Source organism: Choloepus didactylus, chromosome 11, assembly GCF_015220235.1.
Source record: "Choloepus didactylus isolate mChoDid1 chromosome 11, mChoDid1.pri, whole genome shotgun sequence".
NCBI classification, from domain to species: Eukaryota; Metazoa; Chordata; class Mammalia; order Pilosa; family Megalonychidae; genus Choloepus; species Choloepus didactylus.
The window spans coordinates 55215187-55503544 of NC_051317.1; the positions used below are offsets into that span (position 1 = coordinate 55215187).

General features: G+C 34.9%; 1 pseudogene; it reads right to left on the reverse strand.

Annotated features, from left to right (window-relative positions):
* Window positions 1-59860: 59860 nt before the first annotated feature.
* On the reverse strand, window positions 59861-60661 carry LOC119506023 (annotated as a pseudogene).
* Window positions 60662-288358: the final 227697 nt, after the last annotated feature.

The window sequence follows — 288358 nt, forward strand, 5'->3', positions numbered from 1 at the left end:
AAATCACTCATCCATCCCAGAGATCAACCTTCCTTACTATCTTCCAGTGCTTTTCCTCCAACCCACTTCTATCCTTTAAAAACCTGCATGTCCTTTGTCCCAATGGAGTTGAATTCTACTCTCTCTTCCATACTAGGCCAGCCCCTGAATAAAGCTATCCTTAACTATTTAACATTGTTCTGTCTGTTTCAGGTTTTAGTTTGACACTGTCAAAGAAACACTGCAAAGGACAATGCTAAACAGAGAAGGATGACTTTATTTATAGCTACCATGTTAGGGGAGAGAGAGTCCAACTCAATTCCAAGGAAAGCAATATGCAGGTGGTTGAATTTTGTAGTAAGGGCAAGAACAGTGGGAGTTACCATTAGAACACTGGAGAAAGAAGGGAGCGGGACATTGGGAGTGAGGCTGATGACATGGAATAGCCAGTATCTGAGTGTTTTAGTTTCCTTCGGCTGCTCAAGCAAATACCATGCAACGAGCTGGCTTAACAATGGGAATTTAATAGCTCATGGTTTTGAGGCTGGGTAAATGTCCAAATCAAGGCACCATCAAATAGATGCTTTCTTTCTGAAGACTGGAATTCTGGGGCTGGCTGCCAGTGAGCCTTGGTCCTTGACTCCTCTGTCACATGGCAATTCACATGGTGGCCTCTCCTCGTCTCTCTCTTCTCCTCCGGGTTCTGTTGACCTTCACCTCTTGCTTTCTGGGGCTTTCTCTATCTTAGTTTCATTCTAGTTACAAAGGACTCCAGTAATTTGATTAAGTCCCATCCTGGTCTACACTTTAACTGAAGTAACCTTATCAAAAGGTCCCACTTGCAATGTATTCACACCCACAAGATTCGATTAAGAACATGTTTTTTCTAGGGTTCATAGAGTCCCAAACCACCACACTCAGTTTGTCTTTTTCCTTTTTCTTTTCTTTTCTTTTTTTTTTTTCCTTTTCTGCAGTCCAAGTTATTTTTCTCTGAAATCCATGGCTGAAAGATTAATTATATGATAGGGCAGATGAGGTGCAAGGATGGCAAGCTGGTCAAGACAAAAAAAAAAAAATCTTGGTCAACACCATGCCTTCTCTCAGAGTGTGTGGCATTTTGGTTTTGGCTTGAGGTAATCTCTTGAGTTCCTTGCCTTGTATTTCTTTCTCTCAGTCACCTGGCTTCTCCTTTTCGCTTCTCCTTTTCCTGCTCATTTGCCTGGGTCTCTATGTAGATTTCCTGTCTTTAAAAGGATGGCAATCAAATGGATTAAGGCCCACCCTGATTCAAGGTGGAATCATCGAAGTAGAATCTTTAAAGTTGCTATTCACAAATGATTCCACACCTTAACTAATAACATTTTCAAAGGTCCTATTTATAAATGGGTTTATACCCACAGGAAAGTAATTAAGACCTAAACATATCTTTATATGACCCATGATTCAATCTCCAACAGTGACTAAGGTTAAAAAAAAAAGTGAGGCATATAAAATTCCTCAGTGTTAGGGAGGAAGATTGCCATGTGTGACCTGAGAAATAATTGCAAGTTGAATATACATTCAGCATGACAATAATTTGGATGCTCATTGCAGTTTATTTTCTTGCTCAATTGCAAGCTGCCAACACAACCAATACACGATAACCAGGTCAAAAGCACACACCTTCAAAGGTGGATGATATCAGTCTCCAAAGTCCATTGGCCTGAAGGCTGACATTAGGCAGGTGCGTAATTTTAATGAAAAAATTCAGGAGCCAGTCTGATGTGGTGTCAGTGGAGGGTGGTTTGGATTCTGAAGCCCAAGGTGGTAGGCACTGGTCATGGTGTGACAGTGGGGGTAACAGCAGTCATTGCAGCACAGCAGAGTGAACAAAGTGACTCCTGCACTAGGCTTTTATGCCTCAGATGTTTCTATTTCTTCTAACTTATCCAGGAAGTGTCCCTCTCTGGTATCAAGCAAGTCTGTATCCTCACATGACTGTCCTGTGATTGCTTATTACACAAACATGTTTTTATCAACTTGGTTACATTCTAATACATTACAATATTTTTTTTTGATACAGATCATTAATATAATTTCAGTACACAAATAGATCTTGGTGCTAATAAAGATGTCTTGAAGTTTTTTTTTTTTTTTTCATAACTTGGATGGGGAAAGGATTTTAGCAACTGGCTTGTCTACTCTGGCAGCTTTTAGAGTGGAATTCTGATTAAAATAGCAGTTTCATTTCCTCAGGGGTTTAACTCTGGCTTATTTTTCTAAAATGTTCATCTTTATAGTGAAGGCCTAATTTATTATTGTCTCAATTGTTATTCTCTTTAGGAAGACATATTTTGTACTATCAAGAGCAAAAAATGCAGCAAGGAAAAGCCTTTCTCTATCCTCATCTTAGTGCTTAAAATTCATTAAAGTGCATACTTCATCTTTCTTCATTTTTCCGGTGAGCAATTCACAAACAGAATTTTGAGAAAGTCCCCATAAATTAAGGACATTTTATATCTTTCACTTTATATAATTCTCTTTTTTTTCCTTAGTAATTATATGTAGTCTTTTTCTTTTATTCTTACACATATCTTCTATGTTTATTCTTAAATAGTATTTTTGTTGTGTGTAATAAAAATTAGAATGAAAATACTATCTAAATAAATATTTTAAATGGATAGCATTAGCTGATAGGAAGTCTATTGGTTTTTTTAAAAAATATTTTCCAGTGACATTACTGCATCAATTAGTTTTCCTACATAAAAAATTATCCCCAAACTTAGTGGTTTACAACAGCAACACGTATCATTTCTCATGATGGATCTTGGGTGAGTCTTCTGGTATGAGCCAACTTCACTAACCTCCAGGGTCAGCTAATAGGTTGAATTTTTCTAGGATGACCTGATTTATATGTCTGGCTTGATATCAGTTGAGGCAACAAGGCTAAGTTGTTCATGTATCTCCCACTATCCAGCAAGCTAGCTGAAGAATAGCAAGAAAGCAACTCTAAAGTGCAAGTGCTTTTGAAGTCTCTGCTGAATCATGTTTGCTCCCGACACATTGGTAAATCTAGTCATCTCACCAAGTCTTGATCAAGTGGTGAGGAAATGGACCTCAGTGATTCATGGGAGGAGCTACAAGGCACATTGTAAAGGGCTTGCATACAGACCTGAGAAGAATTTACTGTCATCTTGCTATCTACCACAATTACAAACTTGTTTGCAATTTTAATAGGTTTGTAATAGATTTCAAAGATTTGGTGATAGATTATTCTGTATTTTTTCTTATGTAAATAATAGTGGCCTATATAACTAATAATGTTTATATATACTCATTCCAATGATACGATTTCATATTTATTTTCATTCTCTTAATGCATTTTTCTTAAGACTATGTTAATTAATAGTGATAGCAGAAAGTAATGGCACCATTAAAACTGTATAAATATATACTAAGGATATTTTCATTTCATGAGAATTGATCGATTTTTATTCGTATTTCCATTTATGACAAAGTGGAATTAGTGAGGAAAAGGAAATAAATTCCTACTAGTCAACAAAGAATTTCGTATGGAAAAAGTCAATTACTATATTTTTTCCTCTTATATTTTACTATTTTAGTTAAATGTTTCTTATTTTAGTAAATTGTTTATTACATGTTTGATTTTCCTTAGTTCTTGGTAAATTTGGTGTCACCATGAAAAGAAAAATGCATTGTTTAAATATAGAATAGCTTGATTTAATCACATTGGGAAATTCATAATCTATGGTTTACCAATTTAAAAGCTGGTACAATCATTGTCCTAACAATGAAAAACCGAAATAAAACACTGTTGATTTCCTTTCAAAACTGTATGTTCATGTCAAAATTTCTTTCTTCAGCTTAAGGAAGTTTCATCATAACAGTGTGCTGTTTTTCAGCACGATTTGTCTCATGAAAAATGCATAAGCTAATACATCATATGAAGGATTCCTTATAGCCATGAAATATCCTAATTTTAATAAATGGAAAGGGATGCCAGAATGAAAGATTAACAGTGAAATTGGTTGTTCAGTCCATCTTTCATTTCATTAAGGATGCTACTTTAATGAAAAAAATATAAATATACATTTCCACAAAATGCTGTTTTAGTTTGATATATTAGAAAGACATTTTTGAGTTAATATGTGAAGAAGTTGCTGAAATTGTTTCACCAGCTGAACAAGAAGTACAGTACAATAAATTCATATTTCTTGAATACCACTCATAATATCATGATTCACTGGCATGATTATACTGTACATGATTTAAGATTGAAGAATTCCAAATGCAGAAGTTGTGGGCACCTACAAGATTAGACCTCAACTAACCAGGGTCTACCACCAACCCCAATTCTGTTATGATAACAGGGGTCCTGGGCCAACGACCTATATAAGATCACAATAGCTTTGCCAGTCAGGATCTGGTTTACTTTACTTGAGATATAATTTCTAGAAGACTCTGTGGAGAAACCAAGTTACAAAAATTAATGGCTGAATTTGCAATATATAATCTCATTCAAAGGTTTTGATTGAATAAACTATGGCTGAATTATAATGGATATGCATAACAAGTATAAAGAAACAAGTTAGCTAACTTATTAAGAGTTAAATTTAGATGTATTATTTTCCACAAAGACTGATGTTTTGCCTATCTTTAATATTAAAGATATTACTATTATTGAAACTATTTTACATGTACCTCCTGTCTTTCTAGTGACATGCTAATAAATCCCATAAAGCAGTTATTGGTACTTGCTCCCCATAAAAGGAATGGATGTGGTTCATTACCCTGCAGAGTTCCTTTATAAACTCATGATACTTTACATGGTGGTAGTAACTCTTTGATGGGTATAACCATGATTACCAAGATTTATGGGTAATCTATACCAGTGTGGGATTTTGGGAATTATAACTCCTGCAGATATTATAGCTTCTATTTTTATTCTTACAAATCACACCTCTTTATTTATATAGTTAAACAGTCATTGCTAATCACACAATAATTTATTTAATGTGATTATAGTACTTTATGCCTTGGAAGTTACACATTTAATGGCAGTTAATTTCCACATATATAAAAATATATATAAAATATCATTATGTTTTTCTGTTGCTTGGTGGTTTGTACTATTAGGGTACACTGCATAAATATTAGAAATTTTAACTTTCTTCTAGAGTAATTTGTATGTGTTTTAAATTAGAAAACAAAACACAGTGATGCATGGTACATTCTGGTAAACATACATGTCTTGTTTTAGATGAATTTTAATGGCAGGTGTGACCAAACTGTTGACATTTCACCTCAAAATATTTTATTCCACTTACTTTTTGTAGACATATAATAGACACATTAAAAATATTAACAAACCGCTATTTTTAATTTTCAGCAAATGTTAAATCACTATTTTTGTACTTTGGGGAGTGCTCTTTCTGGAAAATGTAGTAAAAAATGGTTTCCATGGTTTTGTAATTGATCAAACGTTTAACTTTACCCAGCAATTCTGTGAGACATGGGTACTGTGTCCATGTGAAGCTGGAAAGCAGAGCTATACAATAGTTGGAATACATGGACATGTGGTTGTAAGGTAAGAAATTATATTTATTAGCTCTTACTTTTTATATTATCAGTTCTAAAATTTACAGTGTTCTAATTGATACTGATAAGTTATTATTAGTAAATGTGATTAATAACCTACAAAACAATCCGAATGTTTTCATGGAGAAGCCAAGTAAGTACACACAAAGTTCACATAATCATTCAGTGAAAAAAAAAAAAAGTAATTTTTTTAAGTACATTAAGCAATTAAGTACATTAATTACCTTTTATTCTTGGGGACATAGGGCATTTTTCAAGAACAATTTTACAAACAGGGATGAAATATTTTCTGTTTTCTAAGACTAAAGGGCATATTTATAATTTTAACATTTATAATTAGTGAGTAATTATATAATCATATGTATTTATGCATGTATGTCTGTGTTTCTGATGTTTTCATTCACTGAAATTCTTTAATTTTCTTTCCGTCAATAAAAATATTTTTGAACTTTTTGAAATTTCCTGAATTTCAGTTTGTTGTTTCATACTTGAAAGAAATATTTAGTTCCTAAATATTATTGTTCATAATTTCATCAGATATATTAAAGACTTTTGATTTAATCATATGAATCAATGAATATGGTGATTCATTCTTTTTTTTAGCTCATTTTTATCGCGATATATTCACATACCATGCAGTCATACAAAACAAAGAATACATTCAGTTGTTTACAGTACCATTATATAGTTTTGCATTCATCACCAAAATTAATTTTTGATGTTTTCATTACCTCACACACAAAAGTAATAAGAATAAAAATTAAAGTGAAAAAGAGCAATTAAAGTAAAAAAGAACACTGGGTGCCTTTTTTTTCTTTTTCTCTTCCCCCATTTTTCTACTCATCCATCCATAAACTAGACAAAATGGGGTGTGGTCCATATGGCTTTCCCAATCACATTTCACCCCTCATAAGCCACATTTTTATACAATCATCTTCAAGATTCATGGGTTCTGGGTTGTAGTTTTATAGTTCAGGTATTTACTGCTAGCTATTTCAATTCATTAGAACCTAAAAATGGTTGTCTATATTGTGCATAAGAGTGCCCACCAGAGTGACCTCTTGGCTCCTTTTGGAATCTCTCTGCCACTGAAGCTTATTTCATTATCTTTCACAATCCCCTTTTGGTCAAGAAGATGTTCTCCATCCCACAATGCCAGGTCTAGATTCTTCACCAGGAGTTGTATTCTGCATTGCCAGGGAGATTCACTCCCCTGGGTGTCAGATCCCATGTAGGGGTCAGGGCAGTGATTTCACCTGCCAAGTTGACTGGCTAAAGAGAGAGGGCCACATCTGAGCAACAAAGAGGCATTCAGGAGGAGACACTTAGGCACAATTATAGGGAGGCCTAGCCTCTACTTTGCAGCAACAGTCTTCCCAAAGGCAAGTCCTCTGGTAGAGGGCTCAGCCCATCAAGCCACCAGTCCCCTATGTCTGTGAGCACATCAGCAACCATCAAGATGGGGAAGCCCATCACACCTGCATTCTCCACCAGCTCCTCAAGGGGGCTCTGCATATTTTTTACACTTTTTTTAATTAACTTTTTTTTTTAAATCAACTATATCAAAAAAAAATTTAAAAAACATGCAATAAAAAAAACATTTCAAACAAACCATAAAAAGAGGGTAAGTAAAAGACAACTAACCTAAGATAACTACTTTACTTCCAACAAGTTCCTACTCTACCCCAAGAAAATAACCTAATATAGCAATACTTCTGTGAACCCATTAAAAATTAACAGATGATAGTCAGACCTGGGCATTTCCAGACTGTTAAATCTACCCACGATAGCTTATCTGCTCTTATTGGGTTATCATTCTCCCTTCCTTAATTGCTCTCTATCGCTAGTTCCCCTACATTCTACATTATAAACCATTCATTTTACATTTTTCACTGCTCACATTAGTGGTAGCATATAATATTTCTCTTTTTGTGCCTGGCTTATTTTGCTCAGCGTTATGTCTTCAAGGGTTATCCATGTTGTCATATGTTTCACAACATCATTCCTTCTTACAGCCGCGTAGTATTCCATCTTGTGTATATACCACATTTTATTTATCCACTCATCTGTTGAAGGATATTTGGGTGGTTTCCATCTCTTGGCAATTGTGAACAATGCTGCTATGAACATTGGCATGCAGATATCTGTTCGTGCCACTGACTTCAGATCTTCTGGGTATATACAGAGAAGTACAGTCACTGGATCAAAGGGTAACTCTATATCTAGTTTTCTAAGGAACTTCCAGACTGACTTCTGGAGTGGCTGAACCATTATACAGTCCCACCAACAATGAATGAGTTCCAACATCTCCACATCCTCTCCAGCATTTGTAGTTTTCTGTTTGTTTAATGGCAGCCATTATAATTGGTATGAGATGGTATCTCATTGTGGTCTTAATTTGCATCTCTCTAATAGCTAGTGAAGCTGAACAATTTTTCATTTGTGTCTTGGCCATTTGCATTTCCTCTTCAGAGACCTGTCTTTTCATATCTTTCGCCCATTTTGTAATTGGGCTGTCTGTACTATTGTCATTGAGTTGTAGGATTTCTTTATATATGCAAGATACCAGTCTTTTGTCAAATACATGGTTTCCAAAATTTTTTCCCATTGAGTTGGCTGCCTCTTCATCTTTTTCACAAGTTCGTTTTAGGTACAGAAACTTCTAAGCTTGAGGAGTTCCCATTTATCTATTTTTTCTTTTGTTGCTTGTGCTTTGGGTATAAAGTTTAGGAAGTGACTGCCTAATGCAAGGTCTTGAAGAAGTTTTCTTACATTATCTTCTAGGAGTTTTATGGTCCTGTCTTTTATATTGAGATCTTTGATCCATTTTGAGTTAATTTTTTGTGTAGGGTATGAGGTAGGGGTCCTCTTTCAATCTTTTGGATATGGATATCCAACTCTCCCAGCCCCATTTTTTGAAAAGTCTGTTATGTCCCAGTTCAGTGGCTTTGGGGACCTTATCAAAGATCAGTTGGCTGTAGATCTGGGGGTCTATCTCTGAATTCTCAGTTCGATTCCATTGATTGATATGTCTATCTTTGTGCCAGTACCACGCTGTTTTGACAACTGTGGCTTTATAATAAGCTTCAAAGTCAGAGAGTGTAAGCCTTCCCACTTTGTTTTTCTTTTTCAGAATGTTTTTAACAATTCAAGGCATCTTCCCTTTCCAAATAAATTTGATAACTAGCTTTTCCAAGTCTGCAAAGTAGGTTCTTGGAATTTTGATTGACATTGCATTGAATCTGTAGGTGAGTTTGGGTAAAATTGACATCTTAATGACATTTAGCCTTCCTATCCATGAACATGGAATATTTTTCCATTTTTAAGGTCCCCATCTATTTCTTTTAGCACAGTTATGTAGTTTTCTTTGTATCGGTCTTTTACGTCTTTGGTTAAGTTTATTCCTAGGTACTTGATTTTTTTTAGTTGCTACTGAAAATGGTATCTTTTTCTTGAGTGTCTCTTCAATTTTCTTCATTTCTAGCATATAGAAACATTACTGACTTATGTGCATTAATCTTGTATCCTGCTGCTTTGCTAAATTTGTCTATCAGCTCTAGTAGCTGTATCATCAATTTCTTATGGTTTTCCAGATATAAGGTCATATCATTTGGGTGACTTTTATTTGTCTTGCTGGATTGCCCTGATTAGCACTTCTAGCACAGTGTTGAATAATAGTGGTGACAGTGGGCATCCTTGCCTTATTCCTGGTCTTAGAGGGAAGGCTTTCAGTCTCTCACCATTGAGTACTAAGCTAGCCGTGAGTTTTTCATATATGATCTTTATCATATTAAGGAAGTTTCCTTCAATTCCTATCTTTTGAAGTGTTTTTATCAAAAAGAGATGTTGGATTTTGTCAAATGCTTTTTCAGCATATACTGAGATGATCATTTGATTTTTCTCTTTTGATTTGTAAATGTGTTGTAATACATTGATTGATTTTCTTATGTTGAACCATCCTTGTATGCCTGGAATGAACCCCACTTGGTAATGGTGTATGATTTTTTAATGTGTCTTTGGATTCAATTTGCAAATATTTTGTTGAGAATTTTTGCATCTATATTCATTAGGGAGATAGGCTTGCAGTTTTCCATTTTTTGTAGCATCTTTGCCTGGTTTTGGTATTAGATTGATATTAGCTTCATAAAATGAGTTAGGTAGTGTTCCATTTTCTTTGATGTTTTCAGAGTTTAAGATTTGTGTCAGTTCTTTTTGGAAAGTTTGGTAGAATTCCCCTGTGAAGCCATCTGGTCCTGGGCATTTATTTGTGGGAAGCTTTTTAATGACTGATTGGATTTCATTCCTTGTGACTGGTTGGTTGAGTCTTCTATTTCTTCTCTAGTCAGTCTAGGTTGTTCATATGTTTCCAGAAAATTGTCCATTTCCTCTATATTATCCAGTTTGTTGGTAAACAGTTGTTCATAGTACCCTTTTATAATTCTTTTAATTTCTTCGAGATCTGTGGTAATGTCACTTTTCTCATTCATTATTTTGTTTATATGAGTCTTCTCTCTTTTTGATTTTGGCAGTCTAGCTAGGGGCTTGTCAATCTTGTTGATCTTCTCAAAGAACCAAATTTTGGTGTTATTTATTCTATTTTTTTGTTGTTGTTCTCTATGTCATTTATTTCTGATTTAATCCTTGTTATTTCTTTTCTTCTACTTAGTTTAGGCTTGGTTTGCTGTTTATTTTCTAGCTTCTTCAGTTGATCCATTAGTTCTTTGATTTTAGCTGTTTCTTTCTTTTTAAAGTATGTGTTTAGTGCTATAAATTTCCCCCTCAGTACCACTTTTGCTGCATCCCATTGGTTTTGGTCTGTTGTGTTCTCATTTCCATTTGTCTGCATCTACTTAGCAATTTTTCTTGCTATTTCTTCTTTAACCCACTGACTTTTTAGGAGCATGTTGTTTAATCTCCAAGTATTTGTGAATTTTCTAAGTCTCTGATGGTTATTGACTCCTAATTGTATTCCATTGTGGTCAGAGAATTTACTTTGAAAAATTTCAATTTTTTAAAATTTATTGAGGCTTATTTTATGTCCCAGCATATGGTCTATTCTGGAGAAAGTTCCATGAGCAGTAGAGAAGAATGTGTATCCTGGTGATTTGGGATATAATGTTCTATATATGGCTGTTAAATCCAATTCATTTATCAGATTGTTTAGGTTTTCAGTTTCCTTATTGGTCTTCAGTCTGGTTGATCTACCTACAGGAAAGAGTGAAGTGTTGAAGTCTCCCACAATTATTGTGGAAACATCAATTGCTTCCTTTACTTTTGCCAGTGTTTGTCTCATGTATTTTGTGGCATCTTGATTTGGTGCATAAGCATTCATGATTCTTATTTCTTCTTGTTGAATTGCCCCTTTTATTAGTATGTAGTGGCCTTCTTCGTCTCTCATCACATCCTTGCATTTAAAGTCTGTTTTATCAAACATTAATATTGCTATTCCTGCTTTCTTTTGGCTGTAGCTTGCATGGAATATTTTTTTCCATCCTTTCACTTTCAATTTTTTTGTGTCCCTGTGTCTAAGGTGAGTCTCTTGTGTGCAACATATTGATTGTTCATTTTGTTTGATCCATTCAGCCAATCTGTATCTTTTGATTGGGGAGTTTAGTCCATTTACATTCAATGTTATTACTGTGAAGGCATTTCTTGAATCAGCTATCTTATCTTTTGGTTTATTCTTGTCAGATATATTTTTTCCCTCTCTTTCTTAATGTCCTTTAAAGTACCCATTTTGAGTCTCTTTAGTACTGAAATTTTCACCATATCTCTCTCTCCTTTCTTTGATTCTGTGTTGGTAGGTCTCCTTTAGTATTTCAGGTAGGACAGGTCTCTTGTTAGCAAATTCTCTCAGCATTTGTTTGTCTGTGAAAAATTTAAGCTCTCCCTTAAATGTGAAGGAGAGCTTTGCTGGATAAAGAATTCTTGGTTGGCAACTTTTCTCTCTCAGAATTTTAAATATGTCATGCCACTGCCTTCTCACCTCCATGTTCACTGCTGAGTAGTCACTACTTAGTCTTATGTTGTTTCCTTTGTATGTGATGAATTGCTTTTCTCTTTCTGTTTTCAGAACTTGCTCCTTCTCTTCCGTACTTGACACTGTGATCAGAATATGTCTCAGAGTGGGTTTATTTGGATTTATTCTATTTGGAGTTTGCTGGGCATTTATGATTTGTGTATTTATGGTGTTTAGAAGATTTGGGAAGTTTTCCCCAACAATTTCTTTGAATATTCTTCCTAGACCTTTTTCCTTCTCTTCCCCTTCTGGAACACCAATGATTCTTATATTTGGAAGTTTTATATTATCTATCATATCCCTGACATCTATTTTGATTTTTTCCCATTGTTTCTTTTGTTCTTACATTTTCTGTTCTGTCATCCTCTAGGTCACTGATTCACTGTTCAGCTTTCTCTAGTCTTGTACTATGAGTATCCAGAATCTTTTTAATTTGATCAACAGTTTCTTTTATTTCCATAAGATCTTCCATTTTTTAAATTTACTCTTGAAATTTCTTCTTTATGCTCTTCTGGGGTCTTCTTCATGTCCTTTATATCCTGTGCCATGCTCTTATTGTTTTTCTTTAGTTCTTTGATTAATTGCTCTAAGTACTGTGTCTCCTCTGATCTTTTGATTTGAGTGTTTGGGCTTGGGTTATCCATATCATGTTTTTTTTTTTCCTATGGTTTAAAATTTTCTGTTGTTTATAGTGTCTTGGCATTTGCTTAACTTGATAGGGTTCTTTTAGTATATGTAGACTGTTTCAAATCCTTATCTCTAATTTGTCAGATCTACATCTTCATGGAGTACACTTTCTCTAACTAACCAGCAGGTGGTGTCCATGAGCCACCTATTCCCTTCAAGCCAGTTCTCCCCCACTTTGTGGTGTGTGGGAGTGTGAGTCTTGTGGGGTCCATTTGGTGCACCAAGCTTGCATGTGTATTTGGTGTTGCCCACCCAACTTATGGGGCATGTTTCTGAGCAGTTAGGTAGGAGGGGCAGCTTTAATAATCAAATCTCCCTGGTGTTCCTGGAGATTTAAAGCTGTTGCAATAGTCTAATCCTTCAGTTCAGTCTCGCCACAGTTTGTCTCTGACACTGACCTACAAGTCCTTGGTATTGGCATATGGTCCCTGGGACTTATGAGTGGGTCCTTCTTCCAAGTTGTGCACTCCTGGGTCCTCTGCTGAGGAATGACTCTGCTACATCACAGGTGAGTGCCATCCCCCAAGGGAGGTTCTGGGTGCAGGGCTCTGTAGGGGTGTTTCCAGTGTGCTGAAAGGATGGCTGAATGGGGCATGTTAATTTACCCTTTTTCACATAGCTCCACTTTCCCAGCTCTGGGACACGTAGCTGAGGGTGCAGGAAAGGATATTGTCCACACCCAATATTGTGGTGTGTGCATGTGTTGTTGGAAACACTTTCCATCACACTGGGTTGCTTGGGGTAACTCTGGGCTGTGGCATTGGCACAAGGCAGGAGCATTCCCAGCCCACTGGGAAGATGGCTGTAAGGGGATGCCCCCTTCTCTTGGGAAATTGTGGTGTTTAGTGAATTTTCTCAGCCACTGGACTTATTGCTTTGTGTCTCAGAGCATGTCTGAGCCCAAATTGCAAGTCTTTGAGGCTTTCTGTAATGGGATTTTTAGAGTAATTGTTTTAGAAAAAGAGAAAAGGATTAAAAAAAAAAAAAAAACAAAACCTCCTTGCAGATCTAATGGAGTATTGAAATGCTGAGAGACAAGGAAATTGGGGCCCTTAAGGAACAATCAAGAAAGCAGAGAAACTGACTCTTCAGACAAGGAAACTCTGGTTTTGCATATGTGCCTGACTCTGTTTGAGCCCCACCCTTCTCCATTCTATGTTCACCAGAACTCCAAAAAGCCTCTGTTTTTATTTTTGTGTTTTTTTTCTTTTCTTTTCTTTTTTTTTTTTTTGCTGTTTTTACTAGTCCTGTCTCCTCTCCACCAGGCTGACTGCTCCAAGATTTTCCAGTGTCTGGTCTCAGTCTATCTGTGTTTGGAGTTTGGATCAGCAGCTTGAGTTTTCAATAACAGCCACAATTACAGTTCTCCCTCCTCGTTCCCAGCACTGATGGCCCCTCCTCCCATGGGACTGAGCATGACAGGGAGGGGCATGTGTCCCCTGGCCATGAGAACTTGGAGATTTTGCTGATCTCAGCTGTTCCATGTGTTCATGAGTATTGTATGAAGTATGCCCAAAGTCAAATTGCTCTCCGGTGTCAGGTCCATGCAGTTCCTGGCTTTCTACCTACTGCCCTGGAGGAGTAACTAAAACCTACACCTCACCACTCTGCCATCTTGCCCCACCCTCCAATTCATTCTTATTTTATCCTAAAAATTCTGTAATTTGGTTTTGATTTGAAATTACATGATCTCCAGTGAAAGACAGTTAACACAGGAAATAGAGTACAATTTTATCAAATACAAGTTCTAAGTTTTTATTCTCAGTGATATTTTTAATACACTCTAACCAAAAGTAGCAGCATATTTTATGAAAAAAATGAAAAATATGTAAAATAAAATGTACTCATAAGCCAAAGAACAGGATTTAGGGAATGAAGACCTCAATAGAATGAATAAGTACAATACTGCTTCCCAAAAACTTACCTAGAAAATTGCATGACATTTCTCTTGAAGAAAGAATGATCTGGAAACATGAAAGAAAAAATAAAATAATCAAAAAATGTTATTTATCACATCACTTCTCTAATATGAATTTCCTGAAATAAGATTAACAAAATCAAAAATAATTTGTCTTCAGGTCAAAAGTTGTAATGCAGAATTCATGAAAAAACAAAACAAAGCAAACTAAAAATAAAGAAAAGTATCCACATCTTAAAAATACATTCTGGCAAAACTAATGATATCCAAGAATGAAGTACAAAACAAACCATAGAAAAAAATAATGGGAATGTACAGTGGTACAGCCACAGTGGAAAGCAATATGGTACTTCCTCAGAAAGTTAAATATAGAATTATGACATTTCCATTCCCAGGAATTGAAAACAGAGTCTCAAAGGAAATGAAAACAGGGTCTCAGAAAAAGTGAAAACAGGGACCAGACAGATACCCCTATGTCTAAGTTCATAGCAGCATTATTAACAATAACCAGAATGTGGAAACAATCCAAGTGTCTATCAACAAATGAATGAATAAACAAAGCACAATATATACACAAAAATGGAGTACTATTTGGTTATAAGAAGGAATGAAGTTCTGAGACATGTTTCAACATTGGTGAACCTTGAAAACATTATGCTGAGTGGAATAAGCAAGGTGCATAAGGAAAAAGAAATATGGGATGTCTCTTATATGAGATATCTAAAAAGAGCAAATTTGCAGAGGAAGAAAGTAGATAAGTTATCAGAGATTGGCAGAGGGAGGACGAGTGAGTTTTTGCTTGGTGGGTATAGAGTGTTTGTAAATAAAAATTAATAAATCAAGGAAACAAGTAAATGAATAATAAACAAACACAAACAAATACATGTCCAAAAAAGAATAGTAATATGGGAGTAGTTATATTTCCCTATGGGCAAGATCTGGTAAATCAAAGATTAGAATGATTTCTATACCACCCACTCTAAAGCTTGAAGACTTTCTATTGCTCTGAGAATAAAATGCAAACCCATAATATCCTATGGAACCCTGTTCATTCTGTCCCAGTTTACTTTTCTCAATGTATCAAAGATTATTCACTTTTGCATACATTACTTTCTAGAAACACTGACTTCTGAGTCCACTAGTGATTTCAAGACTTAAAGCCATCAGTGCCATGTTCCATGGACTTAGAATGAGCTACTCATCACTCTACATGTGATTTCTGCCCTTTCATCATTCAAGGCTGACATTAAGTCCTGAATCAGCTCCATGTTCACCTGAGAAATCATTGTATCTCTGTTTCAGAACCTCCTTTGTTAACTTTACAAGGTGTTATTCAATATGCAATTAAAACTTGTTTTGTTGATTTTTTTTCTGTACTTTGAACTTGATTGCCTGTTTATTTTCTTGACCACTGAACACTAAACTCACTAAACTCCAACAAGCCAGGGACCTTATCTGGCTGGTTCACTAGGTCATACTTGTGCCTACAATAGTGTTTTAAACAGTGGAGGTTTTCAAGTAACCTGGAGAAGAGTGGAGATTGAGGAAATAATAACTGCCATCTAAATTAAAAAATAATAGCCCAGATTAAGAAACAGACAATGAAAATGGAAAGAAAAGAATGTAACCAAATATAATTTGGGGTAGAATCTTCAGATGTATTGTCATATTTACTAAATAAAATGAAATGGCTGCCTGCATTGGTGTTGTCAGGGGCAACCCCCTATTCCAAGAAGTGACAGGGACTTTCCAAAAGTTAAAAAAAAATTGGAGCTTTCCAAGAAAATGGATCATATCGTGCAAAAGTTGCAGTTTAAGAAACACTTAAAATAAGCTGCTTTGGGACCAATAGAAATAACCTCTCAAAAATAGACTAGTAGGCTGTAGTAACCAATCTATGATCATTCCCTGCTGTGTAATAAGAAACCTAAATATTAACCAATTATTGAAACTTCTCCAATGGAAATCCCTAAATTGCCTTTATAAACCAATGAAATTTACTAACCATTTGAGTCATGTCCAATGTAAGGGGGAGGGTAATGAGTTTATTTGCAGAGTTGGCTTAGAGAAAGAGGCCATATCTGAGTAATAAAAGAGATTCTCTGAGAGTGACTTTTAGACACAGCTTTCACATTGCAAAGATAAGTTTCATAACGGCAAGCCTCAAGATAAAGGTCTTGGCTTATTAAATTGGGAGTCCCTAATGCTTGAGGGAGTATCAGAAATACCTCAGGTGGGGAAGTTAATAGTTCTACATTTTCTCCCAGTCTCTCAAGGGGACTTTGTATATATTTTTTCTGCCCCAAATCTCTGGGATATATTGGGGTATTACCTTGAACTGTACAGAAGGCTTCATTCTCTATTCTAGGTCCCATGAATGGATTCCATCTCTTTTGCCCCTGTTTTAATTCAGTCCTTTGTCTTTTTGTTGTTGATTTGTACGATCACTTTATATATTTTGTATATGTGGTTATCTGATAGTGTCTTATCTGATATGTGGTTTCCAAATGTTGTCTCCCATTGCATAGGTTACATTTTTACTTTCCTGACAAAGATTTTGATGCACAAAAGTTTTCAATTTTGAGGAGATCCCATTTGTCCATTTCTTCTTTTTTTTTGACAGTGCAACAAAGTACTTTTACTCATAGAAATACTGAAAATACTGATGACAAATTTTGTCCCCAATTAAGCACATCATGGTAGGGATGAGAGAGATTGTAAATTAGTGCTTGTCTTGCTCTTAATTTTTGAAGTTATTTCAGATATTTCTTTAAAATGACCTTAGTTTTCCCTAAAATCATTCAAGATTGTCACCCTTCAGCAAGGGTAATAGATTTATTTCTCTTCAACATTGGGGGAAGAATTAATTTGTTGGACATAGCCTTGAGCAAAAGCAAGTGTTGTGTTGCCCTCATTCTTGGGCTATTTTCAGCATAATAATGGATGAGTAGGGTAAATATAATAAATAAATAAAATGCAGCCACACATACTACCCCCTGAATAAAGGCACTGTTTCTTCTTTAATTGCTTGTGCTTTGGTATACGGTCTAGGAAACCACCTCCTCTTCACAAGAGCTTTAAGAGAGTTCCCTTTATTTTCTTCCAATAGTTTTATGGTCTTAGCTGTAATGTTTAGGTCTTTGATCCATTTTGGGTTAATTTTTGGATAAGGTGTAAAATAGGGGTCCTCTTTCATTCTTTTATAAGTGAATATCCAGTTCTTGAGCACCACTTGTTGAAGAGGCTACTCTGTCCCAGTTGAGTTAATTTGGCTGCCTTATCAGAAATCATTTGAGCATAGATGAGAGGGCACACTTCTGAACACTCAGCTATGATTCCACTGGTCAGTACATCTATCTTTACACCAGTACCATGCTGTATTGACCACTGTAGCTTTGTAATATGCTTTAAAGACAGGTAGTGTGAGACCTACTTCATTTTTCTTTCTCAAGACATTTCTAGATATTTGGGGCACTCTGCCCTTTCAAATAAATTTCATTATTTTTTTTTCGATTTCTGCAAAGTAAATTGTTGGGATTTTAATTGGTATTGAATTGAATCTATAAATAAATTTGAGTTGAATTAACATCTAACTCTGTTTAGTCTTCCAATCAATGAACAAAGTATGTCCTTCCATTTATTTGGGTCTTTGTTGCTTTCTTTTAGCAATATTTTGTAGTTTTCTATCATAGATCTTTTATATCCTTGGTTAAATTTATTACTAAATATTTGATTATTTTGGTTTTTGTTGCAAATGGAATTTTTTTCTTGATTTCCTGTCAGATTTCTCCTTACTAGTTTATAGAAGCACTATTGATTTTTGCATGTTGATCTTGCATCCTGCTACTTTGCTGTACTCATTTAGCTTTAGTATTTTGCTGTAGACTTTTTGAGATTTTCTACATATAGGATCATGTCATCTGCAAAAACTGAAAATTTTACATCTTCCTCTCCAAATTTGGATTCCTTTTATATTTTATTCTTCCCTAATTGCTCTAGCCAGAACTTCCAAAAATCTTGAATAACAATGGTGACAGTGGGCATTCTTTTCTAGTTTCTGACCATAGAGGGATAGCTTTCAGTCTTTCTCCATTGAGTGTGATGTTAGCAGTGGGTTTTTCATATATTACTTATATCATGTTGAGGAAGTTTCTTATATTCCTATCCTTTGATGCATTTTCATCCAGAAAGTTTGCTAAATTTTGTCAAATGCCTTTCCTGCATCAATTGAGATTATCATGTAGTTTTTCCCCTTTGATTTATTGATGTGCTGTATTACATTAATTGATTTTCTTGTGTTGAACCAGCCTTGGATACCTGGAATAAAACCCACGTGATCATGGTGTATAGCTCTTCTAATGTGGTGCTGAATTTGCTTTTCAAGTATTTTGTTGAGGATTTTTGCATCTATATTCATTAAAGACATTGGTCTGTGATTTTCTTTTCTTGTAGTATCTTTGTCTGGCTTCAGTATTTGGGTAATTTTGGCTTCATAGAACAAAGTTAAGTAACATTTTCTCCTCTTCAATTTTTTTGAGGAGTTTGAGCAGGAGTTGTACTAATTCTTCCTTGAAAGCTTGGTTGAATTCACATGTGAAGCCATCTGGTCCTGGACTTTTCTTTTTTGGGAGGTTTTTGATGACTGATTCAATCTTTTTATTTGTGATCTGTTTGTTGAAGTCTTTTGTTTCTTCTTGAGTCAGTGTTTCTTGTTCATGCTCTTTTAGCAAGTTGTCCATTTCATCTATGTTGTCTAGTTTGTTAGCATATAGTTGCTTATAATATCCTCTCATTGTTTCCTTTATTTCTGCCAGTTGAGTAGTTATGTACCCCCTACAATTCTGATTTTATGTATTTCAATGCGCTCTCTTTTTTCCTTTGTCATTCCAGCTACAGGTCCATCGATTTTATTGATTTTCTCAAAGAACCAACTTCTGGTTTTGTTGATTTTTTTCTATTGTATTTGTGTTCTAATCTCATTTATTTCTGCTCTAATCTTTATTTTTTCCTTTCCTTTTGTTTGGTTTTGGGTTAATTTGCTGTTCTTTTTCTAGCTCCTCCAGGTGAGCCATTAATTCCTTGATTTTTGCCTTCTCTTCTTTTTTAATATAAGTATTTAGGGCAATAAATTTTCATCTTAGTACTGCCTTTGCTGCATTCCATAAGGTTTTATATGTTGTGTTCTCATTTTCATTTGCCTCAAGATATTTACTGATTTGTCTTGTAATTTCTTCCTTGACCCACTGGTTGTTTAAGAGTGTGTTGTTTACCCTCCATATATTTGTTAATTTTCCAGCCTTCCACCTGTTATTGATTTCCAGTTTCCTTCCATTATGATCCAATAAAACATTTTCTGTAATTTCAATCTTTTTAAATTTATTGAGATCTGCTTTGTGGCCCAATGTGTTGTCTATCTTGGAAAATTATTCAGAGCAATTGAGAAAAGTTTATATGCTGCTGTTGTGGGGTGCAACGTTCTGTAAATGTCTGTTAAGACTAGTTCATTTATCATATTCAAGATCTCTGTTTCCTTATTGATCCTCTGTCTAGATATTCTCTCCCTTGATGAGAGTGGTGTACTGTTATTGTAGAGCAATCTACTTCTCCCTTCAGTGTTGTCAGTGTTTGCCTCATGTATTTTTAGGCACTCTGGCTTGGTGCATAAATATTTATGATTGTTATCCCTTCTTGCTAAATTGTCCCTTTTATTAAGACATAGTTTCCTCCTTGCCTCTTTTAACTGGTTTACCTTTGAAGTCTACTTTGTCTGATATTAGTATAGCTACCCCCACTTTTTCTTGTTGTTTGCATAAAATATATTTTTCCAACCTTTCACTCTCAACCTATTTTTGTCCTTGGGTCTACAATGAGTGTCTTTAGAAAGCATATAAATGGATCTTGTTTTGTTATCCATTCTGCCAATTTATGTCTTCTGGTTGAAGAATTTAGTCCATTAATATTTAATATTATTACAAAGGCAGTGCTTTCTTCAACCATTTTATCTTTTGGGTTTTATATGTCATATCTTGTTTCCCTCTTTTGACTCTTTTAGTTAAACTTATTGATTATCTTCATTTCATATACCAGAAATGGGTTGTCTTTTTCACTGAGGATTTATTAAGTTACAAATTTAGAGTTCTAAGGCCATGAAAATGTTCAAATAAAGGTATCAAGAGGAAGATACCTTCTCTGAGGAAAGACTGTTGGTATCCAGGTTTCCTGCATCAGATGGGAAAACACATGGCTATGTCTGCTGCCCCTTTTCTCTTGGGTTCTGGTTTCAGTAGCTCTCTCCAAAATGTCTCTGGGCTTCTGTGGGTGTTTTTCTCTCTCTTGTCCTCATAAAGGACACTGGCACAGGGATTCAGAGCCACCCTGAATTTGCTGGGTCACATCTCAATTAGACCAAAAGGTACCATCCACAGTAGTTTTTCCCCCACAGGGATGGATTAAAAGAACATGGCCTTTTGTGAGACACATAACAGCTCCAAACTATCACACTGTCTCCTTTCTTTTGCTTTATGCATGCCACACTCCTTTTATTATCTCTTATAGAGCCAGTCTCTTGTTCACAAACTCTCTCACTATTTATCTATAAAAATTTTAAACTCTTCCTCATTTTTGAAGGGCAGTGTTGCATGACATAGAAATCTTTGTTGGCAGTTTTTCTCTTTCAGTGTCTTAAATATATCATACAACTCTCTTCTCACCTCCATGGTTTCTGCTGAGAAATCCAAACTTAGTCTTATCGACCTTCCTTTGCATGTGATGGATCGCTTTTCTCTTGCTGCTTTCAGAATTCTTTTTCTTTGACATTTGACAATCCAATTAGTAAGTGTCTTGGTGTAGATCTATTTGGATCTATTCTGTTTGTGGTACACTGTGCCTGTTGGACCTGCAATTTTATGTCTTTCATGAGAGTTGGGAAATTTTTACTGATTATTTCCTCCATTTTTCTTTCTGCCGCCTTTCCCTTTCCTTCTCCTTCTAGATGCCCATAACATGTATAGTCATGTGCTTCATATTCTCATTCAATTCCCTGAGGCCCTGCTTATAACTTTCCATTATTTTCCCTATCTGTTATTTTGTGTATACGATTTCATATATCCTGTCCTCTAGTTCACTAATCCTTTCTTCTGCCTCTTCAAATCTGCTGTTTTATGTCTCCATTGTTTTTCATCTCTTCTACTGTGACTTTCATTCCCATAAGTTCTGCCATTTATTTTTGCAAGTTTTTGAGTTTTTCTGTATGGTCATTGAGTGTCTTGTTTATATCCTTCACTCTTTTGTCATGTTTTCCTTCAACTGTTGAATTGATTTATAAGATTTGTCTGAACATTTTTAATTAGCTGTTTCAACTCCTGTATCTCCTTTGAAGTTTTAGTTTTTTTTCTTTTGACTGTGCAATCTCTTTTTGATACCTAGTATTACTCCTGATTTTTTGCTGTTGTCTAGGCATCTGATTTTCTTGATTAATTTATTTTGGAGGTCATTTTCTCTTTTGCCTGGGGTTTTCTTGTTGATTGGCTTTGTTCATTATCTCTTCCTTGACATTCAGTTCAGCTTATTATGGATCTCTGCCATAGCTTCTGTTTAACTGATAAGTATTTTTCAGCTCTTTCTTTTCTTGCCCTGCTTATATGGGAGACTTTGAGATTGCCCTTTTTTTGTGAGTGTGCCATTATTTCACTCCCAGGAGAAAGATCTCTCTTCCCTCTTCCTCCTCAGGGAATGTTAATCTGCCATTTGTTTTGTTTTGTTTTGCCAATATATGTTTTATCATTCTTTTGTTAGCTCTAGTAACTTTTACCTGAATGCATACCTATGGGAGGAGGGCCTCCCCAGATACAATCAACTTCGATCAGATTTTCCTAGACAGTGCAGGCCCAGGACTCAGAAAGAATGTGCATTCAGTATCACTATTCCCTGGGTATGAGACCCAGCAGGATGCCAGTTTTTCCTGTGGAGCCTCTTAAATTTGTGCTTTTTCCTTCCTGACCAGAAGGTGGTGCTTGTCAGACTGCTCCTCCCCACTGGCATAAAGTGTTATGGTGGCTTTGTCACCAGACCCTATCCCTGTCAGGAGAATGGTTGAGGCAGGGGCTGAGGCTGAAAGCAGGTTTAAGCTATTTCTCTTTTACAGCTCCTGTGATCTGAATTCTCTAAATGACAGTCACTGCACATGCTGGGCCTTGCCCCCACTATTTTGGGGGGAGAGAGGAACCCACTCTTCTGCTTCCTGTCCCTTGTAGGCTAGAAAAGTTACAAGTCTCTTAAGTATCCCCCCATTCCACCCTGCCAGGAATGTGTTTGAGACAGGCTGGGTTCCATTTTATATAGGTGGAAACTGTTCTGTGTTTGAGAGAGGGTGGTCTCCACTTTTGGCAGGTTGAAACTGCTGCTGATATCCCAGCCCTTCGGATCTTAATTCTATGAATGAGAGTCACAAAATTTACTGAGCCCTGCCCCTTCCTTTTCTTGGGAAAGATATACCCTTAAATGAATTATCTCCATGACCTGAAATTACCTTTCCTCTCAAGATTTCCTTAGGCCCATCCTTGCCTTGAGCAGAGCTGAAGACCGAGAATTCCTGCTGCTTTCTTTACTGGGCTGCTAATAAGTAAAAAAAAAAAAAAAAAAAAAAAAAAAAAAAAAAAAAAAAAAAAAATAAAAAAGGAGAAGAAAAGAGAAGAGAAGAAAAGAAAAAAAGAAAAGATCCTTTTCAGATCTGGTCCCCTGCCCTCCCCCCGGGTTCACCTACCAAGAGCCAGAGTTGGGACCCAACTCTATGTTCCCTTTTCTTGGGGCACAGCCCTTTTCCTATTTCTATCTCAGGAGGTATTTTATTATTTGGATATCTATATTAAAATTATCTTAAACCTGGGTATTTTTAAAACCTTTCTGAATTGCTTCAATATATTTTATGGAAGGAAAGCCACAGTTTCATCCATCACTAAGATCTATGAGCTTTCATTGCTCCCCAAATTAATGCAAAACTTTTGTTAGTGAGCAAAGCAGGAGGGATAAATAAAACACCCATGGAAATGCATAATTTGAAAATATTTCATTTATAAGTGAGGCAATATAATTTGATCTCTATTTTTTGTGAGAGCTCCATCTCTAAGAAGTTATGTACAGTAGGTAATTATGCTTAGTTTTGGAATTTTTTGCACTGGCAATCCAAGATGTAATATTTAGGCATTTTTTTTTAATTGCATTAAGTTAAACTTTACAAAAACTGGTTCATGTGTTTGCATGTAAACTTGAGAAATTATAGTAAGAAGGATCTAATTGATATAGTTTACAATAATCATTTCTCCACAATAAGCCTTTATTCTGACAAATAAATTTGTTACATTCAGGTAATAGACATCAGAAGAATTTTATGGTCATTTCAACTTGCATGTTCTTGATTTATTAAAGTCTTGCTCTTAGTATCTTGACAATATTGACATATAAAAAGTATTTCTGTCTCAATATAATATATAAGATAAAAGAGAATTTATCCTTGGGTTGCTTGTTTGGGAAAGGAAAAATGCTACATCAGTATAAAGGGTTTGATAAGTAACAAAATGTCCTATCACATCAAAAAGTTTGTTTTGTTTTGTGTGCTTTTTCTATGTTCCATAGCTGGTGACACTGTTGTAAAATTCTCTAAGATCTAAAAAAGGCCTTGAATTTCTTCTGTTTCAGTTGCAAGTCTATTAATAGGATGGATACAGAATTGTAATGCTTTGTTGCTTTCAGCTGATGGAGGGAAATACAAGGGCCTCTTACCTTGAAGTGGCATTGAAGTAAAATTACCTCAACCAGATATGCAGAACTGAAGTAAAGTAAAAAATAGGTTTTACCTTTCCCCTCAGGGTTTGAGGAAGATGCACATAACTATTTTTAACAATATGTCACCAATTAAAATTTTTGAAATAAGTTTAATTGCTTCAAATTTAAAAATGAAAAATGGTGTGACTGTCTATCTAGCATTTGTAATCAAGCAAGGATCACAGTTTATATATAATTGTGAGGTCATTACACTGTGGTCCAATCATGTTCAGTTGCACAATAAACAGTATTTCTATGAGTGCAAAGGCCTCATTTTCCATTAAAATATAATGGCATTCATAAAATAATCATTTAGATTGAAAATGTAGAGCAAAATTTTTGACTTTATACATAAAATTTTGTAAGCACCAATTCACATATTATGAAGTATTTTATATTAAAAAAATGATTTGGAAATACAGATACCAAAAGAATGTCTAATTTAAAAGTTTGTCTCCCAAAAGTTAGTTTTATATGTATCTGTGCATGAAAATGTAATGAATAAATGGAGAAAATTAATTTAATTCTCTGTACAGCAACTTCATGCATTTAATCATTTTAACATAATAATTATGGACATATTGGTGTCTTCTTATCTTAAAAAGTTTGACCAACATATATTAGGTCCAGAACAGAAGGCACTATATCCAAAATAAACTAAAAAATTTAAATTATGCATAAAGGAAATATGAAAATAGAATGGATCAGACTAAAACCATATAAAAAAAGGGAATGGTGATAAAATTTATTGTATTATTTCACCCACCATAGCAGGACAATGGTTAATTTTCAAAATAAAAATGTACACATATACACCCATGCGTACCAAATATACTCAATTCCGTTGACACAAGCTGAAAAGCCTATTAAAAAGTGACATAATTTCAATAATTCATTGGATGCCAAATAACTGCTTTTCTCAGGAAACCTAGCAATTGATAAACAAAGGGTTTCATTGTCACAAAGACTTACACCACTCATAAGCCTCATTGAAATCTGAATTTTACTAATGGTTAGTGTTTACTTTCCTACTGCTGAGCTTAAAGCAACTAAAAAATGCATTATGTTATAGTCTGAAAGTCAGAAGTCCTAAATGTGTTTTATGGGGCTAAAATCAACCTTATTGGCCAAGAGACATTCCTTCTGGATCCCCTAAGGGCGAATCTTTTCCTTGCTTTTACTACTTGATAGTGCCTGGTTGTATTCCTTGGGTTTTGGCTTCATCCCTCTAACTTATGCTTCCATCATTACCTATCCTTCTTCAGCTCTTACTCTTCTGCCTCCCTTTTATAAGGATATTTGTGATTACAAACACCCCAAATGGATAATCCAGAGTAATCTCTAATCTTAAAATTCTTAATTTAAGCACATCTACAAAGTCCCTTTTGCCATGCAGAGTAATATTTTCACAAGTTTCAGAGATTCAGGGGTGGAAATTTTTGAAGGACCATTATTCTTTCTACCACAATTAGAATACACTAAAGAGTGGAAAGTATAAAGAGAGAATGACAGCATCTGTCTCTGGAGACTCTTAAACTTCAGATAAAACTTTCTAAAAATCCCATTTACCAAACTGAGATGTATGACAAATGAGTCCTTGGAACATTACTTATTAGTCACCCTGTTTTAGATATGAATATATTACGTTAAAATATCCCTCCAAGTGGATGAATCTCACAAATTTTGGTCTGTATTTTTTTCATTAGTTTCCATTAAATTTTGACCCACTGGTGATTTGGAACTTACATTTTTCTGTTAATTTTCCTATTCATCTATCTTCTTTGTCATGGATTTGTCAGCAACTTGGTCATACTTCTAATTCTGTGAAAATGTGGTCAGTGGCCAAAAAATTTTGTAAAGAAGAACAAAATATTTACACTACCTGATTTCAGGTAGTATACTGCTACAGCAATTGGGACAGCATGGTTTTGGCATAAACATAGATATGAAAAATGGAACACAATTGAGAATCCAGCAATAGATTTCCATGATCAGTTACTTTTTGACAAAAGTGACAAGGCAATTCCATAGGAAAAGGATACTTCTTTTCACAAATGGATCTGAAATAACTCTTTAGCCATACTGAAAGTAATTAACACACACACCATACATACATATTAATTCACAATGGATCATACACTTAAATGTAAGAGCTAAATGCATAAAATGTATAGAATATATTTCTAGAAGAAATGTCTGGAATAAAACATGTTACTAGGGATCAGTGCTCTAAGAGTTTGGGAAGTGGGTCTTGCAGCTCTGAATCACTAACTGAATCACTAACATAAGCAGAATAGCCCTTTCTTGAAAATTACGTGAGCAGATAGGGTGGCACTTACCACATTAGTTCAGTGTCACTGAACTCAAGTAGCCTGAAGATGTATAGCTCATTCAGAGGTAGAGAATGATACAAGATACTTTGTAATATGTTAACTTAGTTTCTAACTATGGTACAGCATAAATCATTTTAAACTCAGACTCAGTTATGTCACAAGGATGTAATTTAGTACAATAAAATTGCAGCATTTTATGGCAATGATTTGTTTGAACTTGTGGACTGCCTTCAAGCTACAAAAGGGATAAAATTCATAATCTTATGGGATTCTTTGACCCAGAAGATCACTCACTCTATGCAGGTTGTTCAGGTTACCATTTTGGTTTTGCCCCAACGAAGAATGCAGATGGCATTAGGGAGATGTATACACTCACAACACCAATTATCCTTGAGCTCATGTTTCAAATTCCTATTTCTTCATAGTTTGGTAGAAAACCTCATAGAAATTACATCACTGAACTCAAAGTCATAATTCCTGGTGATCATTTTGGTCTGCCATATCTCTCTTGGGGAAAATGAGATGGTTCCTTTTCTCATAATTATAGACATGTTTTGTTTTGTTTTGTTTTTCTGACCTGGACTTAACTAAGCCAAGCATCTATATCTTCTTGATAATAAATGATTTATCATGTTTGTGACCTCTGAGAGGCTGCCAGGGACGCACTCTTTCATTTGAGCTCTGAATCATTTGATAGCTTGACCACAGGGTTAGAAATCAAAATATTACCTGTATCACTGAAAGAGTTCACTTGGAAAAAATACCTATAAATAGCATACTTCTTGCTTGCAGAACTAACATATTACCCTATTCCTGTCCTAGAAACTCTCTCCAACAACAGAAGAAATTGTGAGACAAGGCACTCTCACCCAATAGAGGCAGGATCTGCTCTAGCAAATTACCAACATATCAAGTTGAAGCATGTCTGTGGCCATCACTTCCAACAGATTTAGCCCAAAATGATGATAATCCGAATACGTTCATTTTTTTGTTTCAATAATCAGAGATCCCTCCCTTCCTTTAAAGCAGAATTACTGAACATGTAACAAATGGGAAAAAAATCAGTCCAATTAATCCTCATTGTGTAGTTGCTTCCATATATAAAGAAGTAGAAATTTGGGAAGAGGAAAATAGCCGTATGATAGATGGCAATAATAGCCCAATTCTTTACCCTTCCTTCTATTTACACCTTTGAAATGCATTTTTAGTGCTCTCTCACCCTGATTCTGAACTAAGCCTTGTGGCTTGCTTTCAAATAATGGGCTGTTGGCAACTATGACATACGCAAAGACCTTAAAAATTCTTGTGTGATTGGGTTTGCTCACTCTTGCTTCTGTTATCACAATAAGAAAAAATACCCACGCTAGTCCATTAACCCCTGAGCGGGATGAGAGACACCTAAAACAGAGACATGCCCAGATCATAAGTAAGCAATTCAAACCACAGATGCATGTATGCTTCCAGCCAAGCCCAGCAAAGCCATCCAAAAACAACTGAATCCAGCAGAGATATATGAGAAATAAATGTTTATTGTTATATGTCACCTAGTTTCAAGGTTATTTGAAGCACAGCCTTGTTGTGTCAACAAACAATGAATAAAAATGGCTTCTGCTCATCAATGACATTATTTTTGGCCCCAGGTCTCAATTGCTAACACCTGTTTTTCTTGTGATATTTCTTAGTTCAAATTCTCAAGAAAGGAAACTAGGGAAACAGATTATTTTGCACCACTTCAAATTATAAATTGCTTGCTAGTTTAACTGAGTGGCTACTCTTGTGACAGATACAATGTAAATCTCACCCAATTTGTGCCTACTGGGTTTTCTTCCCAGGCAGCTAGAACATCAGACAGAGTGTGGACATGTAAATTCAGAAACTTTTCTTTTAAGATATACAATTACAAAAATCAACAGAAAGTTACTAAGAATGCAGATCCAACTTAACCTCTTTATATCTAATCCAAATTAGTCCCTTCAGATCTCTGCATTTGCTGTGAAATTTCAGCTAAATCTCCTCCCCAGACTTCCCCTAGATGTATGTACCTACAAAATATATTATTGTACCCCTAATATTCATAAAGCTTTAAAATTATACCATTATAAGGAGAAGGTATTTCAATAACCAAGAAAATTAAAGGTGTTGCATGTTCAATTCCATTTTATGTACCCTGCTCCATTTTCCCAAATTCCAAATATTTTCTTTACTAACCAATTGCTGGTAACAATTCAATCATTATAGAATTTTATCTTCCAAATATATGCTTTTAAACAAATTTTCAATAACCTGTATACCTTTCCATCAGTTTATTAATATTCATTGTATTTCTTATAAATTATCTTGAAAGCTTTTTCTCTACTCTAAGAAATTGAATTTATGTTCAGTTCATTATTAGCCACTTAATATAAAACACTGTTAAAAGCATAATAAAATTAAAACTAAAATAAACAAACAAAAGTATGGTCAGAAGGGTTGGAGTCTCTTAACATAAACAGCTTTAGCCAGTCCTCTTTCTCAGAAGAAATGAGTGGGGGGGGGCATAGATATTTACCTTAGAAGAGATTGTAAGGGGATATGGTACACAAATAAGGTATCTAATAGCTCAAAAGAGAGAAAATTTTATAAAGCAATTGTATTTTGTTCCTTTTATCTATAGTTCCCATAAGAATATCAACTATATTAAAAAAAAAGGAAAAAATAAATAAAATGCAGTCTCATTTTATAATGTGAAATGACATCTATGTGATAATGAATTAAGATAAATAATTACCAATAAAGGAAAACTATTTCTTAAACTAAAATTTTCATTGCTACATCAAGACTATACTTGAGATATTTTCAACTAATTTATAATAAAAACTTGCTATTATTTTCCTATATTAACAATAAAATTATAATTTATTTTTAGCTTCTTTCAAAATTTAGTAGGCAAAGGTCTTCTCAACAATAAATGTGTACAAATAGTCACCTTCTAAAAACAGTTTAAAGGCCCTTTACATTTACAATTTTAAATGTAGATTTTATTCTCCTACAATTAGCAGACTGAGCAGTAATTTGTGCAAAACGACAGAAACATGTCATATAGAATAGAGGAAAAAATAGGCTTTTCAATGAATTGCTCTATATCTACCTCAAACCAGTAGTACTCAATGCAGAGAAAATAAAAATAAAATAAGAAAAAATAGGTGATGATCTTACCTTGTGAGGAGAAAGTGCTTAAACAGTATGTGTATTTTATTGTAGATTTTATAAAGGAATGCATTTTATAGCTCCTGGTATTATAAACTCCATACAAATCTCAAAATAGGAAAAATAGTTCAAATAAATTATGGATATTAGTTTGGTATCACTCCAAAAACTCTCTCAGATTAACAGAAATGTTAAATTTACATAATATAAAACAAATTTATTCATTTAATAAGAAATCAAATATGAAATAAAGCAGGAAAACCTACTCTCTTCATAAGTAATCAAATTAATGAAAATTTTAAAAATGGCTATGTTTATCTACCATGTTGATAAAGGCTGAAAGAATAGTAACCTACAGTGGTGAAGAGTCAGTAAACATTTTGCTATAGATTATCTAATCTATCAACCTCATTCTTTATAGATTCTACCTCTACATTCATGCTTAAACCTTCTTATGTAGAATCAAGATTGTACAATATGCTATTTTATTCTAGTAATTGCTTTTTAATATCTAAATTCTATCTCCTGTTTAATTTATTTCTCTTTACTGTGTTATTATTTTAAAATGTCTTTGGTCCGTTGATTTAGGCTAAATTTTTTGGTCCATATATTTTAAGTGATGCTATATTCTCAATAAATAGTTATGATTAATATATCCCCATTTATATATTTAGTCAATTTTAATATACCTATTTACCTTTTGTATATGATTGACTATATATCAATGCTGCTACTCCTTCATTCTTTTTTACCATTTTAATATATCTTTGTTTCTCTAATTATTTGTTATTTTCTGTCATAGATACATATGTTGCTTGAAAATAGCATAGTCAGGCTTTATTTTATATTTCAGTCTGAGAATATTTGTATTTGCATTTTCTTTGACCAATCAGGTATACTCAGTACAGTTGAAAATTTGGACTAACTCCTCTGTTATATCTCTAGTACCCTCTGTACTCTCCCCTGTGCAAGTTCATCCTACTCTTGACTCAACTGAAATTATTTACATGCAGTCCTATACATTTATCTCTTCTCAATATACTTCCCCCATACACTATCATAATCACTATCCTATTTTCAATTTGAACTAAATATGAATCATTCCCAAATTTAACCTACAACCAGCCTTTTCCCAGAAAACTGGGAACCTTCCTATGTGTCTCAGCTTCCTCAGCATGCATATTTAAGTCATGATTATGTCCTTACTACGTTAATTCATAAATATTTTACAAGCTTCTCTACATCTCCATCTCCACTGCTGTCTTGGCTGTTAAACATAATATCTTAAATGGAAGAATTTTCTTGCTCCACATTAACTCCATGTTCACACCTGTTTGCTATATGACAATGTCACAGTGATGTTTACAAAATTAATTTCTGTTCTAGGCACTTGCTCTATTTAAAATGCTTATAAATTGCTCCCCATTGCTTTCAGGATTCAGATAAAGATTCTTAACCTTTCCAGCCACAGGCTGCTCTCTACAGGTTTATTTCATACCACTCTCTACTTTCCTCACAGGCCAGTCACACAGACCTTTCTGTTTCTGGAATATCCTACTTCTCTCTCCTATGTGACATTGTTCACCTTCTTCCCACAATCTCTATCTGGGATAGGCTCAGAATTATCCAAGTCATGAATTTCTGATTCATTTGTTCTCAGGAGTTTAATTCTCAGCTTGTCCCTTTTCTCTCATATTTTACTATAATACAATTTCACCAAGTTCTCTGCCATTTTACAATGAGGATAGCCTCCAATAATACATTCATCATTTGCTTCTAACACCTCCTCTCAAGTACCTTTAACATCCGTGTATCTACAGACAATCTCTTTAAAGCAATCTAGACTTTTTCTATAAAGTGCCTCACAATTCTTCCATCCTCTACCCATTATCCGATTCAAAAGCTATTTCCACATTTGAAGTGTTTGTCATTGCAGCGTCCCACTTTCCAGTACAAAATCTATCTTATTTTCCCAGCTGCTAAAACAAATACCATACAATAAGTTGGTTTAAACAGTGGGAATATATTTTCTTATGATTTTGGAGGCTGAAAGTCTTGCTTCCTCCTTTGGTTGGCAGGCTGGCAACACTTGGGGTTACTCAACTTTCCCCCACATGGTGGTATCCTCTTCTTTCCCCACCCTGTTCCCTTGACTTCTGGCTTCCAGTTCCTCCCCATGGTCTTCTCTCTATATTTCTCTCTCTATATTTCTCTCATAAAATGATTAATATCCAACATCATTTCAGTGGAACCACACCTTAATTAACATCTTCAAGAGATCCTATTTGCAGTGGGCTCACACCCATAAGGAATTTGGATTAAGTACAAGAATCAGTCTAAATTTGGAGTATATATGTCAAGTCAGCACAACTTCTTTCTGATTTTTCAGACTAATCCTCACTTACTCGTTAGTGTCAGTATCTGATTTTCTGCCATCCATTACTAAGATAAGTTAGGGAAATCACAGACACCTCTTAAGCAACCATCATTAACCTTCACCTACCCCTACCACCTTCTCTGGGTAAGTGACTAGTGCATGCTAAGTGGCCATCCTCCAGTGTCTCCTTTACTCCTGGCCAGACCTTAAATCTGGAAACCAGGAACAAGTATCTGCCGATGCTTATAAGGACAGGAATTCTCAGGGCAGGGCCCCCTCCTCCAGGGGTGGATAAAAACCACAGTCAGTGTGGATTGATCCCTCTTCTTTAATGTGAAGAAGCTGTGTGCAGAGCTGCTATTAACAACCCCAACTCAGAGCAGTTTTTGGCCATCTCAGGAGAGCTGCCTAGCCATGATGGAACTTCTTCCCCTGCTTTTCATGCTGAGTAAGTGATGAGGAGATATTTTGCCTTTTCTGGACTCTTTATTTTGTGCAAAAAAGGGATCATTTTCTGAAAGTTTCTGTTGTGCCCTTAACCTTTGTTTCTACTTGCCATTGTAGCAGCTCCCTCCACACTTGGTACAGTAAATAGAGCTAGAACTACCATCACTGTTGACATCTGTGGTTATGATATCCATAGACTGGAACAATGGAGATTCTCCAATATTGCTTTGTTTGGTATTTATAAAGTAGATGAGTATTTATCCATATCTTTTCATGTTAAATTTATACAGCATTGTAGAATATATTATAAAAATAGGTGTCAACAAAACAATTAGACCAGGCAATTTAATTTTGTTTTATATTGGAGAGTGTGATCTGAAGATGGACCAAATCTATCATGGAGCAAAATTTATGGCAACAACAAAGATTTAAGGAGATCATGTTGAAATAGCAGGTTTTTCACAAAAAGGATAAGCATACAAGTACACATACAGAGCAGAGAGTAGATACAATAGTACAAGATTTTGCAGATAATAGTACCTGACAACAGCTCTCACTCTAATGGGTGCTACACTGTCAAATATAATTACTATTAATTGCTATAGGTAAACCCAAACCCACTCCCTAAACCCTTCCCTGAGTCTTCATCAGATGAATCAATGTAAGCAAAAGACACAGCACGATGTTGCAGGGTTGAATCACTGAACGCTGCTTACAAGATGCCTCCCTGATTGGATCTAGTCCAACTGTAGAAAATGTGTTCTGCTAGCCACATAAAGCCTGTCAGTCTTGGCCCTTTCAATTCTGTCCTTGCTGATCATGTTTAGACAGAATTGTTCCATTAAAGTGCCATTTCAAATGACAATTTCACATTATTTATGTAATCTTTGTAATTATTTTGTTTGGCAATATAATTTGCAACAGTGAATTCTAATCTTGCAATGCACCATATGAATCTATTCATGTATTTTAAGGCTTCTCAAAGTTTCTACTTTTGTTAATAGATGTGGATGACTTTCACAGGATATGAGGTTATTTTCCATCATAGGGGAAGTTTTGAGAAAAAATTCACTATAAAAATTAAAGATGGCAATATCATACTCCCAATATTTCATTTTTTATGGCATTACTGTTTGTGTTTTGGGCAGACTGAAAATCTATTTTTATTATGCTTTCTGAGATGGCACTTTGAATTTAAGCCCCATTTTCCATGGCTTATAGCTTTTCCACTGAATACCTTTGGGGCTAAACTTCATCATCCTGGTTCTTAACCTAGAATGAAATAATTCAGGAAGTTTGAAGGAAATGTATTTCATCATTTTTGACTTAAGTTACTATAGGGAAATTATTTTTGGTTGCCCAAAAATAATATACAGACAATTTTTATTCTTGAATAACATAAAGAATTATGATTTTAAGTACAAATATTTATCATGTAATTATGTTCTTTTACAACCACATATATGCTAACATATAAAAGAAGAAATTAAATATAATACATATTTTACTATATTCCTCAGTTCATGTAATACAGTTTTCTATGATCTGCCAAATACATCAGTAGTTCTGAACTGTGGGCTTTTATGGGAAGGATTGCTGTATTGAATCAAAATGAAAAATATTTTCAGGAAAACTAGCCACCTATTAAAGAGTCAGGATTTTAGTGGTTATTCAAATAAAGTCTCAGTGGTTTATGCAAGCTGTCAAAATCCTCCAGTCTCTCATTTCAGATATGTATATATAAGGCTATTTTATTTTTATATCTATTTATTAAATATCAAAATTTAAAAGCATAATAAAATGAATAATCACAAATAATGAAAACGTCTAAGACTCATGTAATGGCTCACTCAGATTAATAACTTTTAGCATTCTCAGAAGCAAAGTGGAATAGTTATACTTCCTCAAAACAGCCATTAATTTAGTAAAAACACCTACTTTACTGGGACTGTCTGATAATTATTAGATGTTTAGTATCCATCAATACTAAACATGATCCATTTCAGAAACAAGCAGAGAAATTTAGACAGAAAGGGTTCAACATAAATATACACATATGCACAATATGGCTAGACTGCTAGAGAACAAGAAATGGAACTCAAGCCAGTCAAACCCCAACCATCAAGGATCAGTAGAGCCACTTAAGAAGTCTATACTTGACTGAAGATGAATGGGTGAATCCAGCCAATACCAGAATAATTATCCAGTCAGCCCAGATTGTTCTTGTGAACAATAATAAATGCTTAGTGTTTTAATCTGTTAGTGTTTGGGATTGGATTGTTACAAGGTCATAATGACAGCAATAAATAATGTAGAAATGAGTACTTGTAAATGTAATGGTGCCAAAAAGAAAAATGAATTATGTGACATTAGCTTTGGGATTGCTTCTCCTCCAGAGATATAGAGAATTTTTTCTGTTTTCTTCCCCAGGAGTAATTAGTCTTTACCTGTGCTCTGATACTGACAGAGTACGCTGTTAACCTTCTAGTGGATGAAGTGTTTCATTTCACAAGGAAGAAAAGGAGGACAAATATGGGTGGTGTTTAATGCCTTCCTTGAAGAGGCTAATGTTCTCCAGTAAACCTGAACCAAAAAGAAGTTTTTCTGTTCACTACTCCTGGCTTGAGTCATTTTCATGAGCATCTAATGAGGAAAGGAAATGAAACTATGAGTAGGAACAATGTCTTTAGGGTTTTGGCTCCCAGGGATTCTATACTCTCATGTTAGCCCACACTTAGCCTTTAGTAATTTGTTAAAATGTAATTGGGCTGAATTTTTGTTACCAAGCATTAATGCATTGGTGATTGCAAGTGGTAAGCAAAAGATTGTGCCCCATTACTCGTCCTGACCACAGTTCTCATGAAATCAAGAAAATATATAACTGAGTAGATTATCTGGCTTAAGGTTTTCTTTTGTTTTAAGAGAGTGATATTCTTATTGGATTTCTACATCCTAAGCAGAAGCCTGTCAGATTGATTGTTTTTTAATGTTTTAATGTAAAATCTCCTCTGCATTCCTCTGATGAAGTCATTTTCTAGACTTGGATATTTGTTAATATATTACTTAGGATTTTTGCAGCTCTTCTTATGAGATTTATTAATCTGTAAAGTTCTATTCTTTTTTAAGAATTTTTTTTCTGTATTAGAGAAATTATGGGTTTAAAGAAAAAAAGTCATGCATAAAATACAGGATTTCTATACACCATCCAAATAACAACAACTTTAATTCATATGGAACATTTGTTACAATTAATATTAGCACATTTTTATAATTGTACTATTCGTTAAAGCCCATGATTTAATATAGGATTCATTGCTTGTATAGTGTAGTTCCATGGATTTCTAAAAATATTTAATTGTTGTCTTAAACACAATCTGACATTTTCCCTTTTAATCATATTCAGATATATATTTCAGTACTGTTAATTGTATTTACCATGTTTTGCTATCATAATGACAACCCATTAACAAAATATTTCCATCATTCCAAACAGAAACCCTGTACATATTAAGCCTCAACTTCCCATTACATACCCCCATCCCACCTGTTACCTATATTCTGGATTCTGATATATGAGTTTGTTTATTCTAATAGTTTCAAATTGGTAAGATCATACATTATTTGTCCTTTGTGACTAGCTTATTTTACTCAAAATGATGTCTTCAAGGCTCATCCATGTTGTTGCATGGATCAGGATTTCATTCCTTTTTATGGATGAATAATATCACATTGTATGTATATACCAAATTTATTTATCTGTTCATCAGTTGAGTGACATGTGAGTTGCTTCCATCTTTTGGCAATTGTGAATAATGCTGCTATGAACATTGGTGTGCAAAGATCTGTTTAATTCCCTACTTTCTATTCTTGTGGGCATATTTCTAGTAGTGGGATTGTGGGGTCATATAGTAATTCTATAATTAGCTTTCTGAAGAACTGTCAAATTGTCTTCCTCAGCAGTTGCACCATTTGACATTGGCACCAGCAATGAATGAGTGTTCCTATTTCTCTGCATCCTTTCCAACACTTGTTATTTTCTGTTTCTTTTTTTAAATGGCAACCATTCTAATGGGTTTGAAATTGCATTATATTATGGGTTTCATTTGCATTTTTGTGATGGCTGATGAGGTTGAGCCTCTTCTCATGGGCTTTCTGGCCATTTGAATGTCTTTTTTCATATTTCTGTTCAAGTCTTTTGCCCACTTTTTATTCAGTTTTATTGAGATATATTCATATACCATACAATCATCCAGTGTACAATCAACTGTTCACAGTACCATCAAATACTGTGCATTCATCACCACAGTTTTGAACATTTTCCTTACTCCAAAAACATAAATAAATAAAAATAAGAATAAAAATAGAAGTAAATAGAACACCCAAGGCATTCCATCCCCTATCCCACTCTATTTTTCATTTAGTTTTTGTCCCTATTTTTCTACTCATCTGTCCACTTTTGCCCATTTTTAAATTAGGTTGTTTGTCTTTTTGTTATTAAATTAAAGGATTTCTTTATATATTCTGAATATTAATCCTTTATCAGATATGTGTTTGCCAAATATTTGCTTCCATTGTGTAGGTTATTGTTTTACTTTCATGATAAAGTCATTTGAGGAAAAAAAAATTTTAAATTCTGATGTGTTCCAATTTATCTATTTTTTTTTTTTTTTTTTTTTTTTGTAGCTTGTCTATGGGTGTAAAGTTTAAGAAGCCATTGCCTAACACAAACAAGGTCCTGAAGTTCCCTATGTTTTCTTCTAGGAGTTTGATAGTTTTAGGTTTTAAGGTCTTTGATCAATTTTGAATTGATTTTTACATGGTATGAGGTAGGGGTCCTCCTTTTTTTTCAAATGGAGAGCCAGTTTTCTTAGCACCAATTGTTGAATAGACTATTCTTTCCCATTCAAGGGATCTTTGCCACCTTGTCAAAAATCAGTTGGCCATAAATGTGAGGGTTGATTTCTGAACTCTCAATTTGATTCCATTGGTCTTTATGTCTGTCTTTGTGCCAGTACGATGCTGTTTTGATTACTATTGCTTTGTAATAAGTTTTAATATCAGGAAGCGTGGGGCCTTCAACTTCATTCTTCTTTTTCAAGATAGCTTTAGCTATTTAGTTCCCTTTACATGTCTACATAAATTTGATGATTGGCTTTTCTGTTGCTGCAAAGAAGATTTTTGGAAGTTAGATTGGGATTGCCATTGAATCTATAAATTGCTTTGGATAATATTGACAACTTAATGATGTTTAGTCTTCTAATCCAAGAACATGTAATGTCTTACTTATTTAGGTCTTCTTTCAGCATTAAGTAGAATGCTAGTTGTGGGCTTTTCATATATGCCCTTTATCATGTAAAGGAAGTTTCCTTCTATACATAGTGTACTAAGTGTTTTTATCAAGAAATGGGGCTGTGTTTTGTAAAATGCCTTTTCTGAATCAATTGAGATGATCAGGGTTTTTTGTTTTTTGTTTTTTGTTTTTTTTCTATTTTTTCCCCTTCATTCTGTTCAAGTGGTGCATTGCATTATTTGATTTACTTATGTTAAACCAATCTTGCATACCAGAGACAAATCCCTCTTGATTATGATGTATAATTCTTTTAATATTCTGTTGGATGTGGTTTGCTAGTATTCTGTTGAGGATTTTTGCATCTGTATACATAAGAGATATTAGCATGTAGTTTTCTTTTCTTGTGTTATTTTCATCCAGATTTGGTTTGAGGGTGGTGCTGTCCCCCTAGAATGAGTTAAGGTGTGTTCACAAGCTCTTAAAATTTTTTTTTTTTTTGGATGATTTTGAGTAGATTTGGTAAGTCATCTTAGAATGTTTGGTCAAATTCCCCTGTGAAGCCATTTGGTCCTGGGCTTTTCTTTGTTGGGAGGTTTTGATTACTGATTCAATCTCTTTATTAATAATTGGCTTGTTGGGATCGTCTATTTCTTCTATTTGTATTTTTAAGAATTTTCCCATTTCATCTTGGGAAAAATTCATATTTGTGGATTTTCCATTTCCATTTCTCCCTCTGTTATTTATTTCTAGCTTCATTCTGCTGTGGTCAGAGAATATATATTGTATGATTTCAATATCTTTAAATTTATTGAGGCTTGTTCTGTGACTAAACACAAGGTTTATCCTGAAGAATGATTCATGTGCACTTGAGAAGAATGTGTATTTTGTTCTTTGTGTGTGATGTTCCATACATGTCAGTTAGGTCTAGTTGGTGGAGTGTATCATTCAAGTCCTGTACTTTCCTTGATCTCCTTGACCACTTTTAAGATCATTTTTATAAGGTTTTGTTCATTATGTCCACATTCTCATCTTTTCCATTGGTGTTTCCTATATTTTCACCTCTTCCTTTGGATGTGCCATCATTTCCTTTTTCTTTGTCTTGTTCTCTTTTGTTTTATTCTCTGAAATATCTGTTTCCTAGTTTCACAACAAGCCGGAGATGTGACAGAGATTTTCTTGAGCTTCAGCCCTCCTGTCAGGAAGATCTGCCCAAGATGAATGCAGTGTATTGCACTTTCCCTGTCATTCTGGGTCTCTGTCTTATCCCAGGCTTTTACTTGTTGGTTGTTTTGGAGTTTCCCTGTTTACAGGAGTTTGGTTGTCCCCTCTGTTTCCCAGGAGACAGGCCCTCCTCTTCCTTGTCTCATCTTTGAAGCTGGCAGGTCTTTTTCCCAGACAATCTGTCCCTATCTTTTTTTACACTTCTTTTGTTGTCTCACTGGTGCTTTTTTCCTGGAGGACAAATTCTGGGAGGAGGGCCACCCCAGTGAGGACTTCCTGAAGTTGGTCTTTCCTAGTTAAAACATGGCCAGGGACCCATGAAGGGACACAAACTGGCTCCAAAATGCCCTAGGAATGAATCAGGATGGGCCTCCCAAAACTTCTCTGAGAGCTTCCCAAAGCTGAGCTTTCCTGGCCTCCTTTCAGCTAACTGTCCCCCAAAGTCCTGAGGAAGTGCTGCATCTTGAAATCTCCCCTGTCTTTGCCCCTGTTCAGGGAGGGTTGAAATAGTGGATGTGCTGCTTTTGTCCAGGGTGGGTTGAAAAAATATCTGCCCTCAGTGGTGGGCCCCCAGTAAAATTATCTGTTGCTTTTTATTTCTTATTGTATTTCCCTATTTTTCCTCTGGGATGATTTTTTTCCCCTACCAAAAAAAAAAAAAAAAAAAAAAAAAAAAAAGATGTTTAACATTTCTTTGGTGCAGAGATTAACTACTCTTCATTTTTTATTTGTATGAATAGTTAACTTTTTCTTTTCTTTTTGAAGGATTTTCCTTTTGGTTGGGAATAGAATTTCTGGTTGTTATTATTTTAAACCCTTAAAAATGTCCCTCTCTTGTCTTCTGCCTTTTATCATTTCTATTTAGAAGTCAGTTGTCAGTATTACTATTGCTCTTTTGAAAATAATAAGATAATTTTTTTTTTATTCTGACTACATTTGCATGTTTCTGTCTGTTTTTAATTTTCAGTTATTCTTTTGTGATGTATCCAGGAGTGGTTTTCTATAAATTTATCTTGACTGTTCCATCCAGACCTTGAATTTGGGAATGTATTTCTTTTCACTATTGCCCATTTGAATATTTTTCCTGCCTCATTTTCTCACTCTTTTCAATCTTGAACTTGAATTACATGTATGTTCAATATTTTCCATGTGTCTTTCACTCATTCTGAATTTTTAATTCTTTTGATTTCTTTGCTTCAGTTTCAGTATTCTCTATTTTCCTGTCTTTGATTTCCTCAAACCTGTCTTTGTGTCTAATATATTTTTAAACCCATATATTAAAGATCTATATAAGCAATAAGGACCAAAATTCCAATGGGGAGAAATCTTGAAGATATGAGCTCTCAACAGAGAATTATGTTTTTAACCTAGTTGCAAATCTGATTCTCTGGTTAGCCACAGACTGAGGATTGCTGTTTAGTCCTGTTCCAAAGTTGTTACAGCAGAAGCAAAAAAAAAAAAAAAAGTATGAGACATCAATTTACCTTTCACTGAGACCAACTCATAGACTTGCAGAACATATTTCTTTTAACTCAACAGCTCTTTCTTTATTAGAAACAGCTTAATAATTTGTGGGAATAAATACTTACCCTACTTAATTTATGTTGGACTGTACTACATACTAAAATAAAATATACTCTACATTTAAAGTTATTAAAAAAACATGAATATAGTCTTTAAAATATTCTACAGCCCAAATTGCTTTGTCATGTTACCACAAATACTGAAAAATATTATAATCAAGAACTATAAAAACTTATACATGAAAATTTCAAGACTTTGGATAAATTAGCTATACCTAAATTATTGCAGAGTGTCAATATTTGAAAATAGTCCCTAAACTAAGATGTTTCATAGAAACAAGGGGCAGTGTGCTGTTTTGCCTTGAAACAAAAACATGAAAACATCTAGAATAATATTCTCTTACCTATAGTGTGTCTTCACAGACACAATCTATGTGGCATTAAAATTTGATGACATTCCACTGTATTGTTATAGATTTTGGACAAACAGTAAGCCTAAAATATGATCTAGTAAAATAATGTAGAATTGTAGCAAAATAGAAAATTCTACTGAAATGGAGAGATATATTATTCAATTATGTACATGTTGATATCCTTCATGGACACTAAAATGTATAAAACACAAGGTGAAAGGGCTAATCTCTCAGTATTTATCCAACATTGTCTAAAGAGATATGAATGCCAAAGTGTAAAGGGGCTGTTGAGATTATTCCTTAATGTCTACCATTCTGGCATGAAGGAACTTTTTGACAACTTCGTCAGAAAGCTATATTTTATTTAATCATTTACCTTCTCAGGTATCTTAAGCCTGAGGAAGAAATGCACTATATCAGAAGCACTTAGCCTTACTTAAAATAAGGATTCTTTTTTAATGTCAAAGTTTCTACCATATAGTCCCATGTGTATCCAATTATTGGAAAAGTTCATAATGACAAAATATGATTATGATTTTAGTACAACACTGAACAAAGTTAGTTTGTGTTTATATTATTATTTATAGCATTTTATATGGTTCAACATTCTCAATTGTTTACAAATAAGCATATATGAAATGTTAAAAACATTCAGTAAAAAGATATGGTTCAACATTCTCAATTGTTTACAAATAAGCATATATGAAACGTTAAAAACATTCAGTAAAAAGATATCAGTAAAAAGATATCTGTGTGTATTAATTCAGTAGATTAAGTGAACATTAAGGTGCACTAGATTTCTTATTGTTTAGATAATGCACTAAATCATAGAATTAGGCTTAGTTCCCTAAATTCCTAAATTATTTGTATAAAACGTAAGTGTGCATAACAAGAAAATACATAAAATACTTTAATTCTAAAAATAATATATTATTTTAAAAAGCAAAGACTTTTAAAATGATTATCGGAACATCAGGGGGAAAATTCATTTTCTAATTAGAGTTACAGGTAAAATATATGCATTTATTATAATATGTTACTTGGATTATAGTTAGGTCCATCTTTTGTAATTAGGCTGTAATGAATACATCATATATTTTTCAGCAGAATAAATATATCTGAACAATTATTTAACTTAGACAAAGGAGTGCTGTTAGAAGGATTTCTGTAAATATGAATATTCATGCAATAAATCTCGGTCATGTTTCCATCTTAGGACACAAGAAAAGAACTCATAAGGGAACTGCAACTATTGATAAACTTATTTATTCATGGAGAATGAAAACAGTGGCACAACTCCAACCATCTTTTTCCTTTTTGCTTCTTAATTTTTCTGTCCTCAATATATCCCAGTGGAGAAAACAAACAGGACTTTGTTGGAAGATCTAAAGTTAGGACAACAAACCTGCTTAAGACACAGATGTTGATTTGCTGAACTGGGTTCAATCCTGTTGTATCAGTTGCTAGCTATATCAGCACCATGAAGTCATTTAACGTCTCTAAAATTCAGTTTTCCCTTTTTATACAGTGAATTTAATAGTACAAGATGCCACACCCCCTCCAATTAAACTGCCTATGCAGTACTTTCAAACCACGGTAGGTACTTGATAAAGTTTGCTTCTTCTTTCTTAGAATTCCATTCCTGTTTTCACTTCTATAACAATACTTGCATGCAAATTTTGATTTAAAATTTATTTACAGATCAAACACTATATAAACATTTTAACACTTTCAACTTTCTATTCTTAATATTATTTCTACAAGTATAAAAATCTACATCTTTTCTCTCTCTAGAACAGTGCTCAAAATTATTAGTGTTCAGAAAATATTATTTAAATATTAATAACATTAAATTACTGTTCTCACACAGTCACACTCTAGGAAGACCTATAAGACAGGTAGCAAAGGTATTCTATTTTATTGTTCCCTAAAACTTTACTCTGATCAATTTTCCCTCATCTGTTTAGTTACAGCTCATTTTACTGTAAGATTTTATAATAATTAATCATCATATGCTTCTTGCATAGAAGATGAATGAATTAGTTGCAGCCTCTTTATTTTGCTTCCCAGTCAGCAATTTCAATGCCAAAGTAAATTAAAGTAAATTGTATTTTTTTCGTATTTTGAGGTAAAAATTGATGACAATCGCTGAAATTCTAGAACAGGCACATTGGAACAGTCAAATAAATTAACCTAAGACTAACTTCATTCATAATATAAAATTATTGATAAAAAATTACTGATAAACCAATAGTTTCAGTTTATCTATATTATTGGCACTTGGATTGTATACACCTGTGAAAAAATAAAGTTTCACTTTTTTTTGAATGACTTTTCTTACTCTGTTGAATAAATGAGCTTTTATTTTCCTTTTTAATAATACTTTCTTAAAGCCATGTTATCTATTCTTTGTGGATTCTTTGAATCACAACTTTCTTACAAACCCCACATAATAAATATTTACCAATGAATAAACAGATGAGTGAATGAATGATTTACTTTCTTTAACAATCTTTTGAATGGATGACTTGTTTTACCACTGGAAAATTCATTTTTTGCATTTTTTAAATCAAATGATGTACTGGAAGTTTTTAATATAAATTATAGAATGCATTATGGCCCCTTTAGGGAAATATCCTATGGCAAATGCACAATTTCTAATATGTTCATATCTCCAAGATATTGGAACTTAGGCATGCTTGTTTTAAAATTAATGATGACCAATTATTCTTTTGTGACCTTGATAATTTTAAAACAGACATTAACTTAGAATGTTTTAACATATCACTTGTTTTCAATAGTAGAATGTTTGGAATATTTGCATTTGATGATTACCATTTCTTTATTTAAAGTTTACCTTCTTTGAAGCAAGTAATATTAGTCATTTACTTTGGTGAGCCATTTTTGCTTTATGATTTTTAAGTTCTATGATACTTTCAGGATTATTTTTGTTGTTGTTGTTTTTGTTGTTGTTTCTTTTTTGCCCAGAAATAGTACTAGAAACACACAGATTATCTAGCAAAGGGTGCTTACTTACTACTTGATGAATTGTATTACAGACAGCATTTATTATCTATAATTCCTGTCTGTGCAGTGGTAAATATATCTCACAGTTGGATACACAAAATTAAATCATTTAATGGATTTGTAGTTCAGTTGATTGAGGTCCACAGGTCTCAGTGCACTTCTGGAAGCCATTTTATTTCTTCTGTAATTGTCAGTCACTGTCATTTCCACTTGGCTGCTGTTCTGTAACTAGTCAGAATATAGAAAGCTTAAAATGTTTTCAGGGCACTGATAAGATGCTGTTTATAGGCACCTTTACACACACATACACACACAAACACACACATGCATGAAAATAAACATAATAGGTGAAGTTTCTTTAGATTATTTGGAAAGTCACATTTTCCTTTCCTGATAAGATTAGGATGTATCTGTTTATACCAAGTATACAACACCATGTTGCTTTCTATGTAAGTGCACATAATAGAACATCCCAGATACAAAAAAAAAAAAAAAAAAAAGCATGAGAGACTAATTTTAATAATATCAGAATTTCAATGCAGAAATCAGAAGGTTACAACAGTGAAAGTAACTTTATTTCACTGACCATTTGCTACCTTTATATATTAAGTCATCTTAATGTAAGTATAGTCATTTTGAAAAAAAAAAACAAATTCACATCTTTCATTCTTTGAAAACACACCTGTATATTTTTTGACAGCCCACATCATCTCAGCAAAGAGATCAAATCTTGGGAAAGTAAGTTTGGTTCAAAATAATTTAGTGTTAATAGTTCAGTGCCATTAGGAGCTTGCCAGAATGCAAGAGTCTGCTCTTCATTTTTCAGTGCCAGCAGCTTTCTGATTCAAAAATCACAAACACAGCAATTTTTTTTTTTTTGCACTGACTCTGTGTGAGGGCATTAGCAAATCTCAAATAAATAGCACTCTATATTCTGTAGGAATTCTGAAAAGCAAGCTGAATTCCAGATGGAAAACTCAAAACTTGCCACTGAAATACTTTTAACACTGTGAACGTTAAGTAAGAAAACTTACTAAAGATCAATTTATTCTCAGTAGCATCTTCCACTGAAATGCCTTAGCTATTAATGAATGAAATAAGCAGATTTTCAATGTTATATTTCAAAGCTTCCTTTACATTCTGTGATAACATAAATACAAAATTAGAAGCACACCTTGTGGCAGTTAAGAATCAAATTTAAAAAAAAAGGCAGCAAATACTTCTCTGTTTTTATATTAGTAAATAATTTCTAGAACAAAAGATTTCCTAGTAGTAATGCATCATTCAAAGTATTACACAGAAATGATTAATGAGTGGAGATATGGAACACACATATGTTCATATTAAATAAAGACTAATAATAAAAAGATACTTTTGAGTGTTCACGAATTCATACCATAATTTGGCATGTGGGAAAGTGAGCAGGGAGCAAGAAAAGCTGTTGAGGCCCAACCCCCGGACAATTGCATACTTTGTGGAGTTATATACTCTGCCTCTATTGCCTTGCTATTTTGCTGATTAAATATGACCAATTCTTCTGTTGACTGTACCACATTAATCAAGCTTGTAATAAGTGGACTTCCTAAGAATGTATTCAATTAGAACAAATAGAATGGAAGGGTTTGAGAATCAGAGACAAGTAATACATGTTATTTGTTGAGAAAAGAAACAAAATAAGGGTTTGCAAGATATACATATACATATATATATAAAAGTAAGAAATCTGAGGGAATAAGTAATAAGTAATAAATAAAAGAAATAATGTAATAAGTAATATTTAAAATAAGTAATAAATATTAGTTATTTGTAAGTAATACTTTCTTGATAAGTAATATTAAGAAATTATCAACAATTAATTATTAATAAATTAATAACTCAATAATAATTAATAATCAATTATTTGTTATGAAGTAATAATAAGAAATAAGTGAGAAATAAAAGAAACAAAATAAATAAACAATAAGTAATAAATAACAGAAAAATGCCATATGGAATGGATTTCTAGGAAAAAAGTTGGGTGCTCTGGATATGCAAGATCAATATTATAGAGTGATTTGGTATCAGGGATAATGAAAGAAAGCAAAATTAGTGGTAGAAAACTGGCATAATGAGCACTGATATCAGGTAGCAATCATTCAGTTATAGGGTGAGGTTTAAAAGAAGGACTCTAGGTCATAGGAAAACAAAATTATATTCTTGCACAAGATCTAGCAAAGTGTCAAAGCAAAGATTTGAACTTAAAGGATTAGTTCACTAACCCAATTATGATAACTGGTATTAAAGTGAAAGTAGAATGAATTGTAGCACTCAGGTAGTGATTTAGTGCTATGCAAAATCCCTGTAAGAGAAGATCCCTGTAGGGGGGGATGAATAAATTTTTTGATGAAAAAAAAGTGACCAAAGACATAAATTTTATATATGTGAGAAAAGAGCCACTTAGGGTGCAACACAGTAGGTAGTTTTCTATCATCTATGTAAGCTAGGGTATGGGGAAAATAAATGAACTAAACTTAAGCTATCTTTGTCAGGGAACATGTGTTAGAGATCTTTGGGAGATTTGAAAAATATTTGAGCAAAAGTAAAATATAGCCTGAATGTATTAGATATGTACTACAATAAGCAATTAGGGTTATGATGTTCTCTAAATATGGAGTCTTTCACCCTTGAAGAGGGTAGTTAGGCCCTCAAAATTTCTTATGCTGCTTCTCTACAATTGTAATATTCTTATTTTCAATAGGACAATTTGAGTTTTAAGTGCTTATATTACATGTCAAGTCAAAACATTTTGACAGAATAATGTTGAGTGCATTTTCAAATAAATTTTAGTATCTTATTAAATGGAGAGTAATTTAAATTGATTGATGATTTTTCTTGGTCACAATAACCCTTTTGTTATTGATCTCAGAATGTTTTTTTAAATAACCTTTTTGCTGTTAAATTCTGTAAGTCAGGTTCCAGTTTGCCACTTGTATTTTTTTATTCCATTCAGTTTCTGCAATGCTCATGCTAAAGCCACTAAAATGATTCCTGTTCATCTTATTTTATCTTCAACTTTTAAAATTCCAATTAGCAGTGGGAGGAATGGCATTCTAATATTTAACAGTTCTAAAATGTTGCTATGTAAATGTTTACAGTTTACATTTGTTTCCCATGAAGATATTTATGTCAGAGCCATATTGAATAACAAGGTGATATTCTATATGTAATTCCCACTTAGAAATATTGAAAATTTGGTTTCAAATCAATAAGATAGAAAAGGTCAAAAGCCTAAATTGCTTCTGAGGGTCAAAAATATGTGTAAAAATCTAAGGAGAATGTAGAATGCATCATATAACAACAGAAATGTTTTGTAGAATATACAAATATGTATACATGCAGAAAAATGCTGTTTAGATAGTTGCTATGTCTGGTACTTCTAAAACATGCACACTTCCACTGATGAAATGATTACTTTCCTAGTTGACGTATTTATTCTGTTTAGTTGAAGTTTGTTTTTTTTTTTTTTATAATGAGATAGAGATAAAATTGAAAGGACAGTTTTCATTTTTTTCTTTTTAACTTCCTGCTGATGGAACTAGAAGAAATGTTTCAAACCATGTAACAGAATGTTACTGAACTGAAAATTGGTACTTGAAGAAAAACTGTGATTTGTTATAAATATATTTTTTACACAGGTTGCTAAAGCAAGTATGTATTTTTTCTTTCCAGTATTGTTTTTAGGATCTCAGCAGTATTGCTGGTAAGGACAAAAACAAAACAAAACAAAACAAACAAACAGAGACAAAATTAAAAACAAAGAAACTAGCTAACAAGTTTGCTCCAACGAGAATATTACACAGAAAAATGTTAGCCCACCAAACTATATAGAATTCAGATCTTCAACATAGGGATCCATAAAGCATAAACTGTATTATGCCAATTGAGTGAATATGTTTTAAAGTCTGTTTTTATATATGTGGAATGTAGTGATCAAACAACTTCTATAATAGGGACTATTTCTGTGGAAATAAGTTAGTATCATCTTTATTCGTAAGGCCTATATGTCAAAAGGCCTTGTTAAATTATTCAAAGACACAATCAGTACCAAAATATCAATGTATACTGGTAATGTTTTCAATTTTTATTTTCCTAATTTTTAACCAATTCTATACTTTTATTGATAAAAATTCAATGAGACCTTAAGACAAGAAAAGGTCATAAAACAGAATATATGCATTTTTTTTTCCATGATTATTCCACAGGAAAATAATCCAATACTCCAAGCAAGGTTAAGGGCAAAATAAATATAAAACTATATTTTATAGCATATTAGTAGCAGAATGGCAATTCATACCTACACAGATTTATATTTAAACCATTTTTTTACATCGCACAGATGTTAGTATAAGGAATTTGATGCAGCCTGCTTATTTAATCATTAATTATATATTCAGTGGTGGAAATCTGGGATAGTTAAATGTGTTAGTAAAGATTTGCAAGTGATGTTTTCACTTTATCTTGTTATTTAGCTGGAAAACCAAATAAATACATTCATTTCTTATGAGATTCTGTACACTCTATTTTCCATATATAGCAGTTAGTGTATCAACTATTTTCATATTAAAATTTCCCTTCCTTTTCTCATTCATATTCATGCTAAAGTCATGTTTTTCAAGATGCTAATTCTATATTTCTATGGCATGCAAAAGCAGAATTGTGAACTAGAATCAAGGAACAACTTAAACATTACATTTAGAGGAAAAAGTTACAAAGAATGGAGATTAACTATGGATAGAATAAAATGGAACCAATATACATAGCTTCTTTTCTGAGCATTAGAACATTTCAGAAAAATCTTCAGGCTTACTTCATTGTGACAGTTTTAGATATGTTTTCCTCATAAGAAACATTACAAAGAAAATGTATCAAATTACGTATTCATAAAATAGAAAATAAATTTGATTATTAAAATTGAAATGAATTATTCATTTTTTCTGTTAATGCAAATGATTTTTCAACTTATAAAATTGTTTCTGCATGTAGAGTTTCTTAAAAATATCTGTTCTGTGCTTGCTATCATAGAAGGAATATTCGGATCAGGATTTAGGAGATTTGAAATAGAGCTCTTATATTTCTATAACTAGTTGATTAATTTTGGTCATGTCAACTTTTCTTTCCCCAAACTTAGAAAACAGACAAGATGAGTTCTGTACTCCTTTTCAGTTCTGAGTCTGGGAGATATGTGGGAAAAACTCTATGTTTATTTTTGGGCATTTCCGACCATACATATTTTGATGCTACTTGACATCCAATTTTGACTCCATTTATAGTGAAATATCTTCCATTTATTTACTAATATATATTTATTGAGCTTTTGTAAGTGGCACACATAATATTTGATGCTCATCCATATCATTAAATAATAACTATAGCCTGATGATTCCTAAATTTATATAACAAGCATTTCTCTTTTGAACCCCAAACTCAAATATCTCCACTTGAGGAGACATTTTAAAATTAAGAGGGCTCAAATTGAACTTCTCATCTTTCCACCAAAATCTACATCATCTTGCAGTCATCCCACCTTTGGCAACATTATCCTCTCTGTTGCTCTGCTCAAAACTGGTGATTAATTCTCACTCTTGTTCTTCACAGACTCCATGTCAAATAGGTCAAGAAATACTATTGGGTCTACTTTCAAAATGCAACCATAAACACTAAGTTGAATGCATGTAAAGGCACTCAGAGATATTGAGAAAGAAGAAATCACAGGGGACAAACCAAGATTTAAAGCACAGTCTAAAAAATGTATCCCAAGGGGCAAAGGCATTCCTGGTGAAGGGTGTAGAAATGGGCAAAGGCAGAAACTGAGCATGAATGGTTTGACTACAGAGGGTGCCAACAAATTTGCTGAGGAGTAAAGATAGTGATAACTTATTAGACAGAAGGCAATCTAAATGTAACTTTTAGAAGCTTTAGACTTAATCCAAGAAAACCACCAAATTATGAATTTTATATATAGGTCATCAAGATTTTATTCACCTGTGTAGTCAATGTTCAGTCCATTAAAAAAAAATATGTAACCATAAACAACCACTTCATGAAAATTATTTGCTACCATCCAAGTCCATCCAGCATATCTCACCTTGAATTGCCATGATACCCTTATAACACACCTCATTACTTTACACCAACTTACTGGAACCTATTCTAAACACTGCAGACACAGGAGTCCTTTGAAAACCCAAATCATATCGTGTCTCACCTTTCTGTTCAAAACTGTGAAGTGACTTTCCATCCCACCCACGTTAAAAGAAAAAAGTATTTAAAGTGGCCTCCAAGGACCTATCATAATATTCTTTTTGTATCTTGTTTATGAAATCCTTTCTCAGTTCCTTATTCCTTTGATGTTTTTAATATACCTGGAGGATGTTTTTCTAAATTATGTGAAATACAGAACTGATTTTATTTTTCCTTACACATTTAGGTAATTTTCCCAACAGCATGTATTGAACACTCCATTTTTTCTTACTGAATAGAAAAGCTCTCTATGTATCAGTTTTCCATACATACTTGGGTATGTACTCTCTGTCCTATTCATCTCTTTGACTTTTCCTTTGTCATTATTAGAAGTTTAAAATATTTCAGCCATGAAATAGATAATATCTGTTAGGGAACACTATCCATCTTTGCTCAGCTTTCCCAGACTCATCTACATTACTTTCATATACATTAACATGCTTACTGATTCTCTCTGTTTGCAGTTGGAAATTCTGACTCCTCTAAGCCTAGAGACTCTAAATTTTGGATTTAGAGGAAGATCCCTGCCTGCATCATCATTCAGAAGGTTTACCTTTATGTAGGGTTCCCAGGGCCAAAGTGACACCTTGTAAAGAGGTCTGAGACAAATGTTGCCTGGATATTAATGGAATATACAGTGAGTTTAGAGATCCAATTGGTAACAATTTGAACACTTTCAGTATTATTTTCTTTTATTGAAGAACATAAGGGAAGTTCATCTATATTGGCATGTCCTTTTGGTATGCACTTTGGATATGATAGTTATGATACCACTATGAAAATGTCTGTAAAGATTTCTCTATTTCTCTATTTTCTAGAGCAGCATTTATTGTTTGGGATTATCTGTTCCTTGAAAGTTTGGTATATGTTAACTTCAAAAATGAATTTTCCTTTTACTTTTTTTCATAGGAGTTATTAACTTGGCATATGGTTTACAAAGGACCCAACCAAGAAATTGCCACCTAAGCTTAAATTCTAGGGATGGTTTCCCTTTTTTCTATACCTTCAACACTTTCATATAATATTAGAATTACTTCTTCCATGAGTATTTGATAAATATTTGTAAAATGATATTTCATCTATTCTTTAACTATTCTTAACAATTTACTCACATTTTTTATGTTAACGTTTAATGTGTTTATTATTTTGAAGAAAAACATTTTTAAATTGTTTTAATCTCTACTATAATATTGATGGATATAACTCTCATAAACAAAAGGCCTTGAGACCAAAAGTTTGAGAACTGCTGCTTTGGTTCACAGGCCTGGGCCACTTAGTTCTTTGTCACACAGAATGTGTATTCCACCTCAAATCTGATTCAACAGGCTATCTGTAAAAAGGCTTCTTAAACTTACAATTTTCAAGCAAGGGAATTTAATCTGACAGTGAAATACTGAAGTCCAAATGTTTTTAGTTAAAAGTCTAAGAAACAAAGCATGTTTTCCTTGGTGACATCAGAATGCAATAAATCATCCTTTAATGTGTACATAGGTTGACTCTGATGTGTGAAATGGAAACTATACATAACTTGACACAGTATTAAAAATAGTCATCAATTAGTAATATGACAGCATATACACTAGTGTCTAAGTGGTAGCAGATGAATGGCTAACAGCAAATGTAAGCTAAAAAGAAAGCCATAATTTTCAAAATAAAATAAAATAGAAATGTTTCTGGGGAAAAATATTTTTTTAAAATTATATTTTTAGAAAATATAGAAATGTGTATAGGCAGAATAATATTGAATTATTCCAAATGTATTAGAGTTCTCTAGAGAAAGGAAGCCAACAGGAGATAACTGTAAATATGAGACTTTGTAAAAGCATCTCACACAACTATGAAGATATATGTGTCCAAATTCCACAGGGCAGACCACAACTCTGATGAAGGTCTCTGATGAATTCCCCAGGAAAGGCTGGCTGGCTGAAGAAGAGAAATTCCATAGAGTAGGCTGTGAGCTGGCACTCCAGTGAGGGTCTTCAATAAATTCCCCAGGAGAGGCTAGATGGCTGGAGAAGAAGTGGAAGTTCTCTCTCTTTTCCATTAAAAGTCAACTGATTAGATTAAATCCAGCTGATTGAATTATCTCATTGTGGAAGGCAATCCTGTCATTGATGTATTAAGTCACAGATGTAATTAGTTGATCGATAAATGTCCTTGCAGTAATGATTAGGCCACTGCTTGCCTGACCAGGTAATTGGGCACCATCATCAGGCCAAGTTGACAGATGAACCTACCCATCACACTTAACTAGAAAATTTTATTCTTAAATGAAAATACATCTTAGAAACTGTTGCCAAATTTATATTGAGTATATCTTGAGTTTATGTTTGAGTACATACTGCAATCAGAGAATGAAGATTGAGAACACTATGAAGTTTAGGCATAGCTGGAGTGAAAAAAACAACATCTAGCCCTTTGATTGCTTCTCCTTAATGGAAGAATTGCATTGATACTTTTAACTTGAAATGTGTAACTTTTAAATTTACTGCCATCTTTTAAATCAGAAACAGCTAACATTTTAATAAATCATTGCTGTTTCGGAAAGTAATAAATATTGCCTTGAATGAGAATGATACTGTGAATGTGTTTCATAATGGATACCATATTAAGATTCTTAATGATATAGTTAATATACCTTATATTGATGAATTGTTTTTGAAGATAAATATATTTTTCTCTTTGAGGAGCCTTTTGGAAAAAGTACGTGGATAAAGTTTATAGTCATATTTTACTATGCTAATGTGTAATTACTTAAGAAATCTCATCAGGAGAGAGTTAAGTAGTACTTGAATCAAAGTCCAATTGTACTGGCTTGGATGTATTATGTCCCCTAAAATGCCATGTTCTTTGATGCAACCTTGTGGTAGCAGACATATTAGTGTTGGTTAGGTTGGAACCTAATGATTGAGTGTTTCCATGGAGATGTGACTCAATCAACTGTGGACAAGAACTTGATTGGATAATTTCCATAGAGGTTTTACCCTACCCATTCAGGGTGGATCTGAATTAAATCACTGGAGCCATAAAAAAAGCTCAGACAGAAGGAGCTCACTGCTTGCTACAACTTAGAGAGATATTTTGAAGACAGCTGTTGAGAGCTGCAGAGACGTTTTGGAAAACACAACCTAGGAACAAGCAGCAGCCTAGAGAGGAATGTGGTGGGAGAAAGCCATTTTGAAACCAGAACTTTGGAGCAGACGCCAGCCACATGCCTTGCCAGCTAACAGAGGTTTTCCGGACACCATTGGCCATCCTCCAGTGAAGGTACCCAATTGTTGCTGCCTTACCTTGGACACTTTATGGCCTTAAGACTATAACTGTGCAACCAAATAAACCCCCTTTATAAAAGCCAATCCATTTCTCGTATTTTGCGTTCCAGCAGTCTTATCAAACCAGAACACCAATGAATCTGACTTTTTATTTCCCCCATCTTGGTTTGTTTGACCATGTACAACCATCATTTCTCAGGAAGTTTCCTCTTACTCTATGAAAATTCAATGGTATGGGCTGAGACAGGGCAAGATGTTGGCATAGGGAAGTGTGGAATTTAGTTTATTCTCTAGACCAGCTAATGAACAGCCAGGAACAGCTAGTAAATAGAAACAACTATTTGGGGCATATCCATGAGCAGACACACATCATATACCAGTGTGGAATGGCTAAAAGGGCCAAGATCACAGCATAGAACTGTAAGTTAAGTCTCCTAAATGACAAGGCTAGTGCCCCTCCCTGACTGGCATGGCAGGCTGAGTTGGAACAGTTCTCAGTGGGAAAAGAAGCAGTCTGTACTAGAAGCAAGAGAAAGTAGCTCAACCAAGCTCCAATCATGGTTATAATTAACAAATTTGGACTACTGAATACAAGCTATGACAACAGATAAACCCAGAAAAAGCAGGAAAAGAAGCCTGAGGTCTCTCTAGGCAGAGAGGAGGCAGGACTGATGGAAAAATAAAATATAATAAAATAATAAAATAAAATAATAAAATAAATGAAATGAAATAAATTAAAATAAAATAACTAAAATAACCCAAGGCTTTTGTAGTTGGCTGAGCTCAGAATACAGGAAAAGGGTTGTGCCCTCAATAAAAGGGGTATTTAGAGCCAGGTAGAAACTCCAGCTTTTGAATAGCAAAAATGGGGGCTGGCAACTGGCTCTGAAGAAGGGGTTTCTTATTTTTCTCTATTTTTAAAAAACTATTCTAAGAGGCTCATTAGTGAAAGCCTCAGGTATTTTCAATTATAATCACTGACTCAGGCAAGGGTGGAGTTAAGATAGGTCTGAGAGACAAAGTAAGGAGTCAAGTGAAGTAGATAATTCCCTGAAGTGTGTATTTTCCCCAAGAAAATGGGGATGGGGGGGCAGGGCCCATGTCAATTGGTGGCCCTCCTTCAGAGAATTCCAATCCCAGGGGCTGGGGGACAAAGAACAGATACAGCTTTAGCTTGGTTTCTGACTCACCTTGGGTCTAAATCACACCCCTGGCAAGGACAAGGTCTGCTGTGAATTAAAGACACCACATCTCTTTACATTGTTAGGGAGCTTCAGACTGTCAAGAACCACTGCTGGGCAGGATAGTAAAAGAACAGTGCCTGCAAGCTTCACAGGAAATTCTGACAACCTGCTAGGTCTCATCCTCAGGGAAACTTGATATGGACTACACCCTCCACCTGAGGTCTAGGACTGTCAAGTCTGGGAATGTCTGTTTTGGGGTTGTGCTGGTTTGTAAACATTATGTCCCCCAGAATAAGCCATATTATTTAATGCAATCTTAGGTGCACAGATGTATTAGTGTTGATAAGGTTGTAATCCTTTGAGTGTTTCCATGGAGATGTGACTCAATTGGAACCTTTGGATAATTTCCATGGAGGTGTTACCCATTCATGGTGGGTCTTTATTAAATTACTGGAGCCCTATAAAAGAAGTTCACAGATAGAAGGAGCTCAGAGCAACTGAGAGTGACATTTCAGAGAGGAGCTGCAGCTGAGAGACATTTTGAAGACAGCCATTGAAGGTAGACTCTTGCTGACACTTTGCTCCAGAGAAGCTAAGAGAGGACAGAACACCCCAAGAGCAACATTTTGGAGAATGCCATTTTGAAATGCAATCTGGGAGCAAGCAGATGCTAACCACATGCCTTCTCACCTAACAGTGATTTTCTAGATGCATTGGCCAACCTTCAGCAAAGGTAGTCTATTTTTGATGCCTTACCTTGGAAACTTAATGGCCTTAAGACTGTAACTTTGTAACCAAATAAACACCCTTTATAAAATTCAATCCATTTCTGCTATTTTGTATTCTGGCAGCATTAGCAAACCAGAACAGCAGGGGTCAATCACATCTGGGTAGACCTTCCTTAAAAAATATTCCATATAGGCAGGGAAAGAACCAGAATAACAAGAGCCGAAAAATTCTGATCAGGTAAACAGAGGCTATACTGGATGCCTGAATTCAGTTGAACTGAACACCAAAGAACAGATATTGAACAAAATCAGCTAAGAAGAAAGCCCTAGGTAAAAGAGTGAAAAAGACCTCTAGAATAAACCAGATGCCTAGACACCAACAAAAAAATTACAAGTCACACTAGGAAAAATGAACATATGGCCCAGAAAAGGAGAAAACTAACTTCAAATGAGATAGGTGTGTTGAAATAAAAACAAGCATGCTAAACAATTAAAAAATCAAATCAACAAGTTGAGGGAAGACATAGCAAAAGTGATGAAGGATATAAAGTAGACATTGGGTGAACATGAAGAACTTGAAAATTTGAAAAACATTGGCAGAAATTATGAAATGAAAGGCACAGTAGAAGAGATGAAAAACACAATGGAGACTTACAATAGCAGATTTGAAGAGACAGAAGAAAGGACTAGTAAACTAGAGGACAGACCATCTAAAATCCTAGAGCAGGGAAAAGAATGGAAAAATATGAGCAGAGTCTCAGTATATTTGTGAAGTGCACAAATATACATGTCATGTGTGTCCCAGAAGGAGAAGAGAAGGGAAAAGGGGAAGAAAAAATAATGGAACAAATAATCATGGAAAATTTCCCATCTCTTATGAAAGATATAAAATTACCAATCCAAGCAGCACAGCATACCCCAAACAGAATAGATCCAAATAGACCTACTCGAAGAACTAATCTACTTAGTAATCAGATAGTCAGTGTCAAAGACAAATAGATAAGTCTGAATGTAGCAAGAAAAGAAGTGATCCATCATGTACACGGCAAGCTCAATAAGACTATATGTAGATTTCTCAGCAGAAACCATGGAGGCAAGATAGCAGTGGTATGATACATTTAAGATACTGACAGAGAAAAACTACCAACCAATAATTCTATATCCATCAAAACTTCCCTTCAAAAATGAAAGAGAGTTTAAAATATTTTCAGAAAAACAAACACTGCAAGAGTTTGTGAAAAAGAGATCTACTCTATAAGAAATACTAAAGGGATCACTACAGGCAGATTGGAAAAAAAAAAAAAAACTGATTTGGAGAAGAGTATAAAAACAAAATAAGGGTAAAAGGAGAGGGAGAAAAAAATAAAATAGGACATATAAAGTCCAAAAGATAAAATGGTAGATGTTAGCACAATATTGTAAGTACACAGAACAAAGCAGAGTGTAAATATGGTTGGAAGAAAAAGGCTAGGGGCATGTATGACACCAGAAGGAAAGATAGAAGATAAGGACTGGCACTGTAAAACTTAATGGATCCTAGAGTGGACAGTGACAGTGATTAAATGTATAAATATAAGAATGTTTTTACATGAAGGAGAACAAATGAATGTCAGCATTGCAAGGTGTTAAAAATGAAATGCTATATGAAAAATACAATCAATGCAAATTAGAATCTATAGTTAACAGTAATATTGTAATATACAATACATAACAATAAGAGTGGGATATAAGGGAGGGGTATGGGATTCTTGGTGTTATTTTTCTTGTTTCTCCTTTTAATTTTCTTATTTTTTTATTTTTTATTCATTTTTTTTTCTTACCTCTTCTTTGTGGGAGAAATGGAAATGTTCTTCCACAAAGAATATTTCCAAAAAATGGAAATGTTCCACAATGTGGTGGTGAATGCAAAACTATGTGATTATACCATGAACCATTGACTGTTTATTTAGGATGGATTGTGCGGTATGTGAATAAAACTGTTAAAAAAAAAAAACAGAAAGATACAAATGCTGGAGAAAATGTGTAGAGAATAATACACTTATTCACTATTGGTAGGGAAGTAGAATGGTGTATCTCATCTGGAGAGCAGTGTTATAGTTCCACAGGAGGCCAAGTACATAATTGCCATATGATCCTGCAAAACCCTGTTATTAGTTTATACTTGGAAGAACTGAAAACAGGACATGAATGGACATTTGCACACTGGTATTTATGGCAGCAGTATTCATGATTTGCAATGGATGGAGGTAGCCTGAGGGTACCTTGACTGATGAACAGAAGGGCAAACTGGTGTATGCATATGTGCTGGTTTGAATCTATTATGTTCCTCACAAAAGCCATGTTCTTTAAATGCAATCTTGAGGCAGCAGACTTATTAGTCTTTTGATTAGGATGGAACATTTGATTAAGTTGATTCTATGGAGATGTGACCCACCAAATTTGGGGTGAGATCTTTTTATTAGATATTTCTATGGAGGTATGACCCTACCCATTCAGCATGAGTCTTAATTGGATAAGTGGAGTTCTTTAAGAGCCAACACAGACCCAGATGCTTGGAGATGCTGGGAGATGCAGAGAGAAGAATGTTTAGAGATGCTAAACTAAGAGATGAAGCCCAGTGTTTGCCATGGAGAAGCTAAGAGGACTCCCAGATGCTCAAAGAGAAATGCCCCAGGAGAACCAAGCAGAGATCTGACCTAAGCTAAAAAGAGACAGCTCAGAGACATTTTGGAGAAAGCTATTTTGAGATGCAACCCAGGATCAAAGGACCAGCAGATGTTGGCCATGTGTCTTCCCAGCTGACAGAGGTGTTCTGGATGGAATTGGCCTTCCTTCAGTGAAGCTACACTCTTGTTGATGCCTTCATTTGGACTCTTTTATGGCCTTAGAACTTTGGTTATTTGTAACCTAATAAATCCCCTTTAGAAAAGTGAACCCATTTCTGGTATTTTGCATAACAGGAACAGCCTACAATGGAATATTGAGTGGCTGCAAGAAGGAATGAAGTTGTGAGGCATGCAACTAGATGAATCTAACTTGAAGACAGCATGTTGAGTGAAATAAGCCAGAAATGTAAATAGTAATATTATAGCACCTTGCTAATATGGACTAAATACAATGTGCAAACTCAGATAATTGAATTTGAGAGCATAGGTTATCAGGGGAAGGCTTATTGTAAAGGTTCCTAGATTGTAAGCTCTTAGAGCAGTCACATCTATTCCCACATTTTTATGGCTATTTCTAAACTCTGAGATGCTTTAATGTATATTCTTTGTGTATAACATGGTCATTCCTTAGAACTTCATTTATCTGTGTGACACCCAGGACTCAGAGCTACAGTTCAGCAGCCATGAAAGTCAGAATTACCCCATATAGCAACTGTTAGAAAACCTGAAAAAGACATAAGACTTCATTTAGAGATATGAATGAATCTGATCTTGTTCAGACTAATGCAAATCAGACTAAAGGGTAAAGGACAATATTGACAGTTTTAAAACTTCAACTTCTGTGTGAGACCAAAGGAAGAGATATTTATTTGTTGAAAAAAAATTTTATTTTCTGTAGCATACTATCTAATTTAACTTGTAGGGTCAGTTTATTTGAACACCATATTTACATGGAACCTTGAATACTGCATGAGATCTAGTTGGTTTGTACAGGTTAGTTTGATGCATCCCAGAGTAATTTGGGCAGAGAATGAAGAAAGCATTTCAGTCCCCTTGAAGCACTGGGGAAAAATGTGGAAATATTAAGCTTCCCCCCTGGAGAATTCATGATATACTCACAAAGCCCATATACTCACAAAGTCCTTGGTCTTTGGGGTTGTCTATAAACATATTACTGCAAAGATGCTAAGCCTACTTATAATTATGCCTCAGAGTCACCCAAGAGAATCTCTTGTTGCCCATATTTGGTCTCTCTCTCTCTAATCCAACTCTGTAGGTAAAATCACTGCCCTTCCCATGTGGGACATGACTCCCAATGTTGGAAGTCTCCCTGGAAACTTGGGACATGCCTACTGGGGATAAGCCTGGCCCTGGCATTGTGGGATTGAGAAAGCCTTCTTAGACCAAAATGGGGAAGAAAAATGAGACCAAATAAAGTTTCAGTGGCTGAGAGATTTCAAACAGAGTTGAGAGGACATTCTGGAGGTTATTCTTATGCATTATATTTATATCCCTTTGTAGCTTTTAGTCTATTGTGATAGCTAGAAGGAAATATCTGAAACTGTTGAACTGTGATCCAGTAGCCTTGATTCTTGGAGATGATTGTGTAACTATATAGCTCTTAAGGTGTGACTGCGTAGTTACAAAAACCTTGTGACTGAAATTATCTTTATAGAATGTATGGACAGAAGAGTAAGAAAACAGACAAAAATAAATAATAGGGAAGTATAAGTTGTATGGGTTATTTGGGGTGTTCTTTTTAATTTTTATTCTTATTTTTATTTTGGGGTGAATAAAGAAAATGTTCAAAAATTGATTTTTGTGATGAATGCACAACTATATTGTGAACCACTGATTGTACACTTTCAATGATTATCTGATATGTGAATATATCTCAGTAAAATTGCATTAAGAAATCAATACTATGAAAGTCCTCTAAAAGTTCAGCTGCTCTTTGGAGTCCCTGAATGATTACAGCATTTCATAAATCTGCTTCTTCCAGTGTGAGTATTTCATCTAGCAATTTGAGAAAAGGCAGAGCTGTGACAGTGAAAAGGGAGGACTTCTTTGAGATCCTTAGCATTTTTGATGAAGTCTTTGATGTGGCTTACCCTATGAGAAATATTAAATTTCTGGATGTCCTTTTCCCATTGGTTAACCAGATCTGTATATTAGTGATGGGTTCCAAGGTGTTTAGTGGGGCAGCAGACATATTATTTGATTCTCAACTTCAATACTCTGCTTTAGAAATAATTTTTGGTGTGGCACTTCCTAGTCTGGACCCTCTCCTGAGAAGTGTTGGAATAAGGCTTTGTTGACATACATACTTCATTTTTCTTATCTTCAACTTTAACATCCACTTCTTTATTAAAAAAAAAAAATCCCTGTAATTCTAAAGGTAATTCCCCCTTTTTGATGGAGTTCAGAAACTGTCACCTTGCACCGTCAGAATAACTTCTGAAATCATCAAATTGACTGTAAACCCATTTTTCCATAATGTTATACTATCTACTTGTTTTGTTTTTTCAGTGGGTGACAGGCAGTTGACGCCACCAAACTTTTGTGTTTCCTCAGTAAGTCTGCCAATAAAATATTAATAATTTTTTTGCTATTTGTCAGTAAGAAGTTGATTGTCAGATTCTGTTTCACAAATCCATTCTTCCTTTATACTTTCAAGACTGTCTACTTCTTTCATTCTTTTCTGCCTTACTACGGGCATGGCCACTGGAGGGGCCACACCACAGTGTCACCTCATGGCTTTATCCTGAATTCAGGGGCTGTGGGTGCCCCTGGTTCCATTTTGCTGGAACCCCTCATAACACACATTCATATTTGATGAGAAACTCCTCATGTTTTCAATTTTTCCTGAATTATTTTTGTATAGATATATAGGAATATATATCTAGGAATATAACTATTTTATTTCAATTTAATTGATCATAAAACTGTTCATAACTTTCTTGTATTATTTAAATCATTGAACCATCTGTATTTTTTTCCATTTTTAGCCTTAATATTCAATTTGTGAATTTATCAAACTTTTGATTTCTTTTATGTAACTCTTAGACCTTGCTTTATTCTCAATAGAATGTTCTCTCTATTACATCAATACACTTTTGGTAGATATTTTTTTATGTTCTTATTTCATAAGTTCATTTTCAAATTTAGCCACTTTCCCAATACACTCATAAAGGTTGAGCGTGTCCTTCAAAAACTTCTTTTATACTGCTCCATTATTTTAGCAGAGGGTGATGATTTTTTTTCCTAATTACACTTATGATTTCATTTTATCCATAGGTTACTAAGAAGTGTATCTTAGTTTTGATGATATGTTTTTTTTTAATTTGTAAATATGTCAGAGATACTTTCACAACTTGTCAGAACACAGTGTAATGTGGATACAGAACATGATATGAATGATAAGCTATTTGAAATTTTTGAGACTCACCTTGTAGCCTAATAGCAACTAGACATTTTAAAACTCCTTTAAGTATTTAAATAAAATATGGGTCTTCCTATTACTCTTTATGTTCTATATTGATTCATTTGATCTAGTGAGACAATACAGATATTTTGATTTACTATTTTTAACAATATATTTAAAGATGCTTTTCTGCACTATTTTTCTTTAAAATTTGAGTTTTAACAATATTTTTAAAGTTATTTGGTATAAAACAGGCATATATATTTAAAATTTAACATAAAGTGAGTTTTGACATATACAAACAGGTCAAAGCCATTACTAAATAAAAATAGCAAATGTATCTATCACCCAGCTTTCTCTCTATCACTCCTCATCCCTAGGAAACCACTGATTTGCCTTCAGTCTTTAAGATTAGTTTTCATCATCTAGGATCTCATACACATGGATCAGGATTGGCTTCATAGAATGGGCAACCTGTGCAGTCAAACAGGGACCCATGATTAGAATGACCCATGCTTGGTTTAATATTCTGCTTGCATCATCATGAAATTCTTAATAGTTTTTTAACATTGTGACTCATTCCATTGTGCTCTAGGCCATGCAAATGATGTCACTGATCTGTCATGGATTCATACAATTTGTGCACTATTTGTATGGGTTCCCTCACTCAGCATAATTTTTCAAAGATTGTTCCCTGCTGTTGTATACATTGGTTGTTCATTCTTTTTTATTTCTAAGAAGTATTACACTGTGTGGATAAAACACAATTTATTTATTAATTTACATGTTGATGAGTATTTGGGTTGTTTACTGTTTGGTGCTACTGCAAGGAAAGCTGCTATGAACATCAGTGTACAACTACATTATCTTATTTAATTTTTTATTAGAGAAGTAGTGGGTTTACAGCAGAATCATATGTGAAATACAGGGTTTCCATACCCCACCCCATCACCAACACCTTGCATTGGTTTGGAGCACTTGTTACCATTTTTTATAGCACTTTAAAATAATTGAACTACTTTTATAGCACTTTTAAATAATTGTACTATTTTTATAGCAATTTTAAATAATTGTACTATTTTTACATTTGTTACAATTTATGAACGTTTATTAAAATAGTATTATTAACCATTGTCTATAGTATACAATAGGTTAATTTTTCCCATATACCTCCCATTTATTAACACCTGTATTAATGTCATACATTTGTTATAATTCATGAAAGAACATTCTTATACTTGTACTATTAAATATAGTCCATCATCTACAAGAGGGTTGTTGCACAGTCCTGTGTTTTAGCCTTCAATTTTTATGTTAGTAAAATATACATCCTAATGTTTCTCCTTTTAACCACATTCACCTATACAGTTCAATGATGTTGATTATACTCACAGTAATGTGTTACGTTCACCATCATCCATTTCCAGACCTTTACCATTAGCCTATATAGAAAATCTGTACAAGTGAAACATTAACAGCCCATTCCCTAATGCTAATCTGTCTCCTGTTAACCTATATTGTAGACAGTAACTCCATGAGCTTGCCAATTATAATTACTTCATACCAGTAAAATCATACACTATTTGCCCTTTCATGTCTGGCTTAGTTCACTCAAAATAATGTCCTTAAGTTTCATCCATGTTGTTTCATGAAGTAGGATTTCATTCCTTTTTACATCTGAATAATGTTCCATTATATGTGTGTACCTTATTTGATTTATCCATTTATCAGTTGATGGACACTTGGATTGATTCTATCTTTGTCATCTGTGAATAATGTTACTATGGACATCAGTGTGCAAATATTTGTTCAAGTCCCTGCTTTCAATCTTCTGGGTATATACCTAGTAGAAGGATTGCTATACCCTATGGTGCTCCAATTTGCTAATGCTGCCTTGTGCAAAATACCATAAATGGATTGGCTTTTATAAAGGGTTTTTATTTGGTTACAACGTTACCATCTTAAGGCCATAAAGTGTCCAAGGTAAGGCATCAACAATAGGACACCTTCACTGAAGGATGGCCATTGGTGTCCAGAAAACCTCTGTTAGCTCAAAAGGCACATGGCTAGCATCCACTTGCTCCCAGGTTGCCTTTCAAAATGGCTTTCTCCAAAATGTTGCTCTTGGGACAGTGTGTCCTCTCTGAGCTGCAGCTCCTCTTCAAAATGTCACTCATAGTGGCTCTGAATTCTTTCTGTTTGTCAGCTTTTTTATATGGCTCCAGTGATTTATTTCAGACCCACCCTGAATGGATGGGGTATCACCTTCATGGAAATTTTTCAATCAAAGATCGTGCCCACAGTTGATTGAGTCACCTCTCCATGGAAACAGTCAATCAGAGGATTCCAACCTAATCAACACCAATACATATGCCCCAACAAGATTCCACCAAAAAACATGGTGTTTTGGGGTACACAATACATCCAAACTGGCACATATGGTAATTTTATACTCAGCTTTCTGAGGAAGTGCCAAAATGTCTTCCACAGCAGCTGCATCATTTTACATTCCCCCAAGCAGGGAATGAGAGTTCCTTTTTCTCCACATCCTCTCCAATACTTGTGGGTTTCTGTGTATTTTTTATTTTTTTTAATAATAGCCATTCTAGTGGGTATGAAATAGTATCTTATTGTAGTGTTGATTTCCATTTCCCTAGTAGCTAGTGATGTTGAGTGTCTTTTCTTATATATTTTAGCCATTTGTATTTCCTCTTGGGGAAATATGCATTCAAGTCTTTTCTCCGTTTTTTAATTGTTTTTTTTTTCCAGTTTTCCAAAGCTAACAAAAATGCAATATATCAGAAATGGATTGGTTTTAATATAAGGGATTTATTATTTCACAAATTTACAGTTTTAAGGCCATAAAAGTGTCCAAACTAAGACATCAACAAGAGGATACTTTCACTGAGGAAAGGCCAATGGAGTCCAGAACACCTCGGTTAGCTTGGCAGACACTGGCATCTGCTGGTCCTTTGCTCTCAGGTAGCATTGCTTTTGGTTTCTGATTCCAGTGGCTTTTTCTTTAAGCTTCTGTGGGTTCTCATTTTGCTTTTCCAGGGCAAACTCTGGGTTTCATCTCTTAGCTTAGCATCTCTAAACATCTTTATGTTTGCATCTCTAAGCCACTTTCTGTCTGCATCTCCAAGTGTCTGGATCTGCATTGGTTCTGAGCTCTCTTATGGACTCCAGTAAACTAACAAAGACCCAACTTGAATGGGTAGGGTCACATCTCCATGGAAACAACCTAATCAAAATATCCCACCCACAATAAGTCTGTACCCACAAGATTGGATTTAAAGAGCATGGCTTTTCTGGGGGACACAATAGATCCAAACCAGCACAGGTTATTTGTTTTTCTGTTGTTCAGTTGTAGGATTTCTTTACATATTCTGGATATTAAATCCTTATTGGATATGTAGTTTCCAAATATTTTCTCCCATTGAGTAGGTTTTCTTTTCACATTTTTGACAAAATTCTTTTATGTACAAAAGTTTTTAATTTTGAGGAAATCTCATTTATTCGTTTCTTATTTTTATGATTGTGCTTAAGGTATAAAGTTTAAGAAACCATTGCCTACCACAAGATTTGAAGATGCTTCCCTGTATTTTCATCCAGAAGTTTTTGGTCCTTGCTCCTATATTTAGTTCTTTGATTCATTTTGAATTCCCTTTCATTTTTTTGCATATGAATATCTAGTTCTCTCAGCACCATTTGTTTAAAAAAATATTCTCTCCCAGTTGAGTAGACTTGATAGCCTTGTCAAATATCAATTGGTCATTGATGTTAGGTTCTATTTCTGAACTCTTAATTCAATCCCATTGGTCACCATACCTATCCCTATGCAGTACCATGCTGTTTTGACCATTGCAGCTTTGTAATAGGCTTTAAAGTCATGAAATGTGAGTTTTCCAACTTCATTCTCCTTTTTCAAGAAATTTTTGGCTATCCAGGACCTCATATTCTTCCAAATAAATTTAATAATTGACTTTTCTATTTCTTTAAATTAGGCTATTGAAACTTTGATTGGGATTGTGTTGTATTTGTAAATCAGTCTGGGTAGAATTGACAATTTAATGATTTTAGTCTTTCTATCCATGAACTTGGAAAGTCCTTCCATTTATTGAGGTATCCATTGATGTCCTTTAACAATGTTTTGCAATTTTCTGTGTAGAAGTCCTTTGCATCCTTGGTTTAATTTACTCCTAGATATTTGATTTTGTTAGTTGCTATTGTAAATTGAATTTTTTTTCTTGATTTCCCCCTCAAATTGCTCATTACTTGTGAGTAGAAGCATCACTGATTATTGCATACTGTTTTTGTATCCAGTCACTATGCTGAGCTCATTTATTACCTCTGGAAGCTTTGTTGTAGATTTTTGGGGGCTTTCTATTAATAGGATCCTGTTATCTGCAAATAGTGAAAGTTTTTATTCTTCCTTTCCAATTTGGATGGCTTTAATTTCTTTTCCTTGCTTAATTGCTTTGCCTAGAACTTCTAGCACAATGTTGAATAACAGTGGTGACAGTGGGCATCCTTGCCTTGTTCCAGATCTTAGAGGGAAAGTTTTCAGTCTTTCACCACTGAGTACAGTGTTAGCTGTGGGTTTTTCATATATGTCCATTATCATATTGTGGAAATTTCCTTTGCATCCTATTTTTCAAATTTTTTTTCTGAAGAAAAGACACTGGATTTTGTCAAATGCCTTTTCTGCATCAATCAAGATTATCCTGTGTTTTTTCTCCTATTTGTTAATGTGGTGTATTTCATTAATTTATTTTCTTATGTTAAACAACCCTTGCATACCTGAAATAAAACCCACTTGATCATGGTTCATAATTCTTTTCACGTTCTGTCGGATTCTATTTGTAAGTATTTTGCTGAGAATTTTTGCATCTATATTCATTAGAGAAGTTGGTCTGCAATTTCCTTTTCTTGTAATATCTTTATCTGGCATTGGTATGAGGGTGATGATGGCCTCATAGAACACTACTTAGTGTTCGCTCTTCTCCAATGTTTGGAAGAGTGTGAGCAGAATTGTTATTAATTCTTCCTGAAATTATTGGTAGAATTCACCTGTGATGTCATCTTGTCCTGGGCTTTTTTTTTTTTGTCTTTTTGGTGGGGGGGGGGTGTTATTTGTGATTGGTCTGTTGAGGTCTTCTATTTCTTATACAGTTATTGTAGGTTGTTTGTGTGTTTCTAAGAATGAGTCTATTTTATATAAGTTGTATATTTTGTTGGCATGGTTCTTCAGAGTGTCCTCTTATGAACTTTTTTTTTTTCCTGTGGGTCAGTAATAATGTCAACCCCCTAATTTCTGATTTTACTTATTTCCATCTTCTCTCTTTTTTTCTATGTCAGTCTAGCTAAGGGTTTGTAAATTTTGTTGATCTTCTTAAAGAACCAACTTTTATTGTTTTGTTATTCTCTCCATTGTTTATTCTCAACTTCATGTATTGCTGCTCTAATGTTTTTTTTCTTTCTTTCCTTATGCTTGCTCTGGAATTAGTTTTCTGTTCTTTTGCTAGTTCCTCCAGATGTAGTTAGGTGTTTGATTTTAGCTTTTTATTCTTTTTTAATGTAGGCATTTAGGTCTGTAAACTACCCTCAGTACTCCCTTCACTGAATGTCATAAATTTTGATATGTTGTGTTCACATTATCATTTGTCTCAATATATTTATTAATTTCTGTTGTAAATTCTTCTTTGACCCACTGATTGTTTAGAGTGTGTTTTATTAACTCCCATACATTTGTGAATTTTTCAGATCTCTACCTGTTACTGATTTCCTATTCATTCCATTATGATCAGAAAAAGTGCTTTGTATAATTAAATCTTTGTAAATTTATTGAGAGTTGTTTTGTGTCCCAACATGAGGTCTGTCCTGGAGAATGATCCATATGCATTTGAGAAGAATGTATGTCCTGTTTTTCTTTTCTTTTCTTTTTTTTTTTTTTTTTAGCTTGATAGTACAATGTTTATTTGCATGTAAAGTGCCAGTTGTAAATACAAACTAATTAATAAACTTTAAAATCTGCTTTAAACTAATCAAGACCCACCCTGAATGGGTTGGCTCATACCTCCATGGACATAATTTAATCAAAGGTCTCACCCACAGTTGATTTGGTCACATCTCCATGGAAACATTCAATCAAATGTTTCCACCCCACAAGGTTGGATTAAAAGATCATGTCTCTTCTGGTGTCCACAGCAGCTTCAAACTAGCACACCAGGGAAGCCCTGAAACCCAGAGGTACCAGTCTCTCCAAGAATATCAAACAGTTTCATCCCTTTATCCCATAAGGTCAACACCCCCTTCCAGCACAAAGTTGTTAAAATGGTAATTTCACAGATATCTCTGAAGATTGAAAGAATGAATTAATGAGAGGGAGGAGGTATAACTGAAAAATTAGGATTTAACATTATCATGATTACTGACTCATTATATAGATATTATTAGTTTCTGTGGTATTAGAATAGCTAGAAGGAAATACCAGAAATTGTTGAGCTGTAATCCAGTAACACTAATTTGTCTGTAATCATTGTATAGCTACATAGGAAAAAAAGTCAGTTGCCTGTGTGTATATAGATCTACTTCTGGATGGTTTATTCTGTTCTACTGATCTATATATCTATCTGAAAATATTACACTGTCTTAGTTAACCTACCTTTATTGTAAGTCTTAAAATTAGGTGGAGTGCAATACTAGGGGTCAATAAGGGACGGTGGGGTGGATAAGAGGTATAGGATATTTAAGGTTTTCTTTTTTCTTTTAATTTCTTTTTCTGTAGTAATAAAAGTGTTCTAGAATTAATCATGGTGATGAATACATAACTAGTTGATGATACTGTGAAACATTAGCTGTGTACTTTGGATGGACTGTATGGTGTGTGAATATATCTGAACAAAATTACATCAAAGGAAAAGTCCTACCCATTTGATTTCTTTTCTTATGCCTTGTAATTTTCTTCATGAATCTACTTTAACTCCTAAAACTTGCAGTGCTTCAGTATAGTCTTACTGCAATCAAAATTCTGTTATAATTCAATAGAATGGCAAACATCCTCTTACCTTCCGTACCAATCTTACTTAATATTAAATTTATGGTACATTTAAAAAATGTTGTACATAAAGTAAAATGGCCAGCATGCTGAAGAAAAAATCCACAGAATTTACCTCCTCTCTTATGGTAACTGTGCAATATTGTTGTGGAAAGCCACACCCAGGGGCTCAGTAACTAGCTTTAGAACTTCAATCATAGATTATTTTCATGTTCTTATATGGATTTAATACACACACACATAAATAATATATACACTATGCATTAAATAACATATCAAATAATATATGTTGATTTGTAAATGTGTATAAATTAATAGTTAAAAATAAATTTATAAAATCATAAATAAATTTATAATTCATTCATTCGTAATTGTAGTGAGTATATACAATGTATGTATACATCGTGTGTGTGTGCCTATATGTGTATGTATATAGTTGCAATGTATCCAATAATTATGTTTCATTTCATCATAATGGACTAAAAACTGAGGTACTATATTTTAAGATCATGTCTATCTTCCCTATTTAAGGTATCCCCTTTTGTGACATCTTCATGCTCCTCAGATTTGCTTAATCAGTTTAATTAGGAAACCTTCTCCTTAGACTAACTGGTCCCTTTGTTTTCCATTGTTTTTGTTCCCATTGACACAGATAACCAAATTCTTCCAGAGCCGTGATTCTTTCATGGGAAGAAAAGTGACCTTTGTTGTCTGAGGCTGTCTGTGTAGTCACTAGCACAACAGGAAAGCCGACAGGCAGTGGTACAAAAGAAAGTTTTCACATTTGGGGTCCCACTCAGCTAGGGCATCTTGTCAGAGAAGGCCTGGGTTCTGAATATAATACACAATTTTTACACCTTTATGTTATTAAACATATAATAAACAGGAAAATTCTATAAAACACAGTCATAATGCCAAGGCAGATGTAAATTTCAAATTTAACAATTTTAGCCAGATATTACACTGGCAGTCCTGGCCAAAAGTGTAGAGGTGGTCCTATCTGTTTTGTTTCTCCACATCTTATCTGTTAAATGGAAATCTCATTTTATTATATGAGAAATGAAATGACAGTCAATTATAATGCCACCTGGATGGAAATTTTGTAAATCCTAGACTTGTGGGAAAGATGATCATGAATGAAACTATAAACAGTGACAACTGAACAAAGCATTAAATTATTAGTTCTGCCCATTTTTGATCAAAGTGTTTTGACATTCTAAAACCTTCACTATATTCTGCCATTTATTGTTTTGCACAGTAAACTGAAGCTGCTGAATTTTAGGTGTTTTGTGATAAGTTTATTCACATCTTTCTGTTCTAGATATTGTAGGATAGATATTCCTTAATAGTTGAGGAGTTTGGCTACTGGAATATTCATCATTTTTTCTTGTAACATGGCCAGCATTTTCTACTATCTCCAATACCAACATGTATCCTATAGGTACAAAATTCCATATACATTCATATATAGATTTGATCTTTATGATTTATACTGTGAATTTATCCATTTTCCTGTATTTGAAAGACTTCCTCAAGTATATGATTTCCTTCAACATTTCAGTTTTTAGCATTGATATGTCTGTTAGACTGCTTCAAATGTAAACTGATGTTGTTTACAGTTTTCTTATTCTATTATTCTGAGCAAATATTTATTATTTTAACTTATTTTCTAATCCTATCAAGTAATGTAACTGACAAATATTGAGAAATTTGAATCTTGAGGACTCTAAGTAGATAATTTATAATATGTTTGTGTCATTTTTAACTTAATGCCTTAGGTTTATTTTATGGAAGAGTATATCTGCTTAATACTGTGAAAGTGTTTCTCTTTCCACATTATGAACAACTATTTTAGAGTTTTAAGGTTAGTGGGAAGTAGGGGGTGTCAGGAGTTGGAAGTTGTGAAAATTTGTACATTCACATGAGACTGAGCAACTGCAGATTGCACTACTTCTCTGCCAATGGAGATTTCACTGCTATATAAAGAACCCAACTTAATTGTACTGCCATCTCTTGAAAATATGAACTTTCTTAGATACTTTAAGTTCAAATATGTTCACTTTGGATCATGCAATTCTGTCTTAGTTTGCTAATGCTGCAGAATGCAAAACACCAGAGATGGATAGGCTTTTATAAAATGGGGGTTTATTTCACTACACAGTTACAGTCTTAAGGCCACAAAGCATCCAAGGTAACACCTCAGCAATTGGGTACCTTCACTGGAGGATGGCCAATGGCATCCAGAAAACCTCTGTTAGCTGGGAAGGCAGCCAGCGTCTGCTCCAAAGCTCCGGCCTCAAAACGGCTTTCTCCCAGGATGCTCCCTAGCAAGCTTGCTCCTCTTCAAAACATCACTCCCAGCTGCACTCCCTTTCCTCTCCCTGAGTCAGCTCATTTATATGGCTCCACCGATCAAGGCCCACCCTGAATGGGCGGGGCCACGCTTCCATGGGAACATCTGATCAAAATCATCACCCGCAGCTGGGTGGGGCACATTCCAAGCAAATCTAACCAGCATGGAAACCTCTGCCCCACACAAGACCACAAAGATAATGGCATTTGGGGGACACAATACATTCAAACTGGCACAAATTCATAATGTTCCTCTGAGGTAATAACTTAGATGCAGGTTCATGCATTATATAATGTGCAGAAAAATATAAAAGCTTTGGTGGAGGAGGGTTTTCTACCCTATTCTAACCACAAACAATACGTTGTGCTCCTTATTCTGACAAGTTCACATTTGAGTTTATGTGTTGTGGATGGAAGGATTTGTCTATTTACATCTCACCACAGTATATTGATTCAGATTGTGAAACTCAGATCAGTTACTGACATCATTCCTTTATCTTATTCCTTCAGTGGCAGGATATGCAGAAACCCATACCTTGTTCAGCATTATTATTATTATTTTATATAAAATTGAATTTAATATTGAAGATCCTGACCATTTAGGTATTTTCATGAATACTTTAGAAAGAATTAGGGAAAGAAATTTTCCTGCACATTTATTCACACTACTGTCTTTCCAGAAGTTCTCTTAAATAGCCAAAAACCTGAAAATTACATAGATTTAACTACAAATGTTGATGAAATTTTTGTGTAGTATAGGACTTTTCTTTCTTTAATTTGAAGTATTTGGAAGCTCATAAATTATTTCTTTTACATTCAGCTTTCTTAAAATGGGATTCACACGTAATAAAAGTTCAAGCACTTATACAGATATTGACAGTGAAATGTTGGTGGTGTGAATCACAGGATGAGCTAGTAGTAACCATGTCAACATCTACTAAGTGTTTTTCTGTCTCCAATTAAGCCAAATAGTGCTCAGCACTGTTTATACACTAGAATCAGCTGGAAAATATTAAAACATACCAGTGTCAGGACACAATACAGATAGTTATATCAGGATTTCTAGGTGTGCTGGTTTGGATGTATTATGTCCCCCCAAATGCCTTTATCTTTGATGCAGTCTTGTGTGGGCAGGAAACATATTGGTGTTGATTGGATTGGGATTTTTGATTGGATGTTTCTGTGGAGATGTGATCACTCAACTGTGGGCGAGATCTTTCATTGAATGATTTCCATGGAGGTGTGGCCTCACCCATTCAGCATGGGCCTTGCTTAGTTTGCTGGAGCACTATAAAAGCTCAGACAGAAGGAGCAAGCTTGCTACAGCCAAGAGGGAAACTTTGAAGAATGCACGGAAGCTGAGATAGTAGTTGCACATGAGAGACAGCTTAAAGACAGCCGTTGAAAGGAGACTCTTGCTCCAGAGAAGCTAAGAGAGGACAAACACCCCAAGAGCAACTGAGACTGACATTTTGAAGAGCAGCTGCAGCCTAGAGAGGAACATCCTAGGAGAAAGCCATTTTGAAACCAGAACTTGGAGCAGATGCCAGCCATGTGCCTTCCCAGCTAACAGAGGTTTTCTGGATACCAATGGCCTTTCTCCAGTGAAGGTACCCTTTGTTTAGACACTTTATGGACTTGAGACTGTAACTGTGTAACCAAATAAACCCCCTTTATAAAAGCCAGTCCATTTCTGGTGTTTTGCATTCTGGCAGGATTAGCAAACTAGAACACTGGGCATATGATGGGATCATCTAAATTATTTAAAAGTTTTTCAGGAGTTTTAAGCATATCAATTTTTTAGAAGCACTGTCTGATGCATTGGTGAAAATTTTTTATTTTGATAAAAATTACAATAGAAAAAATGGGATGGCTTCAGGTTTCAGCCATGACACATGAACTAGTTTAGGACTAACATGCCAGCTGTAAACAATTATGTACCTAGAAAATATTGGTGGTAACTTTATTAGGTATTGGACAACAAAAAGTGCAGGAATCGGTGCCCTAAGGAAGGTGAAACCCATGTTCTCCCTAGGTTTCTGCATTAGGAAAATTTCCCAAAATATGATATGGTAATGGGAATGCAAACAAATAGCAACAGTTCTCTTCAGCTGAGGAGGCAAAGATAAGTGTTCAGAACTGGAAAAAGGATCTTCTTAGATGGGACATCTGAATTCTACACGAGAGCTATCCTTATGATTATTTATTGAGGATTGGGCTGTGTATGGTGCGTGGCTAGGGACAGAGTCTATAAAGCCCAGCATATATGAAATCTGAAGAGCTCCAGACCAAACAGAAATATGAGAATTTAAATAGTCATGAGAAATTTTGGAGTTCCAACCAAATTAGAGTAGAAAGAAGTTGCTCAGAACTGAAGGCATTCAGTTGAGACCCCAGAAAGGTAACATTTTAGGACTAAAGGCCATGGCCTAGCAGTAAAGGCAAAAGTGAGATAGGCCCACCATAATAAAATAAAACTAAACCTGACAGTATCAAAAAGATCTGCTGGTACAGTACCCAACATCTTTTAAAGGAAGCCAACATAATCGAGGCTCCTTTCTATATAACATCTACTACTTTAAAAGTAAAATGAAACATGACTAGACATTCAAAGAAACAGGAATATTAGACACATAATCAAGACAATATACAATTGTAGTCAATATAAACAGTCTACACAATGAACCAGAAGTTGGAATTAGCAGAAAAAGATTTTAAATCAGATACTATAAATAGGATATAAAGATTTTGTTTTAAAGATTGACATAATAGGCATACAAAGAGGAAATTGCAGCAGTGAAAATGGAACTATAAGAAAAAATCAAATGGGAATTCCAGAATTTAGAGGTATAATAACTTATATTTTAAAAATCAGAAAAAATAAGAGGATGGAATAAACAACATACTGAATTTTACAGAAGAGAGGACATGGAGACAGATCAATAGAACTTATCAAAATTAAGGACCAGAGAACAAAAAAAAAGTATGGAAAAAAATGAATAGCATTTAAGTTATTTTTATGAAATAGCCATCTATTTAACATATATTTGACTTCAGCTCAAGAAGAAAAACCTATTGCACTGAAAAATTCTCAAATTTGGTTAATCCAACATAACAAGTTGAACCAGAGAACTCGATGAAACTTGATGAGATAAATGCAAAGAAAACCACATATAGACACTTAACAGTGAAGCTGCTATTTTTACAATGATAAAGAGAAACATTTTTGCAGGCAAAATAAAAAGATTCATTATGCATTTGGGGAACAATTATAAGGATAATCACTGACTTCTTGTCAGAAATACTGGAAGACAAAAGAAAATGGAACAATAACTTTTTAAAACTAAACAATGACAACAAAAACACCTGTCAAGCCAGATTTCTACCTCCAGTAAAAATATATTTATATCCTTCAGAAATAAGTTTTAAATACTATTTTCACATAAACAAAAACTCAGACAATTTGTTTCCAGCAGGTATACATGAGAAGAAATTCAGAAAATAAGAGAACATTATTTTAAAACAATAGGCTTGTATATCTGACAATTTAGATTATATGGAAAATTTCCTTAAAAATTACACAATTTACTAAAAATGACACAAGAATAAATTAAAAATCCAAATAATTCATATGTATTGGAGAAATTGAAACAACTGACCTTAAAGAAAACAAAATAGATCCTATTTTGTTTTGGTTATTTAAATCTTACATAATACAATTCTTGTATAACATTATGCAAAATATTGATCATGGGGAACAGTTCCCAACTCAATTTTTGATGGCAGCACAATCCTTATGGCTGACAAGGACACTGTAAGAAAAAACACAGAGGAATATTCTTCATAAAAATAGGTCTCATAAAATTCACCAAAAATAATTTGGTATGGATCATACATTTAAACATACAAGAAAAATTATAAATTATCTAGAACAATACATAATGAATTTTTGTGACAATTTAGTAAGCAAAATATAGAGTGCATAAAAATTGCCGTTTCTAAGATGGAAAAAGAATAAATTGGATTTTTCCTTATTATAAATCTCTGCCTGTCCATATAAAGTATTAAGTAAATGAAAACTCAAGAGACATTGTAGAAGACAATATCTTCAATACATAAATCTGACAAAACCCAGAGTATATTAAAAAAAAATCATGCAACTCAATAATAAAATGTCAGAAGGAAAAAAAATAGCTATTCAAATGAGCAAATGACTTGAAAATACATGTATGTTCATAGACATAATTGAACGTAGGAATACATAAAAGGAAGACATAAATGGCTTATATGTACATCATTAGTCATCAAGAAAGTGAAAATTAAAATCCCAAAGGAATATCACTCATATCCAGTAAAATAGCTAACATTAAAAAGTTAGGAGGTGAAGTTATAAATTTAAATTAAACCTATTCCAATATTCAGCAAATCAGTTCTAGGTGTTTGTATCCAAGGGAAATGAAAACATATGTCCACAAAAAGACTTTTGCAGCCATGTTCTTAAGCAAATTATGTATAAGAGCCAATGACTGGAAACAGTTTAAAAATCCATTAATAAGAACACTGAGAAATAAATAAGTACTCATATAGCAAATACTACTCAATTTAAAAAAATAAATTGGTACATGTAATAGCATGGATAGATTTCAGAAACATCATGTTCAGCCCCCAAAGTCAGAAAACAAAACACTACCTTATGAATGACTCCATTTAAATGAAGTTCCTAAACAGAGGAAGCAATATATAGTGATAGAAATAAAAGCAATGGTTGCCTGTGAGTGGTGGGGATTGACTGGAAGGGCAAATGAAGGAACTTTCTTGGGTTAAGTAAATGTAATGAAAATTAATTATAGTATTAGCTACATGGATATGTATCTTCAAAATAATTGAATTGCATCTTTAAGCTCTTTTTGTTTCACTATAAGTAAATTCCACCCAGAACTATAAATATACAAAGGATAATTCTTAGTAATTAGACATTAGTTACTCATTGATTTTATTCATTGAACTTTCAAATCCTTTTGGCTTACCAATGTTCTAAACAAAGAATATATTTTGGGCTGTTTAATGTACTATTTTGCCTTCTTCCAAGTCTTCAGACTTTAGCTAGAATGATTTTTTTTTTTTAGTAATTTCAGTATCAAAAAACTACTACAATATTCAATAGTTTAAACCATGGAATATCTAAAGTCCTTAGAACATATTTTATAATCCTTTCTATTATTATCTTTAAAAATATGTAGATTACGGCATAAAATAAAGTTGAAAAAGTTTGAAGGCTGTATGTCTCTCTAGATGTCTTAACCACTTATCTGGGTATCCAAGCATACTTGTATTAGGAAACAAGCACAGAGTAGCATGCAAATATTTCACAATACATGTATTGTCAAAGATAGCATTAACTGACATGAACTTCTCCTGCACGTCTTAGCTGCTTAGTGGTAAATTTCTCTTCAGTCTAATATCTATAACACAACCAGTACATTCTTTGGCATAGCACAAAATCATAACTGGTTTATATCAAAGTCAATTTAAAATCAGCTGACTTTGCATTTCCTGGGCTGGCCTTGGATGTGATGTATGTAGAGGCAACCTTTAGGAAAAATAATTTTGACTGTAGTATATGGCTCTTAAATGAAAAGAAAAAAGTAATTGCCTTGTGACTCATAATACAATAAACAGTACATATATTTTGCAGCCTGAGCAGAAGTAACCCTCTAATAATTTTGTCATTCAGTATCTTTGTATATAATTATTCTCTTAACCCTCAACCTTACCTAAACACAGTAGTCTGGAAGGGTGTAATGGGACCAGGTTTGAGGAACATTCAGAATGTGATGTTCTCAGTGCCTCACAATTAACAATGATGACCTTTCTACTAGATTTAGATTTATTTGACATTTTTATGACAGACACTTAGTAATCTTTTCTAAATTTAACACCTTATTTTGACCTATATACATAAGATGCATTGTATGAAGGTAAAAAAGGAAAAGGAACTGTGCATATATATTGATGTAAGTATAAATATATGCAAATATATATACATAAATATGTGTGCATATTCTTTGATTATAGACACGGCCCTGCCAGCAGGCAAGTTGTAATGTAATAGAACGTCTTGCTCTATTTCTTGTTCTTTATGCCCTTGTTGGCCAAGCTACAGTAGGACACTCAAGTGCCTTTAATGGCTTTCATTACTCCCTCTTATTTTCTAGGTTAATGACATATTGAATGAGCTAATGGCATAAAATGTTCAAATAGCTCACACTCTGTTCATGAAAGAGGCAGTATATTTTACTATATATGCATATAATTTTTCCCCAGTGGATTGGCTACAACATTTCAATGCTTTGTAATTTCTCAATTTAATTGAGAAAGTAAAAATTGGGAAAATACAGCTTCCCAATGGGAGGTTGTGGTTATAAAAGAATTCTGTCACCACCCACCACCCTCCAGAATGACTGCAGGGTGTGCTGTACAAGCCAAGATAGGGAGTGGTGAAGAAGTTTTCATTTTAATGTTCTACCACTTTGCATTTATAAAATTTGTGATAAATATTCCAAGTTATAAGGGCCCACTAATTATAGTAAATGCAGGGCCATGAGTGCATAGTATTCAATTTTTAAGAGAAATCAAAATTTTCTACCCTGAGTTTCATGAGTCACCTCTCCAAGTACAAATTACAGAAGGAACATTCAACTAAATCGCCTTCTAAGAACTTCAAAACCCAGAAGTTTAACTTATTTAATTAAAGGGTACATACATGAAACAAGAAATGCTGCCATTTCTTAGTATGCCTTTTTTAATCATATATTCTGTTCATCAGGCTCTTTCATGGTGTGAGGGACAGTGATATATTCAGAATATTTTAAATAAAGAACATTTGTTAAAGTAAAATCAATAAATAAAGGAAGGGAGCAATATTACCCACGTAATCAAGTCTTAAGGAATAATAGTGATGATTTCTCAAATTGGCCCCCTGGGAATTAGAACATTACTTGTTAATTGGGATATAGTTCATGATTTAGCTCATCTTTTAGGACCCCATAAACTTGTTGTCCTCTTAGCATCAGTGGAGTGTTAACACTAGTGTACTAAATTGGTTTTGTTAGAGCAGAGCTTAAGCGGGTTATTTCTGTAAGAGTTTTATATTAAATAAACACTCTCAGAAGAAGGGGAAGGAGGGAGGCAGGACAGGGCAGGAAAGGACGCTGGCCAAGGGTGTTGTCTGTGTTAGAGAATAGCTTCGGCCTGGTGTCACAGGACACTGTGGAACATGATTTGAAACAAAGAGATAGTCCAAAATTAAAGCAAGGTGCTAGACTTTTGTACCCCAGCCCCTGTCAGTTACTGATCATTAACCTCTGCAGCATAGTATAATTCTTCCCTAAGAAGGGTCTTCATCAGCTGAAGGCAGTTGTCCAGAGAACCGGACAGGCATGAGAAACCCTGGCAACCAACATTCACAGCAAATAGCAGATGGGTGCATTGGCCTGGTAAAAGGGAGAATATGGTAAGATTAATGAAGGGGTGGGGTGGGGGTCTCCCAATGCTTTATAATCACTGGGAAAAGCCTTTGGTCATGGAAAATAATATATTCTGGGATATCTATAGTGAGAAAGCATAATAGATAAGTATTTACTTGATCTATTTTCTTTTCTTTTTTGCATTCAAAAACAAATAAAAATCAGACTATTGAATATGATATCTATAACATTGATGACAATGATAGATTAATTTCCTATAGCACTCAAATCCTGATGTAGTTCCTATAATCCCATTTGATTTTCACAACATACTTCATAGCATAAGAAATAAAATGAAGGATATGAGTACCTAGTAAGAGAAGACTCCAAAAGAATAAGGCCCAAGATTTCAAAATTCTTATTGGACATAGTTTACATACTATATTATAAGTACGAATCCTACAATATCTTCTTTATCCAAGTCAATGTCTTTCATTTTGTGGAGTGATATTGATTAAATAATAAGAAATATGTGTATTCAAAATAATACATTGATCAAAAATTAAGCCCAACATCATTTTTCTTTTATACCCAGCATTCCTCATTGAAATTGAATAGTTTGTTTTCCCCCACAGCATTTTTATCAACTCTTCATCTTTCCTGCAATAGACCCTTCAGTTTCTCATAAATAGCCCTACTTTTAATAGAGTTTAGTCTTCTATACAAACAAATGTGTATGAGGATCTATGCTGGATGCTAAGAATACAGTTGTAAGAGAGGTAAGAGATACTTGTAGCCATATACTTAAGAAAATAACAATTTGGCCAATAAGACTAACATTTAACAAATAATCACACAAATAGCAAATTGGGTACAGTTATAAAGATATTTTGAAGAAATAAAATTTCTAGGACAGCATAATTAATCATCTTGATTTAGGTTTAGGAAAGATATTCTGAGGAAGAGATTGGCAAGCAGAGTCCTGTAGGATGAGTAAGCATTTGTTGGGTGAAGTGAGAGAGAAAAAAATTCATTAGGAAGGAACAAACATGTCAGCCAACTCATCTCGAAGGAAACCTGTAATTAATTATGATGAAAGTAATGAGAAGACATAAAGAGAAGGGTAATTATTGGCTTTATGTTAGCAAACATAATATGAATGGCCATCTTTTCATGTCCAAAAGGTTTCCTCATTTTATTTGAACACTTTTAGCATCACCCACAATTTACTTCTCCTCCTTTTCAGTGTAACCTTTCTTGGTTTCTCTGACACTGCTTTCCTACTTCTTATGACCTTCACTTTAAACACTCTTCTTCATCTACACTTCTTCCATAGGTGTTGTCGTGTAGTCATATCAGCATCAATATTCTTCTTAAAATTAAACCCATCTCTTCAGCCACCGCAACTGGTCCCATCGCTGGTATCAGAGATCCAACCTGACATGTTGTCGTGTGTATCTAGTAGGCATGTGAAACTTACAGTGTCCCAAAGAGAATGTTGATTCTACCAACATTTGCAAATTTGATTTCCCCCATCAAATTTGATTTTTTCCTCATTTTCCCAATTTCAGTAAATTATATATGATTCTGGCAGATACACAGGACAAAAAAATTAAAGATGATCAAATTTTCCCCTTAAGCCCCTTATTCAATCTATCAGCTAAGCATTTTAGCTCTATATCTAAAATATATACTGAATCCATCCACTTACCTCTCTTTCCACTACTACCACTCTACGCTATGCTCCTGTCATTTCTTTCCTGTACTTCTGAGACTCCTAACAAATCTTACTGCTTCCACTGACAGATCTTACCTTTCCCCTAATTAAATTCTTCAATGACATCCCTATTATGGATTGAATTGTGTCCCCTGCAGAAATGTCCAAGTCCTGACCATGGTCCATGAATGTAACCCCATTTGGAAATAGGATCTTTGAACATATTATTAGTTAAGAGGAGGTCAAAATGGATCAGGATGGGTACTAAATACAATATGACTGATATCTTTATAAGCAGTGGAAACTTGGACGCGGTCAGTAGGATACAGAATTAGATGGTCATGTGATGGAGGCAGAGACTGATTTATGCCACAAGCTAAAGAACATCATGGATTGCTGGCCACTGGCAGAATCCTGCATACTTTAGTGGAAGCATGGTCCTGGGGAGAATTTGTTTTCAACTTTTAGCCTCTGGGACTGTGAAACAATAAATTTCTGTTATCTAAGTCGACTAAATATTCTCTAGCACTTTGCTATAGCCTGGCAAACAGACAATTTCATTACACTTCAAATAAAATCTAATGTTGCAAACATGAACCTCCATAATCTGCATAATTTTTCTAACCCCTTCATATACTGTGCTTTCCCAACCTCACTCCCCTCTAAACATAAAAGACTTACTGTCCTTTTTTGCCTTACCATAACACATCAAACCTTTGCATTTATAGGTGTGTTCTCCTCATTTTTTGGCTTCATTATATGATTTATCAACATCAGAAATCAGTTTGTTTACATTATTCTTTTTACTGTCCTATCACTCCTCTTCTCATAGTATAATTTCTTTGAAGGTTATAACTAAGAATGTCTTGTATATCTCAGCATAATCTGAGCTGAAGAAGTTTGGTACTCAATGACATTTGTTTAATTAGCAAGTACAATTTTCATTGCTTTTTATCATGACACTCAAAATCATCTACTTATATGAATAATCTTAGATGAATAATGACAGAGATTTAATGTTGCATTATATTTCCTTTGCTTTCTTTATACCAGGGTTTGTATCATCACACATACACACACACACACAAAATAGTGTAAATATTCCCTCAAGTGTTTAACTGTTAACCTGTGATCATTTAATTAGGTAGGTCTTGAAAGCATTTCTCAGTTCTTTACTCAGTCTCCTTCACTAATCAGGATGTAATTTTCAATTTAAGATATCCCACAGGATTGGGAAAGATAAGCAAAGAAGACTTCATTAGCAATCTTTACTATTATGCTATGAAGAAAAGAAAGCAGATTTTTATGTCTCTGTGGAAAGTACATTAACAGTACAATTTAATCTTTCCATTTGGTCTCTAAGCCAGAAATGTAATTCACACAGGGCTACTTTCTTTTAGAACACTTTCTAATCTTCATGCCAGGAAATCATCCTTCATTTTAATGTTGGCATGTTTGATGCATTAACACGCAAGACACAGAGCTTAGATTTCCTGTTCATCTCCTATTGTGTCACTTAGTTCTCTCAGGAGATACCTGTTTTGAAAATGTAGGCAAGAAAGACAAATGACAACTCCAAAGACAGCTGCATGTTTGTTGTGTTTTCAGTGAAAGACATATACTAGATATATTGACATTAAGCTCAGAACATAAAGCAAACTTCCTTTTAAAGAATAACAATACAAAATTAAGCAAGAAAAAAAATCTTTGAACATCCGTTATGTTAATTACGAACTTGCAAAGATAAAACCAGCTTTTGAAATACTTTCTGTAAAGTCCTAGTGTTTTTTCTTTTTTTTTATAAATAAGAAAATGAAATTAAGTTGCTTGAGCAGCAGAAAATTCAATTTGAGACAGAAACTGTCCTAATGATCTCATTCAACTTTTCAAAGAGGAAGTCAATCACTGTTTCTTTCCTGCCATCAGTACTGCTTCCCTTATTTCCAGCTGTTTGATATAGTTAGTTGACTTTCATTGCTTCTGACTTATTTGTGTTTAATTCTTTAATTTTTCAAAAGCTTCTATAAGGAATTGAAAAAAATATTGTATTGTCCATAACATTTTTGCAATAAACAATCAGGATACTTAGGAGAGCAAAGCTCACTCTTACTTAAATGGGAGATGCTTAAAAATAGGAATATTAAATTTATTATAAAACATATATATGTATATACCATATTTTTACACTTTTATTCTATTTTATACAAAGCAATTGTGCTTTCTTTCACAGATTCATTTTCTAAATATAGAAATTCTTGAAAAAGAAGGCTGAACCCTACAATTTGTTCTTTAATGTTGAAGTGTCTATGAAGTACTTTATATCTCAGTAGATTTCTATTAGTTACCATGCGTGCACGTCCAATAATCTGGACCTTTTGCCTAAAAGCAAGGTATTTCTTAATACTGAATTAATGAATATGATTTACCATGAATTTTTTCATTTCCTTGATATTGACAAGAAATATTTTAAATATTTTAAAAATCAATATAGCACTTAGATTTTATCATATGTATCAAAAATAATTTATATTCCCAAATTGCCAACATGATTATATAACTCTCTACACTTTCCAATGTGCTTATGCTTCTTTAAATGCAAATATTTCTTTACTTTTTAAAAATAATCCTTTTCAAAATCCTACTAACAAAACTGTTCCTTGTATAATTTTTAATTGAATTTTTCCTCTAGAGATTAAAATTTTTCTAAGTAAATGAAAATTTTAAAAACCTCTTTATTGAAGTAACATATTAACACATCTACAGCTCAAAATTCTCCATTTTAACCATGTGTGTGTGAAGTGGTATCTCATTTCTTTTTTTAATTAGAGAAGTTGTAGGTTTAAAGAAAAATCTTGCATAAAATGCAGGGTTCCCCTATACCACACTGTTATTAGCATCTTTTATTAGTGTGGTACATTTGTTACAAGTGATAAAAGCACACTTTTCAACTGTAGTGTTAACTAAAGTCTGTGGGTTAACTTAGGGTTCACTGTGTTGTACATTCAAATGGATTTTTTTTTTTAATTTTTATTCAAGTAACATATATACAATCAAAATTTCCTCTTTTAAACACATTCAAATATATAACTCAGTGTTAATTACATTCACAATGGTGTGCTATCATCACCACTACCATTATCAAAATATTCCATTATCCGAAGTAGAAATGGTATGCTATTTAAGCATTAATTCCCTATTCCCTACACCCAAACCACCCCCTGGTAACCTATCCCAGAATATTCTAGATTCTGTCTCTATGAATTTTTTTATTCTAATTATTTCTATCTCTATACACAAACACCATCTATTGGTGATGTACATTTCAAAATTTAATTTTGAATTATAACATAAATACTTTCAGCTAAGAATAAACTTGGTCACTGGCAATTGTAGTAATTGCTCCTCCAGTCATTTCTTTTTCAGTGTTTCCAATAAAAAATTATTTGTGTAATCCCATCTAGTAAAATGCCAAAGCATATTCTATTTGCATAGCATTTTAATTATGATGTATTTTGATATACTAAATCTATGAGAACTGTGATGACGACTTCAACTCCATGTTCTAGCCTAGATTGATTTCTGTATTTCCAAATTATTATGGTTGTAATTTTGGAATGGATTCACATGTTTAAATAAAACAATTTGGAATTTCAATATGCTAATATTCTGGAGAGATCTTTCATTATATAAGACTAGCTCATATCTTACCAAAAAAAATACTGAAATCAAAGAAATACAATGGAGATACAAATAGTTACATTTATTCATTAAGAATCCCTACTAGAGTATGAAAGATTTAAATATTGGGCCAAATAATGAAACTATAGACTATAGTGTTATTACATTTGTAACCAATAACATAAATTACATAACACTTACATTTATGTATTTCTGAGTACACAAATGGGAAAGAGGAGAAACGTCATTACATTGTGTTGCAAACGAATCAATAGGAAGAGAAACTTTCAAGAAGTAATGCTGAGATCAAAAGTTGTGACAATTCAACTAAGATATATTCATTATGCTGGTTTTCAATGTTTTCTCCTAGGCCCTTTTAATTCTCATTCTATATATTCACCTTATGATATCTCAATCACTCGTGTGGCTTCAGTTCCCAAGCACAGGACAAAAATTCTTTAATATTGATCTTCAGAACTATTCATTTTATTTACAGGGAATTGTATCAAATTAAGTCATCTTGAACATAATAATTTATATGTTTCCCCATTGTGTGTGCTTCCTTAAGAAAGCTTATATTTTGATTTTATTTTTGTTGTTAAAATACATAGCTTTTATGTTTCCACAATTGCTTTCTTTTACTATCATCCTTTACAATCTTCACAACCAATGTCAGTTCTCAGTGCCTGCAAATAAATACAATTGTTTGATTTAGTTTTTGCCTTCTTGTATTCAGTTGCATTTAACTCAACATGCACAAAACTGAATCCACAATCCTCTGTCTCACAAAATTGTTCTGTGAACTCTGTTGCTTATTGTCTATTCATTTATTTGCCTAAGCAAAGATATCCTTGATTGCTCCATTACCCTAAGTCCCTGCATATCAAATTAAGCCCTATTTCTAATAATTTTATCTCCAGATATGTTTCAAGCATGTTCACTTCATTCTATCCTCATTGCCACTGCCATACTTCACACCAATTTCTTTAAAATTTTATTTTCTTCTCTTCCTGTTCATCCATTCATTTTACACTGCAGGCTGACTGATCTTTCCAAATGCAGTTATGATTTCCTATTGCTCTTGATTTTAGTGCAAACTCTACGACAGAATTGTTAACGCCCTAGAGCGTTTCTCCTTTTACATGTAGAGATTTATGTCTAGCCACAACCTCACTCAAACCCCATGTTTCAGCTTTGAAGAACATCTTCCAGATCTTCAAATATAGTATATTTTTATGGTACCTTAATGTGTGCATGTATTCTTTTATTCACATAAGATGCTCTTTTATTTCCCTACCCTTGTTACAATGACTGCAACTGCCTTCTTGTCCTAGCCTCAGATTCATCTGGAAAGTCTGCTAAACCTGCTGTGTGTGTTTACATGTTTATTATCAGGGTTTTGTAGAGAAATGAGAATTTGATATACAAATATTAATAGATTTATTATAGGACTTGGCTCACATGGCAGAGAAGACTGGTAAGTCTGAATTCCATGTGCTGTAAGTTGGAAACCAATGAAGTTGAAGAGGAATTCCCCAGGAGAATCTGCCTGGCTTAAGTAGAGGCAGAAATTCTTCTCAGACTTCTGAAATCCTTCACTTTGGCTTTTAAGATGTCCAACAGATGAGATGAGACTCTCAACATTGTTGAGTGCAATTTTCTTTGTTGATTGTAGATGTAATCAAACTGATTATAGTATCAGATCCATCTATGAAATACCCTCATGGTAACAATCAAGCCAATGCTTGCTTTACCAAACAACTGGACACCATAACCTAGCCAAGTTCACACATGAACTTAGCCATCATAACATGAAATCTTGTATTTCCCACATGAAATATCTTACAGAATGTCCTGTAATTTTCTGGCTATATTTTATGTCTCACCATTGTCTTGAGTTTATCAGATGTCAGTGTTCCTGTAAATCTTGCTTAACTTTATTTCTGCAATACCTAGCCTAGTGGCTGGTGCACATTAGATACTTAAAATATATGTTTGTAAAAATAAATGTATAAAAAATAACACATATCATAATACATATCATATATATGTATGAGCTGTCTGACTGTAGTTGAAAATAAAGAAATTGTTTCCAACCTTCAAGTCAGTAAATAATAAAATAATCTCTTATTTTGTTTCAAACTTGCCAAAGTTAACCTTCATTTTATTCACTGAAAATACTGCACAGCAGCCTCTAATCAAGTACTACCAAAAAAAAAAAAAAGTCAAAGTAATCAGAAAACTGATTAAAAAATAGCACATATATAATTCAGCATTAGTAATTCTTAATCATCTTAGTAATGCTATTTTAAGGTCCTATTTCTTGTTTCTGTGTTTTGTTTTTTTTCTACATAACATATGTCATTCATATTTGGAAGAGAAGAGCTTTTATTTATCCATGAGAGTTAACTTTATTGCACTGATTGACTGCTTATATAGCTGTAAAAGTTGTTTCACTATTAATTTCCAGAAAGTATATGCTAAAACAATTTTCAAACAATGTCTACAAATATATTTCGATGGGATCACAAACTTATTTGTGTCTTTCTATAACTAAATAAATATTTGCAATGTAGCTACCTTAATAATAATAATAAATGTCTTCATATATTTGGTCAGGCATTTAATTGTACTCAAATGTTTTATGGCAAATATTTTGTTCTCGGAAACTTACTAAATACTAGGGTAGACTAAAATATATAAAACAGTATAAGTTTACTTTTATAATAGTGACATACAGCTGATATAAATCATAGTTTTTGAAATTAATAAAAGGCAGTATATAGAAATATAATATAGTCAGTAAATGAGAAAGAGCATTACATGTCATTACACCAACACTGGCAGTTTGTTCATTCAGAGAGGGCATAATTATGAAAATAGGAGTAAAACTGAAACTTTTAATTTGTTTCAAACAAGAAAATAAAAACTCAATTTCAGGTGGTAATGTTCTCATAGAATCTTGATCCCTCCTCCAGCTCCAGGGGTAAATAAAAGTTGGTATCCTTTTTTCTTTACCCAGCCAGTTACCCCTTTTAGGGTTAACATATGAACTTATACTAGCTACTGAAACTCAAGTGAGGTTTCCATGGAGTTCTAGAATTCTTTTCCTCTTAGATAAATAGATTATTTTGAAGTTCCCTGTCTCCAGAATATTGTTTAGGTAAGTAATAAATGGTCTTATTGTTTAAGCTGTTTTACAGATATCATTGCAATATACTTCATTTTACTACCATTGAAGTTTTTTAGTAGAAAATCATTTGAATATCAAATATTATATCCACCTGCTTTGAGGAAATTACTTTAAATTATAACGCATGCATATTATTGAAGGAAGTGATAGCTTTAATGTCTATAAATATTTAAATTTTTAGATATATATTATATATATTTCTCCTGAATATCTCTACTTAATAAATTTTTACAAGATCTCAGCACTTAAAATTATTTTTATTTTATACTTCTATTAGTCAGGGTTCTCTAGGGAAACAGAACCAACAGGAAATATCTATAAATATAAGATTTTCATAATTGTCTCATTTGCCTGTGGAGGTGGCAAGTCCAAATTTCATAAGGCAGGACACAAACTGGAAACAACTGTGAGGGTTTTCAATGAATTCCCTCAGTAGAACTGGTTATCTGAAGTAGAGATGGAAATTCTCTCTCCTGACTGCTGAAATCATCACTTCTCCTTTTAATACCTTCAGCTTATTGGATGAGACTTCTCTCATTGTTGAAGGCCATCTCCTCAGTTGATTTTGGTTATAATCATAGATACAACCAACTTACTGATGACTTAAGTCCATGAAATGTCCATATAATAACAAACAGGCAAGTGCTTGCTTGACCAAACAACTGGGTATCATAACCTGGCCAAACTGACACTGATCTTAGCCGTCACAATACTCATGAGTCCAGGACGGCTTTAGTTTGACTGATATTGGTTGGATTCAGCTGGGCTAGTTCTGTTCCACATTTTCATCAGGGTCCCAGGGTGAAGGAACAACATATCCATGGGGTATCTATTCCATTGGCAAGTTCAAGAAAGCCAACAAATGTTGCCATATATTTGAAACCTGGAACTGTACAGCCATACTCTAGTAGTCAATGAAAGTCACATGACCAGGTTCAAATTTTCCCTAGTGGAAGGCACTGCAAAGTCGCATGGGAAAGATAATGGGTGTCTAATTATAATATAGAGAGGAAGTAAAGTATTAGAGACCATAATCAATCTCCCACAGTTATTTTTCTGTCTTTGCTGCCAAGAGAAATAGAAACTAACCTACTAAAATATTCTTCTAGGTCTTGACTAACTTTGCTATTATTCCAGAATTGAAGTTCTCCTTTGACTTCAAAAAAACATACTTTAGTATTGTAAAATTTTTCCTCTTGTTGGAATACAGTTCAAAGCTTTGAATTTTATAGATGCAATATCATTATTATTTAGATGACCAAATCTGAAAAGCCAGTTATTTTCATCTTTTTAATAATGGCTTTGAAGATAATATTTCATAAGAATTTATCCAATCTGAACTAAGATTTTTGACATAATATCACAATTTTTAGATAAAAGGGTCTCTAACATATTGAGTCTTTCTCTTAAAGATAGTTATGAAAATTATTCTGAGTTATATAAATGCTTGCATGTTTTAGAACATCAAACAGTCTAAGTTCTACCTATTATCTTTAGATATAAATATATGTTTGTGAATTAATAAATAATACATGTTTTTAAAAGTAATAAAATTAATTTGCCACTTGTATGTAAATATATTGCTAAGTCTCTAAAAATTCAATTGTGTTAATTTATGCATAGTATAATCAGAACAAAGTGACATATAAATGTCAGTCCACCTAGGCAAGCAAGTGTGCATAACTGATTTGGAGATATTCTTGGTTTAAAAAAAAAAAAAAAAAAAAAGCCAGAGGGAGCAGCTAGAAGCTGCAAGTCAAGCAGACCCAAAAGAGAAGAGAAAAGACAAGGGATGCTGCCTTGTGCAGCAGGAAGAGTGCTGCCACCACAATGCTCAGGGAAGGTGACGTCTGTGTCCTAGCAATTACAAAGAGCCTGCAATCATCCCAATGTTCAAAGAGGGTAAAGCATGTACCCCAGCATTCCAAGAGAACAGGAATGCTGCACAAGTGCTTGGAAGGTGTGGGGCTGCTGCTCCATCAGGCTCAGAGTACAAAACATTTATCCATACATTACTCTCAGACCTTGAAATCTAATGGACTTTGCCCTGCTGGGTTTCAGAATTGTTTGTGACTACTGACCTCCGTTTTCCTTCCAATTTCTTCCTTCTGGACTGGCAATGTCTATCCTATGCCTATCCCACCAGTGTATATTAGAAGCAGATAACATGTCTTCTATGTTTCAGAGTTCTACAAACAGAGGATAATTGTGCCCCAGGGCAGACCACCCCCATAAATGATTTTGATGAAACTTTGAACTTAGTTTTGTTACTGAAATGACTTAAGGCTTTTGGGATATTGTGATGGAAGGAATATATTTTGCATGAGGGGAGAACATGTCTTTTTGAGGTCCAGATGGAAGACTGTGGTCTGTGGTGGCTTAGAGCTCCATACCCCAGAAAAACATGTCCTTAAACTTAATTCATTCCTGTGGGTGTGAACCCATTGCAATGATGATCTCTTCAATATGTTGCTTCAGTCAAAGTGTGGCCCAAATGAATCTCTTTGGGCTTTAAACTGGATTACTGGAGTCCTTTATAAACAGAGTGAAGGACAGAAAAAAAAAAAAAAAGGTAGAGAGAGCAACCAGAAGCTGAAAGTCAAGGGAACCCAGAAGAGAAGAGAGAAGTGAGGGAAGACTGCCATAAGCATTGCCATGTGACAGAGAAACCTAGGACCAAGGATTCACCAGCAGCCAGCCCCAGAAAGTCATAGTTTTCTGGGAGAAAGCATCACCTTGATGACACCTTGATTTTGGACTTCTGCTAGCCTCCAAACAGTACACCAATAAATGTTCATTGTTTAAAACACCCCCTTGCATGGTATTTGCTTTCAGCAATGAGTAAACTAAAATAATTTTGCAACATTTCCAAAAATGATATTATTCAACATATATCAGTTTGGGGTCAAAACTTTCCACATGTTTTGTTTCCTCTGGACATAAGGCCTTGCCTCAAAGAACCATCTCAGAATACATTCAAAACTATATGTATCTTGCATTTCTCAAAGAGGAAATAGAATTTCAAACTAACATGTATTTAGAAGATTTAGAGCTAAGGTATAATGCATCACTCTATATTACAGTCAAAGGACAAGTCTCTTAGAAATTCCTGCATGCTTTATTTTACTCAGTAAAAATTCTTTTATAAGTGTTCACAGGCAGTTAAGTTTGGAAGCAATTCCACATGGGGAAATATTAAATGGACATGTTTTTTTTTTTTTTTTAAAGTCTTTCCTATTGGAAATAATATATAGTGTTCTGGATTCCTTCTCTGTTTTGAAAATTTCCATCTTCTAAACCTTACATTAAAAAGTTATTTTTTTCAGCAACAGTTGGAGTGATCTAATGTAACTATGAGTATGATGTTATTGAAGAGGGAGAAAATTGGTCAAAAGCAAATATTGTATTAAGTGATGGCAACTGAAGGAAATATTTTTTAGAAAATCAAATTTGCAAAAAGATAAGCAAACTGAAGGATAGCAGAACAAAAGTCTGCAGAGTGAATTAAACTGACTATATGTTGGCAATACCTTATTTTTGGTAATAGGTTAGTTAAAATTTTCCATTTCAGGCTGATAAAGATAAAATAGAAATAGAGAGACATTTACTAACATAATAATTTGAGAATACATTTGCATTGCTTTGGATGTATTATGTCCTACAAAATGACATGTTTTTTAATGCAGTCTTGTGTTGCCAGACATATTAGTGTTGATTAGGTTGGAAACCTTTGATGAGTGTTTTCATGGAGATATGACTCAATCAACCATGAGTGAAACATTTGATTGGATTATTTCCATGGAGATGTGGATCCTGCCCATTTGGGGTGGGTCTTGATTTAATCACTGGAGTACTATAAAAGAGCTCTCAAACAGAAGGACCTCAGAGCAGCTGAGAGTGACATTTTAGACAGCAGCTCAGAGAGACATTTTGCAGACAGCCTCTGACAGCAGACTTTTGCTGACACTTTGGGGATGCTAGCCCAGTGTTTGCTCCAGAGAAGCTAACAGGACAAAATGCACCAAGAGCAACATTTGGAAGAAAGCACAAGAGCTGAGAGAGGAGCTGGAACACAACCCAGGATCAGCAGACTCCAGCCACATGCCTTCCCAGCTAACAGAGGTTTTCCAGATGCCATTGGCCTTCAGTGATGGTATACTTGTGTTGATGCCTTAATTTGGACATTTTTATGGCCTTCAGGCTGAAAATTTGTATCCAAATAGACCCCCTTTACAAAAGACAATCCATTTCTGGTATTTGGCATGATGGCAGCATTGGCAAACTGGAGCAACATTTTTCTCAGAAAACTATATAAAAAGTCTAGGAAAATCATTAAGAAATTAATTAAATAAGTAAATATAATATTAGTAAACATGAAATAAATACAAATATGTAATTGAACGCTAAAAGAAAATAATGTGATGTTTTTCCCTTTCACATTGTTAGAAATTTCCCAAAAGGATATATATAGCACCTGAATCCAACAAAGCTATACTTTAGTCTTCTTGTCAGTTACAACATATTGTTTCCCAACACTATCCAGTTCATGTCTCATCATAAATGAACATTAACAGATAACTGATACATTTATATTTCTAGTTCATATTTACTGCTCAGATCTATTTTTATATATCCAAGTTACTAGATATACCCACTTTAATATCTGAAAGGCAGATCAAAATCAATAGATTCAAATTGAAACTGGATCTCTTCTAGTGTTCCATGTCTTACTAAAAGTTACATAAACTGGAAATGTGTCATCTTTGACAGCTCTTTCCATTAAATCCCAATATTTATGTAATAACACATCAACTGTCCATCTATATTCAGATACAAAGCCATTCTTTCCACTTACATACTAAATCTCATTCTCTCTAGCCCTGGTGCGTGGCCATTGATCCAGTACTTGCCCTTTCTTTCTTCACTTTTCTCTGGATCATTATCATCAACATAACATCTTATTTCTCTATTTTAAAGCAAATGTTCATGTCATTTTCCATCTTAGGAACTGTTAATTACATGAATCCTTTCATAGTCCTTTTCCCTGAAAGATATGTCTCTTTGTGAAGAGCACTATTTATTTCCTCCCATTCTCTCTTGAACCAACTTTAATCAAACCTTGCCCTTCCACTTCCTTAAAACTGTTCCTATTAGAGGTCCTATGACCCTTCATATTGATAAATCTAGTGGCCATTTCCAAGACCTCATCTTACTCAGAATCAGTAGAATTTGAAAGAGATGATTACATCCTTGTTTGAAATATTCTACTTGTTTCAATATTCTCCTCACTGACAGATGCTTGCTTTGTTTTTCTCCCATCTCTCTGCCCACTTCTTTTAAGTGTCCTCTACTGGAATTTTCTTAAGGCATGCATATAAATGTTGCACTGCCTTGAACTCTTTTTTAATCTGTTTACTAATAAATAACATAGGTGCTTTAGCCCTGGCCCACGGATTTTAGTATCATCAATATGCTGAACACTTTGAAAGTTCTATCTCCAGACTCTCTCTTACCTCTGAGCTCCAGATTCATACAACCAATGGTCTTTCCAACATCTGAAGTGGGTAGTTAATCAACACTTCAAACCTGCTCAGGGAAGAACCCCTGAATACACTGAACATGATCAGTTTCCTTAATTATATGCTTCATACAACCATGTCCTTTATTCCATTATTTTTTCAAATTCTTCCCTACTGAAGTGTAATACTACATGGATCTTTCTGATACTATCTTACCATATATTCAAAGCAACTATAACATTTTCAGTCACCTAGTGTCTGCTAATTATTTTTAAAATGAATGAATTAACCAATTTACTGATCACTTTAAGAAAAATACATGGAATTCACTTTTCATTTTAGAATAAGGACATGGCAATCGAAATGAAATTTTAAGAAATTATTATCAGCTTTTTGTTTGGGATAAATCACAATTGATATAGCATCTAAAATTTGGTTTTCAATATTGCATTGATAGATTAGTCCATAATTAAGGTAATATATTTTCAAAAATGTTTATTAACATAGATATGTGCCCTAAGTAGAAAATTTATAAAAGACAATAATATTTATGTTGTGGTTAGGTAAAATTTAAAAATTTAGGTTAGATTAAATTTCAGCCAAATAATTGAAGTTCAGTACCTTAAAATGACCTTCCTTGATAATATAAATTGTTTATGAAAGGACAGAGACTAGAACTCATTTACTCCTAAATCCAAGTACCTATTGAAAGGTAAAGTCTAATGGCATTTAGAAATAATCCTATGGTAATATGTTGGTTGAGAAAATAAAAATCACAGATAATGGTAATTTTAGAAATAATTCAAAAATATAAATATGATGTATGTCCACTAAGACCTCTAGCAGAGATCTTTACTTGTTCACACAAATATCCCTTCATTCATTCTTTCTTAATAGTAATAACCCTATATTATATGATGTGGTCATGTTGTCAACTAATAGACTGTGCATCTTAGTCTCCCTTGCTGCTAGTTGTGACCTTGTGCCTGATTCTGACTGGTGAGACATAAGCAAACATTGTTTGATAGGACTCCTAGAAATAATCTCTAAGCAGATGCATCCCTTACTCTCTTTTCTCACCTTCCTTATAATGCTTCCTCAAAAACAGAGATAGTGATATGATTTCCATCAGTTATATAGGACCATGGAATGACTTTGAGATTAAAAGCCATTTGCTGTGGTAGGCAGAGCAGAAAGAAGAAAACAATATTCGGATTAATTTGAAGAGGAATCTTACCTGACCAGGACTGTCTAACTTGGAAATTACTTTGTGTAAGAAATAAAGTTTCATCTTATTTAAGCTATGACTGTTAAGAGTTTTCTCTTATATACCATATTAAATATATCATTTATATATATATGTACCATATTATATATCATATTTGATATAGAAAAATTTTGTAAATATTATATAAATGATTAAGTGGTGCAGATTTCCTATAAGGAAAAGTTTCTGCTCTGGGGGATTGACAAAATGATCATGGTGGGTGGGAGATTTAGTATATTTAACAATTTCAATTTTATTTCACATTTATTTTAGCCCATGTCAAGTAAGATAATGTTCCAGTTTGCTAAAGCTGCCTGAATGCAAAATACAAGAAATGGGTTGGCTTTTACAATGGGAGTTTATTGGTTCACAAGTTTACAGTTCTAAAGCCAGGAAAATATTCCAATTAAGGCATCAATAGGACAATATCTTTTCTGAAGAGAGGCTAATGGCATCTGGTGTTCCTCTGTCAATGGGAAGGAACATGGCCAGAGTCTGCTTGGCCTTTCCCAGGGTTAACTTTTGGTTTCTGTGACATTCTCCAAATATCTCTGAGCTTCTGTCTTAGCTTCTCTCTTTCAGCTCCTGTGTGTCATTGCTTGTTTCTCCCAGGGTGTTTTTCTCTAAGCATCTTGGTGGTGGTGGTGGGGGGGATCCTCTTTTAGCTTCTCCAGGGCAAACTCTGGATTTCATCCCTTAGCTTCTCTCCTGGCTCTGGTTTCAATAGCTGTCTTTAAAATGTTTCTGGACATTTTCTCTCTAAGCATCTCACCCTGTGTCAGCTCTCTTAAGGAATCCAGTAAGCTAATTAAGACCCACCTTGAATGGGTGGCATCTTATCACCATGGAAACAATTTAATCAAAAGATCCCACTCACAATAAGTCTGCCCCCACAAGATTGCTTTAAAAGAACAAGGCTTTACTGGGGTACATAATTGATTCACACCATTACTGATAACTTCCCATTTCTTTAGAAAAAACTAAGTATTGGGGATTGAATAATGTTCGTATAAAAGACACATTTAAATCCTAACCCCAGCCCTGTGGGTGTGGACCCATTTGTAAATAGGATCTTTGAAGATGTCCTTATTAGTTAAGGTGTGGACTTATTTGTGAATAGGATCTTTGAAGTTCCTAGTTAGATGAGGCCAAACTGAATCAGGGTAGGCAACTAATCCATATGGCTGAAGTCCTTATAAAGAGAAGAAATCTTGGCAGACATACAGACAAATGAGCAGAAGTAGAAGCCGGTCATCAGCAGAAGTCAGAGGAGTTGACACAAGTTGAAAGAGATGAGATAGCCACAAGTTCTGGTTTGCTAATGCTGCCTTTTTGCAAAATACCAGAAATGGATTGGCTTTTACAGAGGGGGTTTATATGATTATAAAGTTACAGTCTTAAGGCCATAAAGTGTCCAAGGTAAGACATCAAACATGGGGTACCTTCACTGGAGAAAGGCCATCAGCATCAAGAAAGCCTCTGTTAGCTGGGAAGGCACATGGCTGGCATCTGCTTGCCCCCGGGTTGTGTTTCAAAATGGCATTCTCCAAAATGTTGCTCTTGGGGCATTCTGTCCTCTCCTAGCTGTAGCTGCTCTTCAAAATGTCACTCTCAGTTGCTCTGCATCTCGGCCTGTGTGGCTCTTTTTAAAGTACTCCAGTGATCCAATAAAGACCCACCCTGAATGGGTCGGGCAACACCTCCATAGAAATAATCCAATGAAAGGTCTCTCCCACAGTTGATTGAGTCACATCTCCATAGAAACATGAGCCAATAAGTTCCAACCTAATCAACATTAATACATCTGCCCACACATGATTGTATCAAAGAACATGGAGTTTTGGGGGACATAATACATCCAAACTGGCACACAATGTGACAGAGTACTGCTAGAATGTCACAGAATCTGGGAGAAAGCAAGCCCTGCCAATACCTTAATATTAGCCTTCAGATCTCCAAAACTGTGAGACAATAAAATCCCTGTTGTTTAAGTCTACCCATTGTTTGGTATTTGTCATAGCAGTCCTGTCAAAGTAAGATATTTGGAAAAAGAGGTTATTCATAGTTCTGTGTGCCATAGACTATGGTCTTTATCTATTTATGTTGCAAGTATCTGATAAATCTTATGGTAGCACTTTATGATACAGATGGAGAAATTACAATAATGAAAGTAGACAAGCACATGCCTTAATGTTTCAAGCATTCACCCATCACACTTATATTCCATGCTTAACATATTTCCGATTTACTCATTCTCTCTTTATTCAAAAACACCTTTGTTTCCTCATTTTCATATTTTTTTCTGTTATTATTCAATGTGTAGTCTAGAAAGACAGCTTAATTTTCACCTGTGAACATTTACTTGTTCTATTTTAACATAACTCTACATGACCAGAAGAGAGTACTCCCTACTGTGTCTTTACATAAGCAATATAGATGATAGTGTGATTGACAACACAGTGTTCCAAAACACATGGAAAAAATAGAAAAAGAATTTCTATTTTATTACTTGAATAGAAATGAGAACATTGAATACGAATACACACAAAAAGTAGAAAAACTTTACTTTTCCTTCCATTAAGTATTTGGATAACAAAACTTACTTATTGATTATTGACTATATGACTTCTAGTAGGTCGTAAAAAGGACAATATGCTTAAGTATTTGTTGCTAATTGAAACTTAGTACCAGTCCCATTTCTCTTCTTAAAACAGATATAGTCAGTTCAGATAACCAAGAAAATAGTAACCATGTATATTTACATTAATTATATAAACATAAAATTTATTGTATTCTATATTCATACCAATTTATTAAACTTGTTCATTAATTTTCTTCTTATACTTTGGTGACTATCTTTAAGTTCATTCATGGAATAGAGTGTTACGGAGTTGAGGACAGGTATTATGTGTCACATATTTTTACATTTAAGTTAGAATTCAGGTTGACAAGAGTGTTGTGAGAAGATAAAAGGCTTCGATATGAAGTTAACAACTGTAGAAATTGAGGTCTTCCCTATTCACCTCTCATTCAATAAATATTCTTTGAATGCTAAAGTATACCAAATGTTTCAAGTACTAGGGATAAATCAGTGAACAAGAAACAATCTTGTTTTTAAACCACTTATAGAACAGTGAATGTCCATGTGAATCAGTGCTGAGACTGAACAAAGACCAGAGGAAGACAAACACTATGTATTATGTCTTGGAGGCTAATGGAGCAGAGAGCACAGTGCAGCCACAGCAGATGAGATGTGAGGGAGATCAAGGGCTCAGCGAAACACAAACTTAAAGGTCAAAGAAAATGTCAGGAGGTAGAGATAGGAATTAAGGTATTCTTAGAAGAACAGAGACCAAGGTGATTAGACTGAACTTATTAGAATTTCAAAGGTCAGGGTAACATCAGTTGATGTCTGTTTACAATTACATTATATTTTCCAAAGTATCTTTAAATGGAAGTATGTAATATTGAAATACTTGCATAAAGAACAATTAACTGATTTTTTTTTAATATTAGAAACAATTTCACATTCTCAGGAATTCCCTTCAATAGGCTCTAAATATTACATACTTACTGATTTTTTAAATTGATTTTATGTTGTTTCTCATGATTCTCTGTGACTTTAGGTACTTGCAGAGTTGTTTGGAAGGTTCCAGAAACTTGAGAATCAAATCAAGTAACACCAACTTTAAAAATACTACTACAAGCAACCAATATTAATTTAGTGGTTACAATATGTCAGGGTCTAAGTGGAGTACTTTCTAAATTTTTAGTTCATTCATTTCTCAACACAATCATAATTATCCTCCTTTACAGATAAAACAGGCTTAGAGGAATTATGTAATCTCTCCAAATTTATATGATTTGAGCATGGGAGACCTGTGAGCTAAGATACTATGCAGACAAAAAAATTGGTATCTCTATGATAGATTTTTATCAACACTCTAGGTGATTGAGGCAGATAGAAGGGGAAGAGATACTAGAGAAGCTTCATTCTGAGATATTGGAAAATCTGCATCGGTGCAGAAAAATTCATAATTTCATAAGGTTTATCTTATCAATGTAGATAAAACTCTCATTGCTGTCTGTTTCATATTTCTGTAGCTCAGATCAATCAACTTTTGCTAAAAATAGAAAGGAAGTTTGGGACTTCATTATGTATGTAAAATGGATTTTTTTAGGGCTGTGGAGAATACTTCAAAGAATTTGGATACTGTAGTGCCCTAAGCAAAAGAGACTGAGACATAACAATAAAGTATGGCAACTGGAAATGAAATTCCAGATAAGCTAAAATGTTGTTACAAAGAAAACACATGAAAAAGATGTTTTACATACCCAGTGCAAATTTAATTCCATAAAAGTAGATGCTCTGAATTCATGTATGGATTATAATTGACCTCCTTCTTGCATTATCAACTCTTGGTAACATGTCCCAAGAGGGAGTAGCAGTTGTTTCTCATATTTTAAATTTAATGTAAGTATTGTTGATTGATTTTCTCCTCAACTGGGTTTGTGAAAGTCGTGCCATTTTTTAAAAATAACATGTTATATTTAATTGATAAACATTGTTACCAAAAGTTGAAAATCTCTTAGGAAAATAGAGGTAGGCTTTCATATTTTATTTACAATACTTATTTTTACAGTTAAAAACAGCATAAAATTATAAGAAACATAGAAAAAAAGGCAATGAAAACTTAAATCAATGATAACACCACCATCCAAAGAAAATTCTAATTAGATTTTGATATATTTCTTCCCTTTTTCTTTCTTTACATATTTGTTTTTTTATATATATTCATGTTTCATTTTTAATTGTGTTTTATATTCACTGCAAGTTGTAGGCTAAAATGCTGAGGTATTCTTCAATGGTTAAAAAAAATAGGTTTAGTGGGAAAGAATAAGCTTGAGTTTCTTTAAAGAACCTTCATTATTTCTCAATATTTCTAAGTAGTTGCTTAAAAGTTATGTTACTAACAGATCAGTGAGTGCCACATTTATTGAATGTTTTTAAGGTTGTATTTAATATTTTCTTTCAATTTTCTTAGCCATATAAATTTGTTAAGTCTTTCTCAGTGAAAAAAACAAATGGGTGTGTATTTCCCATGACACTGTCAGTAATCATTTAACACCAATGCGTCTTAAGAAATTTGCAAAGTAACAAGTTCCCACAAGATATAAACTCTTGGATGAGTGTTAATTGCGCACCTTGCAATCATCCCCAAGCCATGACTCTTATGTCAGTACTTTAAAAGAGGACAAAAATGCTATGCAATACTAAGAACAACAAGCAATGGCTTATTTCTAAATTACAAATCTATTCATGAAATACTGGCTGAGAAATTGCAGACTGGGCTGAAAGGCAACAGAAGCATTTATTTGGTGTCTTAAAATTGCAACTCAAGGAACAACCCAAACTCCTTGAATTGTATCCTGTTTGGGGGATTTCAAGCAGGGGCTTTTAAAGAAAAAGAAGATTGCATAAATTGTTTGCAAAGGATTATTATTGGTGGATGTTTGGGGAGTCCAAGTACCCTTCAAGTTAGACAGTTTACTGATTTCTTTATCTTGTGATTGGTTCAGGGCATCAAGATGCCCTCAGAAACATTGTTGCTTTTGCTTTTGAATTCCTTGGCAATTTCCATATCTGGTTGACACATACATAAAAGAAACTTCATGGATGGTTGTTCTAGTTTGCTAATGCTGCCAGAATGCAAAACACCAGAAATGGATTGACTTTTATAAGGGGGTTTTTTTCATTACAGAGTTACAGTCTTAAGGCCATAAAGTGTCCAAGGTAAGGCATCAACAATCAGGTACCTCTACTGGAGGATGGCCAGTGGTGTCTGGAAAGCCTCTGTTAACTGGGAAGGCATGTGGCTGGTGTCTGCTCCAGAGTTTTGGTTGTAAAATGGCTTTCTCCCAGGATGTTCCTCTCTAAGCTGCAGTTTCTCAAAAATGTCACTCTTAGTTGCTTTTGGGGCATTTTTCCTCTCTTAGCTTCTCTGGAGCAGAGGTCTGCTTTCAACAGCCATCTTTAAACTGTCTCTTATCTGCAGCTCCTCTCTTCTCAGCTCCTGTGCATTCTTCAAAGTGTCCCTCTTGGTTGTAGCAAGCTTGCTCCTTCTGTCTGAGCTTATATAGTGCTCCACTAAACTAATCAAGTCCCATGCTGAATGGGCGGGGCCACCCATGGAAATTATCCAGAGTTATCACCTACAGTTGGGTGGGTCGCATCTCCATGGAAGCACTCAATCAAATAATTATAGTCTAATCAATACCAATACATCTGCCCACACAAGATTGCAAAAAAATCATGGCTTTTTCTGGGGGACATAACACACACAAACCAGTACAATGGTCTTCAGAAATGTCTTAGCCATAGTAACTGCATTTCATCTCTTTTCTCAGAGAAATATTATAAATATCTACATATATGTTTTTATCAAAATATTTTATATTAAACAGTTATACTAAAATATATTTCACATACTATACAATTCTTCCCTAAAGTGTAAAATTCAATGGTTTTTTGTATATTCACAGATACATGCAATCATTACCACAGTCAATATTAGATTACTGTCATCATTTCAAAAAGTAGCCCTATCCCTTCAGCTATTATCTTCCTATAACCCTATGCTCATCTTCTACCCAATCACAACCTTAAGGAACCATTAATCTACTTTCTGCCTCTATAGATTTCACTATTCTGAACTTTCAGGAAATATGTGCAACTGCCTTCTTTCAAATTAGCATGATGATTTCAAAGTTCATGCATGTTATAGCATGTATCAGTATTTCTTCTTTATGTCTGAGTAACATTCCATTGTGGGATATACCACATTTTATCTATTCATCTTTGATGGATATTTGGCTTGTTTCCACTCTTTGGCAATTATGAATAATGCTCTTATAGACATTTGTGTGCAAGTTTTGTGAGGGCATATGTTTTCATTTCCTTTTACTAAATACCAAGGCCTAGAATTGTTGGGTCACACAGTAACTTCATGTTTAACCATTTGAGGAATTAGGACTATTTTCCAAAGTGGCTGCCACTTTACATTACCATCAGCAGTGTTTGAGGGCTCTAATTTCTAAAATATTTCTTTAAATGTGATTTACACTCAACAAGTATTACTTTGGCTTGAAAGGAACTACCTTTTGAAGAATAAATATTTGGTACAATGGATTACAAAACTATTGGTTTGCATTAAATATATTTACATATATATTTATATATATATACATAAACACAGCTATATCACGTGTATTCAATTGTTAAACATCCCTTCAGAAGATTAATTTTCAGAATCTATATTTGTTTTTAGCCATGTGTTCATTTCTTCCCATGCTTTCACACATCTACATTTTCTAGTCTTGTGTCTTTCTCTCCAAGTAGATCTTGTAATAACTAACTGGTTAGAACAGAACTACATGAACAGAAGGAAAATTACCCCTAGATTTTTATTCCCTCAAACCATGCTTTGTTCAAGCTTTGTCTATGACATTTATTTACTGATCTTTTAAAATATCCTGCACTGGATTTGTCTCAATTTACACTGCAAACAATCCCCCATTTTTTCATTCACTTCATCAAGTTATGAAGCCATTAGTTTCATTTGTTTACAATAATTGCTTACAGTTACTAACATTTTTTTCTTTTTTTCTATTCGGCCAAATGCAATGTTTTCTGTTAAACATTCTTCAAATTTAAGAAATGGTGGAAGCATTCAGAAAAGAATTTATCCTATGCACGCTTTTCAATTTTTTGGATAGGTGCTGCCTTGACTGTTAGTGGCTGCCATCAATATCCTTTAAAGTTAAACAGCTTTTACTCTCTTTTGGTCCTTAGTCACATCTGAGTACCTAGAGAGGAAATACATGTTGCTCTTTGAAATGACTATGTCTTTAACTTGAAGAGCATACTTGCAACTTTTATTTATTCTCCATAGATATAAAAGAGTGTATTTATAAACTAACTACAGCTGGTATTTGATGAATATATAGGGTGTCAACATTTGTTTCCTAACAGTTATGACTTCCTAACAGTTACGACTTAGAGGGAAATATATGAGAAGATGTCATGAGACATAATAACATTTTGTCATTTTGTTATATTCATATTCATTTCTTAATTTTTGTAAATAAAGTAACTTTTGCCATTCTTTGAGACAAAAGCTGTAGCTTTGTTAGATTGCTATTCGATACTACTTCCACCTGAATGCCCCTGGCTTTACATTCCAAGGAGAATGAAGTTGGAACTTCAGTGGCCAGATTGGTGTTCTTCAGACTTTATGAAGACAAAACAAAAAACAAACAAAAAAAATCCCCCAATAATTAAAAAATATGCTACACTGACAAAAGTTATACCCACTGCAATGAAGCAGAAAAGAAGGAAATTCTACAGTGCTAGTAACTGAGAAAAAGGAATTTATTCTTGTGGGAGACATGTGGTTCTTTTCTGATCCTGAGATCCAGGGCCTGGAAATCTGAATCTAGTCCTGGGTCCTTCACTTACTAATGTCTTGATTATAACTTATTAAAACTCTTCCAGCCCTACTTCTCTCATCTGAGAAATAAAGAAAAACAGCCATATCCACCTAATAGTCTTCAAAAGGATGGAATTTGATTGCATATGTGAAGGTAGTATTATATAATGATATGTTCCACACAGATTCAGCCTATAATTATCAGAGATTTGTTGTACTATGACTATTTTATATTCCTACTATTCAGAGAAGACATCTATAAAACTACCTGCTACACGATACAACAGAAAAACATTAAGCACAACAGAGACATTAAAATTGATTAATTGGAAAGGCATTTAGTATGTAGTCACATTGATTTTTTAAGACTACTTGATTGATTCATATATGCCATTTACCAAGCTATTTAAAATAATGAAATTTTCTTCCCACTCTCCTGAGAATTCATTGAAAAAGAGATTATTTATCATTTGATTTTCCATCTTTAGTGATTATTAAATTTTCTGGCATGAATGGATTATGAAGGGCTTTTTAATATATGCATAAAACATGCAAACTTTCCTTTTAATAAGGGTAAGCAGATTTCTCAAGTGTCAAAACGGTGAAATGAATGAAACACTAGATGATATAAATCAAGTGATATATAAGATAAAATGTTTGGTAGTCAAATTTTTGCAAGTATGCTGAGCAACATGGGCACCTAAAAGGGTTTTACTATGACGCAAACACAACATTCCCCAATAAAAGGACAATTATCCAATAAAAAGTGTTAAAAAATCAATTTTCCAGTGTGCTAGTTTTAAGTAGTTATGTACCCCAGAAAATGTATCCCTGTGGGTGCAGACCTACTTTGGGTGGGACCTTTTGGTTAGGTTATTTCAATTGAGATATGACACAGCCCATTCAAGGTGGGTCTTAATCCTTTTACTAGATTCCTTTATGAGGGTTAAGGACAAAAAAAAAAAAAAAAAAAAAAAAAGCCCAGAGAGTTAGAAAGAAACACCCAGAGAAGTTTGGGGAGACAGAGAAAAAGCCCTGGAGGAGCTGGAGAGCCATTGAAACCAAAACCCAGGAGATGTTTCCATGTGCCTTCCCATGTGACAAAGGTGTCCTGGATGCCAGCAGCCTACCTTCAGAGTTCAGGTTTCATCCTGTTGATGACTTAATTGGGACATTTTCACGACCTTAGAACTGTAAATTGTAAGTTAATAAATTCCCATTGTAAAAGCCAACCATTCCTGGTATATTGCATTTCAGCAGCTTTAGCAAATAGAAACATCAGTAAGAATTTTGTATCTTTTCTACACATTTTCAATACGATAAAATTGAAAAGAAGTTTTGTGATCCACATAGCATGATTCACTTAAAATTGTTTTAGTAACTGAAAAATATCAGCATGCAAGACATAAAAATATAGTAAAACTTGTACTACTTTAAAATATAAAATGCATATTTGTGAATATGTGTGGTATAATTCATTACACGCAGAAATATTACATTTTATGCAAATAAGGTCCTTCACGTGTCATCTAGGTAACAGGAATTCAAATCTTAAGACACATTTAAATGATGGTGGACAATCCAGTTTTGGCAGTCAATAATAAAGTGTAGATGTAGAAGGTATAAATGGGTGTTGTTCTAGTTTGCTAATGATGCCGGAATGCAAAACACCAGAAATGGATTGGCTTTTATAAAAGGGGGTTTACTTGGTTACACAGTTATAGTCTTAAGGCCATAAAGTGTACAAGGTAACACATCAGCAATCGGGTACCTTCACTGGAGGATGGCCAATGGTGTCCGGGAAACCTGTTAGCTGGGAAGGCACGTGGCTGGTGTCTGCTCTGGAGTTCTGGTTTCAAAGTGGCTTTCTCCCAGGATATTATTCTCTAGGCTTCAGCTTCTCTCCAAAATGTCACTCTCAGTTACCCTTGGGGCATTTGTCTTGTCTTAGCTTCTCTGGAGCATACATCTGCTTTCGAAGGCTGTCACCAAAATGTCTCTGTAAACTGCAGCGTCTCTCTCAGCTCCTGTGCATTCTTCAAGGTGTCCCTCTTGGCTGTAGCAAGCTTGCTCCTTCTGTCTGAGCTTATATAGTGCTCCAGTAAACTAATCAAGGCCCAAACTGAATGTGCAGGGCCACACCTCCATGGAAATTATCCAGTGAAAGATTTCACCCACAGTTCAGTGATCACATCTCTACAGAAATATCCAAAAAGTCTCCAACCCAATCAACACCAATACATTTCTTGCCCACACAAGTGCATCAAAGGTAACGACGTTTTCGGGGACATAATGCATCCAAACCAGTACAGGTGTTTATTCATGACTGAAACTTAGAAGATAGAGAGTAGAGTCTTAAAAATGATTTAGAATATTAACCGGGTAACTAGGAGGTTATCTACGTTATTGCAAGAGGAACTAAGAGACAGGAAAGAAACAACACATTTAGAGAACACATACTGAAATATCAGTGCTAGCTTAGATCTTATTTTATTTAAATAACTGAAATGTGTTGGACATGGCAGTAAACATACTTCTGTAATGCAATAAAACAATTATAAATTTGGATCCGTTGTTCACAACTGTTATCAATGCTGGATTTTATAGTCATTGGCATGAAGGTGATAGTTTCTACCGCTTATAGACTAAGCAAGAGAATAGAATATAATTAGAGCAGAGTCTTGGAAATCACATACAAGAATGGGGCAGAAAAGTGCAAATAAAATACACCCAGAAAGAACAATCAAAATCAGAGAGTTTCTGTTTGAGGTGATGGAAAACTTTAAGTAACATATAGTGGTGATGGTAACACAACATTGTGAATATAATTAGCACCACTGAATGTGTTAAAGGGTAAATTTCAGGTGGTATACATATATATATATATATATATATATATATATATATATTGCTGGAATAAACATTTTTAAAAACAACTATAGGACTATACCACATAGTAAACACTAATATAAACTCTGGACTATAATTAGTAGTACGATTACAATAATATGCTTCCATAAATTTTAACAAAGTTACCACACTAATGCAAAATATTAAAAATGCGGATGGGTATATGGAAACTCTGAATTTTCTGCATGATCTTTCTGTAAACCTACAACTAATTAAAAAAAGAAAAATAATTTCATAAAAGTAGGAAAAAAAAAAAAAAGGGTACAGGCTTTGGGGCCAGGTCAGATTTTTAAAGCAGGCTTCTCTCATTTCTGATTTTGAGCAAGTTAGGTGCTATGTCTGCACCTTAGTTTCTCCAGCTATCGACAAATTCATTCACAATTGTAAAAACAAAGGAGATTAAATGCAACACATAATATCTCTTCCCTTTTCTTTCTAAACATTAGGGAGGTTTCTTAAGTCCTGGCCTTATACATAGTCTGTTTAATGTGTTGTATGAATTAGTAAATGAGTAAACAAAAGAATGGATAAATGAAGAATGAATGAACAATGAACCTATTACCAACTTCCTAAATTGAATGTATGGAATTCTGTTTTAATTAAATTGTAATTATCCATATTTTACTATTTGCTGATTATTATTCCTTTCTATTTACTCTGTTTATTCTTATTTTGTTTAAAATAAAATAAAATGACCTACTTCCAACACAAAAATCATGGGAGAAAGAATCAAAACTCTGAAGTATAAGAGAAGTAAAGTTAAAAGATTTTTGATTGATCAGGGAGTGACACATACAAAATGTTAAATTAGACAGTCGGGGAAGAGGATGTTATATATGACAAAATTTAGAAAAAGAAAATAGTGGGTTATGTAACAAAATGGGAAGTGAAGAAGTAGAGATGTTGGATGGAGACTTCGTTGTTGTAAGTTTGGCAGGGAGTAAAGGCCATTATTTGAGTTCAAAACAGGCCAGAGGAAGGGGATACACCATTCAAAGTATTAAACATGATTGAATTCAAGGGAACTCAGTAAGCTGAGATGAAAAATTGAAGACACAACAGAAAGGGAAAGCCAGGAAAATATGTGATCAATAGCTAAATAGGTGGCTATTCAATTCTGTAATATGGTATTGGAAAGAAGTCAGATTAATTAGAACAGCAACAAAAATCCCTAGGGTGCTGTTTTATTTCAAATTGTATTAGGTTTGTAACATTAGGTAGATCATGTAGCGTCTCAGCATCTGTTTCCTTATCTGCAAACTGTGGGTAATAAATACATATGACTCACCTACACAGTTCTTTGTGAAATACAGGTAGAATAAAGGTGTTCCATCAGTCAAAAAAACTTTCTAGAAATTGTGGATGTTCTTATTTCTCTGAAATAGAACTGCATAAACAGAAAATAGGGAGAGTAGCAAAAAGTGTTCATGTGATGATTTAATGTGCCTGAGCTAGTTAATATGTTAAATTTGCATGGAATGCTTATTTTACTTTTGCATTATTACTTGTACAACTTACTGATAGTTAGCATACTACAAAATATCCCCTTAAAATCATTACCAGTTGAGATATTTAAAGTGTATCTATAGATGCACTCTGGCCAGCTCTAATACAAATTTCCTATGAATTTACCCAAAGTTATGAAGTAAAGGACTCTCTTAATTGTTCTTATACACTCATATAATCTGAATGGTACACAAATGGAAATGAAAGTTGCAATAGCCCTTAGGACTCACACGTGACAAGCAGTCTGTGGTAAGCAATAAAGATTCAAGGATAACAATATGAATCAGTCTTTAAGTATACTGCTTACAGTGAGAGAGCAATAGCATAGAACATATTTTACTCGTACATGCAAAACTCATGCAAAAATAGTTTCTGATAATAAAAATGCCACCATATGATATTGCAAGAAATTCTTCAACCCACTGTTCCTGGAAAAACTCACAACAATCTAACTAGCAGTTGTTCTCCGTGGATTTCAAAATGCAAATTGATTTGCTCATTTTACTGGTTTAGAGAAACATAATATGTGCCTGCAGCCCCATGAGATTCTTCAGATTTCCTTGACTGAAGTCAAATGGCTTATAAATACTTATGAGTAAATGCCTCCAGGGTCATACTAAAAGCACAAAAGCTTGTGAGGATCTACTGAATGATTTTTAGAAGTATCTGAAATTTCAAAATATCAAGAATAAATATTTTAAAATATGTTTAATTTTCAAAACAACCAAGATTATAATTATGTTTTAATTATTACTTTCCCATGGATCATGAAACCAAGAGGCTAAAGTTGTATTATAAACTCTTTATTTAAAAGTGCTTATGATAATTTGATACCTTCTGGTGAAGGTAATATTTAGCAAGTAGTATGTAAGAAATAAGTAGAAAATATTTTGTATATGCTGAAAGTTAATGAAAATGATTTTTATAACAAATGTAAAATCTCTCAGCCAAAATGACACTTGGACTTACATCTAACAAATATATATAATGGGCAAAATACACTGCAAATAGATGTAAAGAAAACTTTTTCCCCCATAGTAACATGCTTTGGATGGGAATATTACAATAAACTGTGGTAAGTTCCTTGATGTTTGTAGGTACAATACTGCTGTGGAATAAAATGCAGTGCCTGAAGATAATTGAACAAGGGAGGATTTGGATATGCGCAGTTATCAGAAAAAAATGTCTATGGAGAAAGCACTTGCATTCTTCTGGATGGTTTATCAGGACTTTGCCAGGTAATATATGGAAGGGGATGAAGGCATGAACTAACACAGCATGATGAGGAAACTATAGGTAGTTGTATATGATTTGCCTAGAGTTTGAGATGATAAGGTGAATTTGAATCATGAATCCCTTCGGTCACAAATTAAGAAGTTGAGCATTGTTTCACTCTAGTTGATAAGAATCTGTTGAGCAAAATTTTTAAGGCAGTCCTCTTAGGGAGATTATTCTAACTGCTGTGCTGATTAAAGTAGAGAAAGGAGATCAAAAAGGGTGAAGGAAAAGAGATGTTGAAATGCATGGAAATGAGGGAACTCAGAACAGAAATGTCTACAGTATAAAAGTAGATTCTTTTTGGGGTTCATTTTATGTACTAGATAAAGGAAAGAGGAATTTATATGCACTGTCCACTTTCATCCATGGGTAAGTGGGTGGCTACTGGACCCCTTCACAAATGTAGGGGTAAAGGAAGGCAGATGACCTTAAGGGAAGAAACAGACTATTTAATAATTTAGGTTATATTAAAATTAAGGCACTGGGGAGAAATTAAGGGTTTTGATGTACATCCCGTCCATGAATAACCATAATTTTCACATGTGGTAAAGATTTTGGGGGTTGTGAAGTCTCAAGGGAATTCAGGATGGTTGATATAGGAGCATAACACAGAGTGAATCAACAATGTCATTGGAAGAGTGTTGATTGAAGCATGTATCTTTAAGACTAGAAGTACAGGAGCTAGCAATTTTCTTCAAAATGCGCCATTATACACATTGAAGACAAACATAGTTACACGTTTACCTGGAACATCAGAAGAGAAATCTATTGAGACACAGTCAGCTAGTTGTGTCCTCCCTGACATCTTTTCACCTCTTCTTCTATAATAATAGATGTGTTAGTTGGGCATATGGCCACCCAGGCAAAAACCACATTTCCCTTACTTGGGCATGCTTTACAAGTAAACCTGCAAGTAAACCCAGACAATGGAATATGTGCAGAGGTGATACATGCACTTTCCAGGCCATGTTGAATAGAATGTAAACTTAGAAGAGAGAATTGAAATGGTAAGCTTACACACAAGATATAAGGTGCAATTTGATGCCAGCAAAGCAACCATATTCACAGTATAGACAGAGCCTTATCCAATGCCATGGAGATGACAGTCATGAACTACTGACATTCAGATTGTGAGTACCAGTGAAATATATATCTCTATTGATTACAACACTGGTTTGGTCTTGTTATGAAAACAAATGCATAAGATTAATGTACTAAAATTGTTCCAAAAATCTATAGTAAATATATTGCCTAATTATTGTTATTCACTTAGAAATCAAAAAAAAAAAACTATGGTTAACAAGTTGGATTAGCTTTTAGCAACCAGGGTTTCTATGCTTCCAAGGAGGAGGATAAATTAAGCTAAGGTTACTTAAAAAGTAATTTTTGTATATTCAGGAACCAGAAAAAAATTTCAGTAATTTGAGCCAAGGCTAGAATACTGTGCAGAGACACGATATCATCCCACTCAGAATCCTATCATATGAGGACATGACTTAAACGTAGGCTGCCTTCTAAGGAGAAAAAATAAATCCCACCAGTAATAATAAATAACAAATTAGTAACTTATCAGACACTTTATATTTTCAAATAGGAGGTGATCTTTATGAGTAAGTATGAAAACAAATGTGAATGTTCCATATCCAGTAAACAAATCATTCTAATTTAATCATGACTTACAATGCCACATATGGCTTTACATTTGCTATAGTACTTATCCAAGCATTATTATGATGCAAACGTAAAAGTGACAATTTGCAAGAAATATCTTATTTAAGCCTTAAAACAAACCTTTGAGGTAGGAAGTTATTTTAACCATAAGATAACTGAGACTCAGGAAGTTTAGTTACTCATTCAGTGTTATACAGTAAGGATAACTGGGGTATTTACCTTCAATATCTAATGTTTCAATCTCCATGCTTTCATATCCTTTCACAATATCTAATATAGGCTGATCATTTACTGCATATCACTAACTGTGATGCAACCTTTACATATTTCAACTCACCTAAGACTCACCTAATACTCTCGTCGTTTTACCATTGATGAAATTTGAGGTTCGGTGGTGTGTGAGGTTACCTGTTTCACATACTGCAAAATCTTTACTTAAAACCAAGTCTGTCTGAAATGAAACTTTGTTTTTTTTATAACTATTCTACAAATTTAACATAGTTGTTTGTGAACAGAAGTTTACCAAATGCAAGTAATGCATTTAAATATATCTGAAGTTATTAGCTACTAAATACTAATTAGCAAAATGATCAGGGGAAACCTCATTCATTAAGGAAAAAGCAAGCCTGGATAATTAGAGAGTGCTTTGGGATATTCAATAATAAGATAGTTGTTGAGTGTCTGCCCAAAGATTAAGTATTTATAGAGGTTGAGAGGGCCAAACCTATTCCCTTCACTTAAAAATAATCTCCCTCGGCAGCCTTACCATGCTACATAAAAGCTCCAATTTAATCTGTTGACAGGAGGTAATGGTAATCCCTGTTATTGAAATATTATCTGGAGGATACGATATATTAAAATAATTTTGCCATTAACACTTTTCTAAAATCAATTTATTTGAGTAATTTTTCACCTGGGAGAATCCTGAGCAAATGGACTGTAGTAATGAGAGATATATGTTCCCTGATGGTAAAATTAAGGTTCTAGACAAGTGTCATTTATAAAAAAAAATGTCTATTGCACCAGTTTCTCTGAGGCACATACAATCACAAAGTAGTGCATTGTTCATATGTGAGATACCTGAAATGGTTTATGTCTTCTTATTTATCAAATAAAACATAGCTTAATTTCTGTGTCTACAGTTTAAGCACACACATTATGATATATAACCATATATTACATATATATATATATATATACATTACATATATATATACACACACATGTATATTCAGTAAAACATAACATATTTGTTTAAAACTGTCGTAGTCTGCAAGTGTACTTCATGGGCATCGAAACCGAAGTTCATGTTCAGAACTAGTGACTTCTTTATGGCTTCTCTTTTCTGGCAGGCAGAGGTTTTCCCAGTATTGCTTCATTTGTGCTTTCCTTATCAGTGCTTTCTGTTGCACCTGCATGCCAGTGATATTACAGGATGCAGGAACAGAAATGCAGAACCCAATCCTTTATGTTTTATTTTTCAGTTCAAAACAGCCAACAGGTCAGAACATCTAAGTGTCAGTTTCAAGATAAACATTCTCATAAAGTGACCAGAGTTCCAACTTTATACTTTGTGATTCTACTGCTATTAGTAAGGCTGGATCATATGTTTAGTTCCAGAAATAGCTGGAGTACTGAAATATCTATGCATATCATATTGACCATATTTTGGAAATTATATATCATTCTCTCATTTATTTCCAAAATCTTCCCTGCACATGTAGTTTCCAGTTTTATTTGTTTTTAAATTTCTGCTTTGTCTATCTTGAAGATAACTTCAGAGAGCTGTATAAAATTATCATTAGAAGATTTTGGTCAGCTTTGAATAGATTATACAAAAAAGTCATATTTCATGTGAATTTAATATACTGCTTTTAATGTTAGCTATAGGAACAAGTATAACATTAGAAGTCAAGGAATGGAAAACTAACCAAGTCTCGTTTTTTTGGCTCATTAATTTTAAAATGCAGGGGTACATGGATTGTTCATAAAACTGCCAAGATCAGCAGATATTCTTTCAAAACCACAAAATAAAGTTGTGCATCTTTCATAACTTTTTACTTAGAAAAAAAGTATTATGAATGAATTGTACATTTCACAACTAGACTTTTCTCTTTTAATCGACCTATGGGGCCAAGAAAAAGAAATAAAAGCTTTGCTAAATGCATATATCATGCATGCTGCCTCCAAAGTAACCTCAGATTAAAACCAATAGTTTACTGATAATTTTAAGATTAGTTGTGTTCCAAAATTCTGTAGCAACATTATGTGACAACAAATTAGGAAAATAAAATGACTCCATTACAAAATGTGATTTTGATAATCTCAAAGTATGTATGTATAGATTTATATATGTAATTTGTACATATATATGAATCCATTCAGACAATCACAATACTTTAAATAAAAGAATGAAAAGCCAGATTTCATTTCCTTTATAAGTGGAATGTGCATTTAACTAATGCTTATTACATTCCTACATTGGCCCAATTATTGTGATAAATTCTGGGAGTAAACTATATGAAGAAATTCAGTGTCTGTACAGAATTTTGACATCAAATTTTGTGAGGATACAGAGAAGCAGGGACAAAGGTGCATATGTTGAGATTAGCCAGGATAGGATTTTGTAGAGGCCGAAAGGTAGAAAAAGAGTGACCTTTATTCTTATATATCCCAGTCTAGAGATTGAGCTTGCTACTCATTAGCTCCACACCAGGAAAATCTCCATAGGAAAGTCAAATAATACTGGGTTCAAATTCCCTGATCTGAAGCATTGGCTGAATCATATTCCTCAGTCCTGAATATTTTCATTTATTAAATCAAAACAATGATAATGAATGTTCATGGTTAAGGTGTGTATTGGAAACATTCATGAGAAAACTTTTAAGTGTTGACACATTATAGGTGGCCACTAAGTTTATCAGACAGTTATTGAATTCTTAATCTATGTCTGGCCCCACTGATATTGTAATGATTGAAAACAGACAACATCCATTTATACACAAACCTATGCAAAAGAAATCCCATTTAGGGGTTGAAGATGGCAGGGTGGAGTATGGTGGCCAGTATTTTTGTTGGAGCTCATCATTGGCAGCCTGGGCAAAGCCTGCTGAGCCACAGATCATGGAGGTTTGCTCATGTGAGTTTGACTAGAAAAAGTTCAAGTCAAGGTTTAGCCATAAAATTGAATGACAGAAATTTAAATTAAATGACTAGAACCATAGTTCACTAAGCTGTAGTCCCAGAGGGTTTATGAAGTAAGGCCTCATATTTGAACCAGAGAGGAACCTCCTTAGGTGGATCAAATGCATACTACTGACGAAGAAACCTCAGTCTGATTCTCTGTAATCCCAAAAGCTGTCTTCAATGCATAGTCACTAGAAATTAGAAGGGATAGGAAGGAGAAGGGATTTTGAGGTCTTTAGGTTAATGCCAGACCCTACTTTTAATGAGGCAGAAGATTCCAAAACACTTCCAAAGCATATAAGTACAAAGTTGAACATATTTTATTCACAGGTAGGTTATCATTATTGGTAAGTGGACATGACTGGAACAGACAAGAATTTTTACCATTTATCTCTATGATCAGCTCAGAGTTTGGAGGCAGAGAGGAATCGAAGACATAGATATTACAAATAAGGACAAATCATCCTGAGCAAGCCTAATTGCCCTGCATAATTCCTTGCCCTTAACACCTTAACACTGCAATAGGGAGCACAAGCCCTTACTGCTTGGAATTTTCTTAGAAGTCTGACCCTTTCTATCCTTTAAAACTTTATATGCCACATGGAAACTCAAACAGATTCCCTTAAGTTTATACATTTAAAAATTATGTTTCAACATTAATTTATAAAAAATCACACATATAAATATTACTTGTTCAAATATTTCAGTTAAAGCACTGGTTTAGGATAATAATTGTTATATAATCTCTCTACATTATTGAACTGGACCAAGGCATATGGTTATATGATTGCTCCTTTGTTATTTAACCAATAGAGTCTCTATATAATTAATAATGATTTGACCAAATGCAATAGGTATAGTTTCTTATTTTGCATTTTTGAATAGATGGTTGTTAACCAAAATAAACAATTTTGTTGTCTAAGTGTGTTCCCACCAACTAGCATTAATTCTCTAATTAAACATACACACACACAAACAATATGTATAATCTTCACAATCCTCTCTCCTGCTTTTAATATGTTTTCTTGTATTTGCTGAACAGCTCATTTGTCAGTCTAAAAGTAAACGGCCTGGTGTTCCACTTTTAATGTTATATTGACTTTGCTTCCCACCCTCAACATTTGTGAAAGAGTGCCCTGCCTTCATTATACATTTAGTGTGTTTCATCGTGCATGGCACAAAGTAGATAATCCACAGATAAAATTTCGCTTGACACAAATGTTGAGTTCAGTTTTTCAGAAACCCTCTGAAACTTTTACAAGCTCTCACCCATTTGGTCTTCCTGCAAATAAATGGGATGGCTCATATCATATGACACCCATTTAGATCTATTACTTCAGCCTTTAAACTCCATACAGATATCACTGCTTTGAAAACTATTAGTTGCATATTACCTTTAGTTAATTGTATACCATCACTATCTTATTTAACTTTGTTACTATTTAATGTTCTTTTTGATATTTAATACATTAATTAAAATAGAAACTATTTTAAATAATGTGAAATATTTATCAAGACTGATGATTTAATTAGAAGGAGAACCTTATTTATCCATTTCCTGGTGTAGGGATCAAAATGTGTGCTCTACTTCAACTAGACTACTTTGCAATATTTTCTACATAACCTGAACAGAGATTTAAATATACATTAGCACAAACTGAAAATATTAATTCCAAATATATGTGGCTTTTCTAATTAGTCATAAATTTTACTTGAATATGCTAGTGAAACATACAGTAGAGGAAAGTAAAGAATTCCTGGCAGGAAATAGAGTTTACTGTTTTAATTTACTCAAAAAAATACCAAAACAGTGCAATTTGTAAATCATGAGAGTAATATAAAAAGAAAATCACATGGAATATTATGTTATGAGCCCTTGGCTGGTACTTGCCAGAAATGCAGAGGTACAAAGCTGAAATGAATATAAACCTTTGCAGATTAATTATTTTTAACCTAAACATAACCGTTTAGCTGAAAATGAGCTTCTAAAAGTATTTTTGCAGTTATTTTCAAGACTGTTACTCCAGTAGCACTTAACTTATAATAACAATGCCAGAAACAGAAGGAATTTTTTATGAAATATGTTACATAACTTTAAATAATTATCCATCAAGAGTCAGTGAAGCAATGGTGAAAATCATGGAGTCTGAAGGAGAATTCCACCTTCCAATAAAAGCAAAAGTTCCACAGAGAAAAGTGCTCCAGCACTCATGAGACCACAACCCTGCCACATGACACAGATTACAAAGGATGAACATGATGATTTCTGAGGCTCTTACATCAGTCTGTATTTTTGAGCCTGTGCTAGTTTATAAAGCTGGTTTATCCTTAAATAGAAAGTAAGTGCATGAATAAATATGCATGTACATGGACACATTCATAGATAGAGTTCCTAATGTTCTGGAAGTGTCTCTCACAGGAATGGCCTCCTCAGCCCTAGGCTGTGGTAGTACTTTACATTTACATTTTTCCTGGATGCAGTCCCCATCTGTGGTAAAGTTATGAAGACTTCTAGAGCTCAGCTATATCTGATCTTTTCCTCCTCCTGGGTTCCCAATAAGAATAAACTTCCTTACTCTCTTCAGTTGAGGGAAGGACTATCATATGACTGGTTTGGGCCAAAACAATGTGATGAAAGTAGTGTGTTTTACAACCAGGAAAAAACACTGACTCGTGGGTGTCAGAACCTTCAGAGTCATCTTGCCACCGCTGCAGTGATAAAGTGTGACATGACACAGATATTTGTCCCAGTCCACAAGGTGATCGCAGACTCCATCAATCTGTGTCTCTGATTTCTTTGAACACAATAGCCCTCGCAGACACACAATGAACATAAAAGAAAAGTGGCCTTCGTTGTTTGAGCCCCTGGTATTTTATGTTAATTTGTTATTCCAATATTCCACCATAGCACACCCTATCTTAATACCCTCCTTGGAACTAGATATAGGAAATAAAAATCTCTGTTTCTCCCTGTACCAGATTTCTTTCCTAATATTTCAGATGTGTTAGACTGATATCCCTCCATGCATTTTTGATATATTTTTATTAGAGAAGTTGTAGGCTTACAAGAAAATCATGCAGAAAATACAGAGTTCCCATATAAACCCATATTATTAACACTTGGCATTAGTGTGCTAACTTTGTTACAATTGATGAGAGTATTATTTTAATTATATTATTAGCTATAGTCCATAGTTTACATTAGAATTCACTGTTTGTAATGTACAATTCTGTAGCTTTTTAAATTTTTTATTCTAGTAAAGTATATACAGCATAAAATTCCCCTTTTAACCATGTTCAAATATAAAATTCAGTGGTGATAATTACATTCACAGTGTTGTGCTGCCAACACAACCATCCATTACCAATACTTTTCTATCACCCCAAACAGAAACTCTGTATAAATTAAGCATTAACTCTCCATTCCCCACCCTAACCATGGCCCCTGGTAAACTGCATTTTATTTTCTGACTCTATGAATTTGCTTCTTCTAATTATTCCATACCATTGAGATCAGATTGTATCTGGTATATTTCACTTAACATGATTTCTTCAAAGTACACCTATGTTGTCACACATATCAGAACTTCATTCCCTTTTCTGGATGAATAATATTACAGTGTATGTATATACTACATTTTGTTTACCTGCTCATCTGTTGATGGATGCTTGGGTTGCTTCCATCTTTTGGCAAATGTGAATAATGCTGTTATAATCATCAGTGTGTGAAAATCTCTTCAAATCCCTGCTTTCAATTCTTTTGGGTATATACCTCAAAGTGGGATTGCTACATTGTATGATAATTCTATACCTAACTTTCTGATGAACCACCAAACTGTTTTCCACAGTGGCTGCACCATTTTCCAGTCACACCAACAATGAAAGTGTTCCTATTTCTCTACATTTTCTCCAACACTTGTTATTTTCCATTTATTAAATGAAGAGCAAGTTGCTACAATGGTGTGTTATGGGAACACAGGTTCGGGGCACGACAAAACCTTTCAGCAAATGATCCCTTTATTACTCGCACAGAATAAAGAGTCCAGAAACAGTAGATAATCTCCTTGCAAATTAAAAACTGTGAAAGAGCAGGGAAAGAAGTTCCATCACAACCAATCCCCAGGGATGGCTGAAAACTGCTCTGGGTCAGTCAGGGTAGGTAGATGGCAGCTCTGTACACCCCATGCTATGCTGGAGAAGAGAGATGAATCTAAACTGGCTGAGAGTGGCTTTTAGCCAGGGGAAGAGGGCCCTAGGTGCTGAGAATTCCTGTTTTGATAGCTTCCAGTAGTTGCTTGTTCCCTTTTCTGGGTTTGAGGTCTGGTTGAGACTTTTCATTAAACTTAACATTTCCTCCCCAAGAATGGCACACAACAGGAAAGGGGGTAGAGATAGCAGAAGGCCAGAGGATGGCCATTAACATGTGTCTGTGACTTTCCCAGAGAAGGTGGGGTCAATGAGGGCTGGGCTATGGCTGCTTAACAGATGTCTGTGTTTTCCCTAGTGTGTGGCTATGAAATGACACATCATGGTGTTCTTGATTTGTATTTCATTTACAGTTAATGATATGGTGCATCTTTTCATTTTGTATATCTTCTTTGGAGAAATGTCTATTCAAGTCTTTTGCCCATTTTTTAATTGAGTTCTTTGATTTGTTGAGTTGCAGGATTTCTTTATATGTTCTGGATAGTAAACCCTCATCAGATATATGGTTTCCAAATAATTTCCCCTGTTCTGTAGATTGTCTTTTTACTTCCATGATGAAGTACTTTCATGAGCAAATTTTGAATGCAGATGAAGCCTACTTATCTATTATTTTTCTTTCATTGCTCATGCTTTTAGTGTAAAGTCTAAGAAACCATTGCCTAAGGTCCTGAAGTTGCTTATGTATTTTTCTAGGAGTTTTATAATTTTGGTTCTTTTTTGTAGGTCTTTGATCAATTTTGAGTTAATTTTTGATTATGGTGTGAGATAGGTGTCCACCTTCATGCTTTTGGCTTATGGATATTCAATTTTCCAAGTACCATTTGTTGAAGAGACTATTCTTTCCCCATTAAGCAGACTTGGCACTATTGCCCAAAATCATTTGACCATAGATGTAACAGTTCGTTTCTGAACTCTCAATTCTATTGCATCAGAGTATATGTCTGCCTTGTGCCAGTACCATGTTGTTTTCATTACTGTAGCTTTGTAATAAATTTCAAAATTGGGAAGTGTGTGTCTTTAAAATTCATAGTTGTTTTTCAAGATGGTTTTGGCTATTCAGGGACCCTTACCCTTGATGATTGGCTTTTCCATTTCTGTGAAGGCCATAGGAATTTTGGTTGAGATTATGTTGAATCTGTAAATGAAATGAACATAATTGACACCTTAGCAATATTTAGCCAACCCATCCATCAACACAGAATGTCTACCTTTCCATTTATTCAGGTCTTCTTTGATATTTTTTAGCAATGTTTTGTAGTTTTCCATGTACAAGTCCTTTAAATCCTGGGTTAAATTTACTCCTAGATATTTGAATGTAGTATAGTTCTTGATTTCCTCTTCACACTGCTCATTACTAGTGTATAGGAACACTACTGATTTTTATGTGGTATCTTGTACACCACCACCACTTTTCTGAGTTTTCTTATTAATTCTTGTAGCTTTGATGTGGATTATTTGGGATTTTCTAAATATAGAGTTATGTCATCTGAAAATAGAAAAGTTTCACTTCTTCCATTGCAATTGGGATATCTTTTCTTTTTTTGCCTAATTTCTCTGGCTAGAACTTCCAGTACAATGTTGAATAACAGAGGTCACCGTGGGCATCTTTGCTTGTTCCTGATCTTAGAGGGTAAACTTTCAGTCTTTCATCATTGAATAAGATGTTAGCTATGGGCATTTCACATATGCCCTATATCATGTTGAGTGAGTTTCCTCATTTCCTAGTTTTCTATGTGTTTGTATCAAGAAGGGGTTCTGGATTGTGTCAAATGATTTTTGTGCATCAATTGATATTCATGCAGTTTTTCCTTCATTTGATTAACATGGTGTGTTATTTAATTAATATTCTTATGTCGAACCTCTCTAGCCTATGTGGGATTAATCCCAGTTGGTCATGGTATATAATTCTTTTAGCATGCTGTTGGATTCCATTTACAGTATTTTGTTGAAGAATATTGCATCTATATCCATAAGGTATGTTGACCTGTAATTTTCTTGTCTTGGCATGTGTTTATCTGACTTTGATATTAATGTGATATTGGCCTCATAGAATGGGCTAGAATGTGTTCCTTTTTCAATATTTGGGAAAATTTTGTGTTTGTTCTTCTTGGAATATTTGGAAAATTCACCAGTAAAGCCATTGAGTCATAAGTTTTTCTTCGTTGGAAGAGTGTTGATTACTGATACAATCCCTTTACTTGTCATTGGTCTGTTGTGACCTATTTATTCTGGAGTCAGTGAAGGCAGTTTGTGTGTTTCTAAGAATTTGTCCATTTCATCTAGGTTATCTAATTTGTTAGTGTACAGTTGTTTACAGTATCTTCTTATAATCCTTTTCATTTCTGTGGTGCTGGTATTAATGGCTTCCCTTTAATATTTCATTTTAATTATTTGTGTCCTTTCTCTCTCTCTTTTCTTTTTGACAGTCTAGCTAAAGATTTGTTGATTTTATTGATCTCTTCAAATAATCAAATTTTGGCTTTGTTGATTCTCTCTCTTGTTTTCTATACTCTCTTTCATTTATCTCCACTCCAATCCTTGTTATTTACCTACCTCTGCTCACTTTGTGTTTATTTTACACATATTTCTCTAGATCCTTCATTTGTAAGGTTAGGTCTCTGATTTGAGATCTTTCTTCTTTTTTAATCTAATAGTTAGAGCTATAAATATCCTTCTCAGCACCACCTTTGCTGCATACCATAAGTTTGGATATATTGTGTTTTTATTTTCATCTGCCACAAGATATTTGCTGATTTCCCTTGTGATTTCTTCTTTGATGCATTTTTGTTATAAAGTTCACTGCTTAATTTTGATGTATTTGTGGATTTCTCTGATGTCCCTCTGTTATTGATTTCTGAAATCATTCCGTTTGGATTGAAAAGATGCATTATATGATTTCACTATTTCTGAATTTATTTAAACTTGTTTTGTGACCTAACATATGGTCTATCTTGTTGAATGATCTATGTGCAGGAGAGAATATGTACTCTGCTACTGTTTGGTGAAATGTACTATATATGGCTGTTAGGTCTAGTTGGTTCATGGTATCACTCAAATCTTCTGTATCCTTATTGAACTTCTCTCTAGGTGTTCTATTCATTATTGAAAGTGCTGTATTTAGATCTCCTGACATTAATTTAGAAGCATCTATTTCTCCCTTAAAATCTATCAATATTTGTTTCATATATTTTGGGATTTCCATTAGGTGCATAGATATTTATAATTTCTATTTCTTCCAATAGAATTGACCCCTTTATCATAGATAGTGACCTTTGTCCCTCATAACTATTTTTGACTTAAAGCCTATTTTACCTGATATTATATTTACCCCAGCTCTTTTTTTCCTACTATTTGCATGATATCTATATCTATATCTATATCTATATCTATAAATCTATATCTATATCTATATCTATATATCCTTTCACTTTCAACCTACTTGTATCTTTGAATTTAAGATGAATTCCTTATAAACAGCATGTTGTTGGATCATACTTTTATACATATTGCCAGTCTCTGTCTTTTGACTGGAGAGTTTAATCCATTTACATTTAATATAGCTACAGATAATTCAGAACTTTCTTCTACCATTTTGCTATTTGGTCTTTTAAAGTTTTATGCCTTTTCTGTCCCTCAATTCCTCCATTAAAGCCTATTTTATATTTATTTAATTTTTTGCATTGTACCATTTTGAGTCCCATCTTAATTTTTCTGTTGATATTTTTAATGTACTTTCTTTGTGGATAGGATACAATTGGATTTAAATTTAACACCCTAAATATATAGCAGTCATGTTCGATTTGATACCATATTAACTTCAGTAGTGTACACATACACTGTCTCTATACCCTTCTGCCCTCAACCTATTTGTTGTACTAGTTACAAATTATATTTTTATACAGTTTATGTTACAAGCTGTAGAATTATAATTGCCTTGTATGCAGTTGTATTTTAGGACCTATAAGAAATAAAAGGTGGATTCACATACCCAAAAATGCAATACTACTGTATTGACATTTATAATAATCTATTTGATTATCTTTATTTCTTTATGCTACTTAATCCAATGACTAGTGTCCTTTCCTGTCAGTCTGAAGAACTCCCTTTAACATTGATAGTAGCAAAGTCCTAATGGTGAGGAACTCCCTCAGCTTTTGTTTATATTGAGAATATCTTAATCTCTCCCTCATTTTTGAAAGACAGTCTTGGACATAATATTAGTGGTACAGTTCTTTTCTTCAGCACTTACATATTTCATCCAGCTGCCTTCCTGCCTCCATCATTTCTCCTGAGAAATCATAATTCAGCTTATTGGGACTCCCTTGTACATAATATGTTGCTTTTCTCTTGCAGCTTTCTGGATTCTCTTCTTGTCCTTAGCTTTCCACAGTTTGATTACCACATGTGTGGGTATGGCTTTCTTCAGGTTTATCCTGTTGGGGGTGCAATGAGCTTTTGGAATATGCATATTAAATTTCTTTGATCATTTCTGTCATTATTTCTTTGAACATTTCTTCTGCTCCTTTCTCTCTTTCTTCTCCTTCTGGGGCTCTCATAATGCATGTATTGATTTGCTTTTTACAAATTCTTTTTTCTTCTTCCTCAGTCTGAATCATTCCAAATGTCTGGTTTCCAAGTTCCATGATTATTTCTTCTTCCTGTTCAATATACTGTTGAAACCTCTAGGAAATTTTTCATTTCAGTTATTATGGTCTTCATCTCCAATATTTCTTTTTGGTTCCTTTTTAAAATTTCTATCTCTTTATTGAGATACTCAGATAGTTTATTCATTATTTTCCTGATATACTTTAGTTCTTTCTATGCATTTCCCTCTATCTTTTTGAGCATGCTGAAGATTTTTCTTAAAGGGTTTGTCTGGTATGTCCAAAGTCTGGTATTCTTTATTGATGATTTCTGACATTTTAGCTTTTTCCTTTTGATGAGCCATCACTTCCTGATTCTTATTTGTCTTGTGTTCTTTAGGTGCACACTGTACCTTTGATATTTTAATGTACTAACTCTGGGATTTAATATCTGAGCTGTCTGTTCCTTAATTTTGTATTCAGCTACTGATAGGCAAAAGATTTCCCTGAGTGCCAGGAGCTAACAAAAACAAAGGCCCAAAGCACATTTTATGGTCTTTGCAAATTGGTGCTGATATGCCTGGTTTTCTACTTCAGAGTTTAGCATTCCTATCAAGAAGATCAGCCTGAGGCAAATGCAAAATGTAGGTTCCTCTACATCTGCTCTTAACTGTCTCTGTCCTGGGCTTGTGTTTGCTCCTGGCCTTAGGAATTCCAGTGTTTACAGGGATTTGACTTTCTCCCCCTCATGGGTGCTTTCTTGTATGACTTAAAGCAGGTAACCCCTTGCCCCATGCTGTTTTGACTTGAATGTTTCTAACACTGCTTTAGCTGTCTACAGGCTGTTTCTGCCTGCAGGAAAGGTTCTGGAATGGGAAGCCAGAAATAAGTTTCCTGGTTTAGTATTTCAGGCTGTCACTTTATAGATTGGCAGGGACGCATGCATACCAGTATACAAATAGGGGTTACTCTGCTCCCTCCAGTAAAAGATCAGGGACCCACAATGGAAGAGCAGGCTGGCTCCACACCAAATACGTTTCTTGGTCTTGGAACTCTACCAGAGTCAGGCATTCATTGAGTTACTGTGATTTTAATTTTTTACTGGGGTTTTGAAGGTGTCTCCAATAGTTTTTGCTAGTTGTTCAAAGATTCCTTGGTGGAATGGCACCCTGGAGCATCTTATGCTGCCATCTTGGTTGACTGGACCTCCCTCCATGACTTTTTAGTGTTTTCCTCATAGCCATCACCCATCCTCTGGATTACCGATCATTCTGAGTACTGGATTGTTTACTTGGAAATTGATAGCTGTTGATGAATTTCTTCATTAAGCCTAGCTGCATGTCTTCTACTTCTTTCTTTATTTGCTGTAATTCTCTGCTCTTTGAAATATCACCTCAATCAACCTAATGGCAAATCTTGATGTAATTTATTACTTATCACCATACCTTCACCTGCCATGTCCCTTACTGCCTAAATTGATTTTCTTCAAAATTTCAACAGCTGAGTGTGTTTTCCCAGTGTTGATTCCACTCAAAGCTCTAAACCCTAGCACATCCTGAAGTAACTACTTTAATCATTTACTAAGATATCAAACAGTACTTGTTTAATGAGAATTTTTTATTTAATTTCTATTAATTTTTTTTGTTCTCTCCTTTTCAAATTAACATAAATTATTTGAGAGAACTGAGCAGTTGTTTAAAAGTTACAATTTTGGAAGTGATTTGTGGTTAAAACCCAAACTACCCCAAAGGTAATACAAATTCACCTCAAAGAAATTAGAATAGTCTGTTTTTGCTATAATTCTTGTTTTAAGAATATGAATTTGCTTCAAAGTGATTGATGTAATAGAGTAGAACATGAACATGTCATGATTTTGAGTTTGCTTATGAACAGTTTTGTGTAAATATTAGCTGAACTCAGAAAACAGCATCTACCTGAATAGAGCCACATACGATTACATAAAACACAAGTACCTACCTGAAACATCTAACCTCAGTTCACCACACATGTTAGAGCCACACCACTTTCTGTCCAATTTTAGAGAACTCATCTTCCATCACTCAGAACAGCTCATAAGCTGTAACCCTTCTTACACTCACTTTCATAAGCAAACTTAAGGTTCTTTTCAAGTTCAAGTGCCATACTTAAGGTAAAATATAATATGTAAAAAGTGTGCTATTATTTTTCAATATTTTATTTTGTGTCCCTCTGCAAGTTTTGTGTCCTGTATCCCTAACCACATTTTTTTCCCAGTAGTCTTGTGGTTTTATATTGCAACCTTGCCCAGCTTGGTGATTTTTAGAAACCCATATGTCACACTATAACAAAACAGATAATATTTGCATTAACAACAGAACTACCAGCATATGAGTAAGAATGGATGCTAGTAGCATATACTGGAATTTTCTGTAAGGTTAATGTTGAATAGTACAACTGTCTACAAGGAGAACCATTTCTAAGGAATCACTGAAGTGCAACATCAAATGATGTGACTGTTCCAGGTAGCACTGCTGGCAGGCTGTCCCGATGCACAGCAATCATAAAGGATTTGGCTCAATTCAGAGTTGCAAACAAAAGACCTTGAAGGAGCCATCAGTCACAGTAACAATGTCTGCAGGTCTTTCCAATAATCACCAACTGAAGAATAGCATTCACGTATATGACCCAAATGCTATCAGTAATGTGAAATTTCTTTCAACTATATTCAAATACCAAGGGCAAATAAGAAATAATTAAATAGGCTTTCTTATAAGAAATGAAAGGGAAAACTTGCCACTGTGAATTTTGAAAAAAAAAAATATGTGTTAAAAACCATGAGATCAGGCTATTTCATAAATAAAAAAAATCTTCATTGTGTGTGTATATGTAAACACATATATTTAATCATGGCTATCATAGTGCTAGATGTTGATGAGCATAAATTTTAAAATATGATTTTTATACATGTATCAGGTGAAAACAGAACCATAGATTAGTAGTTTATCTATTAGGATTATGTTTTGTTTTTCTTGTTTCTCCATGTTTTGGGTCATTTTTCTGTATTTACTTTGGGTTACTCATACATTGGATCATCATATTGTCTACAAAGAAGTTTTTTTGTTTTGTTTTGTTTTGTTTTGTTTTAAATTTGTGTTTGCCTTACCAAGGGATATCTATCACTTCAGTAATAAGACTCTCTTATTGTGGGTGTTTTGCTGTGGAGGAAAACTTAAGAATTTCTGTAATAAATAATCAGCTCTCAGATACTGCTATGGAGAAACTATGTGGTTTATGCATAGCTTCATTTGTAACTGAATTGAGTCCAATATATTCAATTCAAGTATTCTACATTATTGCATTTCTTGTATATTTGAATTCAAAGACTAAGACAATGCATTGACAGAACATGTGTTACAAAATTGATGCACAGAAAATTTTAATAAAATAAAAAGGGCAACGTATATGAAATAATGTTTAAGTAGTTTTCAGTTCAACCATATATCTTACTTTGCCTTACCAATTAAGACTTTCAATCTCTATTTATTTAGTCATCCAATCTACTCATATTTATTAAATGCCTAGCATCAGCCAGTAGCTCTGCTAGGGAGAAAACAAGCAAATATGCTGACATTAAACACATTCTAACAAGGGTAAGTGCTAATGAGAAAAATAATGTGGAGTGATGGTAGGTAAAAATTAGGAAAACACCACTGAGAAGATTACATTTAAGCTAAGATTTTAAAATTATGATGTAAAAAAACTATGCAAATGTTGGGATTTAAAATTTTGGGGCAGAGAAAACAGCAAGGCAAAGCACAATGCCTGGAGGCTTTAAGGAAAGCAAGGAGACTGGAACAAACAAGAGATATTAGTAGTTGAAGCTAAAGACTTAAAGCATTGCCAGACTGAGTTTTGTAGGAACTTGAAGACCTTGACTTTTGTTAGCTTTTCCCACTAATTACGTAAGATGGAAAGTCATTGGAGAATTTTGAAACTAAAATTGAGAGGGTCTGACTTCAGGATTAAAAGGCTCTCTGGTTGCACTGTTGAGAAAAGCCTTAAAACAAGATGACAACTACATTTCTATTGCAATAATGCAGTGGATTAGGATGGTTTGGATTAGGGTTGTAGTGTTGTAGGTGGTGAAATGTCAGAATTTGGATATTTTTAAGGGTAAATGTGAAGCATGAAAGAAAAAGAGGAGTCAGAAATAACTCTAGGGATTTATGACCTAAGGCACTGCAATAATGGAATTCCCATTTCCTAAGAAGATATATACTGAGGAATTAGCCATTTTGGAAAGGAAATGTCAGGAATTCCATTTTGGAATTCCATTTTGAACATGCAATTTATTAGATAGCTACTATATATAAGTGATGACAAGAAAGGGTTGGCTATTTGTGTCTGGAGCACTGGGAGACTCCCGAAACCAAGAATTATATTGGAATCCATCAGCATTTAGAGGATTAGATAACCAAAGAGTGGGGGAAAATAATCTGAGCCACAAATTATAGGGAATTCCAACTTTGAGAGTCTGACAGATGATAAGAAAAAAATAGAGTAAGAAGGAGCAGTAAGTGAAGTAAAACGAAAATCAGTATGATCAAAGTCAAATAAAGAAAACATTTCATGAAAGAGGATGAGACTTACCTAGCCAAACGTTGCTGATAAATGAAGTAAGAAAGATCATATGTTAAGCAATGACAAAAGGATTTTTGTCAACCTGGTTGATAATTGCAGTGTGTTGAAGAGAGAGTGAGTGGAAAATGGGGAGAATGAGTACAGAAAACACTATTAACACTATATTTTCTTCTCTTTTTACCCTGGAGAGGAGAGAATAGAAAAGTTTGTCAATGGGAAAGAGCTTATTTTGTTTTTTTGTTTGTTTGTTTGTTTTTGCTGTTTTCTGTGGGAGAAGCAATAGCATTCTTGCTCAATGGGAGGGCAATATCGTCAAACAGAACAGAAGGAAAGAAAAATAACTAGAGAGAGTATGTGTCCATGAATAAGTGAGAGAGTATGGGATTTGGTAGACACATAAACATAATAGGTGGCAATGTATAGAGCTTAAACTTCAGCCATGATTATTCAAAGGAGGGAAGAATATGTGAGCCCAGATACAGATAGGAGCTCAGATATGGATATAGGAGTTTGTGGAAAATCTCTTTATTGCTTTGATTTTCTCTTAAAGGAAAAGAAGCAAAATTAATAGAAGTGGAGTAGGATTTCGTGACTTAGAGAAAAGAGCTTTGAATTACTCACTTAAGGCTAGAGGAAGAGTGAATGGACTGAAGAAACATGATTGTTGAGCAAAAAGCGGGAGGACGTTCTGAGCTTAGTGCTCATGAAGTTTGAGACGCATCAGCGTGTGTGAAAGAAGGGAGCCGACTCCATCTCTCTGTTCCCGCAAGAAGTTCTTTATTGGCTTTTTAGCACAAGATTATATAACATAAGCTTACTTTGGGCTACGTAATTGTTTTTCCCGTTTCCCCAGGCAACGGTGTTTGTTCTAAAATCACAAGACTAGCATGTTTACAATCTTCCGGCACAAGCTTGAGGACAATAGTAATCTCAGGGAACAATCTCTTCTGAACCAGGTGGGAAAGCAGGGGCATGGAAGGAGCCCAGCATCATTCTTTAACTTAATTGCCTGCAGTCAGGTGCACAACGCCTTGCCTCGGTGCCTGCCTTCAGGCACACAATGCTTAGGAGGTGGCCTCCCTGACTAACTTGCCAAGCCAGGGAAACTTCCGTGCCTCCACAAGTGTGTTTTCCCACACATAATCAGCTTCATGGGTACAGGCAAGGATGAAAATTAAAGTTGAGTTGGAATTTTGCCAGGTGATTATGAAGACCTGAGAAAGGCAAAGAAATAGAAGTAGCACACTCCAAAGTAACTCTGAGACATTAAAATGTAGGTTGGAATTTAGAACATGGAATGGGGTGAGTGACAGCAATGCAATAGAACCACGGGTTTATACATCTCACAGGATAAAAAGAATTGTGCACTTCATATGGAAGGCAGTGAGTGGGCAAGGAAGGTTATGGTGGTTGGAGAGAGGGATTCTCAAAACAGGTTCTGGAGAGTTACATGCTTTCGATGACCACAGAGTATAACCTGCTGGTTTATGTAGTTTGGTTAGGACATCATATTATGAAAATGGCATCTAACAATTTCATTAAATGCTTACTCATCTTGAAGGTGTTACTCATCTTGAGGCTGCCTGAGTATAATTTCCAGAGGGTACAGTGAGATTGTTTGAACAGTGTGGAAGGAATGGAAGATGGACTCCAAAAAAGGGATGTAGAGTTGATTAGACATAAGTATGTTTTATAGAGTCTTAGATAACATGTATATTGTGTTTCAACTGTCCTCAAGGATACAAAAAAAATTGCAGTTTCATTTTTCCTATTTTGTGGAGAAAGTACAAAGTAATAATAATAACTATATTCATAGAAACATTGATTTGTCAATATGGAATTAGTTAAATAAATCATCATATTCATATAATGAAATACTAAGCAATTCTTAAAATTCTCATATAAAAATATTTAATAATATAGAGAGATAATCATGAAGCATTAGTAAATGTTAAGCATGTTAAATTTGTGCACAGTATTGTTCTACTGTATAATAATATACACAATAATAAGAGATTATTTATTATTATGAATATAATATATAATAAAGAAATTGTGTGTATATATATTTATACATACATGCCTACATAAAATATACAAATAATTTAATGATGGCTTTATTTGGGTAGTTTTCTGTTGATTCCAAATTTATGCAACCAACCAGTATTATTTAGTAATCAGTAGAAACATTTTTAAAAGGCAAGGTTAAGAATTACACAGTATAAAATGAAATGTAAAACAGCCTGGAGGGAATACTTCGTAGCATTACAAGGTAAGCTATGTAATTTCGATCATATTTTTCTGCCTTTAAGATATCAAGGGGACAATAGTTCACAGCCTTGCTCAGCTGGCCTTCCCTATAAGTGAAAAGCAATGGTGAGTAATGCACACATGAAAGCCACCCTAGAAGCACACACTAAAGCATGACTTGGCTTAGTATGGAACTTTTTAAAATAATTGAACATTTTAGCAAGGAAATGTTTTCTACATATTTGAGTTATGTGACAGATTAAATTAGGTATGTTTCTTTAGCAATGAATGATTTTTTACTGTGATCTAGAGTCCTGTGCTCTCATTTTAAAACTGAGAGCATTGCAGAGGGAGTGGATGCCCCCTCTAGGTTTCCGCAATTAAAGATGAGCTACTTGTCCTGCCAACCAGCTGCACAGGCCAGGTTCAACCTCTCTGTTCCCACAGTCCATAAAGTAAGACACTCCATGGGACTGTTTCATGGGGCATGAAGTATCCCTTACAACATCAAGCATTTTAAGGACAGGATGCAGTTGAGAAAAAATTCTTCATTTGAGCAGACACTTGTCTAATCTGTCTAGAGAACTAAGAACTAGTGCCAGGCGAGGATTTTTTCACATGTTACAGCTTCAAAAGGGAAGCAATATGGTAAAAAAAAAAAAAAAAAAATTCCTGACATATAGGAATAAACATCAAAACATAAACTTCATAAATATCATACCTATGAGTGATTATGACCACCATTCTTCTAAAGTAGTTAGAAAATACTTAATTGTGTCTCATGTATATGAAATATTTTTGTTCAGATGATGTTAAAGTTCATTTCAACAACATAAGCATTTTATAATCAAGGCTTAAATTACACTGGTATTTAATGCTGTGGTAACTATGAGCAGAAAATGTTGAAACAATAGTTCAAATAGGAGATAAAACCTCACTTTTTCAATATAACCTTTGCACAACTTCCACTTTAGAGAGCCACAATTACTTTCTCCCCGTAGGTAGATGTGTTTCTGTTTCTAAGTCTAAAATCAATTACTCCTGGCACAGAGTAATTAAATGAACTAATTAGATGTTGATTCAAATTAGTATCACACTTCCTTTGAAACATTCTTGCACCAAACCTTGACTATCAGCTCTCTATTGTTAATATCTTCTCTGCCTCTGTTCTGGTTGTTTTCCGGAAAATAATGCTTATATAGGAGATAATGATTATTTAAATATTTTTGTTTTTTATGCCTGTAAACTGAGAAGTTTCCTATAGACTTGAATTCACAAAGAAATATACCTGGCTATCCGTGCCTACTGTCATCCTCAGTACTCAGGTAAATTTCATTCCAATCATTTAAATACATATCATACTGTAAATTGACTTAGTATCTTCTTGATGTAGCCATTATTACTTTGTTGTTCTCTGGCTCATGCTGTAAGAAGCATTTTGTCCCAATATTTTTGCATTAGTTTGTAATGTTCTAAATACTTATCTGAATTGATAATTCAGATGTGTTCCTCTAAGATTTTGAAAAATTTACTGTCAGGCATAAAGGCAAATCAAATAGAATAACAAACAATGAATAAGGCTGATGCCATTTCTCTAGAGTTAAATATGCCTTGTTGTGTATGAGTTAGGGGGTTACAGGGCTTTATTATGTTTTGTAAATTCACTATATTTAAATGCATTTGACTAAATTTGTCTCTTACAGTAAATTTATTTTTCTCCTTCTTTCAAAGATAAATTAGGTTTTCATCTTACATCAAAGATAATATAGAAAGGCAAATTCATACAGCATGGCAGTCATCTCTCAGCACCATCTATTTAAAATATGATGCAGGCACAACAATCTTTGATTTAAAACTACTCTATGCTGACCTAAGAGAATATCGTTCCTTGATCTAACCTGAATGTGTATGTGTGTGTGTGCCTGGATTTCAGATGTAGGATTTCCTGACCATAATGTTCTGAAAAACATAATGTGAGCACAATATTCCCCATCTGGGCCAGTGCTGCAGCCCATCAATACAAGCTTTTTGAGCTCCCCTATACATTTAGGGACAGTTCTACAGCTTTGGAATTTTCTCTGGGTTATTGTTCATAATGAGAGAGATCCATTACCTCCTGTACACTTCAATGTGGGACATGTTATCTGTCAAGTCATTAGGTCTATATCAACAGTATATAGCTCCACATCAATCCTTCTCAATTATGTACTCTTTTTTTTTCTTCAGTGCCGCTTATTTCACCTTAGCCATGAAGTAAGTAGAGATGAAATCTTATGACTCACTTTAGAACTGTATACACTATATTTTATAAACAACCGAAATCAAAACTGGGGAAATGGAATGTCAAGGGATGCATTGAAACACCAGGATTCAAAAAGGGCCTGGATTAGGGCAGTGGCAGAATCTTAAACAGTAGTGCCTTGATGTCCCTTTTATAGAAGATTTAATTGAAATTATTCATACCCATTGTATCTCCATTTTAGGATCTCACTGCACTAAATTTTAAATACTGGCCAGAGAGAAACTGCTCAGTTTCAATCAGGTGTCTACTTTTAGATAAATCAGTAATAGGTAGGAATGCCAGGTCATAACGGTACAAATGTGGCCACAGGTCTGTTGCAAGAGATAGTGGGACTGTTGTAAGCCAGGCCTCCCAAGAGGTGTCTTTCGTTAATTAAATAGAAAATAGAAAGAGGTTGCAAACAACTACCATTTAAGGGAGAACTTGTCCAGGATTAGTGATTGTCTTAGTCTGCTAGGGCTGCTGTGACAAAGTACTACTGACTCGTTGGCTTAACAGAAATTTATTGTCTTATGGTTCTGGAGACTATATTTGTGAAACCAAGGTGTTGTCAGGACCGTGCTTCCCCCTAAAGGGGAAAATCCATTGCATGCTTCTGCCCTGGCTTCTGGTGGGTGACCAGCAATCCCAGGGGTTCCTTAGTTTGTGGTGGCATAACTCACTCCTCTCTCTGCCTCCATCATATGGCCATCTTTCTTTCTCTCTCTTTCCCTCTCCCCCTCTCTGCCCCACCTCTCTCTTTCTCTCTCTTCCTCACTCCAAATTTCCTCTCCTGATAAGAACACCACTCATATTGGATTAAGACCTACCCTAATCCTGTTTGGCCTAATCTAAGCTAATAATATCTTCAAAGACCCTATTTACATATAAGTTCAAATCCACAAGAATGGGAGTTACATGTTATTTTTGGAACATGCTTCAATTCCTAACAGTAATATAGTAATACTATAGTTAGAGATCTATATATGAGAGCAGTTACACTTACTAGAGAGGGAAAATAAGGTGTAATGATGGCATACTGTATCTATTTTTATTTCAACTGAGGTTCCTTAAAGTATATCTCCATAAATTGTTCTTTGGGAATTTTTCTAGAGTCTTAGACATCTTTTCTTTTATCTGTTCCCACATAAAATCCTAGCGCCCAGTCTAAACTTAAATTCCAGTGCTCCTTACCTATAAATTAATTTGTTTGACATTCCTACTCATCTCTAATAAGTAAATATTATCTAGTTTGGCCAGAATGTGTCTCTCACCAGGTTAAAGAATCCATACAATGGAAACAGAGTACAAACTTGGAAGAAAACGGAAAACTCAAGATGTCTAGGCCAGCCAGAAGACAGCTTGTAGAATGTCTAATTTCGTTGGATCACACTGTACATGGAAAAGTTTAAATACCCTCAGTGACCACAGCACTGATTTCATAGGTAGAAGTGAAAGTAGAACACGCCTTTGAGAGCAAGACAACCAAAGAAAGGGAAATGGGAAAGTGGTGGCCTCTTTTCTCAGTGAGCACCAGAATATCCAGCTGTGAGGTGAGCCTATGTCTGTCAACACTGGTGGATTTGGCACAGGATTCCTCTTTCCTCACAGGAGTTCCAAGACCTGTACTCCATTTCTTGTAAAGGAAAAATACAATTCTAACTTGGAGAAAGGTATTTGTAACCATGTAGAACTGGGTGATACTTGGTAGCCTCAGGATTGCTTTGCTTGCTGACTCATGCCTTGGATCCTTGTGACATCAAGTATTTTTCCTTCATATTAACCCTCTGCTGGTTGGTGGTTCTTCCTGTTACCCTTCACAGTGATGTTTATTAGATGCCCAAAGCTGAGCTATGGTCTCAATCATGATTTGCATACACTTGGCTGTTCACATTATGATGTAATGTGAATGCAGGTGATATATTGATTTTTTTCTACATGCATATGTTTGTCATACTTTAATATCAATAATTTTTATGTTTCCTTAATACAGGTTTCATGTATAACTCATGATGCAATGGAAGGAAAAAAAAAAAAATGATGCCCTGACTGATGGACCAATTCTTACCAGAAGAAGGATTGTTGTAACACATAATGTTGATGTATATCTATTAAGGTGTACTATTACCCAACAACCTGGCATCTCTATTTATTATATTCAAGTCAATTCATTTAGGTATCTCAAATAAGAATGATTTTTCTTCAGCAGCATTTTAAAAATACATTACAATGTTATCATCCAGCCTATTCTACTTGCCCACTTGCTGGACTAGTGATGAGTTCCTTTGCCTTTGTCAATCATATTGATTGATGCTCAGGGCTCATCACATACCTGCAGCAGGTCAGCTGGCCTCTGAATGGCCATAAACTTCTCCTTCCCCTGCTTGAATTTTATACTTACAGAGAATGGGGCATGTCTTTGTCAAATACAGTTATGCCACTTGTACTTAACTATTGTAGCAATGTCACCTAAATGAATTAAAATATGTTCCAAATAGATGAGGTTTTTATTTTGATATAAGCTGTTTTGAATTATTTTGTGTGGTAGTAAAAATAATATAAAGAAAAAAATAGGTGTGGCCCAGATAACTGTGAAAGATTTGGGGGAAATTATAAAACTAAAAGAGTCTCTGCCTCTGATTGCCACACAAGTGTTTTAAATTCTTTCTGCACAAGGAATAAACAACACCCAGAAAAAAAAATAAATAATGGACCTTGGGTAGGTTTTCTGAAATTAAGGTAATGTCAAATATTGTTTGGTCAATCTGTATCTATAAAAATCTCTTAACATTTATAAAAATATATATATGATTTGTTGTACAATAAATTCTGTAAATGTATATCTGTATTTGTGTGCACACAAATAAGCTACAGGTATGCACACACATATATTTTCAATTCCCTTTTGAATCTGCTATTTCAAGAAACCAACCAAATGCTGGGTCCTAACAAATAAAAGTCCCACACCAATTGACTCAAATATTTACTTCTATTTATTTTAGTCTTTGCAGCCACAGGTGGAGGGAAGGGACAACTGATTTCACTAATCAATTACTTTTTTTAGGATGGCAAGTTTGCGGTTGTCACACTGCTACCTCGGATAAAAGATTTACTGGTTGATTTTAAAGATTGAAATTGAATTCTATCTCTGTTGTATGTCTTTTCTCACTAATACTGAAAAGTGAAGTGTAAAATTGTAGCTTAATAAACAATGGCTCCTCAGCGTTTTCAATAAGTGGTGCTTGGACCACTGGATTTCCATACCTAGAAGAATGAAAGAGAACCCCTATCACACACCTTATAGAAAAATTAACTCAAAATCAATCAAGGATCTAAACATTAGAGCTAAGACTATAAAACTTCTAGAAGAAAATGAAGGGAAATATCCTAAAAATCTTGTGATAGGTGGTGGTTTCATAGACCTACACCCAAAGTGTGAGCAATGTAAAAAGAAATAGATAAATGGGATCGCCTCAAAATTGAAAACTTTTCTGCATCAAAGAACTTTGTCAGGAAAATAAAAAGGATCCTAGGCTATAGGAGACAATATTTGGAAACCACATATCAGATAGGGGTTTAATATCCAGAATATATAAAGACATCTTACAACTCATCAACAAAAAGACAAAAAACTCAACTAAAAAAATGGGCAAAAGACATGGACAGATACTTTTCCAAAGAGGAAATCCAAAGGGCTCAAAAACATATGACAAGATGCTCAGCTTCACTAACTATTAGGGAAATGCAAATCAAAACCACAATGAGATGTTATCTCACACCTACTAGAATGGCCATTATCAAAACAAAACAAAACAAAACAAAGCTATCAGTGCTGGAAAGGATGTGGAGAAAGACACACATTTATTCACTGTTATTGGGAATGTAGAATGATACAACTGCTCTGGAAGGCAATTTGGTGGTTCCTCAGGAAACTAAGTATAGAAATGCTGTATGATCCAGCAATCCCATACTAGGTATATACTTGGAGGAATTGAAAGCTAGGCCAAGAATGGACATTTGTAAACCTATGTTTATAGTGGCATTATTCATGATTGTCAGGAGATGGAAACAGCCCAAATGTCCACTAAAAGACAAGTGGATAAAAAAAACTGTGTTGCATACATACTATGGAATATTATGCAGCTATAAAACAGAATAAAGTCATGATGTAGGTAAACCTTGAGGACATTATGCTGAGTGAAATTACCCAGAAGCATAAGGACAAATACTCTATGGTCTCACTAATGTGAACTAAATATAATAAACAAACTCTGAGAGTTCAATTTAAGAACACAGGTTACCAGAGGGGAAAGAGGGTAGAGATTGGGCACTTGAAGCTGAAGAAATGCAGAATGTTCACCAGGATTGATTGTAAAGACCAGAAATGGATAGCACAATACTATGTGATTGTAGCACAATATTGTAAGTATAATGAACAAAGCTGAGTGTGAGTATGGTTGAAAGAGGAAGGCTTGGGGCATGTATGCCACCAGAAGGAAATATAGAGGATATAACTTGGACTTTATAAATTAGCAAAAACTAGAGTAGACAATGATGGTGAGTAAATGTAGAAATATAAGAAAACCAATGTTGTAGGGTGTTAAAATGAGAAAAAATGTAGGAAAATATTCAAACTAGAGACTATAGTTAACAATAACATTGTAATATTTTTCCATTAATTGTAATAATGGCGATATACAAAAGCTAAAGGTCAATAGAGGGGAGAGGTATGGGATTCTTGTGGCTTTTGTTATTTCTTCTTTTTTATTTTATTAATTTGTTTATTTTATTTGTCTTCTTTTTCTTCCTCTTCTTTTCATGGAAGAAATGGAAATGTTCTCATATAGATTGTGGTCATGAAAGCCTCATTATTTGATTATACCAGGAGCAACTGATTGTCCACAAAGTGTGGATTGCATGGCGTGTGAATAAAACTGCTTAAAAAATCAACAGAAAAATACAAGTGCTGGAGAAGATGTGGAGAGAGAGATAGACATATTCACTGTTGACAGGGAAGTAAAGTGGTGCAGCCCCTCTGGAGGGCAGTGTGGTGGTTGCACAGGAGGCTAAGTATAGGACTGCCATATGATCCTGTAACCCCATTGTTTGGTATGTATATACTTGGAAGACCTGAAAATAGTGACAAGAATAGGTATTTGCACACTGGTGTTTATGTCAGCAGTAGTCACAATTTGCAATGAATGGAGGTGGCCTAAGGGTAATCAAGTTTGAAACAAGGGCCAAATGTGGTATATACATACAATGGAAAATTGAATGAATGCAAGAAGAAATGAAATTGTGAGGCATGCAACTAGGTGAATGAATCTTGAGGACATTATGTTGAGTGAAATACGCCAAAAATGAAAGGACAAATATTGTAAGGCCTCATTCATATAAACTAACTATGGTAAGCAAATGCTGAGAATTGAATTGAAGAGCGTAGGTATTGGGATAGAACATGGACAGAGATTGGGCAACTGATGATGATGAGTCTTGTAAAGGTTCATAGGCTGTAAGCTCTTACAGCAGTCACATCTATTTCTGAGGTTTGACTGTTACTTGCCATGCTTGAGATACACAGCACTGTATTTCCAAACAAGAGTTGCTCTTACCCCTTCTTTAAACTTGCCATCTGTTGTTTATCTCACATTTTTTCCCAAATGAGTGAAGTGGTTATGCTTATGATACTTCTGATTAAATCATTTCTTACGGCTTATGATATTATTGCTGTATCATTCTTCTTTTTCAGAAGAAATTCCTCTGTATCATCCTCACTGTATCTGTCCTCTTTCCTCTGTTTTTGAAATGCACGTGCCCTGAACCCAGGGTCAACATGGTCCCTCCTATTACCATCTCTTCCTACCTGTCTCTCTGATATCTAAATTTGTCATCAATTCCTCTCCCACTTGTAATGTCAACCTCTCTTTCCACTGACTCCTTCTACCACTCCAGCCAAAAATCAAATTTAAACTTCTCTCAGCCAGGAACCAAATATACCACAGCATCAACAGTGACAACAGTTGCTACATATTCTCTTGCTTAAGTTATTGATCACATTCTCCAATTTTTAATTTCTTGAAATATATATGACTTAAGGCCATCTACACTACTAAAATCTCTTTTCAACAAACATAATTTAGAGAAAGGGGGCAAACAAAATCTACCCCAATCTTACTGCAAATATAGAAATAAAAATTCTAAAAAAAAACAAAGAAAAGAATGAAATAAATAAAATAAAACTGTGAAATAAGTCCAATATAATGCCCAAATCTTGACGCATCATACCCAAGTGGAGTTTACAGCAATGATGAAAGAATGTTTTAACTTCTGATTATTTAATATAATTCATCATCTCAATCAGTCAGAGAAGGAAAATATTTGAGAGCTTGGATAGAACTGCATTTTAAGAAGAGGTCCAACATAAGGAAGAAGAGCACAAAGTATAGTCAGGTAATCTAGATTTGAGCTTTGACTTTGCCACACTCCTCTGGGTCACATTGATAAAATTATATGCCTATTTCTTCACCTGTAAAATTGGAATAATAGTGCCTGCCTCTTAGAGTTTTATTGTGAGAAAATGAATTAATGCAATTAAAGCATGAGTCCCCGATCCCCAGTCCTCAATGCATACTAGAGTACATTAATATATTATTATTGTATTTATTATTATTATTAATTTAGTCATTCACTTTCCACCTCAGTGTCAGGGTCCTTGCACTTTAGGTGTTCTTTCTCTTTTCTGCCTTTTTTCAACTTGCACCACAGGTTTTGACACACTCTTTGTTACCTTCACTAAAAACTTATCTAATGATGACTGCTTCTGTCTTCTTTTCAGAATTCCTCAAGAACGTGAAATTGGTAATTTAATAAATTCACACTTCTGCTTGTCAGAGCTTTGTCTGGATGGTACTTCTCACAAAGTTTTGAATTTCTGTCCATTTTGCACACATTTCTTTTATCAAGGAACTGGGGACACCCTCCCTTATCTCCTCGTCACCTGAAGAAATCTCTGCAGTCACCTCTTGTTGCTGCTCCTTTTGCAGCCCACCCTCAGCCTCTCTGTAATCAGCAGCGTTTTAATTAGTACTTGCTGTTTTGCCATGCCTCATGACACTATGGATGATGGTTCTCCTTTTAAAATTACCAAAACAGCCATAAATGGCCTTAAAAACACTCTCATCACTTGGTTCTGGTTTGTTTTTCAAAAGACTGGCATGTATTTCACTTTTTAACGTATCATGGCTTCTGATAAACTGTTGCCCACTAACTACTTCTCATTTACCCAAATTAATAATAGCTTTTCAACTTCCTCCAGTGTTTGGGAACAGTGCTTTGTTACTGTTTTAACTCCTTTTGCAACATCAGCCTTTTTTTATCACTTCTTTATTCTAAATGATGGTGGAGACTGTTGTTCCAGTCATGTCGTATTCCCTAGTAAGATCAGTAATGTGAATACTGCTTTTATATTTGCCTATTTTTTCTTTTTTTGCTCAATTAGTGGTGTGAAGTAATTTTCTTTTCTGCTCAGTGCTATCACTGTTCATCTTCTTAGGACCCATGATGAGAAAAAAAGTGCAAAAATACATAAAATGACCACAGTAGCTAAGAGAAGACCACAAGAGGGTGTGCACAGGGCAAGAGCAACCGTGTGACTAATGTGTGACCCTTTGTTTTGGCTGGAAACTGTAACAAGTCACAAGGCAACCGACACCAACAAATTCCAGCTTGCGCTTCAAGTACCAAGCAAATGACTGGTACTGGGACAAAATTTTTGTGTCAGAATGTGTCGAGTACCAAATTTGATGAATTTCAAAGCAGTCAAGTACTGAGGTACCACTGTATTTTAAAACTGTTTGGTAGATTTTCGAGACCTTCAGAAATATTACCTACCATATTTATTCACTGTCACGTCTTTTGACTATGATGTACTCATTTTGCATTCTGGCCACTTCCAAAACTGCTACATTTCCCAAATGCCCCAGAATTTTTCTCATGTTCTTTATTTACCGCACACTGTCCTCTTTCCTTAAATCATCTTCCACCTTTATTCACCTGGAAAAATGCTGATTTTCCTTCTTTAAGAGCCAGCTAAACCATTATCTCCTCTATGTAGATTTCACTCTCCTCCCGAAACTTTTGCACTAAAATTAATCACAACCTCTGTACTTAAAGAAGCATAATTATATTATCTTATCAAACTATTTTAAAAACATTTGCATGCTGCTGGGTTTTGTCCCATAGTAGGCTGTGAGATCTTAGAATTGGAAAATTATTTTCTTAAATATCTGTACATTCCCATAACTGACGTGACCTGCCTTCACTGTTTTTACAAACATGTCTGATATTTTGAAATATATACATCGTTAGGAAAACATATTTCTAAAGGTTGTTATATTTACTTTTTATAACAATATGTAGACTATAACAATAAGATTTTTTTTAATATTTCATCTGCTTTTATGAAAATAAGATAAAAACTGAGGTAATTAAATACAAGATTCTATATACCTACTTATGAAATAATCTAAATATAATTCAGTATATAAGCAGTTCTTCTGAATAATTATTAAAAGTAGAAATAATTTGTATTTGATCATGTCAAACGTTTAAGACACATTCTTTTAAGCATTAACTTCTCACATTCCTTTCAATTATGCTTTTTCAAATAAGCCCAAGGATTTTACAGGATGGATCGCCATCTGGTGGAAGTTTTAAGTCTTGACAACCTGACCTAAAATAACTTTATGTAACTTGTCTTCGTTATGATCACGATAATAAGCATTCTGGTTGCACAACAGAAAACGTATTAAATAAAATTAATGAGCTGAAATCTAATGGAAAATAAAAACAAGTAAGTTTTAAAATTAGGCAAGTGTGCATTTCTGCTTGCCTTAGCTATTCATTTGTATCACAATGAATTTAATAGTGTGAATATTAAGGAGGCTATAAAAACTCAATCAATAGACAAATGACCAATTGGTGACTGTTTGGCTTCACTTAATCATTTTTTAACCTAAATCATCAAATAATACTTGCTTTTACTGATATTACCCAATTAAAATATCTCTATCTCTAAATTTGTATTATTTTCTTTTAGTAAGTGTCCTACACAAGCATTTCAAAACTGACCTCATTTCAAAACTCATGATTTCCAAAGAGTTAAATTATTGAGAATAATTCTAATGGTTGGTATAGTTTCCTTTCTAAGACTCTAGAGTGCTGATCATATCTCCCAATACATTTATTGACATCACTTCAAAAGGCAGTGATTTTTACCTAATAAGGATATTATTCTTGTAGGATACTTTTATTTCCAAAAAAAATTAAAATTTAATATCACCATAAAAGAATGTTTGCCTAGACATGCTAGGCTTGACAGAGATGATTTATGATTCTGAAACTATAACTAAATTGCACACAGCCCTGGAGGAACCTAAAAGCAGTATGTGTTAGGGGAATGACAGCTATATTGTGAAGTAGGAAAGTTCAAGAGCAGTCCCAGCTCAGTTATTAATTTATTGTGTGGTCTTAATATAATGATGATGATGATGGTGATGATGATGATTTTAGAAATTGTCATGTTTATAAGGTACAGTATAAAGCATTTTTCATAGATTATATTATTATATCTTTATAACAATCATATTGTGCAGATTCCCTTATAACCTGTGTAGTATAAATAACAAAACAGGCTCAGAGATATAAAATAACTATCCCAAGTTCAAACAGCTATTATACACCAGGCTGGAAAAGTCATTTAAAATTAATAATCTCTAAAATTTTTCAAGATCTAATATTTAAGTTTCTCATGAAGTTAAATCATTATTGCTAAATGTGTTTTATAGCAAGACCAATTAACGTGTTTTAAAATATTCTGTTTGAATATGTTTTATTATGATTATATCATACATAAAGAAGAATGTATAAAAATGTATGTGCCTAGTACAAATAAGTAACAAAGATCCACAATTATTATATATATATTATATATAATATAAATTAAAAATTATCCAATTCAAGAAGTTGAATATGGTTATTACAGCCCCCAGTCATGTACCAAAAATATAATGCCCTTCTGCAAATTACCTGGTTGTAACCCTTATCCTAAACTTTGTGAAAGTTTCCTTAATTTTCTTTAAAATTATATCACCTATGTATCCATCTCTAAACATAAATTAGTTTTGCCTATATTTCTTAGTTAATCACACTTTATTTTTGATATCATGTGTTTCAATGTATGTTTTTGAAAATTACATTATTTTGTAGACCTTTGGTTTATTTTTATTGCTTTATTGTATTGTATTATATGCAGATTATTATATGAATATATATATGTATTATTATTATTGATGGGCATAGAATTTACTTTCTGTTTAGATCTATTACGAGATAATATTGTGGAATTTCTGTCATGTGTTATGTACATCTTCAACATTACTATACAATGCCAATCTAACTTCCAAAATGATTGTAACAATCAATACTCCTGTCCATAGTGAACAAACATTCTGGTTGCTCCACATCCTTGCCAGCTTTTGTTTTTGTTGTTGTTTTTGTTTTTGTTGTTGTTTTTGTCTTTCTGATGTTTGCTTTTGACTTTGCTTTTCCTTAATGACTAACAAGGTTGAGTACCAATTTGTGTTCCTTTCTCTATTATATGGTCTCTTTGTCTTATTCTTTTTAGGAGTTCAGAATATATTCTAAATAAATGCTCTTCAGGTAGTCAGGGTGTTCTGGGAAAAATAAAAGCTAATATAGGGCTCAGGCAGCTGAGGGCAGGAAATGAGTAATGGAGATTGGAAGATTGGCAATCCATTGTAAGATGATGACCATGGAAGAGCCAAAATATTTGGTAAAGCCCTCACCTGAAAAAAAAAAAAGAAAAAGAAAATAATTATTTCTCAAGGACATAATGAACATGTAACCAAGGAGAAATAGGATGTAAAACAGATTATATGCTATTTCCTTTTTTATTACCCAACACACATTCGAGTTAATCTCTTGTAAATTAATCTCTTGTAAAAGGTGCTAATGTCTTGTGGTTTGCTGTATCTAGCAGAAAAAAAAAAAAAAAACATTGAAAGAAAAGATGAACTCAGAAACAAATGTACTTTTGGAAATGAAATTAAATAGTTCCAAATTTTAGAGACTTAAAGGATTTTTCAAGAATCATCCTATTTTTAATAATTCTGAATCAATTATGTTAGAGCTCAATAAATATTTTCAATTAGAAAAAAAAAATGGTTCAGGGAAAAGGTATGAAAGGTAGACCTCATCCTCCAAAGTCTGATAGAGTCAAGGTATCTGCAAATGAACTCAGAGACACAGGGGAACAAAAAAGCTGAGGGGAAAAAAAAATCTAAGACGTAGAAAAGGACTGTGAGAGTGTTTATTAGCACATCAACCTGAATAAATTTCGATAAAAAACCTAGAATATTTATAAGAATTGAACTACCATTAAATCCAGGAGTCTGGATGTAAAATGACTATGTATTGCCATATCTATAACAACCTTTGGGGCCAATGGTCCATCTGCAGGAGGTAGAAAATGGAAACTTCTCAGCTCTTAAGAAGGGCACATTATCCATAAGGTGTGATGAAGCAATAGTGACAAATGAGACAAAACTGAATCAGAGCATAGAAATAAGGACCTTAGAGAACTGTGGACTTAAGAATCTCTCCCAGAGAGGTTTTGGGCCTGAAACCATCATAGGATGGGGAAGGGTACCCAGGGATCTTTGGGGTTCTTGCCCAGTGCAGTGGAAGAGACATGACACACTGCTTTGGTCACAAAGGGAAGTGATTTAATAGCTGGCAGAGACAGGGGCCTCATGGTCTAAGATCAACCCCCCAAGGACTGCAAGAGCCAGGTTTTTATGCATTATTTGGATTAAAAAGATTTGGGGAGGAACAAAGGAAAACCAGGGAGATGACGTTTATGGATTCTTCAGGAAATGAGAAGAGTTAGGAAGTGTTGTCAAGACTTTAGGCGGGAACAACCTAAATGCATAGGGGTAAACATTTGGTCAGGGAACTTTTGATCAAGGCCTGGAAGTCTGTTACTGTTCAAATTGATGCATCCTCCCTTTGTCAGAAAAATCAGTGCAGCTGGGAGGGGTAAAAGATAACAGTATAGTGTTACTGCCTTCACTGGGGACTAAGCAACTTAAGTACAGAGGGTTTTTACAAAGATTAACAGTGTTCCCATCATCAAAGCTGGGAATTGAGAGACCCAATTATAGAGGATACCTTTATAAATTTCCAGTAGAATTTCAGAATGTATATGGGTCACTAATTTTGTTGTTCTCCCGTTATTTCTCTTTTCAAATAGAAACATTTATTTTGGTTTCATCATCCTTATATCTCCAATTCTATTTGGTGTGTGGAAAGACAATAATTTTTCCTTTTATTTATAGGTCTTGGGACCCAGAGTGATACTATGTTTGGATTATGTCCCTTAGGAAGGGGTGAGTATATTTTGCCAGGATGAGGACTAGAGCATAATGTCAGGTGACTAATCAGTTGAACTGATAGGCATCAATGCTGTTCACCAAATATTTTCAGCTTTTTTTCTTTGCAGAAACAAGATAAGATCATACATCTCTATTCCTGTTGAAGTTCCCCATGCCCAAGTGATTTGCCTTGGGCAGTGGGATATGAGCCAAGCAGGAATGATGTCCATCTTTTAGGTGCAGACTCTTCAAGAGTCAGTTTGTAATTTACCACATTCTCTTCCCACTGCTCTGGTTTTCATAGATGTACGTGTCAAGGTCAAGCCTCCAGTAGCTCACATCCTTGAGTAACTTCAAAAAACAGATTCACCAAACTATCTATGTAGGGCATATTGTAGTGTATGTAAAACATAAACTTGCATGTGTGTGTGAAGCAACTGAAATTTTGGAGTTGCTTGTTACCAAAGAATTACTTTGTCTATTGTGGTTGTTACAGTAACAATACATAATTTCGTCAATTTCTACAATTGCTCTCCCCAACCTAGTATCATCTCAATATAATGACCTCTAAACTCATCATTCCCACTGTTATTCTCACTGTTAATGCTGCTGTGTGCTTCAAGTCTATTTTAAACACACTGTATGTTATGTTTGACAAGTTTATCCATATATGCGTCACTTTTATTGTTCTTTATTCCTTACTCTACCTCAAAATTTTCACCTGAATCCTTTTCCTTCTGCCAGAAGTGCAAGCTTATTGAATATTAGGTTTTGATGTGGAAGTGGTAGGTGTGGCACTGATTTGAAATTTTTACATAAAGGGAAATTAAAACTACCTTAATCTTTTGTAATCCATTTAGGCTGCTTCTATCAAAAAGGATTTGATTGTGTCATTCATGAGAAAAGAAGAATTAAAGACTTTCTCATTGCCTGCAATAAAACAAGTTACTCATTTACTTATATTTTCTAGAACTTGTTTTAGGGGAAGATTAGAACAGCTTAAAGGAAAGAGTAGAAAGTATATTTTACTTGTTCCTTTCGCAAGGTACGTCAGACCACTTCGAATCTAGTGGGAGGACATGTAGTCATTTTAAAGGTTAGGCCAATTCCTATTGTAAAGGACGTTTTGATTTACGAATAAAAACTGATTGATACTAAATCAAAGATTTAAGTTGCTGGTTTTTGTGCCTTATGACCAGAAGATATGGCCTGGAAGGAGTTCTCCAGGGCTAATTAATTACCACATTATGAGGAAGTAAATGAAGTTGCAGTTTAATGGCCTTTTGCCTCCATTAAAGTCAGCTGTGCTGTAGGTTATCTGTGTACTTGATATTAACAATACACCCCCTGATGGTTACAAATGACCACTTTTATTTCTCTTGTTTAGTTTTAACTGAAAAAAGTATAAGCCAATGATGTGAGTCAAATGTGTAGTCAGTACTTAAAGCACAGGCACTCATTACACACACACTCACACTGAGTTACATTTAGGATGCAAGTGAACCCTGATGTCCATTTATTTTTCTAAAAATTTATTGTAAGGAAGATAATCTTAATGGTTGGGGGCAAGGTTTATTACATGAATAAAGGCTTTTTTAAAGTATTATTTTTTCTCTAGAAATAATGCTCTGTTGTCATCAGTTTTAAAGTTTCTCTGGTTTGAATTCTCAGCATCAACTCTGAGTTTTTTTTTTCCTACCATTATTTCTAAGCTTCCCAGTGTTTTAAAAATACATCATCTTTTCATGAAATGCTTTAAAATAATTTTGGCCTTCTCAACTGATTCAAGAATAATGTGACATAACAAGGGTAAAACTTTGGACTGTAATACAAATGAACCTCTCAATGCGTAGAAAGAAAGAGGAATATTTGCTATTTTTAAACTGTCAATAGCTTACAATTTTTCATTGGAGAAGTTAAGATTCATATATTAGGATGAGGATGGATTATACTGTATTTTTAGAGAGAGGAAAACTGATTAAGCTGGAAAATTGGTAGATGGATCTGGTGCTTATGCAAACATAATGTTAAAATACTGGACTTAAACGTGAATAGAAAGCTTCAGTACATGAAGGGCAAAGATGTACAGCATAATAAAATGAGAATTTCTATATTTGCAATTTTAGTTGCATTTTTACAGACATTTTTGTGTTTCATTGAAGTTGAGACTCACAACAGAGATTTAAAAAAAGAAAATGAAAGCCTAAATTTTTTATTTTGTCTTTGTCCCAAAGCAGGTAGTTGGAAAGGCTGGATTAAGGTGGATAGTCATAATTATCCACTGGGAGAAATAGGTTGGCTGTGGCAACAAGGTGACAGGTGACAAGCTAGGTAGATGTGGCCAAATAGAGAAACTCTCTGGTGGAAGGTAAATTAAGAACTTTTAGGATGAGTATTATGTAATATTTAGTTTATTTTTTTTCATTTTCTGACTTGCACTTTGTATCTGTTAACTAGAAAACTTTAATTAAACTTTGAGTAAAGTACCTTTATCCATAGTTGGTTAAAAATAGCATAGTGTACCACGTAACAAGGAAAATCTGGTTAAAAGATGGCCAGGAAATATTTGTGAAACTTTAAATGTTTTTCAGAGATTTCAATAAATATTGGGAGGGTTAAAAATACACAAAGTTAAAAGTTAGTTACTGTCTTTGGACATTACAGAGTGCCTTCAAAAGGTCTGAAAATTTGGAAACCCTGTGTTATTTAATAAACGATCTTTTCCCAAAAGCTAATACCCTGATAAATGTGAAACAAACTAGAGCAAACTTCCATTACTTGTCATTCCCACTGGTTTATATATATTTTTATATAAATATAAATTTCTCTCTGTATAATATATATAAACATTTTATAATATATAAGCTCATTTCTGCATGTGTTTCCATAGTCACCTTGACAAGAAATACTTTCTGGAGGGTCTTGAGCCATTTCATGCTCAGACCAGAAGTAACGCATATCAGTTCCATATCATTCATGGATGACACCCAACTAGAAAGGGGTCAAGAAGCATAATCTTCAATATGCTCAATAAGAGAGAACTGGATATTGAAAAAGAGCATTGAATAATACCACAGATTTACTAAACTATTTATTGGATAAAGCAGTTAATGACCTCTAAAACTCAGTGTCTGATAAAGGAAACAGAGAAAAGAACAGTAAAATCACAGTGCTTGAATTATCATGGATGTTATGGAAGTACCAAGGAGGTCAAGAGAGAACTGCTGTAAAAATCTACCCAGGAGTATTCAGAGTACTCCTTGATATATTCAAAGTACATTGAATAATAAAATGGGTCTAGATCAAGAATTTCGTGTAGGAGCATGAATGAAGTTGAGGAGAAATGCAGAGTACCCATGTTCTCAGTTCAAAAAGGAGTTATGATAATGAATTTCAGGTGTACACTGATAGAAATGTGAAGCCATTTAAGTTAAGAGTAGAAAAGAGGTACAGTTTCTCTTAAGAAAGGGTTATATCAGTAGCATTGTGAAGGTTGTTCGCAGCTTCCCACATGAAATTTGGGTTTTTCAATCCCCACAGTTGCATGAACCAATTCATATAATAAACCTATAATATGATAAAAATCTATGATATATATCTTGTCAGTTCTGTTTCCCTGGAGATCCCTGACTAATACACTGATCATGAAATTAATTTCTAGTGTAGTGTTCTCATCTGATTCACAGACTTACAAAAAACAAACAAACAATGATTTTTAGCATATATCTCAGTTTTAAACTGAACACATTTGTTGTCATATTTTATACCATCCAAAACACTAATTCTCTATTGTTCCCAAATTCTATCCACCTGTCACCTAATTTCTCATGCCATTAGTTTGTCATGATGGCATATCTAATCATTCATGATCTCACTCTATATTACCTATGAACTATTCCTCAAATGCATCGACTCCTCTCCATCAACACAGCCACGTCCTTAACTAAATCAACGTTAGCCCTTATCAACTCAAGTAAATAAATTTCCCAGAGTTATTCTAGCTCAACTGAATTTCTTCACAGAGCCATAGTGTTCTTTTTAAGTCATGCAAATCATGCCACTTCCAAACTTCAAATCCTGCAGCAATTTCCTGTGCGTTTAGAATCAACTCAAGCACCATAAACCTGGCCTGTAAGGCCCAAACTGACTCCTGTTTCAATCTGCTGTGTTACATTTCCTTAGTCTAGTTTCACAGCATGCTTTAATTCTTTAGATAAAGTGCCAGAATTATATCATAATTATCAAAATAATTTTGTTTAACTTCAATCTTCTTCATTAGGCTCTAGGGTCATAAAAGCAGGGGTCATTTCTGTCTGTTTACTACACCAATGCCCAGCCCAGGGCCTTTCAAATAGTTCACTTAAAACTCATAGTTACTGAATATAAAACAGGTGGAGAGTTAAGTTCTGAAAATTTTAACACTTGATATTCATGATAATAATAATAAAATTAATGATAATAATAATAACAGTTAACATTTATTTCACACTCATTGTCAATTTTCTATTAACTTAACATATTGCAAGCCATTCAATTTTTGACTACCCGTATAGCTCAATTCTCTGAATTTTGCCATATATTTTTCAGCATTTTTTCTCTAACTATATCTTCATTTTCTGCTCACCTTTGAAAGGTGTGACTGTTGCTTTTCTCAGTATCATGTACTAGAAGTCCATAAATACAAGGTGTTAGAACTTCATTTCCTCTGACACACACAAGAGTAAAATGGATAATCCTTTAGTTAATATCTGTGTCTAAGTGCTTATTATAATACAATAAAAGCAGTGAATGTTCAGAAAATATTGGGCTGGTGAAAAAAGGAGGTGATATTTCTTAATAAAATGAGTAGAATTAAATCAGAGTTTTTAGCTTCTTTAGCAATTTGTATCTTTAACCTTTTAAATAAGAATTGGTAACAAATGAACATAACTACATTAAAAAGCACTTCTACTGAAGAATGCATTCTTCCCCATTGAATGGACTTGGCACCATTGTTGAAAATCATCTCACCATAGATATGTGGGTTTATTTCTGAACTCTCAATTCTATTCCATTGGTCTATGTGTCTTTCTTCATGTCAGTACCACATTGTGGTTACAGGGTTTCTGTCTGGGGTGATAGAAACATTTGATAATGGATGGTGTGGTGGTAGCAAATTAATGCCCCTGAATTGTGCACTTAAAATTGATTAAAATGGCTAATTTTATATGATATATATGTTATCACAATAAAAATAAATAAATAAATTCATTCATTCATTGAGGTTAAAAAATCTATTATTTTAGCCACAAAATTTCCTTATTTGTGAATATTTTTAATTTGGTATGAGAAACAGAAACAAATGGCTACTGAGCTAAAGAAGGGATTGACTCAGATTATTATAGTGAAAAAACTTAGCATAGAAATAGTGAGAACTATGTGGAAAGGGATTCTATTTCCAAGAATATTGGAATGCTTTTATGAAAGCCTGAAATTAGTAATAAAAGGGTCTTTTAGAAAGATTTAAGAAAATAACTATGCATAGGCTGAAAACTTCATGTTCTGAGGGGGCATTTTGATGGAAAAACTGGAAAATAGGAATGAAAGTCTGAGTCTAATCCATAGCTTTTGTCAAGTAATGTGGTAAAACAATATGAGACAAGATTCAATGATCACAAACTTGATTTTGCAGAAAGTGAATGCTTGGTGGGAAGCGACATATGCATATATGAATGAAGAATGGTATTGAAGCAACACTGGTATGTAAAGTGTGAAGAAATTTAGCACTCCAGCTACATTTGGTATCATAAATTGTGTGACATAATTTAAATGCATTGATCCGGCGTGCAGGTTTGAGTGTATTGTGTCCCCCAAATGCCATGATCTTTGTGGTCTTGTGTGGGGCAGGTGTTTTGGTGATGGTTGGATTTGCTTGGAATGTGCCCCACCCAGCTGTGGACAATGATTCTGATGAGATGTTCTCATGGAGGCCTGGCCCCGCCCATTCAGGGTGGGCCCTTATTGGTGGAGCTATATAAATGAGCTGACTCGGGGGGGAAGAAAGGGAGTGCAGCTGGGAGTGATGTTTTGAAGAGGAGCAAGCTTGCTAGAGAGGAGCGTCCTGGGAGAAAGCCGTTTTGAGGCTGGAGCTTTGGAGCAGACGCCAGCTGCCTTCCCAGCTAGCAGAGGTTTTCTGGACGCCATTGGCCATCCTCTGGTGAAGGTGCCCGGTTGCTGATGTGTTGCCTTGGACGCTTTGTGGCCTTAAGACTGTAACTGTGTAGCGAAATAAACCCCCATTTTATAAAAGCCAATCCATCTCTGGTGTTTTGCATTCTGCAGCATTAGCAAACTAAGACATCCGGGAATTAATTGCATAGCAGTACTCAAAGGAACATGTAAAATTCTTGGAAATATGAGCTAGACTATGACTCAGTAAGTGGTTTAGATGATTGTGCTCTGCTGTGCATGAAAGAAAGCAAAACATTTCATCTTTAAATGTAATTAGAAAAATAATTTTGTTAACGTACTCTAGTTGATTGTCTAATGAATTACATTTATTTAGACTAAGATACATTCAAAGCTTAAGATGTCCTTAATCTAGAGATTTGCTTATTTATTTTGACAAAATGAACCCAGGCATAAGCAATTGAATCACTGTTTATTTTCTTGAAACAAAGATGGTCTCATTTAAAGTAAATGGTCCTATAATATGCACCGTGAGAAGTATTTTGAAGGATTTTCAAAATTGACTATTTTAGGTTTTATGACATAAGATAACAAAACTGAAACCTTCCACAGATCCATTGTCTCAGAGTATTCTGAAAGATCTACTTTGAAAATTCTTAAAAATATCATATATTTCAAAGGAAAATTGTCACTCCATGTTTTTTACCTATTTTATGCCATTTTCATAACTAATAATATTTCCAACATATATGTTTATCAATATGAGAAAGGTTAATACCTATATGATTACTCAAATTATTTCTCTCCAAAAGAATTTATTTTATTAAACTGTTGCTTCATTGTGTATAGTGTATTAACAGGTTGTCTTAGAAAGATGATCAAATTTAAATAGTCAGGAGTCTGTTTCACGTTCACAAACAGTTGATTTAGGAAAAAAACAAAAATTATAAAATCATCTGTATCATTCAAAGTAGCTATTAAAAGCCCATGCCAGAAAGGTGTAGCCTTTCTGGAGGTCACTCTGGTGGCTCCACAAGAAGCTAAGTATGTGGGGCCATAAGGTCCTAAACCTCATTATGGGGTATGTATTTAGAAGATCCTAGAGCAGAGACATGAATAGACATTTGCACATTGGTGTTTATGGAGGCTGTATTCATGATTTGCAATGGGTGGAGGTGGCCTAAGGGTACACTGACTGAGGAACAGAATGGTGAACTGTGGTATATGCATACAATGGAATATTGAGCAACTACGGGCAAGAACGAAGCTGTGAGACAGGCAACGAGGTGAATGGATCCTGTAGACAGCATGTTGAGTGAAGTACGCCAGAAATGAAGGCAAACACTATAATGCCTCACCAATATGGACTAACTACAATGTGTAAACTCAGAATTAAATCTTAGAGCACAGCCTAACAGGGAAATGATTATTGTAATGGTCCCTAGATTGTAAGCTCTTACAGCAGTCAGATCTATTCCTGAATTGTAATGGGTATCTCCAAAATCTGAAATATTGATCCCTTAATGTATAATGTGATTGGTCTTTGGAACACTTGGTATCTGTGTTACATCTCAAACTCAGAGCTAGAACCCAGCAGATATGAATATCATTATTAACACATGCAGCAACTGTTAAAAAAAAAAAAGAAAAGCTGAAATAGATCCCAGACTTCAATTAGAGATATCAATAAAGCAGATCTGGTTAAGACTAGAGCAAATTGGGCCAAAGGGTAGAGGTTGAAACTGACTGTGTTCAAACTTCAACTTCCATGTGAGACCAAGGGAAGAGATGTTTATTTGGTGTAGGATCTATATTTTCTAAACAATATAACTTCTACAGTCAGTTCAAACACTACAATTACATGGAACTTTGAATAGGAAGGGAACTATGGTAGGTCTGTATAGATTAGAATGAAATAGCAACACATCCTAAAGTAATTTGGGTGGAGAATAAAACTATATATTTGGGGTCCCCCTCAAGAGCTGGGGGAGGATGTAGAGGTGTTGGACTTCCTCATCTGGATTGTTGCTGATGTTCTCACAATTGGGGACTGATGGCTTGATGTGCTCAGTCCTCTGTCTTGGGGCTGGCCTCTATGGAGCTTGTTGCTGCAAGGAGAGGCTAAATCTGCTCATAACTGTGCCTAAGAGTCTCCCCCTAAATGCCTCTTTGTTGCTCATATGTGACCCTCTCTCTCTAATACGCCACCTTAGCAGGCGATCTTGCTGCCCTCCCCCCTACTTGGGACCTGACTCCCAGGGGTGTAAATCTCCCTGGCAATGCAAGATATGACTCCCAGGGAAGAATCTGGACCTGGCATCATGGGATTGAGAACATCTTCTTGAACAAAAGGGGATGTGAAATGAAACAAAATAAAGCTTCAGTAGTTGAGAGATTTCAAATGGAGTCCAGAGGTCACTCTGGTGGACATTCTTATGTACTACATAGATAACACTTTTTTAGGTTTTAATATATTGGAAGAACTAGAAGTAAATACCTGAAACTACCAAACTCCAACCCAGTAGCCTTGACTCTTGAAGATGACTGTATAACAATGTAACTTACAAGGGGGGAAAATGTGATTGTGAAAACCCTGTTGATCACACTCCCTTTATCCAGTGTATGGATGGATGAGTAGCAAAATGGGGACAAAACGTAAATGAAAAATAGGGTGGGATTTGGGGGGTGATTTGGGTGTTCTTTTTTTATATTTATTTTTTATTCTGATTCTGGTTCTTTCTGGTGTAAGGAAAATGTTCAAAAATAGATTGGAGTGAAGAATGCACAACTATAAGATGGTACTGTGGACAGTTGATTGCACACCATGGGTGACTGTATGGTATGTGAATATATCTCAATAAAACAGAATTTAAAACAAAAAGCCATCCATTTAGAACATTGCCAAAATCATACTTGAGAGGTCTTTAATTTGTATTATACTCTGGATGTTTGAATTAGACAGTTTACAATACACAGGTTCAAATGAGGTATATTTGTTTTCTGTTGCAGCATAACATATTATCACAAATTTAATGGTGTAAACAGGTACTGTAGGTCAGAAATACAGGTGGACTTGGCTAAGTTCTCTGTTTAGGGTCTTACAAGGCTGAATTCAAGGTATTGGCACAGGAGAGCTCTTATCTGGAGGTGCTGGGGAACAATCTACTTCCAAACTCATTTAAATTGTTGGCAAAATCCAATTCCCTGTGACCAGAAGACTGTGGTCCCTGTTTCCTTGTTCGCTATCAGCTGGGCATCACTCTATGCGCTGAGATGATTCTTGCATGTGGTGCCCTCCATTTTCAAGGCTTTGGATATCTTCTGGTGCTTCAAATATCTCTGAGTTCCCCTTCCAACACAAACTGGAGAAAATTCTCTAATTTAGGGACTCCTGCAACTATATTAAGCCCGCTCAAATAATCTCCCTTTGTATATAATGTAACAGATTATCTCATCATGTGCATAGGTTTCACTTCATTCAAAGGGATTAGCGCTTACTACAGGGTGAGGGACATTAGGAGTCACTCTTAGAATTCTGCCTACTAAATGAGGTGTAGATTTCCTTCTTACATTGTAATTTCTAGATTGAAATTTAGTTACTCTTCAGGGCTGCCCATTTTGAAGAAAAAAGTGAACACCTTGCCTTTTTATGAGTTGACAGACACAGAGTGGACCAAGTGTGCAACCAGAGATGAGCAATTGTAAAGATTTCCCAACTTGTTTTCCTTTCTTTTCTTTTTTCTTCCTCTGTTTTGAGAGCCATATGTCCTTCACACAACTATATGAACAAACGTTTATTTTCCCAATCCTGAATTCTAATTTGTATTACTCCAAAAGTAGGTTTCCCAGGAACTGTAAGTAATTTAGCACTTTCTTTTTCATTCCAGGAGTTACTAAAGAAGTCACCTCATCTGTATAAATTATGATCTTCTGCCTCTGATTCAGGAGAAAGTGAGTGGAGCAGGATAGATATGAATTTGTGTGTTCCCTTTAAAGTATGCAGCACTAAAAAAAAAAAAATGTGTACTCATAATGCATAATTTATTCAACCCATTTATTGACATTTTTTTTCAGAATTTTCAGTTGACAGTTGAGTTGCCATGGAAAGCTTTATTTGTTTTAAAGTCAAAGTCTCCAATGGCCATATATTCATTCTGGAGTAATATTATAGGGACGTTTTGAACAATAGCAGTAGGTATGAGTGGAAGCAAAGAACATTTGGCAGGGCCATTACTGTAATGATGCACTTTGGGCAGAAGGCTGCAGTATTCCATCATACTGATCACCTTTGGAGATTGCATTTATTTCTCAGAGAATTAGCAACTAGCTGAACATTTTAACATTTCTACAAGCTTCGGACATTTCATAGTTGGTTTTTTTTAAATCAGGGATTGTTACAAGACTTACTGTTCCAACATGAAAAGCAGTGAGAGCAACAATGTACAGGGGAACAAATGAAAACAATTTGTTTTAATTATATATTGTGATTTTGTCAGAAATTGGTAGAGTCTTCCATACTCAGTGTACAATTGAACAATATTTTTTCATGCATTATTGTGAAATGCCAGTTATAGAAAGATCAATTCCTGAAAGGTAATGGATCCAGAGGAAAAATACAGTAAATAAGCATTTCACATAGTAGAATGTGGCATGTATTAATCAATATAAACACTTTTCAGTCATACTCATAATTTTTTAAAAGAAAAAAAATATATATTTGAGTAGAAAATTCCCATTATGATTTTGGGGCTGTCAAAATGATTTTTAACATTATATTTCAGCTTTACAAAAGATGTATAAAATGATAATCTCATAATTATACAGGATGCTACATTGTTTTCAGCATTTCAAAAAAAAATCTTGTTTTGCTCCACTCAGCAAACCTGTGAACTTTACAATTTTCAGAGAACAAATGAATTATAGATATAGGGCCAGCACTCAATTCTTTTTATTGCTTTTCTTTTTTTAAAAAAATTATGCTCCTTATTAAAATGCAAACACATAAATTGTAGCTAAATGGATTTTCCAGAAAAAAAGGCATGTGTTTAATATTTATGTAATAGATTGTCTTGTTTTATGAAATATGGAATTTTTAAATGATTTGTAGTTTTTAAACTGCTCTAGATAGAAGGCAAACTACTCTGTGTAGAAGGTATGGTAAAATCTTTGATAAATACTTTATCATCACAGAAATCTAGTATCATATATGCCCTTATTTCAGATACCCATTAGAGATATTTTTGAGCTAGAGGACTTAAAATAAGGAAGAAGAGCTAAAAATATATGCCAAGTGGAGGTACTTTCAGGCTCCTAAAAGGTGGCCTAATAATTAGGGCATTTGTGGCCAAAGAAGAAAGGTTGCGCCATCCTCAGATTGCTTCCTTCTCTCCACCCGAAGCATTTTCTCTGATTCTTGGTTTCAATGCAGGCTGCAATTATCATACCGAATTTTCTCCCTTTATTACATAGGATTGAAAATACATTTCATGGTAGTCAGTCTTACTGGACACTGACTTGACTACACCAGGGCTCCCTACTCCAATTGTTTATTCAAAGAAAAACCAGTCAGTAAAAGTGCATATTTTCACCAGAAAATCTGACCACGTCTTTCTGTTCTCCTAAATATTATTTCAGAACTCAGTTTTAAGTTTCAGAATATCACACTGGCTATTTTAGTTCCCTGAGCTGTTCAAGGAAATGCCATGAAATGGGTTGAGTTAAACAATGGGAATGTATTTGCTCATGGTTCTGAGGTTAGGAAAAAGTCCCAATCAAAGCATCATGAACACAATGCTTTCTCCCCAAAGGCATTCTGGGGCTGGCTGCTGGCTCTGCTTGGTCCTTAGCTTGTCACATGGTAAGGCACATGGCAGTGTCTCCTGGTCTCTTCCTTCTCTTCTGGGTTCCCTTGATATGCAGCTTCTTGCTGCTCTCTCTGGCTTTCTCTCTGTCTGAATTTCATTCTGATTATAAATGACTTGAGTAACAGGATTAAGATTCATCTTGATTGAGATGGCCCACACCATAAATGAAGTAACTTCATAAAAAAATTCCTATTTACAATGGGTTCACACTGATAGGAAGGGATTAAGTTTAAGAACATGCATTTCTGGCTTGCAGACAGCCTTAAACCATCTGTGCCAGTTTGAATGTATTATGTCCTCCAAAATGCCATTTGCTTTGATGTAATCTTGTGTGGGAAAATGTATCAGTGTTGATTATACTGTAACTCCTAGAGAAGAACATCCTGGGAGAGAGCCACTTTGAAACCAGAACTTTGGAGCAGACGCCAGCCACATGCCTTTCCAGCTAACAGAGGTTTTCTGGACACCACTGGCCATCCTCCAGTGAAGGTACCTGATTACTGATGTGTTACCTTGGACACTTAATAGCCTTAAGACTATAACTGTAACCAAATAAACCCCCTTTTATAAAAGCCAATACATTCCTGGTGTTTTGCATTCCTACAGCATTAGCAAACTAGAACACCATCACTTTGGTTTAAGCAGAAACATAAAACTCATTGACTGACAGAAAGGATTCCAGGGAAAGGTCTAACCATAGTGGGTATGTTAGTCAGGGTACTCCAGAGAAACAGAACTGACAGGATATATGCATATATGTAAAAATTAAGAAATTTCTTATAAAAATTGGTTCACATGAACGTGGGGATTGCCAAGTCTGAATTCCAAAGGTCAGACCACAAATTGGACACTGATGAAGGTGAAGTTGAATTCCTAAGGAGAAGATGGCTGGTTGAAGTACCAGAAGAAATTCTAAGTTTTGAAATGCTTAGTTCTGGTGTTTAGACCTTAAAATGACTGGATAAGGAGACTCTCCTCATTGCTGAGGGCAATCTCCTTTGTTGATTTTAGATGCAATTAGCTGTAGATGCAATCAACTAACTATAAATACAAATCCATCTACAAAATACCCTTGCAGTAACAATCAGGCCAGTGCTTGCTTGACCAAGCAATTTGACACCATAACCTAGCCAGGTGACACATGAACTTAAACATCACAGTAAGAATGTGTCCAAGTACTTTAAAATAACCATGAGAAATTTTTATTTCTTCACCTCTTAATACCACTCTCTTCTGAATTTCCCTCATTTTCAGGCAGTCCTTTTCCAAGAGGAGATAAAGATGTCTACCAGCAGCTCCAGAACTTTATCCTATCATGTTAGCATTTCCAGTAGAATGAATATGCATCTTTCTTAATAGTTTTAGCACAAACTTCAAGACTGTATCTAATAGGCCAGTTTTGGACATGGACCCTCTCCTGGCCTCACTTCTCTTCCAGGTTCTGTTAACCTTCAGTTTACTTCTTGTGGCTTTCTCTCTCTGTCTGAAAGTCTTTCCACTTATAAAAGCATCCAGTAATAGGATTAAGACCCATCCTGATTGATGTAGGCCACAATATCCTACATACAGTGTGTTCATACCCACAGGAATGGATTTAGTTCAACAACAGGTTTGGCTGGGGTATGTAGCTCCCAACCACAATAGACCCATATTGAAACAGTCATTTTGAGAAGAAGGATGAAATCCTGTGAGTAGCTCAAATTCCTTTATGCCTTTCTAGGTCTAAAGGATGCCTGATATGAAATATGTGGACCTAGAGAGGACAGAAATAACTCCCCACAGGTAATTGGTTATATTCTTAATAAAAGAAAAAGAAATTAGATGTTGCAGGAACAATTAGGTAATGTGCTTAACATAATGTATATCCATAAACCACAGTCACCCTGTGCCCCAAAATTGTTATGGTTCATTACTACTGGGGATAATTATTTTGTCTTCCCATTACTATCCCTTCTTCTGGGGGCTACATTCTTCCACAATGCAAACTATCTTAGTTTGCCAGGGATGCTATGATAAATACCACAGGTGGGTTTGCTTAAACAACAGGTATTTATTGTTTCTACCATACCAACTACTTTACTGAGCAGTAATAATTAGTGTATCAAATTTCTGGTCATAAAATAAGAAAATTAAATTCATAACTTTAGATTTGACTTTAACAGAGTCAATCAGTCTCTTTGGGATGAAAAGTCTAGAAAAGGAGTTTCTGAAAACTATCACATAGAAAAAGAGAGATGAGCTTTCGTAAGGAGTACTAAAACATTTGAAACAATTTTATGGTCACTTCTGAAGCCCCCACTCTATATAAATTTGGTTATATGTCCTCTTCTTATTTGTTATTGCCCTAATAAGCTTGAGAGATGTTTCTTAGGTTGAAACTGAGCATACTGAATGAAGTGCCATTCTCTCTAAATATCCTGTCAAAAGAAGATCCATTTTCTCACATGGCTATGACATCTAAAATACAGAATTATTTTTCAGTGTTTTGTTATTCCCTAAAACAGCTTACAAGAATTGAGAACCTAATTCTTATTGTATTGAATTATATCATTTTTAGTAAAGTTAACTGAAACATGAAATAAAAGCATTCTTGAGCACAACAGTTACTGACACGTACACAGATGGCACTTCTACATGTCTGTCATGGTAATTCATAGCAACGCATCATTACCACACAAATGTTTAAAGAAATCCTTTAAAAAATCCTCATGCAACTGTGGCTTTCTTAACAGTGCAAATACTCAGGTAACCATTAATAACCTTTGTAAGGAGAAAAAAACCAATTTGATGTAATTGTTGGTACTATAAAAGGATATGGATTGGTGGTAGAACATAGTGACTGGGCACAAACAAAAGATATGAACGTGAGACAACGCTCCCCCACAGACTCCCTAGACTACTTCCAGTTCTGTTACTTGTACCCTCATTCTTTGTATTTAGCTCCCTAGCAATGTTTCTTTGTATTAATTGCCTTGTAAAAAGCAAATCCATTTGCTTTCTAGAGCACAACAAACGTATTTCTCAAAACATACAGTTCAATGCATATTAGTAGAAACAAGCATTTCTGCCCATGTAGCATCTTAATGACAAGGCTCCTATTTTGGGTGCCATTTTTAATCTATTGTCTTCACTTTTGCCATTCAATGGTTAGAGATAATAGAGTATTGTGAGTTAGAAATTTTGAGAGCCAAACCTGAGTGTGGGGTACATACTTTCCTCCAATCTTTCAGTGGCCAGAATTCAGGTGCATGGCTCCAACCTTAGTTTTCAAGATGCAGGATTGACTATATTCCCAGGAGAAACATAAAATTATTAATATTTTCATATAGGTTTTTTATGACATTTAGCACATTTAGCTAGAGCCCAATTTCTGAAAAAAAAAAAAATCTTTGACAGTCTTTTCAATGCCCCCATGATCATCACAAAGTTTAAACAGAAAATTAAATATGTAGTTAAAAAAATAATAGCTCAATCAAAACTCCAGGGTTGTAATCCCATAAAAGAACATAGAAGTTTCATGTTAGAAACAGACAAACTACACATAACACAGTACTTTGCTATTTAGGTAAATATCCAAATTTTCTTCTAAGTATTCTGGAAGACATAAAAGTAATCATAACAAAAATTTATTGGCAGAAAGGAACCCAACCTTTCTTTTTGCAGAATTATGCTTTCTTTTCATTACTTAACAGAAAAGGAAACTTCAGTGATGAGATGAAGATCAAATATAAGAGAAATCATCTGCTCTTTCAGAAATGGGAACAAATTGTGATGTACACCAGGATAAACCATTGATGGGGTGTGATCAAATACAGGTCACCCTGCTACAGTGCATGGGACTGTAATGCAAAATAGCTCTGACACCATAGTCTTATAAGAGAAATATGTGCATATAAATAGCAGTTACAATGTTTCAAATTTTTCAAAATATAAGTATTTTGAGCCAAATGTTAAAAAAAGAAGTGAACAAGGAAATATTTTCTCTTAATTAAAGATAAAGTCTTGACAATGCATAAATAAATAAATAAATAAATAAAAAGTTTAAAAGACCTACCAAAGTGCCTTTATTTGATGCACTAGTAGTTAGCTTAGTGGCAGGAAGCTCTGCTTTCCACAATATCAAACTCTTTGGCAATAATATGATGCTGCAAATGCAGATGAAAAAGATACAAAGACATTTCCCCTGTGTGTTAAAATAAATAAAAAATTATGCAATACCACACTGGTAGAAAAGTAGATTCTGTATCAAATTTTTAATTATGATGGAACTCATGCTTATTATAAATAGCTACCCTCACAGACCATCTGCAAGAAAAAGGTATTAAACCCTAGGGGTTTCAGCAAATGGTGGACTGGCTGATCTGGATGGATGTTTTATATATATATAATTATAAGAATCATTACATGTTTAGTTTAAGCCCTGGATACAAAACTGCAAAGGCTTTTATTTCTCTGCTATATTCTTTTTTGTCTTATCATTTCTAATATTTTAGTACATGAATTTGCAGAACTCATGAATTTATGATTTTTTTTGTAATGCACATATCAGATTTAAGCAAAGGCATTAACATATAAAATAATATAATGTACCTGGTAAAAGAAGATATGTTGTTATTTGGAGGTGACACAGTGCCTGTAGCAGTCAATTCAGTGAAAGTCTGAAGGGTGTTTCGATCTAGGTAAGTTATTTCAAAGTCTAGGCATGTTTCCTTACAAGTGGGACTAAAGACTACAAAAGTCTACAACAGTCAGGGTGGAAACAATGAGTAAAGCCCTTTCTGTTCAAGGGTTCTGAATTACCTTAAAGTTTAACAATTTTAATTAAACAATCTGGTTGGGGGCCCAAGAGCACTCTCAAGTTCAGTGATTCACTAGAAGGACTTACAGAATTCATACATTCTGTTATATTCTGATTATGCCTTATTAAGCAAAAGGATGCAGTTTAAAATTGGCAAAGATAGAAGAAACATATAACAGTGTCTGGGAGATCCCAAGCACAAGCTTCCAGTTGTCCTCTTCCAGTGGAGTCTTATGAACAGCACCTAATGCCCCCAGCATCAATGTGCTTCAACATGCACGATGTATTGCCAACCAGAGAAGATTGCTCAAGCCTTGGTTTTCAGGAATTCAATTGGGGGTTTGTCAGGTAGGAATAAAGTGCCTGCATGTCTCACCTTAATTATTCAGTTCCCAGCCTCTCCAGAGGTCAAATAGACACCACATAGCCTAAAGGCTTCCACAATCAATCAAATTGTTATCATAGAATATCTGGAATGGTCCACAGATCCAGGTAAAGAAAGACTATCTTATGAGGCAGAATGTTCAAAGGACTTAGAGGTTATTGCCCAGGACCTGGGCAAGGGCTCAGCTTTTCTTTGGAATGTGCAGGGTTTGGACAACCTTTACCTACTGAATTCATCCTACATTTCACAGGCTATCACCCTGGCCCGTAGCTTAGGCTCTCTTGTAGCAAAACTACCATATTTTTCTGAGTAGCTACATTTACTTCAGGATTTATATAACAGATGCAGAATTAGTATCAGTATGAATATGTCTGACATTTGGAGGGGTCAGTGTATATATAGTAGGGATAGATTTCAAGAAATAATTAATTTTTCCTATAAAGCCACTAAATACATTTTCATATTTTTGTAATAATTTGAATACTTGTTTTTCCCTTTGATCTCCAAAATACCTTATGCTAGACTAGTTCAGAACCATTTAGCATAGTAATTAGCTGATGGTGAGCTAAAGCCAGCTTTTCCTCAGGCCAGTTATTTTCCACTGTTATTACATCCTGAGGAGGCTTTCCTTCAATCTTCCAAAAATTTGACCATGGATATTAATATCAATATTATCATATTACTTGCAAAAAGTAATCTTACAAACAATGAAAATGTTATACCATATTGCAGTAAGGCAGTAACTTTAACCTGAAAATAAGTGTTAAAAAATGAGGCTAGCACATTACTAGATTTCCACTCAGTAATGAAAAGTTGGTCCAGGTAATTACCATACCTTATGACCAAAATGTCTCTTATAATGATGTCATTTAGGTTTGCAGCCTTCTATTTCACCTTGTGAATTTCCAAGAGCTGGGTTAGTATTGACAAACATATGACTTCACCCTTTCAAGCATCTGGTATAATTGAGCAAAAAGACAGTATCAGGTCTTGCTCTGAGCCCTTCTTGACTCACTAATGTAATATTGTATTTCCCTTATTGCATAATCAATTTATTTATTCCTTTACCCTCCACTATTATTTCTTCTTCCATACATATGCCATTGATTTTTATCCAAAATTTCCTACCTTTGGACAAGATGTTAAGTTCATCCACAGCAGCAATACTAGCCTAAAAAGTGCCTCCTCCTCAGTTCATTCCCATTTATAGATGGTAGGATCACACAGGTACAGAATTAGTGGGCTATCTTGACCACTAGGAAATATAGCGGCATTCACTCACAACCCCAATTTTGCTAGATGTGTTAAAGGTACAATCCACCACATCAGGCCTTGGAAATTCTGCCATAGATGTTTAAAGGTAGAGTTACAGTTTTTTCTTTTTTAGGGATCATCCCTGCTTCTGTCATTGGCAGTTGTGGTCCAAGTTCTGGCCCAACTGCATTAGGCAGGAAAAATAGAAGACTGAGGTGACATGGGGAAGAATCGCATAGTCACATCAGTTCTTCCCCAACCCACTCTTCCACAGTTCCCCCAGAAAAGTGGAGTAATCTATCTGAGCATGCCTCATTTTCTGTATGAATACATATTCATGAATGTGTATAAGCCACATGTGTCTTCATTTTCTCCTGTTTTAGACAACAATCAAAAGATTCAATTATGCAGTCCAATTCTCTAAGCATGATAGGCATGTATTTCTGTTTTATGTGATATCTCTTTGCCAGTTGTTGGACAGCATCTGTAAATTGTGTTTCTTATGCTGAAGAAATGTAGTTCGGAGGTCCAAGTCAATACAGTACTTTTGGCTCCAGTACTTTTATAGTACTTTTGTCATTTGCATTTATCATCGATTGCACAAGGCTCAGTTCAGCATAAGTGTCTATTCCTGTCAGGACCCATTTCTGGCCTCTTAGGGCTACCTGAAGTGTTCTTATGTAGTTTACTTGCCAGACATATGCAGGGCTTCCCCACCAAAAAACTGCCACAGCCATCTGTAGTTTCTATCTTCCTTGTGGAAAGCGGAACAGTAATTGTGGGCATTCTGTGGCTTAGAGGATACAAGAAAAATATGTCAACAATTAGCCTATCTCTGCCTGGCTGCAGCTCCCCCATTTCCACTCATTAAAAAACCCAGATGACCACCTCAACTGAACACTCTAGGATATACAGTTGCTAGTTCCAAACACCTTCTAATTCTGGAAGATTTTTCTGATGAGCATCAGCATGTGCTACTTCAATGTATCAATGAAAATTCCTATAGTTGTTTCCATAGGATCATACTGCGTACTGGAATTCTTTAATAATCCATCTGCCAGCCATCTGTCCAGGCTATTGTTACCTCACAGAGTCAGTAAAAATCCAATCATAAGGGCTTTTATCATTGGTCAATTCTTCTATTAGTGCAAGAAAAACAGCATGCAATTTATCCCACTGTCTGATTTGTTCTTACCTTCTTCAATAAGAATTTTTCTATTACTGGGTGTAGCATGGCAACTTTCCAAATAAAATTTTTTCCACTGACTTGGAAACTAACATTCATAAACCAAGCAGCTCTTTGTTGGTCAATAGAGAGCCGTTCATAAGGGACTGCTTAGGTGACAATAGCAGCCTCATGCAGTTCCAAAGTCAGCTGTAGGAGAAAAGAGGCTACTTGTTCTTTCAACTAATGTCTCCTTGTTTTCCTCGGGTAGTATGTTCCCATATAAACCATTTCCATTTTATTATGGAAATTTTCTGGGTACTTCCTTCTTTATCAGGTTGTTTCTCCAAAATCTCTCAAGAGATTACAGGTATTTCAGGTTTTAGGATTACTTTATGTCCTTCGTCATAGAGTCAGTTTCAATTCATGTCCAATGGCAAGCTAGTAATTGTCTCCCCAGTGGTATGTATTGTTCCACTTTGTCTGATATTTTCTGTTCCAAAATATCAGTGGGCAATGCTGTGTGGCACTTATAGACTGTTGCCATTAGCTTCAGTCGGTAGTCTACTCAGGACTATTGCACAGAGAATCCATTGGTACCAGCAATCATCTAAGATGCCATTAATTAAAATAGCAATCCTTTTTGTCCACCATGGATTTTATATTTTTTACAACTTGACAAACTGTGTGGCATGTGTAAATCTATACGTTCTCATTTAACATATCCAATTAATATTGTCTGAAGAGTAAACTTATGAGTTTTCTGAAAGTATACTCTAGTCAGACAGACTATCCATTCTGACAATAAATTAAGATATGAGATACAGACGCTTCCCATAAAGTACAACCTAACATTCTCAATTTCATCACAACTTTCACTTTAATACAGTAAGTCATTTCATCTCTATATCCTATCTATCAAACTGTTGCCACTGTTAAGTTTTTACCAAAAGGTCTTTAAGTCACATTGGGCACTGAAAAAGGAGTCCCAGAAATGTCACTTCTTCACCTCCTGATTGTTTACCCACACATTTTTATGGCCTTTATTCCCCAGCCAGAGGTTGGTCCATGGGATCCTGGCAGTTTTGTCAAAATCCATTATGCTTCATTTGTCAAACCTTCATCCCAGACAAGTCAAGATCACATTTCTCATTGTTTCCTTTGCCTTCAGGCTTTTCTTATTCCTCCAAGCTAGGATCAGTAAAGCAGATTTGTTTAGGGTCTTCTCATGTTGGGATAACTACAAGGGTTCCCATCAGCCCACTCAACCTTCAGTAGTGCTGAAATGAGACCTTTATTTTGAGCACAACAATGTATACTTTATTCATCCCAGTTTTTAATAGCCATTTAAAGATATCCACCTTGCTTGGTTGAGTCCCTTGACGAGATCTCTCCTTTGTCTTTCCTTGTTCTCTAATGTTTTTAGTTATCTGTTGTTTCAGTAGAACTTTTCCCTTTGGTAGCCACCATGAGGCTAGTGACTATATCTTGGATTGATCAAATTCCAAGCTTTTTGTAGCATCAGGATTTGACCCAACACTCCTTTATTTTTATTTTATCTATTGCAGATAATAATAACTCAGAACTGGCATATTTAACTTGTTTCTTATTATTTTGCATTTCCTAATGTATCCAATGAGGCAACTACTTTGGTGTTGGATATTATTTCTAAATTCCATCAGCAATTTTACTTCTAATAACTGAAGGCCCCGCTTCACATCATGTGTAACCCAGTGGCCATCCAGTAGTCAGAAGTTCATCAATCACCATGCTCTCATCCTTTCTTTTCCCAAGTTATCTCCCTCCATTTCTTGGTGAATTGGATTCATTATAGTGAATCACACCTCTGAAGACAGCTGTAGCCAGATTTCCCTAAGCTTACCCTTGGGTTCAATGATTCACTAAATGTACTCAAGGAACTCAGAAAAACCTGTTATAATCCTGGTTATAGTTTATTAAAGCAAAGGGACACAGATTAAAATCAACAGTAGAAGGCACATAGGGAGGATTCCAGGGGATGCCAAGCACAAGCTTCCAGTTGTCCTCTCCCAATGGACAGAACTTAATTCTCCCAGTAATGTGTGACAATACACATGAAGTGTTGCCAACCAGAGAAACTCTCCCTTGGTGTGTATATTAGTGAGGGTTCTCTGGAGAAACAGAACTAATGGGATATATGTGCATATGTATACGTATTGTGAAGTTAGAATGGTAAATTGTTTTACCTGTCAACTTGATCTGCTTGAACTCCCTTTTTCCCAGAAAATTACAGAGAAGAAGCAGAAAAATAGCTGAAGCAGTCTGATATACCAACAATCCTTTGTGGTGCTAATTCAAAAACCCCTGCCTCCATGGGAAAGGAGGAACTGTGGCAAAGAAGTCATGCTGACAAAAACAAGCCTGCTTATCTTCACCAGATAAGCCCATTCCTACATAAACATCCTGGAAACGTAGTGTTTGCAAATTTATGGTCCAAGACCCAAGAACATCCTGCGCCAGACAACTCACATAGCTAATGTCCTCCTTGCCCCTGCAATCCCCCATAACCTTTCTTTGTTCTAAGCTAGTATATAAACTGTTTCCCTGCCCTTTTGCTTTGAGCAGTAACTTTCTTTTAGTTTTGCTGCCATGCATGCCACTTAGCTCAATAAACTTATTCTACATCATGGTTTTCAGAGTCTGTGGATTCTATTTTGAACTTAACAGTACACACACATATACACATACACACACACACACATATATATACACATATAAATCTATCTATAACTATATCTAGATGTAGATCTAGATGTAGACCTAGATATAGATTCATTTTAAAGAATTACCTCAAAAGTCCAAGATCCATAGGGCAGGTCAGCAGGCTGGAAATTCCAATAAGAGAGATATTGCAGTCTTGAGCCTGAAATCTGCAGGGGAAATCAGCAGGCTTTGGCTGTGTAAGAGTTGATATTGATCTAACGATGCAGAATTTCTTCTCTTTTTCTGGAACCCTCAGTTCTTTGCTCTTAGGACCTCTTGCTGATTGGATAAGACCCACTCACATTATTGAAAATAATCTCCTTTACTTAAAGTCAACTGGTTATAGATGCTAATTTTATCTACAAAATAATTTTACAACATCTAAGGCAGTGTTGAACAAACAACATATCCTAGGCAAGTTGACACATGAAAATTAATCATAACATTCATACAGTTTTAATTGAGGTTGGTCAGGTAGGCATGGACCCCCCCCCCAGGCCCCCCATGTGTCTTCCCTAGTTAATTTTGCCTTTAACCTTGCCAGAGGTCAAAGTGATACCACATGGTCATGGCCTCCACCATAAGTCTCAAGGATAACATTAAGTACCTGGCATTGTGAAAGTTAAACAAAAGACACTCCTATCAGGCAGTCTATTTCAAGGGTTTAGAGGTTATCTCTTGGGACCCTGGGAAGGGCAAGATTTTCATTGGAATATATGGAATTGGACAATTCTGGCCTACTGAGTTAATCCTTTAATTCACAGGATCTGTTAGGAAACAAACAAAATAAATCAACAAGCAAAAGATAAGCCAGTCTATGCAAAGAAGCACAAAGAGAAAATTGTACAGGAACTGTACTCCATGAGACATAAAACTAATGAGAAAAAAATATTAACAGTTAATGAATGCAGGGTAGTGGGTAAAAGTATTTATTGAACTATTTTTCACAACTTTTCCTTGATTTTTATTTGGGGAAATTTTATTTGAATTATAAAATTTATTAGACAGAGAGCTGATGTAGGGGTGATAGACAAATGAAGATAACAGAAAATGCTGAATTTCAGACTATCCTCTGAGAGGTCTACAGAGTGACTGGTAACCAATATAACAATTTTAGGAGAGATTTGGGGTCATAATCAACAGGTCATATTGGAGTGTAGAGTAAGAAACATTTCTATACATAGGTCCATTAATTAGAGATCTATAGTAGAACATAAAATGTGCCAATTAGAACCACACTCTTGCTCCTCCACCCTAAATCAGAGCACATGAAAAAGTGTTTCCTATTAAGAATAATAATATATTCTTGCTAAATAAAATGAATTAGGAATTTTGGTGAAAACTTGGGTTCCTCATGTATTCAAATTGATATCAGCCTTCTGTAAACCTGATTTATACAATGTTCCCAGGAACAAATCTTAGTTAGAGATAGCCCTTGGAGGAAAGACCCAGTAAGAAAACCAACTGATTCTTGAAATCATAAAGGAAACTCATGTCACTTACACAGCCAAAGATCTAAGTGAACCCAGTGAATAAGCATCCCAACAGATAGTTGAGCAAATATCTACAATGTTCTGAATTATATAAAGATACCAAGATATACAATGTTCCCATATATCCCCATTGACACTTTGCATTAGTGTGGTACCTTGGTTACAATTGCTGAAAGAATATTAAAATACTACTGTTACATAAATTCCATAGTTTACATTAGGTGCACTTTTTCTCATATACCACCTCATTAACACCTTGTAATAGCATCATGCATTTGTTATAATTCATGAAAGAACATTCTTATGTCTGTACTTTTAGCCACTGACCATTGTGCACAACAGGGTTCACTGTGTTAAAAGTTCCATGTTTTATCTTTTAACTTTCCTTCTACTAACATAAATGACCTAAAACTTCCCCTTTCAACCACACTCTTAATTCAGTGCCATTCATTACACTCACAATAATGTTCTAGTATCACCACTGTCCATTTCCAAACATTTACAATCAACCTAAATAGAAAAATTGCACAAAATAAGTATCAGCTCCCTTTTCTCTACTCACAGTCTATCTCCTGATAACCTATATTCTAGATCCTGACTCTATAAGTTTGCTAATTATAATTAGTTCATATCAGTGAGCTCAAACTATATTTGTCATTTTGTGTCTGGCTTATTTAACTCAACATAATGTCCTCAAGGTTTACCTATGTTATTGCATGCATTAAGACTTCATACCTTCTTTTTTTAATTTTTTTTTTTACTGTAGAATATAACATATACACATTGAAGTGATAATTTCCTGACTTCAATCCAACAAATAGTTAGAATGCATATTTCAAAGAATATTATAGATTACATTTCCACAGTTTCAGCCATTTCCTTATTTTGAAGCACAACATATACACAAAAAGATAATATCTTTCAAAGTATGATTTAACAAGTAGTTCTATAGGAAATTTCCAAAGTTGTTATGAATTATAGTACCATAGTTTCAGTTATTTCCTTATTGTGAAATATAGCATATATACCAAAAGCTGAGAGCTTTCAAATTACGATTTAACAAGTAGCCATAGAACAAATTTCAAAGGATACTATGGGTTACAGTTCCACAATTTCAATTCTTTCCTTTGAGTTATTCTACTACCCTAGCAACTAAGAAAAAGAAAATTATGTAAAGATTCAGTATTCATAATCCTTTTTAAATCCATCTTATCTGTTGCTAATCCTTCCTCTAGCTTAATCACTTTTCTGATCATCAGGGATGTCTAGATAGGGACCACCCTAACTTGTTCATGTTAAAAAGTGGTGTCAACTTTATGAGAATGGAGACACATCTAGTTGATAGTCTTCAAGAGGTTATTGCCTCTGGGTTTTTGGGTTTAGTTGGCATGGGAATTCTCTGAAGAATTTAGTTTCTGAAGAATAAACTTAGTGAGTGAAACCTTTATAGAGTCTTAGATAGGGATCCAAGTATTCCTTAAGGTTTTCAGGTCTACTATTGACTTGGGCTTATAATACTGTGGTTATTTGGGATATCTAGGTGGAGCCTGCCTAGGAGTAACCTCCAGGATACGCTCTTGACTCTATTTTAATTCTCTTAGCCACTGAAACCTTATTTTGTTGACTTTCTTTTCCCCCTTTTGGTCAAAAAGGCATTCTCAATCCCTCAATACCAGGGTCAGGCTCATTCCTGGAATCCATGTCCCATGTCACCAGGAAGACTCATTCATCTGGGGGATCCTATCCCACAGTGGGGGGAAGGTGATGTAATTTATTTGCAGAATTAGGCTTAGAGAAAGTTCACATTTGAGCAACAAAAGAGGTTTTCTGGAGGTGACTCCTAGGCTAATTATAGGTGGGCTTAGCTTCCCCTTTACAACTATAAGTTTAATCCAAGCAAGCTTCACGTTTGAGGGTTTGACTTATAAAGTAGGGGGTCCCTGAGTTCACATACAATATGTTATGTCCACAATAATCCATCCATATCTCACATTATCATCACTTAGTTTTACAATCCTCATCACTTCCCTTTTTAAAGATGTCTCATGATCCAAAACATCTTGTAGCTCTTGCCAGCTCTTAATTATTTGTCCCTAATATTTGTTTAGTACTAGTATGGTATTCCTATTAATTGTAGTCTCTAGTATGCAATATGCAGATTTTTCCCATATACCCTTCTGCTGTCAACTCTCTGTGCTAGTGTCATACCTTAGAAGGATGTCATGCAAGCCCCTATCTATATTTGTGGTGCTGATCTATGGGAAACATGCCTTTAAATAACCCCTTTCAATACCTTCACATACCTTTTTATAGGTGAATAATATTCCATCATACGTATATGCCACATTTCGTTTATCCATTCATTGGTTGATGGGTATTTGGGTTGCTTCTATGTTTGGCAATTGTGAATAATGCCACCATGAACATCAGTGTGCAAATGTCTGTTCACATCCATGCTTTCAGTTCTTCTTGGTATATATCTGGCAGCAGAATTTCTGGATTATATGGAAATTTGATAGATTCCAGAGGAACTGCCAAACTGTCTTACATAGTGGCTACACCATTTTGCATTCCCACCAGCACTGAATGAGTGTTCCTATTTCTCCACATCCTTTCCAACACTTGTACTTTACTGTTTTTTAAATAGTGGCTATTAAAGTAGGCATAAAATGATAGGTCATTGCAATATTGATTTCCATTTTCCTAATAGTGATGTTGAGCATCTTTTTATGTGCTTTTTAGCCATTTGTATTAACTCTTTGGAAAGATGTCTATGCAAGAACTTTGCCTTTTTTAAAAATTAGGCTATTTGTCTTTTTATTGTTGAATTGTAGGATTTCCTTAGGTATTCTGGATATTAAACCCTTATCAGATAAGTGGTTTTCAAATATTTTCAACCATTGGGTATGCTGCCTTTTCAATTTCTTGACAAAATTCTTTGAACCACAAAAGTATTTAACTTTGAGGAGACCTCATTTATCTATTTTCTTCTCTTGCTCCTTATACATTTAGTGTAAAGTGTAAGAAACCATTGCCTAACAAGAGATCCTGAGATGCTTCCCCATATTTTCTTCTATGAGTTTTATGGTCATAATTCTTATCTTTAGGTCTTTGATCCATTTTAATTTAATTTTTGTATAAGGTGTGAGATAGGGGTACTCTTTCACTTTTTAGCATATGGATATCAGTTCTCCCAAAACCATTTCTTGAAAAGAACATTCTGTCCCACTTGAGTGGAATTGGCAGCCTTGTCAAATATCAATTGGCCATCCATGTGAAGGTCTATTTCTGAACTCTCAATTCTATTTCATTGGTGAATATATTTATCTTTGTGCCAGCACCATGATGTTTTGACCACAGTAGCTTTGTAATATGCTTTAAAGTAAGGAAGTTTGAGTCCCCCAACTTCATTCTTCTTTTTCAAGATGTTTTTGGCTATTTGGGGCCCATTACCCTTCCAAATAAACTGGATAATTGGGTTTCCCATTATAGCCAAATAGGTTTCTGTAATTTTGATTGGGATTTCATTGCCTCTATAAATCTATTCCAGTATTATTGACATCTTAACAATATTTTGTCTTCCAATCAATGAACACAAATTTCATTCCATTTATTTAGGTCTTCTTTGATTTCTTTTAGCAATGTTTTGTGGTTTTCTATGTACAAGACCTTTACATCCTTGGTTAAATTTATCATTGAATATTTAATTCTTTTATATGGTATCATAAATGGAATTTTTAAATGTCCTCCTCATATTTCTCATTATTAGTGTATAGAAATAGTGTTGATATTTGCATGTTCATCTTGTATCTTGCCACTTTGCTGCTCATTCGTTAGCTCTGTCAGCTAGGTTGTAGATTTTTGGGGAATTTCTATATATAGGATCATGTCTTCTGAAAAGAATGATAGTTTTATTTCTGTCCAATTTCAATCTCTTTTATTTCTTTTTCTTGATTAATTGATCTAGCTCGAACTCCTAACACAATGTTGAATATCAGTGACAGTGGAGACCATTGCATCTTACCAATATTAAAGGGAAAGTTTTCAATTTTTCACCATTTAGTATGATGTTAGCTGTGGGTTTTTCATATATGCATTTTATCATATTAAGGGAGTTTCCTTCTATTCCTATATTTCAAAGAGTTTTCATCCTTTTATCAAGAAAGAATGAAAATACCTTTTATATGTAAATAGAGATGATCATTTGGTTTTTCCCATTCAATTTATTAATGTGGTACAGTACATTAATTGATTTTCTTATGTTGAACCACTCTTGCATATCTGGGATAAAACCCACTTGATCATGATGTATATAATTAAATTTACAAGTATTTGCTGAGGATTTTTCCATCATTATCTATTAGAGAAATTGGTCGGTAATTTTATTTCCTTTTAGTATCTTTATCTTGCTTTGGTATTGGGATGATGTTGGCTTCATAGAATGAGTTAAGTAGTGTTCACTCTGCAGTATTTTAGAAGAGTTTGAGCAGGATTGGTATTAATTATTCTTGGAATGATTGAGAGAACTCATCTTTGAAGCCTTCTGTTCCTGAGCTTTTCACTTTCCATTTTTGGGAGGTTTTTCATGACTGATTAAACCTCTTTACTTTTATCGGCCTGTTGTGGTCTTCTATTTATTCTAGAGTAAGTGTAGGTTGTATTTCTAGGAATTTGTCCATTTCAACTAAATTGTCTAATTTTTTTGGCATGTCATTTTTCCTAGTATCCTTTTATAATCCAATTTCTTTCTATGTGATCAGTAGTAATGTCCCCCTCCTCATTTCTTATTTTATTTATTTGTATCCTCTTTTTTTGTCTAGATTGTCAGCTTTAGTTAAGGGTTTGTCAATTTTATTGATACTCTCAAAGAAACAACTTTTTGTTTTATTAATTTTCTCTGCTTTTTTTGTTGTTGTTGTTGTCCTTCTTCTGAATTCCATTTCTTTGTACTCTAATCTTTGTTATTACTTTCCTTTGGGTTGCTTTGGAAGTAGTTTGCTGTTCTTTTTCTAGTTACTCCAGGCATGAAGTTAGGTTTTTTATTTTAGCTCTTTCTTCTCTTTTAACGTAGGTGTTTAGGGATATAATTTTTTTCAGTTTTCACTGCATTTCACAAGTTTTGATAGGTTGTATTCTCATTTTTATATGTCTCAAGATATTTACTGATTTCTCTTGCAATTTCTTCTTTGACCCTCTGATTGTTTAAGAGCATGCTGTTTATCCTTGTGCTGGTTTGAATGTATTATGTCCCCCAGAAAAAGCCATATTCTTTGATGCAATCTTGTGGGGCAGACATAATAGTGGGGATTAAGTTGGAACATCTGGATTAGGTTGTTTGCATGCAGATGTGCCCCACCCAACTGTAGATGATAACTGATGGGATATTTCCATGGAGGCATGGCCCCACCCATTCAGGCTGGACCTTGATCAGTGGAGCCATATGAACGTGCTGACTCAAAGAGACTTAACTCATTGCAGCTGTGAGTGATGTTTTGAAGAGGAGCAAGCTTGCCAGAGAGGAACGTCCTGGGAGAAAGCCATTTTGAAACCAGAACTTTGGAGCAGATGCCAGCCACGTGTCTTCCCAGCTAACAGAGGTTTTCCAGACACCATTGGCCTTCCTCCAGTGAAGGTATCCGATTACTGATGTGTTACCTTGGACACTTTATGGCCTTAAGACTGTAACTGTATAGCCAAATAAACCCCCTTTTTATAAAAGCCAATCCATCTCTGGTGTTTTGCATTCTGCAGCATTAGCAAACTAGAACAGATTTTCGTACCAGAGAAGTAGGGTGCTTTTGCTGCTGAGTTTGCAAATACCAAACATGTTGGAATGGCTTTATTAAATGGATAAGGGGAAGATTCTGGAATAATTGTGAGGAGCTTGACAGAAAAGGCCTAAACTGCTTTGAAGAGACTGTTTGTGGAAATATGACTCTAAAGATACTTCTGACGAGGTCTTGAACAGAAATGGTGAATGTGTTGTAAACTGGAAGAAAGGTGATCCTTGTTTTAAAGTGGCAGAGAATTTGGCAAAATTGAGGCCTGGTGTCGGATGGAAGGAAGAATTTGAAAGCGACAACCTGGAATACTTAGCTGAGGAGATCTCCAGACTATGTGTGGAGGATGTACCCTGGCTTCTTCTTGCAGCTTATAGTAAAATGCGAGCAGAGAGAGATAAACTTAGAACTGAACTCTTGGGTTCAAAGAAACCAGAAGCTGATGGCTTGGAAAATTATGAGCTTCCAGGGGGTGGAATCCCAGAAGCTACAGCCCAATGTGAGGATATAACCAAACATGGAACCCAGCCACCATTTCAGTACAAGCCAAGATTGGAGATGGAATTATCCAGAAAGGATTTGTGGAAAGTCCTATTGTCTGATGACTTTGACCTCTGTATGCTTCATGCAAAGCCAACAGAATTTTTGTGAGATCTTTACAGACAGAGCCATTGCGAGTCTGGACTGGAGAAGACAGACAAGGAACAAATTGAAGGAAAAATTTCTTCAAAGACAGAGCCATGGAGGTTGAAGTCTGGAGTCAAGAGGCTTGGGCTGGGAGAGTGGAGCAGCCCACATGCATGGACAGGGTGAGTTTGACCTGGAGGTCGAGGGTGGGCATTCCACCTCGATGCTCTGGAAGAGTTTTGCTGCCCGAGTTCCCAAAGAGTGTGGAACACATTCCCAGGGAATTGGGGAGAGCCTGGCTGCCACCACACTGCTCTCAAGGGGTTGAGCATGTGCCCTGGAGATGGAAGGGAATCCGGGAGCTACCCCAATGTTTGAGGAAGGTGGGACCGAGAAGGTGGTCTCCCCAATGTGTGGGTATGTTGGAGCACTCACCTAAGCATTTGGAGAGGAAAGGGCTGCCGAAAAGGCCCTTAGGAAGGGTTAGGCTCCTGCTCTCTCAAACCCCAAGGATGCAATGTTGTTCTGTAAATGACTCTCAGACTTTGAAATCTAATGGAGTTTGTCCTGCAGGTTTTAAGAACTGTTTTGGGCCTGTTAACCCTGTTTTCCTTACTATTTCACCTTATGGCAATGGGAATGTTTATCCTATGAATGTCCCTCCTTTGTATATTGGAAGCAAATAACTTGTTCTAAGTCCACAGATCCAAAGCTAAAGGAAAAGTATGCATTAGGACTGAGCATGCCTATATTTGATTTTGATGGGATCTTGTACTTAACTATTGTTACTGAAATGATTGAAGTTTCTGTGGTATTGTGGGGTGAATGTATTTTGTATTTGGAAAGAATATGTTTTTCTGGGGTTCAGGGGGTGGAATATGCTGGTTTGAATGTATTATGTCCCCCAGAAAAAGCCATATTCTTTGATGCAATCTTGTGGGGCAGACATAATAGTGGGGATTAAGTTGGAATGTTTGGATTCGGAGATACGCCCCACCCAACTGTAGATGATAACTGATGGGATATTTACATGGAGGTGTGACCCCACCCATTTAGGGTGGGCCTTGATCAGTGGAGCCATATAAATGTGCTGACTCAAAGAGACTGAATGGAGTGCAGCTGTGAGTGACGTTTTGAAGAAGAGCAAGCTTGCTAGAGAGGAACGTCCTGGGAGAAAGCTATTTTGAAACCAGAACTTTGGAGCAGACGCCAGCCACGTGCCTTCCCAGCTAACAAAGGTTTTCTGGACGCCATTTGCCGTCCTCCAGTGAAGGTACCTGATTACTGATGTGTTACCTTGGACACTTTATGGCCTTAAGACTGTAACTGTGTAGCCAAATAAACCCCCTTTTTATAAAAGCCAGTCCATCTCTGGTGTTTTGCATTCTGCAGCATTAGCAAACTAGAACAGATATATTTAAGATAATGAAAGAAAAGAACTGCTAACCAAAAATTATATATTTGGCAATACTCTCCTTCAAAAATGAGGGAGAGATTAAAATATTTTCAGACAAACAGACACTGAGAGTGTTTGTGAATAAGACACTGGTGCTACAAGAAATATTAAAAGGAGTGCTGCAGGCTGATAGGAAAAGACAGGAGAGAGAGGTTTAGAGAAGAAAGTAGAAATGAAGATTATCAGGAAGGGTAAAAGGAGAAAGAGGAAAAATTAAGATACAACACATAAAATCCAAAATAAAAAATGCTAGAAGAAAGTACTGCCCTTACAGTAACAACACTGAATGTTAATGGATTAAACTACCCAATAAAAAGACACAGACTGACATAATGAATCAAAAAAAAAAACAGGACCCCTCTATTTGCTGTCTACAGGAAACTCACTTTAATCACATGGACAAAAATAGGCTGAAAGTGAAAGTTTAGTAAAGATATTTCATGCAAAGAGCAACCAGAAAAAAATGAGGAGTAGCTGTATTAATATTAGACGAATTAGGCTTCAAAAATAAAACAATTAAAAGAGGTAAAGAAGGACACTATATATTAATAAAAGGATTAATTCATGAAGAAAGCATAGCAATCATAACTATTTATATATTCATCCAGAGTGCCCCAAAATTCATGAGGCAAACACTGAGAACACTGAAAGGAGAAGTAGATATCTCTACACTAATAGTTGGAGATTTCAATACACCACTCTCATCAATGGATAGAACATCTAGACAGAGGATCAATAAGAAAACAGAAATGTTGAATTGTATGATAAATGATCTAGATATGACAGACATTTATGGAACACTACACCCCACAAGAGTAGGATACATTTTTTTCCTCAAGTGCTGAAGGAACAATCTCTAGGATAGACCACATGTTGGGTAACAAAGCAAGTCTCAATAAATTTAAAAATATTGATATCATAAATAACACTTTCTTGGATCATAATGGAATGAAGTTGAAAATACGAGGCAGAAGATTGTAAAATTCACACATATATGGAGGCAAAAAAACATCCTCTTATAAAACCAGTGGGTAAAGGAAGACATTACAAGAGAAATTAGTGAATACCTGGAGGCAAATGACAATGAAAACACAACATATCAAAATTTATGGGATAAAGCATAGGTGGTGCTGAGAGACATTTTTGCCCTGAATGCCTATATTAAAAGAGAAGAGAGAGCAAAAATTGAGAAATTAACTGCTCACCTGGAGGAATGAGAGAAAGAACAGCAAACTAACCCCAAAGCAAAAACAAGGAAAAAATAACAAAGATTAGAGCAGAGGTAAATGACATTGAGAACAGGAAAACAATAGAGAGAATCAACAAAACTGGAAATTGGTTCTTTGAGCAAATTAACAAAATTGATGGACCCCTATCTAACCTAAAAACAATAATAAAGAGACAACACAAATAAATGCAATCAGAAATGGGAAAGGGAACGTAACTAATGACCCTGCATAAATAAAGGAGATAATGAGAAGACATATGAGTAACTACATGCTAATAAACTAGACAACTTAGAACAACTTCCTAGAAAAGCATAAATAATAAACTTTGTCTTGAGAAGAAATAGACAACTTCAACAAAACAATAACAAGTAAAGAGATAGAGTCAGTCATTAAAAAGCTCCAAAAAAAGAAAAATCCCAGGACCAGATGGTTTCACCTATGAATTCTACCAAGCATTCAAGAAAGCATTAGTACCAATCTTGCTCAATTTCTCCAAAAAAATTAAAGAGATGGTAAAGCTACCCAACTCATTCTATGAATCTAAAATCACCATAATAACAAAATCAGCCAAAGATATTAAAAACAAAACAAAACAAAATTATAGACCAATTTCTTTAAAGAATATAGATGGAAAAATCCTTAACAAAACATTCACAAACTGAATCCAGCACTTTAAAAGAATTATACACCATGTCCAGGTGGGGTTTATTCCAGGTATGCAAGGCTGTTTCAACACAAGAAAATCAATTACTGTAATAACACAACATCAATAAATCAAAGCAGAAAAAATGCAGAATCATCTTGATTGATGCAGAAAAGGCATTTGACAAAATTTAACATCCTTTCTTGAGGAAAACAATTCAAAGGATAGGAATAGAAGGGATCATTCTCAATATGATAAAGACAATATATGAAAAATCCACAGCTAACATTGTACTCAATCAGGAAAGACTGAAAGCCTTCCCTCTAATATCAGGAATAAGACAGGGATGACCACTGTCATCATTGGTATTCAACATTGTGCTGGAAGTTCTAGCTAGAGAAATTAGGCAAGAAAAAGAAATAAAAGACATCCAAACTGGAGAGGAAGAATTAAAACTTTCACCATTTTGCAAATGACATGATTCTAAATATAGAAAGTCCAGAAAAATTTACAGCAAAGCTATTAGAACTAATTAATGAATACAGCAAAGCAGTAGGCTACAAAGAAAACATGCAAAAATCTGTAGTGTTCTTATACATAAGTAATGTGCAACAAGAGGAAGTAATCAAGAAAAAAATTCCATTTACAATGACAACCAAAAGAATCAAGTATTTAAGAATAAACTTACTGGTAGGTTTTAGTTACTCCTCCAGGGCAGTAGGTAGAAAGCCAGGAACTGCATGGACTGGACACTGGAGAGCAATTTGACTTTGGGCATACTTCATTCAACACACACGAATGCATGGAACAGCTGAGATCAGTGAAATCTGTAAGTTCTTGTGGCCGGAAGACTCTTGCCCCTCCCTGCTAGTCTCAGTCACATGGGAGGAGGGGCCATCAGTGCTGGGAATGAGGAGGGAGAACTGTAGTTGTGGCTCTTATTGAAAACTCAGACTGCTGATCCAAACTCCAAACATAGATAGACTGAGACCAGACACCAGAGAATCCAGGAGCAGTCAGCCCAGTGGAGAGAAGACAGAGCTAGCAAAAACAGCAAAAAACAAAAAACAGAAAACAAAAACAACAACAACAAAAAACTCCAAAAATAAAAACAGAGATGTTTGGAATTCTGGTGAGCACAGAATGGAGAAGGGCAGGGCTCAAATAGAGCCAGGCTCATATGCAAATCCAAAGGGTGAGTTCCCTTGTCTGAGGCTCCGGTTTCTCTGTTTTCTTGATTGTTCCTTAATGGCCCTAATCTTGTCTCTTAGCATTTCAATAGCCCATTAGATCTGCAAGGAGGGCCCTTCTCTCTCTCTCTCTTTTTTGTATCTTTTTCTCTTTTTCTAAAACAATTACTCTAAGAAGCCCATTACAGAAAGCCTCAAAGACTTGTAATTTGGGCCCAGACAAGAGCAGAGCTAATAGAGCTCTGAGACACAAAGCAATGAGTCCAGTGGCTAAGAAAATTCACTAAACACCACATCTTCCCAAGAAAAGGGGGGTGTCCCCTTATAGCCATCTTCCTGGTAGGCTGGGAACGCTCCTGCCCAGCACCAGTGCCACAGCCCAGAGCTACCCCCAGCAACCCAGTGTGATGGAAAGTGTTTCCAACAACACATGCACACAAAGTATCGGGCATGAACAATAGTCTTTCTTGTACCCTCAGCTAATTGTCCCGGAGCTGGGAAGGTGGAGCTATGTGAAAAGCGGGAAATTAACATGCCCCATTCAGCCATCCTTTCAGGAGACTTGGAAAGCACCTACACAGCCCTGCAGCCCAGAACCTCCCTTGGGGGATGGTGCTCACCTGTGATGTAGCACAGTCATCCCTCAGCAGAGGACCTAGTAATGCACAGCTTGGAAGAGGGACCCACTCACAGGTCCCAAAGACCATACACCAATACCAAGGACTTGTGGGTCAGAGGAAAAGACAAAGTATGGCAAGACTGAACTGAAGGATTAGATTATTGCAACAGTTTTAAATCTCCAGGAACACCTAGGAGATTTGATTATTAAAGCCACCCCCCCTCCCTAACTGCTCAGACACATGACCCATATGCAGGGCAGGCAACACCAACTACACACACAAGTTGGTGCACCAATTGGACCCAAGGCTCACATCCTCACTCACCACAAGGACAAAGTGGGGGAGAACTGGCTTGAGGGGAATAGGTAGCTCATGGATGCCAACTGCTGGTTAGTAAGAGAAAGTGTATGCCACCAAGCTGTAGATCTGACAAATTAGAGATAAGGGCTTGAATCAGTTGACATATCCTAAAAGAACCCTATCAAGTTAAGCAAATGCCAAGAGGCAAAAAAACAACAGAAAATTTTAAAGCATATGAAAAAAACAGACAATGTGGATAACCCAAGCCCAAACACCCAAATCAAAAGATCAGAGGAGAGACAGAACTTAGAGCAATTAATCAAAGAACTAAAGATGAACAATGAGAGCATGGCACAGGATATGAAGGACATGAAGAAGACCCTGGAAGAGCATAAAGAAGAACTTGCAAGAGTAAATAAAAAATTAGATGAACTTATGGAAGTAAAAGAAACTGTTGATCAAATTAAAAAGATTCTGGATACTCATAGTACAAGACTAGAGGAAGCAGAACAGAGAATCAGTGACCTAGAGGATGACAGAATGGAAAATGAAGGAACAAAAGAAAGAATGGGGAAAAAATAAAAAAAAATCAAAATGGACCTCAGGGATATAATAGATAATAAAAAATGTCCAAATATAAGAATCATTGGTGATAAAGAAGGAGAGAGAAGGGTAAAGGTCTAGGAAGAGTATTCAAAGAAATTGTTGGGGAAAACTTCCCAAATCTAAACACCATACATACACAAATCATAAATGCCCAGCGAACCCCAAATAGAATAAATCCAAATAAGCCCACTCTGAGACATATTATGATCAGACTGTCAAATACTGAAGAGAAGGAGTAAGTTCTGAAAGCAGCAAGAGAAAAGCAATTCATCACATACAAGGGAAACAGCATAAGACTAAGTAGTGACTACTCAGCAGCCACCATGGAGGCAAGGTGGCAGTGGCATGACATACTTAAAATCATAAGAGAGAAAAACTGCCAACCAAGAATTCTGTATCTAGCAAAGCTCTCCTTCAAATTTGAGGGAGAATGTAAATTTTTCACAAACAAATGCTGAGAGAATTTGCTAACAAGAGACCTGCCCTACTTGAGATACTAAAGGGAGCCCTACAGACAGAGAAACAAAGAAAGGAGAGCGAGATATGGAGAAAGGTTCAGTACTAAAGAGATTCAGTATGGGCATGTTAAAGGACATTAAGAGAGAGAGGGAAAAAAAAATCTGACAAACATTAACCAAGAGCTAAGATGGCTGACTCAAGAAACACCTTCACAGCAATAACACTGAATGTAAATGGATTAAACTCCCCAATCAAAAGATATAGATTGACAGAATGGATCAAGAAAAAATGAACCATCAATATGTTGGATACAAGAGACTCATCTTAGACACAGGGACACAAAGAAATTAAAAGTGAAAGGATGGAAAAAAATATTTCATGCAAACTGCAGCTAAAAGAAAGCAGGAGTAGCAATATTAATCTCAGATAAAATAAACTTTAAATGCAAGGATATTATGAGAGACATACTAATAAAAGGGGCAATTCAACAAGAAGAAATAACAGTCATAAATGTTTATGCACCCAATCAATGTGCCACAAAATACATGAGATAAACCCTGGCAAAACTAAAGGAAGCAATGGATGTTTCCACAATAATTGTGGGAGATTTCAACACATCACTCTCTCCTACAGATAGATCAACCAGATGGAAGACCAATAAGGAAACTGAAAAGCTAAGCAATCTGATAAATGAATTGGATTTAACAGACATATATAGAACATTACATCCCAAATCACCACGATACACATTCTTCTCTAGTGCTCATGGAACTTTCTCCAGAATAGATCATATGCTGGGACATAAAACAAGCCTTAATAAATTTTTAAAAATTTAAATTATTCAAGTACATTCTCTGATCACAGTGGAGTACAATTAGAAGTCAATAACCATCAGAGACTTAGAAAATTCATAAATACCTGGAGGTTAAACAACATGCTCCTAAACAATCAGTGGGTTAAGGAAGAAATAACAAGAGAAATTGCTAAATATATAGAGATGAATGAAAATGAGAATATAACATATGAAAACCTATGGGATGCAGCAAAAGTGGTACTGAGGGGGACATTTATTGCACTAAATGCATACTTGAAAAGGAAGAAAGAGCTAAAATCAAAGAACTAATTGATCAACTGAAAAAGATAGAGAATGAACAGAAAACTAATCCTAAATCAAGTAAAAGAAAAGAAACAACAAGGATTAAAGCAGAAATAAATGACAGAGAGACCAAAAAAAATAACAGACTAAATAACACCAAAATTTGGTTCTTTGAGATCAACAAGAGTGACAAGCCCCTAGCTAGACTCACAAAATCAAAAAGAGAGAAGACCCATATAAAAAAAAATAATGAATGACAAAAGTGACATTACTGTGGATCACATAAAATTTAAAAAAAAAGTATAAGAGGATACTATGAAAAACTGTAGGCCAACAAACTCAATAATGTGGAGGAAATGGAAAATTTCTTGGAAACATATGAACAATGTAAACTGACCAGAGAAGAAATAGAAGACCTCAACCAACCAATCACAAGCAAAGAGATCCAAGCAGTCATCAGAAAGCTTCCTCCAAATAAATGCTCAGGGCCAGATGGCTTCACAGGGGAATTCTACCAAACTTTCCAAAAAGAACTGACAAAATCTTACTTAAAATTTTTCAAAACATCAAAGAAAATGGAACACTACCTAACTCATTTTATGAAGCTAACATCAATCTAATACCAAAACCAGGCAAAGACGATACAAAAAAGGAAAATTACAGGCCTAACTCCTTATGAATATAGATACAAAAATTCTTAACAAATTACTTAGAAATAGATTCTAAACATACATTAAAAACATCATACACCATGACCAATTGGGTCCATTCCAGGCATGCAAGGATGGTTCAACATAAGAAAATCAATGTATTACAACACATTAACAAATCAAAAGAGAAAAATCAAATGATCATCTCAATAGATGATGAAAAAGAATTCCACAAAATCCAACATCCCTTTTTGATAAAAACAATTCAAAAGGAAGGAATTGAAGGAAACTTACTCAACATGATAAAGAGCATATATGAAAAACACACAGCCATCCTAGTACTCAATGGTGAGAGACTGAAAGCCTTCCCTCTAAGATCAGGAATAAGACATGGATGCCTGCTGTCACCACTGTTATTCAACATTGTGCTGGAAGTGGTAGCCAGGGCAATCTGGTGAGACAAAGAAATAAAAGGCAACCAAATTGGAAAGGAAGAAGTAAAACTGTCATTGTTTGCAGATGATATGATCCTATATCAAAAACTCTGAGAAATCAATGATACAGCTACTAAAGCTAATAAACAAATTTAGCAAAGTAGCTGGTTACAAGGCTAATGCACATAAGTCAGTAATGTTTCTATATGCTAAAAATGAACAAATTGAAGAGACACTCAAGAAAAAGATACCATTTTCAATAGCAACTAAAAAAAATCAAGTACCTAGGAATAAACTTAACCAATGATGTAAAAGACCTCTATGCAAAGAAAACTACATAACTCTACTAAAAGAAATAGAAGGGGACTTTAAAAGATGGAAAAATATTCCATGTTCATGGATAGGAAGGTTAAATATCATTAAGACGTCAATTCTACCCAAACTCATCTACAGATTCAATGCAATCCCAATCAAAATTCCAAAAACCTACTTTGCAGTCTTGGAAAATCTAGTTATCAAATTTATTTGGAAAGGGAAAATGCCTCAAATTGCTAAAAACACTCTAAAAAGAAAAATGAAGTGGGAGGACTTACACTCCCTGACTTTGAAGCTTATTATAAAGCCACAGTTGTCAAAACAGCATGGTACTTGCAAAAAGATAGACATATTGATCAATAGAATTAAATTGAGAATTAAGAGATAGACCCTCAGATCTATGGCTGACTGATCTTTGATAAGGCTCCCAAAGCCACTGAAGTGGGGCATAACAGTCTTTTCAACAAATGGGGCTGGGAGAGTTGGATATCCATATCCAAAAGCATGAAAGAAGACCCCTACCTCACACCCTACACAAAAATTAACTCAAAGTGGATCAAAGACCCCAATATAAAAAACTACCATAAAACTCCTAGAAGACAATGTAGGAAAACATCTTTAAGACCTTGTATTATGCTGCCGCTTCCTAGACTTTACACCCAAAGCATAAGCAACAGAAGAAAAATAGATAAATTGGAACTCCTCAAGGTTAGAAGTTTCTGTACCTCAAAGAAATTTGTCAAAAAGGTGAAGAGGCAGCCAACTCAATGGGAAAAATTTTGGAAATCTTGTATCTGACAAAAGACTGATATCTTTTATATATAAAGAAATCCTACCAGTCAATGACAATAGTACAGGCAGCCCAATTATTAAATGGGCAAAAGATATGAAAAGACAGTTCTCTGAAGAGGAAATACAAATGGCCAAGAAACACATGAAAAAAATGTTCAGGTTCACTAGCTATTAGAGAGATGCAAATTAAGACCACCATGAGATACCATCTCACACCGATTAGAATGGCTGCCATTAAACAAACAGGAAACTACAAATGCTGGAGGGGATGTGGAGAAATTGGAACTCTTATTCATTGTTGGTGGGACTGTATAATGGTTCAGCCACTCTGGAAGTCAGTCTGGCAGTTCCTTAGAAAACTAGATATAGAGTTACCATTCGATCCAGCGATTGCACTTCTTGGTATATACCCGGAAGATCGGAAAGCAGTGACACGAACAGATATCTGCACGCCAATGTTCATAGCAGTATTATTCACAATTGCCAAGATATGGAAACAACCCATATGTCCTTCAACAGATGAGTGGATAAATAAAATGTGGTATATACACATGATGGAATACTATGTGGCAGTAAGAAGCACCGATGTTGTGAAACATATGACAACATGGATGAACCTTGAAGACATAATGCTGAGTGAAATAAGCCAGGCACAAAAAGAGAAATATTATGTCCTACAACTAATGTGAACAGTGAAAAATATAAAATAAATGGTTTATACTGTAGAATGTAGGGGAACTAGCCATAGAGAGCAATTAAGGAAGAGGGAATGATAACCCATTGAGAACAGATAAGCTATCATGGGTAAATTTAACATTCTAAGAATGCCCAGGAATGGCTTTGGTCTGTTAATTTCTGATGGGTATGGTAGGAACAAGTTCACAAAAATGTTGCTATATTAGGTTATTTTCTTGGGGTAGAGTAGGAACATGTTGGAAGTAAAGTAGCTACCTTAGGTTAGTTTTCTTTTTCTTATTCCCTTGTTATGGTGTGTTTGAAATGTTTTTTTTTTTATGTATGTTTTTTAAATTTCTTTTGTTTTGATACAGTTGATTTAAAAAAAGAGTTAATTAAAAAAAAAAAGAAAAAAATATGCAGAACCCCCTTGAGGAGCTGGTGGAGAATGCATGAGTGCTGGTCTTCACCACTTCATTGGTTGCTGATATGCTCACAGACATAGGGGACTCATGGTTTGATTAGTTGAGCTTTCTACGACAGGACTTGCCCTTTGGATGACTGTTGCTGCAAAGGAGAGGCTAGGCCTCCCTATAGTTGTGCCTAAGAACCTTCTCCCATATGCCTCTTTGTTGCTCAGATTTGGCCCTCTCCCTCTAGCTAAGCCAACTTGGCAGGTGAAATCACTGCCCTTCCCCCTACATGGGATCTGATACCCAGGGGAGTGAATCTCCCTGGCAATGTGGAATATGACGCCCAGGGACGAATCTTGACCTGGCAATGTGGGACATAGAATATCTTCTTGACCAAAAAGGGGATGTGAAAGGAAATGAAATAAACTTCAGTGGCAGAGAGATTCCAAAAAGAATCAAGAGGTCACTCTGCTGAGCACTCTTACACACAATATAGACAACCCCTTTTAGGTTCTAATGAATTGGAATAGCTAGCAGTAAATATCTGCAATTATCAAACTACAACCCAGAACCCACAAACCTTGAAGACGATTGTATAAAAATGCAGCTTATGAGGGGTGACAATGGGATTGGGAAAGCCATAAGGACCACACTCCCCTTTGTATAGTTCATGGATGGATGAGTAGAAAAATGGGGGGAGAAAAAAAAAGGCACCCAGTGTTCTTTTTTACTTTAATTGTTCTTTTTCTCTTTAATTTTTATTCTTATTATTTGTGTGTGTGGTAATGAAAATGTCAAAAATTCATTTTGGTGATGAATGCACAACTATATAATGGTACTGTAAACAACTGAATGTGTGCTTTGTCTTGTATGACTGCATGGTATGTGAATATACCTTAATAAATATGAATTATAAAAAATAAAAATAAATGAAAAATAAAAAAAGAATAAACTTACTGAAAGTCACAAAAGATGTATACCAAGAAAACTACAAGAAAGTGCTAAAAGAAATCAAGCAGTACCAAATACAATGGAAGAACATGCTGTGTTCATGAATTGGAAGACCAAATACTGTTAATATAGTTTAGATATCAATTATACCTAAACTAATTTATAGATTCAGTGCAATCCAGTTAAAATCACAACAATTTATTTTGCAGAAATAGAAAAACCAATAACCAAATTTATTTGTAATGGCAGGCAAGGTGCCCCAAATAGCCAAAAATATCTTGAGAAAGAGGAATGAGGTGGGAGGTCTCACAATTCCTAACTTTGAAGTGTATTACAAAGCTACAAGGCTCAAAACATCTTGATACTGGCATAAGGATAGACATACTGACCAGCAAAATTGAATTGAGTGCTCAGAAATAGACCCTCACATCTATGGACAATTGTTCTTTGTCAGAAAGGTAAAAAGGCAGACTACACAATGGGAGACAATATTTGGAAACCACATATCAAATAAGGGTTTAATATCCTGAGTATATAAAATGATCCTACAACTCAACAACAGAAAGACAAACTACCCAATTAGAAAATGTGCAAAAACATGGATAGACACTTTTCTTAAAAGGAAATACAAATGACTCAAAAGCAAATGAAAAAAATTCTCAACTTCAGTGACTATTAGGGAAATGTAAATCAAAACCACAATGAGATATCATCTCACACCTACCAGAATGGCCATTTTCCAAAACACAGATAATTACAAGTGCCGGAGAGGATGTGCAGAAAGAGGTTCACTTGTTCACTGTTAGTGGGAATGTAGAATGGTGCAACCACTCTGGAAGATAATGTGGCAGTTCCTTAGGAAGCTAACTACAGATTTTCCATATGACCCAGCTATTCCATTACTATGTGAGTACTAAAAGGAACAGAAAGTTAAGATACAAATGGACATTTGTAAACCGATGTTTATTGTGGAATTATTCATGATTGCCAAGAGATGGAAGCAGTGCAAATATCCATCAAGAGATGAGTGGATAAACAAACTATGGTACATACACATGATGGAATATTATGCAGCTGTAAGGCAGAACAAAGATACGGAACACATAATAACTTGGATGAACCTTGAGGATACAATGTGTGAAGTTAGCCAGAACAAAAGGGCAAATACTGTATGGTCTCACTAATATGAGCTAACATTAATGAGCAAACTTTGAGAGTTAAAAGCTGATAACACAGGCTACCAGGAGATAGAAAGAGGGTAGAGATCAGGCATTTGATGCTGAAAGACTTCAGAATGTTCAGCAGGATTGACTGTATTCAGAAATAGATTGCATAATACTGTGTGATGTTAGCATAGTATTGTAAGTATACTGAACAAAGATGTCTGTGAGTAAAGCTGAAAGAGGTGTGTGCTAAGAGCATGAATAACACCTGAGGTAATGATATAAGATAAAGACTGGGACTGCTTAACTTAGCAAAAACTGGAGTGGTCAATGATTGTGACTAAATGTACAAATATAAAACTGTTCTTGCATGTGGGAGAAGAAATGAATGTCAACCATGCAGTGTGTTGAAAAGGGATGGTATTGGGGAAAATAAAATCAAAGTAAACTGGGTCTATGGTCAATAGCAACATTGTAATATATGCTTCTATTAAATGTAACAAAGGCAATATACCAAAGCTAAATGTGTATGAGAGGGGGATATAAGAGAGAGATATGAGATTCTTGGTAGTGGTGTTTTTTTCTGACCCTACTATTATATTATATTGTATGATATTTTATTTTTATTATCTTTTTTATTATTCATTAAAGAACTTTTTTTTCATAGTAATCATTATGTTCAAGTGCTGACTGTGGTGATAAATGCACAACGGTATGATGATACCATGAACAGCTGCTTGTACACTGTGGATAATTATATCATATGTGGATATAGCTCTATAAAATTTTATGGAAAATATAAACAGGGATAAAAGTGCTGGAGAAAATATGGAGAGAGGAATATATGTGTTTACTTTCAGTTAGGAGGCAAAATGGAGAAGAGTTTCTGGAAGACACTGGGGTGGTTCCAAAAGAAGCGAAGTATGTGGGTGCCATAAGGTCCTGCAACCTCATTAGGGGGCATATATTTGGAAGTTCTGAGGGCAGGGACATGAATGGAGATTTGCACATTGCTTTTTATGGAGACAGTGTGCCTGATTCGCAGGGGGTGGAGGTGCCCTGGGAGTGCATCACCTGAGGAATGGAATGGTGAACTGTTGTGTGTGTATACAATGGAATATTGAGCAACTGTGAGAAGGTGTGATGCTGTGAGACATGAAACAATGTGAATGGATCCTGTAGAGAGCATTTTGAGTGAACTACCACAGAAACAAAGGCAAAAACTATAATGCCTCACCAATATGAACTAACTACAATGTGTAAATTCAGAATTGAATCTTAGTGCACTGCTTATCATGGAACACTTGTTATGATGGTCCCTGGATTGTGGGCCCTTGCAGCAGTCAGAGATGTTCCTGAATTGTAATGGCTGTCTCCAGATTCTGAGATATGAATCTCTTTGTGTATAATCTGATCAACCCCTGTGACTTTCGGTATCTGTGTGACACATGAAACTTAGAGCTAGAACTTAGCAGATATGAATGTCAGTATTAGCACATATAGCAACTGTTAAAAAGGCTGAAAAAGACTCCAGGCTTCAATTAGAGATATGAATAGCAGATGTGGTTGGGAGTGGGGCAAATTTGGCCAAAGGGTAAAGGATGATAACGTGATTTAAAACTCAAATTTGATGTGAGACCAAGGGAAAGGATGTTTAGTTGGTGCAGGATCTATATTTCCTAAACATTTTAACTCATACAGTTTTTTCAAGTACTATAATTACATGGAACTTTTAACAGGAAGTGATTCCTGGTAGATTTGCATAGGTTAGTATGAAATAGCAACACATCTCAAAGTAATTTGGGCAGAGAATAAAAATATATATATACGGGGCCCTCCTGAGAAGCTGGGGGAAAATGCAGAGGTGTTGGGCTTCCTCATTTGGATTGTTGCTGTTGTTCTCACAAACATTGAAGACTGACAGTTTCATGTGCTGAGCCCTCTATCTGGGGACTTGCCTTTATGAAGCTCATTGCTGCAAAGGAGAGGCTATACCTGCTTATAATTGTGCCTGAGTGTCTCCCCCCGAGTATCTCTTTGTTGCTCAGGTGTGGTTTTCTCCATCTAAGCCAACTCGGCAGGTGAACTCACTGCCCTCCCCCCTACATGAGATCTGATTCCCAGGGGTGTAAATCTCCCTGGCAACATGGGATATGACTCCTGGGTATGAGTCTGGACCTGACATCTAGGGATTGAGAACATCTTCTTGACCAAAAGGGGGATGCAAAATGAAACAAAATAAAGTTTCAGTGGCTGAGAGATTCCAAATGGACACCAGAGGTTACTCTGGTGGGCATTCTTATGCACTGCATAGATAACCCGTTTTAGGTTTTAATGCATTGGAATAGCTAGAAGTAAATATCTGAAACTATCAAACTGCAACCCAGTAGCCTTGACTCTTGAAGATGAATGTATAGCAATGTACCATACAAAGAGTGACTGACTGTGAAAGCTTTGTGGATCACACTCCCTTTATCCAGTGTATGGATGGATGATTAGAAAAATGGGGACAAAAAACCTAAATGAAAAATAGGGTGGAAGGGGGGAATGATTTGGGTGTTCTTTTGTACTCATATATTTTGTTCTTATTTTTACTTTTTCTGGTACAAGGAAAATGTTCAAAAACAGATTAGGGTGATGAATGCACAACTATAGGATGGTACTTTGAACTGATTGCACACTTTGGATGATTGTATGGTATGTGAATATATATTAATAAAATTGAATAAAAACATACCTAAGCCTACCATTCCCCCCAAAATAAATAAATAAATTTAGAAAACCATCAATATATAGAAGAAATCAATGCATCATCCAACTCCAGGATCTAATCAATATTTATAGAATATGCCACCAAACAACAACAAAATATACATTATTTCAAGGGACCACAGGACATATGTCAAAGTATACACATCCTAATCTAATAAAAAATACAATACATTTAAAAGATTTGTGACAGTATGAGTTTTTTTGCTCACCATAATGTAATCAAATTATATATTAATAGAACAATAACAGGAAACTCTAAAAATTTGTAAGGTAAATATAGCACTTATAAATAATCCATTAGAATGTATCAAGAGAAATAAAAAAAATTACATTGAATTAAATAAAATAAAAATACAACATATCAAATTTTGTGGCACTTAACTAAATCAGTAGTAAAAGCCTAACTGCACTAAATGTATCCATTAGCAAAATTGAAAATCTCAAATCAATAATCCAAGTTCCTACCTCCAGAATCTAGAAAAGTGAATTATAATCCCAGAGCTTGCAAAAGGATATATGAAAGATGTTAGCAGAAATCAATGAAATTTGAAATAGAAAAACAACAGAGAAAAGTCAATGCACCAAAGAGTTACTTTTGAAAATATCTATAAAATTGACAAATCTTTAGCAATACTGGCAAAGAAAAAAGATAAATTATAAATTAGCACTATTAGGAATAAAATAGGATTTCACTGCAGGACCTTTAGACAACAAAAGGATAATTAGGTAGGAAAAAAAAGAAACAAAAATGGATAATTAGCGCTACAACCAGCATTTCTACACATATTCTTTTCACAACGTAGATACAATGGACCAAATTCCCTGAAAAACACAAATTTCAACTTACCCAATATCAAAGAAATGATTTGAATAGCCCTATAACTATTAAGGATATTGAAATCATACTTTAAAAAAATAATTAAAAGTTTCATGGCACAGATGATTTCATTGGAGAATTCTAAAAAGTATTTAAAGAATTAGCACTCATCTTACAGAATTTCTTCCAGAAAAGAGAAATAGAAGGAACACTCCCTAATTCATTTTATGAAGATGAACTTTTCAGACCAATTGCTGACAATGGCATTGAAAATGAAAACTGTACACCAATATCCCCCCAGAAAATAGACACAAAATTACTTAAAATGTATTGCCAGATACAATTCAGCAATGTTTAGAAAGTGTTATATATCATGATCAAGTGAGGTTAATTCCAGTGATTCAAATCTGGTTCAATATTCTACAATAAATAAATGGAGTTAACCACCTTAATTGGTTAAACAAGAAAAAAGACCACATTAATTGATGCAGGAAAAGTATTTGACAGAATTCAACACACATTCAAGATTAAAACTCTCAAAAAATCAGGAACAGCAGAGAACTCCCACCTCTTGATAAAGTGCAACTAAAAAACCCTTCAGATAACTGTAACTGTATATAGTGAAAGACTGAATGTTTTCCACATAAAATCAGAAAGAAGTAAATAATACCCACTCTCACAACTCATACTTAATATAATGCTAGAATTTGTAGGCATTGCAATAAGGTCAGGAAAAGAAAGAAAGTTTTATACATAATAAAGGGTGAAAAGAAAACCCTGACCCTGTTTGTAGATGACATGAACATTTAAATAGAAAATCCCAAAAAATCTCAAAACAAAATCCTTTGATAATTGAATTCAGCAAGTTAGCAGGGTACAGATCAACATACAAAAATCAATTGTATTTCTATATGCTAACAATTAACTTGCAGACACTGAAATTAAAATAGAGCACCACTTACAAAGGTTCCACACAAACAAAAAATAAAATAAAATAAATACATAGGTGTCAAACTAACAAAACATATACAAGATTTGTATGTTAAAACTACAGCATGGTTATGAGATAAATTAATGAAAATATAAATGGATAAAAAACATCCTTTTTTCATGAATTGGAAGCCTCGAAATAAGGTTGTTAATTCTCTCCAAACTGCAATTCCTATCAAAATCCCTGCAAGGTTTTTAGTAGGTACAAAAAAGATTATTCCAAAATTTATATGGGAAGGCAAAGGAACTAGAGTATCTGAAACAATTTTTGCAGAATGAAGTGAAAGAATCTGTTTACCAAATTTTAAGATTTATTACATAGCTAAAGTAATTAAGACTGTGTGGTATTGACAGAGGGACAGGCACATAGATCAATGGAATAGAATAGAGATAACAGAAATAGACCTACACAAATGTGCTCAACTGACTTTGTGCAAAGGTGCAAAAGCAATTCTAAAGAGGAAAGACAGCTAGGTTTTTCAGCAATTGAGGTGGGAGCAATTTGTCATCCATATGCAAATCAATAATCAATCTCAACAGAATTCTCTCACCATAAGTAAACGTTAACTCACAATGGATAACAAAATGTAAAACTATAAAACTTAAAAGAAACTTAAAACAATATCTTCAAGATATAGGCTGGGCAGGGTTCTTAGAATTGATATCCATAGAGCACTTCACAAAAGAGGATACACAAATGTTCATCAGGAAATGCCAATTATACCCACAAACAATATAGAATGGGTAACACTTTAAAAATCTTAAAAAAACACACAAGTGGATTTCTCTTACACTGATAGTAGGAATTTAAATTGGTGCATTCACTGTGAAAAACTGACAATATCTCTAAAATTAAACATACACACACACTCTACAGCCCAACAATTCAACTCATAAAAATAAAGGTATATACATATACCAAAAGACGTACACAAGAATTTTCATAACTCTACTGTTCAATGTAGTCCCAAATTGGAAATCACCCATATGTCCATTAATAGTAGGGGAAAAAAATATTAAATTGATTTAAGTAAGGTTTATTGATGTATAATTTTAACACAGTAAATCTGACACTTTTTAGGTATAGAGTTCCATGAGTTTTGAGAAATGTTTACATATATGTAACTACCTTCACAATCAAGGTGATGAATATTTCCATCACTTCAAAAAACTCCCTTGTGTCCCTTGTAGTTAGTCTCCTTCCCCGACTCCTAGCCCTTGGCAAGTACTGACATACTTTCTGCTCATTATGTCTTTGTACTTTCCAGAATGTCAAAAATGGAATTTTTTGCATTGATTATGTCAATTAATTCTTAAACCTTGGGCTTGAGTTTTTTTTTTTTAAAGGATGTGTAAGTGAATGGAATGAAATAAAGATGTGTCTGATATCTGTGCTCAACTACTAACCTGTAGCTACAATGCTGAGATGTAGGGGAACAGTCATACACAGCCATGGAGAAAGAATATGTAGCCTTTTGAGTTTGGCTTCTTTCACTTAGTATAAGGCTTCTGAGGTTCATCTATGTTGTTCCATGAATTAATTGTTCATTTCTTTTTATTGCTGAGTACTATTCCACTGCACGTCTCTGCCATTTGATGGATGAAGTGTTCCTCAATTTAAGCATGTTTTTAATGTTAATTCACATTCCTGTGGGTGTGACCCCATTGTAAATAGAATTTCTTGCAGATGTTATTTTAATTAAGATGTAGCCCAACTGAAGGAGGGTAGGTCTTAATCCAGATTACTGTAGTCCTTTATAAGCAGAAGAAATTCAGACAGAAAGAGAAAGATATGGGGTAAAGCAAGTCCCTAGAAGTCAATGGAAATGAGAAAAGAAAGAAGAGGACATCACCATGTGATGAGTGGCAAGGATGCAAGTTAAGGAATCCCTAGAGCTCACTGGCAGACAGCAACAGAATATCACAGACCTTGAGGAGAAAGCTTTGCCTTGCTGACACATAGATTTTGGATTTCTATCCTCAAACTGTGAATCAATAAATTCCCATTGTTTAAGCAAACCTATTGTGTGGCATTTGTCATGGCAACCTGGCGAAACTGAGACATACAACAATCAATTTATCCATACATCTATTTTTAATTTTTAGCTGTTATGAATAAAATTATTATGGGCATTCACACACAGATCTTTGTGTGGTAATATGTTTTCATTTCTTTCAGATAAATATATAGGAGTGGAATAGCTACATCATATGTTGTGTATGTTTAAAGTTATAAGAAACTGCTAGGATGTTTTCCAAAATACCTATACCTTACTTGATCATTTTTCAAAAAAATAATTATATATATGTTGATATATATGATATAAATATATATAATATATAAATATATTACATATATAAAAAAGTATATATATTTATGCATATTTACAGAGTTCCCATATACCACCCTATTATTAAGACCTCACATTACTGTGGTACATTTGTTACAACTCAGGAAAGAACATTATTTTTATAACTGCACTATTAACCATAGTCCATTATTTATGATAGGGTTCACTGTGCTGTACAGTCCTCTGTATATTTTTAACCTTTTTTCTAGTAACATATATCAACTTAAATTTCTCCTTTTAACCACATTCACTTACATAATTGAGTGCTGTCAATTACATTCACACTGTTGTACTACCATCACCTCCATCCATTACCCAAACTTTACAATTAGTCCAAAAAGAAACTCTATACAATTTAAGCAGAGATGGAGAAATGGCATTTGACAAAATCCAGCATCCTTTCTTGATAAAAACAGTTAGAAAAATAGAATAGAAGGAAATTCCTCAACATGATAAAGGGCATATATGAAAAACTCACTGCTAACATCATATTCAATGGTGAAAGACAGCTTTCCCTCTAAGAGCTGGAATAAGACAAGGATGACCAAAATCTTCACTGTTATTCAATATTGTACTGGAATTTCTAGTCATAGCAATTAGGTAAGAAAAAAAAAAAAAAGGCATCCAAAATGGAAAAGAAGAAGTAAATCTTTCACTATTTGCAGCTGTAAAGGATGTGTATATAGAAAATAATAAAATTTTGCTAAAAGAAATCAAAGACCTAAATAAATGGAACAACATTCTGTATTCATGGACTGGATGGCTATATATTGTTAAGATACCAATTCTGCCCAAAATGATTTACAGATTCAATGCAAACCAAATCAAAATTCCAACAGCCTCCTTTGTGGAACTGGGAAAGCTAATCACCAAATTTATTTGGAAGGTTAAGTGGCCCTAAATAACCAAAAACATCTTTTTGTTGTTGTGGAATATAATGTATTTACAAAGAAGTGATAACTTTACAAGTCCAATTTAAGAAGTAGAGAGCAAATTTCAAAGAATGTTATTAACATCTTATTAACAAGTTATATAGGAAATTTCCAAGAATGTTATGGGTTACCATACCATAGTTTCAGTTATTTCCTTATTGTGAAATATAACATATATTCAAAAAGGTGACAGCTTTCAAATTACAGTTTAACAAGATAGCTATAGAGCATATCTAAAAGATTGTTATGGGTTACAGTTCCACCATTTCAATTCTTTCCTTCTAGCTATTCTAATACTCTAGCAACTAAGAAAAAGAAAATTATACAAAGATTCAGTATTCATAATTCTTTCTTAAATTTTATCTTGTCTGTTGCTACCCTTTCCTCTAGTTTAATCACTTTCCTGATCTTTAGGGATGTCTAGACAGGGACTGCCTAACTTGTTCATGTGGCAAAGGGGTATTGACATTATGGGAAAAGGAACACAACTGGTTGATGTTTTTGAAGAGGCTGTTGCTTCTGGGTTTTCAAACTTACCTGGCATAGGAGAGCTCTTGAGGATCAAAGTTTCTGAAGAATAAACTCAGTAAGTGAAACTTTTGTACAGTCTCAGATAGGGATCCAGTTATTCTTTAGGGTTTTTGGGACTATTGTTGACTTGGCCTTATCATAGTGTGGTCATTTGGGATATCTAGCTGAAGCTTGCATAGGAGTAATCTCCAGGACAGCCTCTTGAATTTATTTGAAATCTCCTAGCCACTGAAACTTTATTTTGTTGCCTTTCTTTTCTTTTGTCACAAACGCATTCTTAACCCCTCAATGTCAGGGCCAGGCTCATTTCTGGAATCCATGTCCTATGTTACCAGGGAGACTCACTCACCTGTGGGGTCCTGTCCCACACTGGGGGGAGGGTAACAAATTTATTTGCAGAGTTGGGCTTAGAGAGAAAAAGTCCACATTTAAGCAACAAATTGGTTCTCTGGAGGTGACTCCTAGGCATAATTAATTATAGGTGAGTTCAGCCTCTTCTTTGCAACTATAACATCTGGAAAAGGAAGAATGAAGTTGGAGAACTCACACTTCCTGACTTAAAACTTATTACAATGCTAGAGTGGTCAAAATAGCTTGGTGCTAGCACAAGAATAACTGTATAGATCAATGGAATCATAATGAGAGTTCAGAAATAGGCCCCACATCTATGGACAATTGGTTTCTGACAAGGCTGTGAAGTCCACTCTATTGGGAAAGAATAGTCTCTTCAACAAATGGTGCTGGGAGAACTAGAGATCCATATTCAAAAAAATTAAAGGGGACTGCTACATCACACCATACACAAAAATCATCTCAAATGGATTAGAGACCTAAATACAAGAACCAGGATTATAAAATCCCTAGAAGAAAATGTAGGGAAGCATCTTCAGGACTTTGTGTTAGGCAATGCTGTCTGAGACTTTATACCCAAAGCACAAGTAACAAGAGAAAAATAAATAGATAAATTTACAGAAGTAAATTGTTTTTTGATACAATGGAATACCATAGAGCAGAAGTTAGCAAGCTTTTCTGGTAAAGATTCAGGTAATAAATATTTTAGTTTTTATGAACCACATATGGTCTCTTTTGCATATTCTTTATTCTTATTAATTTATAAATCTTGAAAACCATTCCTGAGACTGCACATGAGATGATGGGCCATGTTAGGCTTATGGGCAGTAATTTGTGGATTCATGGCCTAGAGCTATGAAAAACTACAAAAATTACAATTGCATGGATGAATAAGACAACAGAGAAAAGAAAACATACTAGCAATATAATTTATATAAAGTGCACTTTGAAGTATTTGTTTTGCTTCAATCAAATTTTATACACAAAAAATAGCATTAAGAAAAATGAGCAAGCCTAACATGTATATAAAGATGAACATTTGGGTAACAAAACTATCAAAAGCAAGAAAATAATTACTATAAATATCCAAATGATGGTTACCTCTGACATTTGGTAGGGGTTAGAGTTTGGGAATGGGAACTTGGAAAAGGCTTTTGTGTCGGTTGATGAAGTTCAATTTCTTTACCTGCATCTTGTTTACCTAATAATATTTCATTAGGTCATACATAAGATTTGGGTAGTTTTCTGTATCTATGTTTTACTTTATGATGAAGTATTTTTACATAAAAATGGATTTATCCACTGGAATATTCTCATTAGAAAGGTCAACATATACAATCAATTCCACTTTTCAGCCACTAAATATAATAACACATATTTAAGTTAAGAGCCTATATACTCATAAATATAAGCTGAGGTGTGGGCTTACAATCCTCCAAAGTACATACATGTCATTTGTTCTTTCCTTCAGAAATCACATGTTCTGAAACTCCATATACTGAGAAGACTATTATTACCATTTCTTAGCTTTGGATCTACTGACCAGAAAAGATGTACCATGGGTTTCAGGGAATCTACAAAACCCTTGATTATGTCTGACAGATTTCTCTCCTTGTGTGTTAAAATTTGCACAGGATTCTCAGTATAGACCTTGACCCCAAAAGGTTTGAAAGCCACATAAAAGAAAAATGCTGATGAATCTGAACATTGTCTATTGTTCTTAAATATTTACAACAATTTCATAAACAAGTTTCTTCAGATGTAAAACATGTGATTCACAAAAAATTCATTTATAAACTTCTGACACCATAATTCCATTGAGGAAATCCTCCCCAAACATTAAGTGGCTACTATAAAATCAATAAAAAAATTTATCCTTATTTTTTCAGGTTATAGTCATGAAGTAACCATTATTGTTGCTTTCTTTTTTAATAATATTTTACTTTACATGTCATGTTTTGGCTTATCCAATGTACATGTATATAATTTGTTTTCGGTTTAGAAAGACTGCTCTGTGCCAAGTGATTTTTGGTAGACTTATTTCCCTCTAAATCTGGGTAAGAATTCTCTGAAAAAACATAGCAGCATCATTATTTTTATTAAATACCTTAGTTTTTATGCCAACTGGATGCACAAAAATCTTGATTTTACATTTGCTGTGACTGAACTGCAATGAAGATAGATCATTCAAAGTAATTTGATTAAATGTTCCGATCAGAGTTGCATAATGGTTTGGCCACAGTGAGGGGGAAAGAGACTAAATGAATTGCTGCACATGAACTTAATCAACTTCATCTTGTTTATGTCCAGGCTCCTCTCAAACTATCAAGTTCATTTTGAATTTTAATTCAGTTTTTAAATGTGATAATTGTTCTGCCAAATTGGTGCCATCAGCAAATTTAATAAAGTTACACTTTGGTTCATCACCTCAATCATTCATTAATTTTAAAAATGGTTAATAGTAGCAGACTAAGTAATGACCCCTGCAAAAATCTATTTAGCACTTAAAATTTCAAAGACGCTACTGTATCATTAGTTTCTTGACAACTTGATGCTTTCCATGGCTAAAGAAATTTTTTACTTTATTAATTTTTACTGTATTAAAATATCATACATTTGCTTATATGTAAATGCTAGTGTCAAACATTTTGATCTTTGAGCTTGAGAGTAGGAAATGTGTTCATTTAAGCTGCTCCTTGTTGGCATTTTGAAATTATATCACTTTGATTTGAAGGGCCTAAAATCAAATTATAGCAACTATTTTCATCAAAAGTGACCTCATTATTATTGCTCTTAATATTCACTGAAATGTTTAACACCTTCTATCCCACCACTAATCCTTGTGCAATTCTTCAGCATCCCATTTTCCTGACTTTCCTAAACCCAACGGTTTTTCATTCCATCCATCCCCAAACACTCTTTTGATCATACCTCTGAAATGGTCATTATTGTAAAATTGCACCATTTCTGAAATATGGATTTTAATCATCCTGCTACAATGCTACACTCATGATTAATTATCATATCATGTTTTAATACCTTTCTCTGATAATGTTTTTATGTAATTTCAATAGAGACTCCATTAACCACATCACTTTCCAATGTTCATATTGTCCTCAACATATGTTCTTTTCTCTTTGCTCAATTTAGATTCCATGGAATGACATTATGGTTCACTACCAAACTCCCCTTAACATCTTTTGGCCTCTTGTCATTTTATGTATTTTACTGATAAAGTCACAATCCTGGTTAAAAGCAACAATATCATATTGCAATTTTTATTTGGCTTCAGAATATCTCTGAAGAAAATAGCATAACTGTGAATTTACCACTTTTAAACCATGACAAAAAAAATCAGTGCATAGTCACCATTGTCCAAAATACCTGTTATTGTTCCTCAGAAATTAAGGTTCTTAGGTTACTTTCCCCTTTCTTCATTCGTCTGAAACCTGTGTTATGAGAAAATGGAAGGAGATGAGACTCCTTTATCTTTCTTCTGCCAGTTGACTTTCATCTGTAATGGCATTCCCAGCATGTCCACCTGTGAAAATTGGAACTGTCTTGTAATGATGGATCTTACTTTTAACTAGGGGTCAATACATCTGAGGCTGTGGTTGATCCCATTGTCTTTCGCCTGCTCAAGGAATAGGCCCCTAAAATCACTCCCCTTTTCTCTCTCAACAGTCTGTTCCTCTATTCTCATTGTTTTCATTAGTATTCATACACATCCTGGCCATTTTCAATTTAAAAGAATTGTCATTCTACTGTAAACACATATCTCCACAATTTCCCTTAAAAATCAAACTCCACTTATTCTTTCTCTTTCCATTTCAGCCCATTGCAATTGGACTCCCATCCTCAACACTTCATTATAATAGATTTATTTCAGTCTACTAACTCCATTTGGCCAAGTCCTTAAGTTATGCAGCAATCTTCAGTTTATTGGAGATCTAAGTGGTATTCCATCCAGTTGACCACATTTTATATTTTGTATTTATTTCTCCTTGGTTTCTTGACCAAGTACACTCTCCAGTTTCCTCCTAGCTCACATGCTGTACCTTCTCAGCATTGCTGCATATTTCTCATTTAATTTCTTGATGTTGCAGTGTCCCAGAGCAATAGTCTCTGCCTTTTTTCCTGCTACTTATGCTTTTAATCTAAAAGGAGATCATACCCCATATCTGCTGACTCCCACATGTAGGTCTGTAGACTTATCTTGATATCCAGAATCCAGATGCTCAGGACAAAAACCTAGGTTTCAGATTCAATTCTGATCTTTCATCTTCTCCTACCTTAGATCAGACACAGCTACTTCAGATTAAGGAGCAAAGAAAACTTTCCTGTAGTTTCAACAGAAGTAGGAATGACATGTAACATTTAACCAAGTGAATTAGTTCAGGTAAAGAAGTGGGGACCAAGGATGTACTTAGGGAGAGCATGGAGGGCAGAGAAAACATGAAATGCGAAGGCTAAGATGGAGAAAAGAGCTATGTACATTTAAGGAAGAAAGGTAAGGTCCATATACTAAGTCCCTGGACAGAGGAACAGTACATGAAGAGGAAGAGTGTGATTGGACCCAGAACTTGTAGAGAATTCTAAAGGCAAATAAAGATAAGATCCTATTTAAGAAAAATATGTAATGATTTATAGATATGTTTAACTTGGGTTAGTTGACAAGAAATGTATAATAAATTGTGGTTAAAAAAAATCTTGTACACAATGAATTACTGTTTATTTTCTGATATACTTAAGGTGACCCTAAGAGTTTTGTTACAGTAAGGGAAAATCATTATTTGTAAATAACTAACTACTAATCTTAGTTGTAGTTGAATAACTACTAGTAGTTATGCTGACTAACTACCAACCTTATGTGAAGTTGACAGAATCATTAAATGTAAAAGTCCTGAGAAAATGGTAAAGTAGGAAATGAAAGGGGTAAGGGTGTGAAAGTGCTGAAAACTTGTGTGTTATGTACAGAACCAAAGTATTAGAAATAAGGAAATTTAACCCTGTAATGAACAGTTTTAACAGCAATATAATTATTCTTAATGTTCTTAATTATAACAAAGTTTTGGAACAGAAATTAAAGGTATTCTCTTTTAAGCACCTATAAAATTCATAGAATTAATCACATTTCTTATACTCAGGCCCCTGGTCCCAGAATTTTTCTGATTCACTAAGAAAACATTCTAAATGTGTCTCTCTTGATTAGAACTACTATTTAAATGCACTGAAAGTCTATTAAGATCATATACACATATAATATGTAAATAAATGTGCAGGTATATTTCACACCCTTATCCCTTTCATTGTCTATCTTTATCATTTTTTAGAACTTTATTATTTTTTTTAGAACTTTTATATTTAAATGATTCTGCAAACTACAACTAAAGTTAGTTATTTACAAAAAATGACTTTCCCTTACTGTAACAAAATCCTTAGGATCAACTTAAGTATAACAATACACCAGCAGTAATTCACATTTACAAGATATATATATATTTATATGTACACATATATACACATACCTGTATACTTATATATATATATATATATATATATATACATATACACACACATGTATATATAAAGATAGAGATCTTATTTAAAATACTTATGAAAAACATTTTGCCAAAAACACTGTATTAGTCAAAATATAAAACTCTGCACGTAGCTCTACAGTCCCAGGTACTTACTTTTTCTTTAAAAATTGTATAATGCATAATAAAATAGAATTGTTCAACTTTTTACCATACATTAAGTAATATTTGTTTGGTAAAGCTGGTTTAATTCATTCCTAGAATACAGTGATAAAATAAAGAAATATTTATTTTTTTAAAGAGAAATGCAGAATATCCAGAAAGGAAGTGTTTTCATTGCTCCTTGATTCTGAAAAAAAAATTAGTCTGGAAGTGTATTCAATTTTTAAAGAATTAAATGGGATATAGTAATTACAAGATAATATATATTAAAATGAAAGCATAAAAATTATATCAATCAATTTGTACACTTGCATAAGCATATAAATACAAAATATTAAACTGACTCAATAAGATATAGTCGTATATTTCTATACATTTAATTGCAAATATTGAATCAGTTGTTAAAAGCTTCCCCTCACCAAAAATAAAAAATTAAAAAATTAAAAGATGGAAGCAAACACACAAAAACAAGTATGATGGTATTACAAGCATATTTTTACAATTATCTAAGGTAAAGATAACTTAAACCTCATGCAAACTTTTTCAATGAAAATAAAAGGAAGTTTTTATTTTGAAAATTATTTTGAGGCTTTTGTAACACTCATGTCAAAAGTAGTGAAGGACCATTGGGAAGATTAAAATTACTGTTTTTTCTCACTTCTAAAATATATTTGTAAATAACCTAAACAAAATATTAGACCGAATCTAAAGATGAACTTGAACAAGTTTATAAAACAAAGAATTTGGTTTTATTATGAGAATAAGTTGATTCATTATTAGAAAATATATTAATATAATTTAACACATTAAGTTTGAAGGAGAAAACCCTGTAATTTCCATGTAAAAGTATGTATGTGTTTTGACAATTTATGATTAGAATTTTAAGGGAACTCAGGACCCAACTTTAGCCATGAGCACTGTTGATCCCAGTACTAACATAATTTTAATAACTGTGGATCCATAACGTCATTTATGAAAATACCAAATGTCAGTGACTGCACAGACCCTTAGAATTCTGCTTTTGAACTCAAAGTAGGAAAACTTGTGTTCAGGGTGAGCTTTAGCAGATCTATTTGACAGTTATTGACTTTCATGCTAATGATCTCACATGACTTGACATGAGGTTGTTCCATGGCTTTTAGAGTGATTCTTAAATCATCTCAATAATAAACTGCAGAAAATATAAATACAAAAGCTTTACCTCTCCTCCATCTCTTCTTTAACTCTCCTCTGGCTAGACACAATTAAATATCCACAAACACAACTTTAAAAAATAACCTGGAAGTCCTTCTACAACTACCCACATGCTCTTGGAAATATTACTGACAATTTGAAAAAATCTAAAATTAAATATTATCAAATATTCCTAATGAATTAATGCAGTTTACCATTTTAACAAATGTTGATTTAGGGATTTCACAGGATAATTCAACACCTTGAATAATGTCATGGTGATATTAAAAGCTGAGCACTACTATTAATACTAAGCCTAAAGGGTGAGAAGATGGAGCAATTTCCAGAACACAGGGAAAAAAAAAAAGTGTGAGAGAAGCCATCGCAACTTTGGTGGAGGAATATATTCAGATTTCATTTCTATCCTCTGACCAAGTATCCTTTTTGTCATAGTCCATACTGGACAGCATCCCAAGGCATGGATGATAGTGAAGAGATCACAGAAGATATCCGCCACAGCTGAAAAAAAAAAAAAAACTATTTGAGATATCGTGTGTGTATGTATACACTTAGAAAAGTGTGAATTGATGAACACTTTCTTAATTGTGCATGTGATTGTCAGTAGAGAAGAGGACATGAACATTTAACAGATTTTACTATGGTGTGAGGACCCAGGGCCCCCTCAGCTGCAAGCAGCTGCCTGCATGACCAGGAAAGACTAATAGTCAATAAGACCCTCACCCCTTCTCAGGGGAGAAAGCATTAAAACTTAGTAACCAAATCTTGTGAGACCTTGTTGTAACCAAATCTCATGAGATCCTGTTGTAACCAAATATTGCCAGAAACTCCATTGTCACAAACCTTTATAAGCACTTCCCTTGGCACTCTGCTCTCTCTACACAGAACACTGAGTTTACTTTCTTGACTGGCTGCCATCAGGAAAACTCATCCCCTGTTTTGCAAGTTCCTAATGAAGCTCATGGGTAACTTCATGCCAGGTGTGTTCTCTGGCCTTGGGACTAATCTGGGTTGGAACATATGGAAATTTAATTTCTGCTCGTTTCAGTATTCCTTTTTCAGTGCTTAATTAGAAAGACTGAAATTATTCTAGGTGTGAGGGCTTCTCTATCACCCTTTTCCTTACCACACAGCTTAAATGGATTTAAAATATTTTCTCCACACCAAAATTGCATATTTGAAGACTGACCCCTCCCAGTCTTTGCAATGAATAACAAAGAAACAGCTTCTGAGTCTAAAAACCAAAGGAATGCTAGGGTAGCTGAGACACAATGAGAAATAAGTGTAATTTTAGGAGCTCTTGACAGGGAGGAGAAGGTGGAGACAAGGCTTTGGAGGCATGGTAATGATTTTGGATTTCACTCTGAATGTGGAGGAAACCACTGGATGAATCTGAATTGAGGAGTGATGTAACATGACATATTTTAAATGACCCTTATGGGTAATGTGTGCAAACTAGACTCAAGGTGCAGAGCAAACTGAAAGCAGTGGTATCTGTTAATGGCTACTGCACAGTAGTTGCAATGGATGTGGTGGGCAGTGGTTGGATTTGGTTTATGGGTGGTGAGGAGTGGGAAATAGCAAAACTTTTAGTGATGGATATATTATTTTTGATGCTTAAACATTTATATGAAAATTGAACTAGGAAGTGGTAAATATAAATCTGGATTTCCTGCTAGAGTTTCTGGCTGAAGCTATAAATTTGTGAGTCATTAGCATACATGTGTTAATGAAGTAGGCCAGCAAGAGAACTTTGGAAGCTAGGATTATGCCCTGGGAATTGAAAAAAATTAAAGCTTTGGAAAATTAACACAATGCAGCAAAGGATTCTGAGAAGTATCAACCAGTGAAGTAAGTTAGAAATAAAGAAAATAGTATTGTGATGATTAAGGGGAGTTCATCTTATCAAAAGGATGAAGTGATTTACTTTGTCAAAGATTGGCAACAGGGTAAGGAAATTGAGGACAAAGATTTGATCCTTGAATTTTACATCCTGAATGTCATTAGTGATTTTGTCAAGAGCTTTGAAGGAAAGTAAGGCCAAAAGTTGGATCACAATATTTTTGAGAAGGTATAGAAGGGAAGAGGAAGTTGAAATGGCATATGCTGTAAGACAAAGCAGAAAATGGCCGGGTAAAACTTTCAAAAGGAGGGATCCAATAAATTAGATTTTAGTTAGAAGAGTTTCAACTGCAATTGAAAATCATGTTTAAAACAGCAAAATATAAAGTCTACAAATTTACAGAAGTCATATTTTATTGTTCTTGATGAACTAATGTATAGATACAACTCAACAGGAAAAAGATTCATTCATGAAAAATTCTCAGTGTTTGCCCTTTATAAATGATATAGTCATTCCCATATTTCTTTACATTAGGTTGGTAATGTAAATAAAATTTTGATATATGAGGAATCCTTTCACGGTTTCTTTAGGATTGAGAAAACTTGCTTTACACACCATATTTTTTTAAGTAGAAGTTTATTTTTTTCTTCAAATCTTTATTTTTATCATACTAATTTATACATAAAATATGTTTAATATTTAACTGAAAATAAATTAATCATGCAATAATATTTGAAAACATAATTGTGTTTATTCTGATCATTTAGTTGAATTTTATTTGATTATAAAAAAATTGTTTTTTGGAAGAAATAAGCTGACACCAACATGATAGATAACAAGACCATGTATGAGACTGACAAATAATAAATCTTAAAATATTTAAGGGAGTTATTATTTAATCTTTAACTTTCATGGTATTTCATGGTGTAAAAAAGTATTTTATAGTGATTGCTTTGTAAATTTATAACCATATTTTCAAAGATAACTTTTGAAATAATTTGAAAGTCAACCTCATTTGTTTACAATGTGTGCTACTTCTTTGTCAACATTCTTTATGCAATAAACCTTAAGCAAACTCATTTTAAAATTAATTTGAACCTAAATCATATACAATAACTTAATAGTTATTAATTTGATAAATTTGATAATTTGATAAATAGTTATTAATTTGATTAATTTGATAATTTGATAAATAGTTATTAATTTGATAAATTTGATAAATTAATAGTACTAAGACTATTAATTTATCAAATTTAATATTATGTTAGGGATTTATTTTACAATTAATTTCCAGCTAGGATTATGGAAGACTGTTTCTGGATATATTTCATCTCATGCTATCTGCTAAACTGTTTGAGATATAGGTGGGTAATAATACATGCTAGTTCTCTGGCATTTCTGAAAGGAGCAGCTTTCTCATTATTTTACTAAACAGGTCTTCACCTATAAACCTCCTCTCTAGTTTCAGGTGTACTTGCAACTGACTTGGTTTGCATTTAATTGTACCCATGGGGATATATTAGTGACTCTAAAATAATGAGGAACTTCTGATTGCCAGAATGTGATTTTTTTTTTTTCTTGTTTTGTTTGCCTCCTTGTTCCAACCTAGCTCTTGGATTGGCAAAGCCCTAAGACCAAAGAACACATCAGACACAAAGACAGACATGGGTTTATTAGGACTTGTGAACAGGAGAGGATTCTTCCTGGTGGTGGCTGGCTGAGGAAAAATGGAATTAGTACTCCACAACGGTGGGGATGTGAAGGGACAGCTTATAAGGGCTTAGTACAAAGATGTTTCATAGGGTATGAGAATAGAGTTTTAGCAGGGTCTCATGACACAGGGGTCTAGAGCTTTGTTATCAACAGTGATTGGGGGTAGGGAGTTTTGATGCTTTGTTTACAATACCATCCCATATACTTTCTTCCCTAAGGGGACTAATGACCTTTAACTTCTGTCCACTCACAGGCTGCTATGTGCTGTGGGGCCTAATTCCCCATTAGGGAGGGGATCCTGGGCCCTGGGTCCCCACAATCCACCCCCAAACAACATACTACATTGACTAAGGGACAGACATTATATTCATGATCCACAACAACAGTATAAGAAACAACAGAACACTAGGAGACCCCCCACAGAGATGATAAACCTCCAAAGAGATGCCACCATAGACAATAAAAGGAATTAAGCCACTGAGACAAGGGGTCTACTAATAGTTGATAAATTTTATGTATGCGATAAATTCTGCCAGGCCATCAGGGTGTTTCACACAGTTCAATTCACACAGGTCACAGTCCAAGGAAGGACAGTAGCACCAAAGATGGCATGTCCGTGCAAATCAACATTGGGTTCAATTGTGGGCATGAGTTCCCATGAAGCCCAATGTAGGAAGGTGTTTGCTAGGGTGAAAAGATAGATGTTCATGGAGAGCAATAAGAGGTAATTCTTGCTGATCTAACAGGATACATTCTAGAGTTCCATTCATTGATAACAAGGTTCCAGGCAGAGGAACATTACTGGAAGGTTTTAAATACTAAATATTCTGCCCTTGCAAATCTTCAGAGTCCTCTACCATTATGTAAATCATTAAGTTGGGCATAAGAAGGGTCCACATAGTCATGATTAAAGTTTCAGTAGGAATAAGAGTACTGGAATAATGATAAAGATTTTAACAGCCATTTTCTATATAAACTGAGGTATCATTATAATAGTTTTGTGACTCCTATTCCCCAGAGACTTAGGATTTCTAACCAACACAGCTGCACAGCTCAGCACCAAGGCCAATTGACCTCATTGTCTCTGTTTTGTATGGTCTGAGGCATACGCAACAACAAATTATTACCATTCCCCCTTTTGGGCTGTAAAGCTGTTGGTCCTTTAATTTTTATTCTCAGTGCCTACATCAGTCCTTTTGTTAGTATTTCAATAGGAGCTTGAATTCAGGCAGGTTAGGGCCTGATAAAGCTTTTTAGTCCACTGCTGCAAGGAGGTTTTGTTTTCCTTTAGCTGTTCCTTTATCAAACCATTCATTTTTTCTATAAGACCTGCACCTGTGGGATTGTAGGGCAGATGGAATGTCCACATGATGTTCTGATCCAAGACCAGGATTGGGCCATTGGCCTGGGAAAAAGAGTCCCTCAGTCACTGTCTATCTATGTAGATATGCCATACATAGTGCTTATTCTTTCCAGACAGTGGATGGTGGCACTCTGGTTCGCCTTCCCCACCAGGAAAGTTAACAAAAGTCATGTATCCATGTCCAAGGCAGTAAAAGCATACCTTGCCCCCTTTGATAGTGGAAGGGGACTGATGTAGCCCACTTGCCACTAGGTCACCAGGATTTGTGACTGGCCAGTGTGTCCCATCTGTTGTGGTAGCCTACTTGGTTGACACAGGAGCATGAAGGATGTAAAGAGCATAAAGGCACATGTTTGGCAGCTGGAACTGCTAGCCTAGATGCCATAAGGTTTGAAACCCTTGGTGTCTGCTCATCCAATGAAGCCATTCCACCACTTCCCTGGTTTCAGCTGTGCTACTCTGAACCAATGTGAGTGCATCTGCTCCCACATTTCCAGGTAGTATGTTGCGAGTGTGGGCAGGGACATGATAAGCAGTTACCTTTAGTCATTGGAAGGCATTCCAGATGTCTTTCCACAATTCTTGTGCCCAGAGGGGGTGACCTATGACTTTCCATTGTTCCTGCTTCTAGGTTGCCATCTAGGTCATAAGGCCTTTGTAAACAGCCTAGTTATCAGTAGAGTTAGCACATCTACTAATTCATGCACTATTATCATCCACACTGCTCTTAACTCAACCCACTGACTGCTTTGCATAGTGTCAGTCTCCCACCACATATGTCAGTACTAGGTTGCATGGCCAGAGCTGTCCAGATGGGAGGCCACCCACTAGTGGACCCATCAGTGTATCAAGCAGACTCAGTAATGGTACCCATGCCTTCTATAGTGGGCATTTCAACAGGTATTTCAGGTGCAGTGACTTAAGCTGTTGAATTTTCTATATAGGACACAGGTCTGAGAATCTCATGCATTTCTGCACTCAGAACGGATACTGAAAATGCTGTGCTGTAGCAGGCAGGCTTCCCATTTGGTCACTGTGCTTAGTTGGGCACTTCCAGAACATGGCTTAGAAGCCGTATTGGTTATCCATCCCTGAATAGGGGTGGCTTTTTTTTTAATGTGACTGGGAATCTTATGGTCAGTCCTCCACTTGCAATAAGGCATTATATACAGCACACAGTTGCTTTTCCAGGGGGCTATATTTCTGTTCTACCCCTTTCCCAAGGGGCATTCATTTAGAATGTTGCATCTGCCACAGACCCCACCCAAAGCCAATATTAGGACTGGCTGCATCCAATTTACAGGGCAGGTCTGGATCTACATCCCCCGGTGCTTGGGCCTGTGCTATTGCCCTTTTTGCCTTTTCAAAAGCAAACTGTTGGGAGATGTCTTATTCCCAGGAATGGCCTTTCATAATTAAAACATATAAAAGTTTTAATGCTTAGGCTAAGTAAGGAAAAAAAATGGTCTCCAATAACCCAATAATGCCAAGAAAGCCATTAGTTGTTTTGGCATTTGCAGTGTGGGGAAACATTGCACCTTAAAAACTGCAGCAGAAGGGTATAGTTTTGTCTTGCCTGACCATGCAACACTAAGAACTTGAAAGAACAGCCAAGGCCTTGCAGATTGTCATGATTGACTGTCTATTTCTTAATCTTAAGGTGAAACAGCAATGAATCTGAGACTTCCTTTAACTTTGAAAGAGAGTTACTAATTAACATGACATCATTAATATTGTGAAATGGAATTACACTTGCAGGACTTCTTCACTGAGCTAAGCCTTGCCATGAGACCATGGCAGATGATTAGGCTATGTACATAGCCTTGGGGATGCAGAGGTTTGAGAGTTCACTTTAGCAAATTTTTGGTCCTTAGGCAGTTTGCTCCATAGTTGTAGTAGTACTGCATTATGTTACCTATCCACAGCTTCTACCTCTGTACCTGCAGCCATGAGATCCACCCACATCTTATTACAAGATACCTGGTTAGGGCTCTCATGACCCCAGGATTCTTTCCCATTGCCTTTACTCCTGCCTCCTTTTACCACAGCCTCTCAAACTCTCTGAGGTCTGCTTTAGCCTGAGAAGCCAGGGAAATGTGTTGTCCATATTGTCCTTAGGATCAATAAGACAGTCCCATAGCAGTGTTTGGGGGCAGTATGCAATGCCATGTCTTTCATTCCTGCAGTAAAGGCTTCACTGTCAGGACTTACAAAAGTCACTGCACAAATGGTATGTTTCATTCCCAGCCCCTTAAAACATCTTGTAGCTCTTCCATATTTTGCCCATGGGGTATTGTGCAGTATATTCTCTTCATTACACCATACAGCCTTACAACCCTCAACCAGCCATACCAACAAGGAGGCAGTTTTCACATTAGCTGAGGTATCATACAAGCATTGCCATAGCAAGGGGTGGGTAGGAATAGATGTCAGTTTACTCATCTCTGCTCCAGAGAGCACTACCCCTTGGTTCCAGTGTCTCATAACCTCAGAAGCCAATTGGGTAGGGCTTCCCTAGTTTTTTGTGTATACTGCTGCCCTAAATCATCCAATTCAGAAGCAGTATTATCTCTCAGAGATATGTGTAATTTTGTGTAAGAGGTGTGCTGGTTTGAATTTGTTTCGTGCTCCATAAAAAGCCTGTTCACTATTGCAATCTTAGGGTGGTACCTATTGTGTGTGCAATCTTTTGATTAGGTTATTACCATGGAGATATGACCCACCCAATTGCAGGTGGGAACTTTTGATTAGATTAATTCCATGAAGGTGTGAACCCACACATTCAAGGTGGGTCTTGATTAGTTTACTGGAGTCCTTAATAGAGTTCAGAGTCTGATACGGACCCAGATCTTGGAGATGCAGACAGAAAGACACTTGGAGATTCTAAGCTAAGAGATGAAGCCCAGAGTTTACCCCAAAGAAGCTAAGAGAGGAACACCCAGATTCTTAGAGAGAAACCCCCTGGGAGAACAAGCAAGGAGGCACAGGAGCTGAGAGAGAGAAGCTCTATGCATGAAACATAGTTCAATATGCCCAAAGTGTCCTTGGACATCATTCCTATGCCTTCTGGGAAGTTGATGCTAAATTCAACATTATTTGTTTTATACTTTCTTTACACTGTAGATTTAGGTGCCCCAAGTAAAATCTGCAAATTTGACTCTTACTTGACTTTCAACACAGCCATGGTAGAGAATTACCATGAGGTTATTATCAGAAGTACAGAGATAGGTTTTGGAAGGTTTTAATCAAGGTGTTGAGTTTGATAGATCCAATGTTTAACATATCATTCTGGCCTTGTGTGAGATACTGATTGTAGGTAGAGAAAGAAGAAATACTTATGTTTTGTTATGGACATTACTATTAACAAAACCACCCTGAGAACCTGACCAATATAGCCTTCTACCAAGCAAATTGATCTTTAGCAAACCCCTGCTTTGGTGCTACACACTGAGTGAGGAGTCTCAAAGACCAAAGTGTTATACCCACTGAGATCACAAATTTTCTTTTTTAGACCAATCACAGGGAACCAAAACCTCAGAATGTCCAAAGTGGCCCTGAGGCACACCTTCAGTGACTGCTCAGTTCTTTTCCCAGGTCCTGAATGCAGATAGTACCACAAGCACAAGTATTCCTAAAACTGAGGGGTGTCCAAAGAGTAGTTGTTTTTGGAGAGGGTGCAGATTTGGCTGGAGTTTAGACAAGCCATCTGGAGCGTCCATAAAAATGCATTTGGGGCCTTTGTTCATGAACGATGCAGTATGGGCAGAGAAGAACTGAAGGCAGTGGGCCAAGGGCTTCCATTTCTACTCACTCTGGAAAAGTTAATGTTATTTGGGTGCATGTACTTAACTATGCAGTGCCTATACAATTATTAAAGGGGCAAGGGAGATATTTAATTAGTAATGTATTTTTAACACTATAGTAGAATATGTATGACATGAAAATGTACTGGAAGGGAATATAACAAAATATTAACAGCGGTGGTATGGGAAAGGTAAGGTAATACATACTTTTTTGTACATTTTCTCTTTCTGTATTGCTATACATTACAATAATAAATTTATTTTACTAAAATATCACATGTACAGTGGTATAGATATTATTAAATACTATACATTATATATGTGAGAATAAAAACTAAATGTACCTCTGTAACTACATACAAAAATAAATTAAACAATATATACCCCAGTTACCTTAGGGAATTAGTTGAGTAAACTGTGGTCTTTCCATATATTTGGCATTTTTGGAGTTATTTAAAATTATTTTTTAATAATATTTTTAAATGGAGGAAGTCTTTATTTTGGGTTTTGTTAAATTGAATAATGTACCTCAATGAAAGACATCTTATAATTTTAATCTGAGTTCCTGTAGAAGAGATGAACTTGTAAATAAGGCCTTGTGAAGATGTCATTATCAATTAAGATGTGACCAAATTGAATGAGGATGGGTCTTAATACTTTCTGGACACTTTATAAAGAAAGGAATTTGGGAGGGGTGACAGCATCAGCATGGTGATATAAGACATCCTCTGGAAAAAATCTTTTGTCAGAATCAGCAAAAAAAAGGACAAATCCCACTAGCTGGGAACTCTGGAAGATAATAGAGACTGGAGAGGGATGCAAAAATGTTGAATCCAAGAAAAAGAAAATAATCTCCAAGAGGGAGGAAATTTCCTATCTGAAACCCACCATTCCCCCTCAAATGGTACTGCACAGGTTGGGAGTCATACAGAGGCAGCAGGACCCAGATATCTCCAGCTGTGAAGGAAGACTATAGAGCTACCCACAGCAGTGAGTTAGAACCCCATGCATATCCAGTCACGGAAAAACAAGTCTGCAGAGACCAGGGAGGCACACAAGCCACCAACTCATGCTACATGCTACACAAAAAAGGGCACTTGGAGTAGGGGTGGATGGGTGGAGAGAACATGGCAGAGCCAATGACAAGAGATGCAGACACTCATTGCATTTCCTGTTGTCTGGACCACCTGAATGCAAAATGGATTTTTCTGGATTGATCCACCTTTCTGAATTGACCCCAGCTGGCTCCCCAGGGCAGGATACAGATGGAAATGGGAGCAGAGAAAATGTATGTTGTTGAAGATAATTGGTATCTTTTCAAATTAGTAGGTTATGGAAGTAGGCTGTGAAAAATAATCCCAAGGGTCATCACAAAGAAAATATTTAAAAATATATACAGAAACTATAATAAGAAAGGGATCAGTCAGTTACTTTACAAAACAGATTAACTATACAGGAAAGGAAGTTACAATAAAGGAAAAAGAGACTTTAAAACCAAAAAACAAGATAGGACATATAGAAACCAAAGGACAAAATGGCTAAAGTAAGTTCTGCTTTTACAGTAATGACACTGATTAAATGGATTTAATGGATGAAATTTCCCAATAAAATGACAAAAATAGGCAGAATGGATTAAAAAAAGCATCATGTAACTAACTATATGTTATTTAAAGGAGACTCTCTTTAGATGCAAAGACACAAAATGGACAAAGTGAACAGATGGAAAAAGATTTCCCATGAAAACAGTAACCAATGAAGGAGAAAGGATAGATATACTAATATCAGACAAAATTGACTTGAAGTCAAAAGCATTTATAAGAGACAGAGAAGGACACTATATATTAACAAAAGGGGCAATTCACAAAGAAGAAATGACAATAATACATATTTTTGCATCTAACCAGGGTGCCACAAAGTACAGCAAAATAAGGCAAACACTGGCAAAACTGAAGGGATAAATAGACATCTCTACAATAATTGCTGGAGTCTTCAATTCATCATTGCCATCAACAGATAGAACATCTAGAGAGAAATCAATAGGAGAATTTGAATAACATGATAAATGATCTAGACCTAACAGACATATACAGAACAACACAGCTGGATATACATTCTTCTCAGGTGTGCATGGATCATTCTCCAGGATGGACCACATGTTGGGTCATAAAACCAGTCTCAATATATTTGAAAAGATTAAAATTATACAAAAGCATCTTCTCTGATCACAATGGAATGAAGCTGGAATACAATGAGAGGTGGAGATCTGGAAAACAACAAATATATGAACGTTAAATAACATATACTGAAACAATCCATGAGTCAAAGGAGAAATTACAAAGATCAGTAAATATCTTCAGATGAGCAAAAACAGGAACATAACATATGTTGAAGTCATCAAAAACCTCCCAAAAAGAAAAGCCCAGAACCAGCTGACTTCACAGGTGAATTCTGCCAATCATTGCAAGGAGAATTAACACCAATCCTGCTCAGATCCTTCCAAAAAACTGACGAGGTGGGAATACTCTCTAACTGATTCTATGAGGCATCACCCTAATAACAAAGCCAGATAAAGATACTACCGGGAAAGAAAATTACAGACCAATTTATCTAACATATACAGGTGCAAAAAAAAAAAAACAAAACAAAAAAAAAAACTTGCAAACTGAATCAAACTTCACATTAAAAGAATTATATATCATGATCAAATGGGTTTTGTCTCATGTATGCAAGCATAGTTCAACATGAGAAAATGTAATACATCATATTAAAAAAAGGAAAAAAAATATGATTGTCTCCATTGATGAATAAAAGGTATTTAACAATATACAGCATACTTTCTTGATAAAAACCTTAGAAAAATAGGAATAGAACCAAATTTCCTCAACATGATTAAGGGCATATATGAAAACTACACAGCTAACATTGTACTCAGTGGTGAAAGACTGAAAACTTTCTTCTAAGATCTGGAACAAGACAAAGATGCCCACTGTCAACATTGCTATTCAACATTGTGGTGGAAGCTCTAGCCAGAGCAGAAAGGCAAGTAAAAGAAGTAAAAGGCAAGAGGCGGGGCAAGATGGCAGACTGGTGAGCTGTATGTTTTAGTTACTCCTCCAGGAAAGTAGGTAAAAAGCCAGGAACTGCGTGGACTGGACACCACAGAGCAATCTGTCTTTGGGCATACTTCATACAACACTCATGAAAACGTGGAACTGCTGAGATCAGCGAAATCTGTAAGTTTTTGCGGCCAGGGGACCCGCGCCCCTCCCTGCCAGGCTCAGTCCCAGGGGAGGAGGGGCTGTCAGCTCCAGGAAGGAGAAGGGAGAATTGCAGTGGCTGCTCTCATCAGAAGCTCATTCTACTGATTCAAACTCCAACCATAGATAGACTGAGGCCAGACACCAGAGACTCTGAGAGCAGCCAGCCCAGCAGAGAGGAGACGGGCATAGAAGGAAAACAACACGAGAAGCTCCAAAGTAAAAGCAGAGGATTTTTGGAGTTCTGGTGAACACAGAAAGGGGAAGGGCGGAGATCAGGCCTTGAGGCGCATATGCAAATCCCGAAGCAAGGCTGATCTCTCTGCCCAGGGCACCTTTCCTTAATGGCCCTGGTTGCTTTGTCTATTAGCATTTCAATAACCCATTAGATCTCTGAGGAGGGCTGTTTTTTTTTTTTTGTTTTTTTTTTTTTTAAATCCTTTTTGCTTTTTCTAAAACAATTACTCTAAGAAGCTCAATACAGAAAGCTTCAAAGAATTGAAATTTGGGCACGTCAAGTCAAGAGCAGAAATAAGAGAGCTCTGAGACAAAAGGCAATAATCCAGTGGCTGAGAAAATTCACTAAACAACACAACTTCCCAAGAAAAGGGGGGTGTCCGCTCACAGCCACCATCCTGGTGGACAGGAAACACTCCTGCCCATCGCCAGCCCCATAGCCCAGAGCTGCCCCAGACAACCCAGTGTGACGGAAGTGCTTCAAATAACAGGCACACACCACAAAACTGGGCGTGGACATTAGCCTTCCCTGCAACCTCAGCTGAATGTCCCAGAGCTGGGAAGGGGGAGCAGTGTGAATTAACAGAGCCCCATTCAGCCATCATTTGAGCAGACTGGGAGCCTCCCAACACAGCCCAGCAGCCCAGAACTGCCCTGGGGGGACGGCACTCACCTGTGACATAGCACAGTCATCCCTCAACAGAGGACCCGGGGTGCACAGCCTGGAAGAGGGGCCCACTTGCAAGTCTCAGGAGCCATACGCCAATACCAAAGACTTGTGGGTCAGTGGCAGAGACAAACTGTGGCAGGACTGAACTGAAGGATTAGACTATTGCAGTAGCTTTAAAACTCTAGGATCATCAGGGAGATTTGATTGTTAGGGCCACCCCCCCTCCCCGACTGCCCAGAAACACGCCCCACATACAGGGCAGGCAACACCAACTACACACGCAAGCTTGGGACACCAATTGGGCCCCACAAGACTCACTCCCCCACTCACCAAAAAGGCTAAGCAGGGGAGATCTGGCTTGTGGAGAACAGGTGGCTCGTGGACGCCACCTGCTGGTTAGTTAGAGAAAGTGTACTCCACGAAGCTGTAGATCTGATAAACTAGAGATAAGGACTTCAACTGGTCTACAAACCCTAAAAGAACCCTATCAAGGACAGCAAATGCCACGAGGCCAAAAACAACAGAAAATTATAAAGCATATGAAAAAACCAGACGATATGGATAACCCAAGCCCAAGCACCCAAATCAAAAGACCAGAAGAGACACACCTAGAGCAGCTACTCAAAGAACTAAAGATGAACAATGAGACCCTAGTACGGGATATGAAGGAAATCAAGAAGACCCTAGAAGAGCATAAAGAAGACATTGCAAGACTAAATAAAAAAATGGATGATCTTATGGAAATTAAAGAAACTGTTGACCAAATTAAAAAGATTCTGGACACTCATAGTACAAGACTAGAGGAAGTTGAACAACGAATCAGTGACCTGGAAGATGACAGAATGGAAAATGAAAGCATAAAAGAAAAAATGGGAAAAAAATTGAAAAACTCGAAATGGACCTCAGGGATATGATAGATAATATGAAGCGTCCGAATATAAGACTCATTGGTGTCCCAGAAGGGGAAGAAAAGGGTAAAGGTCTAGGAAGAGTATTCAAAGAAATTGTTGGGGAAAACTTCCCAAATCTTCTAAACAACATAAATACACAAATCATAAATGCTCAGCGAACTCCAAATAGAATAAATCCAAAAAAACCCACTCCGAGACATATACTGATCACACTGTCAAACATAGAAGAGAAGGAGCAAGTTCTGAAAGCAGCAAGAGAAAAGCAATTCACCACATACAAAGGAAACAGCATAAGACTAAGTAGTGACTACTCAGCAGCCACCATGGAGGCGAGAAGACAATGGCACGATATATTTAAAATTCTGAGAGAGAGGAATTTCCAGCCAAGAATACTTTATCCAGCAAAGCTCTCCTTCAAATTTGAGGGAGAGCTTAAATTTTTCACAGACAAAGAAATGCTGAGAGAATTTGCTAACAAGAGACCTGCCCTACTGGAGATACTAAAGGGAGCCCTACAGACAGAGAAACAAAGACAGGACAGAGAGACTTGGAGAAAGGTTCAGTACTAAAGAGATTCGGTATGGGTACAATAAAGGATATTAATAGAGAGAGGGAAAAATATGGCAAACATAACCCAAAGGATAAGATGGCCGATTCAAGAAATGCCTTCACGGTTTTAACGTTGAATGTAAATGGATTAAACTCCCCAATTAAAAGATATAGATTCGCAGAATGGATCAAAAAAAATGAACCATCAATATGTTGCATACAAGAGACTCATCTTAGACACAGGGACACAAAGAAATTGAAAGTGAAAGGATGGAAAAAAATATTTCATGCAAGCTACAGCCAAAAGAAAGCAGGTGTAGCAATATTAATCTCAGATAAAATAGACTTCAAATGCAGGGATGTTTTGAGAGACAAAGAAGGCCACTACATACTAATAAAAGGGGCAATTCAGCAAGAAGAAATAACAATCGTAAATGTCTATGCACCCAATCAAGGTGCCACAAAATACATGAGAGAAACATTGGCAAAACTAAAGGAAGCAATTGATGTTTCCACAATAATTGTGGGAGACTTCAACACATCACTCTCTCCTATAGATAGATCAACCAGACAGAAGACCAATAAGGAAATTGAAAACCTAAACAATCTGATAAATGAATTAGATTTAACAGACATCTACAGGACATTACATCCCAAATCACCAGGATACACATACTTTTCTAGTGCTCACGGAACTTTCTCCAGAATAGATCATATGCTGGGACATAAAACAAGCCTCAATAAATTTAAAAAGTTTGAAATTATTCAAAGCACATTCTCTGACCACAATGGAATACAATTAGAAGTCAATAACCATCAGAGACTTACAAAATTCACAAATACCTGGAGGTTAAACAACACACTCCTAAACAATCAGTGGGTTAAAGAAGAAATAGCAAGAGAAATTGCTAAATATATAGAGACGAATGAAAATGAGAACACAACATACCAAAACCTATGGGATGCAGCAAAAGCAGTGCTAAGGGGGAAATTTATAGCACTAAACGCATATATTAAAAAGGAAGAAAGAGCCAAAATCAAAGAACTAATGGATCAACTGAAGAAGCTAGAAAATGAACAGCAAACCAATCCTAAACCAAGTAGAAGAAAAGAAATAACAAGGATTAAAGCAGAAATAAATGACATAGAGAACAAAAAAACAATAGAAAGGATAAATATCACCAAAAGTTGGTTCTTTGAGAAGATCAACAAGATTGACAAGCCCCTAGCTAGACTGACAAAATCAAAAAGAGAGAAGACCCATATAAACAAAATAATGAATGAAAAAGGTGACATAACTGCAGATCCTGAAGAAATTAAAAAAATTATAAGAGGATATTATGAACAACTGTATGGCAACAAACTGGATAATGTAGAAGAAATGGACAATTTCCTGGAAACATATGAACAACCTAGACTGACCAGAGAAGAAATAGAAGACCTCAACCAACCCATCACAAGCAAAGAGATCCAATCAGTCATCAAAAATCTTCCCACAAATAAATGCCCAGGGCCAGATGGCTTCACAGGGGAATTCTACCAAACTTTCCAGAAAGAACTGACACCAATCTTACTCAAACTCTTTCAAAACATTGAAAAAAATGGAACACTACCTAACTCATTTTATGAAGCTAACATCAATCTAATACCAAAACCAGGCAAAGATGCTACAAAAAAGGAAAACTACCGGCCAATCTCCCTAATGAATATAGATGCAAAAATCCTCAACAAAATACTTGTAAATCGAATCCAAAGACACATTAAAAAAATCATACACCATGACCAAGTGGGGTTCATTCCAGGCATGCAAGGATGGTTCAACATCAGAAAAACAATCAATGTATTACAACACATTAAAAACTCGAAAGGGAAAAATCAATTGATCATCTCAATAGATGCTGAAAAAGCATTTGACAAAATCCAACATCCCTTTTTGATAAAAACACTTCAAAAGGTAGGAATTGAAGGAAACTTCCTCAACATGATAAAGAGCATATATGAAAAACCCACAGCCAGCATAGTACTCAATGGTGAGAGACTGAAAGCCTTCCCTCTAAGATCAGGAACAAGACAAGGATGCCCGCTGTCACCACTGTTATTCAACATTGTGCTGGAAGTGCTAGCCAGGGCAATCCGGCAAGACAAAGAAATAAAAGGCATCCAAATTGGAAAAGAAGAAGTAAAACTGTCATTGTTTGCAGATGATATGATCTTATATCTAGAAAACCCTGAGAAATCAACGATACACCTACTAGAGCTAATAAACAAATTTAGCAAAGTAGCGGGATACAAGATTAATGCACATAAGTCAGTAATGTTTCTATATGCTAGAAATGAACAAACTGAAGAGACACTCAAGAAAAAGATACCATTTTCAATAGCAACTAAAAAAATCAAGTACCTAGGAATCAACTTAACCAAAGATGTAAAAGACCTATACAAAGAAAACTACATAACTCTACTAAAAGAAATAGAAGGGGACCTTAAAAGATGGAAAAATATTCCATGTTCATGGATAGGAAGGCTAAATGTCATTAAGATGTCAATTCTACCCAAACTCATCTACAGATTCAATGCAATCCCAATCAAAATTCCAACAACCTACTTTGCAGACTTGGAAAAGCTAGTTATCAAATTTATTTGGAAAGGGAAGATGCCTCGAATTGCTAAAGACACTCTAAAAAAGAAAAACGAAGTGGGAGGACTTACACTCCCTGACTTTGAAGCTTATTATAAAGCCACAGTTGCCAAGACAGCATGGTACTGGCACAAAGATAGACATATAGATCAATGGAATCGAATTGAGAATTCAGAGATAGACCCTCAGATCTATGGCCGACTGATCTTTGATAAGGCCCCCAAAGTCACCGAACTGAGCCATAATGGTCTTTTCAACAAATGGGGCTGGGAGAGTTGGATATCCATATCCAAAAGAATGAAAGAGGACCCCTACCTCACCCCCTACACAAAAATTAACTCAAAATGGACCAAAGATCTCAATATAAAAGAAAGTACCATAAAACTCCTAGAAGATAATGTAGGAAAACATCTTCAAGACCTTGTATTAGGAGGCCACTTCCTAGACTTTACACCCAAAGCACAAGCAACAAAAGAGAAAATAGATAAATGGGAACTCCTCAAGCTTAGAAGTTTCTGCACCTCAAAGGAATTTCTCAAAAAGGTAAAGAGGCAGCCAACTCAATGGGAAAAAATTTTTGGAAACCATGTATCTGACAAAAGACTGATATCTTGCATATACAAAGAAATCCTACAACTCAATGACAATAGTACAGACAGCCCAATTATAAAATGGGCAAAAGATATGAAAAGACAGTTCTCTGAAGAGGAAATACAAATGACCAAGAAACACATGAAAAAATGTTCAGCTTCACTAGCTATTAGAGAGATGCAAATTAAGACCACAATGAGATACCATCTAACACCGGTTAGAATGGCTGCCATTAAACAAACAGGAAACTACAAATGCTGGAGGGGATGTGGAGAAATTGGAACTCTTATTCATTGTTGGTGGGACTGTATAATGGTTCAGCCACTCTGGAAGTCAGTCTGGCAGTTCCTTAGAAAACTAGATATAGAGCTACCATTCGATCCAGCGATTGCACTCCTCGGTATATACCCGGAAGATCGGAAAGCAGTGACACGAACAGATATCTGCACGCCAATGTTCATAGCAGCATTATTCACAATTGCCAAGAGATGGAAACAACCCAAATGTCCTTCAACAGATGAGTGGATAAATAAAATGTGGTATATACACACGATGGAATACTACGCGGCAGTAAGAAGGAACGATCTGGTGAAACATATGACAACATGGATGAACCTTGAAGACATAATGCTGAGCGAAATAAGCCAGGCACAAAAAGAGAAATATTATATGCTACCACTAATGTGAACTTTGAAAAATGTAAAACAAATGGTTTATAATGTAGAATGTAGGGGAACTAGCAGTAGAGAGCAATTAAGGAAGGGGGAACAATAATCCAGGAAGAACAGATAAGCTATTTAACGTTCTGGGGATGCCCAGAAATGACTATGGTCTGTTAATTTCTGATGGTTGTAGTAGGAACAAGTTCACTGAAATGTTGCTATATTATGTAACTTTCTTGGGGTAAAGTAGGAACATGTTGGAAGTTAAGCAGTTATCTTAGGTTAGTTGTCTTTTTCTTACTCCCTTGCTATGGTCTCTTTGAAATGCTCTTTTATTGTATGTTTGTTTTCTTTTTAACTTTTTTTTTCATACAGGTGATTTGAAAAAAGAAGGGAAAGTTAAAAAAAAAAAAAAAAAAAGAAAGAAAAAAGACAAACAAGGGGAAAAAAAAAAAAAAAGATGTAGTGCCCCCTTGAGGAGCCTGTGGAGAATGCAGGGGTATTCGCCTACCCCACCTCCATGGTTGCTAACATGACCACAGACATAGGGGACTGGTGGTTTGATGGGTTGAGCCCTCTACCATAAGTTTTACCCTTGGGAAGACGGTTGCTGCAAAGGAGAGGCTAGGCCTCCCTGTATTTGTGCCTAAGAGTCTCCTCCTGAATGCCTCTTTGTTGCTCAGATGTGGCCCTCTCTCTCTGGCTAAGCCAACTTGAAAGGTGAAATCACTGCCCTCCCCCCTACGTGGGATCAGACACCCAGGGAAGTGAATCTCCCTGGCAACGTGGAATATGACTCCCAGGGAGGAATGTAGACCTGGCACCGTGGGACGGAGAACATCTTCTTGACCAAAAGGGGGATGTGAAAGGAAATGAAATAAGCTTCAGTGGCAGAGAGATTCCAAAAGGAGCCGAGAGGTCACTCTGGTGGGCACTCTTATGCACACTTTAGACAACCCTTTTTAGGTTCTAAAGAATTGGGGTAGCTGGTGGTGGATACCTGAAACTATCAAACTACAACCCAGAACCCATGAATCTCGAAGACAGTTGTATAAAAATGTAGCTTATGAGGGGTGACAATGGGATTGGGAAAGCCATAAGGACCAAACACCACTTTGTCTAGTTTATGGATGGATGTGTAGAAAAGTAGGGGAAGGAAACAAACAGACAAAGGTACCCAGTGTTCTTTTTTACTTCAATTGCTCTTTTTCACTCTAATTATTATTCTTGTTATTTTTGTGTGTGTGCTAATGAAGGTGTCAGGGATTGATTTAGGTGATGAATGTACAACTATGTAATGGTACTGTAAACAATCGAAAGTACAATTTGTTTTGTATGACTGCGTGGTATGTGAATATATCTCAATAAAATGATGATTTAAAAAAAAAAAAAAAAAAAAAAAAAAAAAAGAAGTAAAAGGCATCCAGATTGGAAAGAAAGAACTAAAACTTTCACTATTTGTAGATGATATGATCCTAACATATAAAAAGTCTTGAAAAATCTACAAAGATACTAGAACTAATAGATGAGTATAGCAAAGTGGCAGGGTACAAGATCAAAAAAATCAGTAGTATTTCTATCCATTATTAATGAGCAATCTTAGGAGGAAATCAAGAAAATATTCCATTTATAATAGCAAACTAAAAGAAACAAATATTTAGGGAAAAAATTTAACCAAGAACTTAAAGGACCTGTACACAGAAAACCACAAAACATTGCTAAAAGAAATCAAAGAAGACCTAAATGAATAGAAAGACATTCCATGTTCATGGACTAGAAGACTAAATATTATTAAGATGTCAATTCCTCCCAAAATGATTTACAGAGTTAATCAAAATTTAAACAGCCTCCTTTGCAGAAATCTAAAGCCAATCATCAATATTTTTTGTAAGGGTAAGGGGCCCCAATTAGTCAAAAACATCTTGGAAAAGAGCAACAAAGTTGGAGGATTCAGAGTTCCTGACTTTAATGTTATTATAAAGCCACAGTGGTCAAAACAGCATGTTACTGGCATGAGGATAAATATACAGGCTAATGGAATGGATTTGAGAGTTCATAAATAGATCCTCATGTCTATAGCCTCATGATTTTTGACAAGTCTGCCAAGTTTACTCAATTGGGAAAGAATAGTCTCTTCAGCAAATCATGCTGAAAGAACTGGATATCTACATTAAAAAAAGAATAAAGAAGGGACCCTTACCTCACACTGTATACAAAAAAAACAACTCAAAGTGGATCAAAGACCTAAATGTAAGAATCATGAGTATAAATTTTCTAGAAGAAAATGTAGGGAAGCATTTATAGGATCTTGTATTAGGCAATGGTTTCTTAGACTTTGCATCAAAATACAAGTAGCAAATAGAAAAAGCAAATAGATGAATGGGATCTCAAAAAAAATAGAAACTTTTAAGCATCAAAAGAGTTTATAATGAAAGTGAAAAGACAACTTATTCAATGGGAAATATTTGGAAACCACATACTTCATAAGTCTTTAATATCCAGAATATATAAATAAATCCTACAATTCAGTACTAAAAAGACAAACAACTCAATTTAAAAATGGGCAAAAGTCTTAAATAAACATTTCTCAAAAAAAGGATATAAAAATGGCTAAAAAGCACATGAAATGGGAAGAACTTGTCAGCACAGAGAGGAGTGGAACCTAGTTTGTCCCCTGGAACAACTAATAAACAACCAGGAATAACTAGTGAATAATCTGGAATAACTGTGGGGGGGAAAACATGACTGTCCACTCATCATACGCCAACTGAATTGGGAAGAATGCCTGAGATTGAAGCATAAAATCTGTAAGTAAAAACTGTGGATAAAAGCTGGGAGCCCCCTCCCCTAACAGCTCAAATTGCAAAGCCTCACAGTGCTAGAGAGCAGCAAACTCCAGGCAAGTGAATATAGCTCAGCTGAGCTCCAACTGGGGGGTTAGTTAATAAATGTGGACTGCTCAATACAAGCTATGAATCCCCAACAAGCAGAGAGAGGTTTTTGGTGATGACTAACCTTGGAGAGCTAGAGGGTGGCTGCAGACTGGCCCTGAATGGGGGCTTCTTGTCTCTTTTCTTGGCTCAGTGGAGAAAGCCTCAGCCATTTTCAGTTCCCAGCTCTCTGACCCAGACCAGGGTGGAGAAAGCACAGGCAGAGAGTCTATTCAAATGTAAATGACCTCTCCCTAGGGTGTTTATCTACTCTAAGAGGAGGAAAGTGGTGCCAAGTTCTACTACCCATCTTTCATTCAGAACCAGAACCCAGAGCCTGGGGGAAAACAGCCACGGGCCATACCTCCTTACACCAGTCTGGAGTGACAGGCTGGCAGGCATCACCTGCTGGGCAGAAAAGCAGTTACTTGGGGCCTCACAGGATGTATCAATGTTCTAAGACACCCTCATGGAAACTAGGTACTATTGCCTCCTGCTCAGACTTGAGCCCGTTCTGGTCTGGGAAAAGCTGATTTGGGTAACCAAGGAAACAGGATGCCTAGACAACAGAAAACTACAACCTACACTAAGAAAAATGAAGTTATGGCCCAGTCAGAGGAACAAACTTACACTTCAACTGTGATACAGGAATTTAAACAACTAATGCTAAATCAATTCAAAAAGTTGAGGGAAGATATGACAAAAGAGATGAAGCATATAATGAAAAAAACTGGGTGTACATAAGGTAGAAATCGAAACTTCAAAAAGCCTATTGGCAGAATCTATGTAAATGAAAGGCACAACACAAGAGATGAAAAGCACAATGGAAGCATACTACAGCAGATCTCAAGAGGTGGAAGAAAACACTTAGGAACTGGAGAACAAGAAACCTGAAAGCCTACACACAAAAAAACAGATAGAGAAAAGAATGGAAAAATATGAGCAATGTCTCTGGGAATTGAAGGACAACATAAAATGCAGGAATGTACATGTCACTGATGTCCCAGAGGGAGAAGAGAAAGGAAAAGCTGCAGAAGTAATAAGAGAGGAAATAATCAATGAAAATTTCCCATCTCTTATGAAAGGCATAAAATTACGGATCCAAGAAGCACAGCATACCCCACACAGAAAAGATCTGAATAGACCTTTGCCAACACTCAATAATCAGGTTATCAAACATCAAATATAAAGAGAGAATCCTGAAAGCAGCAAGAGAAAAGCAATCCAGCACATAAAAAGGAGCTTGATAAGACTATGTGTGGATCTCTCAATAGAAATCATGGAGGCAAGAAGGAAGTGGTGTGATATGTTTAAAATACTGAAAGAGAAAAACCACCAACCAAGAATCCAATATCTGGCAAAACTGTCCTTCAAATATGAGGGAGAGCTTAAAATATTCTCTAACAAACAGACAATGACATAGTGTGTGAACAAGATACCTGCTCTACAGGAAACACTAAAGGAAGCAGTGAAGACAGAAAAGACAAGACAGGAGAGAAAGGTTTGGAAGACATTTTTGGGAGATAGTAGCACAGCAATGCAAGTACACTGAACAAAGATGACTGTGAGTATGGTTGAAAGAGGAAGATTAGTATCATGTGGGACACCAGAACAAAAGACAAAAGATAAAGATGGGGACTGTATAACTCAGTGAAACCTATGGTGCTTAATGATTGTAATAAAAGGCACAAATATATTTTTACATGAGGGAGAACAAAGGAATGTCAACATTGAAAGGTTTAAAAATAGTGTGGGATTGGAGGGAAATACAATCAATGCAAACTAGAAACTATAATTAACAGAAACATTGTATCATGCTTCCTTTAATTTAACAAAGGCAATATACCAAAGCTAAATGCTTATGGGGAGGGTGGACATAGGGGAAGGGTATGGGACTCTTGGCATTGGTGATGTTGTCTGACTCTTTATTCTACTTTAGTTTAATGCTCTCTTTCCTTTTGTTGCTTTCTAGCCGCCATGTTTTTTTTTTCTCTCTCTCTCTTTCTTTTTTCTTTTTCTTTTGTCTCTCTAACTTCTTTGACTCTTCCTCCTTCTTTGTGACAAAATGAAGATGTCCTTATATAGATAGTGGTGATGGTGCCGAATACATAAATACATGACTATATCGGGAACTGATGATTGTTTACTTAGGACAGAATGTATGGTGTGTGAACAAAACTGTCTTAAAAAGAATGGGTTGATGAAGAAATCTTGAGGGCAATATATTGAGTGAAATAAGACAGAAACATAAAGACAAATATTGCAAGGTCTCACTGATATGAACTAAGTATAAAATGTAAACTCATAGACATGAAATTTAAGTTACCAGGATATGGAGAGAGGCTAAAGAATGGGGAACAGTTGCTTATTATGAGAAGAATGTTCAACTAGGCTGAACTTAAACATTTGGAAATGGACAGAGTGATGCTAGCACATTGTGAGAATAACTAACAGTGCTGAATGATCTGTGAAGGTGGTGGAAAGGGTAAGCTCAGGGTCACGTATATCACAGAAGGAATGTTGGAGGTTAAAGATGGAAAGTATAAAACAGTGAATTCTGTGGTGAACAATGCCCATGAGTAACTGTACAAATATAAGAAATCTCTCTCATGAACTAGAACAAATGTATGATACTATAACTAGAAGTTAGTAGAGGGGCATATAGGAAAAACAATATATACTTATTGCAAACTATATACTGCAGTTAGTAGTATTTGAACATTCTTTCATCAACAGTGACAAGTGTACCATACCAAAACTATGAATCAATAATGGAGGGGGGCAGTGGTTAGGGATAAGGGTGGATTTGAGTTTCCTTTTTTTGTCTTTATTTCTTTTCTGGAGTAATGAAAATGTTCTAAAAATTGAAAAAAAATTAAATGTGGTGTTGGATGCACAGTCGTATGATGGTACCATGGGCAATTGATTGTACACTTTGGATCTTTGGATAATTGTATGGTATGTGAAAAATCTCAGTTAAAAAAAATTAAAAAGCACATGAAAGAGATTCTCAAAATCACTAATCTTAGGGAAATGCAAATCAAAACCACAATGTGATACCATTTCATATCCGTTAGAATGGTTACTATTATAAAACAGAAAATTACAAGTGTTGGAGAGGATGTAGAGAAATAGAAACTCTCATTCACTTCTTGTTAGAATGTAAAACGGTGACGCTACTGTGAAATAGTTTGACAGTTCTTCAGAAAACTAAGTATACAATTACTATATGACCTGGCAATCACTTTTCTAGTTATATACTACAAAGAAGTGAAAGCAAAGACTCAAACAGCAGTGTTTGTAGCCACATTATTCACAACTGATAAAAGATGGAAGCAATCCAAGTGTCCATAAAAAAATGAATGGATAAACAAAATATGGTATATACATGAAATGGAATAATATTGAGCCATAAAGGGGAATGAAGTACTCATGCATGCAACATCATAGATGAAACTTGAAGACATTATGCTGAGTGAAATAAGCCAGACACAAAGTTCAAATATTGTATGATTTCACTGATACGAAAGAATAAGAATAAGTAAAGTCATAGAGTTAAAATCTAGAATATAGTTTATCAGGGGCTGGGTTTGTGGTAGAGTGAGGGGAGTTAATGCTTAATTTGAACAGAATTTCTTTTTAGGTTGATTGTAAAGTTTTGGAGATGGTTTGTGGTAATGGTGGCACAATATTTTGTGTGTATTTAACAGTATTGCATTATATATGTGAATATATATGGATACAGGAACATTCTATTTTTTTTACATGATTTTTCTGTAAATAAATGAATGAGAGGGATTTGGATGCAGTCAGTAGAAACCAGAAACTAGAAGAAGCCAGAAGATGTAGAAGCCAGAAGTTAGACAATGCCTTGGGAAAAAGTCAAGCCAGAAGTCAGCAGAAACCCCAAGAGCAGATACAAGGATAGAAGGATTGCCATATTATGGAAGATTGCTGAGTGACTGAAGAGTTTTGAGAAAAGAAGCTGTGCTGGTTTGAATGTATTATGTCCCCAGAAAAAGCCATATTCTTTGATGCAATCTTGTGGTGCAGACATAATAGTGGGGATTAAGTTGGAACATTTGGATTAGGTTGTTTGCATGGAGATGTGCCCCACCCAACTGTAGAGGATAACTGATGGGATATTTCCATGGAAGTGTGGCCCCACCCATTGAGGGTGGGCCTTGATCAGCAGAGCCATATAAATGTGCTGACACAGAGATGGAACTCAGTGCAGCTGTGAGTGACTTTCTGAAGAGGAGCAAGCTTGCTAGAGAGGAATGCCCTGGGAGAAAGCCATTTTGAAACCAGAACTTTGGAGCAGATGCCAGCCACGTGCCTTCCCAGCTAACAGAGGTTTTCCGGATGCCATTGGCTATCCTCCAGTGAAGGTACCCGATTACTGATATGTTACCTTGGACACTTTATGGCCTTAAGACTGTAACTGTGTAGTGAAATAAACCCGCGTTTTATAAAAGCGAATCCATCTCTGGTGTTTTGCATTCTGCAGCATTAGCAAACTAAAACAGATTTTGGTACCAGAGAAGTGGGGTGCTTTTGCTGCTGAGTTTGCAAATACCAAACATGTTGGAATGGCTTTTTAAATGGATAAGGGGAAGATTCTGGAAGAATTGTGAGGAGCTTGACAGAAAAGGCCAAAACTGCTTTAAAGAGACTGTTTATGGAAATATGGACTCTAAAGATACTTCTGATGAGGACTTGAGCAGAAATGATGAATGTGTTGTTGCAAACTGGAAGAAAGGCGATCCTTGTTTTAAAGTGGCAGAGAATTTGGCAAAATTGAGTCCTGGTGTCAGATGGAAGGAAGAATTTGAAAGTGACAACCTGGAATACTTAGCTGAGGTGATCTCCAGACTACATATGGAGGATGTACCCTGGCTTCTTTTTGTAGCTTATAGTAAAATGTGAGCACAGAGAAATAAACTTAGAACTGAACTCTTGGGTTCAAAGAAACCAGAAGCTGAGGGCTTGGAAAATTACGAGCTTCCAGGGGGTGGAATCCCTGAAGCTATAGCCCAACATGAGGATGTAACCAAACACGGAATCCAGCCACCATTTCAGTACAAGCCAAGATTGGAGATGGAATTATCCAGAGAGGATTTGTGGAAAGTCCTATTGTCTAATGGCTTTGACCCCTGTGTGCTTCATGCAAAGCCAACAGAATTTTTGCGAGATCTTTATAGACAGAGCCATTGCTGGTCTGGACTGGAGGAGACAGACAAGGAAAAAATTAAAGGAAAAATCTCTTCAAAGACAGAGCCATGGATGTTGAGGTCTGGAGTCAAGAGGTCTCGGGCTGGAAGAGCGGAGCAGCCCACATGCATGGAAAGGGTGAGTTTGCCCTGGAGGTTGAGGGCGGGCCTTCCACCTCCATGCTCAGGAAATGTCCTGCCACCCCAAGCCCCAAAGAGGGTGGAGCACATTCCCAGGGAATTGGGGAGAGCCTGGATGCCACCACACTGTTCTGAAGGGGTTGAGCATGTGCCCCGGAGTTGGAAGGGAATCCGGGAGCTGCCCCAATATTTGAGGAGGGTGGGGCCGAGAAGGTGGTCTCCCCAATGTGTGGATATGTTGGAGCACTCACCCAAGTGTTTGGAGAGGAAAGGGCTGCCACAAAGGCACTTAGGAAGGGTTAGACTCCCTCTCTCTCAAGCCCCAAGGATGCAACATTGTTCTGTAAATGACTCTCAGATTTTGGAAATCTAATGGAGTTTGTCCTGCGGGTTTTAGGAACTGTTTTGTCCCTGTTAACCCTGTTTTCCTTACTGTTTCTCCTTATGTCAATGGGAATGTTTATCCTATGAATGTCCCTCCTTTGTATATTGGAAGCATATAACTTGTTCTAAGTCCACAGATCCAAAGCTAAAGGAAAAGTATGCCTTAGGACTGACCACGCCTATATTTGATTTTGATGGGATCTTGTACTTAACTATTGTTACTGAAATGATTTAAGTTTCTGTGGTATTGTGGGATGAATGTATTTTGTATTTGGAAAGAATATCTTTTTCTGGGGTCCAGGGGGTGGAATGTGCTGGTTTGAATGTATTATGTCCCCAGAAAAAGCCATATTCTTTGATGCAATCTTGTGGGGCAGACATAATAGTGGGGGTTAAGTTGGAACGTTTGGATTAGGTTGTTTGCATGGAGATGCGCCCCACCCAACTGTAGAGGATAATTGATGGGATATTTCCATGGAGCCGTGGCCCCACCCATTGAGGGTGGGCCTTGATCAGTGGAGCCATATAAACGTGCTGACTCAGAGATGGAACTCAGTGCAGCTGTGAGTGACTTTCTGAAGAGGAGCAAGCTTGCTGGAGAGGAATGCTCTGGGAGAAAGCCATTTTGAAACCAGAGCTTTGGAGCAGATGCCAGCCACGTGCCTTCCCAGCTAACAGAGGTTTTCCAGATGCCATTGGCCATCCTCCAGTGAAGGTACCAGATTACTGATGTGTTACCTTGGACACTTTATGGCCTTAAGACTGTAACTGTGTAGCCAAATAAACCCCCTTTTTATAAAAGCCAATCCATTTCTGGTGTTTTGCATTCAAGCAGCATTAGCAAACTAGAACAGAAGCCCTGCCAATACTTTGATTCAGAAAGCAAGCCCTGCCTATACCTTAATGTTGGAGTTCTAGCTTCCAAAACCTTGAGATTGTTTAAGTAAGCCAGTGTCCAGTATCTATCATAAGAGCTCTAGTGAACTAAGAAAAGGGTTAAGTTCAACATATTATACATATAAATGCAGTATGAGTTACAGGCATTCATAAGCACAGAGAGTCTTGAATGATAAGCAAAAACTTTTACAGAGATAAGGACTGTGGTTCCTTTTTCCTTTATAATTTTTATTTAAAATTACTACAATGTATAAAATGGTTATTTTTATATTCTGTGGCTCAGATTTTTAAATTTTCAAATAAGCACCATTGCCCTTTATATGAGAAAGTCCTCCATTAGAATGTTGACTTTTATACATACATTAAGTTTTACTATTGATACAGTACCTCTTACTTGTTTAATGTCAAAGCAATAGGAAAACCAATGACATGTTTCTATTATTTTCTATATTCATATACCCTTGAGATAATCTATTTAAAATAGACAAAAATAGTTAAAAATGATTTTTAGGAAAGCTAATTTCTTGTGTTGAAAGATGGAATGTTTTTCTGTTTCTGATGTGTTATTTCACACTTCATGAAAATAAATATGCTGTGAGAAAGCTTATAGAAAGAAATAAAATATTTTAAGTTTTGAAATTTAAAGAATACATTGAAAGAATCATAGTAATAAACAGTCTTCTGTTAATCTTTTGGTAAAGCAGACTATTCACAATTTAGGTTGGATGTATGCAGGGTATGACTATATTACAAAATGCTCCACAGAAATACACATTAAGCTTTGAAAATTTAAAGATATTTCTAGTGTATAATCATATATTTTAAAGCAATAGCAAAATCACTAAAGAAGAAATAAATAAACTGTTTCCTATAATAGTGGCTTGTGTATATGTGGACATGTGTATGTGTGTGCCAAATCCAAAAGGAAAATTATCTAGCCATTTAATTGGAAAAATTTAAGGTCTTTTCTTCATGAAGTGTTGCATGTCATTTCATTGTTATGCAAACAGAAATATTAAATTCAATCTATGCTAATAAAAATTTCCTTAATGTCATTATTTTAAGCAATATTGTTCTAATCCTTTTAAATGGGTGTGTTTGATTTAGTAAGTGCCTAGGATACTTCTCTTAGTCGCCAAAACTTAAAAGAATAAGAAAAGGCTTCTTTTGCAATGCCTCATTAGAACTTCTAACATCGAAGCTTTTTATTGGTTCCTGTTATCAAATTTCTTTTCTCAGGGACAACTAACATCACATTTTTTTTCTAGTTGGCCAATTGTCAGATTCCTTGAAATAATAGAAGAGGTAGAATTTCCCTCAGGAGCAAAAGAGTGCTGAAGTGAAACTGCTAGTTCATTAAGAAAAGTTGTGCAAAATCTGTTTTAGGATCTCTGAAAAATTGTCTCCTAGTTATCACATGTGGTATCTATGCAAATTTCTTTGAGCAGATGTTTGGAAATTAGTGAAATTCTATTCAATATGATCATTTAGAAGTTTGGACTGATCTTTGTAAATACAAACATGCATAAATTGCACACATAGCCCCTAGCTGTGCTCCTTATGTACTGTAGTCAGATTCAACAGCCTTTAGCACAAGGTTTCTGGAATCATACGCCACTGTATTTGACTAATCTGTTTCCTGATTCCAGCTTATAATTGTCCACAATTTCAAGAAATTCAGAAGAGCAAATATGCACACATACACATACACAAAGTGTTAGAATAGGATATATCCTATATAACAATATGAAATATATATTGTATACTAATAAATGTTAATATACTTTTATTATGTTTGGTGAAATAATTGCACATCTCTGTATATTTTAGATATGACATTAATTATTTGTTTTATATTATTTCTTGATAGGACAGGGCTCATATATAAAGAAAGTAAAATATTACAAAAATGTAAGATATGATGTCGACTAGAAAGTGTTCGAACTTTTGAAAACAAAAACTATTGATAAACCTCATGATTAATTCACAAAACAACCAGATATTTTGATGTTGCTTTTTAGAAGATTAAAATCAATAATTGTTCTGCTTTTTCTTAAATTTTTTCTAAGTTCCTTCTGTCAATCAGAAGTTCAATTAAATATGTTCTTGAATAGAAATACTGTGGTATATATTAATAGTTTCACCAAAATCATGCTCACCTTTTCCACTTGGCAATATGAATGTCTCTCCTTTTGCAGTTAGAAGGGCTGTATAACCAACAGAACCAATATTCTGGGAGAAAAAGTGTTTTGTGTCACATCTATCCATTTTATATTGGCTTAGTGAGTAGAAGGTGAGTGGCAAGGGAAATGGTTGTTAAGCCTGGAAGGATGTTGGTGTATCATGCTGTGACAACAGATTTTGTTATTTTTTTTTTTTTGTCTGATAATTTTGCAGGCATAACATATGCATAATGAACATAAAACTTGAGGAATAAATGTAGGAAAACACAAGTTTACTAGGCTATAGTGTTTGCAGTTGACCTCATCTGACTATATGTTACAAAAAAACAGATGAGCTCAGGGGGATAAAAGACCAATTTGCAAGCAGAAATGAAAGAGAATAAAGACAGGCTAAACATTAAGAGACTTGCAAGATTAGAATAGCTGACTGTTTTTACTCTCCTAAAGGTAAGAAGTGGGGTATAAGCAGGCTTTGAATGAAAGACCTTTTAGTCTATTAAAGAGCCTGGATACAAAGATTAATTCAAGGCATTGGTGTCAAGTAAAATCACTTGATGAATAAAAGTAACCATGGAAAAAATTAGATCAAAGGTCTTCTCCTTGAAGCCCAGTAGCCTCAACATAACTCCTATGAAGTTGAGAAAAGAAACATATAGTTGAGAAAAGCAATTAAATTAGGCTTGTAAATATTATCTGGCAAAGAAGTCTGAGTGTGGTTGCTGCACATGGAACAGACTAGAAGCAAAGAGATTAGAAGCCAGATAGATGCTTTTTGCTTATATATGTTTGTTTTCATTTTTGAGACAAATTTTGTGGTAAATTGATAGTAAATAGGTTTCCAATTCTATACCCATCTTGGTGTCTGCACCCTGGTTCAATATTGGCATTTACAAACTGTGTAACCTTAGGCAATTTACTTAATTTCTTTTATGTAAAGTGAGCATAATCAAGGTACAGATACTTTATGGATTTGAAGGGCACTAAATGTATTTAACCATGTGAAGGAAGATTTTACAATAATGCCTGATGAACAGTAAGCATTCACTAAATATAGGCCATCTTTTTAATGCTAATTATGGTCATTTATACTGGTAACTGTGTCTATACATTCAAAAGTGAGGATGGGATATGCTATGCTATAACACACAAATCTGAATCCACGGAGACTTATCACACTAAAAATTATTTTTCAACAAAGTCTGGTTTTGATCTACTAACACCCCAGGGCCACATTTGCAAGGTGTTTGGAAAGCACCTGCCTTGGAAGTTGTACTCTTTTCTCAGTCTCCTTGGAAACTTGGGTGTTTTCAATCTCATACATTCAAAGGCTTGTGGTTTCCTTAACAATGCATGAGTATCACTTAGTCACTTCTGTGTAACAAACCACACAAATTATTAGTGGATTAAAACAATTATTTTTCTCAGGAGTCTGTAGGTTGCTGATTTAATCTGAGTTCACAAGGGTCATTCTTCTTGTCTTGGCTGATGCCAGCTGGGCAATATCATGCATCTGCAGTCTATTGGATGGGTAGGCTATGGGCTGACAGATCTAGGTCTCAAGTACAATTTCTCATCGCTACTTTATATTGACATTAGGCTGCTCTGGAGATGTGTGCATGGCAAAAGGCAGGATTGCACCACAATTGTATTAGCCAAAGCTGTAGTGAGTGAGTGGAGTAGTAGACAAAGCCACTTTATAGAAAGGTAGACAGTCACATTGTAAAAGCTTTTTGAAGAACCTACCTGGTAGAAAGAATAGACATTGGTAGAGACAAAATAAATGGAGATAATACTAATTCTCAACATGGGTAATCAAGTTTCTTGAACTAAGACCCTTTAGAATAAGAACTTATATTAAAGTCCGATTTCTATATATTGCTTAATGTTTATTCCAACTTCCTGTTCTTGAACACTTTATTAATTTCCTATTGTTGCTATAAAAAATTACCACAGAATTAGTGGCCTAAAACAACACAGATTTATTACCTTACAGTTCTGGAGGTCAAAAGTCTAAAATCAAAGTGTCAGTAGTGCTTTGTTCCTTCCAATTACTCTAGGAGAGAATTTGTTTCCTTTCCTTTTCCAATGACAAGAAGCTGCATATATTTTTTGGCTCACAGCTCCTCATCTCTGTTATCACATTTCCTTCTCCTACATTAACCCTACAAATTCCCTTTTATAAGGATCTCTGTGATTATATTGGGCCTACCTCGATACTCTCCCCCAATCTCTCCATCCAAAGAGCCTTAATTTAATCATTCCTGCAAAGTCTCTTTTGCATTGCAAGGTAACATATTCACAGATTTCTGGGATTAGAGTGTGGCCGCCTTTGCAAGGTCATAAAATTGTGTCTGGATAAGTAGGTTGTGCTAAGGATGTTTCAAAATATCTGAGTATGTTCTATTTTATGTTGCCAGATCCTTCAGGTGTCTTTGTTCTATGGCATCTTTACATAATTGCAGAAGTGGAAGATGCCCTAAATGGGAATTTAAAAAAAAAATGATAAAGTCCATCACTTGTCTTTGCCTTAGACTTTCCAAGTTAATTTTGTGGGGATACTGTTATTAATTATATTAGTACTCAGAATAAGAATGATTGTTGATATGAAATTTAGAGGTATAATCTAAAGATAGAAATGAAAATTAAAAACTTATACTGAGGCATTTCTTTAACTCCATTATAAAAGAAAATCCCATTACAGATAAAAATAAAATGCTGCTTATTTGCAGTGGCTTCCAAAAATGCCATTATCTTTTAGAAAGAACTCTTGGGGATATGTGCTTTCAGTTTGCCCTTACCGTTCTATTCTTGATTATAGAAACTAATATTGTACAATCTCCCCTTACCACTTTTGTGACTTTGGGAAAGTTACTTACCTTCTCTGTTTTAGTTTCCTCATCTGCAATATGGGAATAATATGGTAACTACCATTTTAGATACTTAGAATAGTGCCTAGAATAAAGTAAGTGCTCATCTTACATTTGGTAGTGGTAATTTTGATGTTGTATGTTGAATAAATGAAAAAGTAAAGGAAGAAAAGAGCAATTTGCCATTGAATCTTGGGATTTGAAGGTAACTTAAGAAAAAAATTATTTTACTTAGCTTCTACTTCAGCCCATAATGGATAGTCTTTCTCATGGTCAGATGACAGTAACATGCCCAGGTTCCTGCCAAGCACAGGAATTCTCTTTAGCCCTTCATCCCTAATTAATAGATTTTTGAGTCTCTATTTGGATGCTTGCCTTGATGGCGTGCTCATGTCTTATTATGCCATTTCACTTCATAATTATCTTTAGTTTCTAGAATTGTTTTCCTTCTTAAAAGAATGTAAGTGAGGGTGGGAAATGGGGAATTAATGCTTAATGGGAACAGGGTTTCTGTTTGGGGCAGTATAAAACTTGGGTAATGGATGATGGTGATGGTAGCAAAACATCATGAATACAATTAACACCACTGAGCTGTTTACTTGAAAATGTTTAAAATGGGAAGTGTTAGCTTTAAAATGGGAAATGTTATATATAGCTTGTATGTATGTTGCTATAATAATTTTTTTTAATATTTTTGAAAAGTCCTTAAAAATAACTTCCAAAGTTGAAAAGAAGTATTTTTTATAACTTTTTATAACTTTTCCTTCATGTAAATCTCCTGAGGCATTTAGGAATTAAAAAAATATTAATAATTCTCTGTCATAAGCATTATATTCCCTATCACCTGATAATAGAATATTATTGGATTTTTAAAGCTTTTGTTTCTCTATACTTGTCAGACTTAGAGTTATCAACACTGATGTGATTACTTCAAGACAAAATTGAGCTAAATTGTAGTATATTAATAAAAGTTATGCCAAAACATGAATTGAGAATGGTAAAGGTTTGTTTATCTGACAGTAAGAAAGTAAATGTTTTTCCTTTTCCTGTTTAATTCAAAATAATGTTTTACCTCAAACTACATCTGAAGCTGCAAAGGAAACTGAAGTAGGTTTGGATGTTTTATAAATAGAGATTGGATTATACATGTCAATTTTATTTATGAGCAGTGAGGATTACTTACAATAACAGAGTCAAACATTTCAACCAATGAATGGTTTAACTTCATTCAAAATTGCTCTTTCCTTTTTTCTAAGGCCATTAACTCAATCTAACTGGTACAGAATCAATTTATCAATGCATGTTACAAATATGGCATTGTTTCTAACCCCATGTTCCTATTATTATAATTTCCCTTCAAAAGTCAATTTGACATATGGAAATCTTAGAATACAGAATATACTAGAATATATTAGCAAGAGAATTAATCCATTCTCAATATTATACCTATCAATCCATTGCAAATCTTACTTTCTAGAAAAGTCCAATGTGAACTTTTTGGTAAAAACAGAATCTCTAAAATCCTCACAATCTCACATATTAATCAAGTGTTCAAAAATGAGATTGGCTATTTGAACATACACACCTTTTTGTGTCAAATGGAAAATATTTTACCCACAAAATATTTGGAAAGCAAAAATTTGGCAACATTTAGGAAATGATCTGCAAATATATGTTCTTGTCTTCATGGGGGTAAGGGAGAGCATGTAAAATGTTGTGGATGCACATTCTAGAACACTGTGAAGCAAAATAAGGAACTGTATAACCTACATTTATTAAAATTAAAAGCATTTAGGCATACAAAGAAATACTTAATTTTTATTTATTTTAAAACACATACAAATAAACAGATACATATCAAATGCTTAGAATGGTGCTTATTGTGCAGCATGGAATTGAGAGAGGAATACAAGTGAAAGGAAGTAAAGAGATAAATGAATAAAACAAAAGAGGGTGTCTTGCATAGACAAGTGCAGTTGAAGCACAGTTTTTCTCCTTGAAATACAACTGTGGGGCTGTATTAATCAAGTACTACTGCAGTTATGGTATATGAAAAGGAATCTCCCAAATCTCAGTGGCTTGCAACAATAGATAAGCATTTGTCTCATGGTTTTGCAAGTCAGATGGAGCAGCTCAATTTCAGGCTGCTGTTCAAGTTCATGTCTGCTTCAGGTTTTTCCCCATTCTCCTTGGATCAGCAGCCACCTAAGGCAGGCTCTTCTCATAGCAAATGGCAGAAGTATAAGAGACCAGACCAAACTTGCAAGCACATTTAAAGGCTTTGTTCCAATTAGTCCACCAACATTTGATTGGTCAAATCATGTCACATAGCTAAACCCAGTGTCAGGGATGCATATTTCACATCCTCTGTTAAGAGGCTCTGCTAATTTACTTGGTACAGAGTATGGATTTATATCCCTGTTTCCTGGGAAGTGAAGAATTGAAAACAATAATTTAATCTGTCACAGAATGTGCTTTTCCTGATACTACAAATGGAAAATAAAGAGGTACACATCCATACACCCATACATAAACACTAAGAAAATGATAAGAAAAAAGTTACCAAAAAGAAAGTGTTAGGAAAGTTTGTCAAAAATATAAATAAAACAAATGTTCCTTACAATTTGGCTTCTTTTCTCTGAATGTCTTCATGAACTTCGTCTTTGTTCATTCTTGTGGTAAAAGCATTCCCAATATTCTTTCCTTTGCTCTTTTTCCTCTCTCTTGAAGAAAGTCTTATAATTTTTCTCTCTTTAGAATTATTTTTCCTAGCTGCACTTAACACCAAAAGGATTTTCAAAAGTATGGATATCTTTCCTGTTTTAAAAGATGAAACTTTCTACCCTCCAGCACCTTTGTATGCCATTTATAAGGAACAAGAGCAAAGTATATTAAAAGGACACATGCGAACAAATAAATTAATTATTTATGAGGTTACTTTATTGAATATATATATATATATAAATCACAAATAGTGATGGTTTTTTATCAACTCAATATAATGTACTTTATAATATTGACCATTATTATCTATTTTTTTTTTTTTTTTAGAGATTACCAGGTAGATAATATCTGACCAGTAACATTGTGCTCCTTTCAATGCATTGGAGAATTCACTCAAAAAATGTATTAAATATTTGTTTCCACCTGAGTTTATATAAAATGTTTTATGTCTAGCTTCTTTGACTGGTTTTCTTCTCTCAAACTTCCTACACATTCTTAGAAATAATACTTTCTTAATTTGCCATGTTTTACATTGTTTCCCTCAAAAATATGTTTAATATTTCTCATTAGTATTTTGACTTTGTTTTCCTTCTAAATCTTTTGAGGAAATTTTTAAAAATTCATATTCTGCACAATATTATAGAGTATTTGTGATTCATATCTCACAGTATACATCTCCATACACACACACACACATACATATGCACACAAGCACACAAACACACATTCACAGTTATTTAAAGATAATGAAAAATATATTTATTTATTTGGCTTCCCCATTCTGCAACTCCAACCATGTCTAATGTTCGCAGTGCATTTACCACAATTCCATTCAATTCTGTCACAGTGAACCTTAGAAAGTTTTCTAAATATTATATAGGAAGACAATCAAAATAATCAGAAAACATATAAAATGCTTATAATACAGTATGATAATAGTATCATATACATAATGCAACTGCATTTAGAAATTTTTAGCAAACATATTTCTGATAGACCAATATCTATGCATTTGCATTGAGTTTCTATGCTCAACTATATCTTCAAATTTTCTTTTTGAGCAATTGCATATCACTACTCAAGAATATCAGATGCATTTTATGGAAATTTATAAAGATGGAAATTTCATTAAAACACTACTGCAAGAAAAAGTTTCCTCATCCAAATTAGGACACAGATTATATATACATAAAATATATCCAAAATTTCTTAGAGAATGTCTCATGTATACATAGAAATTAACCTAATTTTAAGGAGCAATTTTTGGTTGTTAGTGTCATACAGACTTTGCATTTTCTTAAACCATTTGATGAAACTAAAAATATTAAATTCTTTGAAGTGATCAAAATCCTCAAACCACTCATTTGGTCAAATTCTCAAAAAAGTGGCAGTATTATTATTTTTCCCATACTTTGTTTAATGCAGTGTGCCAGTTTGAATGTATTATGTCCCCCAGAAAAAGCCATATTCTTTGATGCAATCTTGTGGGGCAGACATAATAGTGGGGATTAAGTTGGAACATTTAGATTAGGTTGTTTGCATGGAGATGCGCCCCACCCAACTGTAGATGATAACTGATGGGATATTTCCATGGAGGCACGGCCCCACCCATTCAGGGTGGGTCTTGATCAGTGGAGCCATATAAACATGCTGACTCAAAGAGATGGAACTGAGTGCAGCTGTGAGTGACGTTTTGAAGAGGAGCAAGCTTGCTAGAGAGGAACGTCCTGGGAGAAAGCCATTTTGAAACCAGAACTTTGGAGCAGACGCCAGCCACGTGCCTTCCCAGCTAACAGAGGTTTTCTGGACACCATTGGCCATCCTCCAGTGAAGGTACCCGATTACTGATGTGTTATCTTGGACACTTTATGGCCTTAAGACTGTAACTGTGTAGCCAAATAAACCCCCTTTTTATAAAAGCCAATCCATCTCTGGTGTTTTGCATTCTGCAGCATTAGCAAACTAGAACATGCAGGTAAATCATTCTCATCCTAGACACAAATTCTCAGGTTTTAAATCAAATAGCCATATAGACTCTTAAAAAACATGGTTTATTATGGTTTATATCTGATACTGTTGCCTTACAGTTAGTAGGAAAAACAGCACACCAATTTTTCAGATACTTCCTTCACTCTAATTGATAGAAATTGGTTCACAATATATAGTTTTTCCAGTTTAAAATAAAGAACAGGAATTCAGTTATGTCTGACTTTCAGATCAGTAGAAGTCTGAGTGGGGCCATTTTCTTTCTTTCTTTCTTTCTTTTTCTTTTTTAACATTTTAAGGGTGCTCTTCTAGATAATTCATTCTCATGTTTAACTATCACCTTTACATAGGAAATGATGCAGAAAAGTAAAGCAAGCATTTATCTGCTATAATGGGTTATCTGTAGAAAGTTAAATATTCATCTGTCCTGAGGAAATCAAATTATCCCTGCTCAAACTGCTTATTAAAGTGATTTATTCCACCTCATCATCCAGAGTTCCTTCCACATAGTAGGTCTACATTAATTACTAATGGACTCATGAATAAATGAATTATAATAGGTAATAATAGGTGGTGACATATTCTCTGAGAAAAATTTATGTGATGTTCAAAACATTAAATATTGAGTAATCCACACGGAAAGCACATACACGCACCAAATGGATTGTGCTTTCCATAGAGTAGTCATTAAGGATGCAAATAAAGGAGTTCGCTACGTGCATCCACTGGAAAAATTAAGTGGGACTTAATGAGGCTGGAGACCAATATATTGAAGGTGTGATTGGAATATATATATGTATTTTTTAACTTCTGTAACTGCTTTGATTTTATTGTTCACTCCTGCTTCTCATTTATCCAACCTAAGAAAAATCACTTGCTCTCATTTATAATAACTATTTAGATGATTAGACATTAATGATGGGTTAGGCAGAAGATTTTGTGAATATGATTCTCACAATAATGTCCAAGAATATATTAATAAGGATGAATAAAACAAGCAGACTCTTATCAACCTCTAGCTAACACTAAAGTTTTTATTGCTATTGTCATTTCACTTTAAAAGTTCAGAAGAAAAGGTAAAACTGGCCTAATATAAATGTTAATAAATTATGACTATCTGTAAAATTGACAGAATTTTTTATAGCTTATGAGTGTTCTTCAGATATTTTACACCTGACTTTTTATAACAATATGAAGTATGCAATGTCTTATTTAATATTTAAAATACCCATAGTAGAATCTCTCAAAAAAAAAAAAAATGTGTCACTGGCTTAGTGATGCCCAAAATGCTATTTTTTTCAATGCCATTTATAATTGGAGTCTTAAACATCAGAATCTATGTTTTTGTCATTTATTTCAATATTCATCAAGTATATACAGTGTATACAAAATCTTATAAATACAAAACTTAATTCAGATTAGTCCAGATGTTTAAAATCCAGTGGATTTTTTTTTTTTAATCTAAATAGTGTATGACAAGGGTCTTGAAGTTTTAATAGATGTGGTTTGCCATTCACAAGGTAGGGAAAGTAAAAAGAAAAAAAAAATCTCAGAAAAATTGTAAAACCTAATAATAATAATAAAAAAAATTAAAGCATAAATTTCCTTGATTTGAAAATAATTGCCTTTTACTATGATCAGTGCACTACATAGTGCATTACTAAAGGTGTGGAAATGCCCAGATTTTGGAAGTGTGTAGAGAGATGTTGAGAGCAAGCTAGCAAGGGTGTTACAGTGGAGCAATGGCTGCAAAAGCACTACCTTCCAGATACTATAGATGTTAGGAGAATGTCCCTATCAAGTGTCCAGAATGAGAGAAGATGCTGTGATTAAAATGACTTGTAAACTTAATCCATGTGATGGTTAATTAGGTATAAGAAAAAAATAAGTTATTAGATGGTGTATAAATAGTATATTTGAGGGGACTGAAATAAGTTCAATATTATTGAACTTTGTAAGTGGAGGTGCTAGTCATGGGGGACATGATAAAAGATGAGGCAGAAAGGAAAAACAGTTAAGAGAACATAAAGCATTTTGTAAGCTGCATCAATTCACTAAAGGGTTATGTTATGATTTGACTGAAGAAAATATTGGGAAAATTACTTCAGCTAAAAAATGAATGATATGAACAAATATATGTTTTAGAGAATTATTTTTTAGTTAGTGTGGGACAAGTTTCCAACCAAGAAATAGGTTAAGCATATAGGAAGGAAACACTAAACTTTCTATTTTTAATTTTTTTATATATAAATAAGAAATAAAGTTATGGCAGTATACTGAATGGAAAATCATTAGCACAAACTTATATACCATTATATTAAAATTGTAGGTACATGTTCAATAATTTTTCTAATAGCTATGTGTAATTGCCAAAGCCTGGGACCTATAAAATATAAAATAAACAGTAGAAACTTTGAGATATTTCAGAGAAGACAATAGACTTTTCAAGCAAGTAGCAGTTATATAAAAGCATTCAAACAGTATGAAAGATGATCACTCAGTATTAAACTTCTAAATGCCAAGAGAGTTCTTCTGATTTCCCCATACAATTGGTGGAGTAAATACATGTTTTATTCCACTGATTCTGAAGCTCAATTAAAACAACAAAAAATAAATTTAGATCACTGTTCTCAAAGTAAATGCAATATCTAAAAATAAGTTTTATAAGTATGTATTTTTCCTGTGAGGAAAATATTATAATTTCACAAAGTGATGCAAAAAATTTTGAAAAATACGGAAATCTGTTCTTTTATTACTTTCTTTTCAAGAAAATTTTGTGAAGATAAGAATTCTTTACAAAATAATTTGCATAATCAGTATAGTTAAAGTCAATTTTTACAAAATTTAAGATAATTGAGCTAAACTGATAATAAAATTCATTTAGAAATTAGTAAACATTCACATATGGCAAGTAAAATATGGTGAGGAGGTAGCTGGATAGTCATTTTAAAAAATGCAGGATCCTTCCCTTCCTCCATAATAATATATTCCAGTAGGATCAAAAACATTACCTAAAAAATAAGGCAAAAAAAAAAAAAAATCACCTTTTCTCCATTTCTTCCTTGGAAGACTGAGGTGAACCAGAATGTAGGTCAGGGACAAGGAAGCAAGACCAATGACTAAAGTGTATGACCAACCCAGGTCAAAAGTTTGCATTCATATATGGCCTGTTCAGTAGTTCCTGACAATGCACACTAAAAGGAATCAACAGCTATGTTCACTTTTGAAGCGGTGAAATTAACCTTCAATTAGTAACTTCATATTATTATGTCTTAAAGTTTGGTGCATGAACAATACTTATCAATAATCATGTATCAGTTAAAACACATGCCAATTAAAAATGGTTTTTTCATAAAAATGCATTTTGGGGGGCATCTCTCTCAAACTTACTGTGATGGTTAAATTCATTTGACAACTTGGCTAGGTTACGGTGTCCAATTATTTGGTCAAAGAAGCACTGGACTGACTGTAGTATGAGGCTATTTCGTGGATTTAAATAATCAGTAAGTTGATTGTATCTGTGGCTGATTACATCTACAATTAACTAAGGAGATTGCCTTCAACAATGAGAGAAGTCTCATCCAGGTGAAGTCCGTAAAAGGAGAATTGATGATTTCAGCAGTCAGAAGAGAGAATTTACAGCTCTACTTTTGCTAGCCCAATTCTCCTGAGGAATGCATTGAAAACCTTCCCCAGAGCTCCCAGCTTGTGACCTGACCCGATGGAATTTGGACTTGCTCATCACTTCAGTCATGTGAACCAATTCATTATGTTTCGCAATATTTATATTATATATATATACATCTTAATTCATGACTAATAAACCTACTGTATTAACATTTCTAGGAGTGAGACCAAGAAATCCATTCTTTCACCAAGCAATTTCAGTGATAGTTAAGCACCTAAATATTTGAGTTTTACTTTGTAGCTTTGGTTACATAAATTGGGAATCCAATGGTATATACTTTGTTTTGCTAATCCCCATAATGGGGGTTAAGGGTATTTGTCACACTATAAATCACCCCCAAAAAGTGATAGCTAATACGATACTGGAGTTTCACTTTTCAATCAATTATTAAAGAGTATCCATGCATTAAATATAACAGTATACTTTGAGTATTAACAAATATATACTTGGCAAAATAAATTTTATAATTTAATATTTTGAAATATTTATAGATTAAGATTTTGGTCTTTGGCATCAAAGAGATTTGTCTTTGTATTACTCTTCCAGTAATTAATAGCTATTTTTTAATTTCTGTAGGCATCCACCTCCTCATCTGTAGAAGGGGAATAATTGTATAATTTAGTATATGACTGTTGTGAGAATTAAAGTACAAAGGTTGCCTGGTAAGAGTGCCTGTTAAATTGCAAGTGCCTGATCAGTCTCACATTGCTTATTATCTAGTACATAACGCACACATATAAACATGCAGTAGTTACAGTGGTGGAAAACTGGACTGCTCAACACCATCGCAGTTCATCTTAGCTTTCAATAGTATTGACAGGCAAAAAAATAGCATGCTCAGTAAATAGCCATAAGAATTCTAAATGCAAATTAACAGCAGAAAGCAGTTCAGGTTATCTAGGTTTTCTTTGCATTTATGTTTGCTTTAATTATTAGCTACAATATAGAACACTATAGAGTCATTACATATTGACATTGACACAGGACCTAAAGTTTATTTTCATTATAATGAAAGCTTACTCATATTCATGCATTATTTATAATAATAACCTGATACTATAAAATTTAATGAAATTAATTTATTCCTTGAAGATATTTTAGTATGTAAGTAAACATGATGGTTATTATATAGTAAGTAGACAGACATAAGGCTTTGAAAATCATAATTGTATCCAAATACATTTTTGTGGTGGATTGAATAATGTACCCTAGTTTGGACATGTTTTTGGTCTTGGCTGGCATTCCATTGGGTGGGGACCCATTTTTAAATAGGATCTCTTCAAAATGTTACTTCAGCTAACGTGTGGCCCAACTGAATCAGGTTGGGCTTTAAGAAACAGAGTATAGTCAAAAGGAGAGAAAAGCCACTGGGAGCAGCAAGAAGTTGGAAGTCAATGGAATCCGGAGGCAAAAGAGGAAGATGCAAGCCATGTGGCATTGCCATATGACAGAAAAATCATGGAACCCCAAAGATTGCTGGCCAACCAGAAGATACTGACCATGGGAGGAAGCAAGCCATCTAGCCTCTGAAACCCCGAGCCAATAAATTCCTGTTAAGTCAACTCATTATATGGTATTCATTTTAGCAGCTAGGAAACTTTTCTTATAATATCTCAAGATTATTAAATGCTAATATATGACCTGTATGTTTTTGTCAATACAGTCCATAGTGACAGACATGTTTATTTCAATGGAAAGACTGTTTATATATATATTAATAATTCTTTGTAAAACAACATTGTTTAACTAATGTTAAACTATGTGAACAGCAGTAGCTTGAAGACAGAAACAAACAAACAAAAAAATTAGAATTTGACAATATTGGGACAATAAGTAACCATTTTGGCATTCTAAAAAAGCCCCAGCAATACTAATTGATGAAAGTTAAATTTGTTATAGGCTGTTTCACAAACATGTTTAATATCCAATAGGTTAGGCAGGGATAAATTGTTGTACTTCAGTTTGATTTACTGGAACTAGGAAAATGAATATGAAAATTGGCTACAAAGTATGCCAAAATGAGAGGCTTATAAAAGATAGCATAGCTCTGTGCTTCTCAGATATTAATTTAGTGAGACATTTTGATTATCTCATGTAATAGAAAGAACCATTACCATTAGTCCAACTAATGTTAGAATATAATCTATGTACATTACTGCGTATATTACCTTCCTGTCACACCACTCATATTTGCCCCTTTCAAAGCTACTACTATGATTAAAATGGAGAGCATATATCCATCGCTACAGCCCTGAATAGGCAGCCAGATAATAAGGGACTTCATGATAATAAGATGATTTGAAGTTCCCCAGATATTGTTTTACATTTTGTTTCATTAAATAAAAAAACTATTTAGATATTCATCAAATACATAAACCTATTCTTTAAAGTTTTCTTTCAGATGACCCATTTTGTAACTCTGATTTAGTGTTTATGACGCTATACTGGGAAGTTCATTTAAACAGCCTTGACTTCTAAGTAAGTAGACCTTATTTGTTTAATAAAATAGTTTGGATTTGTTATATTGGTTTTTGTTCTGAAAATGCATAACGGACTTAAATTCTATTTATCCTATACATAAATTATGTATATATATGCATATAAAATATTTTGAGAAGTCTATTAAATGTAAAAAAAATTTCAAGAATTTTAGCTGTGAAGAGAATTTTATAGGAAAATATTGTCTTAAAAACATGCCATAAGTATCCAAAAGTTATAGTTTGTTGAATAGTGCAAAAAGTTACTACTGATTATGATTTAGACAAACAAATGTCACAAAAATGAAAGATAAGGATAAATTTATATGTTCATATGTTTGTTGTAGTAGTATCATTGCCGTTTATTGCAGAAATAGTCTCTGGTTTCAGTCACATTTTAATTAGCAATTTTAAGTTCAAATGAATGCATATAAATTTTATCATGATTTCAATTATTAAAATGTAAGTTAAAGATAAAATTAAGGAAATGTATTATTTTTCACTAACACAGAGAACACAGTAAAGAAGAAATTTATAACATACTTTCATGTACTATAATACACTAATTTTTTGAACTTTAAAAAATAATGCATTATTAAAATTAACAGTCAGAGACTTGAAGTTATGCTTTTGCAGAATTGTCATACATTCTGACGATTATTTGGATTATTATCCTGTAAACCAGCAAGCTGTCATTTGGTATTATTTTAGAAAAATATTACTGCCAATGGTTTTATTTTTTAATACAGGTACCTTTAGTATATTTGAAACCTTATATTTTAAAACAGAACAGGGTTGCATAAAATGCTTTCATTTTAAAACAATATTAATTGTGAAAATAATACAAAACATATATAGAAGAGTTTCATAAATAAGCTTTCAGTAAAAACCATTATTGTGATTCCTTTGAAATCTACTGTATGAAAAACTTTTATATATTAAATATTAGGACAATAATCATCTGTGCAAAAGTTTCATGGGAAAGGGCAATTATGCTTAAAAAGTAACTAATTTGTTTTGTTATTAAAACATTATGTATAAAGTTTTAGCATTTAAATATCTATAAAGAAATTTCCACAGTTGTAAAATAATCAGTTATACACACTGGTTTATTTCTAATTAAAAACATCTGAAATACTTAACTTGTCCAGTATGAGTCTGATTTCAATTTTTATTTTTATATTGGGGGTATCTAATTTATCTATAAATTGGGCAATTTATAAAGATGATGCAATATGAGGGGAAATCTCAAATAGTATTTGCCTGACAGAACATATAAAACTGGGAAGTGGTTCTAAAAGGAGAAAATAAAATTTAAAAATTCAGAATATTGTGGTAATTTACATACATACAATTTGTTTCAATGCCTATTAAGATATTTCTGTCATATACTCTGAAATGAAGATAAAAGACCCCATGAAAACAGAGATCCTTTCAGCTTAGCTTATCCTTTCCTATCACTGTTTATACTTTAGCTGTGCAATAAAATACACACAGAAATTCTCCTACCCCATTCCCATTTTTTTTTTAAATTCAATTTCATTGAAACATACTCACATATCACACAATCCTCCATGGGGCAAAATCAACTGTTCACAGCATCATCACAGTTATGCACTTATCATCACAATCCACTTCCGAACACCTTCCCTACACCAGAATCAGAACAAGAATAAAAAATAAAAGTAAAAAAGAACACCCAAATCACTCCCACACCCCACCCTACCCCCCAATCAGTTTCTGTCCCCATCCCTCTACTCATCCGTCTACACACTACACAAAGGGAGTGTGATCCACAAGGCCCCCACAACCACACTCTCACCCCCTGCAATCTACACTGCCGCACAATCATCCTCAGGAGTCCAGACCACTGGGCTGGAGCTCAACAGCCCCAGGTATCTACTTCCAGCCACTCAAATACATCAAAACCCAAGAGGTGCTATCTATATAGTGCACAAAAGTGTTCACCAGAGCAACCTCTTGACTCCACCTGAAATCTCTCAGCCACTGAAATCCTATTTCATTTTGCATCCCCTCCTTGGTCAAGAAGATACCCTCAATCCCACGATGCTGGATCCAGACCCATCCCCAGGAGTCATATCCTGCACCGCCAGGGAGATCCACACCCCTGGGAGCTGGGTCCCATGCAGGGGGGAGGGCAGTGAGTCCACCTGCTGAGGTGGCTCAGTTAGAGACAGAGAGAGGGCCACATCTGAGCAACAAAGAAGCACTCAGGGGGAGACTGCCAGGCACAGCTACATGCAAGTTTAGCCTCTCCCCCACAGTAACGCGCTTCATAAGGGCAAGTCTGGTGATAGAGAGCTCAGCACATCAAACCACCAGTCCTAACATTTGTGACAATATTGGCATCAGTCCAAGTGAGGAAGTCTAACCCTCCATATCCTCCTCCAGCTCCTCAGGAGACCCTGTAAATATAGTTTTATTCTCTGCCCAAATTACTTTGGGATTTGTCACTATTTCACTCTAACCTATACTAACCTACTGTATCTCACTTCCTATTCAAATTTCCACTTAATTGTGGTGTTTGAACAAACCAACTGTAGAGTTATACTGTTTAGAAAATATAGATCCTGCACCAAATAGACATGTCTTCCCTTGGCCTCACATGGAAGTTGAAATTTTAAAACACAGTCAGTTTTGACCTTTACCCTTTGGCTCAGTTTGCCCTAGTCTTAACCAGATTTACTTCATACATATCACTAATTGAAGTCTGGGCTCTTTTTCAGCTTTTTTTTTTTTTTTTTACAGTTGCTGTATGCACCAATACTAACATTCATATTTGCCAAGCTCTGGCTCTGAGTTTCAGGTGTCACAGAGATACCAGTCCAGGCCCATTTTTAAAGGTAAGCATATTAGTCCAATGCCCACCCCTGTTGCCTGCCCAATGTTAATATGTTATTCTAATATAACAATAATAAGAAAACAGTTAAACTATTTTCTTGATCTAATAATTGCAAAAAAATTATTAGCTCCCCTTTATGAAAGACAGGCATTTTAACTCTCTGTATTACTCATCTTCCTTCACTATCTTACATTATATAAGTTTCTAATTGTCCTGTTTGTTTCTTGTATCTATTTAGCAATAGGGAGACACCTTAAATGTGTTTGTTGAATTGTCTGCCTTTGCTGTACAGTGAGATCTAGCAAAGTTTGTTTTCTTAGATACCCTTTATTAAGTAGTTGGGATGGTATAGCTAAGGAAGCAAACAGAGCTTTTATTTCCAGACAGCATTCTCTCTGGCTCAGAACAAGTGCTTTTTATATTTGTCCTAAGGGTGAGTTCTTCCAGCTCCTGAGGAAGCTGTAATGTGCACTACTTTCATCAATACCAGGTTCAACCCAAGGAAAGTCGCTCTTAAAATAGCAGTGAAATAAACCACCTGCATTTAAGTATTTGACATTTTGGTAAAATACAGCAGTCATACCCAAAACTCCAACTGAATTCATTTAATTTTTTTTTCCTTTTTCCTTCCTTTTTTTTAATGGGTCAAAGTTTCAAAAAAAGCACAGCTACTGTTTAATGAAAACAGCAGGGAATGCATTTCACAGAGAACTGCTCTCCTATTCCCATCTGAGAGACCTGAATTTTAAAAAATCAATATCTCCTTGGAAATCATCCTACTTTTTATTCAAATTACAAGCATTCAGTTTACCAACTGTTGAAAGAGATTTTCCATTCAAAATTGTCATAAGAATCCTTTTCTTTCCAACTGGGAAAAGAACCTCAGCATGGCGTTTATGAATTCTACAAAAAATATAATACCTTTCTAAATAAGGCAAAATACCTCTTGTAACACTATTTCCTTGGTTCTTCCTTTCTCACTTCCCCTCCCTTTTTTCCTCCCTTACAATCTTTCTTCCTTCATTCTTTCTGACTCTCCTTCCCTCTCTTCCCCCACTCACTTTTCTTTCCAACAAATATTCAATCATTTCTGAATCATAGTCAATTCTATTATTCATTCTTTCACATTCATTTGTTGTGCATTTACAGTGAGTGCCTAATATGTACCTCTTCCAATTCTATATATCATGGGAAACATCCCAGAGTCTTTGTCCTCATGCAGCTTACAATAAACTAAAGGAGAAAACATATTATATTAAATTAATATTTAAAATGATTTTGATTGAACTACAGTGTTATACTAACATATTTAATGTATACATATAAAATTTATATTTTCATCTATGAAACATTTAGACATATCATATTTTATTTTCTATCATCACTGCCTGTTCCTTATTTTGAAGGAAAAAAAAATTCCTATCCTTAAATATAATACATATTTAAACATATTTACCCCTGTGAACACCAACAGCAATTAAAGTTTGTAGCGTATTCTAAGAGATTTAAACAGGTAACTTGGACTCAGCAAGAAAAAAGCCCATAAACAAATTTGGAAATCTGAAAATCATTGATCTCCTGATGAAACACCAGATCAAAAGGGCAGAACCTGAGGCAATGATCATATTAAGTGGTACTTTAATGTTTAATTTTATGTAAGTTGTTTATGTATCTTCTCTCTTTTTTTTCTCTTTCCCTGAATGGATGTGCATGTGTATGTAACATGCATAGATTTTTGTGCTCAACAGAATTCTGAGACAACTCTTTCTGTCATTTAATTTAAATGTAAAAGAAAATTGTTGACATAGAATCCTATAGACTATATCTGCATATGCATAAATATAGTATTTCTGCACATTATCCTATAGTTAATCTATCACTACTCATTGACAGATTCTCTCATTTATTTGATAAATATAAAAAGTCAATAGAATAAAAATAAGATTTATATATTTCAAGTGATCAGAGAAAAAACAAATATAGAAAGATTAACAATATAGAAAAAAGTACACATATAAATTTAAAGGGACCAAGAAAACCTAAAAGTAGAAATGTAATGGAGACAAAATAAGGCAAAGTCACTTTGATTAAATGATTTTAGATATCTAATGTTTATTCTAAGAAAAAGACAAATGTTAAAATTTGAAATTTGGAATAGACCAATAACATTGTATGTGATCATGTGCAAAGAAACAGTGATAATATTTAAAATATTTAACAATGAGATAGCATGAGTGCCAAACAAACCAATCAAAGCTAAGAAGGTACTAATATATACTAGTTTAATATCAACTGTAAGAATACATAAGCAAAAGAGGAGCTGATATTAATTTAAAACAAAGTGGCATTCGACCCCAAAGTTACTACATTTTAATAAGAAGGATCTTCTTTAATGAACATGAAATCAGTAAATGGGCAATGACTGTATAGCAATCATAAATTCAATTTAAAAACTGCATTAACTAATTTTTTTATAAATTATAAAACAGTCTGTTGGAAACAATAGAAGCAACTGGGAAAAACATAAAACTTAAAAGAATGTGGAATAAAGTAAATCATAGAAGTCCCTTAACACCTAGAAAGATAGTAGCAAAAATAAATGTAATTCTATACAAATAAAGGTTGAACTAATATTACATAAAAATTTACCAAAACTATAGATGCAAGTTGAATATTTATGGAGCATCTATATTGCTCAAACTGTACGCTGAAGAGAAAGCCCTTTATTTTACAAAGAACATGTTTATTTAGTATAATTCTATTTAAAATGCAAATTAACCAAGGGGCTAAATCTCCCCTGATTCTACAAACATAAAATTAATACATAAAAATGATATACTGATAGATTTGTAGACCATTAGATAACTCAGTAGACAGTAAGAGAGTAAAGAGAAATTGAATTTGAATTTTTTACAAGGAAGAAGAAAAGAAGGGGGAGAGAAAAAGAGAGAAAGGGAGAGAGAGAGATTAACACATAAACACATGATACTAAGTATGGGTTTCATCCATATGGTTCCACTGAAGGCATAATCTTGAGCTTAGGTTTTCCTCAAAAACAGTCCAACAGTGCAGGCACCTGGTCAGATTAACTACACAAGCTGCAGATGGAAACTGATGGGAAGTTTCATCAAGCTACCCTCAAAAACTTGGCAACCTGGCAGTTGTCTACCTGCTGTCATTCACAACAGCTAGCCATGACTATCTCTTTACTAGGCCACTTACTGGAGATCTGAATTTTGTCATTCCCTCCAGTTATGTATGTTTTCTGCTGAGTGTATTATCTGGAAATCTTTGCTTGTAGGTTTCTTTATTCAACTCTGGGAACTCATCTTTAAATTTCTAATGTCATCTGTTACCTGCCTTTCTTGAATATTCTTCCAAGATTTTGCAATTTTGCCATTATTCTCAAACTTTCCTGACATCATACTTGAGAAATCTTTGATCTGAATAAGCAACAGAAACACAGAAAGATGAAACTCACAAATTGTAACTCACACCATTATTGTGTAGACTTTTGTCATACCTAACCATGGTCAAAGGACAGTCTGTCTCCAAACATCCAAATAGAAACATTTTCTTTTTTTTTTTAATTCTCTTTGGTTTGTGCGTGTGTGTGTTTGTGTGTGTGTACATGTAGGGTAAGGAAAAGGGTCAGAGTGAGGAAGTGCACACTTGAAAAATTGTAGTGGCTCTCCATTCCTGGTTGTAGATGGTTTACCATTTGAAACCCAGTATCATTAATATCCATTGAATAGGACATGACCATTCCATTATGGAAGAACATTTTAAAACTACTATTGAATTTTTAGCAAATATAGCAAAGATCTTCAGAAGAATCCGAAGAGATATTTTTACTTACAACTTTTATAATTCCCTAAAGTTTTAATATATTTTGTTTGTTTCATAATTACCTTTTCCTCTTTCAAAATTTACTACCTCCAATGCATGTTGATGTTTGTTATTCTAAAACCTTTTCAAGGGTTTTGCTTGTTGCACTCAAAAGTTTGCTTCTTAAACTAAGATTTGTAGATACCAGGGGAAAGATGGTGAGGTGGATTAAATTGGAGTTCAGTGAGCAATGAGCAAAAACATTGCTAGAAACATTGGCATACTGAATGTTGCTGTTCTAGTTTTCTTTACTGCTCAAGAAAATACCATGCAGTAGTTTGGCTTACACAATGGGAGTTCATTTACTCACAGTTTTGAGGTTAAGAGCATTCAAAATCAAGGCATCATCAAGGCAATGCTTTCTTCCTGATGACCAGAATTCTGGGTTTGGTTGCTGGTGATCCTTGGTCCTGGGCTCCTCTGTCACAGAGCAATCACACGGAGGTATCTCCTGACTTCTCCCTTCTCTTCCAGGTTTCAATGATGTTCAGCTTCTTGCTTCCTGTAGTTTTCTATTTGTCTGAATTTAATTTCACTCATAAAGGTCTCCAATAATAGGATTATGACCCAACCTGATTGAATTGGGCCACACCTCAACTGAAATAACCTCATCAAAAGGTCCTACTTACAATGGGTTCTCACCCACAGGAATAGATTATGTTCAAGAACATGTTTTTTTCTGAGGTACATAGCTCCAAACCACCATAGGTCCTAGCCTCATATATTTGGTGAAATGTTGGGTGGGAGCAGTATATACCCAAGGAGTCATAGATGAGCTATAGAAAGAGGTATGATGTTATGGATACCCATTTTTATTTATTTATTTTTTTTGGAATTGCACAAGGCAATAAGTAGAAATAGGGGACCTTATTTTGTTCTTAGATAAGAGTATCAGTGGAGTTGAGAAATGTAGCAGATAATTTAGAAAGGCACTTCAGGATCCTGAATATCCCCTTATTAACTACAGAAATAAAAAAGACCAACCAAATGGAGCAAATAAAGGCTATTTATTAAGAACTTGCTATAGCAAGAGAATCAGTAACTATAACTTAGTGTTTAGCAGAGTTTCAAAGGCAGACAGGGCAGTGGGAAATCTATATAGTAAAAAAAGAGAAGGTATGCTATGATTGGAATTTATTGGGATTGGGAAGCAGTAGGCAGGTAAACTAGAAGAGGGACATATGTGATTGATTTGTGAGCATATTTGGCTTTGTCTATTTGGTCTTAAGTTAGCGGGGGGGGGTTGCAAAAAGTAGGGAATCTTGCAGTCATTTGTCAAGTACTGATTGTTCTGGACTGATTGATCCAGAGATTATTGTTTGACTTCTTAGAATAGTTGATGAAGAGGTTTGGGTTTGGCTCCCCATAGAGGTTGCTACAGAGATTGTGGACTAAAATCCCATTGTTATATATGATCTGGCCACCATCTATTTGTATATTCACCTCTCATCTCTTTCTGTTGGAGATTAATATAAGCAATTACACCAATTACTCCTCTCTTCCTCTGCCAACCTCAATTCCAGCTGATGAACTTGTGTTAGGGATTGAATCATGTTCCCCACCAAGACATGTTCAACTCCTAAGCCAGGTTCTGTGGATGTGAACTCATTTGTAAACAGGATTTGAAGATGTTATTAGTTAAGATGAGGCCAAAATGAATCAGAGTGGTCCTTAATCCAGTATGACTGGAATATTATAAACAGGGGATATTCATACACATAGGCAGTAGAAGACAAAAGGGAAGAGATGCCATAAGATGGACACAGAGATTGAGTTATTCATTCTTGTTAAGCCACTAACAGATTTCAGATGATGAATGTCCCTGCTGACACCTTGATTTTGAATTTCTAGACTCCATAATTGCGAGACAATTCCTGTTGCAGAAGTTAACTCACTGTTACAGCCAGCACTGGCAACCTAAGACAGTTTTTGTTACCAGGAAGTGGGGTACTGCTATATAGAATACTATAATCTGGAAGTGGTTTTGGAATTGGGTAATAGGTACAGACTAGAAGAATTTTGAGGTTGGTAGAAAAGACTAGATAGAAAATGTTGGAAGAAATATGGACATTCATGTCAATTCTGCTGAAGCCTTAGAAGGAAATGATTAATGTGTTATGGAAAGTGGAGAAAAGATGATTCTACAAAGTAGGAGGGAAATTTGCAGAAATGTGTTCTGAAGTTAAGTGGAAGATAGTACATTTAAGCAATTAAATTGGATATTTAGCTGTATATGTTTCCAAGCAAATTATGGAAAGTGCAACCAGTTTTCTCCTCGCTGTTTAGTGTAAAATGTGTGAGGAAGGATATAAATTGAGAACTGAACTTTTAAGAACAAAGGAACCAGCAATTGATGATTTGGAAATTTCCCAGCCTACCCAGAGGCTGCCTTAACAAGCATCCCCATCCCCAAGTTCCCAGGAGGTGAGTCCAGAGAAAGGGGCTCCAAAATGAGGGGCTTGCTAAATTACCTTTTGCTAAACATTTTAGGCATAAGATTCATGGATCCAACCGACCATCTCAGAGTAAGGCAGGAATGGAAATGCAGTAATCCAGGGAAGGCCCATGGAAGATCCTTTTGTCTGATGACTTGAACTCACCTTGAATCACATGGAAGATCAATGAGGTTTTTGAGAATTTTGTATTAGCAAAAGAAGCCTGGACAGGAAGGGATGGAGCTGAGACAAAATTAAAGAATGATTCCAAGGGCAAAACCATGAATATAAAGTTCTGGGTTGAAGGAATCTGCTCAGGCCAAGAGAGAGTGACCACCATCCAGAGTGTTTGAAGACAGTGGGCCCACTCCAATTTTAAGAGTGGATGGGGCTGCTGCCAAGGTGCTTAGAAAAGGTGGGGCTTTAGCTCCTAGAGGATTGTAGGACAAAGCATAAAGCCATGCATTATTCTCAGGCTTTGAAATTAAATGCAACTTCCCCTACTGGGCTTTGGACTTGCTTGGGTCTCATAACCTATTTTTTTCTTTCCAATATCTCCATTTTGGAATGGAAATGTCTGTCCTATACCTGTTCTACCATTGTATTTCAGAAGCAGATAACTTATTTCCTAGGTTCCACAGGCCCACAGATGGACAGGAGTTTTTCTCAAGAATGTACCATACCCATAACTGATTTTGATGAGAATTAGGACTTAGAGTAATTTCTTAAATGGCTTAAGGCTTTTATGATGGGATGGATGTATTTCTCCTGAGGGAAGAACCTACTTTGGGAGGTCCAGGGTCTGAATTGTTATGGGTTGAATCATGTTCTCCACAGAGACACATTCAAGTCCTAACCCAATTCCTGTGACTGAACTCATTTGTAAATAGGAAATTTGGAGATGTCATTAGATACAATTAGGCTGAACTGAATCAGAGTGAACCTTAACACAATATGATTGGAATCACTGTAAGCAGGGGAAGTTTAGATTCAGTCAATAGGAAAAAGATAGGGAGAGTGATGATCATGTGTTAGGAGCAAAGGTTGGGTTATGGATTTCTGGCAAGCCACTAATGAATCCTACAGATTTCAGAGAGAATGTCCCTGCTGACACCTTGACTTTGTACTTTTAGCCTCCCAAACTAGGGGACCATAAATACATCTTTTTAAAGATATCTAGTCTGTGGTACCTTGTTACATCAGCCCTTGGAAACTAAGACGTTTTGCTTCATATTTCACTGAAAATATATAAACAATCTAGAGAATTTTGTCAAGCTCCCACCACAATCATATTTGCACACCATGGTGCATATGCCCTGCCACTATGATGGATAAAGTCCCTAGCTTAAGGCTAGCTTACGTATTTTGGTTTCTCACTTATCTGATTAAATTATTCCAAAAGTTCTCCATTCTCCTTTGCACCATTATTTTCTTCTTTTACTCTCTAATGGATCATTCCCATCAGCATTCAAATTTGATTTTATTTACCTCATGCAATAAAGCAAATACTCATATTATCTATACTATCCTTGCAACTACTATGCCATTTCACTCCCTCCCTTTACAGGATAATTCAGGACAAGTCACTTGTACTTGCTGTCTCCAGCTCTTATTATTCTTGTTCTCTTGTTCCCTCTCCTATAAGGATTTCACTCATGTTACTAACTGTAATTGATCTAAAACTCAACCTTGCCACATTCAATGATCAATCCTCAGGCTACCTCTTACATTACTATTAGAAATAGTGAAGGCAATTGTTTACTGTCTCCTCCATGAAAAATCTTTCTTTACTTGTTTTCAAAGCACTAAATCACCTGACTTTCCTTCTAATCCTCCAGGCCTATCCTGCTGGTAGCCACATATAGCTATTGAGCACTAGCAAGTCTGAACTGAGATGTGCTGTAAGTACAAAATCTACATCATATTTAAAAGACTTAGCATGAAAAAAATGCAAAATATCCCATTAGCAGTTTTATATTGATTATATATTGAAATGACATTTTTGACACACTAGATTAAATAAAATATATTATTAAAATTAATGCAAGCTACTTCTGTTTACTCTTTTTAACATGGCTGCTGGAAAGTTCAAAATTTTTTGAAATGCCAGAAACTTACTAGACTCCACTGCTATAGCTCTTCCTTTTAAACCTCTTATCTCCCTGATCTCCAAACTTTTTCCTGTGCACTGCCACCCACTACTATATCTAGTGTCTCAACCTTCCTCAATTTCCTGTCTAGATTTCTTAATCTCATATATCAATCTGCCTTTAAATATCATTAAGAGATAAGAACCCATAAATGTATAACTCAGGTCTTACTTCTTTTAAGTCTCCATATTCTCAGATCCCAATGCCTAATCTACACCTACTATTGCATATCTGACAGGCATTTTAAACATAATTTTCCCACAGCTGTTCTGTGCTCCAAACCACTACTTTTCTCATTAATAATTTTAACATTTTAATTTTTCAAAAATAATAAAAGATTAAGCATACAATTATATGATATGTATATGTATATGTATGTCAGATCTGTTAAATCTCTTTTAAATTATATCTAGTATCTCAAACGTCCTCAATTTCTCTTAAGACCATTTTGGTATAGACCACATTAATATATTTCTGATTATGGCAATGGCCACTCAACTGACTTCATCACCACCACAGCCAGAGTCATCCTTTTAAATTATGCCTCACATCTTATCTCTCTACTTGTCAAATTCTTCCAATTGCTTCCCAGATCATTAGTTCACAATCATACCTCTTCTCCAACTATTCACTCTGTAGCTAATTCAACTCTAGCTGCCCTGGACTCCCTTGCTATTTCCTTGCAAACATAGACATGCTCATGACTTTGCAGTCTGTTTTCCTCTGTAAAGATAATCCCCACTACCAATCCCACATATCCACAAGACTTCATTTCCACACCTACATCATATTTTACTCAAATGTCATCCTCTTTGTGAAGATTTCCCTGACCCAGCCCACATTTCATTTCTTCCTTACAATTTCCATTTTTCTTCCATGCTCTTTTCCTTAGACTTCTCACAATCTATTTCAAAATACCTTGTGGATTTATCTTGTTCTTATTCTCCAATGATAGAAGGTATTAAGTATTGTTTGTTTTACTCTGATTATTGATCTGTTATATTAGTTGCCAAACACACAGTATGAATTGTTTATCATTATTTATTATTTTGCAACAGAGATCCAGAATGGATGTTATCTTAAAGCATGTGAGGAACTCTAAAATCAAACACAATGTGATATTAAATTTGAATTCCTAGATTAAATGAAAATATATGTTTTCCCAGATAGAGAATGCCAACATTACTGGAATTAATGATTATTCCAACAATCATCAATGTAATTGAAATGATTGAGAACTAAAACAGTCTACCCCCACACTCAGCCTGGACACTGAGAACTGAAAGCACACCTATTGTCTGCATGTCTACATGTCTACATGACCTTATACTATTCCTCTGTTTCATTAGGATGGCTTGATTTTCCAGGAGTCTCCTGTGCAGTCAAATGGTTTGATTGTTCATTATGGGAACTTCCCAAAAGAGCCATCAATTCTTCAAAGGAAAGCATCAAAATTTTGTGCCCAAAGTTTCTTTTAATCCCTAGCCTCAAAATTGTGGGCTTACTGTTTCCACCAGTCCTCCGCTGCTGTATCCTGATCTTAGTCAGTCTTAATCAAACCCCCACATTGAAAGACCTGCTTTAAACTAAACTTCCAATTCTTAATAAATTCTGCCAACCTCCCCCCAGACATTTTAAAACTTTACAAGGTGCTGTGTTTTTTTGCTTACAGTGGTAACAAACAAACTCATCTTTGTCTTTTCAACATGTTGTGTTGGTAATATTTGGGCAGTCAGCATCTGACAAGATAAACAATCTACCAAAGCAACACCAAACCAAGACAATTTGGCAAGTATGTTCTACAAGAGTTTAAAATGAGGATATAGTCTTCATTTTAAACACATTGTTATATAGTAGTATGAATGAGAGTATAAATTACTATCAAGTTAAAAAGCATAAAGAAGAAAATGATTGCAATTAATTTTTAATAAGCCAGCATAGCCTTTATACAAAATTTAGAAAATAGAATGTTAAAAAATGTAATGGATTGCTTTTTGTGCCCCCCGCCCCAAAGTCATGCTGAGCTCCTAACTTCTGATCCGTGAACATGAACTTATTTGTAAATAGCATCTCTAAAGATGTTGTTAGTTAAGATGAGCACAAACTTGATTAGGATGGACTCTAAACTCATATGACTAGTGTTCTTACCAGGAGAGGAAATTTGGATTCATTCAGTAAGAGAGACAGAGAGAGAGAGATAGAGATGTGATGGAGACAGGGATTGAGTTATGCCTCCACAAGGCAAAGAAAGATATGGATATGGCCACTCCCCATAGGCCATGGGAGGGACATGGAATGGATTTTCCCCTTTAAGAGGAGTCAAGTCCCTGCTTGACACCTTAATTTAAAACTTCTAGCCTCCAGAACTGTGATACAATAAATTTCTACTTTTTTTTCATTTAATGAGTTTGTATTACTTTATTACAGCAGCTCTGGCAAACTAAGACAAAAAAAAAATTACAAAAGCACTGCTTAATACTGCAGCTCATTCTCACTCACAGGCATTATTTACTTCAATGATATATGAAAAGAATAATACGTGATAACCTGCTGTGGTTTATTCCATTAATAAAATACTATTAAACTTAATTAAATATATATGTACACATACATATGCACACAGGCACACAAATACACAAAGTTTTATATTCCCTAGTCCCTAGTTTTAAAGGCAATAGAAACTAGTGAATTGGAACTTGAAAGCAGATGCCAGCCACATGTCTTCCCAGCTAGCAGAGGTTTTCTGGACACCACTGGCCAGCCCCCAGTGAAGGTACCCGATTGCTGATGTGTTACCTTGGACACTTTACAGCCATAATACTGTAACTGTGTAACCAAATAAACCCCCTTTTATAAAAGCCAATCCATCTCTGGTGTTTTGCATTCTGGCAACATTAGCAAACTGGAACAATAACATTAAGTGATTAGAATAATAACTGAGCATAATCTCAGGATATTAAAAAATAACTTATAAATGATACAATTAAGAAGAAATTAATAGGTCAATTATAAGAAAACTTTTTAAAAGATATTTAAAAAAAGAAAACTTGCTCAATGGAAATAGATACCATGATGAGTTTGGGCAATTTGACACTTTAATTGAAATTTTTAGTGAAATCCCAATTTTATCTACAACCCCTCATATAAACCTCATGAAATAAAGCTGTTACAGAAAGGTGACAATTTTAAAAGGTCTTTTTACAAGCAATTAAAATATCAATGTCACTGACATTATTAATTCAAAATTGAAAACCTTATTTAATTTTGAGATTATTTTTGAGTAAATATTATGATGTATGCTTTACATGGAAAATAGTACATTACATGTAATAATTACTCAGCTACCCTCAGTTCTTAGTTGTGGTGATTTAAGTTTAAGCTTAATCAAATATGTTGAACACTTACCATGAGTCATTCACCATGCTGCTTTACATACACTGTAATTTATTAATCAACAATCACAATTCTTCTATGACCATTGCATTATTATTCTAGATTTGCATATGAGTATTGAATTATGATTTTAAATAGCTAATTCACTTAAAAGCACACAGCATATATATAATGGATATTTGGAAAGCAGAGTGTTTCAGGCCAAAAATAATTTTCTTTTTGAGATAATTTTTCTGACTTTTAGTAAATCATCATTTTCAAATTTTAATAAAGGTCACAGAAAATTATTAAAATTCTATTGCAAATTTGTCAATTTCTATTTATGTACTCTTGTACTTACATAATATATGCCTGTCTCTTCCTGATATCAAATTCATCTCTAAATGTGACCTGGACCACTGTGCTTCTAAATAATGCACTTTCTACTGAAGTGAGAGTAACCAAAATGGGTGAAAATTGATTTTCAGGGTGTTAGGGATTGAATCTGCCTCCATAAAAGGTATATTCGGGTCACTTATCCTGTTCTTGTGAAAGCAAACCCATTTGGAATAGTATTTTTGAAGATGTTATTAGTTAAGGTGTATCCAAACTGGGCTGTAAATCAATATGTCTGAAGTCTTTAGAGGCATGGAAAATTGTACTTAGAAGTAGAAGCCACAGGGAGTAAGCAGCCAGAAGCTGGAAGTCCATGGCACCCAGAAAAGAAGGGAAAAGATTCCACCATGTGCATTAAGATGTGATGGAAAAACACCAGCGATTGTGGGCCACCCAGAATATACCAACCCCAGGAAGCAAGTTTGCTTGCCTCTGAAACCATGATCCAACAAATTCCTGTTTTTAAGCCAACTCTTTATGGTATTTGTTTTAGTAGCCAGGAAACTAAAACAGTTTTTTGCACTGGAAAGTAGGTTGATGCTTTGAGAAAAACCTAAAACTATGGAAATGGTTTTAGAATTGGTAATTGATAGAGGCTGGAAGAATTGTGAGCCACTTGATACCCCAGATTGAAGAGAATGTTGGTAAAAATGTGGACATTAAAAGTGTTCCAATGAGGCCTTAGAAGGAAATGCTGTATGTATTGCTGGAAACTGGATGAAAGGTGATCCTTGCTATAAAGTTGCAGAACACTTGGCAAAATTGTGTTCTGATACTGGATGGAAGGTCGAAGTTTAAGTGATGAACCTGGATATTTTGCTGAGCAGATTTTCAAGCTAAAGGTAGAAGGCGCAGATTTTTTTTTTTTTTTTTTTTTTTTTTTTTTGCAGCTTATAGTAAAATATGAGAGGGAAGAGATAAACTGAGAATTTAAATCTTCAGCACAAGGGAATCAGCAATTAAAGATTTTGAGAACTCTGAGACTATCTGGGTAGTGTGCTCTGAGACTAAGGCCAGAAGCAGCTCTAGCAAGGGCCTCCCTGAGCTTTTGGGCAGTGACCCCTGAGAACAGGTTCCTAAAGAGAATGTGGTTGAATACGGATACTCAGCCAGTTCAGTGGAACTCAGGAAGGAAATGCAGTTATCCAGGAAGGATCTGTGGAAAGTTGTATTGTCTGATGGTTTGGACCCAGCTGAATTGCTTGCAAAGCTGACAAGATTTTTGCAAAATTTCTATGAACAGAACTACTGCTGACCTGGATTGAAAGGGAAAGAGAAAGGGTGAATTGAAGGAAGATGGCTTCAAGGGCAGAACCATAGATGTTTAGACCAAAAAGATCTCCTTGAGTCAAGAGGACAGACCGACCCAGGGGTCAAAAGTGTAAGTTCACCCCTGTGCTTAGAGGGGGCAGAACATCTGGCCTGGCCCTTGGAAGAGGTGGGCCTTGTGACCCATTATTCAGGGAGGGTGCTGCTGTCCAAATGATCAGAGACGGTTGGGCCTATGCCACAGTGTTTAAGGAGATCTTGGTTGCCATCCAAATGCTCATAGAGGGCCTGTTTGGGGTGAATATTGCTGCTGTGCAGCCACTTGGAATGAGTGGGACTGCTACTCCATCAAGACTGGAGGAGAAATCATTGAACCATAAATGAGTCTCAGGCCTTAAAATCTAAAGGAGTTTGCCTTGCTGGGTTTTGGGCTTGTTTGGGAGATGGGACCTCTGTTTTCCTTCCAATTCCTCATGTCTGGAGTTGGACTGTTTCTTATATGCCTTACTATTCCACTATTGTCTATTGGAAGCAGATAACTTGTTTACTAGATTTCACAGCTCCATGAACCATAGGACTTTTGCCCCAGGAAGGACTATATCCATAACTGATTTTGATGAGACTTTGTACTCAGCACTGTTCTAAAATGGCCTAAGGCTTCTATGATGTGATGGAATGAATATACATTCAGGTGGGAAGAACATGTCTTTCAGAAATCCAGAGGGTGGACTGATGAGGATTGAATCATATCCCCCCACAAAAGGCACGTTTAGGTCCCAACCCCTGATACTGTGGATGTGAAACCACTTGTAAAGAGGGCCTTGGAAGATATCAGTTAAGGTGTGGACAAGTTGAATCCAAAATGACTATCTATAGAGATACAAAAAAAAAATGAATGAAAGTAAAAATGCTCCCTCCCTATTGGCAGTCGGTTCTAGAAAAATACATTAGAGTAAAGGTTTCAGTTTGCTAAAAAATGGCAATATGCAATATACCAGAATGGATTGGCTTTTAAAAGGGGGGTTTATTAGCTCACAAATTTACATTTCTAAGGCCATTAAAATGTCCAAATTAAGGCATCAACAAAAGGATATCTTCTCTAAAGAAAGGCTGCTGGCATCTGAGACACCTCTGTCACATGGCAAGCCACATGACTGGCCTCTGCTGGCCCTTCTCTCATGGGTTTTGTGGCTCTTAGGTTCTAATTTCAGTGGCTTTTTTGGCTTCTGTGTGTGTTTCTTACTCTCTGAGCTCTCTGGATCATTCTGTCTTTTATCCTCTCTTAAAGACACCAGTAAAGAGATTAAGACTCACCTTGAATGGGCTGGGTCACATCTCAATTGAACCACAAGGTATCACCCACAATAGGTCTGCATCCACAGGGATGGATTAAAAGAACATGGCCTTTTCTGGGATGTATAACAACTTCACACCAGCACAATAAATATCTACAACAATGTCAAATTTCTATATTTGATGTATGCATAAGGATTTAGTTGAGAAATCTCTGGTTTGGAAGATGGGATATTAGAACTAATATTTCATGAGTAAGTAGGAATATAGCAAAGGAACAAGAACAGCAGAAGTATTTGTACAGGCAGTAGGGAGTAAAACATGTCAAACCTCAAAGCAAGAAGGGTCTTGGTATATTCTGAGGACTGAAATGAGATTTGTTTGGTTAGATACACTCTCTTGGGGATGGAAGTAGTTATATCCAGTTATTGAAAAGAAGGAATTAAACTTCAAGTTATCCTTCAAGATGAGCCAAGAAGAGTGAGTGTATAGGAGGCTGATTAAAACCAAAATAGTGTTGTGCCTCAATTTAATTTTAGAAAAGCTCCTTTTGTCTAAAATAAAGATGCATGCATTAGATCTTTTAATGCTATATAGGATTATGGTAATTTGAAGCTGTAGGTTTCCCAGAAAAACAGTTATTAAATTTAATCCATTCCTGTGAAATAAATTTCATTAGGACCTTTTGATAAGATTACTTTGGTTAAGAAGGTGTGGCCTGGGCCAATCAGGATGGGTCTTATTCTATCACTGGAATCCTTTATACGTGGAGTGAAATTCAGACAGATGGAGAGGAAGTCACAGAGGTAAAAGCCAGAAGCTGGACATCAACATATGTCCTTGGCTTCATACTTCTAGCCTCCATAGACATAAGACAATAAATTTCTGCTGTTTTAAGCCATCCAATTTGTGGTGCTTTGTTACTGCAGCCTCAGGAAACTAAGACAATAATATATGATTGTTTATTTCTATAAAGAAAGTACTCTGGAAAGTTTATATTTTTATACATTTAAGTGATGAACAATGTAATGTTTAAATAATGCCAACTACTTTCCTGCAGTTTCCTTATACAATATGCTGCTAAAATAAACTCGAGTGGAAAGCTAAATTGCATGACTTATGTAAAAAGTTCTACTATTAGTAAAATAAATTTCAAGGTAACTCATGACTTATTTCCTAAACAAATTTCATTTAAAATCATTCTGTGCAAACATTTATAATAATATGGGAGAAAAGATTAGAAATATGGAAATAAGTTCTCATTTTTTTTAAATCCCAGGGAGTTAATTAAGTTCTAGTCCATGAGCAATTATGCCATCTTAGAAAAGAAGGATTATATTTTACATACTGTGTTTCTTATACAGTAATATAGTTGAAAGAATATATTCAAGTGTGAGGTGACATAAAATAATCACAGTATGCACACTGAAAGGAAGTAATGCAAATTTTGATTTTTTTTCATATGTATTATACATTTAAAGCCCTTTGATCAGCTTTAGGTTGAACAAGAAGGAATACAATGATTTAAAACAAACAATTTATAAATATTTAACAGCATATAATCATTATAATGTAATGATAAATCACAGCATTTTGTGTCTTTTTCATTGTATTACAAGGGTTAAAATTGCACTTTATTGTGGAGCTGTGATTCAAAAATACAGCCAGGAATTTGTATGTGTATCTTTTAAAAACTTTATTAATCTCATATGGGATTACTTATAAAATAAATATTCATGTCTTTCTTCTACTGTAGGCATATTTCTTTCTTAGTTTCTTATGTCATTTACATCTGGATGTGCAATTATTTAGATATTATGTTTCTACTTTTATAACCTCACCTCTTTCTTTTAATTCATGTTTTCAATATCTTTGTATTTTTGCTCTGTGCTATATATAATTCCTGCAGCTAAACTTCCGGATCTTTAATTTTGTTTTCCAAGATGCCCACTGAATTTCATTTCCCTTGAAAATTTTAATTTGGAATCATTTTTTATAATTTGTATCTCTTTTCATCATATGTATGTGTGTGTGTGTGTGTGTGTGTGAATATATATATACATATATCTTTATATATATTATGTCTGCATGACAGTTCTCAGTTTATGATTTTTAATATTCTAAAGAGGATTCCCTGAACAGGTTTTTCTTCTTCAGAGTTTTTTTAAAGTAGTTCTGATCTTTGTTGGCTTATGCATATCAGAGTGCATGGGTTTCCTCGGCAGTCACACTAATCGGGGCTTGTCATATTTTGGAGAATTGGCATGCTATGACTCATTAGTGGGAGTCTCTTTTTGTAGAATACTCAAGATAAATCATGAGCTAACAATCAGATCATTATATTGAGTTGTGGTGAGGGGCCTCAAATTTCTGAGATTTCTTCCTATTGTTTTAACAGAGACAGCTGTCACTCTTCAGAAACCTACAAGGACCAAAACTAAGTTCAATAATGTAACTAGTGTAAATAAGGGCAAGGATGTTTCCCAGGCTAGTGTATTGCAGTGGAGTCAGTAAAATTCTTCAGATGTCAGTAGAATCTACTCAGCTGGGCCAGCTAACCTCTTTACATAGCACTCAGACTAGTATTTTTTTTTTATTTATTTTTTTGCTTTATTCTCTGCCAGAGAAACTGGCCATTTCTAACTTTTTCACATTTCTGAGTTGGTAGAATATGTTCTGTAACTTGAAAAAGCGACATCTAAAATTTGCACCTTTGTCTTAACAACTGAGAAGCCTCATGTAGGTTGGCAATTTGCTCCAGACCCTACATACAAACAGGTCAGTCTGTTGGTAATGAGTTGGGATTTCAGAATGAAATGAATACATTTTGTGAAACTCAGGAAACACACTCCCAAAAGTTACTACTCCCACTCAAAATAGATATTCTTTCCCAAATGCATACTGCTTTTGATATTCCACACGTGATTTTATATGTTCATATGTGAATTCTGAGTCAATTATGTATGTCTCAATGACCTCCTAAATAGTGTATTTAAAAATGGAAAAGCATATTAGGAGAGTGTAGAGCCAATTACAAAATTAGAGTGCATGCAGTCCTCCACAGACTGTCCTTACTTTGACATGAATTGCAAGTTTTGGGGGTTGCCAAAAACACCTTCATATTTGACATTTCACTTGAAAGACTCACCGAATTCACTGACAGCTGTTGTACTTACAGCTACAGTTTATGACAGGGAAAAGATACAGATTAACAGCAGCCAAAGGTAGACATTTACAGTAATACCCAGGAGAGTTCCAAACACAGGACTTCCATTTTCCTATCTCTGTGGAGTTAGGGCACATAATTCTCCTAGTATCAATGTGTGATGATACACATGGAGCACTGTCAAAATAGAACTCATCCAAGCTTCCACATTCAGAGATTTTATTAAGCTCCATTAAATAGGCATGGTTGATTGATTGCCTACAAGGCTGATTCAGCTTCCAGGTCTACCAATATCATGTGACTCAAGGTCCCTACCTTAAACCACATGACTGATCTTTCTGACATGGCCAGCCCCTACCCTAATATTATTAGGTATGGCTGGTGCTATCCCAATATCTAGTGTGGCAACACACCCCCCTCCTCCAACTCCTACCCCAGGAAACCAAGATATTCCTATCAGGTATGACATAAATTAGCTCCCAGAAGCTGAAGGCAAAGTCAGATATCTCTTTGGGCAGGACCGTTGTGATTTTTGATGCTATATGTAATCCAGAAAAGCATGATCTTAAATGTAATTAATTCCTGTGTTTGTGAACCTATCGTAAGTAGGAACTTTCATAACCAGGAAGAGTCTTAATCTTATTAGTGGAGTCCTTTATAAGCAGAATAAAATTCAAACAGACAGAGAGAAAGCCACAGAGGGAGCAGCTGGAAGCTGATATGAATGGAACTCTGAAGAGAAGGGACAGATCAGGCACTGTTGCCATGTGCTTTGCCATGTGACAAACTAAGGGCCAAAGATCATGGACAGTCAGCCCTAGAGCATCAGTCTTCAAGAAAAAAGTGTCAACTTGATGACAACTTGATTTGGACTTTCTTTTAACCTCAAAACCATGAGCAAATAAATTCCCATTGTTTAATCTGACTCATGGTATTGCTTGAGCAGCCTAGGAAACTAAAACAACCCAAATTTTTTACTATACAAATAACCTTAGAAATGAAAGGCACAATTATAAGCATATTATATTAACTTAGGAAAATATAATTTACACATGTGTATTTAAATATATGCATGAAATATACATGTAATATATATACAAATATATTTTATTATAAGAGAAATAATATATACAGGAGGCTAAAGTGGTCTAAATTATGCATGTGTATTTTAGATTTATTTTATAATTTTATCCTAATTGAAACTGTATATGCCTGTGTGTGCATATAGTTTTAAGTTATGTTTCAAATTAGCTATATTTCATTGCATGTGAAATTTTAATAATCATACTTCATGTAGTAACTGGCTTAGTCACTCTTTTAAAGACAAGTTTTAAGGAAATATATAAATAACTAATTCTAAACTGCATACAAAAGTTAGGATTCCCATTTCTCAACCAATACTTTATTTCTGAGTATAGTCTCAATAATCATGGATTTCTTTTTTTAAAAAGTAAAGTCAGGTCCTGAATTGAGCAAAAGAATTATATTGTCATCATTTAATGACAATGCATAATGAAAAGAATTTCAGTGTAATATAAAAAGAGATTTTTATGAACCTTCCTATTCCAATTCATTTGAAGAAAGCTGACACGTAGCATATTACATCAATTTACCTTTGTGCATATGAGAATGGAATTCAGCTTCCAAAAATTATTGGAGATATGGGGAAAATTAACTCAGATACAAATCAAGACCAAAAAAAGGCAAACCAAGGAAATTTTGGGTCCTGAGGCCAGTGATATTTTGGGAATTGTTTGTGAAAAACAAAGTGATGTGCTTGTGATAAGTTACGGTAGCAACAGCATCCTCAGCAGCTAATGATAATTAGAAGATTCTCACCACCACATCTTAATCACTTTAGTAAATAGTATTCTTGAGATGTTTTTCTATCCTATTCTAAATAATAAGATATTATATATATATATATATACATATCTTGTATATCTTATATACAATGTTTCATATATTATTATATGATTATATTATTATATACAGTAATAAATCTCAGTATGCTTTTTTTGTGACTATCCTCTAGTTACAGAAACAGGTTTTTACAGAAATAAATCTTATCTTTTAACCTCTTCAACCTTATATACAGGTTTCCAAAGAAATAACTTATTGCAAGCTTAGATAGTCTAACAAAGTCCAGCTGCAGTTAAGTTAATTTACAAGATGGAAAAGCCAAGGTCCTTGAATTGATTTACCAAGCATAGTCTAAGTACCTTTAAAGAAGTTACTTAATTCATCTGAAACTCACTTTTGCAACTGAAAATTAGGAAATGTATCAGGCAAATTTCAGTGCTGTATTGTACATTTTATGACAATAAATGAATTAATAGCTGTGAACAGCAGTCAATCAACAATCTCCCCCCTCTCTCTCACACACACATACACACATATGCTTACCTCAATAGAGTGAATTAGAAAACTAAATAGTTGAGATATATTTAGAAACATTATTAGTCAGATTTACATGAATATTTTCAAAAAAGCATTTAAGACCGAGACAACAGTTCAGCTGTGTTAAATGGTTTTACAATTTATCTTAATCAAGTAAGAAAAGCAAATATTAGTAACAAATTTAAAAGAAGGTCTAATGGAAGGAGATATTTTCTCTCTCTCTCTTATACACTATAATTTCTCATTTTAAAACACTTTTCATATTATTCATAGTGGCCAGTGAAAATGCTGTTTAACCCTTGGTGGTGCTTATTATATGTTCCCCAATCTTGTACTCTCTAGCCCTTTTCTACTGATTATTTTTCCTCAGCACTTCTTTCTACTTATTTTTTTTTCTCAGCACTTTTTTTTTTCTCACTTCTTTTTACTTCTATGTGTGGGAGAAAACATACATTACAGTCCCTGATTCTAATAATAAAATCATAGTAGTAGAAGGTGGTTAGCAGTCAGAAATAGAGATGTAAGAATAGATATTGTACCCGTTTGTCATGGACTGCCTCCATATTTACTATTTCAAGTAGTAGTGCTTGAACAGCTTGCTAACAGCCTTGGGATTCTTGCCTATGCACAATAAAGTCTATTATAGGAAGAACTGGACATACTGGGACCTACTTTTTATTTATATGTTCAACAAGAAAATATAAAGGCATATATACTCTTTTCTTACTTTGAAAAATAGCTCAAAATTCCCATTGTGTTGTTACCATTGGGACAAACTTCCTAGGCCCCCCAAAAATACAAAAATTTTAATGGAGCTCTCATATTATAAAGACTATATTGTTGGAGTTGGTAATGCAAACTGTGCAAGCACTGTGACTTCAGGTAAAAGGACTAGCAATGTTACAACCATGACAAAGAAGGGCCTTCCAGAAGATGGCAGTTAGGAGAGACAGGGCAAAAAACATCTCCATGAAAAATACTAGACAAAAGACAGAAAGTGAGTCAGAACACCAGTTCCAGTGATGCATCAGCTGGACAAGGTGCATCTTGGGAGTCTGCATCCTGAAATGAATGCGCAAGACTGCTGAATAACCAGCAGCCATGCTGCAGCCTGGTGAAGCTGTGGGTTGGTGTTTGGAGACAGGCTAGTTTTCAAAAACTGACTGTGGTTATGGCAGTGAGAACTGCACAGTGAAGCATGGTGGGAACAGTGTCCCCACAACCTGTGGGCATACTTCAATATCTGGCACAAACCATAGCCAGATTGACTCAGAACAAGGAAGGCAGAGGTTAGCCAAAAGGTGAAAATAACCATGCCCCTTATGGCCACTTTCCCAGTGGGCTGGGAAATCTCCTGCCCAGTGCCAGCACCAAAGCCCAGAGCTGTACCAAATAACCCAGTGCAATGGGAAGTATTTCCAGTAATACGTGGACATGCCCCAATATCTGGCATGGACAATAGCCTTTTGTGCATGCACAGCTTATTGTTGTGGAGCTGGGAAGGCAGAGCTATGCGAAGAGGGGGAAATTAACACACCCTATACAGCCATCCTTTCAGCAGGCTGGGGGTGCCCCAAAATGGCCCTGTGGCCCAGAACTTCCCTTGGGGGCCAGCACTAACTTATGACATAGCTATCTTCCCTCAACAGAGGGCCTAACAGGGCATGGCTTGGAACGGGGACCTACTCACAAGTCCCAGGGACCATATATCATTACTAAGGACTTGTGGGTCAACAGCAGAGACAAACTGTGGTGAGACTGAACTGAAGGCTTAGACTCTTGAAACAGCTTTAAATCTCCAGGAACACCTGGGAGGTTTGATTATTAAACTGCCCTCCCTCCCTAATTGCTCAGACACATGCCCCATATTCAGGATGTGCAGCACCAACTACACACACAAACTTGGTGCACCAATTGGGCCCCCACAAGATTCAGACTTACCACAAAGACAAAGTTGGGGAGAACTGGCTTGAGGGGAATAGGTGGTTCATGGACACCACATGCTGGTTACTTAGAGAAAGTGTATGCCAACAAGCTGTAGATCTGGCAAACTAGAGATAAGTGTTTGAATAATACTACGTATCCTAAAAGAACCCTATCAAGTTAAGCAAATGCCAAGAGGCCAAAACAAACAAACAAACAAACAAACAAAAAAGACAAGAAAAAGAAAATCCAGAAAATTCTAAAGCATATGAAGAAAACAGATGTTACGGATAACCGAAATCCAAACACCCAATCAAAAGACCAGAGGAGAAACAGTAATTGGTACAATTAATCAAAGAGCTAAAGACAAACAATGAAAGCATGGCACAGGATATAAAGGAAATGAAGAAGACCCTAGAAGAGCATAAAGAAGAAATCGCAAGAGTAAATAAAAAAAAAAAATAGATGATCTTATGGAAATAAAAGAAACTGTCGACTAAATTAAAAAGATTCTGAACACTCATAGTATAAGACTAGAGGAAGCAGAACAGCAAATCAGTGACCTCCAGGATGACAGAATGAAAAATGAAAGAACAAAAGAAAGAATGGGAAAAAAAATCAAAATGGACTTCAGGGATATGATAGATAATAAAAAACATTCAAAAATAAGACTCATTGGTGCTCCAGAAGGGGAAGAAAAGGGGAAAGGTCTAGGAAGAGTATTCAAAGAAATTGTTGGGGAAAACTTCCCAAACCTTCTAAACAACGTAAATACACATATCATAAATGCCCAGTGAAATCCAAATAGAATAAATCCAAATAAACCCACTCCAAGACATATTCTGATCAGATTGTTAAATACTGAAGAGAAGGAGCAAATTCTGGAAGAAGAAAGAGAAAAGCAATTTACCACTTACAAATGAAACAGCATAAGACTAAATAGTGACTACTCAGCAGCCACCATGGAGGCAAGAAGGCAATGGCATGGCATATTTTAAACACCGAGAGAGAAAAATTTGCCAACCAAGAATTATTTTCCCAGCAGAGCTCTCATTCAGATTTGAAGGAAAGCTTAAAATTTTCATAAACAAATGCTGAGAGAATTTGCTAACAAGAGACAAGCCCTACTTGAGATACTAAAGGGAGCCCTACTGACAGAGAAACAAAGAAAGGAGAGAGAGAGCTGGAGAAAGGTTCAGAACTAAACAGATTCAGTATGAGTATGTTAAAGGACATTAAGAGAGAGAGGGAAAAAGTATATCTGACAAACATAAGCCAAAGGATAGGATGGTTGATTCAAGAAATGCCTTCACAGTAATAATATTGAATGTAAATGGATTAAACTCCCCAATCAAATGATATAGATTGGCAGAATGGATCAAAAAATATGAACCATCAAAATGTTGCATACAAGCAAGTCATCTTAGACACAGGGACACAAAGAAACTGCAAGTGAAAAGATGGAAAAATATTTCATGCATGCTACAGCCAAAAGAAAGCAGGAGTAGGAATATTAATCTCAGATAAAATAGACTTTAAATGCAAGGATGTTATGAGAGACCAAGAAGGCCACTACATACTAATACAAGGGGCAATTCAACAAGAAGAAATAACAATCATAAATGTTTACACACCCTATCAAGGTGCCACAAAATACATGATGCAAACACTGGCAAAACTAAAGGAAGCAATTGATGTTTCCACAATAATTGTGGGAGACTTCAACACATCAGTCTCTCCTATAGATAGATCAACTAGATGGAAGACCAATAAGGAAATTGAAAACCTAAACAATCTGATAAATGAATTTGATTTAGCAGACATATATAGAACATTACATCCCAAATCACCACGATACACATTCTTCTCTAGTGCTCATGAAACTTTCTCCAGAATAGATCATATGCTGGGACTTAAAAAAAGCCTCAATAATTTTTAAAATTTGAAATTATTCAAACCACATTCTCTGACCACAGTGGAATACAATTACAAGTCAATAACCATCAGAGACTTAGAAAATTCACAAACACCTGGATGTTAAACAACACACTCCTAAACAGTGGGTTAAAGAAGAAATAGCAAGAGAAATTGCTAAATATATACAGATGAATGAAAATGAGAACACAACATATCAAAACCTATGTGATACAGCAAAAGCAGTACTGAGGGAGAAATTTATAGTACTAAGCACATACATCAAAAAGGAAGAAAGAGCTAAAATCAAAGAACTAATGGAACAACTGAAGAAGCTAGAAAATGAACAGCAAACTAATCCTAAACCAAGTAGAAGAAAAGAAATAACAAGGATTGAAGCAGAAATAAATTACATACAGAACAAAAAAAACAATAGAATAAATAACACCAAAAGTTCATTTTTTGGGAAGATCAACAAGATTGACAAGCCCCTAGCTAGACTGACAAAATCAAAAAGAAAGAAGACCCATATAAACAAAATAATGAATGAAAATGTGACATTACTGCAGCTCCCAAATAAATTTAAAAAAATTATGATGAGGATACTATGAACAACGGCATGCCAACACACTGGATAACACAGAGGAAATGGACAATTTCCTGGAAACATATGAACAACCTACACTGACCAGAGAAGAAATAGAAGACCTCAACCAACCAATCACAAACAAAGAAATCCAATCCATCATCAAAAAACTTCCCACAAATACATGCCCCAGGACAGATGGCTTCACAGGGGAATTCTACCAAACTTTCCAAAAAGAACTGACAGCAATATTACTTAAACTCTTTCAAAACATTGATGAAAATGGAACACTACCTAACACATTTTATGAAGCTAACATCAATCTAATAATAAAACCAGGCAAAGATGCTGCACACAAAAAAAATAGGAAAATTACAGGCTAATCTCCCTAATGAATATAGATGCAAAAATTCTCAACAAAATATTTGCAAATCAAATCCAAAGACATATTTAAAGAAATCATACACCATGACCAAGGGGGGTTCATTCCAGGCATGCAAGGATGGTTCAACATAAGAAAATCAATGTATTACAACACATTAACAAATCAAGAGTGAAAAATCAAATGATCATCTCAATAAATGCTGAAAAAGCATTCAACAAAATCCAGCATTGCTTTTTGATAACAACAATTCAAAAGGTAGGAATTGAAGGAAACTGCCTCAATATGACAAAGAGCATATATGAAAAACCCACAGCCAGCATAGTACTCAATGATGAGAGACTGAAAGCCTTCCCTCTAAGATCAGGAACAAGACAAGGATGCCCACGATCACCACTGTTATTCAACATTGTGCTGGAAGTGCTAGCCAGAGCAATCTGGCAAGACAAAGAAATAAAAGGCATCCAAATTGGAAAGGAAGAAGTAACAGTGTCATTACTTGCAGGTGATATGATCTTATATCTGGAAAACCCTGAAAAATCAATGTTATAGCTACTAGAGCTAATAAACAAATTTAGCAAAGGAGCAGGATACAAGATTAATGCACATAAATCCATAATGTATCTATACACTAGAAATGAATGGAGTGAAGAGACACTCAAGAAAAATATACCATTTTCAATAGCAACTAAAAAAATCAAGTACCTATGAATAAAGACAGCTAAAGATGTAAAAGACTTATACAAAGAAAACTGCATAACTCTACTAAAAGAAATAGAAAGGGATCTTAAAAGATGGAAAAATATTCCATGTTCATGGATAGGAAGGCTAAATGTCATTAAGATGTCAGTTCTACCCAAATTCATCTACAGATTCAATGCAATCCCAATCAAAATTCCAACAACCTCCTTTGCAGACTTGGAAAAGCTAGTTATCAAATTTATTTGGAAAGGGAAGATGCCTCGAATTGCTAACAACACTCTACAAAAGAAAAACCAAGTGAGAGGACTTACACTCCCTGACTTTGAAGTTTAGTATAAAGCCACAGTAATCAAAACAGCATGGTACTGGCACAAAGATAGATACATTGATCAATGGAATCAAATTGAGCATTCAGAGATAGACTCCCAGATCTATGGCTGACTGACTTTTGATAAGGCCCCCAAAGCCACTGAACTGGGACATGACAGTCTTTTCAACAAATGGGGCTGGGAGAGTTGGATATCCATATCCAAAAGAATGAAAGAGGACCCCTATCTCACACCCTACACAAAAATTAACTCAAAGTGGATCAAAGACCTCAATATAAAAGACAGTACCATAAAACTCCTAGAAGATAATGTAGGGAAACATCTTCAAGACCTTGTATTAGGAGGTCACTTCCTAGACTTTACAACCAAAGCACAATCAACAAAGGAAAAATAGATAAATGGGAACTCCTCAAACTTAGAAGTTTCTGTACCTCAAAGGAATTTGTCAAAAGGGTGAAGAGGCAGCCAAGTCAATGGGAAAAAAAAATTTGGAAACCATGTATCTGACAAAATACTGATATCTTGCATATATAAAGAAATCCTACAAGTCAATGACAATAGTACAGACAACCCAAATATAAAATAAGAAAAAGATATGAAAAGACAGTTCTCTGAATAGGAAATACAAATGGCCAAGAAATACATTAAAAAAAAAGGTTCAGCTTCACTAGCTATTAGAGAGATGCAAATTAAGATCACCATGAGATACCTTCTCACACCAATTAGAATGGCTACAATGGCATTCAAACAAACAGGAAACTACAACGCTGGAGAGGATGTGGAGAAATTGGAGCTCTTATTCATTGTTGGTGGGACTGTATAATGGTTTAGCCACTCTGGAAGTCATTCTGGCACTTCCTTAGAAAACTAGATACAAAGTTACCTTCCCATCCAGCAATTACACTTCTTTGTATATACCTGGAAGATCTGAAAACAGTGACACGAACAGATATCTGAATGCCAATGTTCATAGCAGCATTATTCACAATTGCCAAGAGATGGAAACAACCCAAATGTCCTTCAACAGATGGGTGGATAAATAAAATGTGGCATATACACACAATGGAATACTATGCGGCAGTAAGAAGGAGCGATGTTGTGAAACATATGACAGCATGGATGTAACTTGAAGAGATAATGCTGAGCAAAATAAGCCAGGTACAAAAAAAGAAATAGTATATGCTACCACTAATGTGAGCATTGAAAAATGAAAAATAAATGGTTTATAATGTAGAATGTAGGGGACTTAGCGATAGAGAGCAATTAGTAAAGGGGGGACAGATAAGCTATCATGGGTAAATTTAACATTCTTGGAATGCCCAGGAATGACTAAGGTTTGTTAATTTCTGGTGGGTATGGTAGGAACAAGTTCACAGAAATGTTACTATATTAGGTTACTTTCTTAGGGTAGAGTAGGAACATGTTGGAAGTAAAGTAGTTATATTAGATTGGTTGTCTTTTTCTTATTCCCTTGTTTTGGTTTGTTTGAAATGTTTTTTTAATTATAAGTTTTTCTTAAATTTTTTGATATAGTTAATAGTTAATGAAAAAAAAATGAAAAAAATATGCATAGTCCCACTGAAGAGCTGGGGGAGAATGCAGGGGTGTTGGGCTTCCCCACCTCAATGGTTGCTGATGTGCTCACAGATATTGGGGACTGGTGGTTTGATGGGCTGGGCCCTCTATCACTGGATTTTCCCTTGGGAAGATGGTTACTACAAAGGAAGGGCTAGTCCTGTTTATAATTGTACCTAAGTGTCTCCTCCTGAATGCCTCTTTGTTGCTCAGATGTGGCCCTCTCTCTCACCAACTTGGAAGGTGAAAGCACTGCCCTCCCCCTATGTGGGATCTGACACCCAGAGGTGTAAATCTCTCTGGCAACATGAAAGATGACTCCTGGGGAGGAATCTAGACCCAGCATCACAGGATAGAGAACATCTTCTTGATCAAAAAGGGGATGTGAACTGAAATGAAATAAATTTCAGTGGCTGAGAAATTCCGAAAAGAGCCAAGAGGTCACTCTGGTGGGCAATCTTATGCACAATAGAGATAACCCTCTTTAGGTTCTAATGAATTGGAATAGCTAGCAGTAAATACCTGAAACTATCAAACTGTAACCCACAACCCTTGAATCTTGAAGAGGATTGTATAATAATGTAGTTTATTAAGGGGGACATGTGGATCACACTCCCCTTTGTTCAGTGTATGGATGGATGAGTAGAAAAACAGGGGCAAAAAAGAAAAAAAACAGATGCATTGTTTGCCTCTGAAGCAATTATCATATTATGATAATCATATCATTACACTATGGTAGATATTATATTAGAATCATGTACAAAGGGCTATGGGAATAATAGAGGACTTTACAGGGAGATTGTGTTGGTTCTGACTTGAAAAGGAACTTACCAGTGCAAGAGGACCTTTCAGTCAAGGCCTGGAGGTGGAAATGAATGTGCTGGGTTCAAGGAACAGCAGATCATTCACAGTGGCTGGAGCACTAAAAGCCCAATGATATGGAACTTTTAATAGGAAGGGAAATCTGGTGGGGTTGTACAGATTATGTGAAATAGTGACACATCCCAAAGTAATTTGGGCAGAGAATAAAAATATATATGCAGGGTTCCCTGAGGAGCTGGGGGAAAATGAAGAGGTGTTGAGTTTCCTCACCTGGATTGTTGCTGATGTTCTCGCAAACACTGAGGACTGGCAGTTAGGTATGCCGAGCCCTGCCTAGGGGCTTGCACTTATGAAGCTCATTGCTGCAAAGGAGAGGCTAAACCTGCTTATAATTGTGTGTAAGAGTCTCCTCCTGAGTACCTCTTTGTTGCTCAGATGTGGCCCTCTCTCTCTAGCTGAGCCAACTTTGCAGGTGAACTCACTGCCCTCCCCCCTACATGGGATCTGACTCCCAGGGGTGTAAATCTCCCTGGCATTGTGGGATGTGACTCCAGGGGATGAATCTGGACTCAACACCATGGAATTGAGAACATCTTCTTGACCAAAAGGGGGATGCAAAATGAAACAAAACAAAGTTTCAGTGGCTGAGAGATTCCAAGTGGAGTTAAGAGGTCATTCTGGTGGGTATTCTTATGCACTATATCGATGACACTTTTTAGGTTTTAGTGTATTGGCATAGCTAAAAGTAAAAACTAGAAACTACCAAACTGCAACCCGGTAGCCTTGACTCTTGAAGATGATTATGTAACTATGTAGCTTACAAGGGGTGACAGTGTGATTGCGAAAGCCTTGTGGATCACACTCCCTACGTCCAGTGTGTGGAAGGATGAGTAGAAAAATGGGGACAAAAACTAAATGAAAAATAGGGTGGGATGGGGGGGATGATTCAGGTGTTCTTTTTTACTTTTATTTTTTATTCCTATTTTTATTGTTTCTGGTGTAAGGAAAATGTTTAAAAATAGTTTGGGGTGATGAATGCATAACTATATGATGGTACTGTGAACAGCTGATTGTACACTGTGGATGATTGTGTGGTATGTGAATATATGTCAACAAAAGTGAACTTAAAAAAAATCAAGGTAATTGTGACTGACAATCCTGTTATCCAGTGTATGGGCAGATGAGTAATAAAATAAAGACACAGAATTGTATAAATAATAGGGGGATAAGTGATATGGGATGTTCTGTGTGTAAGAAAAAAGACTGTATTGTTTATCTTGTAGAAAAACTTTTAAAGTGTGTGTGTACACACTTGTGTGTATACATGAAAAAATCATTTAGGACACAAGACCAAGTGGAGTTAGTCTTTTGTGCAGTGAGTTGGCCAAAATTTCAATAAAGTAGTGGGACTGATTGGCTATCTACCACAAATATGACAGCAAAGTAAAGCCTAAAGCCAATTATTCCAAGGTGGACTATATAGGTAATGTGTACACTTAGTTTTATAAAGGCATTAGGGAATCATAATTTTATTGTGCCTTTTGTCTTCTGGCATGGCTTTGTCTTCTGTTTTTTTGTTTTGTTTTGTTTTCTGTTAAAAATAGTTGATCCAGGAAATTTCTTTATATGAACTCTACATTCACTTTCTATAACCTTTTACAATGTTTCATTAGTAGGACTAGGAATAGAACCCATTGTTAATGAAGGTCACTTAGAGAAGACAAAAACACCCTTCCTTTTGATAAGGATCAGTGTTCCTTATATGTGTGAATTGAAGCTGGGATGTTTCCCAAATACTGTATATGAAGTTCACTTGTTCATATTCTAATAATAAAAAAAAAATTTTTCTCTAACACTGTCTCCTATTTTTTTTACACTGGTATGAGAATTCTCCCTTCATATAATAATATTTTCTGTGTATTTAATGTGATTTTGCCTTTATTGGAAAATATTTCAAGAGTGCTATTTCATAATAAAGATCTATAACTTGCAATGTATGAATTCCAAGCATATTTCTGACAGCATAGAGCCCTGATGAGAGTTCTGTTGAATTTCAAGCTCCAATTCAAATGACAGCCACAAACCATCTATGATGGAGCTATATAGGTCTTCACTAATACTGTTAAACATTAAGTTGTCTGAAATCTTCCATGCTAATACTGAGAATGAAAAAAAGTTGATAAAAGTCCAATTTAAATTCAACAACTGATAAAGATATTATAAAATTTTATAATTGAAATAATTTTTACAATGCAATATATGAAAAATCTGTTATTTCCTAACTCATTTAGATGAAAGGAAATGGTATGTTAGAATTTTAAGGCCTGAGTTGAACAACTCATGTGACAGATACATCAGGGGAAATTGATGTTTTCATTTTTGCATTGTAGAATAATTCATTGTAGCTTATTTAGAAATGAAAAGAAAATTAATTACACATTTACCACCTTTATTAATATGAATGTGAATATTTTAGGTGAATTGAATTTAAATTTTTAAAAAAGGATATGTCAAAAGCAAATTGAGTCTAGCTTGATCTGGGATTTTAACTGAAACTCTTGTCTCCAATCCAGTAAATGTGAACTGGTGTAGAAATATTTCTGTGTCTTGAACAATTTTTGTCACTTTCCTAATTGAAAATATTATTAATGAAAAACAGTAAATACCATTGTTGTTTCCAATTTATTCCCTTGTCTTTTGATCACTGAAATATATTATATCTACATGATAAATTAGCTTCAAACACACTAACACAAGTAGATACATGCACACACACAAGAATGAATCATAAGTATATAAACATGAACACAGTGGAAGTTTTCATTAGGAACACCCAATTATAAGATTAATTAATTGAAGCTCTCCAATCACTGGAAAAACACAATGTTGATATTCATGGCCTACTGAATGTTCATTTAGTTTTTATATTCCTAACAAGTCATTTCTTTTTACCTAAACCTGTCTATAACAGTTGCATTTCACACTACAGATATGAAATGTAACTGATATGAGACATCCTATCAGTTTGTATATGAGACCAAAAAGTGAAGTTCAAATTTGATTATGGAAAAGATCATCATTTTAAAACTTCATAAAGATGAATAGCCCTCCACAAACATTTCTAGAGAATTATTATAGTTAAGACTACTTTGAAATGTAGATTCCCAAGGGGGTTGATATTGATCCTAAGAAGACAAGTATTTATCCTTGTAGGACTGGGGATAGAAAAATGCTAATTTTATATATGAATCACAGAGGTGTATATGGTATACAAACATATACACATTATCTGTGGTACTAAAATTTCACGGCAAGTATTAGGCAAAAATATGTCTCAAAAGGACCTTTTGTGGGGGTGATAATAAAAAGTAAAGGTTGAGAAATGCTGTTCTAAACAATCTTTTAAAAATATTTAAAAATAAAAGATTCAGCAATATAATTGTGTGTCCCATTTTATTACATTACATTTCAATGAATCAAACCACAATCTTATTTGATGCAATATGGTTGACATTTATGCAAGAAGGATCAAGTAAAACACCAATCAGTGTAACTACTCAAAAAGAAAAGCCTTAGTTCTCCCTCAAAAGATCAAAAGATTGTCTAAGTATATAGAATTGCCATCCATTTGGGTCATGCAAGACAGAAGTATATATTATATATGATAATGTGATTTCACTCTAAACCTCATAACCAAATGATCACTTTTGTCAATCTTAGCCATTGCATACCTCACTAATTTAATTCTAGTTATTGCAATAATCACTGAGTTCCAAGTTATCATAACCTGAAGCACCGCATAGATCCCTGCCTAGTTTTCTAATGTCCATATTTACTCCCTTCAGTGTTGTTATAACTAAAATGCATATCATGGCCCTTTGCTTGTTTTTGTTTTTGCTAACTGTTATATACCCAGCACCTAGTAAAGTGCCTGAAATGTACTAGAAACTCTATGAAAAACATTTTGAATTAATCAGCATTATAGACGAGGAATGTTCACAACATATGCATTTTCTTTTATCTCTTCTATTGAAATTAAAAAAAAAAAACTTTATCTTCTCACTGCTTTTAAGATGAAAATCAAAACCTTAAACATGTCAAAAAATGTCAAATTTGGAATTGTATCTCCCAGTCTCTTCTTTAGCTATGCTTTTACATTTTCTCTTTGTAATAGTTACCTTGGTCCTCATTGAGTACCTCAGATGCATATGCTTCCTACTGCCACGGAACTCTTATTCATCCTCTTCCCTGTACTTGTAAAGCTCTTGCTCAGGATGTGACAAGTCATGGGATATATGAATTTAAGTGACACTTCCCCACATCAGCCTTCCCTGACCCATCACCATGTCTATTACAAGCTTTTAAACATGGTGCATTCTCATAACATCTACCAAAATTAAAGCTTCACATAATTTATTTTGGTTATTTTGGTAATCTATGATTTATCTTCTCTATTTTTAAACTACTTGACTGTATAAATTTTATGCTTTTGTTCTTCATTTTGTATCCTCTGTTTCTTGTGCAGTGTCTGGCATAATTAGCACACAATAAAGAAATAAATGAGGCAAAGCAATTTAAAAGGACCAGTAGACTGGGAAAGAAATAAAGATGGGTCTAAAATAGGATTAGAAAAGAAAGAAAAGTGAAATGATGATTATATCATGAGAAGGACATTAATAGCTCTTGAGAAAGACTGGTGATTCATAATGATTAAGCTCTGTGCTTAAGAGACAGAAAGAATTGAGTTTAATTTACTGTTGTGGGAATACACAAGAAGTAGTAGACCTGATAGAAAATCCATAAATTTGAATTTGGAGCTGGTGAAAGTACTGGTATGACATCAACTACATATGCAGATATTCAGGAATGCATAACTGAAACTCTGAGGGATGTCTAAAAGAGAACAAGATTATGACTCAAATTTTACAGAGTGTTTGCCACACCTGTAGTTCATACAAAGATATCTTAAATGATGATCTGGCACAACATCATGATTATCAAATTTATCATGTATAAGAAATACCTGTTGGTGTCCTGTGAGCAAAGGCCTTTATAGCTAAATTAAGGATATTTGTATATGGAGATATTTCAGGAGTGCAAGGCTTAGAGACAGCCCCCTCTCCTGAGATGGTCCAGACTAATAAAGATAAAGAGCTTTCCTTCTTTTACCCAGGGAACTTTTGCTTACTTTCATAGTAAAGATACATTCTGTCTCTCAATATCCAGAGGCAAAGATGGGCAGTTCAGCAACATCTTTATATAAGATAAAATTTCCTTATGCTCAAGGTTCCTCTCATGCAGTGTACCCACTGCATGGAAAGGTACCATGACCAAGACAATGTTTTTATTTCAAGAACCAAAATTATGTTACCACCTACTGAACATCACAAATAATGATGGTTCTCCTTGTTTTGACCACTGTAAAATATTGAGAGGAGGGGATGCATTCTTTACATTCACTGTGGAGAATTTCATGATTCAAGTTAAGAAGCTTTTAACTGTGATTTCCACCAGGTCTTACATTGCCAGTTTCCTAAATGAATGTCCACTGGCTGTACAAGTTATGGCCACAGGTTGCTTTTGGTTAATCATTCTGTGATGAACAATTTTACATGTCAACTTGGTTACGTTATGGTGTCCAGTAATTTGGTCAAGCAAGCAATGGCCTGATTGTTAGTATGAGAATATTTCTTGATAGATTTATAGCTATAATCAGCTGATTGAATCTAGGCTGATTGCATCTACAATCAATATAGGAGATTGCTGTCAACAATAAGGACAGTCAGCTCATCTTAAAGTGCCTCCTCCCTTCCTTTCAAATACACCCATGTGTCTGATAATTCTACCTTTTGCATTAAGTTTAAGATCACTTTCAGTATGTATGCGCTCTCTGATGATATGAACCTTTTCTTTCTTTTATACTGTCTTTACTTTTGGATGAAAATGATAGTTTGTCTAAGATCCTAAGCCAGGATCTTCCTCTTGTGTTCCTTTGAATAATATGGAACCAGTGAGATGTAGCCCAGCCAAAAATTCATTCATTTTTCAAATAAATGCTGCCCACATTTGCCTACTGATTGGAATAACTTGCCCCAAAATTTATCTGTATAACTTTAGCTCAAACTTGCAATCAAACAATTATTCTTTATCTTGGCTCTTCTTCAGAATATTTTTGTTTCTGTGTACATTGCCTTGGAAATTTATACACTATAACATTCACAGATCTTCAATAAATATCACATACCAAAAATGTAATCATATAATGTCAAAGATATTTTAAGATAGACATTCTAACGATCACTTTTTAAATGTATCTAAAATATATGTAATGATCCATTGTTAGTAATAATAAAAGTAATGATATCTATATATTAATATGTATGGGATACTAGTCAACAGCACCTGGAATATACCATTGTATTCAAACCACAACTCTAGGAAGCAAGTACAATTGCTATCTTGATTTTGTAGAAGAGAAAGCTGAAGCCCAGAGACCTTAAATAATATCTCAAATTCAATATGTAGTCTATATGAAACTAAATTTGAATGTGGGCACTTGGATTTCAATGCCTTTGTTCTTACCCTATAGAGAAAGTGTGATAATTTCTATTACATCCACTTTTGATATTCTTGAATCATCAGTGGAAAAAGGCAGATGTTTCTAGAGTAATGGCAATGAACACACTTAAGCTTATTGAAGTTAAGATTCCATTTGCAGCTGTGCTGTCCTCAGTAGTGAAATCAACGCATTCCTTGCTCCCTATGGGCAGTTATTGGAATAGGGAATTTATTTTATCCGTTCTGATACATAGAAAATGCATAAGTAGTACTTTTTAACCTAGTACTTCATTACCACCATGCATAGGGGAAAGAGATACTCATTTTATTTAAGATAGGAGCAAAAAAATGTTTATTTTTGTACTGTGGCTCTCACATCATAAATCTTTCCACAGTAAAGAAAGTCTTATTCTGATCTACTATGAGACCTGGCTAAAAGTTACAAAAGGAAAACAAATGTGTTTGTGTGTGCATGTGTGCACATGCATGAAAAAAACAAAAATCTATAGAACAATTACAAAACATAAAAAATGAAATAGCGTCATGGTTTTAAGTATGTATTTATTACATAATATGATAAATCCAGTTAACTGCAACTTGCTTTAAGATGTATTGGGCTGAAAAGTTTAAGGATGTATATCCAAATCATAGTCTTTAAAACTCTAACGACTCATGAGCATTAACATGTGACATGGAGGATTTTAATTTTGGTCTCAGGCTGAAAATTTTCTCAGCAGGAGATCTTTGTCAATGTGGTGCTTGAGGAAGCAAAGGAACAAATGATGAGTCATAGAAAACTTTCCATCTTCAAAAGATGGAGAGCAAATAGTATCTAAAAGCTAAGACAATATTTGAGGAAATGCCACAGTAATTTAAAAAAATTACTGAGTTTGATGGCACTAAACACTAAATGACAATGTAATGGGAAAAACTGTGGGAGTGTTACACCAGGGCTTCAAAACATAAAACATGTAAAGTGGGTTTAAAAATATATCATTAAAAGATATTGTTAAAATATTTTTTTACTTATCAAAGTTTCCAGTAAGCCAGACTTTTCTGGATAACATATGGATCACTGTGTGAACAGTAGAAGTATTTTATGACCTTTTTTTATGTACTCTCACAAAATTAACTGTTATCCAATGCCAGTAGGTAGACAGAAACAACATTGTGTCCAAAAGTTAAACAACACAAAAAAAAAAAAAAAAAAAAAACTGTGGAGGAATTACATTCTTGTATACCTACTGTTGTAAACTGAAGTTATGAAACACAAATTCTTTAACAGGACTAAATTGTTTATTTTATTCAAATGACATTTTTGAAAATATTCATATTTTTACTGCAAAATATGCTAATGTTTAGTGGAGACTTTTTCTTCAATATTAATCAATGAAATGTTCCTAAATTGATCTACAGATTCAATGCAATCTTTACCAAAATCCCAGCTACCTTGTTTGCAGAAATAATTAAGCTGATCTTAAAATTTATATAGAAATGGCAAGGATGAAGAATAGCTGGAACAATCTTTAAAATGAAGAAAAAAAATTGGAGGAATTCCACTTCTTAATTTCAAAACACTTTGCAAAGCTACAGAAATCAAAATAGTGTTGTACCAGTATAAGGGCTGTCACATAGATCAACGGAATAGAATTGAGAGGCTAGATATAAACTTTTACCTTTACAGTTAATTAGTTTTCAAAATAGGAGCAAATTCAGATCAATGGGGAAAGAATAGTCTTTTCAACAAATGATGCTAGGGCAGCTGGATAACCACATGCAAAACAATGAAATTAGACCTCTACAACACACAAAAGACAAAAATTAACTCGAAATTGATGATCGACCTAAATCAAAGAGCCAAAATTGAAAACTTCTGGAACAAAACAAAAAAGTAAATCTGCATGACTTTAGGTTAGACAAACCTTTCTTAGATTCAATACTAAAATTTCAAGTGACAAAAGAAAAAATGGATAAATCAGACTTCAACAGAATTTAACATTTACACTTCCATGTCACAAACAAGAAAATGAAAAGATAAACCTTAAAATCAGAGACAATATTTGCAAATCATACAGTTCACAAAAGACTTATATCCAAGAATATAAATAACACTTAAAACTCAATAATATGTTAAATAACTCAATTAAAAATGGACAAGTATCTGAATAGAAATATGTCCAAACAAAACATACAAATGGACAATAAGCACATGAAAACAAGTTCGGCATCCTTAGACATTAGGGATATCCCATCAGAATCATGATATACCAATTTACACCCATTAGGATGGCTATATTTAAAAAAAAAATAGATAATAAAATGTATTGGTGATTCTGTGGATAAACTAGAACCTCATAATATTCCCAGTAGAAACGTAAATTGGTATATCCACTTCGTAAACTAGCTAGGCAGTTCCTCGAAAGTTTAATTAATTAGTTTTCTAGGAACATAATAAACAAGCACCACTAACAGGACAGCTTACAGCAACACAATTTGTTGCCTCACATTTCTGAAGGCCAGAATTCCTCATCATGGCAGGGTTATCTTTCTGAAGTCAGTAGGGCTCTGGAGGTGGCTTGCTGGCAGCTCACAGTGTTCCTTGGCTTGTGGCATAACTCTTTCTGTGCCTTTTCACATGCCTGTCTTTTCTTTCTGTCTGTCTGTGTCCAAGTATCTTCTCCTTAGACAGACACCAGTCATATTGGATTAAAGGCCCACCCTAATCCAGTTTGGGTTCATCTTAACTAATAACATCTTCAAATATCCTATTTCCAAATAGGATCATGTTCATTAATTCAGAGGTTGCAACTTGAGTATATCTTTTAGGGGGACACCATCCAATCCATACCAGTTAAAAATAATCATATAACTGAGCAATTTCACTCTTAGTAATATCCCAAGAAAAGCATAGGTTCACACAGAAACCTGTAAACCAATATTCATAGCAGCATTATTTATTATACCACGAAACAGGAAGTAACCCAAATGTGCATCAACTGATGAATGGGTAAATAATATGTGGTATAACCTGAAATGGAGTGTTATTGCACCTTAAGAAAAAAATGAGGTACTGATAAATGCTACAATATGGAGGAAACTTAAAAACATTTTGCAAAGTGAAAGAAGCCAGTCATGAAGGCAATCAATTTATACAAAATGTCCTGAAATGGCAAGTATTTAGAGAGTGGAAAAAATTAGTGATTTCTTAGGACTGAAAGGGTTGGAGGGAATGGATAATGATAGTTAAAGAGAACATAGTCTTTTCAGAGTGAAGAGAATGTTTTAAAATTGATTATGGTGTTGGCTCCACAACACCATGAACATACTAAAAAATATTAAATCATATACTTTAAATAGGTAAATTGTATGGGTGAATTATATATCGATAAAGCTCTTTTAAGAAAGAAACTAATTTTAAATATAATTGTATAATTTGTTTTGATTACAGTATATTAGTATCAACATTATGTAGCTATATCTACTATTTTTTTTTGGTCAAAAAAAAATTTTTTTCAGAACATAATTTAAGTATTATAAGCATAGCAATGGTAGAGTACTGTTTCATATGTATTAGCAAATAATAAAGGTGGTAGATGCATTATTTATACTCTTCCACGCTATCATTTTTTTTAGAAATAGTCATATATTTAATTAAAGGCATATAGAGTGTAACAGTTTATTGACTTTATTGTTAAATGTAATATTAATAAACATTTTGGAAAAACTGAAAAGGATTTATAAGTCAGAAATCCGTGAAAGTTTTAGCACAGGGCAGGGAGGAGGCATTGTCTATGGGTTATTATTATTATCATGGTTATTGAATGGCCCCTCTGAATTATGCAAAGGTGAGGTAAGTTGGGGGATATTCTGAGATTAGGGTGTAACAGGAACCTTTGGGCACTCTTCAAAGCTGTGGATACCTGAGATCCCAGCACACAAAAGGGGGAGGATATGGATTGATTTATGCAGGGAGCCCTGAGCTCGTGGGGTGCACTGGGACAGGGACAGTCAGTATCATGAACCTTAGGCAGGAAGATCTAGAGGCAGATCACGGTGCAGGGTTACCCCTGGGATAAATTCTCCTTCAAGAAAGGAGTCTGGGGCCCAGTATCTTCATTCATTCATTCATTATCACATATTAGGGCAAGCCCACTAAGGGCCAGACAGGGCCATTGTATGACCCTTGTTGGCCTTAGTCCCTCAGACTTGGGGGGGGGGGATCACCCCACATCTGATAGAATATACCTAGGTCCCACATTAAATAATAGTTTCACTGTAAAATCTTTTGAAAGGAATTTTATACTTTTGCTTTTGAAATTATCTGACTTTGTGTAACATTTAAAGTATGATTTGCTGCAATTTTTTTTTGAGCAATCATTCCTCATGCTCTACCATTTTATTTAACTTTATTTTTTAGTATTTCACTTGACTCAACTTTCTCATCAGTGTCTTTCCATTATTTTAAGTAATATGATATTTATGGTTAGATTCTGAGTACCATGGCACTCTCCACATTTCAATCCAAAAAACTCATTATAAAAATGCAGCTATAGCTGCAGGAGCTCATCTCTACAGAAGATAAGCTGTTGAATGAATAGTGGAATGTACTTAGGAGAAACCAGAAAAAGA